The sequence below is a fragment of the Ochotona princeps genome, chromosome 9 (assembly GCF_030435755.1).
Source record: "Ochotona princeps isolate mOchPri1 chromosome 9, mOchPri1.hap1, whole genome shotgun sequence".
NCBI classification, from domain to species: domain Eukaryota; kingdom Metazoa; phylum Chordata; class Mammalia; order Lagomorpha; family Ochotonidae; genus Ochotona; species Ochotona princeps.
The window spans coordinates 34268360-34516007 of record NC_080840.1 but is presented as its reverse complement, the minus strand read 5'-3'; the positions used below and the strand labels follow the sequence as shown (position 1 = coordinate 34516007).

Below are 247648 nucleotides of genomic sequence, written 5' to 3'. Positions count from 1 at the left end.
GAATATTGTAAATAAAACAAACCATTTTTGTTTTGTTTAAAATGGTCGCTATAGTTCTCTTGTGGGAACGGAACCGTGTCAGTCATTTCACAACCTACACTAATTGAAAGTTGTATTGTTGTTTTGACTTTTTTCTTCTCCCTACAATAACAGGTACAAGCTTTACTGCTGGGAAGTCAGATCGGTGGCATCAAGCTGCTTAGAAAGTGTTCCTCTTTGTGTCCCATAGTGTTTATGGTGGGAGCATCCTGTGTTTCCGTCATTTTAGTACATGCGTGTATGCCTGCAGGATCCTGGGTCACTGTCTACCTACTGGGTTAGGGAAATCTTGGCTGTGCCCCACACAGTAGGGACTTAGGAAAGGCAGACCCGGGCTGGTTGATGTGACTGCCCAAGGACAGGCTTCCTGCTACATGGTCCCTCCTCGTCCCTACCCAGTGACCTGGAGACGGGTGCACCGGACATCGGAGCCTGCGGAAAAAGGGCGGTCCCCCTCCTCTTGGAACACATCTGCGAGTTAGTGGCAGCACTCAGACTTGTGGTCCGTACCTTAGTTGCTTGGTCCTGCCAGAGTAGCAGGGTATGGGAAGTAAGTCTGTCTGCTGTTACTCATGGACCCAGCTACCATTCCAGTACTCTGTTAAGGGATTGCTGGTCACCTCCAGCAGTATCTGTCACACAGTTGACACCCTGTGTACTTCCTTTATAACCAAACTTCCTTTCTAAGATCAGAGTTTAGCTTTTCTAGGTCGTTGCATGCTGCTCAGGATAGCAGTTAATATCGCAACTTCACTATCAAATAGTATAGAAGGCATTTCTGCCACTAATGACTGCTTTGAACTCTAGAGATAGCTGAGAGAAATCTAGAACCCTGCTAGCACGTTTACAAGTATAAGCTTTTAACAGCTTTAACAACTACTATGGTATATAAAGTAATTTGAAAAAGTTGAAAGGGCACTGCTACTGTTCTGTCATTCCCCGGTTCTGTCAGGAGTTACTTTTAACCCTAGAATCAAGACATGAGGGCTGTTGTAACAAGCCTGCTAACTCACAATGCAGTCCTGAGGTTTGTGAACAGATCTCAAGACGCAGTTACACAGAAAAGTATGTAACATATGCATGAATCTCACAGCGTAATTAAAAGGAACACCTCTGAAACCGTCATTGTTCCGCTTAAGAAATAGAACGTTGGTGTGGGTGTTGGAGTTCTGGGCATTAGACAACACTGATGGAATTCTGGCAGCCCTTTGCCGAGTGAACCGGTGAGTAAAAGCTCGCTCGCTTCCTCCCCTCCCTGTCACTCTGCCTTTCAAGTGGATGAAGAAAAATTTGATAACCTTGCTAAAAAAATCTTTGGTGACAGGATTGATTAGGTGGGGAAGGCCATGGATGATCAAACAGCTGTCAGATATCTCTGGGTACAGCTGCTTGGTGCGAGCGGGGGTTAAGGGTCCTAGAGGTGGTCTGGCTTGCTTTCAGGAGGATGTCACGGCAGCCTCTGGACACTGCCCCAGGGTTGTGCCCTGGAGTTGTACACAGCTGCACGTGGCAACCTTTCCACGAGGAGGGGTGGGTAACAAGGCTCTCCTCTTGACTGAAGCTGTCCGCCAGAAGCCCAAGTCCTCCCACTTAGTCTACACTCTCAGGACGTTGGTCATGGGGCTGGAGAATGAAAGCCACCAAAACCAAGAACTGGGGAGCAAGCTGGGAACCAATGGTTGGTTCCTTTTCCAACCAGTCAGTAAGAATGTGGAATAGGAGATCACTTGGAGAAGGGGCAGCAGTTCCCATGTCCGGTTAGAATTGAAACGACCGCGGCAATGAGACACAGAAGGAAGCGTTCCATAGCACTGGCACTAGGAACTTGGCGGTGTTTCCGTTCCTGGCAAATCGGATCCGCTGATTTATCAAAAAATAAATCTTGATCATGGAAGCCAGTGCAGGCAGGCATCTGGTGCAGAGATGAAGATGCTGCATGAGATGCCCTGAGTTCATGTCCAGCTCTGCTCCTGACTCCCATTTCCTGTCCGTGAAAACCGGCTAAGAATTGGTTTCCTGCTACTAGCAGGTGGGAGATCCCCGTCTCACAAGATAAAAACCCATTGAGAGAAGTTCTAATGTTAAATGTTCTTAACTCACAAAGGCCAGTATGGGAGCTGGTTTAATCACCTAGCAGGCTAACCTACTTATGCCAGCGTCTCATATGGATGTTGGTTCAAGTCCCAGCTGTTCCACTTCTGTCCTACTCACTGTTAATGGCCTCAGATAGCAGCAGCAAATTCCCCAACCTTGGGTTCCCACATGGGAGATGCAGATGAAATTCCAGGTTTCCCATGTGGGTGCAGGGTCCCAAGGCTTTGGGCCATCCACTGCTTTCACTAGGCCACAAGCAGGGAGCAGGAATGAAAGTGGAGCAGCTGGTACATGAATGGTGCCCAAATAGTATCCCAACAAATGCAAGCCAGGGATTTGGCCAATAGGGCCCAAAGTGATCTTTGATTCTTGATCATATGTGTGGAAACCTCAAAAACTAGGACCACTGAGAAGAGAACAATTATACAAAAATCTATAGAGATTTCTGGACTTGGGAGAGGAAATGGGGAAAAAATCTGGGTAATAACCACAGCTAAACTACTGCCCCGCTGGTGTGGTACAACATCTTAGGGCTACCACTTGGGAGGCTTGTGTTCCCTAGTGATGACCTGGATCCCAGCGGCTGCACCTCTCATCCAGCTCCCTGCTAATGTGCCTGGAAAGGCAATGGGATATGACCCAAATCCTTGGGCCCTAACACCTGTGAAGGAGATCCAGGATCCTGACTTCAACCTGACCCGGACCTCATGTGTGGCCATTTGCAGAGTAAACCAATGGATGGAGCACCTCTTCCTTCCTTTATGTCATTGTACCTCTCAAATAATTGTATATCAACATATATAACCACTAGACTACCATGTTGGGCCCATAAATCTTACAATTTGTTTTTTTTAGTGTTGAAATCTGGGCCTAGCAGGGTAGCCTAGAGGTTTAGTTCCTAGCCTTACATGTGCCAGGATTACAAATGGATGCCAGTTCATGTCCAGGCTGCACCATTTCCCTTCCAGCTTCCTAAGACCTGGAAAGTCGGGGATGGCCCAAAGCCTTAGAACTCAGCACCCACATAGGAGACACGGAAGAGGCTCCTGACCTCGGATTGACTCAGTGCCAGCTGTTACAGCCATTGGGGAGTGAACCAATGGATGGAAGATCTTCCTCTGTGTCTCCTCCTCTTTGTATATCTGCCTTTCCTATAAAAATAAATCTTTACCAAAAAGTTGAAATCCATGCATCCAATAGGCTCTTCAGAAAGTTCAAGGAAAATGCATATGTTGAATAAGTTATATACGAACTTCAACCGGGGGTGGGGGGGGCTCAAGAGAGACACTTTGCATTGCATTTCACAGTTACAGAGAAAGAGGCAGAGACAGATACAGGAGCTGGACCAGACCAAATACAGGCTCCAGGACCACCCTCTGTGTCTCCCAGGTGAACGCCAGGCCTCAAGCACTTGGGGCCGTCTTCCATTGCTTACCCAGGTGCATCATCAGAGAGCTGGAGCTGAAGTAGAGCAACTAGGACTCTAACAAGCCAAAAGCTGTGGGTGCTTTGCAGGTGGCACTTTAATTCTATCTGCCACAACACCATTCCCACTGACTTCCTTAAGCATCCTTCTCTGACTGATTCAAAAGGGAGAAAGAGGTGGAAGGCACACCTGGGCAGACGCCACTCAAATGTGAAGTGTCCCTCCTCCCTTCATGACAAACCCAGTGATGTTGGAAACATACCTGAGACCCTAAGTTACAAAGTCAGAGCTGGAGAAAAGGAAACAGCCATTGCCTCAGGCGCCCTGTGGGGAGCAAGGTGAACCTGCTGAGGGAACCTGCTGCCTAAGACTCAGTTTGGCATACCTGCCTGGCAAGTCCAAGTTCCTGGGTTCAAGTCCTGGCTCCGCCCCCCATTCCATCTCTTTACTAATTGGCACCCCAGGAAACAACAGACCCAGAAGAAGCTCCTGGCTCCTGGCTTCAGATTGGAGCTCAGCTCTGGCCATTGTGGCCACTTGGGGAGTAAACCAGCACCAATGGACAGAAGATCTTTCTTTGCATCTCCTTGTTTCTGTGTCTATCTGACTTTCCAATAAAAACATAAAATAAATCTGTAAAAAAAAAAAAACAAAAACACGATTCAAAATAGAGGCTCTTTCAGAACAGCAAAATACACATTTGGCTGTTCTCACAACAGAAGAGCCACTGTGAGACATAGGCAAGAATGGAGAGTGTTTCATTCCACTTCTATGAACTTCAGATGCTTTGAATTGATAGATCATTCACGGATGATTCCTAGCAGGTACTTTGTGTGTGCATGTTTTCTTGGATGATCATAAAATTTCAGGAAGTTACCTTAATCCAACATTCCCAAAGAGTCTGTGCAGTTGGGAATCAGCAGGGACTAGAAGCTGAGTCAGAACATGTGACACACTGCAGGGAGTTTGGCGTGAGTCTGAAAACAGTGTTCTGGAGTCCAAGTCTAGGAACTGCAGGGGACCAGCCTTGTGGCATTTCCTCTTGGAGCAGTAGTGGGTCCAGTCCCAGCTGCTCACTTCCCATCCAGAACAAATCAATCAACTAGCCGAGCCATGTGTTGGCCATGAAAATCTGGGCAAACGGAGACTCTAAGGTAGACTATGTCAGCCAGTGGAGTCTGGAGCGTTTTCATTGCAATGGCAAGATTGGCAGCAATTCAGAACTGTTAAACTATCAAAACCACTTGGGCAGTGCCCTAGGAGAATACCCCACATCAGGGACCTGGGATGGGTGGGAGGTTAGGTGGGGCTTCTCCCTTTATCCCCCCCCTTACCACAAACACAGGAAAAAAAAGTAATAATAATGTGGAAACAATGGTCTTACCCACTTTCCTGTAGCCCTTGACCCTTAGTACCCTAATCAACTATATAAAGATTATCAAAATAAAATACAATAAAACGTCTCATTTTTATTTTCATTTATATGAACAGAGTGTTGGGGTTCAATGAATCTGAACAAGACTGCAAGGTGAGTGAAATGCTTTTAATTTCTAGTCCAGGGGCAACCTCTTGCCACAAGCAGGAAGTGCCCCAGACGAAGTAAGTGTGTGTTTTTATAGTAAGTGTCAATCAGAGAATCAAATACATGATTAGGGGCTGTTAGTGACACGAAACAGAAAGCACATGGTAAGAATTGACAACACATAGGTTGGGGGTCCTGATCATATCACTTCAGTGTAGACAGTGGTAAAAACTGCATGCCTCGAAGCTAGCTGTCTTTCCTGTAAATCTAAAAACTGCAGGATTTCTCCTTTTCTCCTGTCTGCCTCCTGGTGTTTCAGGAAGCAGGAGCTTTTTCTCCTAACAGGAGACAGGTATCTCTTTGGAGATTCCAGATTTCCAGGAGTATAGTCACCTTTACGATTAACCCTTTCATAGAGTGGCAGCAAGAAAAATCATCTTCCAAGTACTAGTTTGCTTCTTCAGTGCCTACAATGGCTAGGTCTAGACCAGGAGCAAAGCAGTAGCCAGGAGCTCCGTCTGGGTCTCCCCTGTGAGTCACAGTGATCCACAGACTTGTGCCGCCTATCTGCTGCCTCCCCAGGTGCTCATCAGCAGGAAACTGGAGTTGGAAGCAGAGTCAGTGTCCTGAGCAACAGGTGTCCTGTTGTACCACAAGGCCAGCCCTGAACATCATCTTTCAGGAAGTGGCTTACAACATGCTGGCAGCTTATTGTAAGTGGTGGTGATTGTCCAGGGTTCCCATTGCCTTGGAACTGACTACTGGGGGCCTGTGGCTGAGGATAAAGGGACACCCAGTGTCCTATAGTCCAAAAACAGCCAGCATCCCTGGTGCTCATCTTCTTAACCCAGATTCCCACCCAAAAGGACTGAGAAGGGGAGCGGGGAGGAGAGGGGGCAAGGGTGGGATGTTGCTGACTCAGAGTAGCCACGCTGGCTTCCCCCTGCCCTGTCGGGAGATGTGCTGAGGAAGTGTGCTTCACCTAACCAGGGAAGAGGACCTCAGAGAAACCCTTCCCAGATCTGGGGGCCCTAGGAGCACATCCACAGCTGGAGGCCCCTGACACAGGCCAGGTGGGGAGGGCTGAGAATCAGACAAAACCCCTGCAGACAAATAGCTCCTACCAGAGGCACAGGGAGGCTGCATCAGCCAGCAAGTCTGAAACTTGAATTTCCAGCCAATCAAGGCAGGCTCAAGTCCACAGGGACGCTGAAGGTAGAAAATAAATACATATTTAAAAGTATAAAATCACTGGAGTAGACTTTAAATTACTGACCAGGACTAGAACATGATGGGGTCCTCTGGGATGTCACAAAAGGACAGGAAAGGGGAATACAACAAAAATTTAATGAAATCATTAATGGTAAGTAATGATTGTGCTTAGACCCCAATACACTGCCACTAATTAATAAACAGGTTTGTGTCTGGGGACCGACATGGTAGCACAAAAAGCTGAGCCTCAGCCTATGGCTCCAGCATCCCCTGTGGGCACCTGCTCCAGTCCTGGCTGCTCTATTCTGACCCATCTCCCTAACACGACCTGGGGAACCAGCAGAACATGGAGCAAGTGCTTGGGTCCCTTTGTCCTCGTGGGAGACCTGCAAGAAGCTCCAGGCTCCTGGCTTTGGTCTGACTCAGCCCTGGCTGTTGTGGTCTTTTGGTGAGTGAACCAGTGCATAGAAAATCAATTTCTCTCTTTCTGTCTCTCCCCCTCTGTGTAACTCTACCTTTCAAGAAAACAAAACTATGCTTCATTGGGAGATCTTCTCTCATTTTGCACCTCGTTCTGAAAAACCTGGAACCCTGTTGATTGAGCCCCAGTTTGGCATATGCTGCCTCCACTCATTTCCCTTTTTTCTTTTAAGATTCATTTATTAGAGGGCATGGTATGATGGCTCAGTAGCTAAATCCTTACCTTGCAGGCGTCAGGATCCCACAAGGGCGCCACTTTGTGTCCTGACTATTCCACTTCCCATCCAGCTCCCTGCTTGTGGCCTGGGAAAGCAGCAAAGGATGGCCCAAAGCCTTGGGACCCTGCACCCATGTGGGAAACCTAGAAGAAGCTCTTAATTCCTGGCTTTGGAGCAGCTCAACTCCAGTCATTGTGGCCACTTGGGGAGTGAACCAACAGACAGAAGATCTTTCTTTTTTAAAAATGAATCTGTTTTTAAAACTTTCATTTATTGGGCCCAGCGGCGTGGCCTAGCGGCCTAAGTCCTCGCCTTGAACGCGCTGGGATCCCATGTGGGCGCCGGTTCTAATCCCGGCAGCTCCACTTCCCATCCAGCTCCCTGCTTGTGGCCTGGGAAAGCAGTTGAGGACGGCCCAAAGCTTTGGGACCCTGCACCTGCGTGGGAGACCCAGAACAGGTTCCAGGTTCCCGGCTTCGGATCGGCACAGCACCAGCCCGTTGCGGCTCACTTGGGGAGTGAATCATCGGACGGAGGATCTTCCTCTCTGTCTCTCCTCCTCTGTATATCTGACTTTGTAATAAAATAAATAAATCTTTAAAAAAAAACCTTTCATTTATTTTTATTGGAAAGACAGATAAGATTTCTGGAGAGGAGAAATGAGGATATTCCAGCTTCCAAATGGTCACAATGGTCAGAGCCGAGCTGAACCGAAGCCAGGAGCCAGGAGCCAGAAGCCAGGAGATTCTTCCAGGTTTCCCACATGGGTGCAGGGTCCTAAAGCCATGAGCCTTTGGGAGCCATTGTGCCAGGTGTCTACCTGCACTAATTGCTATCAGTGTTACCTGAAGACTGGCTGATGAGCCAAGAACTGTATTTTTGAGCAAATGTGTATGTATGATTAAAAAGTAGAAAAATATTATTTCCTTTCCAACAACTGAATAAAAGTGAAGTTATAGCTCAGGCTTAAGGAAATAAGTCTTTGAAGAATCTATGCAAAAATTGTGATGGCAGCTGGGGAATTCCATGCCACAATAGGCTTTTAACACGAAGAACTTGGGAGCAGGGAAGCTAACATTTTGTGATGTTATGTGCTCAGCCGCCAGGGAAACCTCTTCTGCATAAATTTCTACCCATCTAAAGTTCAAAGGGAAATAGTACGGAGTGTGACAAAGACAGATTCCCAGAAAGGGAATTGGAATTCTTATCCAACACTTATTATTCAACTGTTCATTTCTTTAAGACCATAAAACTTCAAAGGGAAGAATGACCATGCGACATCTTTTAAAGAGGAAACTGAGATGATAATGAGGACATTTAAAATCTCCTACTCTGCCCTTGTTTCAACCAGCAGTTCAATTAAGATTTATGGACTACTTACTGTAAAAAGCACAGAGCTGAAACCTTGCTGAAGGAAAAAGGAAGGTGAGCCTAGCCAAGTTCAGGTCTTCTGCCAAGAATTTATTTTGATTACAACCTGAGATGAAAGGCTGTATCGCTGAATTTACCACTATAGCCCTGGCACCTCGAACTCATAACTCGTCGGAATGAGACGCTGAAAAATATATATGAATGACTACATTAGTAGATGAATTCAGGTCATACCGTGTTGCTCATTTCATTAAAAAGTTGCACTTGACATACCAAAGCAGACAGGAGCCAACAGGCTCCCCTCTCTTTTGGCAATATGGAGTACCTGCATTGCTCAAGGCATTGTGCCAGCCACTATACTCCCTGTGGCACTGTTCACAATGGCCAAGATATGGATTCCACCTAAATGCCCATCTCAGACCAATGGATAAAGAAAACGGGGTACATGCTAAAATCAAAGGTTTGACATGACGGACTCTATCTCCAGCTGGGCTCCATCTTTAGGAGGCCCACCTGTCAAGAAAACTACATCCTGCTTGGCAAGAATGAAGAAACCCCTGGCGAGGCTGTTCAAGCATGAGTAGGGAAAAGAGTTTCACTCGGGGGCCTGGCGGCGTGGCCTAGCGGCTAAAGTCCTCACCTTGAAAGCCCCGGGATCCCACATGGGCGCCGGTTCTAATCCCGGCAGCTCCACTTCCCATCCAGCTCCCTGCTTGTGGCCTGGGAAAGCAGTTGAGGACGGCCCAATGCTTTGGGACACTGCACCCGCGTGGGAGACCCGGAAGAGGTTCCAGGTTCCCGGCTTCGGATCGGCGCACACCGGCCCGTTGCGGCTCACTTGGGGAGTGAATCATCGGTCGGAAGATCTTCCTCTCTGTCTCTCCTCCTCTGTGTATATCTGGCTTTGTAATAAAATGAATAAATCTTTAAAAAAAAAAAAAAGTTTCACTCGGTTCAGTAATAAAGGGTATAGCAACAAAGGCTTGTCAAGTTAGTAATTAGTAATTTTTCATCCCTAAGAGAGTTCTGCATTAGCTCAGTATGCTAGCTCAGTCCCTCTAAACCGTTTCCGGTTTGTGGTTTTTGCCTTTATAACTTCTGCTGTTCTGTAGTTTAAGATCTGGACATCTTTGGAGCATGAGCCCATTCTTCACTGCCGGCAACAGAAGACTTTCAAAACGTAATCCATGTCCAGCTCTCCTCTGAACTGGCTCACATGGGTACAACAATGGAATGCTAACACGCAGGAATACTATGAAGACGCAATAAGAAGAGGGCTCCACGGTACACTGCAGAGGGTTGCTTTTCCTCCTTTCTCCCTCTTCTGGGCAGTTTTGGGTAGAGGATTTCTGAATGTAGACTTCCCCAAAACCCTGCTAGGATGCTGTCAGCACAGTGCAATCAGACCGTTCTTGGTGCAGGGTAGGCAGATTCCCCTGAATTGCCCCAGTGAGAGGGCTGGAGCCCATCTATCAGGCTCAGAGTACAAGAGCGGTGGCTACAGTTGTAACTGCTGCTCAATGTTCAGGGCCTGTGTCTTAGTTCCCTCCTGGTTCCATTGTACAAAAATACATTTTCTTTAAAAAAAAAAAAAAAACTCATCTCCAGGGCCAGTGTTGGCAGATTAAGTCACCACCTGGATGCCAGCATCCCTTATGGGCACCAATTGCAGTCCCGGCTACTCCACCTCTGATCCAACTTCCTGTTAATGTGCCTGGGAAAGCAGCAGAAGATGACTCGAGGTCTTGGGCTCCTGCATCAACATGGCAGACCCAGACAAAGCTCCTGGCTGCTGGCTGTGGTCCAGCCCAGCTCTGGCCATTGCAGCCATTTGGGGAGTGAACCAGCAGATGGAAGACCTCACTCTCTGTGATTCTTCCCCTCTCGCTTTGTAACTCTAACTTTCAAATATATATTTTAAGCAAGCAAGAAAGAAAGAGTGAAATAGCCCATGTGTGTGGGGTGGACCTGAAGAAAGCAAAGCACCTAGAGAAACGAATGTGCAGCCTCAGAAGCTGCCCAATACTTTATACTAAGAAGTCCTGCTTGCATCCCAATCTTGCAGGGGGTCCAGAGGCTTCCCTCCCAAGAGAATCCTCTCTGCTCTGTGGACCCAGTGGGTTACTCCATCAGATAACACCAGAAAACCTTGTGAGAAATTTTTCTGAGTTTCACATTCAACAAACCCATTTTTCCAGGAGCGGGTGGGAGGCTGAAAAAAACGATCTCCATTCTCTTAAAGCCCTGGTGTGATGTAGACTACGCTCTCTGCTCACATTTCTTTGCTGAGATGCTCGCCTGGCAACTCAGGTGTATTCTCTTGGATGTGTGACCTACTTACCCCAGCCTGAATGGCTGGGCACTCACAGATCCATCCACAGACGTGCTCATTTGTCCTGACAGGTGCTCTTCCCATTAAACCTTGCTGCTCTGCTTACTACTATCTCACATTGAAATTTTCTATTTTTTGAGATTTTATGAATTTTGGGTCCAGCGCAGTGGCATAGTGGCTGCAGTTCTCGCCTTGAACGCACCAGGATCCCATATGGGTGCTGGTTCTAATCCCTGCGGCTCCACTTCCCATCCAGTTCCCTACTTGCGGACTGGTAAGGCAGTCGAGGACGGCCCAAAGCCTCGGGACCCTGCACCCGCATGGGAAACCCGGATGAGGCTCCTCGCTCCTGGCTTCTGATCGGCTCAGCTGCAGCCATTGTGCTCACTTCACATCAGACAGAAGATCTTCCTCTCTGTCTCTCCTCTTCTCTGTATATCTGACTTTGCAATAAAAATAAGTAAATCTTTTCTAAAAAGAGTTTATGTGTTTTACTTAAAGTCAGAATTACAGAGAGGAGAGACAGAGAGACCTCTTTCATCTGCTGGTTCAAATGGTTACAGTGTCCAGAACTGAGCCTATCAGAAATTGGGAGCCATGAGCATCTTTGGGGTCTCCCAGATGGACACAGGGCCCCACTGCTTTCCCAGTACATCATTACAGAGCTTGGTCAGAAATGAAACAACCAGGAACAAACAGGACCTGTGCTCATATAGGATACTATCACTACAGGCAAAAAATTAGCATGCTGCTATATGGTGCTGGCCCCCAGAAATTCTCTTCTTACAGGGAGACAGGAGCCTCAGTGTAACTATATCCTATAACACAGTCATCCTATTAAAGCTTCCATGGGGAACCTGCACTATCCCATCAAACAAAGCTAACCATCTAACGAAGATAACTGTGAGCAGAAGGCAAAAACTGTGCAAGCTTTTATTTTTGAAGATGTATTTGTTTTCGATGGAAAGGTAGATTCACAGAGAGAAGGAGAGACAGAAAGAAAGATCTTCCATCCTCTGGTTCACTCCCCAAGTGGCTGCAATGACTGAAGCTGAGCCAATCCAAAACCAGGTGCCAAGAGCTTCTTCTAGGTCTCCCACACGGGTGCAGGGTCCCAAGGCTTTGAGCCATCCTCAGTTGCTTTCCCAGGCCACAAGCAGGGAGCTGGACAGGAAGTGGAGCAGGTGAGACACAAACCAGCACCTATACAGATTGCTGGTACTTTACAAGGGGAAGATTAGCCAACTGACCCATTGCACCAAGCCCTCTTTATTATTTCCATTGGAAATTGTATACATTCCCTAGAATCCATTAAAAGGGGGGAGGGATAAATATGATAACATAAGAATCAAAGCACAAGGAAAAAGTGTAAAACACCACAGAATAAATCTGAAAAGCTCTGCTCTACAACAAAATAATGCTTAATGAGAGTAGCAGTGGTTGACTGTAAATGAGCAGAAGAAATGCTAAAGGGGCCTAAATGGTGGCTCAATAAGCTAAGCCTCCATCTGTGGTGCTAGCATCCCGTATGGATGCTGATTCATGTCCCAGCTACTCCATTTCCCATCCAACTCCTTATTTATGGCCTAGGAAAGCAGTAGAGAATGGCTCAAATTTTTGGGACCCTGAACCCATGTTGGAGACTGGAAAAAAAGTTCTTAACCGTTCACTTTGGATCAGCTCAGCTCTGGCCCCATGCTCAAAGAATCAAAGAAGAAGAAGGCACAAGATGAGGAGGATGGTCCAAGTGCTTGAGACCTTACCATCCTGACTATTGCAGCCATCTGGGGAGGGAACCAGCAGATGGAAGCATCCATGTGCTCTCCGCCTTGCAAAGAAATATATTTAAAGAGAAGAGTATGGGTGCCAGCACTGTGGTGTAGTGGGTAAAGCCACTGTCTGAGGCACCAGTGTCCCATTTGTGCACCAGTTCAAATCCTGGCTGCTTCACTTCAGATTCAGCTCCTTGCTAATGCACCTGGGAATGTAGTAGGCGATGGCCCAAGGCCTTGGATCCCTGTACCTTGATGGGAGTCCAGGAAGAAGCTCCAGGCAGTAGCCACTCTCCGTCTGAAATTCTTCCCCTCCCTGAAGACAAGAACCTCACATCCAGCCATCTCTGTAACACAGTATCACACACATGTGACATGCATGTGTCCTCAGGCCATCATTTGCTAAGAACATGAAGTTGTGGGGCAGACACCGTGGCATAGTGCATAAAGCTGCCGTCTGTGACACCAGCATCCCCTATGGGCACCAGTTGGAGTCCCAGATGCTCTACCTCCAATTCAGCTCCTTGCCAGTGGCCCGGGAGAACGGAGGATGCTGCTAGACCTCAGGTCTCTGCATCCAGGTGGGAGACCTGCTAGAAGCTCCTGACTTTGGGCTGGGAGTGGCTGCTTTTGATTTTAAAGCTTCTGATGTTGAATGTGCCTAAATATTTAATGGTTTCTTTAATTTCTTGATGTGTTGTGGCAACACAGCCAATTCAGGAATTAGTATCAATTGTAAGTGTGGAGCTTTTTCCTTTTTCAGAATACTGCAATCTGTTTTTTTTGCTTGTTTGTTTTTTTTTTTGGGGGGGGGGTGCTTAGGAGGTCCTTTATTCCAATAGGATAGGAATGGGAGCCGGGGTGGAGGGGGAGAAAACTAGAAGGCAAGCATCATCCCAAGTCCTTGGGACCCCGCATCCACGAGGCAGTGCAGGAGCCGAGCTCATCGATGGACAAGGTTCTATTCCCAAGCCAGAAATACCAGGGCTTGTGTCTAACCTTGGAACACCAAGCGCAGACTGCATTCCCCGGTGCTACTCTCAGTTGTGCCTCCCTCTGGTTAAAAATAACAAAGAGAGTGTCCCTGGCCTCAATACTATGTTTCCCTTTTTCTGTCTGTGAGTTACAAGTAACAAATCAAAGCATACCAACATTCTGTGTTAATGTCTTATCCCTATTGTAAGAATTGCTAGCTTCACATAAGATAAGGATTAATGAAAGCTTTGTATGACACCGGATTCATTCGGGGTATGAAAAGCTATGTATTCTTAGACAAAGGACATCATCCTGAAAGTGTAGATGATGGCCGCAGTGTAGATCAATAAAATCATTTCTCTAGGGGTTGTACTGTGGCATAGCTACTAAACCTGCTGCCTGTAGTGCCAGCATCTTTTACGGACTCCTGTTTGAGTCCTAGCTCAAGTCTTCCCTTGCTAAAGGCTTGGGGAAAACAGCGGAGGACGGCCCAAGTCCTTGGGCTTCTGCCACCCACGTGGGAGAGCTGGGTGCAGTTTCAGGCTCCTGACTTCCACCAGATCCAGTCTTGGCATTAGAGCCATTTAGAGACATGAACCAGCAGATGCAAGCTCGCTTTGCCTCTTTCTCTCTCTCTCTTTCTCACTTACTCTCTCCTCCTTTGTGCCACTCTGCCTTTCAAATAAGCAGATATTTTAAACACATTTAAAAATGAGATACTCTGGTGGAAATGTCCCTGGGATTCTTATCATCTGATCGGAAACTTCATTTCAAGGAGGGAACAAAGTTGAAATGTATTCTTTGTTTCTGGTTATCACTACAGCAAAATATAATGAGGGCCTGGCGGCGTGGCCTAGCAGCTAAAGTCCTCGCCTTGAATGCCCCGGGATCCCATATGGGCGCCAGTTCTAATCCCGGAAGCTCCACTTCCCATCCAGCTCCCTGCTTGTGGCCTGGGAAAGCAGTTGAGGACGGCCCAAAGCTTTGGAACCCTGCACCCGCGTGGGAGACCTGGAAGAGGTTCCTGGTTCCTGGCATTGGATTGGCACGCACCGGCCTGTTGCGGTTCACTTGGGGAGTGAAACATTGGATGGAAGATCTTCCTCTCTGTCTCTCCTCCTCCTCTCTGTATATCTGGCTTTCCAATAATAATAAATCTTTAAAAAAAAAAAAAGTAATGAGACAATGCAAAAAGCAGCCAGCTACATTCCTTAAACAATACAGACAAGCTCAAGTCCCTCTCACCATGATGCCTATGGAGATCTGCTCCAGGAGACAGGCAGTGATAACCTGGACAACTTCACAGCATTTCTGGGTACCGAGATCTCTGCAACCTGTTTAGCAGCAGGGCCTGTTCAAGTCTGGTTCAGCCTCCTAAGGAAGCTCCTTGTTGTCAGGGTGATTCTGGTACGGGAACAAGGAGCTCCATGTTTGTTTTACATTCTGCCCACACATGAGAGCAGTAATCGTGGCAGAAGCAGAAGCAAGGGGCATGCCGCTGGCTGTTGCAGCATGAACTGCATTGCAAAGACAGGCTATGTGCCCTTGAGAAATAAGAAATAAGACACAGAATAAAGACTCTAAAAGCTGGGCAACCAGAAGGAAGCCCATCTTCTCTAAGGAAGGGAGGTCAACCCATAAGTCTTGCTGTCTCAACCTTCTATTGAACTGTTTGGGGGAGGGGGCTCAAATTACAAGAGTTGGGGCCCAGGATGGTGGTCTAGCAGCTTAAATCCTCACCTTAGATGTGCTGCGATCCCATATGGGCACCAGTTCTAATCCAGAGGCCCACTTCCCTTCCAGTTCCCTGCTTGTGGCCTGGGAAAGCTGTGGAGAACGGCCCAAAGCCTTGAGACCCTGCGCCCACGTGGGAGACACAGAGGAGGCTCCTGGCTTTGGATCGGCTCAGCTCCAGCCGTTTGGTCACTTGGGGAGTGAATCAGCAGACCTAAGATCTTTCTGTCTCTTCCTCTCTGTGTATCTGCCTTTCCAATAAAAATAAGTGAATCTTAAAAAAAAATTACAAAAATGATGCTGCACAAACTTTGACGGCCACACCCATATTCATGTTAAACAGTCCAGATTTGATGACTGGGAAGCAACAGTATACCCAAGTACAGAAGTCAGTACGTGACTGTCTCAAGGATATCAAAGCAGACACTTCTGTGGCCTTGGACTGTCGCCCAGAGCGGACCCTCGCCTGTCCGCCTCAGCTGTCATCCACCTGCAGACCTTTGCCCCTAGAGTTCGACCTCAGTCTCTAGCGCCAGCAGTCTGTGAACACAATTCCAACACTATCTGCTTTGCTCTTTCTTACAAAGTCACGCTGGTGTGTTTTACAAGCTGCCAGCGGCAGGGCACAAGTAAGAATAGGATTTTTTTTTTAATTTTTATTTTTTTTTAAGATTTATTTATTTTTATTACAAAGTCAGATATGCAGAGAGGAGAGACAGAGAGGAAGATCCTCCGTCAGATGATTCACTCCCCAAGTGAGCCGCAACAGCTGGTGCTGCGCCGATCCAAAGCTGGAAACCAGAAACCTTTTCCGGGTCTCCCACGTAGGTGCAGGGCTCCAAAGCTTTGGGCCGTCCTCAACTGCCTTCCCAGGCCACAAGCAGGGAGCTGGATGGGAAGTGGAGCTTCCGGGATTAGAACTGGCGCCCATATGGGATCCCGGGGCACTCTAGGCGAGGACTCTAGCTGCCAGGCCATGCTGCCGGTCCCTAAATTTTTTATTTTTGATGTTTACGTAGTTGACAAGTATGTATGCCCATGAGGACCACTGATTAGGGTGGGGAAAGTCAAGGTAAAGGGGAAGATGGGTGGGACAAATGCTTCCGCTTTTTCTTTTCTTCCTTTTTCTCCTGCATCTAGTGGGAAAAGAATTGGTGGGGACTGCTGGGGTCCGTGTGATGGGTGTGGAAGACAGGAAGGTGTGAAGAGTATAGTTCCATTGCAGGCAGTGCAGCAAGGAACTTCCCACTGCTTGGCAGGCCAGGGTGGGAGGAGATATCTCTATGACCACCTGAATGCAGCTCCACCTCCCTTTGCATGGACACCAGACAAACCCACTGCGATTTCTGTAATCTATTTAGGCATTGTCTGCCTCTGTGGAGTTAATGTGTAGTATCAATGTGAGCTTGGAAGCTGATGTTGCCGATACCGTTTTTAGCCAAAAAGCCTTTCATTATTGCTGTCACAGCTGCCTCCATTGACAATATGCTGATCAGGGGTGTTAACTCCCCCTTTGATCCTATGCTAATCAAGGGTATAGCAGAAATCTATGCTTAGGATCCTCCTCCCCCATTGACCATATGCTAATCAAGGGTGTTCTGCCTCCAGGTGTAGTGGAATCTATTCTTTCCCTCTTTCCTTGATCTTTAGGTCCTGCCTTCTGTGATACATTTCCTCCCTTAGCTGATTCAAGACTAGCTATAGAATGAGGATTGTAGTAGGAATGTGTTACTGATTGATGGGCACCAGGATGGATAACATCCTGCCTTAGGTGAAACAAATGGCAGAATTATCCTTAGAAACACCCACTTGACTATGACGTAAAAAGTCTGAGCCAGAGTTTGACTGGTTCTGTATAAATAAAGCGGACAGCTTTCTCGCATTGTCCACGATGATCATGGAATCCTTGTGGTCCGTCTATTTTCTTTACGCCTCATCCACACACCCTTCTCGAGTTCTGAACTCCGGCAGGGGACGACTCCCAGAGGAGATTTATTTAAAAGAGAGAGTAAACATTCTTCTACGCGTGACTGTGAGTGACCCTCCAAGGCCAGAGTTGCTTATGAGGAGAGAGAGAAAGGAAGGAGACCAGGGATGGACCAACAAAAGCTAGAAGTAAAAGGGCCGCTCCCTAATTAAACATACTCATAGCGTGGAGTTTGGGTGGGGTCAGTGTCTGCGGGGGCTTTCTGGAAGTTTTATGGTACTTCCAAGTGGACTTTAGCTTCCATGTGCCCATCATGGCATCTTCTCCTTGCTGGTCTAGTAGCAGAAGCAGGTGCATCATGGGAAAGTAGGCATACCAGATTGACAGGTAAGGGGCAGAGCTCCCATGCATGGCTAGAGGCAGAAACTGTGGAAAATCTTTCGACTCAAATCTTACCTAATCTTTCTGCCTGTTTCCCTCATGTCAGTTCCAGCCAGCAGCACCTGAATTTCAGGCAATGTCTATATTCCTTCTCACCATCCCAGCCTTGGTGTGCAGTCAGTAGGCATTGCTGGAGTTTCTGAGCTCTCCAGGCTCCATTCTTTTCACACAATCCAACCCCTCGGCCTTGTCCTCACACCTCCAGTGTGGGGAGATGGCTGGTTGCTCCTCCTCTCCGACATCTCCCTTGCTTGCCAGGAAGGCAACGCGCTCTGGGAGCAAAGCTCTGGCTCTGCCGTGCATTTCCCGTGTGACTTTGAAGAACTTGTTTCACTTCTCTGGGACTCCATTTCCCAAATGAAAACATAGATACTGGTTCAAGTTCTGAAACTTTGTGACCCTATTAAACCTGTAAGGGGTGGGGTGATACTATTTCTCAGGATGGGCAAACATAGTGTGTGAGGCGTTAGCCTGGGTGGTAGGCAGTTAGGGTATTCTGGGTCCCCAAGTCATTTTTCTTCCCAAATATAAAAGGGAACTTCCCCACCATATTTAAATTCACCAGAGCAGTCTCTTCCAAGGGACAAAGGTGCTATTAGCATATCAATTCCCCACCTGAAGCACCAGCCATTACCTCTGGCCAAGGTGTGGGAGCGTCTCAGGCCTATCTCCTTATTGAAAGGAGGGCAGGAAGTAATATGCAGATGCCTAGGGCTTGGAATGTCCTGTCTAGCACCTCTCTGGTCTTTTCGTCCCAAAGGCAGATACCTGGAGACCAGGAAATTCCTTTGTCCTTGGAAAACCCCCTCTTTGAACTAAAGCTTTAAAAGATCCCAACACCCCCCTGAACGGGTCTTTTCTATCTCAGAACCCCCTGTCGTCACTAGGACAGGAGTCTCCTTTCTTAGCTTTTCTAATAAATCTTACTTTAAAATTAAACTGTGTCCGCATGAAAATTCTTTCCTGCGAGACAAGAACTTGAGGTTGCTGCCGTACTCAGGGTCAAAAACCCTACAACAATAGTACAAATGAAACTGCAAGGTAGGGGCTGGTGCCTTGGCTCAACAGGCTAATCCTCCACCTTCTAGCACCAGCATTGCATATGGGCACCAGTTGGTGTCCCAGCTGCTCCACTTCCAATCCAGTTCCCTGCTTATGCCCTGGAAAATCAGTGGAGGATGGCCCAAGTCCTTGGTACCCTAACACCCAAGTGGGAGACCTGGGGGAGTCTCTTGGCTTTGGATTGGCTCATCTCGCTGGTGCAGCCACTCGGGGAGTGAACCAGAAGATGAAACATCTTTTCCTCTCTCTCCTTCTTTTTGCAAATATGCCTTTGAAATAAAAATAAATATTTTTATAAAAAAAACTGCAAGATAATCATGAAATATTATCCTGTCCCTCAACTCCTTCCTCTAATTGGCATTTTAAAATGTTTTATTTGAGAAGCAGAGATAAGGAGAATGGGTAAGATGTGCTCTGGCAGAGTGTAAAACATACACACAGACCTCCCATCTGACGTTCACTACTCAAACGGCTTCAGTGTTGGGCTCAGCCAGACCAAAGCCAGGAGCTGGGAACTCAATCCACGTCTCCCATGCATGGATGGCAGAGATCACCGTATTGAGCCATTGACTGCTACCTCTCAGAGTGCACTTTAACAGATGATGAAATGAGGAGCAGGGCAGGATCTGCGACCCAAGCACTCTAATGTGGGATGTAGGTGACCAAAGCAGTGGCTAAGGCTCTATACCAAATGCCTGCCCTCATTGGTACTTATAAATTAAATAAAATTTATTTATTTATTTATTTGGAAGGAGAGAGAGAGAAAGAATGGTCTTTAATTCACTAGATCACTCCCCAAATGGTTGCAACAGCCGTGTCTAGGCCTGGCTGGAAGTGAGGAGCCCAGAGCTCCATCCTGGTCTCCCACATGGGTAGCAGGGGCTCAAGGTCTTGGGCCATCATCAACTGCCTGCCCAGGCACATTAGCAGGGATCAGGATGGGAAACATGGAGTAATTGTGCTGTGGGAATCTAGAATAGAAAGTTGAGGACTGAGGACAGGTTCCAAGGTGACTTGAACAAAGCTCACACAGATAAGTGGAACAGCAGAGGTTATTGCAGGAAAAGCAAGTGCACTTAAGAGAGCAGAGGCCCAGAGTCAAAGCTCAGATGGAGGCTGAGACACGAGGTAGATTATTGGGGTTGTGGGTTTTATAGGCGGTGGCACGGGGCGAGGGGGCCCTGGTGCGGTTTTGGAGTGGTCTGGTGGGTAGCCCATCTGGCGACTATCTCTATACAGCTCCTAAGTGAAGGGTTTTAACCTTGCAATTTCTTTTTTCTTAGCTTCCCTAATTAGCCCTTTGTTTGGTCTCTGGCCTCAAGGTCCAGAACAGGGGACACAGAACTGAGAAAAACAGACTACAAAGGAGTTGTGGAATTTGCTTTTATCAGCTCCTCCAGTTAACTCTTAGCTGTCTTCTGCTTCAGTGGAGACTTGCACTAAGGAATGTGGGTGTCCCAAGCAGTGGCTCAACACTCAGAACCACAACACCACAGCACCTGCCCACCCAGCAACTGAAAGACAGAGTTACAGAGAGAGCACCAGAGACAGAGAGTTGCCTGCTGGTTCACTCCTCAAATGGTTTTATTTATTTATTTATTTATTTATTTATTTTTGAGAATCATTTTTTTTTATTTATTCATTAGTTACATTGTATTATGTGACACAGTTTCATAGATACTGGGATTTTCCCCTCCCCTCCCCAAATCCTCCCCCCATGGTGGATTCCTCCACCTTGTTGCATAACCACAGTTCAAGTTCAGTTGAGATTCCCTCATTGCAAGCATATACCAAACCTTAACAGGGACAGCTGGTCTAGGCTGAAGCCAGGAGCCAGGAACTTCCTCCGGGCCTCTCAATAGAATACAGAGGTCCAAAGACTTGCGCTATCCTCCGCTGCCTTCCCAGGCCAATAGCAGAGAGCTGGATTGGAAGTGGAACAGCTGGGCACGAACCAGCACCCATATAGGATGCTGGCAACTGCAGGTGAAGGCTTAGCCTGCCACATCATGGTGCTGCGCCCCCCTCCCAGCTGGCGCTTTTAATGATTCTCTGGCATTTATAGCTTGATATGATAAATTGTGTTTTCTTTTTAAGGGTGCTTCTCAATTTTACCGTCAAAAGGCACCCTTTTTCAAAGTGGAATTGTTATTTTGGTTATGGGCGAAGCTTAGTGGCAAAGCTTTTCTTGGTTTACTATAGATGTAAAAAGCCAGGAAGCAAATGCAAACATAACAGAAACTATATTTTTAGTGAAATAGAGTGGCAGGAAAGTACTTCCCAGGAGGATGCAGGGAAGTGGGGTGTCCACTGGCCACTGACTTCAGGAGAAACGGCTTAGGCTTTTTAAGAGCTTCTTCTATTTTTTCCTTTTTTTTTTTTTTGTCTCACAGAAATGAAAATAGGGAAGGAGAATGGGGTATCCAGGTGGCTGGGCTGAAAAGGAGGCACCTGGGGTGAGATTTCTGCACTTTGTTAATTGGTCAGCAGCATTCCTGGGGGGCAACACTATCCCAGCCACTGTCTAGTCTGGGAAATGACCCATGATCTCCTCTCTCCGGGGCCTGGAGAGAGAAGCAGAAGAGCAACTCCCTTCTACCCGAGTTACCTGGGCAACCCCAAGGTCCTGCTTGGCATGGTTTTGCACAGCTGGCATGTTCAGTAGGTGTAGACAGAACTGAGATGCAATCCGGGTAGTGGGAAACCTCCATTTCCTCTTCCAAGGTCATGGGCTCGACCTCAGCTTCCAGGGACTGATTTACTGAGGTTGTACAATGTAGGCTGTTAAAGGGAGAGGAACAGAATGGAGAAAGTGTGCAGGAAGCTTGATTTAAAAAAAAAAAAGTATGTATTTATTGGAAGGCATTACAAAAAGAGACAAAGAGAGATCTTTGCATGTGGGTGTCAGGTACTTGGGCCATCCTCCACTGTTTTTCTCAAACCTTTAGCAGCGAGCTGGATTTGAATGGAGCAGCTAGGACTCCAGCTGGAGCTGGTAGGGGATGCTGACTTTACCTGCTACAACATGATACCTGCCCCAGGATGTTTGAACCTATTTTATCTGTAATGTTTTATTTCTTTTTAAAAATGGTTTTTATTGTTTTTTTTGTTTGTTTTGTTTCATTTCTTTTTAAAAAAAAATACAATATAAGATATATAAATAGTGGGCCCAGCGCCATAGCCTAGTGACTAAAATCCTCTTCTTGCATGCCCCGGGATCCCATATGGGCGCCGGTTCTAATCCCGGCAGCTCCACTTTCCATCCAGCTCCCTGCTTGTGGCCTGGGAAAGCAGTTGAGGACGGCCCAAAGTTTTGGGACCCTGCACCCACATGGGAGACCTGGAAGAGGTTCCAGGTTCCCAGCATTGGATTGGCGCACCGGCCCGTTGCGGCTCACTTGGGGAGTGAATCATCGGATGGAAGATCTTCCTCTCTGTCTTTCTTCCTCCTCTGACTTTGCAATAAAAATAAAGTAAATCTTTAAAAAGAAAAAAGGATATACAAATGGCAAAAATTGTTTCTTAAACATCAGTAAGTGTAGTACTTATGTATCTTCTTCTTCTTCTTCTTCTTCTTCTTCTTATTATTATTATTATTATTATTGGAAAGCCAGACTTACAGAGGGAAGAAAAGACAGAGAGACAAATCTTCTGTCCGCTAGTTCGCTCCCCAAGTGGTCTATCCGAAGCCAGGAGCCAGAAGCTTCTTCCAGTTCTCTGCAAATGGCTGCAGAGTCCCAAGAGTTTGGACTATCCTCCACTGCCTTCAAGCCACAAGTAGGGGGCTGGATGGGAAGTGGAATAGCCAGGAAATGAACCAATGCCCATTTGGGATCCCAGCACAGTTGCAAGGTAAGGACTTTAGCCACTAGGCTTCCATGCCAGGTCCATAAATGGCAAAATCTCAAGATACAATGAGATCTGAGAAATGAAATTAAAAAAATATTCATTGTCTTATTTTGAGTTGTTTTCAGGGGTGCCATGGAACAGATTGTGTGGTGAATAGATTGTTAGTGTGAACTCGCTCAGGCTTGCAAGAATCAGCACTGCTGGATTTGATCTGTTACCTCTCAGTTGCCAGCCAGGCCTTGATCTCCCCTGCAGATTCTGCCAGTTTCAGTGCTGTTGCCCTCCTAAGGAACGATTTCTACAAGCTTTTAAATGTTTGATTGCGTTTTAGCCTTTGTTAATTTATAACCATGGACAGAGAATAAAAATTAAAGTGCTGACACGAATCATAGGAATCATAGGTCTCATAAGCCTAAAACACTCTAGAAGAATCGTTGGGTATGCCAAGAGCTGTGTCGATGCCAATCAAAGATTCTCCCAACACTCAGAGCTAATTACCTTGACTCAGTTCTGAAGGAAACAAATTAACTTGCAGTTATGAGCGCCAGTTCATATCCCAGCTGCTCTGTTTCCAATCCAGCTACACGCTAATACGCCTGGGAAAGCAGGGGAAGAAGCCAGAATGCTCAGGTCCCTGCTGGCCAGGTGGGAAATCCGACTGGAGCTCCTGGCATCCGGTTCTGGTTTGGCCAAGGCCTGGGTCATTGTGGCTATTGTGGGAGCGAATTAACAGGTGAAAGTTCTCTTCGTCTTTCTTATTATCTGTTTCACTTTGTTTCCAATAAATAAATTTCTAAAAATGTATATTATTGATGATGTTTACACAGTTGATTAGGGTGGGTAGGGTCCAGGATTAGAGGAAAGTGGGTGAGACCATTGTTTCCATATTTTCTATTTCTTCTTCCATATCTGGGAAAAGGAGGTAATAAGAGAAGCCAGACCCAGCCTCCCAACTGTCGCAGTACCTGGGCATGGGGAATAGCCATCTACTGTCATCCCGGGGTCCCTGATGTGGAGCATGTTTCGAAGATTCTGTCTAAATGGTTTCAATAATTCTGAAATGCTGTTGATTTTGTTGCTTCAAGGATGAGGAAATCCTTCCAAAGTCCATTGGTTGACATAGTCCATCTCAGACTTTCCATTCACCCAGATATTTGCTGTCAATGATGGCTGGGGCAGTTGATCAATTTGTTCTGCCTTGCTTCCTCTGCTATGGCATCAGACATCCTCTGTAGGCCCCAATGGACTGCCTTATCCTCCATGTGCATCTGGGTATGCCGTCTACTGCTCCATCTAAGCCACTGAGGAAGCACAGCTCTGACACATGGACTCTACACTCTGATCACATATCCTGTGATGCTCCCCATGACTGGAGTTCAGCATTTCATTCAGGGGGATCCCCCCCAAAAAAATTCATATGAGGTGATCCCAGACCTTACTCTTGCATACGCTTGCCAGTACAGCATCTGGCTCAGCCCATCACTCACAAAAACCTACACACACACACTGGTAGTTGCAATTACTGGGTCAGTTCTGTGTCTAGCCCTGTCTTTAATGTAACTCATAGATGTTGTGGCCCAGTCCAACCCTGCTCACCATACACTCGGCCACCACGTATACCAGTGGGAACTGCTGCCTAGTTGGAGTGACCCATAATAACCCCCAGTAGGCCTGCCCCAGCCCTGTTTCCTGTGCTTGCCAGGATCTGAGGCAGACTGGTCCAGTCTGTCCCACATCCCCTTTAGCTCTCATGCCATAGCTCAATCAACCAACCTAACTTCCCAGCCCACATTCATGCTGACAGGTGCCACTGCCTGTCTAGCCAGGCCCGCCCCCAGCCCTGGTTCTCATGCTCACCAGTGAGAGTTGCAGGCCATCAGAGAGGTGCCCACAGTTTCCCTACTGGGCCCAATCCCAGTCCTGGATCTTGCACTCTTCAGATGGTTCTGCAGTCTAGCTTGACAGGATTTGCCCCCAGTCCCAGCACTTGCCAGCTGATGCTGCAGCAAAGCTCAATCAGCCTGCACTGAACTATGGCTCATGCAGTGGATATAGTCAGCAGCCCAGCCTGGTTCTCCCCATAACCCAGTTCACATGCAGGCCAACAGATGTTGTAGCCCTGCGCAACCTGGTCTGTTCCATATCCTAGCTCTCATGCTCACCGGTAGGAGGAGTGGCCCAGCAGGGCAGCCCAAAGCCTCCCTAGCAGGCTCCTACTGTCCACCCCCGCCGCCCCCCGTGTGGTAGCTGTGCAACTCAATCTGGCATGGCCCACTTCACCTCGGCATTGGTCAGCAAGTGCTGTATCCTGGGCCAGGCCCGGTTTGTCCCCAGTTCCAGCTGGTGGGGCTGCAGCCTAGCCAAGCTCAGCCAGTCCCAGTCCCTGACCTAATGTGAACTGGCTGCTGTTGCAGTCTGACCTGACCTGTCCTGCACTCTCCATCCTCATTCTTGGATTTGCCAGTGAGTGTTATGAACTGGCTTAGCTAGTCTACCCCCAGACCTGACCCCATGTGTGCCAGTGGATATTGTAACCTGGTCAAGTCTGTGCTGCTCCCAGCCTTAGTTCTTGTGCTCACCTGCAGGGACTGCATCCTAACAAAATTATTTCTCAAGCTCCTCTATCAGGTCTCCTCCCAGTGGCAGATCTTGCACACACCAGTGTATCCTTGACTCAGACTGGCTTAGTCCACCTCCTGTCCTAGTAGGAACAATGGCTTTGCCCAACCGGCCCATACCCATTCTGGTTCTCTCTCTCTCCTTTTTTTTTTTTTTTTTTTTAAGATTTATTTATTCTTTATTACAAAGTCAGATATACAAAGAGGAGGAGAGATAGAGAGGAAGATCTTTCGTCCACTGATTCACTCCCCAAGTGACCGCTACAGCCAGTGATGCGCCAATCCAAAGCCAGGAACCAGGAACCTCCTCCAGGTCTCCCAAGCAGGTGCAGGGTCCCAAAGCTTTGGGCGGTCCTCAACTGCTTTCCCAGGCCACAAGCAGGGAGCTGAATGGGAAGTAGAACTGCTGGGATTAGAACCGTCGCCCATATGGGATCCCAGCGCATTCAAGGCGAGGACTTTAGTCGCTAGGTCACGCTGCCGGGTCCATACCCATTCTGGTTCTTACTGCTGAGTGCTAGAGCCCAGCCACAACTGGTCCATGCCTAATCACAGTTCTCACATGGTTCAGCAGGTACCAGGACCTAGACCAGCCCATCCTGTACTCACCCTGGCTCTCACAAGTGTCAGTGGGTGCTAGAGTCTAGCCCAGTCTGGTTCACCCCAGACCCAGTCCACACCCATGCCAAGTGACACTGCAGTTATATCCAGCCCAGATGGCTGCCCACATTCTGGCTCTTGTGCTCACCAGTGGGAACTACAACCCAGCCTGGGTGTCTCCTTCGTTCCTCAACCAGACCTGTTCTCAGCCGCAGATCTTGAGCATGTCGGTGGTTACTCTGACTCAGCTCTTCATAGCCCATTCCCTGTCTTGGCCTTTGTCATCAGATGCCAGCCGGACCTGCCCCAGCCCACCCCTATTCCCAACTCTCACTGGCAGATGCTGCAGCATAACCCTGCCCAGTGTACTCCCATCCTGGGCTCATACAAACTGGTAGGTGTGATAGCCTAGCCCAGCATGACTGGTACTCCAGCCTGGCTCCTAGTGGGCTAAGATTGGCCCGGCCCTACCTGGTCCACCTCCCTCCAGAACCAACACACACACAATGCATACACTTGCCAACAGGTGGAGCTACTTCGCCTGACCTGACCAACACCCAGGCCTAAACCACATGCTCTCCAGTGGGAGCTACATCCCAACAGGGAAGTTTTCCAAGTTCTCCCACTCCTGGACCCAGATCTCACATGTGCCGGTGGGTGCTAACCCTTGCTAACCCTTATTGGGCATAGCCTGTCCCTCCATTTCAGCCTTATGAGTTGGTGGGTGTTGCAGCCCAGCCTACCCTACACCTATTCTTGGGTGTGCCTTGATCAGCCTGGCCTGATCCCAACCTCAGCACCCATGTGTGTCAGAGAGTTCCATGGTTATGCATAGCTCAGCCCATCACCACCCCCAGCTCTTAAGCAAACCAATGGAAATTGCAGTTCCACAGGGCTGGGCCCAAAATACCCCACAGAATCTGCCCCTCGACCTGGTTCTCTCACCTGTTGGTTACCCATCCTCTGATCCAGTTCTCACTAGTGAGAGATGAACCAGCTGATTTACTTCCCAAGCGGTCGCAATGGCTTGAGCTGAGCCAATCCGAAGTCAGGAGCTTCCTCTGGGTCTCCCTTGTGAGTGCGGTGTGCCAAGGCTTTGGGTCATTTTCAACTGCTTTCCCAGGCCACACGCAGGGAGCTCAATGGGAAGTGGGGTCTCCGGAATTAGAACTGGTGCCTATATGGAATCCTGGCACATGCAAGGTGAGGACTTTAGCCACTAGGCTACTTGCACTAGACCCTAAAACTGCCATTTTATAAAATTGAGATTCACATGTCTGGTGCAATGGCTCAGTGGCAACATCCCTGCTTTGATCATCAGGATCCCATATGAAGTTGGTTCATGTCTCGGCTGCACCATTTTCCATTCAGCTCTGCTTGTAGGAGAGCAGTTGAGGATGGCCCAAAGCCTTGGGACCTTACACCTGTGTGGGAGACCTGGAGGAGGCTCCTGGCTGCTGGCTGTGAATCAGCTCTGCCCTGATTATTGCGGCCACTTCAGGGAGTGACCCAGTGGACAGCAGATCTGTCTCGCCTTCTCTTTGTAAATCTGCCTTGCCAATAAGAATAAAGTAAATCTTGATGGCCTCATGCCTAAATCCTTGCCTTTCATCCACTGAGGTCCCATGAACACATCAGTTTGTGTCCCAGCTGCTTCACTTCCCATCAGGCTGCGTGCTTGTGTCCTGCAAAAACAATAGAGGATGGCCCAAGGTCTTGGTACCCTGCACCCATGTGGGAGATTGGGCGGAGGCTCCTGGCTTCAGATCGGCTCAACTCCGGCCATTATGACCACTTGAGGAGTGAGCCAGCCAGTGGATGAATTTTCTCTCTGTATCTCCTTCTCTCTGCATCTGCCTTTCCAATAAAATAAATGAATAAAATTGAGATTCAGTAGCCTTCATAAGTGCATAGCCATAGGCAGTGTGTCTTAAACCTGCGCTTTCTACAAAGGAAGGCTCAGGGAGTTAACTAGGGGACATTGCAAGATTCTGCCTTTCTAGATCATCAAAGAGATAAACTAGGCCTGGTACCAAGTCAGAGTGGAAGGTGCTTGTCAAAAATAAACAGGTAGATTAACGGGACAGAATAGAAACCTGTAAAATTAACCCACACATCTACAATCTACTGATCTTCGACAAATGCAAAATCACCCTACAGAAAGTCTCTCCAACCAATTGTGCTGGAAAAACTGAATTTCTCTAAACTGAGATTTGAAAGAAGACATGTCTTGCTCTCAAGCCTCCCCCCCTCCCTTCTTGTGCTTTGCTTTCCAAATTGTGATGAAATACACACACAGGAACATTAGACTTTCAGCTGTCCAGTGACGTGAGCATACTCACGTATTGTGCTCTTAGCAATATCCTCCCAAATAGAAGGCCTCTATCTTGTCGATGGTAACTCCCTGCTCCTCCTCTCCTCACGCTTTGATCCCCTTTGCTCTACTCTGTGGACCTCGTGGTAGTGGAACCATACACCATTTTCCCCTTTATATGTGGCTGACTTCACTCAGCTGTTTTCCAAGTTAATCCATGTCATAGGATGCATCTGAATAGCATTCCTTAAATACCATATCTTTTTCTACTGTAGTTAACATAGCCTGGAAGGGGCCTGACACAGTAGCCCAGCAACCAAAGCCCTTGCCTTGCATATGCCAGGATCCCATATGGGTGCCGGTTGTAATCCCGGCAGCCCCACTTCCCATCCAGCTCCCTGCTTGTGGCCTGGGAAAGCCGTCGAAAATGGCCCAAAGGCTTGGGACCCTGCACCCGCATGGGGGACCCGGAGGAATCTCCTGGCTTCTGGCTTCAGATCAGCTCAGCTGTGGCTGTGGCTGCCGCTTGGGGAGTGAATCATCTGATGGAAGATCTTCCGATCTCCGTCTCTCCTCCTCTCTGTATGTCTGCCTTTCCAATAAAAATAAATGAATCTTTAAACAAATCAAGCTATCACTACTTAAAAAAAAACATAGCCTAGAAGTTACCATTTTTCAGGGACAGTTTAGAGCCGTTCAGTCGTTTCCCATGGTTGAGCAATGGATCTGTACTTTTTCATCCCACAGACCTGAATGAAACTTTTTATCCTTTGGACACTCGCTCCCACCCCTGCCCAGCCTTGCCGTGCCAGTCAGTCTTGCACTCTGTGTGCGTGGATCTGAGGACTCCACATACCTCAGATAAGTGCACTGACATGGTGTTATCTGGGGACTCGTGCAGTGTGCGTCAGAGCATTTCTCCCTTTCAAGGCCAAATGATGTTCTGGTGCGTGTGTAGACCCCATTTTGCTCACCAATCCATGCGACAGTGGCTACCTACATTTGACTCCTGTGAATAAAGCCAGTGGCACAGGATGCTCCCCTGCTCTTTATGGGAGGCACATGGCTGTCTCCCAGGCCCTCCTGTCAGCCGGCTTCCGGGAGCTGAGGCGACGTGGACTGGAGGAAGCCGAAGGACTAGGAATTTCTGCTCACCTCTGCTGTCAGCAGCTTTTCTGCGTTCTCACCCCTAGGCCGGGGGTGGCTGCTTCCTCTCTGCTTTTACCAATCTCACTTTCATTTCTTGGCCCTCTCTTCTGTGTGACCACAATATAAGATTTGAAGAGTCTGCTTTTTTTTTTTTTTTTTTTTTGCTCCTTCCTCCCCAATGAGACAGAGATACAGTCACAGCTTGTATTCACTGTTCCACAATAGAAAAAGACATAACATTTAAGGGGTACAATTCAGATGCTTGCTACGACATGGGTGAACTTGGGAAACAGGCTAAGTGAAATCAGGGACAAATAGTGTATGGTACCACTTCTGTGAGCTCCACAGAGAGCAGCAGAGGAAACCAGAGGTTGAGAAGAGGAGGGGGCAGGGAGTTAGCATCGAACAGATACAGGCTTTCTGCCCTGAATGTCTGTGACTGAGCCAGGCTGACCTCAGTCCAGATCTCTTGCATGGGGTGGCAAGGACTCGATTACTTGAAGCTTTCCTGCGGCCTTCCAGGGTCTCCATTAGCAAAAAGCAGGGGGAGGAAGAAGAGGCAGGACACCAACCCAGGTCCCCTGAGACGGGATGCAGTAGCTTAAATGCTAGGATCAACGCTCAGGGCTGCAGATTCTTTGGCTAGTGGGAGCGATACAGGAGACAAAGGGCAGACCCTTGGTTACAGCACCAAGGGCAGAGGCTGCTGCTCAGGGCCCCAGGGTGTCGCCCAGGACAGGGATTCAACAAGCAGGAACTGAAGGAGGTGACTTCCAAGTGCCTAAGTGCATGGATAGCCAGCAGGATGGAGCGAGTCATTGCTGAACTACAGAAACTAAAGCTGCTGTGTCCTCTTTTTTTTAATGTATATATTTGTTTTTTATTTGAAAGGCAGATTTACAGAGAGAAGGGGAGATGGAGAGAAAGATCTTTCATCTATTAGTTCCCCCCAAGTGGCTACAAAAGACCAGAGTTGAACTGATCTGAAGCCAGGAGCAAGGAGCTTCTTCCGGGTCTCCCATCTACTGCTTTCCCAAGCCACAAGCAGGGAAGTGGAGCATCCAGGAGGTGAACCGGCACCCATATGGGATCCTGGTGCTTGCAAGGTGAAACTTAGTCTTTGAGCCAACCTGTCAGACCTTGTGTGTTCCCCTGTAATGGTTCATTTTCAGGAGACGAGCCTGTGTCCATATGGGATCCTGGTGCTTGCAAAAAGAGATTTAATGATTGAACCAACACACCAGGCTCTGCGTCTTCTTCTGTGAAGGTTTTTGTTTGTTTGTTTGTTTTTTTAGAAAGGCAGAGAGAGAGAGAGAGAGAGAGCTCTTCCATTCATTGGTTCACTGTCTAAATGGGTCCAGTGGTCAGAACTGGCCCCAGCTGAAGCCAGGATGAGCTAGAAGATCCCCACACACTGGGACCATTTTTCACTGCAATCCCAGGCACATTAGTAGGATGCTAGATTGGAAGTGGAACAGCTGGGATGGGAACCAGTGCTCATTTAGGCTGTTGACATTGCAGGCAGCAACTTTGCCCACTGCATTGACTGGCCTTCCATGAACTTTGTAGGGATTAGATATTTCGAGTAATTTTTTGAACTCATGATTTAGAGAGCAGCCTTGGGTGTAGGGCATGCAGGAGTCTGGCTTTGGGTATGTGTGGTATTTGGGTTTTTTTTTTTTAAGATTTGTTTTTATTACGAAGTCAGATATACATAGAGGAACAGAGACAGAGAGGAAGATCTTTTGTCCGATGATTCACTCCCCAAGTGACTGTAACGGCTGGTGCTGTGCCTATCCGAAGCCAGAAGCCAGGAACCTCCTCCAGGTCTCCCACACAGGTGCAGGGCCCCAAAGCCTTGGGCTGTCCTCGATTGCTTTTCCAGGCCACAGCAGGGAGCTGGATGGGAAAGTGGAGCTGCTGGTATCAGAACCGCTGCCCATATGGGATCCTGGCGCATTCAAGGCAAGGACTTCAACTGCTAGGCCACGCAGCCAGGCCCTATGTGTGGTATTTGTATTTTAGGTACGCTGTGGCAGTGGGAACAGGGGCTCAGCAGGCAGCTTGTGAATGGGAGCAGAGTGGTTGCAGCTTTGCCTACAGACCTGCGTCAAGGCGGCACTTGCACAGTATTTTATCGCAGTAACCAGCTGCCTATATCACATTTCTTCTGTTTGGATTACCTAGATCGACTTCTATTTTCCTGACTGCTTCAGATGTACTTGACTGCATTCTGAATTTTTAAACATCCATCCGCTGAGCGCCATGTGGAGACCGCCATTGCTCCGATTTCAGGTCACTCCATGCCCACCCATCTTCTCCATCCCTTTTGTCCCTTGACTTCTTAGATGTGGGGACTGCACACCCCGCCCCACAACTCCCAAGCACGAGCACACCCCCAGACGACGACGTGAGCTGTAATGGAGACACGATTCATTCTGCGGGTCTCTGGGCTCGCATCCATCACGGGGTCTGACTTCCCCTCTTGGCTGCCGTTCAGGGCGGCGGAGCCAGCCCGCACAGGCTGACCTTCCCCTGCCTGACTCGCGGATGAGTCACCCAGGCACAGGCTCCTCTAATCCGGGAAGCCGCTGCCACCACTGCTGTCCCACTCTGTATCTGACAGAGACGTTAGTAGCCTTGCTCCTGCACCCTCCACGGCCTTCATTGTGTTTTGTGTGGCATTTCTAACAGACACAGGAAGCTCATCTCCGCCACCGACTTCAGGGGTGCCCTGCCCTGGGTTTGCCGGTCTAGCGAGAGGCCCCACTGTTTTCTCCTGCCCTGATGCCCAGGATGGAATCAGCCCAGCCGCCTTTGTGGGCACCTTCATAGCACTGCTGTCTGGGGCCTTTTCTGCAGTTGCTTGATTTCCTCATGAAATGGAGACCAAGCCTCTTAGCCAGGCATGTGTGAAAAGCTTTTTGTCTTATTACCTTTCCCACCCATACTAACACTTTGGAAACTGCCTTCCCATTCTTTATATTAGGAACCATCGGTTCCCATTTGGCTTGCTGGTTCCTGGGACAGCTGCTTGTAGCTTCAGGCTTCTACCCTGCTCAAGGGTGAACTTGCGTTTCCACTTTTCCCTAGCCAACCCCAACTTACTGTCAGGGCACCTAATTTTCCCAAAGCTGAGAAAAGAGGTACAACTGAACCCTGTGCAGAACATAGGTGCACAACTCATCCTACCATGACACTGTTTTCTTTCTCTGTCTCTGCACTCAAGCCCTGCAGGGCTGCTAGGCTGAGCAGAAGCAACTCAAGGAGCTGAGCACATCAAAGGACGAGGACACTTATCACATGCCAGGAACACCTGTTGGCCTTGGAACACCAAGCAGCGGAGAGTCCCCGCGCGCCCGTGCTATCTCTCCTTCCTGCCTCCCTCAGGCCACAAACAACAGAAGAGAGCTCCGCCAGTCTCAATGCTATCTTTGCCAAGGTCAGACATCTTATCCAGAAATGTTCCCAATGCCAAGTCTGGGCAGAAGATCAGGCCCCCGCAGTGATGACGCATCACGGTCACAACCATGTGCACACTGAGCAGCCATCACCTCCCCCATCCCTCACATCCAGAACATGTGAAAAGCCCAGTGCTGTGCACCCTAGCGGCCATGACACTCACGGATCATTCTGCCCTGAGCTAGTCCCGGGCTGTCTCCCACCAAGGAGCTCTCTGTCAGACTCTCTCTTCTCCCACCAGCCTCTTCTATCTCCTCCCTTCAACCCCTGGGCACAACTTCTTGGATCAACTGTCTGTTTCAGACCAGTGAACCTTGCCTGGGAGCATTCCTAATAAAGCTTGTGGTGTTTGTTTGTTTGTTTGTTTTTGTTTTTAAGATTTATTTATTTTTATTGGAAAGTCAGATATACAGAGAGGAGGAGAGACAGAGAGGAAGATCTTTCATGCAATGATTTACTGCCCAAGCAACCGCAATGGCTGGAGCTGAGCCAATCTGAAGCAAGGATCCTGGAGCCTCTTCTGGATTTCCCATGCAGGTGCAGTGTCCCAAGCCTTTGGGCTATCTTCTACTGCTTTCCCAGTTCACAAGCATGGAGCTGGATGGGAAGTTGGGCTGCCAGGATTAGAACCCATGCCCATATGTGATCCTGGCGCGTGCAAGGCAAGGATTTTAGCTGGTAGGCGACTGTACTGGGCCCAAATCCTATTTTAAGCTGAACTATATTCTCTGTGGGCTTCTGGTTCTGAACTCAAACTCAGACCTTATAGGGAGTACAAAGTTCTTACTGAATTAATGATATAGTGAAGGAGAGTATGGGTCACTGGCTTACTGAGAAAATGCACCACTGGAATGTACCTGGAATTTTTTTTAAAGATTTATTTTGTTTTATTGGCAAGTCAGATATGCAGACAGGAAGAGAGACAGAGAAGAAGATCTTCCATCTTTTGATTCACTCCCAAGGCTTTGGGCCGTCCTCGACTTGCAGACCACAAGCCTGGAGCTGGATGGGAAGTGGGGCTGCTGGGATTAGACCCAGTGCCCACATGGGATCCTGGTGCGTTTAAGGCGAGGACTTTGGCCGCTAGGCCTAGTCCAGGCCCCATACCTGGACTTCTAACATCTTTAGGGGCGCCATTTCTTACAATTTCCCGTTCCTTGAAAGCTGAACTTCCCAGCCCTGGCAGAAACCCAGAGGTCTCTGTCTTTGGACATACTTTGTGATTTATTTATTTTAATGCTTGCATGAAGTTCAGCTGAATTCATACTTAAAATACTATGCTCAAAACTAAAAGGCAGGCATTTCTTTATCTTTTTAGCTCCTGTGTCTCCCTTATATGTCTGCATGCATTGTGATTCTTTTTTTTTTTTCTTTAATATTCATTTATTCATTAATTACATTGCATTACATGACTGGGATTCCCCCCCCTTCACCCCAAATGCATTGTGATTCGATGTTATAACTTTTACATGACAGTGATGGGGATGGCTATGAGGATGCACATGCAAGCAAAGTTACTGATAAAGTTTTCCTTCATAGATCTACTTCCACTTCCCCTTCCTCCACATGGAACTACACACTGACTAACCCTGGTCAACACTACAGTGCTGTGCTTAAAAGCAGTCGCTGAAACTGGCATGAGCCAATTGGCATTGCCAGGTTCCTTTTCCAAGATAGGTCTTCCTTTTATTTTTAATTTTATTTAATTTTTATTTTTAATTTTGGGGAGGCCTCCCCCATCACAAGGATTGTCTGATCTTATCCAGTCCTGGGGGCTGGAGTCTCTCCCTGCTCTGTCCCTGGTCTGGCCTCTTTCCCCAGGGCAGGCTCCCAGGACGTGTTAGCTCCTCAAGGTATTCATGGGATGAATCCCTCCATGCTTTCTCGTTGTGGGTTGCTTTCTTCCCACATGCTCTGCACACATCCAGACTCCCATGGCAGTGACCTGTTTGCTGCCAAACTGGATGCATTAACGTGGAGAGCAGAGACAGATTGCAGCCCGGGGCCTCCTTGCAGCTCACGTGGAGTAGGCAGCCAAAGTAGCACTGGGTCATCTGTGTTTCTTGCAAAGATATAGAAACACCATTTGTTATGGAAAAGAAGGATTTAAAGCAACTGTGTCTAACAGAAACAACTTCCTCCAACTCATGCAAGATACCCAAATTTGAGAGACAAAGTGATAAAGTGACAAATTCTAGGACATGGTGATTTTTCCCAAAGACTTTCTTTTTTTGATTTATTTATTTGAAAGAATTACAGAGAGAGAAAGAGAGAGAGAGAGAGAGAGAGAGAGAGATCTCCCAGTCCACCAGTTCACTTCCCAAATGGCTGCAACAGCCAGATGGAACCCAGGAGCCAGGAGCTTCGTTGGGGTCTCCCATGTGTGTGCAGCCCTTAGCCTGGAGCAGGACTGGAAAGTGGAGCAGCCGGTACATGAACTGGCAGCCCATGTAGGATGCTGTTTTTGCAGGTGTCAGCTTTATCTGCTTTGCCACAGCGCTGGTCTCCCCCCTCCCCCCCCGCCACCCCCCATGACTTTATGGCTGCAATCGCGGCTGGGGTTAAATCGCTTTCCCCAGCTGTGCTGGAGTTCTTAGGAAGCTTGTGTTCTCGCTTGCAGGTGTATGCCCACACCTTCCTCCCACCAAATCAAGAGGACTCCAGGGACAATGCCGGCAAGATTATTCAGTAAGCTTCATCAGCACACAGATTATTTCTCCCTTTGTACTTCTTGTTGCAACCAGATTGGCTCTGCTTTCTTTTTGCTTGTCATTTGGAGCAATTTGGCAGATCTTGAATAGTAAGCTCTCCAACATAGAATTCAGTGCCCTTGAACTCCTGGCATTTGGTTGATTTGAAATTCTAGTGGGGAATCGCAAGAGGGAAGGTCACCCTAGCAACTTGCTTGGAGTTTGGAATCTTTTTTTAAAGAGAGATCTTTCTTTCTTTTTAAAAAAGATTGATTTATTTTTATTGAAAGGCAGATATACAAAGAGGAGGAGAGACAGGAAGATCTTCCATCCGATGATTCACTCCCCAAGGCTATCCGAAGCCAGGAGCCTGGAGCCCCCACCGGGTCTTGAACGCGGGTGCAGCGTCCCAAGGCTTTGGGCCGTCTTTGACTGATTTTCCAGGCCACAAGCAGGGAGCTGGATGGAAAGCGGGACTGCCGGGATTAGAACCGGTGCACTAATAGCATCCCGGTGCGTGCAAGGCAAGGACTTTAGCCGCTAGGCTATCACGTCGGGTCCTAAAAATAGTACTTTTAAACTGAACTTTTCCTTGCTGGGTTTTGCGGATTAACTTCCGCAATAACGTGACTTACTATTTCTGATTAAGGGCACTTGGCTGGTCGGGGTAGGTTCTCAAATCCCTTAGGATCTCGGTTTCAATTGCAGGATAATAACTGTGGCAGCTTCGCAGCCTCGTAACACATTCCATCCAGTGTGTCATGTGGCCCTAACATCCACATTCTGGCCATGTCGTCCTTCCTTAAGAAATTTAATTCGCACCCCTATTTTCCCCCTTGTTCCAAATCTGAACCCTAAACGTCCATACGTGTTCGTAAGTCAGCATTCCTGAGCCACTCGGCTTGTCCATCAGTGGTCACGAGCCAGTGTCCGACAAGGGCGTTCCTGGCTGGGACGACTTACAACCCTAAACCTAGTTCTGCCTTTCAGGATGTCATCAGGCGCCCAGTCGTGCCTTGCAGGGCCCTTGGGTCAGTAAGCGGTGTGCTGATGGTTAATCCTGCAGCGGGCAGGGGTAGGTTCAGTGCAACCCCGAAGCATGTCCCTGACACTCATGCTATTTTCTGGGAACAGTAATTGAGCTGGGAAGCGGAGATAAATAGCTCCCAGCGGGGTCGGACGGCGCCTCAAAGCGCTGCCGGTGGCCGGCATCCCAGCGCGCACCTCGCTCTCTTTGCAAGGCACCTAGGGATCCGGCTGCCAGAGGCCCGGGGCTGAGGGGAAGGCCCGGAACCTCGGCGCTGCAGGCGGCCACCCACTGTTTGTTTACTCGCGGCTGGCCCGAGCCCGCGGTGACGTCACGGCCGGCGGGTCACGTGTCCTCCCCGCCCCCCCCCTCCCGTCGCGCCTGCGGTTCTCGAAGTCGGAGCCGCTACAGGCTCTCGGCGCTCGTGAGGAGATCGCGGAGCCAGGCGGGCCGGCCGACTAGGAGCCGGCAGGCACAGCACAAGCTCTCTCCACTAACTCGGGGCGCCACTGCACCCGCAGTCGGGAACCAAGATGAAGATGGTCGCGCCCTGGACGCGGTTCTACTCCAACAGCTGCTGCCTGTGCTGCCATGTCCGCACAGGCACCATCCTGCTCGGCGTGTGGTACCTGGTGAGCGTAGCCCCAGACTGCAGAGCACCTGCTGGGCCTGGCTGGGCTGGGCGTTGGGGGAGGTGGTCCCCGAGAGACCCCCCCAGGATACCATCCTCCTCCTCGGCCGGTGCCCTCGCTTTATTCTCCACGCCTCCCAGTTCGCGCCCGGGGCGGCCTCAGGGTTGGGTGACGCGGGCGCTCATCCGCCTAAAGTTGTATTCTTAGAAACTTAATACTCCCGGAGAGGCTGATCGCGCGGGGTGAGCGGCCCCAGGCTGGGGCTGGCGGTCCGGTTTGGAACTCAGATCCCGGGTGCTCGCGCGTCTTGCCCTTGCCTAACTCCTGAGGCTCGCTGGAGCCGAGGAGGAGGTGCGGGGAGCCGAGGAGGAGGTGCGGGTCACCGCCGGCTCGGGGTGCAGGCCGGCAGACTTGGGTCCCCGCTTCTCTGCGCACTTTGCGGGCGCGGGGTTGAAGCGCTGCGGGGTGTGTTGTTCACTAGCCTGGTGGTCTCGGCAAAGAATTTTTTCCGTGTGCAGTCCTGCGTGTGTGTGTGTGCTGGCCCAGGGAGGCCATTTTTCGCCCACTCCCTGGGTCCGATCCTTTTCCCAACTGACCCCGCGGGGCATGTGCGACGCCCCGCCCTCCCAGGTTGGAGCGGGTATGGTCTTCTTTGTGTTGGGAGCTGTGCCCCCTTCCCCTGGGCTCCCCGGGAGGAATGTGGGTGCACGTGAGCGGGACTGCGCCAACCCAGGGGGGAGGGGATGCCCCCTGCGTTTTGGGGTTTGTGGTATCCTGGTGAAGCTGTAGACCCTAGCCACAGCTCATTGAAGAGGGAATACCTGCACTGTGGGCGCCGAACTCTCCAGGGAGAAGGCGTTCTTAACTCCTAAGCAGGCTCTTGGGGCTGGCTTCTGTGGAGTGTTTGGTCGTTTTTATTATTAGAATGTGATCAAGTCTATGGACTCCCTTCTTGTGCCGTTTCGAGCAAAACTCCCCTTCTTCCCTGAAGTGTTTACTGTGTTATTTGTAATTTTAAGTTATAAGACTTTTTTTTTTTTGCCTTTCAAATGCTTCTTTTAAGTATGTGCGGGTGCTGACCCGTGCAGTGTTGGGCACTTGCGTATTAGCCCAACCTTGACTTGGCGCCCAAGGCATTCTTTGTCGAAATGTGGAATCCTAAAGCCGCGAGAGGAGGTGGCTTCGGAATAGCTCTGCTTCTGGTGGAGCCAGATTGTTCTCCGCAGATGCTGAAAACGCTCGGATCTGCAGACTTTCAAGTCGGTGAATGTGATTTGTAAAATCCAGTGCACTGCATTAGGCAAATGTACGACGTAATGTACAGGAAAGATGAATCTGCTTAAGCCTGTTGCTGGCCCGGGTCCAACCAGACAGTTCTGGGGGTAATAAAAGGAGGGTGCCCAGCAGGCCTTGTCCACTGGGTGAGCAGCTCTTTGTGCAAAGTAGTTGTTGTTGGACCTTGCATTTGGAAAAACAGACCTCTGCAAGAGAAAATGCGGGTTGGAAATGCTGCTTTAGGTAAAAAACCCAGTATGTGGAAAATCTGTTTTTAGTATTTCATAGACAACTGAAGCCTTTCTTCAGGTAGAGAGTTTATACCTTTAAATTTACTTTGGTTACCCCAAAACTTTGATTTCTATGAACATTTTTTTAAAGATTTATTATTATTATTTTTGGAAAGGCAGATATATAGAGGAGGAGAGACAGAGAGGAAGATCCTCCATCCGATGATTCACTCCCCAAGTGAGCCGCAACTGCCGGTGCTGCGCCGATCCTGGAACCTCTTCCAGGTCTCCCACGAGGGTGCAGGGTCCCAAGGCTTTGGGCTGTCCTCAACCGCTTTCCCAGGCCACAAGCAGGGAGCTGGATGGGAAGTGGAGCTGCCGGGACCAGAACCGGCGCCCATATGGGATCCCGGCGCATTCAGGGTGAGGACTTTAGCCGCTGGGCCACGCCGCCGGGCCCTATGAACATTTTTTAAAGATACTTTACTTTTTTTTTTTTTAAATTTAAAAGCCAGAGCAAGAGAGGCCACTGTTTCATCCATTGGTTCACTCCCAGAATAATAGCTGGAGTTAGGGCAGGCCAAGGGCAGGAAATGAAACTCCATCCAGGTCTCCCACCAGGGATTCAGGAACCCAGGGCCAAGCCCTCACCTGCTGTTTCCTGGGATGCCCAGCAGGGAGCTGGATTGCAAATGGAACAGCTGGGGTTCAAACCAGTGCCCCCCCATGCTGGCACCTACATGCCTTGGCTTAGCTCCTGCTACCACAATGCCAGCAGCACAAGCTTAATTTTCACATGTTCCTGATGAGTTTGATTTTCTTACTCCCATAGTATAGATGAGAAAACTAACGTTAAGAGAACTTAGGTAATATAATTACAGCTTCAAGGTTGGTCATGTTAGACTCGTTCCATCCTTTCTTTTAACCTTTATAACTTATGTTTTTGTTTCCTTTAAAACTGTAATAAACAGGATTTCAGGTACTTCGAGATTTTTTTTTTCCAGTTCGTTCATTTTCCTTTGTTTTATGGGGGTATCATTTACCTACAGTGAGAGAAATGAAAGGTGTTACATGTCCCATTCATTGAGCTGACAAGTGGGTGTGCTTATGTTACCCACACTCCTGGAGGACATTTCCCAGATTCCAGAAAATTTCTCTGTGTGTCTGCCCAGCTAATCTTCCTCTCACGTGCCCATGCCACTCATCAGGTACATTTTGCCTGTTCTTCTGAGTGGAATTTTGCTGTGTGGGGATTTTTACATCCAGCTCCTTTCAGTTAGCCCAGCTTCTTTTAGATTCATTCATGTTTTGGTAGCGTATCAATAGCTTGTTATTTTATTCTACAAGGATGCCACAGTTTGTTGATCCATTTGCCTGATGTTAGACATTGGATTGTTTCCAGCTTGGAGCTATTATGGATACAGCTGCTCGAAAATGTTTGCAGAAGTCTTTCTGTGGACATACGTTTTTATTTCTGTTGGGTAAATACCCAGGAGAGGAATTGTTGGTCTTTGAGTAATGTATGATTTTAAGAAATTGCTAGGTGGTGGTGTGAGTTAGCCACTGTCTACCATGTGGGTACCTGTTATTTTTATTTATTTTGAAAGATTTATTTATTTTTATATGAAAGAGTTAAAATAGAGGAGAGTAGGAAAGACAACAGACAGAGATCTTTCATCCTGTGATTCATTCACCAGATGGCTGCAACAGCCAGAGCTAGACTGGTCTAAAGCCACAGGAGCTTTTTCTGGGTCTCCCACGTGGGTTTAGGGTCCCAAGGCTTTGGGCCATCCCCTGCTGCTTTCTCAGTCCATAAGCAGGGAGCTGGATGGGAACTGGGATCCCGGTGTGTGCAAGGCGAGGACTTTAGCCACTAGGCTACCACACTGGGCCTTAAACTGTGATTAATTCAGTTTGTCAACACCTTCCCTTTATGGTTAGTTTATTTTTTTTTTAAAGATTTATTCATTTTATTACAAAGTCAGATATACAGAGGAGGAGAGACAGAGAGGAAGATCTTCCATCCGATGATTCACTCCCCAAGTGAGCCACAACGGGCCGATCCGATGCCGGAAACCTGGAACCTCCTCCGGGTCTCCCACGCGGGTGCAGTGTCCCAATGCATTGGGCCGTCCTCGATTGGTTTCCCAGGCCCCAAGCAGGGAGCTGGATGGGAAGTGGAGCTGCTGGGATTAGAACCGGCGCCCATATGGGATCCCGGGGCTTTCAAGGCGAGGACTTTAGCCGCTAGGCCATGCCACCGGGCCCAGTTTATTTTTGTATTCTAAGAAATTTTTACCCGCTGCAAGGTTGTAAATCACTTAACCTAAAAAATAATTGAATTGGACCAAGTGTGGTGGCCTAGCGGCTGAAGTCCTCACCTTGAACGTGCCGGGATCCCATAGTGGCACCCTTATGGGCTCTGGTCCTAATCCCAGTGGCCCCACTTCCCATCCAGCTTCCTGCCTGTGGCCTGGAGAAGCAGTTGAGGGCAATCTTGGCTCCCTGCACCAGTGTTGGAGACCCAGATCTTCCTGGCTCCTGGCTTCGGATCACGCAGCTCCAGCAGTCACAGATGCTTGGGGAATGAATCATTGGATGGAAGATCTTCCTCTCTGCCTCTCCTCCGCTCTGTATATCTGCCTTTCCAGTAAAAACAAATCTTTAAAAGTAATTGAATTATTACATAACTTTTAATAACTACGGACATTTGGGATGCCCTGGTTTCCGGAGGGATCTTGGTGGAAAGGAAAGTCTAGCCGAACATTTCTTTGACTTTGCCCAGCAGTACTTGGCTTGGTGATTCCTCTGCCCTTGTGTCTGGCACCCAAGCAACTTCTGACTGGAAACATCTGAAAAACAAAAAAGCTTGATGTGTACTGAATCTGTGCAGCTTTGCTTTGTTATGGCTGCTTAGACACAACATTGCAGCTATTGTCTATGTAACGTTTGCATTGTATTAGATATGACAGATGATCTGGAGTATATGGATGGATGCCGACATTGCCTCTGAGAGCCTTGGGCACCCAGTAGTCCTGGTCCAGTCCCTCACTACTGAGTCCATCATCTTCCTCCGCAGATTGGCCCAAGCTCTAGTCTCAACATCCTGCTCTACTTTCTGGTTATCGCCTTTTGCTTGCCTGTTGCTTTTCTTATTACCACTTCTCTCCTTTTGCTCTTACAGTGTGATCACCTACTTCAGCTGAGTACCTATGGAGTGGCTTTAGACCCTCCCCCTTCTGGCTGGCTGTCCTCCTTTTTGATAATGTGTGGCAAGTGGCCTTTGCAAGCCGGTGCTTAAGCCCTAAATCCTGAGATTCATTCTGATTTGATGAGCTCAAGTTATCTGCCTCTTTCTGACCCAAGCCTGGGGCTGCGGACAGGGTGACGGGATCCTCTCAGGGCCCAGTTGTTTGTCAGGTGCTGTGTCCTTTTTTTTTTTTTTTTTTTAAGATTTATTCATTTTATTACAGCCAGATATACAGAGAGGAGGAGAGACAGAGAGGAAGATCTTCCATCCGATGATTCACTCCCCAAGTGAGCCACAACGGGCCGATCCGATGCCGGGAACCTGGAACCTCCTCCGGGTATCCCACGCGGGTGCAGTGTCCCAATGCATTGGGCCGTCCTCAACTGCTTTCCCAGGCCCCAAGCAGGGAGCTGGATGGGAAGTGGAGCTGCTGGGATTAGAACTGGCGTCCATATGGGATCCCGGGGCGTTCAAGGCGAGGACTCTAGCCGCTAGGCCACGCCGCCGGGCCGGTGCTGTGTCCTGTTCTAGCAGAGGGTGGGATTAGTTTTATGCACTGCCTGAGGTTAAACGCGGAGGAATCATTTCCTGAGACATGCTGGGAGGGGGCTGTGGGTGAGAACAGAGAGTCAGAGAGGACAGTGAAAAATGCCTGGGGCTTCAAAACAGACTAAGTTCCCCTCCTCACCCCCGCCTCAGGTGCCGGAATTCCTTTGGATACCTGGTGAGTCCTGGCTGCTCAACTTCCCATCCAACTCCCTGCTAATGGCTTAAAGCTGTGGAAGGCTAAGGCCGCCTAAGTGCTTGGGCTCCTTCGCCTCCCCCTCACGGTGGGAGTCCAGGAAGAAACTCTTGACTCAGGCACAGGTTTGATCTGGGCCAGCCCTGACCTTTACAGTCATTTAGGGAGTGAACCAGAGAATGGATGATTCCCTGTCTTCAGATAAAGAAAAGCAATTCTTTAAAAAAAAAAAAAAGAAAGAAAAGAAAAGGAAAACTGCCTCCCACACTCAGCTCCCTAGGGTAAGGTCCACTTGAGGCGTTTTGTTTGCTTAATTACCTCCCGGATGTACGAACATGCTTTTTCCCTTATAGTGTCTTTCAGTTTTGGCTACTTTAGTGGTGCCGGAAGCTTCTGGTTTGCAGGTCACTTTGTACATAGCACTAAAAAAAAATGAGCATGTATTTCATGAACTTAGGGCCTCTTAAGATGAGGTGACACTTGTCTTGCTGTACAACTTCAAAAGGTTTAGGGTTGTGGCTTCCACGTAAATACATGCTTAAATGCCCTTTGCACCACACACAGGGTGGTTGGTCATGCAGCTGATCGTACAGAATACAAGAATTAAAACTTGACTTTGTCACCTGGTCTGTCACGCAGTCAACTCAATGGCTCACTTTGGAAGTCACTGTTTGCTTGTGAGTCCAATCATGGTTCTCTTTGTTTCCTGATAAGGCCTTTTTTGGTCTGGCAATGGCATTGTAATAAAGCATCAATGCCATTTTTTTTTTTTTTTTAAGATTTATTTTATTTTCATTACAAAGTCAGATATACTGAGAGGAGGAGAGACAGAGAGGAAGTGGAGCTGCCGGGACTAGAACCAGCGGCCATATGGGATCAAGGCGAGGACCTTAGCCACTAGGCCACGCTGCCGAGCCCGCATCAATGCCATTTTGTGTTTGTTGAACAAGTGAGAGTTTTTGGTGAGCTGTCACTTTGGTTCTTTCTTTAGATCTCGAAGCAACGCTGGGTCAGGCAGGGTAAGGTGGTGGTATGCTCCTCTGAGATGAATAGTGTCTTTCCAGCTGTCAGGTTTGATGACTTGGCCTGTGATCCGTGGGTAGGGCAGGGCTGATTCATGGTGTTGCATAACCCTCACAGCCTCGTGTCAGTGCGCCTGCGTCATGTTTCCAGAGGACTGACATACTGGGCTAAAGGGTTTGGATTTTGCTCTGGAGGCAGTGGGAAACCATTGAGGTGATGAGATCAGAGCCATTTTTAGGAAAGATTAAAATGGCAGGATGTTTTAACAGGCTGGAAAACAGATAGTGTCCTAATTCCCCCCAGATAGGAGGCTAGGCAGTGTCTAGTTTTTCCGACCCTGGTCCCTCATAATACCGTTGCCATCCATACGTTTGAATACTGAGGAACGATTGCCCTCAAAGCTTACTTATTAGTAATATCAGTCTTGGGGCCCCTGTTGTGGTGCGCAGGTTAAGTTGCCTCCTGGGATGCTGGCATCCCATATGGACAATGGCTCCGTTCTGGCTTCTCAACTTTCAATCCAGCTCTCATGCGGCATGCACCTTGCTGGCAACAAAAGGTGGTACAGGTGTTTGCACCCCTGCCCCCTGCATGGGGTGGTTCAGGCCCAGCACTGAGCCAATGGACAGGTCTTGATCTCTCCTCTTTCTAACTGCCTTTCCAGTAAATAAATAACTCCTTTGAAAAGGGAGGGGCTGGCACAGAGGCTCAACAGGCTAACCCTCCTCTGCCTGCAGTGCTAGCATCCCACATGGTCACCAGTTCGTGTCTCAGGTGATCCACTTTCTACCCAGTTCTGTGACTATGGCCTGGGAAAGCAGTGGAGGATGTCCCAAAGCTTTGGGACACTGCACCCACATGGGAGACCCAGGAGGCTCCTGGCTTCTGGCCAGGAGATGAAATCAGCTCAACTTCAGCTGTTGCAACCATTTGAAGAGTGAACCAGCAGATAGAAGATCTTTCTCTCAGTATATCCTTCTCTCTGTAAATCTGCCTTTCCAATAAAAATTAATAAATCATTAAAAAAAAGGGAAGCTTCCTTGGAACCCACTTTTAGTCTATTTAACTTAAAGCATCAAGTATTAAAGTGGTTAGTGGCAGTTCTATATTATAGTTTATATTATGTTAAACTGAAGGTGTGAAGTATTTGTTCTGTGAACTTAACTGGATTGTGGCCCTGAGAGAAGAGGCTGTTTATTGCTCATTAACGCGCTGCTGATGGGTACACGATGTGAGCCCTGAGCTCTCCTCTTCCAGCTAGGCATCTCAGCACAACTCTCAGAGCCTGCAGAACGTTTGCCAAATAGCTGTAAACCATCTTCCTGGAAGCAAAATGAAAGTTAAGAGGAGGTGACACTTATCTTGCTGTACAACTTCAAAAGGTTTAGGGTTGTGGCTTCCACGTTGAAGATTTCTCAGTCAGGGACCTGGGTGGGGCCAGAACAGAGGCTTGCTATATCCAAACCAAATTTACCACTGGCTCAAGGCCCGAGTTGACTCTAGAGTCAGGCAACAGTTCACATCCAATCGTAGAGACTAAGGATTCCCATGATTTGGCCCTGAACTGTAGCTGGGCTTGAAGAAAGGGCTGAACAGAGTAGAACCAGTCAGGAATCGGAGTGGTCTTGTCAATTGTTTTTCTAGCTTGGGACAAAACAATAGAACTGAACTGATGGGTTAGAGTTGGTCTCTGTGTAAGGACCAAGCAGAGAGGACAAGGTTATCTTGATGATTGGAGCTGGCTTGTTTGGGAAAAGTGGCTGCTATCACCCTAATCCTTAATCTCTTGGGAGAGAAGATAACCGTTTGAGCTTGGGGACTGGAACTTCAGTGTGGGTGTGATTTGATTTTGGTTTAGCCTGTTCTGTTTGTGGTCTAGGGCAGGGACTTAGTCTAAAACAAAAGATTTCTGGGCTCAAAACTTTTTTTTTTAAGTCTACACCTGGAGGCGTAGATGGAGATCAAATGAAATGCAGAGTTCATTCAAAAGCAAAGGGAAGGCAGGAGTTCATGGTCAGAACCAGAAAGCCACAGAGAATAAAGTTCAGCTTAAAATAAGTGTTGAGCCCGGCGACATGGCCTAGTGGCTAAAGTCCTCGCCTTGAACAACCCGGGATCCTATGTGGCCCCAGATTTAATCCCGGCAGCTCCACTTCCCATCCAGCTCCCTGCTTGTGGCCTGGGAAAGCAGTTGAGGACAGCCTGAAGCCTTGGGACCCTGTACCCGCGTGGGAGACCTGGAGGAGGTTCCTGGCTCCTGCTTTGGATCGGCACAGCACCGGCCGTTGCAGTCAGTTGGGGAGTGAATCATCAGATGGTAGATCATCCTCTCTGTATATCTGACTTTGCAATAAAAATAAATAAGTCTTAAAAAAAAAAGTGTTACTGGGAGCATTCCCAGGTGAGGTACACTGGGCTAGTGCGGATAGCGGACCTGGGAAGTCACACCTGGGGAACGTGAAGTGTTGGTTTTATTCGGGGTATGTAAAGGTGGGGTTTGGGGGAACAAAGGAGCGTGCCTTTTATGTTGCTATATATAGAGTGCTGTATGTGAATCCATAGGTCACTGCTCCTCTGAGGCGGAGGCTAAATTGTGCTGGTGGACCTTATCAGCCACCTTTCTCAGCCTTCTCTTGGGCTGCCCCTCACCTCTGCGGGCTTGGCCTTACAGACGGTACAAACTCAGATTATGACTGCAGTGGGCTCAAATATCTTAATCTTTATTTTGCATTCTTGTCCCCATGAAGCTAATTTCAAAATAGGCATGAATAGAGTGTGCACATGAGAGCAGGGTTTATTTAAAAGGGAGTGGATATACGTTCACATGCATGTGTAGAGAGTTGCTGAATAGGAGAGAATGAGCCTGAAGCCCCCGCAAAAGGAAGGGCCCCTGCCATGTTGTAAGTCTCTTTTAGGAGATGGGGGTGGTTCCCTGGTGAGGTGTCAGTTTGTGTTTCTAGTCTCTGGTGAAGTTGCCTTTTAAAAATATAAAATTGCATTTCTTCCCATTTCTTTACCTTCCAGGAGCACATTCTTCCTTGAGAGAGAATAAAAGGACAGAATCAATGTATTAATTCCCCCTGTCAGCATTGTTGTCCTAACAAAAGCAAGGAGACAGGCACAGGCTAATCTTATCACCGCTGAAGAGATGGTTGCTGAGTACTCAGCTTATCATCAGAATGGGAGGAGGAAGTGACCAGTCCCACCCTTCCCAAGTCTAGTTCTGGGCCAGGAGCTACCTTGTTGCCCATTGTGAATGAATTTTTTCCCTTTTTCTTTTTTGTCCTTTGGGTGATTCTCCTGAGATGGTGTGTAAAAGATATTATTTCCCACGTTAATGGGTCTTTCCTCCCTTGCAGCCCCCTCCTGCCACTAGGGCAGGATCCTTTTTTCTCCTCTTCTTAATAAATCCTGCTTTGCAAACTAGAATTGTCCTCATGAAAATTCTTCTTTCGTGTGAAACCAGAAATAAGGTTGCTGCTGTGTTTCACCTGGAATTCCCTGCAACACCCTGATTGAATATGCAAATGTGGTGGAGTTCAGCATGCATAAGGCTTTCAGGAGTTTCCTGATTTAACTGGACACTTAATAGTTTAAGCTCCACTTGGTCATCGTGGCTTCTCCTCCTTTCTGGTCCCAGATGAGATCAAGGGAGAGTTGACTTAACTAGATTGACGGGTGAGGTGATAGCTAGTTACAGCAGTGGGCAAGAAGAAATTCCACTTCACTGATTACTACTTAACTCCCTGGAGAATTGCCCACACCCACACTGGGGTAGGACTCAGGGCTGGGCCTGGTGTTGAAAGCAAGCAGGGTTTTGGGTTGGGGTGCAGCACACCTGGTATCTCCGGGAAGACGTCCTGGTATCCTGGTACATCACGTAAAGTGAGGCTTAGTGGTTATGTCAAGAGTCCTGGGACTTGGGCGCTGTATAGGGCTTCAGCATTTAGTCATTAGCCCTTGTCTACTTGTCTACCATATCAGTTTCACATCAGGTGAGCTGACATACAAAATCAGAATGCCAATTGGGATTGTAATTGCTGTTGGGATGATTACCCTGAAACTAGTTGGAGGAATTGTTACATAACTCCCAAAATGAGTTTGCTTGCCCAGCTTGCAGTTATGCCAAATCGCTAACTTAGCGCTGGTTGGAAAAAAAAGGGCAGCGTTATTTATTGCAGTGTGCAGGGCAAGGAGCCGGGCATCTATGGCTTAATTCCCGGGCTCCCTAGGGGAGTGAAAGCTGCATCTTAAGAATCCAGAGTTGGGAATGACCAGTGTCTGATCTGCTCGTCCTGTAGGTCTTCAGTTAGTTCGTGGGTTGCGCGTGTGGGCTTCTTTGTTGGGGCCAGTGTGTTTCCTTTGGAGTGGCTAAAGGCAGCCTTCATACAGCGTGTGCGTGCCTAGGCATAGACTGGCCATCCCTTTCTTTGTGGAGTTCTGAGCTATCTCTCAGGGCAAATCTCAAAGGCGGTGATCCGTGAATTTCCAGGCCGCATGGGGAGCTCTGAGCCCTTGAAATAGAGGCCATCACTGTGGGTGTTTGTTTGCTGTGAAGGAGAGGGACTGTTGTGCTTTCCGCTTAATGGAGTTGAGAATTGCAAGCTCAGGAAGACATATCGAGACCTGGCCAGCCAGGTCATGAATGAGGTTCCCTTGAATGGCTCTCTGCTGGTCATCAAAACAGCCTAGTGATAGTCTCACAGCCCAGGGAACTTGGTGCTTAAGAAGTGTTTGCTTCTGGTCTGGTCCTTTGTTAATGCTCAATTGGTGGAAGGACACAAGGAAAGTAAATAGAGACCATCCCTTCAGCTCCACCTGGACCTCACGCCCGCATTTCAATAGACCAGTCTAGCCTATTGTTCCCCACCCCACACTCTGCATTCCTGTCCTAGCACTTAGCCCCCAGGGAGTAAGGCATACCAAGTTTGGAATGCACAAGGAAAAGCTACCTCAGCCCTGCCCGTTCTTCCGTCTTCCAGAACTCCCCTACACCTTCAAGTACCCCAAGATCCTGAAGCCATAAAAGGCCCTGCTGGCAGAATGACTGGGATGCTGCTCTTCTGTCTGTATGCCACCCAGTGCAAATTTATTAACTTTCTTGACATTGGATTTGGCTATGAATTTGTACCGTTTCCTCTGTTTTGTCTGCCCCCCGAACAGCCTCAATTATGATTGCTCTAGCTTTTAGCTGCTGCTGATTTTAAAAGCCTGTTCAATTTTTTTTTTCCTTGATAGTGTTAGCTTCTGATATTTTGAAGATTTGTTTTGTTTTTATTTGAAAGGCAGGGCTACAGAGAGAAGATCTTCTGTGTGCTGGTTCACTCTACAGATGGCTGTAACAGCCCTAACTGAGTTGATCTGATCTGAAGGCAGAACTCTTTCTGTGTCTCCCACATGGGTGCTGGGGCCCAAGGGCTAGAGCAATCTTTTGCTGACATCCCTTCCCTAAGGGGAGCTGCATTGGAAATGGAACTAGCTTTGTCCATGTGGCATGACAGGGCCTGTAGTCAGAAGCTTAACTCACTATATCATGGCTGGCACCTTCTGTTTTGTTCTTTTCTTGATCTTTTAAAGTTCATTTTTAACCTCTGTGGTATAGTGCAGATGTTATAAAAGATGCAAAAATGCAGTACTTACACAAGATACAAGTTACTTTTCTTAGAATATTACATGTGGCTAACACTTTGATGTGTTCTATTCGTTCAGAAGGAATGTAATCAAGCAGCTAAGTTAATATTCTGGAGTGAGTATGTAAACTGGATTAAGTATGTGGTATAGCTGGTAAGTTTCTGCCTGCAATAAGTGCCATTTTACATGGTTGCTTCTTATCCTGGCTGCTCCACTTCTGCTCCATCTCCCTAGTAATCGCCTGCTAAGAGCAGTGGAAGACAGCTCAAGTGTTTGGGATTTTGTCATACTCCTGGAAACCTGGGTGAAGCTCCTGGCTTTGGCCTGGCCCAGTGCTGGCCATTGTGGTACCTGGGGATTGAACCTATAGATGAAAGATCTCTTTCTCTGTCCCTTTCTGTCAACTCTGGTTTTCAAAATAAATGAACCTTTAAAAATATTAAAAATTATTGTGTTTATCAGGTAATAACTAGAGAATCTTGGAGAATAGCTAAGAACGATGATCATTACTTTTGAAGTAATGTGATGTTATTTTCTCTTAACGATTTATTTATTTGGAAGGTTCACTGGTTCATTCTCAAGATGGCTACAATGGGTAGGGCTAGGCCAGGAAGCCAGGTCTGCATTTGGGTCTTATGTGGGGGCAGGGACTCAAGCTTTCCTAGGCACCTGTGAATCCAAAGTGGAGCAGCCAGGAATCAAATTAGCACTTAGATATGGAATGCTGGCATTGCTGGTGGCAGCTTAGTTCACTGTGCCAAACTGTCAGCCCCTGCTTTTAAATAAAAGTAACAATATCAACTTTTGACATCACCTTGAAGAATGCTCCATTATCTAGACATATAATGATGAATATTTATGGCATAGACTTAGTATATGGAAAGACAGAAGCATTATTCTGCATTATTTAGCATCATGATTTAAAGACATTTGTCTAAGAGTTTTGTATTTGTTTTGAATTTGAATTTTTTAAAGGTAGCTATCATACTTCAACAACTTTTGATTTTAGTTATACTTAAAAAAGACATACTTCTGTCTCTCGAAATTTATTTTTGTATGTATTGGATGTTTTGCCATTTTGTTCAAAAATTTTAGTTCTGGAGTGGCTATTTGAGACACACGGGTAAACGCCTGATTGAGGTCAGATTCTGGCCTCCAGTATTGGAGTGCTTGGGTTGGATCCTGGCTACTCTAGTGCCGATGCAGCATCTGGCTGAGGTTTGCCCTGGAAGGCAGTGTCACTGGAGATGGCTGGAATTGAGAGAGAGGTTCTTGCATTCCTGTAATTAAAGCATTTCAGGCATGAGACAGAGGACTGGTAAGGTAGCAACGTTGTAACAAGGTAAAGCATCCTTTGGACCAAAAGGATACCTCTCCAAAATGGCCTCAGAGTGCCCTGCAGCTCAGACTGAGGTAAAGAAAGCATGGTTACAAAGTTCAATGAAGAGAAAACACCTGACAGGCCAGGAAGGCGTCTCATCAGACAGCTGGGGCTTAGAAGGTAATGGGGTCCAGTTCTTCCTACCCTTTCTCTTCCTCCACCCCCACCCACCTCTGCTGGACAAAGGTTTGTTTTTTTTTAAAGATTTATTTATTATTTTTATTACAAAGTCTGATATACAGAGAGGAGGAGAGACAGAGAGGAAGATCTTCCATCCGATGATTCACTCCCCAAGTGAGCCGCAACGGCCGGTGCTGTGCCGATCCGAAGCCGGGAATCTGGAACCTCTTCCTGGTCTCCCACGCGGGTGCAGGGTCCCAAAGCTTTGGGTCGTCCTCAACTGCTTTCCCAGGCTACAAGCAGGGAGCTGGATGGGAAGTAGAACTGCTGGGATTAGAACCGGCGCCCATATGGGATCCTGGGCGTTCAAGGTGAGCATTTTAGCCCGTAGGCCATGCCGCTGGGCCCTGGACAAAGGGTTTTGCTGGGTGTAAAACAGGTAAAAATTCCTACCAAGGTTTTATTACCAGGAGTTATCAGACTGGGTAATTCACTTATTCCTTGGGGCAAAGAGGATGTGGGTGGGGGATAAAGGCTGTGGTGATGGTGGTGATGATGGAGAAGGAAGAGGAGGTAGTTTCCTTGTGAAGGGAAGACTGGAACCACCTGTAAAATTACCACCTGGGGAATTCCCATCCATCCCACCTGGGGTGTGGGAAGGACTTTTTTTGGATGATGTTTACATAGTTGATCAGGGTGGGAAGGATCCAGGATCAGGAGAAGGTGGGTGAGACCATTGTTCGTACATTTTCTTCTTGCTGTATCTGGGGAAGGTGGTAGAATACAAGAGAAGACATACCCAGCCTCCCAACTGCCTCAGTACTTGGGGATAGGGAACACTTGATATCATCCCAAAGTCTCCATTTGAAGCATGTTCTGAGGGTTGTACTCAAGTGATTTTTTTGATAGTTCTGAGATGCTGTTGATTTCATTGCTACAAGGATGAGAAAATCCTTCCAAGGTCGTTAGGCTGATATAGTTCACCTCAGAGTCTTCCATTCACCCAGAAATTTGCTATCAAGCTTCACTGGGGTAGTTGATCAATTTGTTCTGCCCTCCTTCCTCTGCAAACCAGTTGGTGCTGCATCCCAGCCCCGTCTTGCCCACCGCACGCTCGGCCCTCAGGTATACCAGGAGCAGCTGCAGCCCAGTTCGGGTGACCCCTAGTAACTCTTGCTGGATCGGCCCCCAGCTCTGGTTCCTGTGTCTGCCAGCATGTGCAATGGACTGGTCCGTTTTGTCCCACATCCCTTTCAGACTTTGTATACATCATTAGGCATTGAAGCCTAACTCGATCCAACTGACTCCACCCTCCAGCCCTGAATCACGCCAGCTGGTGCTACTACCTGTGCCGCCAGGCCCTCCCCCATGCTCGCCGGTGAGCAGGACTTAGTAGTGTAAGTACTGTACTGTTTCCGAGGCTGCTGTATTCCTTTCTGCTTGTGTTTTGTTTTCTTTAAGCCCCTTCCACACACATAGGGTAATGAAAAAAAAAAGGAGAGAGATTTATTTATTTGGATAAGCAGGTTTACAAAGATGTGGAGAGATAGAAAGATCTTCCATCTGCTGATTCACTCTCCCTAAATGGCCTCAACGGCTGGAGCTGAGCTGATTCGAGGCCAGAAATTGGGAGCTTGTTCCAGGTCTCTGATGTGGATGCAGGGTCCCAAGGCTTTTTGGCCATCAGTTGCTTTCACAGGCCACAAGTAGAGGGCTGGATGGGATGTGGAACACCCAGAATATGGGCCATTTATGGGATTTCCTCTTTTCCAGGGACCAACCTTTGCATTTTTGATGCAGAGTTTAGGCCTCTTGGCCACTAAGCTCTGGGTTAGCCTTGTCTTCTCCCACTCAGGAGATTCACAGTGTTTTTTAAGACAGAAGGGAGCACCCCTCCGGTCTACAGTCCACACCCCTAGTTCTCAAGTGTGGCTCTTAATTTTTATTATTTATTTATTTTAAAGATTTATTTATTTTTATTGCAAAGTCAGATATATTGAGAGAGGAGAGACAGAGAGGAAGATCTTCCATGCGATGATTCATTCCCCAAGTGGCCAGTGCAACACCAATCTAAAGCCAGAAGCCAGGAGCTCTTCTGGGTCTCCCACACGGGTGCAGGGTCCCAGAGCTTTGGGCTGGCCTCCACTGCCTTCCCAGGCCACAAGCAGGGAGCTGGACGGCAAGTGGAGCTGCTGGGATTAGAACTGGTGCCCATATGGAATCTGGCATGTTCAAGGCAAGGACTTTAGCCGCTGGGCCCCTGGCTCTTAATTTTTTTTTTTAAAGATTTATTCATTTTATTACAGCCAGATATACACAGAGGAGGAGAGACAGAGGAAGATTTTCCGACCGATAATTCACTCCCCAAGTGAGCCACAACGGGCCGATGCGCGCCGATCTGAAGCCCGGAACCTGGAACCTCTTTCGGGTCTCCCACGTGGGTGCAGTGTCCCAATGCATTGGGCCGTCCTCAACTGCTTTCCTAGGCCACAAGCAGGGAGCTGAATGGGAAGTGTAGCAGCAGGGATTAGAACCGGCGCCCATATGGGATCCCGGGGCTTTCAAGGCGAGGACTTTAGCCGCTAGGCCACGCCACCGGGCCCCTGGCTCTTAATTTTTAAACGCAGATATACAGAGAGAATGAGATACTGAGAGAAAGATCTTCTACCCACTGGTTCACTCTTCACATAAATGGCTGCAAGAGCTGAAGTTGAGCTGATCTCATCTCCTGGCCAGAAGCCAGGAGCCTCCTGGTCTCCCATGTAGGTGCAAGGTCCCAAAGCCTTGGGCTATCTTCTATTGCTTTCCCAGGGAAAACAGGGATCTGGATGGGAGTGGAGTGGCTGGGACACTAACTGGTATCTATGCGATTGCACTGCTTGAAGGGGGAGGTTTAGCCAATTAAGCCATTGTACTGGCCCAAGTGGCTCTTGGTTTTCCAAGCATATTTGAAAGGCAGAGTTATAGGGTTGTAGCAGGGGCAGATCTTTGATCCACTGTTTCACTGGCTAAAGGATTGCACAGTAGGAACACCATTTGGTTTTTCATGTTGATAGTAGGGGTCCAAGCACTTAGGCCATCCTCCAGTGTTTTCCCAGATGCATTGCAGGGAGCTGGGTCAGCAGTTGAGTAGCAGAGACTCAAACCAGTGCTCATGAGATGCCTGCATTGCAGCTGATTGCTTTCGCCCACTGTGCCACAGTGCTAATGTCCCCTCTGCCTCCATCCCTCCCTCCTCCCTGGGTGATTCTTTGGACAGAATTGATCTTATTGCTGAAGAACTCCCTGTCTACTTGTAGATGTTGTGGGATGGATCCTGAGTCTACTAGATCTACTGTCCTAACATGTGGAAAAGTGAGTCACTGATATCACAGTGGTAGAAGAAAGCAGGTGCATATTCCAGAACAAGGAGCCAGATAATTACTGCTTAATTTCCAGGCTCCCCAAAGAGTTAGGGGTGAAGGTTTCCATAATTTGAAATTGGGGCCAGGGTGCCTGATGGGCTCATGATGCTGTGCTGTGCTGTGACCAGGTGAGTAACTGTTGGTCTGGGGCTGTAACCATCTGCCCCAGAACTGGAATTTCCTGGACTGGACCTAGAATTCCCCTAAACAAACCTTCCTGGCAATACAAGATTTTATCTGTTGGAGAAGCAAATGCCTTTTCTCGTGATTGGAACCTTGCAGGACAAGTACCACTTCCTCACTTTAGCGGGCTCTTTCTGATACAGGTCAAAACAGTTTGGGCTATGGAGACAGACAAGGGGGTGAGGCGTGTCTATGTTACAGGAGATCAGAACCAGAGGGTTCAAGCCCAGCCAAATCCACTCAGAGAGATGGGTCTGAGCAGAGATGGAGCCTAGGCCCTCTGGTTTACGGTGTGTCACAAAGCAGTGGCTCGACCCCTGTATCAGAACACTCAACCTTTGGCTGCCACTTTAGTCTGTAGCAAGTGAACGACTTACTTTTATTTTAAGATGTACTTTATTTTTATTTCAACGTGGAGTTAACAGGGGGAGAGAGAGAGATCTTCCATTCACCAGTTCACTCCTCAAATGACAGCAATGATGAGCAAGCCAGGCTAGTTTGAAGGTGGAGGGAACCTGGTGCTTCTTCCAGGTCTCCCTCTAGGGCGCAGGATCCCAAGGACTTGACTATTGCTTTCCCAGGCCAGGAGGCAAGAAGCTGGATTGGAAAGTGGAGCAGCCAGGATGCTAACTGGCTGGCTTCCAAGATTAGCTTGTTGAGCCACTGCCCTATCTTTGGGGTTTTTCTTAACAGTTCTTATTTACTTGGTCTGATACCCTAAAATTATTTCTGCTGTCATGTTGTCTCTCAAGATTTCTGAAAGTCTTGTCACTTTCTGGTGTTCATAATGTCACCTCCATTGTGAAGGTTTTTTTTTTTAAATATTTATTTATTTTTATTTGGAAGACAGATTTACAGAGATGGGGAGAAATATCGTCCATCCACTGGTTCACTCCCCAAATGGCTGGAACAGCTGGATCTGAGCTGATCCGAAGCCAGGAGCCAGGAATTTCTTCCAGGTCTCCCATATGGGCACTAGGTCCCAAGCCTTTGGGGCCATCCTAAACTGTCTCCCAGGCCACAAGCAAGGAGTTGGATGGGAAGTGGAACAACTGGGACACAAACTGGTGCCAATATGGCATCCCGGCAGTTGCAAGGTGAGGATTTAGGAATTAAACCATCGTTCTAGGCCCTACTGTGAAGTCTTGGCTGCTACCTCCAGCCTCCTCCAAATTCCTAGTACTGTGTCACAATTTGCTCTCTTCATGAATGGACTACCCTAAATATCCTCCCCACTGGTCACAGGCTACCCTGAGAGGTTTCCCATTATTTATATGTGATGTGATGACTATGGCCATAGTAGTAATTATATATTTATTTCACATGGGAGTTAGCTATTGGCAGATCTTTCTTCGGCTATACTACCAATCCTCAGGGCAAAGACCATGTCTTAACCATCTTCTTGTAATCCAGTTTCAAGTACTGTCTTGCAAACATTGTAGGTGAGCTAATGTAGTCTGTTTCCTAGGCGGAAGTGATTCTGTTTTTTAGGCATTAATGAGTAGGTGAAATCTAATTTTCCCACCAGCATGTATTTTTATCACAACTGTTTGGACAGAAACAGCAACTACTGAATTTATTTAAAAACCAAAACAGAACCATGCTGAGGGTCTTATTTTAAATAGAAAGCACATTTGTATTAATCCTAAAATTTCGGGCTGGTGCCATGGCATGGCAGATAATCCTCTACCTGCAATGCTGGCATCCCTTACGGGTGCCAGTTCACGTCCTGGCTGCTCCAATTCTGATCCAGCCCCTGCTCATGGCCTTGGAAAGCAGTGAAAGATGGTTCAAATACTCAGGAAACAGACCTTCCAACCACTGGTTCACACTCAGTTGGCTCCAGTGGCCAGGAGTTGGCTAGGCAACCCCATGGGATGCCAGTGCTGAAGATGTCAGCTCCTGGGCATTTGAGTTGTAGGATCATGCCACTCTGATCCAGCTTCTGCTCCTGTGCATCCTGGGAGGCAACAGGTGATGACTCAGCTGCTTGGGTTTCTGCCACCAAAATGGGAACTGTGGCTGGAGTTCCAGATGTGGCCTGGCCTGGCCTGGCCTGGCCCTGATTTTTATGGGCATTTGGGGAGTAAATCAGTGACTGAAAGCTCTCTGGATTTCAAATAAAAGAACAAGAACAAGAACAACAACAACCACAAAACACCCCCAAATTTAAAAATAAATAGCTTTTAGAAAACTACCTCACTGGGCATTCCGTAGGGAAGCACAATTTTGAATCCTGGCTGCTCCATGTCTGATCCAGCTCCTTGCTCTGTGCCTGACAAAGCAGCACATGCTGGCCAACACGCTTGAGCTCCTGCCACCCATGTGGGAAACTCAGATGAAGTTTTCCCTCTGACTTTGACCTGTCCCAGCCCCAGATGGTTTGGCCATTTAGGGAAAATGAACCAATGGATGGAAACTGATTCTGTTTCTCATTCTGCCCTTGAAATATAAATAACATGCTTTTAATGCCAGCATTCTGTTAACATGGCTTTAATATTTAGCTTGAAGCTTTCAGCTTTTCATTATCATCAATAAGTGTGTATTGATCATTTTGTGTTTTATGTTAATTCTTGATGGTTCATTTATTGTCTTGGTCAATTCCAGTTTCCTTATGGTTATCAAGGCTTTTTTAAAAAATAGAGCTGGGCCCGGCGTGGTAGCCTAGATGCTGAGCCTTGCATGCACTGGAATCCCATGTAGCCACCAGTTCATGTCCTGGCTGTTCCACTTCCCTTCTAGCTCCCTGCTATGGCCTGGGAAAGCAGTAGAAGGTGGCCCAAAGGCTTGAGACATGGTACCCATGTGGGAGATCTGGAAGAAACTCCTGGCTCCTGGCTTTGGATAAACTAAGTACCAGCCATTGTGGCCACTTGGGGAGTGAATCAGTGGATAGATCTTTCTCTTTGTCTCTTCTTTCCTCTGTAAATCGGCCTTTCCAATGATAATAATAACAAAAAAGTAGAGCTGACAGTGACTCCCTCGTTAGATCCAAGCTGCCTGCATTGGGATCTGATAGGTGATTGGAGCGTGAAAAGCTCTTTGGAGAATTCTGCAAGGACACATGCCACTTAAGGGATTGGAGAGAAGTTGAATTTATTTACATTTAGGGAGTAGTCCTCCAGAACAAGGAAAGCCATGTGCTACCATTTGTAAGTAGAACAAACCAGAACAGTCTGTATATGACACACCCAGCCCAGAGAAACGAACTCAAATGGAAGCAGGCCGCAGCTGAGCATAAAGTGCACGTTAGGCGAGCTGTGGGCATTACGCAACCGGCCGCTGGCTGTTTTTGTTTCCCTCGTGGTTGCTGTTTGCAGTGATCATTCATTTTTGGTCAGAGCTGATGAGTGGGTGCTTTCCATATTCTCTTTAGGCCCCAGTGTTCTTGGGGCCTTGACCTTTGCCCTCTTCCGGCAGCCCATGGGTGGCAGCTGTCTGGCTTGTCCAGACCCTAGGTCTGTTGCACAGAACTAGGCCTTTGTGGATCCTCTGTGTGTGTTCACACTATCCATGGCATATGAGATTTGTATCCAACAGTTGAGTCTTTACATATTAGCACAGGTAGATGCATGGACACGCAGGGACATGTAGATCTGTTAGGAAATTTCTCTCTGTGGTTAAAAGAGCATGTGGTGAGTCGTTTGAGCAATGATCTGACCATTTCCTGTCTTCATCTGTGACACCTCCTTTATATGGGGTGACACTCCAAGAGGGACTTGGTGCCATGACTGCAGTCGGCGGATGTGAACCCAGAGAGGAGGGTGATGGGGTTTGAAGTGCGGGGGCCTGCCTGGTGTGATCACTCAGATACTAGGTGGGTGTCTAGCCAATTACTTCATCTCCAGCACTCACACATGTCTGCAGAGGGCTTGAGCTTCCCCACTCACAGGACTCAAAGAGGCGTCACCTCATCTTTCCCGCCCACATGGAAGACAGAACGGAAGTGACTAACTCTTACTGCTCCCAACGCCTCCACTCCCCAGCCAGAAAACTTGCAAGCATCTGCAGATTGGGTCCTGCCTCCCCACCTGTGCCAGTTTGTGCTGCCTATAGAATTCGACTTGGACCATATTGTATTCTAGCCCCCAGAAGTCTTGAGGACATCTCCATTTTAACAAGCAGAGTAAAACACCAGCCACCCCCATTCCTTGAGAGTGTCATCCCATGTCCCTGCCCTGCACCTCTGGATTCTTCCCCCAACGTGCTCTTTGATTGAACTGCTTGCTGCTGTCAGCACAGCCCTTTGTCCCAGTGAGCTTGTTCATTGTTGGACGTGGTTCCTGCCCACACGCCTTAGGCTCCACATCCTCCCTGGCTTAGTCCCCTGTCCGGGTGTGCTGTCTCAGTAGCAGCTCCCTGTCACGCACGTTGGCGCAGGCTTCAGGAAGGTCTTTGAACTATGACTACTGGACTGATGGCTTCATCGAGTGTGACGGTGCATGCCATGTGTAGCCGTGGGTAGCACTGCCTTGAGGGGAGTGCTTCTGGTGATGTATTCCAAGTCAGCCGGATGAGAGGGTAATCACAGCTGATGAAGAGATGACAGGGCCACCAGACAGGAGCCCTGCTGAGTAACAGTGCCTAGGCAAGCTGCAAATCTGGTAATTTTCTGACGCCAGCCAAGTGCTTTATTATTTTTTTTTAAAAGATTTATTTATTTTATTACAAAGATATACAGAGAGGAGGAGAGACAGAGAGGAAGATCTTCCATCTGATGATTCACTCCCCAAGTGAGCCACAACGGGCCGGTGCTGTGCCGATCCGAAGCCGGGAATCTGGAACCTCTCCCAGGTCTCCCACGCGGGTACAGGGTCCCAAAGCATTGGGCCGTCCTCGACTGCTTTCCCAGGCCACAAGCAGGGAGCTGGATAGGAAGTGGAGCTGCCGGGATTAGAACTGGCGTCCATATGGGATTCTGGGGCGTTCAAGGCGAGGACTTTAGCCGCTAGGCCACGCCACCGGGCCCAAGTGCTTTATTATTGTTGTTAAGATGTGAAGAGGTAGGAAACCGATTTGCGTGGCTGTTATGAGTCTGTCACCCACGTCCATGTCCCACGGGCATTCACTCACTTGGTTCTGGTTGGATGCCAGTCTTACCTTTTGTTGTGTTCTCTGCTGACTCCTTATGACACTTGGAATCCGTAGCTCTACAGGAGCCCCAGATCTGGCTCCAGCCCTTTCCTCAGACTCCCTTGCCACTGGTTTGCTTTTCTATTTCCTTTCTCTGCTTTACCCCTCTGCGAAGAACTGTGCCCACAAGTTCCAAATGCATGTTTTTTCTTTTCATCTTTGCACCCATTGTGTTAGGGTACCAATGGATATGCAGCCTTTGTCTGGTTCCTTATACTTTTTGAGGCACATTCCCGTGATATTTGATCAGCTCTGATTCGGTCCACACAGTGTCACAAGTCTCTTCCAAAGATCAGAATTCAGACAGGGTGCAATGCCAAGAAAACCTGACAGTTTGATACATTAGGTCTTTGCCAGGCATCATGGTACCAGCTTTGGGGCTGGCCTGTTCCTTCCTTCAGGCCTTACTTACTTACATGCTGAAATGTCGACTTTGGATAATTTTGCCCATAACACTACATAATGTTTCACAAAGTGGCTAGGGTCTCTTAAGAGGGGCAGGACTGTCAGTTCTGATTATAATCACCGTGGGATGGAGGGTGACTGTTATATTCGCCACTCGCCAAATGTTAGATTCGCCGCTTGCCAGGGAAAGAATAACTCAGCTGAATATACAAAAGGACTTTAGAAGGCCTTTATTTCAGGGAACCACAGTCATGGGCTTCCCTTCCCCTTGCAGCAACAGAAAAATGTGAAGGAGTGGGCTGCAGAGGAAGAAGAGCGCAGAAGAAACGGGGAAGGGGCCTTTTTAAACTCCTTGACACAGAAGGCGAAACGGGGATACCTTAGCCTTATTGGCGGGGGGATATGGGTCTGTGCCCCTCATTGGTGCTAGGGCGGTTTCACAGCGTGAGGGGCCTGCCAGAATTCCACCATCCGTTCAGGGTTTGGTTGGAGGCAAACTCTGCCTTCCTCCAGTTACCATGGTAGCCATCAGTGACTGACTTAGTTCCCATTGTACCATTTGTACTTAAAAAAAATTGGTAATGGATTTATTTATTTTTCTTTTGGAAAGGCAGCTACATCAAAAGAGTAAGAGACAGACTGAGAAGGATCTTCCATCTGCTGGCTCACTCCCCAGATGGTCACCATGGCCAGGGCTGGGTTAGTCTCAGGAGCCTGGAGCTTCTTCTGAGTCTGCCACGTGGGTGCAGGGAGCACTTGAGAGCCATCCTCTGCTGTTTCCCCAGGCCATAAGTGGGGAACTGGCTTGGAAGGAAGAAGCTGCAATTTGGAACAGACAGGTCCCATCTAGGATTCCCGTGTGGCAGGCAACGGCTCACAGCCCCCATGGTTCCATGTTTTAATATAGAGCACACAAAGGAGGAATAGAGGTAGGGCTGCTCAGGAAGATGACCTCTGCATGTAGACAAGAGTCTGAAGTAATGGAGGGCGATGGACTCAGCCGTGTGCCAAGCATGGCCTGGGCAGGACAGGGAGTCTCGGGCACTGGGTCAGGGCCAGGATCCTGACTGCCCTGCAGCTGCCTGTGATACTCTCAGGGCTGACCTGGGTTGAACCTGTGGAAGGCATCTGATTGTTGTGGGAGTGGAGAGGTAGCAAGCCGAAGACAAGGTCTGGGTTGTCCGGAGCCTCAGACTGCGGCTTGAGCAAAGTGCACACTGACAGTAGGTATACCAGCTGAGATTTACTGCAGGAGAATAGAGTGCCCTTCCTAAGAGAGGAGAGGCAAGCCCAGAGAGAACGTTCAGCCCAGGCCCTGAGGGTGAAGCATTGTGGGGTTTGGTAAGGCTGAGGGCCTCCTGGTGTGACTTTGTGGTCACTGGTATGCAGACCATCTCAGTTTACAAGCTGGGGCCCAGTGTGGTAGCCTAGTGGGTAAAGTCTTCACCTTGCATGTGCTGGGATCCCATAAGGGTACTGGTTTGTATCCTGGCTGCTCCACTTCCCATCCAGCTCCCTGCCTGTGGCCTGGGAAAGCAGTAGAGAATGGTCCAAAGCCTTGGGAAGCTGCATTTGCATGGGAGACCCAACAGAGGCTCCTGTCTCCTGATTTTAGATCGGCTCAGCTCTGGCCATTGTGGCCGCTTAGGGAGTGAACCAGTGGACAGAAGATCTTCCTCTCTTTATCTTCTTCTCTCTGAATATTTGCCTTTCCAATAAAAATAAGTAAATCTTTATTTTAAAGAAGAAGTTTCCAAGCTGGCAGTTTCTTAGCTTCCCCTTTAATGCCTTCCCCCACCCCCATTTTTTTGGCTTCTTCCTCAAAGTCTTGGTATAAGGGAGCCCAAGGCAGAGCTAAAGATACAAACTATGAAAGCCTTGTGGAATTTGCTTTTCTCAGCTTCTCTTACCTGGGCTGTCTCCTATCAGGATTGCTGGAAAAAGCTCATCAGATTACACTTGGCTGATGGGAGGGGTTATGAGCTCTCTGGTGTCCTCAAAGCTGTTATGGCTGGGTGGCCTGCCCTGCCCGGGGCCCAGGGAGGCTGGAGACTGGGGGCCTTGGCTGCACCCAAATGGACTGGCAGTGCCCTTCTGCCTTGGCACTTTTGTTGTCCCCATGACACTCCCTTCAGTGCTCACCTCTTTCTCTCCTGCAGGGCCCAGTAGCTTTAATGTTCCTGATTTTTTTTTTTCCATTGCAGATCAGCAACGCCGTGGTCCTGTTGATCCTGCTGAGTGCACTGGCTGACCCAGACCAGTATCACTTCTCAAGTTCTGAACTAGGAGGAGACATTGAGTTCATGGATGATGCCAGTAAGTGCGGCCAACAGCAATTTGCTAAGACGGCAGTATTTTCAAAAGCAGGGAAGCCAGCTGCCTATCCTTCCTATGAAATCACAAGTATTGACTGATATGCCTGTGTGAGCTTATGCTGTGCTTTTCTTTCCTTTCATCGTTCCAAATCATACCAGCAAATAAGTACTATCCACGCTGTACCCACTGTTCAAGTGTGAACATCTAAATAAGACCTGTTTTTTTTTTTAATGCCCTGTTGAGTGTTGACTTTTCTTTTCTTTTTTTTTTTTTTTTTTTGTTATTTTTCATTGGAAAGTCAGATACAGGGAGGAAGATCCTCCTTCTGCAGATTGGCTCCCCAAGTGGCTGCAAAAGCTAGAGCTCAGCCTATCTGAAGCCAGAAACCAGGGGCCTCCTCTAGGTCTCCCACACGGGTACAGGGTCCCAAGGCTTCAGGCTGTCCTCGACTGCTTTCCCAGGCCACAAGCAGGGAGCTGGATGGGAAGCGGGGCTGATGGGACACAAACCCGTGCCCATATGGGATCTCAGCATGTATAAGGTGAGGACTTTAGCCACTAGGTTACCATGCCAGGCCCATTAACTATTTTTAAAATCATGCCTTTTTTGTGGGTTTTTTTAAAAAAACTGATTAATTTGAAAGGAGGGTTATATAGAGTGGAGGGACAGAGAGCGCGAGAGAGTAAGCTTTCATCCACTGGTTCACTCCCCAGATGACTGCAGTAGCTGGAACTGGACTGTTCGGAAGCCGCAGGCTCCTCTTAGTCTCCCATGTGGATGTAAGCACCCAAGCCCTTGTACCTTCTTCAGCTGCTTTCCTAGCCACATAATGGGGAACTGGATCAGAAGTGGAGCAACTGGGACCTGAACCCAAGCCCTTAAGGAGTCCCGCTGCTATAGGCGACAGCTTTACCCAGTGAAGCACAGTGCCGGCCCCTGTTGTAGATTTCTTATCCTGGACCTTTGGGCCTTTTTAGGAGGGGAGGAGGAAGTGATGGGGCCGGGGACCGAAAGACGCACACCCACACATCTCTGTGCGGTGTGTAATGAATAGGTATTTGCCTTTTTCCAGGAGGTGACCATTTTCCATGCTTCAGACCACGCTGCTGGTTAGTGGATAATTTAATTTTCCCTGTCAGTGGAGATGTACCGGTGGATATGGGTGCTGGCTAAGCTGGGAGAAGGCGAGGGTCCCCACTCTCACAGCCCCTGGACCTGACCATTGTAATGTCACAGCCCAATCTGAGCTACCTGAGCACAGTACAGTGCAAAATCCTGGACAGGATGCCGTGTCTATTGACTTGTCTTGGGCTTTGGGAAACCTGACGTGTATGAGCGCAACAGAGTATGTAAGCGGGGAGAGAGACATGGTGGGGCAGACCTGAAATTTTCCAGGCAGACTAGGAGCACTTGAAACACTCAGGGATGGTTGGGGATTTTATTGTCAGAGTGAGCGAAAGCCACTGAATGGTCTTGGATGAAGCCAGGAGCTGAGGCTAAGGCGGCTGCCAGCTGAGCTGTGACTGCATATTTGGGTCCTGGGCCTGGGTGTGTTACTCGCACAGGGGCCCAGATACTGTTTTTGGGCCTCTCCCTGCTGCTCAGGTTGCACTGAGGATGGAATAGAGGCTAGCAGAGAAAAAGGGGGATTCAGAGGTAACCGTTGTGCTCCAGCCCGAGTGCTGCAAAGCTCAGGTTTATTTATTCATTTAAAGGCAGAGTGACAGCGAGAAAGAAACCTTATCGACTGGGTCACTCGGCAGGCAGCTGCAGCAGCCGGGGCTGGGCCAGGCAGACAGAGGAGGCTGGAGCTCCATCCTGGTCTTCTATGCAAGTGGCAGAAACTCAAGTACCTTGTGAGGTCATCTGCTGTTTTTGTGTGATTCGTAGTAGGGAGCTATATCAGGAAGCAGGGTAGTGGGCATTGAACCAGAGTTCTCGTGGGATGCTGGCCTTGTGAATGGAGGCTTAACTCACTGCACCCTAGAGCTCCCTTGCATCCTGGCTTTCGCCACGTGTTGCCAGTGCTGACCTGATGTAGTGATTTCCTCCTGTGAGTCTGTGTCTCGATTTGCAAGGAAGAGGCAATTGCAGCATCCATCTAGCAGTTTTTTTTTTTTTTAGGAATTAAATGACTTAAAATATCAGGAGTGCAGACAGTAGGGAGAGCCAGGGGGAGCGCTTATCATATTTCACCGTTTCATTAGCTGTCGTTCTTCAAATGTTAGGGGCGAGACCCATGAGCAATGTTACAGCAGGTTTAAATAGTTGTCGGGCACATGGATCTGAAGCCTGCCGGGAGGTACAGATGGTGATCAGCTTGCAAAATATCATTAGTATTAGAAAGCAGAAAGAGTAAGAGTCCCAGGCCTAAGCCCCGAAGGAGCCCCATCCAGTAATTAAGAAATCAGGAGGAGGCACCGGAGTGCATCTGGTCCCAAAGGAGAGGCAAGCCAGGCTGTGCTCTGGATCCGTCATCTTCCTCCATGGTGCTTTCGTAGCCTAGAATAAGAAGCCAGGGCCTAAGGTTGACACTGTGTTGTAGCAGATGAAGCCACTGCCCGTGACACTGGCGGCATCCATATGGTCACTGGTTTGTGCTGACTGTTCTACTTCATGTTTTTTTTTTTAAAAGATTTATTTTGTTATTATTATTTTTTATTGAAAGGCAGATCCACATAGAGGAGAGACGGAGAGAAAGAACTTCTGTCTGCTGGTTCACACCCAAGTGGCCGCAGTGGCCAGAGCTGAGCTGATAAGAAGTCAGGAGCCAGGAGCTTCTCCCAGGTCTCTCACATGGGTGCAGGGTCCCAAGGCTTTGGGCCATACTTGACTGCTTTCCCAGGCCACAAGCAGGGAGCTGGATGGGAAGTGGAGCACCCAGGACACGAACTGGTGTCTCTTATGGGATACCAGTGTATGCAAAGCGGGGATTTAGTCTCTGAGCCATCACGTTCCATTTCCAATCTAGCTCCATACTAACTGCTTGGAGAAAGTCACAGAAGATGGCCCAGGTGTTCAGTCCCCTGTCACCTGTGTGGGAGACATGGTGTAGCTCTCAATGATGCAGTCATCTGGGGAACCAGCAGTTGGAAGGTCATTGCGTGTGTCTGTCTCCCCGTCTCTCCCTCTTTCTTAGTAACATGGACTTTCAAACTCAAGTCTATCAATGCAAAAAAATAAAAGGGAGTCAGGCCCTCCTATTAAAGCCTGGGTTTGGCACCTTGCCACACAGGGACATGACTTCTGCTTCTAACATTTCTTATTCTCTTCATTTAGAATAACTCCATTATGTTTATGAATTCTTCCGGGAAGGATAATAATGGTTCCATGAATATTAAATTAATCTCTCTCTGCCTGCCTTCCCTTGGGTTTAAAGATTGTAGAAACTATACATATCATGTTTGATGGACATTTAAACATGATGTTCTTTTTCAGTAGCAGGATTCCTTTTCTCAGGTAGTTGAAGTTGGAGGAAAAAGCTTGAAAAAAATGTGACTTGGGTGCGATTGGATAGTAATGCTGTGTACCTTGCTGTGATTGCCAGGGTTAAAGCTAGGTGATAGCTGTCTGACAGGAACTTTTTTTTTTTGCAAAGATCTATTTATTTATTTTTGTTATTGGAAGGTCAGAATTACAGAAGGAAGTAGATACAGAGAGAAAGATATTCCATCCACTGGTTCACTCCCCTGGTTGCCACAATGGCGAGAGCTGAGTCTATCCAAAGCCAGGAGCTTCTTCTGGATCTTGTGCGCTGGTGCAGGGTGCCAAGGCTTTGGGCCACTGTCCCAGGCCACAAGTAGGGAGCTGGAAGGGAAGTGGAGCAGCTAGGATATGTACTCATGTGGGATCCCGGTAAATGCAAGGTGAGAACTTCAGCCATTAGGCTACCCTACTGGGCCTAGGAACTTCTTCTAGCTCTCCAACACAGGTTCCAAGGTTTTGGGCTGTCTTCTGCTGCTTTCCCAGGCTTTAAATAGGATGCTGGAATGAAAGTGGAGCAGTTGGGGACTCAGACCGGAGCCCATATGGGATTCCAGAGCCACAAGTGTAGGCTTATCATGCTATACTACATTGTTAGTTCCAAATATTTGTTTCCCCCCTGCAAAGGTGTAAGTGTAGAAAGACCATTAGGGTTGGTGAAGTCTCTTGGATAATCCAGTGCAGCCATTGTTGTCTGTAAAACTGATGGACGGGAAGGCCTTGGTTGTAGATGCTGAGAATAAGAGCATTACCTAAGCTAAGTTGTTCCTGAGACATGGGAACCTCTGCTCTGGGTTAGGGCTACATCCTACCCAAGGCAGCTTCAGAGCCGGCATTATACTTACCCGTTTCCTCATAGCCGATGCTAGGGCGCTGCTGGTTGCCCACAGAGGCCTGCCTTCTGGACAGAAAGCATGGTGTTGAAGGAACATTGGAAAGGCAGGTAGAAGACATCAGGTAAAATCATTTGGCTGCTCATCTTGCTCACCCATATAACCGAACAGTCTTACTTGGTATGCATTATAGTAACCTGTCTGCAAGGACTTGGAAAGCTCTGCTAAATGTCTTATTGAAATCCTAAAGAATGGGTGGCATTGTGGCATAGTGTGTTCTGCATCACACATGGGTGCCATTTTGGGTCTTAGCTGTTCCATTCCCCATGAGCTCCCTGCTAATGGCTTGGAAGATTAGGGAAAGATGACCCAAGTGCTTGGCCCCCTGCTACCCATGTGGGAAACTGGGATGAAGCTCCTGGCTTTGGACTTGCGCAGTGCTGGGCATTGTGGCCATCTGAGGAGTAAACCAGTGGAAAGATTACCCTCTCTGTAGTTCTGACTTTTAAATAAATAAATCTCTTCAAAAAAATAAATTTTCAAGGTCCATGGAGCCTTTAGAATCCCGTGATTGACTGATGTGCGGTCCTGGGTTCATCTCCTCAGCTCAGTGTCCAGTGCGCTTGTAGGCTCCTTTGTGCTCTTCCTATTCCTAGTGCAGCATAGATTTAGTGGGCCCCCCCCCCCCCCGGGATTTTGTGTTGAAAAATTCACACTTGGGCCTGGTGTGACAGTTGAATTGGCTAGTCCTCCCCTTTCAAGCTACAGGATCCCAAAGAGGTGCCGGTTTATGTCCCGCCTGCTCCACTTCCCATCCAGCTCTCTGTTGTGGCCAGGGAAAGCAGTCAAAGATGGCCTGGACTCTGCATCCATGTGGGAGATCCAGGAGAAGCTCCTGGCTCCTGGCTTCAGATTGGCTCAGCTCCAGCCATTGCAGCCACTTGGGTAGTGAACCAGTGGATAGCAGATCTTTCTTCTCTGTAAATCTACCTTTAATTAAATCTTTTTAAAAATTTACACCTAGGGCTTTTTCTAGGTCTCCCATGTGGGTTCAGAGTCTCAGGCACTTGAGCCATTTTATATTGTTTTCCCTAGGCGCAACAGCAGAGAGTTGGATCAGAAGTGATTCAGCTGGGACTTTAATTGGCACCAATATGGGATGCTGGTGTCACAGGCAGGAGCTTAACCTGATTAGCCATGACGCTGGTTCCCCAAAATTTTTCATGAAATGGTTTAAAAATATGCACAGTGGTGGTACCTTGTGTACCTGCCAGGTGGTTTAAGCAATTAAATTCCATTTTAGTCGCAAAAGAGCCCTGCAGTCCCCTTCTTGATTTCCTAACAATTCCTGTTTTCAAAGCCAGTCTCCTGAGTTACCATCGTTTGCTTTTCGTTATAGATTAGCCACACGCACACACACTCTTCCATCTCTAAGTGCTCTGTTGAATTCTCATGTGCTTGGACTTTACACAATGGCTTCATACAGCAGACATTATCTGGAGATTCAGGCTTTTCACTTTTACTGTGTGGTCAAAGGGAAAATTATTCCAACACTTAATAAAGATAAAAAGGAAGACTTGATCCAAGGACTACTGCGGTGGGGCTCCAGGGCCCTCCCAGCAGGGTGGGACTACTGAGAGGCATTGCCAAGGCAGGAGCATAGTTCCTAGATCCACTCCAGGGCTCTGGCCTGAAGGCTGGCCAAGGTGAGAAGATGGAGGAGAGTTGAATTCTACACTTGATCTTAGCCAAAAGGCCGAGAAGCGATTGAGAGTTGAATTCTGATCTGTAATTGAAGGTGAGGATTTTCAACCTCTCACAGCAGTCAGATTCTCATTAAGTCTATACTAAGTGAACTGTGGCCTGTACCCAAGGAGGTGGACTGGTTGGAAAAAGTTCTCAGATGAGCCTGGCTAGAGGGGAAGGTCTTTGCCATCTGACTAGGCAGCCCCTCTTGGACTGTCCTGGATCTGGAGGCTCGAGTTTAGCATTGGCCTGTGTAAGGTAGTAGGACCCTAACTGGCAGGGTAGGGAGCAGCCGGGACTGATTCACTGCCTGTCCAGTGAGTGAGTTTGAGTGTGTGGCCAGGCTAAGCCAGAGCATTCTGGCTGTATTTTGTCTACTTATGTCTTTTTTTTACGGCTTTAAAATACCATAAAACTTACAGATCATAAAACTTAATATCTTTAAATGTATAATCAAGGTCCAGCCGTAGCCTAGCGGCTAAATTCTTCACCCTGAACGTGCTGAGATCCCATATGGGTGCTGGTTCTGTAGCCCATATGGGATCCCAGCGCATTCAAGGCAAGGATTTTAGTCACTAGGCCACACTGCCGGGCCCATATGGGATCCTGGCGCATTCAAGGCAAGGACTTTAGTCGCTAGGCCATGGTGCCGGGCCCAGGGTGCTGGTTCTAATCCTGGCAGCTCCATCTCCCATCCAGCTCCCTGCTTGTGGCCTGGGAAAGCAGTAGAGAATGGTCCAAAGCCTTGGGACCCTGCACCCACATGGAAGACCTGGAAGAGGTTCCTGGCTCCTGGCTCCTGGCTTCTGATCTGCACAGCATTGGCTGTTGCAGTCACTTGGAGAGTGCACTATTAGATGGAAGTTCTTCCTCTTTGTCTCTCCTTCTCTCTGTGTATCTCTGACTTTTCAATAAAAAAATAAATCATTTTTTTTTAAAAGAATGAGACCAATAGGAGATAATTTCCCTATCTTAAAACACCATGATTTCTCAAATTCTTCCTGCCATTTGGTAGCTTGTTTTCTATCTGTAGGCCCTGGCATGTGGATAAACCCCAAAACAGCCTCATGATAGATGAAAGAAGCCAGGTAAATCCCCTGTGAGTCCACTGACTTGAGGGGTCCAGGACAGGCATATTCACAGAGGCCAAGAGTGCATTCATGGGCACCAGGGAGGAAGTGAGGATGCAGAATAGGTGTGAACCGGGTGTTGGATTCCTGTTGGACCGATCATGGATATGAGTGATGATTGCACAGCTTTACAAATAGACTTTAAAGACCTCTAAATTATGCACTACAATCTTGTATATGGTTGCAAGTAAAATATTTCTAAGTGCAGACTAGGAAGAGAAAAAGACCCTGTGCAAATCACATGACCTCAGATGAATTATCCTTTCTCTTGGCTGCAAATAACAACAGCCACCTGTACCACCCTTTGGCTGAGCCTCTTCCTGAAACTGCTAAGCTGCTTGGGGACACAGCGTCCTGGTTCTGTTTGCAGCTCCCAGTGCTTACCCAGGTTACATACCTGTTGAAAATTCATGTAGTAAATATAAGCATTAGGTTAGAAAAAGTGGAAATTAAGGCAAGCAGGCCCTCTTCTTTGAATCCTATTCTTCCCATAGAGAGGTATAAACAGTCTCCACATACATAAAAACTACGTGCTTGGTGTTCCTTCTGCTTTAGGAAGCCAGTGTGGTCTAGTTACTCTTACTTCTATGCTTCCAGAAGTTTCTGTCTAAGCAGGCACTTGACTTGTGAGGGTCAAGGGCTTTGCGTTTTGTTGTCAACAGCTCCCTACAGTTGTGAACACAGCCAAAAGTAGTTTTCTGTACTCATTTTTGGCCATGTGTACACCGGATAGTTTGTGTTTGTATACCAAAGTGTCTGAACTGTGTTCACATTAGAGGAAATCTAGACGTCAGGCTGATTTATGACTGTACAAGTAAAACATGGTAAAATGTGTTAGCTAATTAACAGACTGAGTTACAACTTTTTAATGGGAAGGAAATAATTCAAAAAATAAAGGGGTATGGAATTAGGAAGAGTTTATGTTTTGTTTTTCAAGATTTTTTTAAATTGCAATATCAGATATACAGAGAGGAGGAGAGACAGAGAGGAAGATCTTCCGTCTGCTGGTTCACTCCCCAAGTGACTACAACAGTTGGTGCTGTGCCGATCCGAAGCCACGAGCCAGGAACTTCCTCCAGGTCTTCCACAGCATCCTGGCCAGGCTGGCATGAGCCCAGTAGGTGTGTGGGGGTGGGTTCTTCCTCTTGGTGTAGGTCCCAGCCCTGAAAGGTCTCTTCATGGTGGTGACAGGGCAGGCTACCCGTAGACCCAACTGCCAGAAGCCAGCAATAGCTGCGGAAGGTGAGGCTGAGAAGGATGGACAGTGTCCCAGGTCAGGAACACAGCGATGTTTGACAGGGTGGCCTCATGACTGGCCTGGTGAAGCTGCTGCTGGAGGCACTGATGAGCAGAGAGCAGTGGTCAGTAGGGCTTGGTGGCATGCAGGGGACCTGCTGGGCTCTGTTACATGCTGTAGCAGGCTGCAGATGCCAGCAGCTGTGCAGACAGAAGTAGTCAGAGGTCCCTGTCACGAAGATGCCTGTCAGGAAACACATCGCTGGGCCCATGTGCAACCTGGGAATGAGGAATGCTTGTAAACTGGACGCCCAGCTGGTCATGCTCTGAAAGCAGAGGAGCGTGTTGGGCAGTATGTCCTAGGACCATCGCCCCCAGATCTGCTCTCTTGATTTCTCTGCCATGTGATCATACCTGCTTACTGTGCCAAACTGCGCTGTTGTCTCTGACTGATGTATTTTACTATCAGCTCCATTTTATAGGGAAGGATACACACAGTTAAAAGAAGTGCTTAGTAAAGTGAGGGGAATAAGCATCAGTGTCTACTAATAATTTTTATCTTTTTTTAAAACCTTTGATAGATATGTGCATTGCGATTGCAATTTCTCTTCTGATGATCCTGATCTGTGCGATGGCCACCTACGGGGCCTACAAGGTAAGGAGCTTGCTGTTATGTACTGGGCCTTTAACTCAGCTGCTTACATTTGTAATTCATCTAACTTTCTGTAATGCAAGGGTACTTTAAAAAGTTTATGGGATCATAATGTTAAAAGATAAGTTTGTTGGGTCACTGCTTCTGGCACAGGTTCAAGATCTGGTTACACCATTTCTGCTCCAGCTCTCTGCTAACATGCTTGGGAAAGCAGCAGAAGATGGCCCAAATTCCTGGTCTCTACACAAACCTGGGAGACCTGGAAGAAGCTTCTGGCTCCTGACTTCAGCCTACCCTCTCTCTAGCCATTGCAATCATTTGGGAAGTGAACCACTGGTTGGGGGATCTTGGTTTTTCCTCTCTGTCATTCTGCTTATTCAAATTTCAAAAAAAAAAAAAGTTTAAAAATTTTCATGCCAAAAAAGCACCCTATTTTTTGAAAGAGTGACTCAGAAACTTCCGTTCTGCTAGTGCACTCTAATTGCTTGCAACAATTGAGGCTGGATGAAGTTGAAGCCAGGAGCCCAGAACTCAGTCGTGGGCCGACCTCTGCTTCTAGGTGCTCATTAGCAGGAAGCTGGATCAGAAATGGAGTCAGAACAAGAATTCACGGGACACTTCCCTATGGGATGTTTGTATGCCAAGGATCATGTTGACTGTCCTGGGAAACGGCCTCCTTGGCATAGAATATTTGTGAAATCCACACATACTTTCTTCATAGCGTGTATTTTCTTGAAGATGTCGCATAAGTCAGAAGTAATTGTTTTTGGTTTCCTGTACAAGAGTGCTGAGAAGTTTAAATTACCCATATTACCACTGGGAAATCAAATGAATTCAGTATCTCTCTGTGTGTGGCCTACCAATTGCTATCACGACCTGGTTACCATTGTTCTTCAGATTCATAAGAGATTTCTTTGATGTCAGACAAAGTTTTGTGATATTGAGTGTGTTAATGATCTCTCTTTTTTCCTGTTTAGCAACACGCTGCCTGGCTCATCCCGTTCTTCTGTTACCAGATCTTTGATTTTGCTCTGAACACGTTGTTTGCAATCACTGTGCTGGTTTATCCTAACTCCATTCAAGAATACATACGCCAACTGGTACGTGGCCTGCCCAGTCACGCTCTGAGTGAGGTAGAGCAGGTGGGGCTAGACATACATACACTGTGGTTTGTAGATCTTTGACTTGCGTCTGAATTAGGATCAGAGTTTTCAAGTATCTTCTAGATAAGACTTTTGGCTTCTCAGAATACTTTTTAGGAAATCATAACCTCCCTGAGCCCAGGAGAGATGAATTGGTGGCAGAAGTGGTGGAGGGTATGCCACATTATATTAGTTATTGATCATCTTATTGTTTAAAATGGAAGTTTGCTCAGTTTTCAACAAAGGATGGAGTTCTGGATCTACTATTTTATGGGAGAATTAGAACTCTTGTTTATTAGGCCCTGGAGCCCCTCTCTCCCCTAAGCATCATTGGGACAAGTTTACCATTTAAATGGTTTTGTGATTGAATGAGCCAGTATTGGTAGCTGGGTATTTAAGAAGCTGAAGGGAGCTATGAGGTTGGAATGTTGCTGTGGTCTCCCTCTCAATCTTTGTTGGTTTGTCCTTTTTAATTTTGTATTGATTAGGGAGACCCAGTGCTCCTATCCACTCGTTCACTTTTCGGAAGCCTACAGTGGGCTTGGCCGGGTTGGGCAAGTACCCAGGATTATAATCCAGGTCTCATGTGTGGTTGACGGCAACGCAGTTGCTTGAGCCATCCCTGCCACTTCCTATGATCTGCAGGAGCAGGAAGCTGGAGTTGCATAGAACCATGCAATGAATCCAGATATTCTGGTGTGAGAGGTGGGCGTCTGGTTTTTAGAAAAGCCTTAATTATTTGAAAGGCAGACTGACAGAAAGCAAGAGAGAGAGAAAGAGAGAGAGAGAGAGAGAGAGAGAGTCTTACATGTATTATTTTACTCCCTAAATGGTAGGTTAGTGTAGGCAGTGCTGGTCCAGGTCAAAGCCAGGAGCCTGACACTCCCATCTGGGCCTCCCAGGTGGGTGTCGGGGACCTAAGTACTTGGTCCGTCTCCTGTTGCCTGCACAGCTTAACCCACTCCACCACAACATTGGCTGCCAGACAAGATGTCTTAACCACTAGGCTAAAGACTCGCCTTAGTCTTTTTTTTTAAAAATTGTGACTGTATGTTAAAATTTAATTTCTTCAAAATCTTAGAATGTTACTAAACGGAGAGGATATTTACTCTTTGGAGTTTTGTGGTAAGTGTCTGGGTGCAGTTCAAGCAGTTTTCTGGGCTGGTAGAGATGAGCCTGGGGACTCTGAGTGATTGGGGGTACCCTTAGGTTTAGTGGAAGTGACAGCAATAAAGGGGCGGAGCCATAGAAGTCTGCCATCACAGGACTCAGCAAAGACTTTGCATTGAGCCTGGCGGTGAAGATGTTGCCCTAGACACCTGTGTGCCACGCTGGAGTACCCGGGCTAGGTTCCCAGCCCTGCTTCTTGTTTTCAGACATGGGTTGCATTCCGGCTTCTGACTTGTGTAGCTGTTATAGGCTTTTGAGGTCTGGGTGCCGTGGGGGTGAACCAGTGGATAGGAGCTGGTGTCCACACACTCTCTTTATGTCTATGCCTTTGACTCTCAGTTACAGAAACAGTTGGGGAAAAAGAAAAGTATTGCTGTCATTGTCATTCTTGTTATTAGTAGCTTCTGTTTGCTTTAGAAAACAGGTTCATATTTTGTACTGAATATTGTGTCAAGAAAATATTGGTATATTGCCCGTGTGTAAATTTTTCATAGTTTCCCTTGTGCCTATGGATGTTTGTGTGTGAAGGACGTGCGTTTTTCCTCTGTAATAATGTTCTGGTGCTGAGCTCCTAAACCCCTGCCAAAAGTATGGTGGCAACCGATCCCAGCATAGCCTGTCCCATGCAGGCTGGGTGGAGGTGACGAAGGAGCCTGGAGGTGGCCCTGTTACCGAGTAACATTTCATATGTTGTGTTCTGAAAGCACAGAGATCTGTCTGTCTTGAGCGCGAAGCCCAGCAGGCAGGACAGACGTGTGGGGCCCTTGCCGAGCCAGCCTCCTTCCTTCAGGGCTCCACAGTGTCTGGTTCTCAGCCCTTGTTTGCTTTAGAGCCATCTGTGGTGTGATGGTGATGCTGGTGGTGTTGATAGTGATTGCAGTGTAGGAAGGAAGGACTTGGCATAATTACACACCACTAATACCAGCAGCTGTCTTCTACAGATTCTCCTTAAAGACCCATCTGTGTTCCAAGAGCAAGGTCTGCAGATGGCCACAATGCCCGGGAGACTGCAGTGATGGGCTGGTTGAAGTTTTCCCGGTACCAAGGTCCTTGCTGTCAGACTGAGAAATTAGGAGTCCAGAGACTGGACCCTGAGCGACCTAATCCTAGTCTTGTAAGACACACAAGTTCTACATGTCCTATATAGATCTTGGCTAGATGTAGGAACCATTGCTTGTTGCGGGGACAAGTATGTAAGGAGCTCCGTGGAAAGGTTCATAGCTTTCACTTGAATCCCTTCTTTTATTTATTTATTTATTTTTACTTATTTTGATTCAAAAGGCAGAGTGTAAGAGAGATCTTGCATCCCACCCATTCACTCCCCAAGTGGCAAGAACAGCTGGGCTTGGGTTGGTCTAAAGCGGGCAGCCAGGAGCTTTCTCTGGATCTCCCATGTGAGTGCAGGGGCCTGAACACTTGGGCTATTCCCTGCTGCTTTCTGAGGCCATTAGCAGGGAATAGGATTATAAACAGAGCAGCCAGGACTCAAACCAGCACCCATATGAGATGCCAGTGCTGCAGGTGGAGGCCTAGCGTGCTATGCCACCTCACAGGCCTTTGAACCCCTTCTTTTTCAATTCTCCACAGGAACAGTATAGTTCCTCTTGGTCTTGTGAAAAAAACCCCACATTATTTTTATCTTGTAAGATCAGTACCACCAAAAAGTACTAGACTGCCAGGGAGGGGACCTGTTGTGTGAGCTCTTCATCACAGGGCAAGGACTTTGATGGTATGCAGTGGCTGTTCTGCCTGAAGTGGAGGGAGATCATGACACCTACAGGATGTTGCTTCTTTCCCTGAGGAGCAGGACCCTAGCCCATCGACACTCCTGCATGTTTGCAGCTTCTTGGTTCGGTCCAAAGGTCTGGCCCGGCATCTGGGAGAAACAGCCAGAGGTCCTGTGCCCCTGGGCGCCTGTGTGTGTACTTGGGGAAGTCCTGACTTCCCCCCAACCTGAGTAGATTTGGATGCTGCTAGGAGGATCTGTCCATTAATTAAGCAAAATGGATAAATGATAAGACTTTTTTTTAATGCCACAGTATCTGTTATGAAGAAGCTGCTCTGGTGCTACAGAGCGAGAACACACCATCTGTATGATGTCTCTGCGCTTGCCTTGCACACACCCTTTAGAATAGCGCCGCCCTCGGCGGGCGGAGGGATTTAAATACCAGGGCTGTGCAGGAGTAGCCCTGGAAACGGCGGAGTCAGGGCCCCACAACCTTTGCTGTGGTTTGGTTCTTTTGGAAGTTCCTGTCCCACATATGAAGGGACTGTGCTCTTCGTCACACCTTCTGTAGCTTTTTCCTTGCTGCAGCGGCTAGAGATACTGTGCTAGCGCTGAGTGGTAACTGTCTGCTTTCATCGGTTGCTTTCTGGTAAGCGCGTCTCAATTGCTGCCCAGGGAATATGATCTTGAATGATTAATGAGACTTGCTAATGAGACTCTTTTCTTTTACAGCCTCCTAATTTCCCCTACAGAGAGGATATCATATCGGTGAATCCTACCTGTTTGGTTCTTATTATTCTTCTGTTTATCAGCATTATCTTGGCTTTGAAGGTAAGCATGGATGAAGATTTTACTTAGGATATAACTGTAATTACACTATTCTTGAATGCCAAAGATCTCAGGAAACTGTTGTCTGTGCATTGCCTCACCTTAAATAATTTAATCTGCTTTTTGATTTTGTAACATTGCAGTTCTTTCTCTCTGACATGGAAACATTAACCAGAATTCCACAAGTCAGTTAAGGGTTACTGCAGAATTTGATTGCGTGGGAATAAATTAATAATAAGGTTATACATTCCAAAAGCTCATGGAAGATAATGTAATTTTTTTTAAAGATTTATTTTTATTGGAAAGTCAGATACACAAAGAGGAAGATCTTTCATCCGCCGATTCACTCCCCAAGTGGCTGCAATGGCCATAGCTGAGCTGATCCAAAACCAGGAGCCAGGAGCTTCTTCGGGGTCTCCCACACGGGTGCAGGGTCCCAAGGCTTTGGGCAGTCCTTGACTGCTTTCCCAGGCCACAGGCAGAGAGCTGGATGGGAAACGGAGCCACTGGGATTGCAGCTGGCGCCCATATGGGATCCCGGTGCATTCAAGGCGAGGACTTGAGCCACTAGGCTACTGCACCAGGCCCAGATAACATAGTCTTTAAAATCTGCATGGCTTTCCAACTTTCTTGCATCAAAACAAATTTGTAATTTCATTTCGACAGATTTCAGGGAAGTACCCCTGTAACTGATATACTGTAGTATCCATTGTGACATCTCTATAATAGACTCTTTACAAATTTTGTTTTCAGAATGTAATGTCTTCTGAATGTGTTTATCATTCCGCTATATGGTATCACTTATTAATAATGCTACCCTGAGTATATTTAAATCTGTCCTTGTATACTTACGTTTATTTCCCCAAGCTTATTTCTTAAAACCAGAGGCTGTAAATAGTTTGAGAAGCTTTGATAGATTATCATTGATTCCCCACAAAAGCGGACTGGTCAGCTTCCACCATCAGTCTCGCCGCACCGTGATCAGCCTGTTCTGCATCAACCTCCCTGTGAAAGCATCCTTCCACCTTGTGCTTGGGTGCTGCCAACATGTGAAGAATTGCCACACAATCCCCAGTCTTTGAATTGTTACATCTCGGTACCTTTCAAAGCATTTGTTTTATCATGAAATTACCTGTTCTTTACTTACACACACACACACACACACACACACACACACACACACACACAAGCTTTTGTAAATTTAAAGAAACTGCATTTAGGGGGAAAATAATTTTAAGTAGGTGGTATGATGAGGTTGAGTAGAACAAAATGATTTATTTGTCTGAAAGCAGAGTTTCAGATGTGAGAAGATGAAGAGAGAGAATAAAGGAGGGAGGAGTATAAAGAAAGGCAAAGAGGGCCTAGCGCAGTAGCCTAGCGGCTGGAATCCTCTCCTTGCACATGCTGGGAACCCATATGGGCACCAGTATGTGTCCCAGCAGCCCCACTTCCCATGCAGCTCCCTGCCTGTGGCCTGAGAAGGCCGTGGAGGATGGCCCAAGCCTTTGGGACCCTACACCCGTGTGGGAGACCCTTAAGTGGCTCTTGACTTAAGATTGTTGTAATACCAGCTGTTGTGGCCGTTTGGGGAGTGAACCATCAGACAGAGGATCTTCCTCTCTGTCTTTCTCTCTGCTCTCTGTATATCTGACTTTCCAATTAAAAAAATCTTTAAAAAAGAAAGAGAAAGTGAGAGTTCGTTCATGTGCGGTTTTACTGCCCGCAGCCAGCTCTGGGCCAGGTGAAGCCAGGAGCTTCACCCAGTTTTCCCCTGGGAGCGGCAGGAGCCCAGGCGTTTGGTCATCTTCATTCTCTGCTGCGTTAGCTGGGTGGGAGGCAGCTAGCTTGAACCTGAACCAGTGTTCTGGTCAGTAGAGAATGCTGGCATTGCAAGTGGTTCCCTCACTTGTCACACTGCAAGTCTGGCCCCTGCTGTTGCTCCTCGGTGAAGGTTCATCCTCACACCATCTCCCTGATTGTCAAAACAAGACACCTTCAGTTTCACTCCTCAAAGACAGAAGAGAAGGCAGTGCTTAGTGCTTCGCTGAGCAAGCAAGTGATGGGAAGAATATGTCCTCACAAGACCATTGGGAAATACAGCAAGCAGTTAATGCCCTAACTCAAGATGACAGACCTGTGTAAGCAGGCAGAAGCTTTCTCCTGTTGGAAGTGATTCGGAAGTGACTGAGCGCGCCAGGCCCCTGAGAATGCTCATGTGGCTTTGTGACCTTGCTTTTTCCCCACAGCTTCAATAAAGAAGTGATAGCCCTACGAAAACTGTGTCATGGAAAATAGCAACAAATTTTTGAAAGTGTTAGCATAATTCACTAAGTGGAAAAGGTGAGTACATTGTGTACCTTGTCAAATAAAATAATGACTCGTCTCTTCTGCCCTGCAGGGCTACCTGATCAGCTGTGTGTGGAACTGCTACCGGTACATCAATAGCAGGAACGCCTCCGACGTGCTGGTGTACGTGACCGGCAACGACACTACGGTAGGTGTGGGTCGCTCCCCTGTCCCCAGCATCCCCCATGCCTCTGTTGTTGGCGCAGACTCTCTGAGCTGCTTTGTCGGCAAAGGACTTGCTGCCGATTGAAGTGCCTTGTGTTCCTTCTACCTTCACTGTAGTGAAATGTAGGTGGCTCAGCTTCTGGTTAACTTTCGATGCGCCTTAAACTTGACTCATTCAGCCATGGAATATCATGATGGATATGTCGTGCAGTTTTACTTGACCATCTCACTTCACATACAAATAAAGCCAAATTTTGTAATTTCGGATGTAGATAAATGAGAATGGCAGAAGTACTATGTCTTAAAAGCTTTCCCTCCTATAAGAGCTTTTTTTTCTTTTTAAAAGATTTTTAGAGATTTATTTCACAGATTTCTTTGCTTTTCCTGGGTACCTCAGCAGGGAACTGCATCAGAAATGGAACAGGTGGGACATGAAGCATTGCCCAGGTGGGATGCTGGTGTTGCAGGCGCCGTGTTACTGCTTGCACCATCATGCTAACCCCTTAACAATTTTAAAAAATCAGATATGATTTTGGAAAACATGTCTTCACTGAAAGTGTCCTTAAAATTATTTGTGTTTATGTAAACTATGGCTTGTGGCAAAAGTCTTAAGTTCTCTGATATTGGATGCCTGTACTATACCTGAACTAGTGCCTGATTCCAAGCTTGGTACAAATGAGTGCTCGGTGAAGATGGGGCTGGGTGATATTAGCATATGAGACAGAAAGGAACGAAGGGTTGCAGAGGCAAGGACTGTACCAACTAGGACTGGACAGGTGAAAGAAGAAATAAGTGTAAATGATATATTAAGTCTAAATTACAGTAGGGTCCTGTTTGATTTTGATTTGTACATTTTGGTGACTTGTTCATGCTGTGACCTCACTGATAAAATTTCGTCCTCTTCCTTCTAAAAATTTTTAGAAATAGAAAATTTGAAAGGCAGAGAGGGAGAAAACAGAGAAGTGCTGTGTTTGTTGATTTACTTCCTGAATGCGTGCAACAGACAGCCTGGGCTGGGCCCAGATGCAGCCGGGCGTCCAGCCCTCCTACATCTGCCTGGGTGGCAGGGGTACAAGAGCCCAGGCCATCACTGCTGCCCCTCGGGGTGCCTGTCCCTGGGACCCTGGAGTCGGGAGTTGCAAGGACTCAGACACTCCGTGGAGTGAGACATCCAAAGTGGTATTTTTTTTTAAATGCTAATTTATTTGAAAGAATTACAGAGAGAGAAGGAGAGGTAGATCTTTCGTCCACTGATTGATTCCTCAGATGGCCACAGCAGCCAGGTCAGGAGCAGGAGCCGGGAGCTTCTTCTGGGTCTCCCACATGGGTGCAGGGGTCCAAGGACTTGGGCCGTCTTCCATTTATTGAAGATTTTTGATTTCGAGGAAACAGTGAAATTGTTAAACAAATGAAGTGATCCAGAGCCGGTGTCGCCTGTATCACATATGCCTGTTTGATTTTGGTTGTGATTTGTGCATTGGGGATTTTATAGAAATTGGAGTGCACAGAAGTAGAAGTGCTAAAAATACAACATACTGTTGAAAATTCTTCTCCTTTAGAAGATATAAAAATATGTGGGGGAATCTTTATGTAGCCTTGTTGCTAAAACTTACCAGAATAGCTGTACTTTTAACTCTGCACTCCTGGGTCTTCCAACAGCAGGCCTCTGCTCAGAGCAGCTTCCAGCTGGGTTAGTTGATCACAACGACAGGTTGGGGCCGCAGACTAGGGCTAGCTCTATTTGTTTGTTGGTATGTTATGATTGTGGAAGTTCTTGTGATAATGCTTTCTTAAGATGTATTTTGAAGTGGGATCTAAAGGCTAAGTTTTAGCTTTTTTTTTTTTAGTTTAAGGTTCTCTGGTTTTTTGTTTTGTTTTGTTTTGTTGAAAGCATTATCTTCTTTCACAGTCTAGAATTTCTGATAGTGTACTGCATGGTCCCCTCTTTGTAGTAAATTGTTGAATCTAGAGGCTTCCTGTATTTAAGATGTGTGTTTTCCAGATGCCATCATAGGTGATAGTTTGTTTTTCAGGAGTCAGATATTCTTTTTGTCTTTCTTATTGGGGTTTCAACTAGGCTTGCTTCATGGTTAGATCAATTGATTCAGGAGGGTTGCAGTCACTTGCTAGCTAGAGCATTTTCAGCACCTTGCCAGGTACACTTGTTGACTGTGCTACGGAGAAACAGACTTGATTTTGTTCTCACTATCAGTTGTCAAAATGGGTTATCTGTCATCTTCAGTTACACCCATCATGAGTTGTTGATTTTTGTTTTGTTTGTTTTGCAAAAGGAAACACTTTTGACTACCAGTTCATTCCTTAAACACCCACAGTGATTGGACTGAGCTAGCTCAAACCTGGCAACTGGAAACTCCATCTGGATCTCCCACATGGGTGGCGGGATTCAAAGACTTGAGCCGTCATCTGTTACCTCCGTGGTGTGCGTTAGCAGAAAGCTGTGGTCGGGAGGGGAGTTAGAGCTTATTTCAGGATACTCTGCTGTGGGATGCGGGCAGCATGCTAAACACTGTGCCAGACGACTGCCCTGGCCCGGGAGCGTTTGGCTAGGACTTGGATGGCTTCCAGATACTGTCTGATGGCTAAGCTCGTCTTGCATATTTCTTGCCCCAGACCTGGAGTCAGCCATTTCTCCCAGGAACCTGTTTTCCCTTTGGTAGGAAGTGATATCTGAAGGACACAGTCTGGATTGTAAGGCAGGTTATTAATGTATTTTATTATGAATTATTAAGTAAATTTTAAACCAGAGTGCTGCATGGTTCAAGGTTGTTTTGATTAGAACTGAGGAAGATAATTTAGTGTTCTAACTTAAACACCTTCCTCCCCTACATCCCCACACAAGTCCTCCTTGGGAGAGCCTGAGTTGGACTTGGAATGATCTGGTTTGGCCCCTCAGCTCTGAGTGCCCTGAGGACCTTCCCTCCCACTGGCTGCTCCGCTTTCAATCTTCCCCCTTGTTGTTGCTCCTGGGAAGTAGCAGAATCCGGCTCAAAGCCCTGGGCCCCTGCCATCCCCAGGGGGCTCTTGGCTGTTGGCTTCAGCCTGGCCCAGCTCTGGCTCAGACTGGGGAGTCAGCTAGTGAATGGAAAATTGATCTGTTACTCTGCCTTTCAAATACATAATCTTTAAAGAAGGAGGTCCTCTGTGTTTCTCTTTGGTCTATACCTTTTTGGGCTCCACATGGATCATAGTGTGCGCCGGCAGAAAGCCTCACAGTACGTTGTCAGTAGACGAGGAGGGAATGCAGTGGCAAGTGGCAGTCATGAGTTTGAGGAACTGTGAGTAAAAGAAACTACATTTCTGACTTCCTCTTGCTGTTTTGGAAAATTGCGTAGTTCTGTGCTTGACAGTGTACGATTAGAAAGTTCTTTATTTTTTCCGTTTAAATATTTTTTTTTTTATTGGAAAATCAGACATACAGAGAGGAAGATCTTTTGTCTGCTAGTTTACTCCCCAAGTGGCCACAATGGTTGGAGCTGAGCTGATCCAAAGTCAGGAACCCGGAGCCTCTTCTGGGTCTCCAGATGCAAGGCGAGAACCTCGACTGGTAGGCTTTTACACTGGGCTCATCTTTGCAGATTCTTTAGAATGGAGTTTCTGGAGTGGGTAGAGGAAGGTTTTACTGAGAAAGGTGGTTACTGGGCTGCCCCTTACCCCTTTTATAAACATGTTTTAAAAAATTGATAAAAGGGCGCCCGGCGTGGTGGCCTAGTGGCTAAAGTCCTCGCCTTGAACCCGCTGGGATCCCATATGGGTCCAGATTCTAATCCCGGCAGCTCCACTTCCCATCCAGCTCCCTGCTTGTGGCCTGGGAAAGCAGTCCAGGACGGCCCAACGCCTTGGGACCCTGCACCCGCGTGGGAGACCTGGAGGAGGAGGTTCCTGGCTCCTGGCTTTGGATTGGCGCATCACTGGCCGTGGCAGTCGCTTGGGGAGTGAATCAGCAGATGGTAGATCTTCCTCTCTGTCTTTCCTCTCTCTCTGTATATCTGACTTTGCGATAAAAATAAATAAATCTTTTAAAAAAAATTGGTGAAAGGTAAGGTGAAGTGTGAGAGCTTCCATCTGCTGATTCATTCTACCAGTGGCCACGATGAATGGGGCTGGGCTAGGAGCCCAGCGCTTCAGGTCTTCAACAGGGTGATGGGGCCTAAGCACTGGAATCAGCTTTTACTGCTTTCCCAGGAACAGTAACAGGAAGCTGTAATGGAATTTGAAACGATTTTTTTTTTAATTGGAAAGAGGAAGATCTTCCATCTGCTGATTCATTCCCCAAGCGGCTGCAACAGTTAGAGCTGTGTTGATCCAAAGCTCTTTCAAGTTTTCCACGTGGGTACCTGGTCCCAAGGCTTTGGGCCATCCTCAGATGCTTTCCGAGGTCACAAGCAGGGAGCTGGATGGGAAGCAGAGCTGTCAGAATTAGAACTGGTGCCCATATGAGATCCTGGCACATGCAAGGCAAGGACTTTGGCCACTAGACTACTGTACCAGGCCCAATCATGTTTTCAATAATCTGTTTTAGATTGGTTTCTTTTTCCTTGAGGTTTAATATTTTCTGTTTTAGCACGGCACATGTGACAGGTTGATGCCTGTTAACTCAGTGAAATTCTGGTTGAGAGGGCATCTTGGAGACCTCAAAGGGTTTGTATCGGAGATTCCTCCTTAAATTCTAGGGTAGTGGCTGCCGCCTGCCAGGCTTTGTGCTAGGTGCTTTCCAGAAATGAATTCAGTCTTACAGCTGCCCGTCCTTGTGTTACAAATGAGGAAACTGAGGCACCAGGTCATTCGCTCCCAGAGACCCCATGGCTGTGAGTGAACAGCTCAATAGCTTGTTCCGGTCCTCTGTTACCCACCCTGTCCACTAGACTGCAGCCAGCACTGGGCGTTCTCATTGCCAGTGTCCGGCACTCTGGCAGCAGGCGACACTTATTCATTTAGAACCATCTTTTCAGGTACAGATACAGCTGTAGGACCTGTGTTGTGTTCTGTGCTATAATACTTGCAAGGGAGGGGAGGGCGAGTCAGGAAAGGTAAGATTGAACGTTTCCTTGTTCCCACCGATGTGCTCCTGTCTGCTGCCTGCTCTGAAGGTGTGCTGAGGTGTGCTTCTCCCAGAGCCTGCATCTTGCTGGGTTCATGTGTGTGCACAGCTTCCTCCCCTACGCCCTGAGGTGTCCTCCTCACGGCTTCTCCTCACCTCTAACATAGGTTCCGAAGCTCCCAGTGAGTGATGTTCGTGTGTGTGTTTCCGTAGGAGCACATTTGAAGGGTGGGGGCCTTTGGGTCCAGGACATCTGAGAGTCTCAACAGAGCAAAGGCACCTGGAGCAGTCAGGCCAGCACATAGACATGGAGACTCTCAACCTAGTTTTTTTTCTTTGAAAACACACACAGTGCTTGATTTCTTATGTAATCACACATACCCCAAAACAAAGACATGTTCCTTTTTACTCTAGGGACAAATGAATCATTGCTCTTTATTTTAACATTCTAGGAAAGATTTCTGGGAATGTAGTGTAAGGAAGTAATTTAGTGTATAAGATACCCATGCATTGTTGGATGCATGGGCATGCAGTCTGAGCATCTAACCCTTAGTGAATGGCTGGGCTCAGTAAGGGTATATCCACTTGACAAAATGTGTTTATTGCATGACTGTGGTTAAGAGCAGACAAAAGACGTGTGATGTTTTAAAAGGCAGAATAGAGAGGTTTGTAGTGTAGTTCGAGCTGGTAGTCAGCACATTACACTGTGGTGAGGAGCGGCTATTTCTTGCTTGCCATTGATGCCTGGTGGTTGGGGTGGGCTCCCGGGGGGTGGAGGGAGGGTCGCAGAGGCTGTGCTGTCCTGGCAGCTCTCCTTTCCCTACCCTGGCCTGTGGCAGGAACTGAGCCATGCGCCCCGTGGAGCGGCAGGAGATTGTACAGCAGGTGGCGCTATGCACGCACATTTCGGTCTCTGGGAGTGGTGGGTGGTGGATACTGTGGTGATTGCCGTTCCTCAGACATCCTCAGTAATTAAGTATCTAACGCTCACGCGATACGTATTACAAATATTTAAACACACAGAATTATTCTGACTTTCCGTGTGGGCTGCGAAATTACGGGCTGTGAGAATTTTTGTGACCTAATTTAAGGTACTTAAGGTGGGAATCCCCTATTATGATTCAAATCTGGGGAAGAATTTTGAATGCGTCTTTTGCTAGGAATTAAAAGTGAAATAATGGCATCTTATAATATCAGATGAGAACAACTACTTCTGCCATGAATTGCAGCTAAAACTGACTTCTCTTATTTGTCATTGTGGAAATGATTTCTTTATTTTTCTAATTGGGGCAGATTTTCTCCTTAGGATCCCCCAGAGTTCGTTCTCATCTCCCGGTATGGCAGGCTCGTTGAATGAACGAACCCATTAGCTGTCAATGGCAATGTTGTTTTAGGTACTGTCAAGTGCTGGTGACACAAGGCAGAGCCTGAATTCAGAGGGGAAAGTGGGTAACTTTCACAGTGAGAAATGCATGGTTCTGTTTACGTACATACTTAATTGTGTGATAGTTGGGTTTATCCCTGGATGTCCTTTGTTAAAAAGGTTTATTTATTTATTTGAAAGTGCAGAGTGATATCAAGGTGTTCCATGACTGGTTCACTCCCGAGCTGGCCACAATGGCTGTGGCTGGCCCAGGCTGATGGGAGCTGGGAGACCTCCATGAGAATGGCCCAAGCGTTTAAGCCATCTTCCTCTGCCGTCCTGGGTGCATTAGCTGGCAGCTGGGTTGGAAGTGGAACAGGCAGCAGGTTAGCTAGCTGTACCACAATGCCATGTGCTATTGACTTATGGGCTGTGGGGCCTTGGGACCGTGTAGTTGGTCATATGACATCCTCCTGTGTTCCAAGGCCATCAGAATTCAGGGTCGTGCTTCTCCTTAGGGTAGGAGAAATGACAACTTTTTTTTTTTTTTTTTTTTTTTAATAAAAGGCAAGACAGTGACTATTTAGGTCTTGTGTGCATTTAATCTCTGCCATGACCTTCAGCTCAGTGTTGCAGCATGAATGCAATGAAACCATCTGCAGACAGTTTGTAAACTAAGGTGTGTGGCTCCATAATGTTTCACTTCACAAAACTGAAAGAACAATTCAGCCCTTTGATTATAGAAGAAACACTCTTGGCTCCCAGGCCAGACAGAAATGGAGCAGGACGGGCACTGGGACATAGGTAAAGCCACCACCGGCTCTGCCAGCATTCCCTTATTTGAACCCATGTTCAAGACCTGACTGCTGCACTTCCCGTCTAGCTCCCTGCCAGCGCACCTGGGAGAGCAGCAGCAGCAGGCGGCCTGCTACGAAGGACACAGATGAAGTTCCTGTTGCACAGCGCTACCTGCTCTGCGGGTTCTTTATGCTGATATGTTTCTGAGAAAGTGTTAACTCTTCCGTGTTTATATTCCCATGCTTGCAGATCTAATTCAGGCTTCATATTGAACCAATCACAGTAGGAAATCAATAAAGAAATCCTTCACTTGCAAAATAAGTAAATAAATAAATAAACCCAAACCAATTGTTTTTTTTTTTTTTTTTGACAATCTTTACATAGTTAATTACGGTAAAAAGGTTCAAGGGCTATAGGAAAGTGGGTAAAACTATTATTTCCATATTTTTCCTTCATGTATCTGAGGTAAAGGGGAATATTGAGGGAGAAGCCCCACCCAGTTTCCCACCCACCCCAGGTCCCGGATGTGGGGCATGCTCTGAGATACTTGCTCAAGTGGTTTTGATAGTTCACCAGTTATGAATCGCTGAGGTCATTGAAGAATCCACTGATTGACATAGGCCATCATAGAGTCTCCGTTTGCCCAGTATTTTGCTGCCAACATATAGCTGAGATGGTTGATTGACTTGTTCTGTCTTCTGTCTTTCTTGGTTAGGGTTCTGAGTCCAGCAGATTGATTGGGGAGATCCCCAAAGAAACTTAGTCTGAGGTGTTCCCAGACCAGATTCTTGTATGTACTAGTGAGTACAGAGCCCGGCACAGTCTATCGCTCCGATCAGCTGTTGGTTGCAATTGCTTGGTTGGTTCTGTTTTCAGCCCCGACTTTCACTGAAATCAATGGGTGTTGCAGTCCAGCCTGGTTCTGCCCAGCTCATACTCAGACCTCACATAAACCAGTGGGAGCTGCAGCCTTGTTGGAGCGACCCACAATAACCCCCACCAGGCCCGCCCCCTACCCTGGTTTGCCAATATGTGTAGCAGACTAGTTCAGTCTGTCCCACATCCCATTCGGCTCTCGTACATGTCAGTGGGTATTAAAACCTTGTTCCATCTAACCAGCTTCACTATGCAGCCCATACAAATGCTGTTGGGTGTCTGTCTAGCCATCCCAGCACCTGTCCTAGTTTTCATGCCCTCCTGTGGGAGTGGTAACCCAAGAGGGAGGAGCCCACTATTTCCCCCCTAGGCCTCTCCCACTCCTGGATTATGTACTCTCCAGGTGGTTCTGTGGTTTGACTTGACAGAATTAGCCCCCAGTGCCAACTTCTGCCAGCTGATGCTGCGGCTAAGCCCAAACAACCCTCACCCACTCTAATTTTGTTTACATCAGTAGGAATAATCAGCCCAGCCTGGCTTTTCCCTGATCTAGTCCACATGAGGCCTACAGGTGCCAAACCAATTGTTCTTGAAAAACAGTAACTGTAATACCCACTAGGATGGTCACAGAGAAGTCTGTGAAACTCAGCTTCCACATGAACACACAGTCCACCATGACCCGGACACCAAAGGACACTGGACAACTAAGGTACCACAAGGTACTCCCTCACCCCATCCCAGGAAACCAACCCCACACGCTTCAACCCCAGGGACACCAGCCAGCAGCAACCCACAATGTGGCCCGGTGCTGCTTAGCATGTTTCCCTAGCTCCTAGCACAGTGTCTCATCGCTGATTGGATTCCTTGTTGTCAGCGGTCTCTGCTCCATGCAAAGCCCGACGGCCCTCAGTAGAGCAAAAGACACTCCCATCACCCCAGAGATGACGGGAGATTTCGAGTTGGAACTAGGGCTGGAGGTCAATGACAGACACGCTAAGTATGAGGGAACTTATGACTGCCTAGCAATGCCATGGCCACCTTAGTTTGTGTATGTCAGGCATGGCCAGTGCATAGTCTCTTATTGTTCTAGGACAAGGATGACGAAATCAGATTTATGGTTCAGATCAATGTGACAACAACGTGAGGGAAACACAGAAGAGAAGGAAGTGTGATCTAGTAACAGGACTCATTTCTGCCTTTCATGATGAATGGGTCTTGGCCCCAGCGGGAATCGCTTGTGCCGCAGGATGTGAGGTTTTGCAACCTTTGAGTTACTTTGCCCACCAGCTGTCGCGAGTTGTTGACATGGCTGTGGAGCGCAAAGCTTCTTCCTCCGCCAATACTCTGTGTCTTTGTTTAACTGGGCCAGAAGGGACCAGGAGCTTTGTTCGCACCCAGAGTGTCACCTAGCATAAGTACTTCACGAGAAGGGAGCTGTAGAGGGAGGTAGGTGCTCGTGTCCTAGTGGCCCTCAGGGTCTGCTTGCAAGAGGATGGCAGTGTCCCACAGTTAGCTGCTCTGCGGCCTGACCTGTCAACAGTGACTTGGGCGGCCATGTGTAGCTTGGAGCCCTGTTACACCAAGTGCAGCCGGACAGGCAGTGGTCTTGGGTAGAGGTTTGTCAGATGGGGTTGGGGGGACTGTGTTTACCTGCTCCCCGAGCTGGACTGTGGCTTGCTGGACTTGAGGTTGAGGTTTCTTAAGTTGATGAAGGTCATGACCCAGACTCTTTGTTTGGTTGGTTTACTTTATTGAAAAGGCAGATTTACAGAGAGGAGAAGACTCAAAGAAAAAGATCTTCTGTCTGCAGATTCACCCCCTGAATGTCCACAAACAGCTCGAGCTGAGCCGATCCAAAGCTTGGAGCCAGGAGCTTTTCCTGCGTCTCCCATGTAGATTCAGGGGCCCAAGGCTTTGGGCCGTCTTCCGCTGCTTTCCCAGGTATATTAGCAAGGATTTGGATCTGAAGTAGAGCAGCTGGGACTGGAACTGGTGCTCCTGATCAAAGGTGGTGGCTTCACTCACTGTGCCACAGCACTGGTCTCTGTTTAACTATATTTTTTAAAGGAAAATAAGAAATGGCTTAACTAAGCATCAACTTTGAAAAATGTCAGACTAATTGAATTTTTACATGTTTCATTGTTTGGCTGATTTTATATTAATTGTCCCTAGGGCCTCCTAGCATTTTGATTCCGTGGAAGAGAAAAAATACGATTTTAGGCAGTGTTAACAGATGAATAGAAATGGAGGGTAGCCTTCTCTAAATCAGCATCACTTAGATGAGAAGATGATGTGATCCCCTCAGGAATTTCAGATCCGTTCCATTTGGAGAACTTTGGGAAGTAGTCCAGCAGCAAGAGGTGTCACGTGGACCAGTGTTCTGCAGTCAGCAGTTACGATCTGAGGCTCAGAACACTAAAACCAAGTGAGGCTCTGAAACATCAGTGAAAGGAACCATTCTTCTGCTGCCATCTTGACCTTTGTCTCTTGGGTCCAAGGCATTCGACTGTTTGCAAGAACAAGCCGGCAGAATGCAAAAACACTCAATCCGAAATGAACTTGAAAGTGTATCTGCAGGTGAATCGCGAGACAGCGTGTCAGACTACCAGGCCAGACGTGACAATTTTTCCTAGAAAAAGGCAGATCACAGCACATTTTATTCTCCTTTCTTTTTAAGAAAGTGTTGTATTTCCTTCTGTGAGTTGTTTGGAGGGTTGTATTTTGCTTAAAGGATGAAGTTGGTGGGGACGCCTGGCCCTGATTTGCCAGCTCTCCGGGGTTTGAGGATGCTGGTGGGCATGAGTCTGCCGGCCATTTCAGAGTTTGTCGGGGCGCTACTAGTGGGCGGTGTCTTGGTGTCCATCTCGGCTGTTTTCTACCTGCTGTATAAGTTTGTGTCTCCAACACGGGCTCACAGGCAGGGCAGAGACACACTGCCTCGTTCTAGAGAATGCATCTTCTGTCTCTGCTCAAGTGGAAAGGCTGTGGATTCCATGCTCTGCATGCTGGGTTGAACTTCAGGAGCTGGTGCATGCTCCATGGGCCCCAACCCTTGCCTTCTGTTCTGCGTTCTTGCCTAAGTCATTGCCTTCATACGACCCTCAGCGTTAGCAGCAAATGTTCTGCTCACACGCCACCCCAAGTCTTCCCAGGGTTCTTCCCACTCAGCCAGGTTAATACCTATACCCTGGTCTTTGCCTCTGTGCCCTGTGGGTCTCACCCTGAGTGGTTCTGGCTGAACCGGAGTACCTGGGCTCTGAGTGTGTGTGTATGCTTCCACACCCACCCATGGGTCCTTTGGTTTTATGCTTAGAGATGTGGCCCCTCCCTGGCAGTCCAGGCACCCAAGACATCCAGCCCTACGTAGGCAGCGTTAGGAAAACTCAAGGCCTAGGTGCTCTCCCCACTCACTTCCTTGAGGACCCAGGAAGTCTGATTGAGGAGCAGGTTAGGATCCCCACATCTCACGTTGAAAGGCTGGCTCTGGCCTCTGACTCCAGTTGCTGCCACCCGGACCCTGGGAAGCAGCGATGCTGACTCACAGAACAGAACCACACTGAGTTCCTGCCCCGACCTGGCTACAGTACAGCTGTGGCTGCTGTGGGCATTTGGGTTTCGAGAGTGAGAGCTTAGTCTCTGGCTCTCAAACAGATCTCTTATCATGGATGTACCTACTTGCAGGAAAATTGAACTTGGCATATATATATATATATATATATATATATATATATGATGGAAAATGTTTATTTCTGTTAAGATTCAACTTTAGGCAACGTGTGTTTCTTTTTGTCTGTTTTACTCAGAATTACACAAACGAGGAGATATGAAAGGGAGATCTTCCATTTGTTGATTCACTCCCCAGTGGCCACAAAAGCCTGGAGCTGAACCAGGCCAAAGCCAGGAGCCTAGAGCTCCCTCCAGGTCTCCCACATGGGTGCTGGGGCCCAACCGCTTGGGCAATCTTCCACTGTCCTCTCACGCCATGAGCAGGGCCCTTCATCGGAAGTGGAGCAGCTGGGGCTGTGCCCCTATGGGATGTCAGCTTTATGTACTGCCCTCAGGGCCAGCCCCAATGCCATGTGTGCCCACTTCCTCATATTCACTCCTTCTTGCTTTTCTTCTCAGGTGCTGTTGCCTCCATATGATGACACCACAGTGAATGGGGCTACTAAGGAGCCACCGCCCCCATACGTGTCTGCTTAAGCCGGGGAACAGGGCAGCAGAGCAGACAGCAGCGGCTGGATGTCCCGGGCACGCACAGTTCTGCAGTTTCCCTGCTGAGACGAGCGCTCTCTGAGTTACCATTTAGATGTTAAGTTGAAATCCTCCTTAGTCTCACACATTTGCTTGAGCTAAAACACTGTGATAGATTAGCCTTGGGGTTCCTCCTGTTGGGGTGGGGGTGTGACAGGCTCCATTAGTCTCTCCTGGGCAGGCATCGAAGGTACTAGCCCCAAATATGGACGGACCTTGAGTCAGAAATCTAGTTTTTTCTACCCTGTGGGACAATGATGATCATCCTTTTTTCCCCCTCTCTGTTCTCTGTATCTGGTTTGGAAAGTATAAAATAAAGATGAAAATGACACAGTACTTTGCTTAAACCATCCAGTGTGTAGAACAAACAGGAATTATGGAAACAGGAATGCTGAGTGTGGAAAGCATTACCCGGAGTAGAACACACAGACACACACACACACAAACAGGAGTTTGCCTACAACCCTGTATACAAAGAGAACATCCAATTGCTCTGTGCAGTGGGATCACTGCTGTGTATTTCCTGGATGTCAGGGATAAGGGTTTTTCCTTCTTGCCCTGCAAGAGACCTCCCACTGGTGTGGCTTTCCCAGTATACTTCACCATCTTCCTGAACATCCAGGGGCTTTCAGGAAAGCCAAGGGCAGATGGCGGAAGGGATTGCATTCTCTGTGGAAGACCCATCTCTGCTACCTGAATGACAAAGGAATTTGACATTTCCCGTGGATGGTTTTCCCGTCCACGATTTTGCTGTCAATGAAAGCTTTTACAATTCGAGTCGAATTTGCCCAAATCCAAGGAAAATGACCTTTGGCTCCGTGTGATTGTGGTACACAGGCTGACAGTTCAGCCTAAGGGAGTAGGCCTTGTGGCTTGACTCATGTGTGTGTGCTCTTTTCCCCCGTTTCAGGAGCTTGCACCCTGTCCCCAGTGCCAGACGAGGGCAAGATTGTGGGGTGAAGGGAGGAGAACATTTAGTCCGCTGACAGATGAGGGCTTAGCCAGCTTCTGGGTCTCAAGCACTGCTGCTTATTAAAAAAAAACTGCTGGCCAGGTAGAATCATGCCAGAGCTTTAGGGCTGTGGTGTCAGCGTCACAGCTTGTCACCAGGTTAATGACAGTGCTTTTGTCCTGTCTCCTTGCTGTGGTCCTTGCAGGGGAGGATCATAGGTGGAACGATTAAATCCAGCCTACCTAAGCTATACTGCCCCACCCCAGGAACTTGAGATAGGTAAGAAAGCAGGTTGTCTGTGTTTTAGGACATGGGCAAGCCGAAAGCTTCCTGCCTTCGCATCTAGGGAGCAATAACTATTTGCTTGTGTTGTTTCATACCTGGGTACAAAAAGCCACCTTAAGAGGCACAGACTCCAGTTTTCAACATTCCTAATGTTAAACCACCACCCCCCAGCTCCAGGTACTCGGTTGTTTTACATATTATTGCTTTATGTGCACAATACACTATTCATAAGCAGGCAAGATATTGCTGTGTTCAAAGAGGTTAGAATGAAAGGTGAGGGGGGACTTTGATCCTTGAGCTGAGCTCAAAGTTAGTTCTTGTTGTACATCTCATTAATATTCTTTAAGAAGTCACTCTAAGAGACTGGTGCTCCTTAAGGCTTGATGTTGTTAAGATTTATACAAAGTTAGGGTGTTAGAGATGGCAGGGACGCAGCAGGTGTTTCATGGACCCTGTGGAAGGCACGCTGAGATGCACAGGTGTTCCGTGGGTCCTGCAGAAGGCACACTCAGATGCAGTTACTTGCATGTTGCTCCCTGAGGTTCCTCTGGCTCTTGGCATGACTGTCGTTACAGGGTGGAGAAGGACCCTGATTCGATGGAAAGGACTGTCCCTTTTTGGGGTCTCCTTGGGTTCCTGGGAGAGGCTCCAGGACTGCCGCTCTTTGGTTTTGCAATGCTAGGATGACAGAAGAGCCGCGAGGATATCGGCATCCTTGGAGATGCCACTGGGGACTGGTGATGCCAGCTTTGCTTGGCTCTTCACACTACTCTGGTGGAGCTCAGGGCCACTTCTGGGTTTGCCTCTGCAAACTGTCTCCTCTTTATCCCCCACAGTAGGGAACTTGTGCTGTGTGGGTTCAAAGGCCCTGCCGAGCGCTGTGGACCACCCAGCCATTCACTATCTGTGTGTTTGTCTAACTGCTCATCCAGATAGACATGGGTCAGATGTTTTTTAAAAAACCTCACTTTGATTTCTAGCTGCACTCACCTCTTTTGTTGTTCACAGAGGCATAAGAACCCTGATTCCCTCATTTTCTCATCCCTGGGTACTTTTGCATCAGTTTTCCCTCGAGAGCCCCTCAAGGGACCCAGCCCTGCTTTTAAAAAATTCTATTTGGGCCCGGCAGCGTGTCCTAACGGCTAAAGTCCTCACCTTGAACGCACCAGGATCCCATGTGGGTGCTGGTTCTGGTCCTGGCAGCTCCACTTCCCATCCAGCTCCCTGCTTGTGGCCTGGGAAAGCAGTCGAGGACGGCCCAATGCTTTGGGATCCTGCACCCGCTTGGGAAACAGAGGAAGTTCCTGGTTCCTGGCTTCAGATCGGCACAGCACCAACCATTGCAGTCACTTGGGGAGTGAAACATCGGATGGAGGATCTTCCTCTGTCTTTCCTCTCTATATATCTGACTTTGTAATAAAAATAAATAAATCTTTAAAAAAATAAAAAATTTGATTTGAGAATCAGTTCTCATCTGCTGGCTCACTCCATCCAAAATGTCTGTCCTGGCTAGGGCAAGAGTCCAAGCCGGCAGGGCAGAATGCATTTCAGGTCGCCCATGGCAGGGACAGGGACCCTCACCACTGCCTTTCGTGTTAGCAGCAAGCTGGAGTCACAGCTGTGCTGTGGCTCTCCCGTGCAGAGTGCACGTGTCTATCGTGAGACTAAGGGCCATTCCATCCCGACTCCTTAGGTTGTGGAGTGGACAAATAGCACAGCACCACAAGGTTTACAAGTTAACCAGCCTATTGAGGATTGAGAGATTTAAGTCAAGTCCCCTGGGATAGCGGGAAAGGAAACATTTACACCCAGCTTCCTCATGGTGGAGGCTTCAGGCCACAGGTGCACTCCTTCCTGTGCCATCTTCCTACAGGAGCCGTCCGTGCTGCGGCTGTGGCATCTGATGTGCCCATTCTGCACGCCCTTCTCTGCTCTGTTGTCCCTGAGAATGCAAAACATCTCTTGCCACTCTTCCTTTTGGAAACCCTGTTCTGGCCCTAAAAGTATGTTTTAGCTGCTTAACCAAACCACATCCCATTGCATTTGTCTTCATTAATCAGCAGTACTCCTTAATGATCCCTGTAAACGACAAAGACTGTAAAGATTCAAGTCATTTTTCTCCACAGGGGGAATGCGTAGCGCTTGCGGAAGTCACCCTTTGAGGAACCTCGCTGCACCTCCTGGTCTTCCGTAATGCAGGAAAACTAATGAGACTATGAAAATTGCTACTTACTTTTTTTTAGTAAAAGATTTGTTCTTTTTGGTGTGTGTACAGCCAGTCAGTCTGGCATTTGACTTCCATGTCATTATTCTGTGTGCCTGCTGGAGTGGGAGGAAGCAGGTGTCTTTGCCAAGGTGTTGGGAGAGCAACTGCCAGCAGAAAGCGCAGGGCTATACCACTTCAGGGTTCCCTAATTTCAGACCAAACAAAAGCCAAAAATAGTGCCTATGCCTATAAAAAAAAGCAAGTGTTGGCAGCTCATGTGCATATTCCTAAAGGGAAGGAAAAAAGCTAATGTAGGGAGAGGTCCACACCCATGGAACTTGCTGCAAGTGTCTGCACCCTGGCCAAGTGTTCTGCGCAAGGACTTATCGTGCGTGGAAGCCAGCCAGACCTGCAGTTTCTGGCCTCCGAGCCCACGCATGCCTTCTGCTTGTTAGAGAACTAAGGCATGAGAAAAGAGATGCAGTTGTTTGGCCAGCCCTGGGAAAGTGGGCATCTGAGCACAAGTCAGCCCTAGGAGGAGCCCCTGGGAATGCAGCAGAAGATGGTCCCTGCCACTCATGGGGGACACCCAGGCAGACAGGCTCCTGGCTTTGTTGCGGCCCTTTGGAGAGCGACCCAATGGAGGCAAGCTCTTCCTCCATTCCTCTTCCTGTAACTGTGCCTTTCAAGTAGACAAATCTTGCACATGCTTTGTTTTTCCTTAAGATTTATTAATTTATTTAAAAAATTTTTTTATTTATTGGAAAGGCAGATTTACAGAGAGGAGGAGAGACAGAGAAAGATCTTTTGTCCACTGTTTGATTCCCCATGTGGCCTCAATGGCTGGAGCTGAGCAGATCCGAAGCCAGAGGCCAGGAACTTCTTTTTTAATTCTTCTGGGCCCGGCACAGTGACCTAGTGGCTGAGGTCCTTGCCTTGCATGTACCAGGATCCCATATGAACGCTGTCACTCTAGTCCCTGAAAGGCAGCAGAAAGGGGCTCAGATTTTTTTTAATTGGAAAGGCAGATACACAGAGAAGAGGAAAGAGAGAGGAAGATCTTCCACCTGATGATTCAATTCCCAAGCAGCCTTAACGGCTAGAGCTGTGCCAAACCAAAGCCAGGAGCCCGGAACCTCTTCTGGGTCTCCCACATGGGTGCAGGGTCCCAAGGCTTTGGGCCGTCCTGGACGGCTCTTCCAGGCCACAAACAGGGAGCTGGATGGGAAGTTGGGATGCTGGCATTAGAACTGGTCCCCATATGGGATCCGAGGGCTCGTATAAGGCGAGGACTTTAGCCGTTAGGCTACCATGCTGGGCCCTGGGTGCTATTTCTAATCCTGGCTGCTCCACTTACCATCCAGGTCCCTGCCTATGGCCTATGATAGCAGTAGAGGATGGCCCAAGGCTGTGGGACCCTGCACGTCGGTGGGAAACACAGAAGAACCTCCTGACTCCTGGCTTTGGATTAGCTCAGCTCTGGACATTGCGGCCGCTTGGGGAGTCTCCTCTCTGTATATCTGCCTTTAAATAAAACTAAATAAATCTTTAAAACAACAATAATACAAAATACAATTCTACTTGTTAGGAATGGCATGGTAGTCTAGTGACTAAAGTCTTCGCCTTGCTTGTGCCAGGATCCCATGTGGGTACTGGTTTGTATCCCGGCTGCTCCACTTCCCATCCAGCTCCTTGCTTATAGCATGGGAAAACAGTTGAGGATAACTCAAAGCTTTAGGATCCTGCACACATGTGGGAGACCTGGAAGAAGTTCCTGGCTTCAGATCGGATCAGCTGTGGCCGTTGAGCTCACTTGGGGAGTGAACTAGCAGATGGAAGATTTTTTGTCTCTCCTCTCTGTAAAATCTGACTTTCCATTAAAAAATAAATAATTCTTTAAAAATTCTACTTCAGAGCCAGTGCCTATGGCACTAACATCTCATATGGACTTTGGTTTGCGTCTTGGTTGCTCTATTTCTCATCTTCCTGCTGATGTCCTGGAAAAGCAGCAGAGGACGGTCTATGTGCTTGAGCCCCTGCCAGGTATGTAGGAGTTCCTGGTGCCTGACTTCAGCCAAAGTGGCGATTTGGGAGTGAACTAGCAGATGGAAGCCTCCTCTCTGTCTCTTCTAACTCTACATTTCAAACAAAAATAAAGCTTATTTATCTCTTTTTACTTCTTCCATACATGATCCCTTTCAATTATATGACAGGCCTAACCCTGTTTTTTAACAGTTCTTCCCAGGCTTCTGCTGGCCTACTGACATTTTGTAGTCATTGTGCCCCCAAAGGAGATTTCCTTGCCCAGAAATCTACCGTTGGCTAGTGTGTCCCTGTTGCAATCCTCTCCATCTTTCCAGTCTTCCTGACTTGAGACCCTGGGTCTTCTGTGCCCTTTTCTCTTGCCCCCTCCATTTCCCAATGCTCTGGCTTCTGCTTTGCAAGAGGTAGGATGACACATCTGAGCTCCTTTCTGTGTATCAGGCACTCAGCTAGGCACTTGTAATTTAGCAATTTCACTGAGGCTGTGGAGGGCCCACAGCAAAAGGCAGAGCCAAGAGGTCAGTGCCACCAGCATACACATCTCCATGGCGAAGGCTTGTCTTCAGAATTCTAAACATAGAAGGATGCTTCAAAATCTGTGTGGAAAATGCAATTACAAGATGGGTTCAAGGGCAGGCTAGGTGCCCCAGTTCCAGTCTGGAGTACCTGAGCTCGAGTCCCAGCTCCCAATCCCTTCTGTCATTCTAGTCCCTGAAAGGCAGCAGGAAGGGCCTCAGGTGGCTAGTTCTCTTCCACCTGGATTGAATTCACAGCTACTGACTTTAGTCGGATTTAGGCCCAGCTGTAGCAGCCATTTGGAAAATGAACCAGCAATCAGAGCCCTCTCTATCCAGCTGTGTGTCTTTGTCTCAGCCTCCTCTCTCACCCTCAAAGGTGCATTTTCCATGCACTATTTGAAAACTCTTAGCACAGGGCAGGACTTTCAAGGGTAGCCAGCTTCTGCTAATTTGAATGAAAACATCCCAACAAAGAAAGCACTTCGTGGACACTCATGTAAACGTTTGTCAGCTTTGGTTAGACCTTAGCTTGAGGTTTGCGTTATACAAGTACAGCTTCTCTTCAGGTCATATAAATCTTTCACCTTTTATTTTATTTTTTAAAAAGATTTATTTATTTTTATTACAAAGTCAGATATACATAGAGGAGAGACAGATCGGAAGATCTTCCATCTGATGATTCACTCCCCAAATGACTGCAATAGTTGGTGCTGCGCCGATCCGAAGCCGGGAACCAGGAACCTCTTCCAGGTCTCCCACATGGATGCAGAGTTCCAAGGCTTTGGGCCATCCTGGACTGCTCTCCCAGGCCACAAGCAGGGAGCTGGATGGGAAGTGGAGCTGCTGGGATTAGAACCGGCGTTCATATGGGATCCTGGTGCGTTCAAGGTGAGGACTTTAACCGCTAGGCCATGGCGCCGGGCCCATCTTTCACCTTTTATAAGTACAGCTGTCAGTCTCCTATTTAATGCAACTGGACAATGCTCTGCACATACCAACTTTTCCTTATAAAGACTGTATTCAGACAGGGCGAATGATCAATTGAGGGGCCCTTTTAAGTGCTTAATTGTTTTAAGTGAATAATTTCCTTTGGAAGAAAGTAAGCATCCTCTTTGGTGACACCAGTTTATGTTTGTTAAGAGTATGAAGATTTCAAGCATGATAATTCAACCTATAAAGCAAGTAGAATAGTGATGTAACTTGTCTGCACTGTGTTGGAGAACTCAACTTCCTTTCCTACCCAGGAAAGCCTCCATCTCTGTGTCTCCCCTCAAAAATGACCCGGTAGAGTCAAGCCTTCTAGCCCCAGGCTCGTAGACTTTATTCTGTCGTATTGATGCTAATGCTGTATGTCATTCATGTCGCTGAGAGTTAACATCTTGATGGCAAATCAGGTATGATTTGGGCATCAGGAAACACTGGAAGTTTATGGGTTTTTATAAAATTGCGTAAGTTATGTATTCCAAGAAAAATGAGGGCAAAAAGACCCCCACCCTTGTCCTTATGGGTCTCAATTTGGGAGCAACTTTCTTCTCGAAGCTTCTGATGACCCAGTGATCCGGGGGGGAGGGGCGTTCTTTTCATGTTTTTCTATAGCAAAACCCTTGTCCCCACTCAAGGCACATTATTATAGTGTGCTTGGATAGAGTGTCACAGTAGATTAGAAACTATAGACAGAGCCTGTGTGTTACTTATCGTTGTGCCAGTGCCTGGCACACATCTGGCAGATAAAACACAAGACATATTTATTAAGATAGAAAAATAAGTACATGAGAAAAATTAAAGCCAGCTGCAATCTCACCCTTCATAACAGCAGTAAACTCTTCAGAACAATTGAGCACAGCTCAAGTTCCACAGGGACGGTGCTCAGAGAAGAACCCCTGGGAAAATACTTTCCTTCTTGTAGAATGCAGAAGAGAAAGAGGGAGAAGAGGGAGGCTCACAGGACGGGGTGCTGCTCACTGTGGGGAATGGGGAGGGTGGGGAGGAACGTCACATTGACTTAGAAGGTGAAAGGCAAGAAAAACAAGCAATGCAGGACCACTTGAATTGGAACTCAAACATTCTTAGCTTTTACTATTCTTGTGACATTCCTTTTATGTGAGTTTTAATTCAATACAGCTGTGAAGGAAGAGTAAATGTCCAGATAGGCCTCCCCTGAAAAGCTCTTTTCCTCCCCCCTCTCTCATAGTAAATCATTGGTCTTTAATAAGGAACTCTGGGCCCTGTGGAATCCTGGGATCTTGGGTATTTGCGGGAAAATGCAGAAGAGCTAACTAACTCAAGTAGCATAGTGGCTGCATCCACTTCCTAAGGATGTTGGATTAAAATAAAATCCATGTAAGACTATGCATGAATATCACACGATGTCCACAGTGAAGCAATGTGAGGACTTTGGTGACAAGGACAGTGGTACAAAAACTGAGCAGGTACCAGACACAGGTGCAGACATTCCTACCAGTTAGTATTTCTTGCAATGGAAAATGCTTATAAGAGGTGGACCTGTGGGGAGGGCAGTGGGTTAAGTGGACCCTTGGGACACCCGTATCCAGTCCCAATTGGGAGCACCAGATCAAGTTTCGGCTGCTGTTGCTGCCGACCCAGCTTCCTGCTAATTCGCCTGGGAAGCAGCTGCTGATGATCCAGGCACTTGAGTTCTGCCACACTGTGGGAGGCCTGGATGGGGTTGCATCCGCCTTCCTTCAACCTTGCCCAGTCCCAGCTGTTATGGGCATTTGGGGAATAAACCAGCACTTGGAAAATTCTCTCAAATTTTTCTCTTTCTCTCTTCATATTTGTTTTTATTTGAAGGAATATTTATGGAGAGGGAAGGCGAGACAGAGATCTTCCATATACTGGCTCACCTCCCAAATGCCACAATAGCTGAAGCTGGGCTAGTCTGAAGCCAGGATCCTGGGGTTTCTTATGGGTCTGCTACATGGGGACCACGTCTAAAGCACTTGGGTCATCCTCTGATGCTTTCCCAGGTATATTAGCAGGCAGCTGGATTGGATGTGGAGCAGCTGGGACTTGAACCAGGCCCATATGGGATGCTGGCACTCTAGGCGGGGGCTTAGCCATGCAGCTGGCTCCAAACCTCTTTATAGCTCAGCTAGGTCCTAGTATTGTGTTACTAGCAACAGACAGAAAACTAGCAGAACCCCACCAAAAGAAACTGCACCCACAATTAGCTCCTTTTAAAAAAGATTTATTTATTTATTGGAAAGTCAGATATACAGAGAGGAGGAGAGACAGAGAGGAAGATCTATCTGATGATTCAGTCACCAGGTGGCCACAATGTCCTGAGCTCATCCAAGCTGAAGCCAGGAGCCAGGAGCCTCTTCTGGGTCTCCCATGTGGGTGCAGGGTCGCAAGGCTTTGGGCCATTCTCTCCTGCTTTCTCAGGTCACAAGCATGGAGCTGGATGGGAAGTGGGGCTCACAGGATTAGAATCGGTGCCAACATGGGATCCCGGTGCATGCAAGATGATGACTTTAGCCACTAGGTTACTGTGCCAGGCCCTACAACTATCTCTTAACCTCTAGGTCGGTTTTGGGAGTATTGCCATCTTAACAGCAAATCCTCGAATCCACAAATCCATGAATGTCCTTCCAGTTCTTCAGATCTCCCCATTTAATTTCTTGGGCCAACAATTTTTTGCTTTTAGAATCTGGAATATTTTGCTCCATTCTCTTCTGGCCTGTAGAATTTCCTGTGAGAGGTCTCCTGTGAATTTAATTGGCATTCCTTTATATGTCAACTGATTTTTTTCACATGCACATTTAAGGATCTTTTCCTTGTGTTCTATTGAAGAGAGCTTGATGATCATGTGTCGTGGTGAAGATTGTTTTTGGTCAAGCCTGTTGGGAGATCTATGCCTCTCCTGTATATTTTTTTGCAATTCTTTCTCTAGATTAGGGAAATTTTTCTTTAATATTTCATTCAATACATTTGTAAAACCAGATTCTCTTTCTGCACCTTCTGGGACTCCCATAATTCTTACATTTGGCCTTTTAATAGTGTCTTTCAATTCTTGAATACTTTTTTTTAGCCTGGCCCAGCTCTGCTTCCAGCTTTTGGTTTGTTTCCCCCTGGTGACAGGAAGTATCTTCTAATTTTGAGATTCTTTCTTCTGCCTCCTTCATTCTATTTTAGAGACTCTCCACTGTACTTTTAATTTGCTCCACTGTATTCTTTATTTCTAATATATCAGCTTTCATTTGATTCATTTCCAGTGTGACATGTTCCTTAAATTCCTTTATCTCCTATATTACGTGTTTCTCATTGTTGATAAGAAGCTTTACAGCAAATGTTTTGATTTCTTTATCCCCCATTTTATCAATGTACTCCTCAGTCAACTCTGAGGTTGGCAAAGGGTTTTGCTCCTTTACAATGAGTCTTCAATAACATTCATTGTGCCTTTGTCTCTTCTTTTGTTCTTGGTTATTGTACTTCTGGTTATCAGATTCTTCTCCTTGGGGCAGGTTTCTAAGCTGTGTCACTTACAGGTCTACAATTCAGTTTTACTGATTGTGGTTGGTACATGGCTGTTTGCAGTCAGTTGTGCCACTCCCTCTAGCAAGTTCCAGGTCTGGGTTCTTATGTTAGCCTTCTACCGTGGTCTCTGTAGCCCCAGCTACTGGCTCACCACTCTCCACATCCTGTAATTCATGTACTAAGGCTATACAACCTTTCTCCCACTTCTGGTTCAAGCAGGTCCCAGGATTAGGGAGACACCAGGAGTCCGATATAGCTAGGTTGTTGGTGGTGCTGATCTTGCCAAAACCTGTTGGTTAATAGGTTTGAAAGCCACATGGACCTATTTTGGCCTGTACAATGCCAAAATTCGCTATTATTTTCCATGTGGGACTAGTGCAATGCACTGAACTCAGTGAGTTCACTCCCAGCTCAGTCATGCACAGCTCACTGTTTTCCCTGCAGTCTTAAAAGAGTTTGCCACATTGTGCAAAATGGTGCCTCATGTGCCACTACTAGAGTTCTTGATCTGCTGGTGGTCAGGTCTGAGGGCTACTCAGGCCTATGTTGGGTGGAACCTGTAGGATGCCATATTGTTGCAGTTCACTGAGTCAGAAATGAGTTCACTCCCAGCTCAGTGTATGCAGAGTCCTGTCCCATATTTTTGCCTCCCTATACAAAATGGTGCCCAATTCAGCTCTAGAGTGCAGACTGGGCTGTGAAATCTACCATATTCCTGCACTGCCTGTCTGGGACCTGCCACTCTGTCTCTGCTTCTGGTCAAATCAAACAGATCAGCAAGAGAGGCAGTTCTTTGTTTGGGTTCACCTCCTCACCTCTCAATGAACGTCCCTTCCCACCTGGTTGCTGGTGGAGTTCCAGCCACAGGTGGAGTTCAGATTGCCACTTGCTGAATGCCGCTGGGGTATCAGTCACTGCAGCACCACACCGTTGTGTCTGCTGCTTTTCTGTGTCCGTCAGTCTCCAGGTGCCCCTCTGCTGTTGTTCTGTCCTTTCCTGTTTCCTGGAATGTGCCCTCTCTGCTTCACACTGGCTAATGTTTCTCTGTCTGTTTAAACATATTCTTACCCTATTCTGCCATCTTGATTCTTTCTTGTATTGATTTTGCATCTCAAAATCTTGCTAATCTCACGTGTTAGTTCCAGCAGGTTTTTTTTTGTTTGTTTGTTTGTTTTGTTTTGTTTTAGCTGCATTTCTTAGGATGTCTACCTATCAGATCACGTTGTCTGCAATTAGGGATAGCCTTGCTTTCCCCGCCCCTCCCCCATAGATGTTTTTTTCTTTCCTTTCTTCTTTTTTCTTTTCAGAATTTTTTATTTTTGTTGGAAAGGCAGAATTACAGAGAGAAAGGAGAGACAGAAAGATCTTCCATTCTCTGGTTCACTCCCTAAAGTGGCCTCAACTGCTAGGCTGAGCTGATCTGAAGCCAGGAGCCAGGAGCTTCTTCCAGGTGTCCCATGTGGGTGCAGGGTCCCAAGGCTTTGGGCCCGCCTCAACTGCCTTCCCTGGCCACAAGTAGAGAGTTGGATAGGAAGTGGAGCAGCTGGGACATGAGCCAGTACCCATATGGGATCCTGGTGCATGAAAGGCAAAGATTTATGCACTGAACAGTTCTGGGCCCAGGATGCCTATCATTTCATTTTCATACCTTGGTTAGAACTCCTAGTAGAATGCTGAGTAAAAGTAGTTGGAAAAGGGCCCGGCGTAGCCTAGCAGCTAAAGTCCTCGCCTGAACGCGCCGGGATCCCATATGGGCGCAGGTTCTAATCCCAGCAGCTCCCCTTCCCATCCAGCTCCCTGCTTGTGGCCTGGGAAAGGAGTCGAGGACGGCCCAATGCATTGGGACCCTGCACCCACGTGGGAGACCTGGAAGGGGTTCCAGGTTCCTGGCTTTGGATCGGCGCAGCACCAACTGTTGCAATCACTTGGGGAGTGAATCATCGGACGGAAGATCTTCCTCTCTGTCTCTCCTCCTCTCTGTATATCTGACTTTGTAATAAAAATAAAATCTTTAAAAAAAAAAAAGTAGTTGGAGAAGACATACTTGTCTCACTCCTGATCGCAGGAGGAAGCTTCCAGCATTCCACCACTGAGGACAGTATGCATTATGGATTTCTCACTGGTACCCTTCACTAGTTTTCCAGTACTTTTTTACTGGATGTGTTAGTCACCGAATGCATGTGGAATTTTTGAGACTTTTTCTGAGCCTTTTTGAGACTGTGTGACTTTCGTCCTTTATGATGTTGCGATGGTGTAGGTCATGTACTGACTTTGAGGATGTGCTCTGCTGCATGGGTAGGCCATTGCACAGGAGGAAACAGTGCCATTCCACGTCCTGTTCTAGTGCCTGGGCAAGGATGCTGAGCTGTTTTAGAAGGTTTGCTCCAAAAAAAATATTTATTTGTAAGACAGAGTTGCAGTGAGAGACAGAGATCTTCCATCTGTTGTTGCACTCCTCAACTGGCTGCAACAGTTTGAAGCCAGTTTGAAGCCAAGAGCCAGTAGCTTCTTGTAGGTCTCCTGCGTGGGTGCAGAGATCCAAGCATATAAGCCATCCATTGTAGCTTTCCCAGGTCATGAGCAGGGAGACAGGTTAGAATTGAAACAGCTGGGCCTTGGACCAGTGCCCAAGGCTTTTGAGTTGGTAGTGAATTGAGTGTCACAGGAATGTGACTATGGCTTTCAGTCACAGAGTCCCAGGTCTAGGGGTGCAAGGAGCAGTCATCTACATTGCATTGTTGGATGATGCTTAAATTCCAAGCAACACTCCCTGCCCAACACACACCTGGACACCACATGGCAGGCCCATCCTCAGAAGCAGGACCTAGTATTCAGATAGGCAAGTAGTGATTCAGTCTTGCTAGTTCCTAGGAGATCAAATTATATCTCGATTCACTCATGGTTATGCATTAAGGCTCCCTCCTGTGCTCTGCACCCTTAAACGGTAGCTCAGGCAACCTGAGTCCAATGAAAGTCTAGTGAGGCTCCCAGCTAAAGCCCCAGCAGCCTAATCCCTTTCATGCCAAGATCTGTGACAAATAAAAAGCCCAGTTCCTGTTTTCAGGAGCTCATGGTTTAAGTTCAAGATTACCTGAAAGGTCTTTTTTGAAGTATGTACTGTTTTCTTAACACTCAAAAGTCTATTCCCACCCCACCCCTCATCACTTTTGATCTTGTCTTTCCAAGGTGGGATGATATATTTAGTTAGAAATCATTTTTTAAAGTTTTATTTATTTTTATTGGAAAGATTTATGAAGAGGAGAGACAAAGATCTTTCATTTGCTGACTCATTGCACCCAAATGGCTGCCATGGCTAGAGTTGAGGTGATCTGAAGCCAGAAACCAGGAGCTTCATCTGGGACTTCCATGTGGGTGCAGGTGCCCAAGAACTTGGGCCGTTCTCCGCTGCTTTCCCAGGCTGTAAGCAGAGAGCTGGATTGGAAGTGGAGCAGCTGGGACACATCCATATAGTATGCCGGTGCCGCAGACAAAGGCTTAGCCTGATATGTGACCAGGCATTCCTCCTTGTGCATTCCTACCCTTAACCCCTGCCCGCTCCCTGGCACTCCAGAGTGCCTTGACAAGCCTGTGGGTTGGTCTGTCTGCACCTCACTGCTCCTATCCTCTGATACCTCTTGTGTTCTTGTATTGGCCGGACTCCCTCCTTGCAGTCTGCCCTCCAGGAAGACTCTAGAGCAGCTCCTAATACAAACCCAGAGTCCTACTGTCTGCAAGCAGCAAAGGTGTGCTTCTGTCAAAACTCTTCATCTGAGACTAAATAACTCTCACTCAGTCCATAACCCACAGTAGAGACCATGTGGAGAGACAGAACTGCAGCTGGTCCACAGTAGAGCTACCGAGCTAGGATTCAACAGCTGCCAGTGCCAGCCAACCAGAGAACTCTTGGGTGCTACATTCCCTATGCCACTTGCACAGTGCAGAGAAGTGAAAAGTCTCACTTCATGTTTCTTCTGAATCAGGACATCTGTGGATCCAGCTCATAGCAGGGTCTTGGGCAGAAAAGGCAAATTGCCTTTTCTCCATAGCCTTTATTATTATTTTGCAGATTTTATTCATTTGGAAAGTGGAGTTAGAGGGAGATGCAAAGAGAGACCTTGCATCTGCTAATTCGCTCCCCACATGGCCGCAATGGCTAGAGCTGGGCTGGTCCAAAGCAAGGGGCTTTTTCCAGGTCTTCCATGTGGGTGCAGGTTCCCAAGGACTCAGGCCAATACTCCACTGTATTCCCAGGCTCATTAGCAGGGAGCTGGATGGGAAGTGGAGCAGATGGGACCCAACTAGTGCCCATATAGGATGCCAATGCTGCAGCTGGTAGGTTCACTCACTGTGCCCTCAGCGCCTATCCTGCTCCCCTCCAGTAGCCATTTTTAGTAACTTACAGACATCTCAGGTAACTGGAAATGAGGCATTGCTCTGACTCAAGTTTCAGGATAGTGAATTTACTTTCACTTTGCTTTTTTTTTTTTTCCTGGCCAATCTGAAATTCATCCCAGAAGGTTCATTCTCTGACCTGACTGAACTTCCTCCCCATTTCCTATCCTGCAGAATTCTGCCTCTGTGTGTAGGGTGGGGGAGAGGACATGGCCACCTGAGTTGGCATACGCCAGCCCCAAGAATCACTGCAATGACGTGGCCGTCACCATTTCCTTGTAGTTGGGAAGGCTTTCCGATTGCCATTGCTGTCCTGGGAGTGTACGGGATCCTACTGGTGTCTTGGAAGAAGACAACGCACTTGAAACACAAGTTTCCATAGACCATAAGCCAACTGCTTAGCTCCTAAGGGATTTTTTTTTTTTTTTTTTTTTTTTTTTTTACTGGCCTGGAATCAGGCAGAACTTTCTGCTGTGCGATCCAAGACTTTGGAGACCAAACATTTCCCCAAGACTGTCCCCTGCTTTTTGACCTCTGTCTCCCTCCTCCCAAAGAAAGAAACAGTTCCTAGTCAGTGTGGGCAGACAAGCATACCCAGGGGGCCTAAGGTGCAGGGTGAGGGAAAACGCTGGAGTGTATTAACCCCTTTCTGTCTGGCTGAAATTCTCATGATTCACTACCAGAGCTTTCCTATTCCAGAAACGACTCCATTCGCAAACAGGAATGCTGGGAAGCTAGAAAACACAGCTAGCCAGAGCCAGGCACTAATCAGACACTGGTATATTCATGTGGAGTTCTACTCCCTCTCCCTTTGGCTTGTTAAAACCTGAATGGGCTTCTTGGGGTAGTGGTTTGCTGGGGGAGAGAATTCTGGAACTCTGTTAGGAGATGCCCTGGCCTGTTGAGGAGCAGGGGAGCTGCAGAGTGAGGCGCCAACCCCATTGCCCACCTGCTGGCCAGTCCCTCAAGACTAGGCTAGGACTCCTAAGCTAAGGTGCTCTGGCCTTGCAAAGTTGTAAACGTCTTGGTCTCCAACTGCCAAAGTCGTGTCTGAACTAGACTATCTCCCCCGCTTCAGGCTAGGCACCTTGTCTCCTCTCGGTTCTGGCATCTTCATCCTCTGGTCTACACCCCGTGACCTGGTCCTTGGCCAGGGTCGTAGTATGAACTGGCACCCATGGGATGGTCTGGGCCCCGCCAGACAGCTCCTAGCACTTCCATAGTGGTCCAGGAGGAATGTCTCTCGCAGATCAGCAGCCCCCTCCCACGGCCCAGTGCAGGATGGGGGGGGACTCCCTTTCACACCCCGCCCCCTCCCAGAGCGCCCCTGCGCCCCGGCCCTGCCCACGCCTTCCCCAGCCCCCCAAAGAGGACACCCCGCCTTCCAGCCGGCGCGGCGCGCTCCCCACCCTCGCCGCGGCGCCGCCTCCCCCGCGCTTGCCCGGAGCCTCCCAGGCCGCCCGCGAGCGAGGAGGGGAGCGCTCTGGGATGGGAGTTGGCGGCGGCGGTGGAGGCAGCGGCCAGGGCTTCGTCTTCGGCTCCCACGAGCGACCCCCGAGGAGAGCCGCGGCCCCCGGCCAGGCGACGAGGCAGACCACCCAGACCCAGCTCGTGGCGCCGCTGTCTCGCTTCCCAGGCGCCGGCCGCCGAGGCTGCAGGTGAGCGCGGCGCGCTTCCCGGGGGCGCACAGTGGCTGACGACCGGCTGACTGACTGACTGGCCGACCAGCTGACACCTCAGACAGACCGGGAAACCCAGCGACACACGCGGGCGCTCTCCCGGGGCCGGCGCCCCCCAGGCCCGTGCAGCCCCCAGCACCTGGAGCCCCTTCACCCCTGTGGGGGCGACGGCGGGAGAGGGAGGCCGGTGGTACTGGGACCCTCAGCCGGGGAACTGGGAGAAGCCGGGGTGCCGCACGCACAGCTCCGGGGTGCCCCAGGGGGCGCTGTGCCCCGCAGCGGGGACACTCAGCTGGTCTACACCACCCCCGGGAATGCGGGACTTGTTTAGCGGGTGATTCCTAGGCGGCTGGCAGCCCCGTGATTGCGGATTTGCCCCCTGATAGGCTGGTACGCCCGGTGTCATCTGGATTTTGTTCTTGTTCCCTTCTCTTGCGGTTGGTAGACACCCCATCCTGTAGGACAGTTTGGAGACAAGATAGGAAAACGCGAGACTGCCTCGTGGTGGGGCTGGCACACTCCCACCCCGAGATCGGAGTTAGCATCAGCGGCGCTGAGGCTTCCCTGAAGGAGCGCACTTTTTCCTGCGCCTTTGAGCATGGCTATGAGCAGAAGAAAGCAGATCTGGAGGCAGGCCGCCTCGGTCAAGCCGCAGCCGGGAAGCCTGTGGGCTGGAGATGATGACCTGGAGTCGCCCAGTGACCCTGTGCTCCGTCTGCCCTCCTGTTTAATAGGACAGCGAGATTAGATGAGATAGCACAAATCCTTCGACAGGCGCAGAGCACGCTAAGGTTAGGAGATGGACTCAGGCTGCGGAAAGCAGCAGGGCGCCAGGTCGGGAGGAAAGCCTGTGATTGGGTACCCGTGGGATAACCCACGGACCAAGGCATACAGCAGGCATTTTCTGTGCCCGAGCCACCTCCTACATGCTGTCAAATGCCATAGGATCCACAAACCATGTCCAGGCACCATGATGAGCTTGTAGTCTGGAGTGCTCGGGTCAGCTACTGCAGCTGACCCCCCTCCCCAAGCCACCCTTGAGAAGCATAATGATGTATAGCTCCTCACCCCTCATTTCTCTGTCTGCACTTTGATCCTGGTTGATGGAACTCTGTCTGGGGTCCCCAGGTTGCAAGCCACTCTTTTTTGCAGGTGAGGGCTTTGGGGTTGATGGAGGGGGGAAGACAGACACCTCCCCGAGCTTACTTGCTGGACGTGCCATTACAGGGTCCAAGTCTGACATACCCCTGGACGTGTCAGGTCCCTGTGTCCCTGTTTAGCAGAAGAAGGTTGAAGTGAGGCCTGAGAGCAAAGGAAAACAGGGAAGATGGGGAAGGAATAAAGCAATCGTTGGAGGTTCTTGGGGGGGGAGGAGTGATGGAAAATGCCACAGGTTGCCTAGAAACAGCACCTAAGAGAAGGCAAGGGATAGTGCAGGGGAGTGGGAAGGGAGAGAGGGTGAGCCTGGCCCAGGGCTCAGGCAAGGCAAGCTGGCTGGCCAGGAACACGCGGGATACTGTGGGTGAGAGTTAAATGAAGCCAAGTTGGGGAAGGAGCTCCGGGGTATTTCCTGGCGACTCACTGCTCCCTGGCTGTGTTGCACATGCAGGGAGTCCTCTCCTGGGGCCCCCCATCTTCTAGAAACCAAGGTGAGCTCCTGTTTAGCTCACACACAGAAATGACTCATGAGGTGGGGGAGTGTCCAGGAGCAGCTGGAGCACATGGTCACTGTTGCTAGGACACAGTGGCAGGTGAGCTCTTCCAATGGACAGCACTTGGCACTTAAACCCCGCGTGAGGTCACCCTTGAACCCTGCCTCATGGCTCGGCAGACAGCCACCCATTCCTGAAGGGGATCACAGGGAATGGCGGGGCGAGGCTGAGTTCTGTCAGTCACAGTGATGCCAGTGCTGGGAGCAGGTGATGCTGTCACCCACAGCATAGTGTTCTTAGCACCCTAAGGACCTGGCGTCCAGTCCCAGCCTCACACCTGTGAGGATCCTTAGCTTGGCCCCTCAGTTTCTGTATCAGCACATGGGGACTCGGGTTGTTGGGAGAAGGAACTTAGTCATCACACACCCAGTGCTCGGTGCAGTGCCTGGCTCAGGGCTTATTAGCTGTGGTGAATGGTGTTGCCCAAGCCTCAGTTGTGTTACCCACCACATGGACAGGAAGATGATATTTTCACAGAATAACTGTGTGCAGGAATCCGTGGCTGGAGAGGTGAGCTGGAAAGTGCTTGGGGGAGCTCTGCGGAGTGTTGTCAGAGGACGCTGTAGCTGCACGTGGGAGGGGTGGCACGCTTGCCCGTTCGAGTCCCTGCTGCTGTTCTAGGTTATTGCCATTTGACTGCAGGCTGTGCGCAGTTGATGAACTGGCAGCTGTGCAGGCCCAGGTCTGAAAGGGGCTCCCGGGGCTCCCGTCATGGCGGCAGGAGGGCTGCATGTCGTTTCCTTGTGTTCCTGGACTGTGTTTCCTAGCCCCTGGTTCCCTCCTCCCGCCCTCAGGGCTGATGGGGTGGCATCTTCTAAACATTTTCTGTGTCTATCATTTATTTCTCTCTTGTAAAACCCTTATGATGACATTGACACACCTTGAGAACTCAGGCTAACTTCCCCACTTCAGTCCTTAACTTGGGTTCTTCATGTTAATGTGGTGTTAGCAGTGAGCAGATTCCTTTAGTTCACAGATACGATTCTAAGAATGTAATGATACTCTCTTCTTGTGTTCCTTGCTTCCTTGCTTTAAATTTTTTTTTTAATGAAGATTTGCTTATTTTTATTGGAAAGCCAGATTTACAGAGAGAAGGAGAGATAGAGAAATCTTCCATATGCTGATTCACTGTCCAAGTGGCCGCAATGGCCAGAGCTGAGCTGATCCACAGTCAGGAGCCGAGAGCTCCTTCTGGGTCTCCCACACAGGTGGAGAGTCCTAAGGCATTGGGCTGTCCTCCATGGCCACAGCAGGAAGCTGGATGGAAAGCAGAGAAGTCAGGACAGGAACTGGTACCTTTATGGGATGCTGGCCACAGAAGGGGAAGGATTAGCCATTTGAGCCATGAGATCGGCCCCAGAATTTCATTCTTGTATATGGCTAAATTGTCACATATATTTCATATATATAATTTTTAAAAATCCATTTCCATCTTCTGGCTGTTATGAACAGTGGCACTATAAACATGGTGGAGCAGGTGTCTTTTATATGATGTGTTCACGTCTTTTGGGTATGTACCAGCTTCTAGAGACAGCCACCTTGCTTGGCTTACTGCTTGCTCCCATATCCAAAGCCTGTTGTGTAGGGCTCGGTCCTGTTTACCCTGTCGCTTTTCTGGTTCTTTGTTAGGGTGTCCTCTTCTGCCTCCAAGGACGCTCACAGTTGTGCCAGGCTTACTTGGATCAGCCAGGCACCCACGATAATCTTCCTGTTTTTTAAAGATTTATTGTTTGAAAAGCAGAAACATGGAGAGAATGAGATAGAAAACAAGAGATTGTCCATATATTTCTTCACTCCCCGAAATGCCAGCAGTAGGGGATGATCCAGGCTGAACTGGGATCCAGGAGCTCCACCTGCGACTCCCGCATAGGTGGCATGGGCCCTAGTACTTTGGGCAATCATGTACTGCCTTCTCAGGCTCATTAGTAGGAAAGTGGGTCAAAAGCGGAGCAGCTGGGACCTGGCATGATAGCCTAGTGGCTGGAGTCCTCCTCGCCTTGCGTGCCTTGGGATCTCATATGGGCGCCCAGTTCGTGTTCTGGCTGCTCCACTTCCCATCCAGCTCCCTGCTTGTGCTCCGAGGAAGCAAGAGAGGACAGCCTTGGGACCCTGCACCTGTGTGTGAGACCCAGAAGGAGCTCTCGGCTCCTGACTGTGGATCAGCTCAGCTCTGGCCATTGCGGCCACTTGGATAGTGAATCAGCATATGGAAGATCTTTGTCTCTCCTTCTCTCTGTAAATCTGGCTTTCCAATAAAAATAAATAAATCTTAAAAAGAAAGTGAAGCAGCTGGGACTTGGACTGGCACTATAGGGTGGGATGCAGGTGTGACAGGTGGTAGCTTAACCCACTGTACCTTAACACTCGCCCCCATCTCTATTTTTAAGGCTGTCTGAGGAGCAACCTCCATTGTGTTCCCCTAGCACAGGGTGTCCTTCCTGGGACATGGACATGTTTGGAGAACGACTGTTCTGTCTGCCACATGTAAATCACAGTGTGACCAGCTGAGCAGCTTCATTCTTTTTTTTTTTTTTTAAGATTTTGCTTTATTTTCATTACAAAGTCAGATATACAGAGAGGAGAAGAGAGAGAGGAAGATCTTTCGTCCGATGATTCACTCCCCAAGTGAGCGCAACGGCTGGTGCTGTGCCGATCCAAAACCAGGAGCCAGGAGCTCTTCCAGGTCTCCCACGAGGATGCAGGGTCCCAAGGCTTTGGGCTGTCCTCGACTGCTTTGACAGACCACAAGCAGGGAGCTGGATGGGAAGTGGAGCTGCTGGGAATAGAACTGGCGTCCATATGGGATCCCGGGCTTTCAAGGTGAGGACTTTAGCCGATAGGCCACAATGCCAGGCCTGCAGCTTCATTCTTAATAGCGACCCCACCCTTCCAGAAGCTATACAGTGATCCACTCAAGAGGTGACACCTGCGAATGCCCCCCACAAACCAAGCTTCATTTCTTTTATTTTAAGTATTTTATTTTTATTACAAAGTCAGATATACAGAGAGGAGGAAAGACAGAGAGGAAGATCTTCCATCCGATGATTCACTCCCCAAGTGAGTGCAACGGCCGGTGCTGTGTTGATCCGGAGCCAGGAGTCAGGAACTTCCTCCAGGTCTCCCACGTGGGTGCAGGGTCCCAAGGCATTGGGCTGTCTCGACTGCTTTCTCAGGCCACAAGCAGGGAGCTGGATGGGAAGGGGAGCTGCCAGGATTAACACCGGCACCCATATGAGATCCCGATGCATTCAAGGTGAGGACTCTAGCTGCTAGGCCACCACACTGGGTCCCAAGCTTCATTTCTGACCTCCCTTTCTTGGTGCTCATGGGAGAAACTGAGCACATGGCCAAGAGTAGTGCTGCAGCTGTCCAATGTGAAGTACGGTTCTTACCAAAAGAATATGTGAAAAGCTGCACAGACCATAAGGGACAGGCAAGAGGCCTTGTGGGCATCCTGTAAAGGGACCACGCTCAGGCAGACAGCTCCCAGGCTGGTGTGCCACAAGTGTCATTTGGATCTCACATTTATCAGCTCCCTTCCATAGCTAACTGCAGTTCTAGGAGCATAGTGTAATTTTGTGCGATGTTAAAGCAAATGTTTATTGAGTGATTCATGCACAAATCAAGAATGCAGGGGCCAGCTTTGTAGTGCAGTGGGTTAAGCCAACGCCTGAGATACCAGCATTTTATATAAACATTGACTCAAGACCTGGCCGCTGCACTTCCAGTCCAGCTCCTTGCTGAAGTGTCTGGGAAAGAAGTAGCAGGTAGCCCCAAAACTGGGGACCTGTACCCACGTGGGAGACCCAATTGGAATTTCAGGTTTCTGGCTTTGGCTTTTGGGGAGTGAACTGGCACGTGGAAAAATCTCAGTAACTCTTCCTTTCAAATAAATAAATAAATCTTTAACAAATTTTTCTTAATTTTGAATTTAATGGTATAATTCGATAGGGTCTGGGACTTCCCCACCAAATAAATAAATCTTAAAAACAAGAATAGGGCAGGCTTGCTGCTATAACAGCCTACTCTCTGCCTGTGGCACTGACATACCATATGAGTACCAGTTCTAGTCCCAGCTGCCCCACTTCCGATGCTGCTCCATGCTCATGGTCTGGGGTGCAGTGGAGGATGGCCCAAGGCCTTGAGCCCCATGTGGGAGACCCGGAAGAAGCTCTTGACTCCTGGCTTCCAGGTTCAGACCAGTCCAGCTCTGGTGTTGCAGCAATTTGGGGGAAAAAAACCAGTGGAAGGGAGATTTTGTCTCTCTGTCTCTTTCTCTCACTTACCGTGATTCTTTGAACTAAACTACAATAAATCTTCTTAAAAATCCCACCCCCGTGACCCTTTTTTGTCTACTAACATCTGTTGTGTAATCATGATTTGAATTCCTATGATTGTAGTAGTTTTTTCCCATTTTAAAATTTTACTTTTTCAATATTAACTCTACCATGTGATTATCTGAAATGTAACTCATTCTTTTAGTTGGTATATAATATTCCATAGTATGACTAAACCATATTCTTTTCAGTTATTTTCCATGATTAAAAGTCATTTATGCTGTCTCACTTCATGCTTCATTTTGGAAAGAGGTGACTCCCTACCCATACTTGTCATAAACTGAATTCAGTCGGTGGAAACTAAGAGCTGTTGTGTGGAGCTCCTGGGCTCAGATAGAGGTGAGTGTTGATGAACGTGTGTGTCAAGGGGTAGGTGTCTTGGGGAGTTGTTAAGGTTACCATGGTAACGGGGCCAGATAATGGAGCTTTGAATGTCAACCTAAACAGTGTGTATTTGATCCTACTTGTATCTTATCGTTAAATAAGAATAGGCATTGCTGTTGTAAGTGTGTTAAGTTGCCTCTCGTAGTGCCAGCGTCTCATATGAGTGCTGGTTTGAGTCACAACTGCTCACTTCCCATCCAACCCTTGGTGATGTGCCTGGGAATGCAGTAGAAGATGATGGGAGTGCTTGGAGACAAATGTGGGAAACCAGAAAGGAGTTCTAGGTTCCTGGTTTAAGCCTGGCTCAGCTCTAGCTGTTGCACACATTAGGGCAGTAAACCAGAGGGCAGACGATATTTCTCTCTTTCTCTTTTGCTTTTGTCTTTCAAATAAATAAATCTTTTGAAAGATTTAAAAAAATTTTTTATTGGAAAGGCAAACAGAAAGAGAGGAGGAGAGACAGAGAGGAAGATCTTCCATCCGTTGATTCATTCCCGAAGTGGCCACAGTGGCTAGAGCTGAACCAATCTGAAGCCAGGAGCCAGGAGCTTCTTCCAGGTCTCCCATGTGGGTGCAGGGTCCCAAGGCCTTGGGCCATCCTTGACTGCTTTCCCAGGCCACAAGCAGGGAGCTGGATGGGGAGCAGAGCCTCTGCGACATGAACTGGCACCTAAATGGGATTCTGGTGGACACAAGGCTAAGATTTAGCCACTAGTCTATAGCACTGGGCCCTCAAATAAATAAATCTTTAAAATAATAATAAAAAAAGATCAGAGGAGATATTGGGGACAATGAGTAATTGCTGCCAGGACTTTTGGGGTATCTGATAAAAATTAGGGCTAGGTTTACAGTTATGAATGTGGAAGGGTTGAAAGCGAAGGGGACATAGGGATTGCAGACAGAAAACAAATGACCAAGTGAACAAAACAGACAAGAGTCACTGTTAGATTGGGAGGAAGGGTGAAAAAGAGAAGGAGGAGTGACTATATGAACTGAAGTCTGAGGTGAGGGGTTTTGTGAAAACTGTTTCTGGGCAAAGAGGAAAACGCCTGATACTGAAGTCCTTGCCAAGTGTCTCCAAATACAGACACCTCTGTCGGCTGCTCGAAATAAAGTCCTTTTGGGTGAACACACAGCATGACACGGTCTCAGTTGGTGCTAGTTTTGGATACTGATAGAAATCAATTGGTCAAAAGTTTCAGCCCAAATTTAGTAATTGTTTTTGAGGACACAACTTGACAGTTGCACGGATTGGGTGATGCTGTGTGCCGTTCTTCACAAGGTCATTTTAAAGAGCAGCACAATGAGAGATGATGAATTTTGGCCCTCAGGACATATGAAAGACTCCAGCTGTTCTCATGTTATTTAAATGGAGCCTGGTGGTTTGAGATAAAATTTCCAGTGACAGCATCATATTTGGATTCAAAAAATGCTGTACCTCAGAAAACTAAGAAATGAAATTACTAAAAGACTTAAAAGGCATCTAGTATTAATGAGATATCAGTATCAGAGTAGCAAATCAAATATTTAAAAATCTTGTTTCATGAAACAAGAGAAAACTTTGTTTTATGAAACATATTAAATGAAAAAGTAGCATTTCTAAGTGGATCTATTATTTTGTAGGTCTCAAATCTGTGTTGATGACTGTAGTGATGTTTTAAGTACACATGGATATTTCGTTAAAATATTTATTTATTTTATTTGAAATTGAGAATTGCTGAGAGAAAGGGAGGGAGAAACAGAGAGAAGAGAAAGGGCAAGAGCATGAGAGAGAGAGAGAGAGAGAGAGAGAGAAATCTTCCATCTGCTGGTTCACCACCTAAATGGCTGCCGTGACCAGAACTGGGCAGCTCTGAAGCTGGGAGACAGGAGTTTCTTCCAGGTCTCCCGCGTGGACGTGGAGGCCCAGGCACTTGAGCCGCCTTCTGCTGCCTTCGTAGGCCATTGCCAGGGAGTTGGATCAGAAATGTAGCAGCTGTGGCATAAATCCGCATCCATGTGGGAAGCCAGCAGCACAAGTTGAGCAGTAGTTTGCTATGTCACCATGCTGACCCCAATACTTTATATATATATAAATAAATAAATATTTTATATATATATAAAATAAAAGTGTATATATACTTTTAATTGTATTTTTATGTTGGTTGAGAAATGATGTTGGCGGAATCCTCTCATGAAGAAAGTGGGAGACTTCCTTCCATGGGATCATTTAAATTTGGACAAATGCCATATAAAGAGGAAGATGCCGGTGACTTTGGTAGTTATTGGGTGAAATACTAGGATCAGTTTGTCTTAACATTTATTGATTATGATTAATGATTATATTAATGTAAGTGATATATTATTACATGTAATATAATGGATATATTAATAAAAGATTAATAAATGATCTGCAGAAGCATGCCTACAAATACTATGATTTTGTATATACACTGAGTTACAAAATTCAGCACACGATAATTGGGGGATGCAGAGGTGACAAGGTGTGGTCCTTGGAGCAGCTCACAGGACAGGTGAACAGACAGATGGGGTAGGAATAAATGCATGAAGCTGTCATCAGGGGTGTGTGGAAAAGTCAAGCCTCAGTGGGAAAGTTGGGGACATGTGGGTGGATCCCTGAGGATGCAGTGCAGGTTTGCATTCAGGTGGAATGCAGACATGCTAGGCCGAGGGATCGACGTGGGCAAGCTTGTCCCACCAGTGATGACAGGACGCTCTGCGTGGATGCAGAGACCATCCTCGTTAGAGAAGAGGCAGGGATCCAACATGGAGGGCTTTGCATGGCGACATTAGGCACTGGAGGAAGGACAGGCTGGCCAGGTGGTGAAGGACCCGAGGCAGGGAGGGCAAGTCTGAGGCTCCTGGCCATCTGCATTGGGTGAGGAGGCAGCATTGACTGCAGGGCTGGAAGCAGCCAGGAGGCTTGTTTCACAGAGCCACACAGAGGCAGGACAGTGACTCATGAGTGTGCTGAGTTTGCAGACAAACTCCGAGCTTCTCGAATTACCTTGGCCATGGGAGCATCTGGGTGGGAAAGGTAAATTTGTCAGGCCTAGCTGGCAGCATTGAATGGAAGTTAGAGATGCAGATGTCAGGTCAACATAAAGGACCACCAAGGTCTAACATTTAGAGCCACCTGAAGTCCATGGACAGCTTTGAGTCCTGGCAGAGTTTGGCTTCCCATCTGCTGGCAGTGCAGGAGATGAGGATTCCAAAATTAGGTGGGAGACAGAAAGGGATGGTTAGTGGTCGTTCTGCAGCACCAGGGTCCTGCGAGTCTCTGTGGATGTGTGGAAAAGTTGGTGTGCACACTTGGCATGCTGAACACAAGATCTAGACAAATCTATAGAACTTGGCATCTAGGGACTGGCACCATGGATCAACAGGCTAATCCTTCATCTCCAAGTGCTAGCATTCTATTGTGTTCCAGCTGCTCTACTTCTCACCTGGCTCCGTGCTTGTGGCTTGGGAAACTTGTAAAGGATGGCCCAAAACCTTGGGACCCTGCATCTGCATGGGAGATCTGGAAGAGGCTCCTGGCTCCTGGCTTCGGATTGGCTCAGCTCTGGCCATTGGGGCTACTTGGAGAGTGAACCAGTAGATGGAAGATTTTTCTGTATTTTTTCCTTTCTTGGTAAATATGCAAAATAAATCATTGAAAAATAATTTGGTTTCTAAAAACTTAAACATTGGTTAAATCCCTTTTTTGGTAAGTGGGCAGCTTGCCTAAGGTTTTGCTGATTAACTACTTCTGAGGCCTCAGAGAATATCTTTACCTGTCAGTCTTGATGTTCCATTCGTAAAATAGGTTTTCATCCACATTGCAGAATGACTGTGGGGATCAAGTAAGTGGGCCCTGTGAGTCTTGCCCAGCTTGCTGCCTGGCCTGCTGTCGGCATGTCATAGGTCAGTAGCAGTCCCCTCCTCCTGCTGCTCTGCTTCTGAGGGGCAGCTGTCATCTGGGAGGGTGTCTTGTCACCTTCAGGACGCAGGGCCTGCGGTCTGGCTTAGGCTGAGAGCCACTGCTTCCAGGTATTGCCTTTGTTTAGAAAAAACAAAAAGTTTATTTATTTGAAATGGAACCAACAGAGAGAGAGGCAGAGATGAGAGAGCTTCCATCCACGGATTCCCCAAAGCCTGTGACAGCCTCGGTGTGGGCCAGGCTACAGACAGGAGCCTGGGTTCAATCAAGGTTTTCCATATGGGTGACAGGGACTTAAGCACTTAAGCCATCATCTTCGGCCCATCTACCAGGTACATTAGCAGGAAGCTGGATTGGAAGCAGAGTGGTTGGGATTCACACTAGCACTCTATGGGATGTGGGTGTTCCTCTGTGTCACCGTGCCTAGCCCTGGGCCATGCTTTTCCTGAGTGTCTGACAAGCTCAGAGAGTTGTCTCCTCGATGAGGTCACACAGGTGCGCAGGCGCCCACTGAGGCAGTGCTCATTCCGGGGGGGAAATTCTTCCCTGTCCACTTGTTTCCAACAATGATGCACAGAACATCCTGCAGCTGAGTTGTTCAGAACAATCTCCTGTCTCTCTTCCCTCACCCCCCTGGAAAAGCTAAATGAAAACATTCCTTGTTCCATGGAGAGGAGAGAATTTGCTAAAACAAAAGTCATAGTCATTGTATTATTTTAGAAATATTCTTCCCATGCTCCCAAATGCTCCATGGAATCTGTCCCATTTGAATTAATCTTTCTTCTCAGTACAATTCTTCTCAAATACCCACATATGGAAGGACCTGCTCTCAGCCTCATTCCTTTTCCCAGTTAGAAATGGCTCTTGATCTTCAAATGCCATTAACTGTCAACATGAGACCAAGAAACAACCATTCACGTAGATAACACACTGTCATGTTTTTCTTGTTTCTCTGTATTGCATTAAAAAAACTCTATCTTACCTGATAGTAATATTACTGTACTAATTTAAATTGATATCCATATAGTAAAATTTCCCCCATTCTTTTATCGTAATAAATTCTTGAAGTTCGATTTATATGTAATAAAATGAAGGAATTTTAGGTGTTGAACTGTTAGAATATTTATTTTCAGTTTATTTGATTTTAGTATATATGCTACCGAGGCGACCACACATTTTCATTTTATTTGAAAGACAGAGAGACACAGAGAGGGAGAGAGATCTTCCACATTTCCATCCACTTGTTCACTCTGGAAATGTCCCCAGATGCCTGCTCCAACCGGGAACCCAGAACTCCACCCAGGTCTCCCACATGGACGCAGGCGCTGGAGTACTTGAGCCATCCTCTGCTTGCTCTCAAATAGGCATTTTTATTCAAGAAGCTGAACAGGAAGTGGACAAGCTCAGACCCCAGTCAGGCTCTCAGGGATGCTGGCTTCCCAAGCTGCATCTTAACTTCTGTGCCCCAGATCTGCCCGGTTGTGTACTTTGATGCATTTGACAAAGGCGTAGCTCTACCGTCGTTGTGCTATAGGCATCTGCATCACCTCCTGTGTGTGCTTTCAGCTCCTTAATAGCTGGTAGCCTTTTACCCACTTCTGGCCCGTAGAACCAGTGATCTTCTCTCTTGTCATGATTTCGTCCTTGGTGGAATGTCAAAGAAATAAAATCATTCAGAGTGTAATATTTTTGTGTCTAGTTGTATCATTATTTTGAGATTCATCCCGTAGATCATTCCTTGAGCTGCTGAATGAGATTGCATTATACGCGTATGGCATGATGAGTGCCTCCAGTAAGTGGACATTTGGCTTGCTTCCAGTTTTTAGCTTTCACAGGTAAACTTTGTGTGAGCACCTGATGGCAAGTTTTTGTATAGGCAGCTTTCTCTTGCCTTGTTGGTAGGGAGAATTGACATCTCGTTTTCCTGAGACTAAAGGATGTTTCAGGGCTTGCGGCCCAGTAGTCCTGGGTAAGTAGGCACAATTGATCATGCTGTGCTGTGTCCCTTGGCAAGTGTATGTGGAACTTGATGAGAAACTGTTGAACTATTTTCCAAAGCAACCACACTAGTTTGTACTCTGCCGAGCAGTGAATCAGGGTTCCTGTTTCTTCACGTCTTTGTCAACACTTGATTATATCACTTTTAAGTCATAATTGTCCCAGTGGATTTGTGGTATCTCATAACTATGGTTTTAACTTGTATTTTTCTTTGCTTTTTAAAAAATATTTCTTTTTGTTATTATTATCATTTTATGATACAGTTCTTTAAGCCCTGGGATTTCCCTTATTCCCTCCCCAACTCCCTCCCCCCTCACTGAGTTCCCCTATATCATTACTATAGTATAGTTCTTCATACACAGTCATATGTCCATCATTGCGGGCATGGACAATGGCAGAGAGTCCAGCATCCTATCGTCAAGATGAAGTAAACAGTTTCATTGGGAGTCCATCTTTGTCTGCAAGTAGAGATGCATACTGCATTGTATCCTCACATCTGGATATGATAGTCTCCATTACACAGTTACTGTACATCCCCTTAAATGAAGAGCCACAAAATAAAAACAACAGAAAGAACAAAAGAAATTAACAGCGCCATGAAGTTAAATAACATGCTACTGAATGACTGACTAATGTGTCGCTGAAGAAATGAAAATCAAGAACCTTCTTGAAGAAAATGATGCTACTCTATGATCTATGAGTTACTGAATAATTTCATCAGAAGAAAGTGTTTTGAAGAGATGAAACTAACAAAAAGAAAAAATCCATGAGATATAGTTTCTGCTGACCATTGTTGGTGGAATGTGTCTCCTGAGGGCAACAAATAGATGGGTCTTATTTTTTAATCCAGTCTACTAATCCATGATGTTTACTTGATGAGCTTTTTTAAAAAAAGATTATTTATTTGAAAGTCAAAGAGAGAGAGTGAGTGAGAGAGAAGAAATAGAGAAATCTTCCATCTGTGGGTTCGCTTCTGAAACAGCTACAACAGCTGGAACTAGGCCTGTCAAAACTTTCTCTGAGTCCCCCATGTGGGTCCTGGGGCCCAGGCACTTGAGCCATTCTCTTTTGGTTTCCCAGGCACATTATCAGGGAACTAGATTGGAAGTAGAGCAGCCGGGACTCAAACCCAGGGTCCATAAGGGAAACCTCCTCCACAAGTGGGAGTTTTACTTCCCATGCTACAGTGCCAGCTCTAACTTGGGTATTTCTAATAACTGAAAGTATCAAATATATTTTTTAAAAAGACTAATTTATTTGACAGGCAGATATACAGAGAGAAGAGACAAAGAACAAGAGAGATCTTTTTTTCGCTGATTCAGTTCCCAGATGGCTATAATGGCTGGGACTGAGGTGATCCAAATCCAGGAGCCAGGAGCTTCTTCCAGGTCTCCCACACAGGTGCAGGGATCCAAGGACCTGCACAATTTTCTGCTGCTTTTCCAGGCTACAAGCAGGGAGTTGGATGGGAAATGGAGCAGCCAGGACAAGGACTGGTGCCCATATGGAATAAGGTGTCAATGCCTGCAGGTGGAGGATTAGCCATAGTGCCAGCCTGAGTATTGAACATCCTTCATTGTCATCCAAGTATCTTTGATGGTGTGACTTCTCAAATCTTTTGTATGTTTTTAAGTGGGTGTTGATCTTTTTAGTGAGTGTAGGCAGTCTACATAAAAATAGGTTATTACATCGTATGTTTTGCAAATATTTCTGATCAATCTGCGGCTTGCTATGCCATTTCACATTGAAAAAACATTTTCAATATTTTTAGATACTAATTTATACTTAAAATTATGAAATTTATGTCATTTTATTATGAAATTCACAAAAGAGCACAAAAATTAGATTGATGTAGGTGAAATGACTTGCTATGGCAAAACTAGCAATGTGTATTCTAAAAATATTTGAGAGGCAGAGTTATATATGTATATGCATATATATGTGTGTATATATATATATATATATATATATAGAGAGAGAGAGAGAGAGAGAGAGAAACAGACAGAAAAAGTGAGATGTTCCATCTCCTCGGTTCACTCACAAATAGCCACTACAAAGCCAGAAGCCTGGGTCTGCTGTGTGGGTGGCAGGGCCCAAGTACTTGGAGCCATCTTCTGCTGCCTTCTTTGGCGCATTGCAGGGAGATGAACTGGAAGTGGAGCAGCCAGACCGCCCTGCTCTGGCAGAGGCCTAAACACTCTACTACAACACCATTTCCCCAAGTATGTGTTTTATATTTGTTAGTTTTATTGCAGAGTGATGATAATAGCAAGCATCTGACAGTTATTCAGTACTGTCTGTGTGGCAGGCAGTGGCTTAAGTGGTATTGCCTATATGATGTATATAATACAAATATATAACAATATAGTGTGCGCATGGACTCATTTTATCCATACAAAAAGCAGATGTATTGTTTTTTTTTTTAAAGATTTATTTTATTTTTATTACAAAGTCAGATATACTGAGAGGAGGAGAGATAGAGAGGAAGTGGAGCTGCCGGGATTAGAACCAGCAGCCACATGGGATCAAGGCGAGGACCTTAGCCACTAGGCCACGCTGCCGAGCCCCAGATGTTTTGTTATCTTCTAGTTAAAGATGAGAAAATGGAGGCAGGGAGAAGTTAATTAACCTGCCCAGGAGAAGATAGTTAAAAGTATGTAAATGTTATGTTTAACTTCCTATCCTGCTTCTATCCTCAATGCGTGTTTTAGCCCTGGTGACTGGAAAGCACACATGCCTCTTGAAATCCACAGTAGACACCAACCACGTGCAATGGTGCTCGAGTCTTGGAAGTGATAATTATCCCCTATTACGTGCTCTACGTGTTTGCTTTAAGTGCATATATGTCAGGAAGGAAGTGAGTCCCAAGTGCCTCTGAAACGCATTCTGGAACAGATAAATGTGAACGTGGTGTTTGCTCACTCTTCAGAAGGGGAATGGCATGAAGAAAACCAATCATATAAATGAGGTCACACAGAGTATTATATAAAGCAAGGGAATTGGAAGTCAAGGAGGCTTATGGGTAAACAGCAGGCTGAAGATGAGAGAAAGGCAAGTTTCCAACTGGCCGTCCTTTTCTCAGAAGGCATCTTGGAGTTAAAGCCATGACAAGAGAACAGCCCGAATGGTTAAGACCTTAAATGGTTTTAAACATGGGGTAGTAGTTATCTGTAAGGAGGAAGTGGGCTCCAGAACTTGACCTTTAAAGGCCATGTCACCTTGAGCAAGGTACCCCAACCTCTCTGAGTTCCCCTAAGAATTAAATCACTTGCTAGTTTAAAACTCCTGGCCCAGTGCCTGGTACATAGTAAGTATAGAATAAACCGTCACTATTTTTAGTGTAATTTTAATGCCTAGTAAAAAGATAGCTGGCTCAAAGCTACAAGTACAAAAAACTGTGGACTTTGGAAATCAACAGGCCGAGGTTCATCTCCTGGTCAATTCCTGAAAACAGTTTGCTGAACCGATATGTCACTGAATTATGGAGTTTTTATTTTTTTTTTGTTTTGGTTTTTTTGTTTTAGTTATTTAGTTATAAATAACTTATTACTACATTATTTAGTTATTAAGTTATATACTCTAGCCCCTGTCTTACCCTCTGACAATGAAATAGCTATGGTTTTGCATGAGTTCAGTTCTGGGGATTTGACCCTGAACTAATTGAGTTTGCTTCTAATTAATGAAGTGGCAAATTGGCCTGCTTGCCCCAGTTTGAATTCTGGCTCTGACACTTGCTTAATTGGGTATGACTTTGAGCAAGCCACGTAACCTTAGACCTACTGGAGTGATCTTAGTTCCCTGAGTGCATTCATACGTGGAAAAGCACTTAGAATGGAGCCTGGGTTGTGATCTCAGCCTGGTGCAGAGTCCCAGCCCCTACCCACTGTACCAAGCTCCCTTTTAATAAATGGCTATGAGAGGCTGTCAGTTGCATGTGGATTTCTTCAGAAATTCGCATGTGTTAATTTGTGCCACCTGCTATAATTAGAGGGAACATTGTTACTTAGAATTCTCTGATGCAAGTTTGTAAGACACAGAATATGACTGGGAATAATTGATAAGAAACTTAATAAACTTCAGGATAGATTTTGCTATCTCAAGTTTTTCATTCAGCTTGATAGTGATCAAAGTGATGAAAAATTCCAACTATACATGCCCTTGCTTGGAGTACCAATCCACAGGGGTGCCATAAGTTCTTTTTCTGAGATTTTAATTTTTATTTACTTGAAAGGCAATGTTGAGAGAGAGATCTTCCATGCTCTAGTTCACTCCCCAAATGGCTGCATTGGCTGGGCTGTGCTAGGCCCAAGTCAGGAGCCAGGAGCTTCTTCTGGGTCTGCCACATGGGTACAGGGGCTGAAGGACTTGGGTTATCCTCCCACTGCTTTCCCAGGTACATTAGCAGCAAGTTGGATTGGAAGTGGAGCAGCCGGGTCTTGAACCTGTGTGTATATGGAATGCCAGTATTGCAAGCTTTGTTTGGCAAATCACAGGCCTGATGCCACTATAAGTTCTGTTTTTTTTTTTTTTAAAGATTTATTTTATTTTTATTACAAAGTCAGATATACTGAGAGGAGGAGAGACCTTAGCCACTAGGCCACGCCGCCAAGCCCCACTATAAGTTCTTAAGGACCAGACACAAAGGGCATTTGGGGTAGGAGTTTGATGTGTGTGGAACTTGACCAGCCGTGGGTGGGTTTGCCGCACTTGAACTCCCAGGAGCCCTAGAGACAGCTCCTGCTGCCCTGTCCTGTGTGATGCTTGTCAGAGCCTTATTCCTCTTCCCTCTTCCTTTTCTTCACAGTGGAGAAGATGCTGGTGGGCTGCTTGCTGCTGATCCTGGGACAGATCCTCCTGTTTCCCACTGAGGCCCGAGAGAGGCCCCACCGCAGAACCCTGTCTCGAGTCCGAGCCTCCCGGACCCACCCCCAGACGGCCCTCCTTGGTGAGTGACAGGGAGGTGGGGACAGGGTGAGTGAGGACTGCCGATCAGGGACAGCAGCCTGGGCCCTGCTGCCCAGGGCTTGGAAGCTTATTCTGTCTTGAAGCCGCCAGCTTAAAATCAGGCTCGTGACTCTTCAAAGAGCAAGGCAGGATTTTTCATTTAAAAGGTCCTTGTGAGCTTCTCTGCGTGAGGGTGCTCTGGAAATGTTTTGGGTTGGACTTATCTGTCTACATCTGTTAATAATGCTTCTTGCCTGGTACGTGCGATGTAGAGCAAGCCCTGAAGAGGGGTTGGGAACCTCAGAATTGAAAGAAGAGGATTGGAAAATGCCAGGGGACCGTTATTCTCACCCAGCGGACATGCTTTCTTTTGGTGAATTTTTTTCTTGTGGAAAAAAGAAATTCAAGAGAGAGGCAGTGTCATGAAAACACACAGAGAACAGATGGGTGGCCGTTTGCATCAAATGTAGGGGAAGTAGAAAGGTGGGCTTAGTGGAATGAGTTTTGGCCTAGGCCTGGATTCAAGTCCCTTCTGCTAATTAGCAGGCACATGTTCCTGTCTGCAGTCCAGTCTTGGACTAGAAAGTGAGAGTGCTTGTGCTGACCTTGGAATGCTGCTGGGAGGGGTAAATGAGATAACACACAATTGTAGGTGTGCTGAGTGCGTCATCACCTTATCTCAGCCCTCGGCCTGGAGTTCTCTGAAGTTGTATTGGATATTTATGCCTCCTTGGCCAGCCTTGCACTCTGATCTCTGATGAGTTCAGGCTGCCTAGAGAACTGCCCTGTGACCTGGTGACCTTGGCATTCAAAATTCTCATCAAGGACCAAAGAGACCCTCTTGGCCTACTCCACATGCCTGTTGCAGAATATCATAGACTGAGTCATTTATAAAGAACAGAAACTGATTTGACTTAGAGTTCTGGAGGCTGGGCAGTTCAAGGTTGAGGGTGTGTGAGGGTGGATCTTTCTTGCTGTGTCATCTCAAAGTGGAAGGGCAAAGCCTGGGCAGGGGAGTGGGTGATGGAGCTGCTTGCTCAGTGCCCTTTCATAACGGTGGAGCCCTCATGGCTGAGACACCTCCCATTAGGCCCCACCTCTGTGCTGTTCCTGACCTTGGGACTGATTCACTCTCCAGCACGGGCTCTCTAGAAGAGGTATTGAAACCATAGTGGGGACTACAGAGCCCCTGTTGAGAGAGGTCAGATCCTTACTGAGGTTGACTAAATGATCGGTCTCCTGAGAGTCTTAGTTTCCATAGTGATGTCAACTTGAAAAGGGAGTGCTTGGGCCTTTTTAAACACAGATCTCAACATGACAGATACTGTCATCAACCTGTGCTGTCTGCCCACATGAGCTTATCTCTCACCTCACTTGGTCCTCCAGATGCTCTGTGCTGACAGGGACCACCATCAGGAAGCGCGTGATGGTTGGAGGAGTCAGGTGCGTAGCACCACAACAGCTCTAAGCCTCTTCTCATGTGCCTCTGACGGGCTCTGCTCCAGGTTCTCAAGCTTTTGGTCTCAGGACTCCTTTGTTTTATACTCAAAAAAACTATTGTACATCCAAAGAGCTTTTGTTCATGTGGATTAAGGTTTAATTATATTTGTGGGCCCAATACAATAGCTCAGTGGCTTAATTCTGACCTCGCAAGTGCCAGGATCCCATATGGGTGCCAGTTCTAATCCCGGCAGCCCTGCTTCCCATCAAGCTCTCTGCTTGTGGCCTGAGAAAGCAGTCTCTGATGGCCCAAAGCCTTGGGACCCTGCACCCGCGTGGGAGACCAGGAAGAGGCTCTAGGCTCCTGGCTTTGGATTGGTTCAGCTCCAGCCTATGCAGCTACTTGGGGAGTGAATCGCCAGATGGAAGATCTTTCTCTCTGTCTCCTCCTCTCTATATGTCTGACTTTCCAATAAAAATAAATCTTAAAAGCAAATAACAAATTTTAAAATTAATTGTTTATTTGAAAGAAAGGCAATAGTGGAGAGAGAGAGAGAGAGAGGCGGCAGAGCTCTCCCATATTGCCTGAATGACCATAGCGGTGAGGGCTTGACCATGTTGACGTCTGGAGACTGGGCCTCCATCCAGGCTGGTCTCCTCTGTGGGTGGCAGACGTCCACACACTTGGGTTGTTCCTTTGCTTTCCCAGGTGCCTTAGCAGGCAGTTGGGTTTGGGATGCTAGTGTTTAACAATGCCATCATGCCAGCCCCACATAACTCTAACTAAGCCATTTAATTGGAAGCTGATCAGGTCAGCAGGAGAGGGAAGCAGCGCATTCCCCAGCCTGGAGTCGCTCTCAAGCAACAGGGCTGGCGGGAGAGTAGGAGAGGAAGGTGGTGCTGCCGCAGCCCCCTTAGGGGTCCGTCAGTGGCACTCATAGCTCCCCTTCCAAGCTCCTCCTGGGTCCCTTCAAGATGGTGCTAACTGCAAAGTGTGTTTCCCGGCCCACACTACTGTCTATTTTAAGGGTGCCCATTTGTTTCTTTTGTTATGTCACTGTCCTATGGTGTCATGAGGCGGTTTATGAGTGCTTCTGTTGCCAGGGCAATCAGAGGAGCTTGTCATTTTTTTTTTTAAATCTTAGCCTTCCTTGCCCAAATTCCCACTGTATTCTTGATGCCCTTGTTTCTGACATGAATGTACACAGCCGTGCTGTGTGTCTGCCAACCTGCTCTTGATGTTTGTCTTTCTTATAAGGTCCGGTTGACTTATGTGCATTCGTTTTCTCAATGTCCCACCCAGCTCCTTTTCTTTCTGCTAGGGAACCCTGGGACCTTTTCCTTTCTCTGTAGTGGGTTCTCCATTGGATTCAATACCATCCACTCAGAATTCATTGTTGGGTTTTAAAAGAGTGCTTTGTTGCCATGCTGGAAGCAGATGGGACAAGTGGGAGGCAGAGGTTTGAGAGGAGGCTGAGAAAAGCTGAACTACTCGCTGCTCTGCCCCTACACTTTCACTACCAAGAGACTTTCAGGGGTTTCCTGGGGTAGAGATCACAGAATTTAGTAAAACTTACCAGTAATTGTTAACATGCCTAGAAAAAAAAGGAAAATGGATGAATTCATCATATACTGCTCCCACATCTTCTTTTTTTTTTTCTTGTCTCAAGATTTGTTGTTGTTGTTTATTTGAAAGGCACAGTTACAGAGAAAGGGGTGGGGGAGACACACAAAGAGATGTTACATCTCTGGATCTCTGCCCAGGTGGCTGCAACTGTCAGGGCTGGACCAGGCTGAAGTCAGGAGCCAGGAACTCCACCCAGGTTTCCCACATTGGTGGCAGGGGGCTAAGCACTCCGGCCATCTTCTGCTGTTTTCCCAGGTGCATCAGCAGGGAGTTGGATTGGAAGTGGAACAGCCAGGACATGAACTGGCGCCGGGAAGTCTCATTAAGATGCACATATTTGCATTTTTGCGTGCACCTCTAATGAAACCTGACATCAACATTGTAGGGAAAAAGTCATGATGCAGTTCATTGGAGGATCTGGGACCTCCAAAGTGAGCAACATGCCAGAAGGAGTTGGCCTGACTGGAAAACTGAAAAGAAGAATAACTCGATCTGTGATTAATGGAGGTTTCCACTTGGATGGGTTAATTATGAATGTTTTTTAAGCCTTGCTCTGGGATCCTAAACCAAAACTCCTGGTTGGTATTTGTTGAATCCCTTCTAAGAGGGAAGAAAGACAGATGCCACAAATCATTAGACTGTGGCTCATGGAGACCACCAGTCTTATAGCCCCTAAGCTTCCTGGTCAAGCTTGAAACTTTTCATCTCCTTCCCTGAGTTTTCCTGGGCTTTCTTCATAGTTCACCTTCTACCTCACCCTGCTGTGGCATCAGTTACCTGACCCAATCCACTGAGGGGACAGTGGTACTGCAAAGTGATTATTTATTTATATTGGAAAGGCAGGTCAGACTAACAGAGAGGAGGAAAGACAGAAAGAAAGATCTTCCATCCGCTGGTTCACTCCCCACATGGCTGCAGAGTCTAGAACGGAGCTGATCCAAAGCCAAGGGCTTCTTCCAGGGAGCTTCTTGCAGAATCCCAAGGTTTTGGGACATCCTCCACTGCCTTTCCTGGCCACAAGCAGGGAGCTGGATGGGAAGTGGGGCAGCCAGGAGATAAAAAGGGGCCCATAAGGACTCCCAGAGAGTGCATGAAAGGATTGAACCATTGAACCATTGCACTGATTGAGCTCCTTTTGTAAGGTATGTTGCTTTCTTCTCTGGAACCCAGTTCTTGCTTATTTTTTTTTTTTAAGATTTAAAATTTTATTTGTAAGAGTGACACAAAAGGGAGGACAGAGATCTTCCATCCACTGATTTTCCCTTTCATAGGTGTCAATGGCTGGAGCCAGGGGCCTGGGACTCTATCTGGGTCTCCTATGTGGATGGCAGGAATCCAATAATAGGAACCATCTCTGCTACTTTCTCCCAGGAGCTAGATTTGAAATGGAGCAGCGGAGGCTCCAGCCAGTGCTTTGGGATGGTATGTCAGGGTCACAGGCTGTGCACCAACCACAGTGCAGATTTGTTTATTTTTTAAAATGCATCCCATTTAGATTTTTAAAAATTATTATTATTAAAATGATTTACTTATTTTACTTGAAAGGTAGAGGTAGAGAGAGAATGGGTAGGGGGAAATGACAGAGATATCTTCCTTGGGCTGGTTTACTCCCCGAATGACCACAACAGCCAGAGCTGGGATGATCTGCAGCTGGGAGCCAGGAGCTTCTTCTAGGTCTCCCACATGGGTGCAGGGATCCAAGGATTGGGCAATTTTGTGCTGTTTTTCCCAGGCCATTAGCAATGAACTGGGTTGAAAGTGGAGCAGTGGAGACATCCCAGTGCCCATATGGGATGCCAGCACTTCAGACAGAGGATTAACTTATTATGTCACTGTGCCAGAGCCTTCTTTACCTTGCTGACATCCTCTGTGTGGGATATCCCATGCATCCTGAGGTTTCTGCCACTCTTTCCAGGGAGAAGAACCGAGGCAGGTCACCTGTTCTGCAGGGCAGGGAGAAAGAAGATCAGAGGCAGCAAGATTGGGCAGGAGGAGGATCAGGCAGAAGAGTAGGGCTAGGCAGGTGCATCAGGCAGTGGACTGGGCTGGGCAGCTGGGGTGGGGCAGGAGGAGCAGGCAAGTGGTGGAGCTGTGCCTCTCCAACTTAGTTGTGTAGCAGATGCTCCTGGAAGGCTTAGGAGAACACAGGTGACTATAGCCAGTGTGTGCAGTCTTGGGGACCCACAGCGTCTCATTGCATGGGACTGGGCTGGTGGTGAGGGGGTGTCTGAGGAGTTGTGTTTCTGGAGGTCTCAGCCTGAAAATCATCGCAGAAGAAGAATCTATGAGTCAGAATGGGAATGGGTGGGAAGAAGAGCTCTTAGGAGGAGGTGCTGCGGGGCCTGAGGCAGACAGACAATTCAAGATGAATAATAACATCTGCAGGGAGACTTGAAATTAGAGTCTAAACGAACTGCAGGCTGGATCCACCTCTCCTGAAGCTTTGAAAAGAAGTTGCTAGCAATTTCCTACTCAGGGTTGAGGGGGAGTGGGTGGCAGGTGGGCCTCCCATCTGTGCAGGGAGCCAGTCTCTTATGGCACACCGTTTAACTAGGCACAAGGGCTGCCTGGCGGCAGTGGCTTCATCTGCAAAACTGATTATGGAAATGAAGCTTGATGCACAGAGCTTATTGCATTGATTCTGGCCAGCAAAGGGTATTTAGACATGAAGACCCTTTGAAGTGAAATGCCAACTTAATATGTGTTCTCCATGCACAATTATCCTCAGAACTTCAGAGTCGGTGCTGGGCCTGTCGTGACTGCAGCTCAGCCCAGATGTGCCACTCCCTGCAAATACACCCTTCACGCGCGGGCTCTCTTTCATAAACCAATGTCTGTTTTCATGCATGTTTTATAAACTGTAGAAAGTGAAATTCTTCTTTCCTATCTTGTAATGAATATTAGGAGAACCTGAAAGAAGCACAGCATCTGATTTCAACAAGCCATAAAGTTAGAAAACTTTCCTAGAAAATGAGGTTTTTCTCCTATAGATTCCCTCTTCTCTTCTTTCATTCTGTTCAAATTCTTTACCCTCTTCATTCACTGTAACCTCACTAGGCGTCTCTCTTACTCTTTCTTCTTCAGTTCCAGGATGTGCCATCCTCAGCTCGCCTTTGGGTTTTATACCAGAGCTATCTATGCCCAGTGGGTAGTAGAGGGGGTGACATGGCCACCATCCTGTCTTCTTTGGTGTCCGTTGCCCTAAGGTACAAGACGGACAGCAGTACTTCTTGGAAGCCAAGAACTAAGACTTGGAGAATTTGACTGTCTGTCTTAACCTGGTGTAGCTACCGAGCAACAAGAGATGAGATTTAAGAAATCAACATGCTGTTTGCTCCGTTCATACATATCCTCTTCTGCAACCCCACAGTCTGAGTTGGACTCATCTTTCAGTTCTCAGTGGAAGCATTCTTTATCCTCTAGGTTGGGATTCAATGCCCCAAACGTTCATTCCCACAGTGTGCCATATGTCCTCATCCCTGGAGGCAGTCGGTTGTGGTGGCCTGCTTCTTCATCCATGTACCTCATGGTGTATCAGCTGTGCTTAGCAGCGTGCCTCTGCACGCAGCAGGCATTTCATGAATCCCCGTAGAGGGAACAAATGGACCAATAAAGTAACAAAGAAGATAATCTCTCAGGAGTTCTTCCCCTTAGTCCCACCCGACCTAGGGTGAGGCTTTCCAAAGCCAGAGCGAGGAGAAAATAGATACAAAGAACTTGGGATGATTAACATGAAAGACAGACTGTGTGGGCGCTCTGGACAGACTGTGTTGCTGCAGGCTTTAGACTTTGGAGAGGCAGAAGCAGGCACCTATGTTTTCAAGGAGACAGAGTTAGCTTCCACGTGAAACTGCAGCAGCTGCAATCATCCCAGGCAGAATGGCCTCCTCCAGCTGCAGGATTTTGCTCACCTGGAGGTGGAAGGCTAAAACGAACCTGGTACCTGCAAATCCTCATGCTAGGGGATTCTGTGGACGTGCTTGCAGAACTAGGAAACGAATTGGAAGATGAGAGCTTTGTCCCTTATTCGAAAGAAAATCCAGGGAGGGGCTTTTGGCAGTAATCAAGTTGACATTTGGGACACCCGTGTCCTGCTTCAGCATGCCTGGGGACCTCAAGGCTGCAGGTCTGGGGTCACGGTGTTGACAGGGTTGGTTTCTTTTTTTTTTTTTTTTTAAAGATTTATTCATTTTTATTACAGCCAGATATACACAGAGGAGGAGAGACAGAGAGGAAGATCTTCCGTCCGATGATTCACTCCCCAAGTGAGCCGCAACGGGCCGATACGCGCCGATCCGAAGCTGGGAACCTGGAACCTCCTCCGGGTCTCCCATGCGGGTGCAGTGTCCCAATGCATTGGGCCATCCTTGACTGCTTTCCCAGGCCACAAGCAGGGAGCTGGATGGGAAGTGGAGCTGCCGGGATTAGAACCGGCGCCCATATGGGATCCCGGGGCGTTCAAGGCAAGGACTTTAGCCGCTAGGCCACGCCGCCGGGCCCGACAGGGTTGGTTTCTTAAGGTCCCTGCCTTTGGCTTGTAGATTGTGTCCTCCCCCGGCTTTCCTCTCTGTGTCCACGTTTCCTCTAGTTTTTTAGGACACTGTTCGCATTGCATGGTTGCATTTGGGCCCACCCTAATGACCTCATTCGGACTTCATTGCCTCCTGAAAGACCCCCTCTTGCAGTACAGTAAAGTCCTGGGATTAGGAGTTTTGGAAAGAGACGATGTAGCTCCCAGCAAGTTGCTTTTCTCCCCACTTTCCCATTTGGAGGACAGTATGTCATCTTATGACATCCCTCTCAGTGGCCTTTTATGCCTTTCTGATTTGCATTCTCATCGTGTTTCACGGTGACCAGCACTGAAGGTGGGTGCTCCAGGACTTGAGGGGTGTGTTCCTTGTTCACGGACCATCATAATTCTGAGTTATTACAGCGGATTCAACAAGAACGGTGCTTCGCCCAGCCGGTATCCGAGGGCTGCAGGTCCAGCCAGGGTGTGAAACCAAGTCTAAGTAATGTTTCTCCAAAAGCCAACAATTAGAACCACTAGCTCAGAACAGCCTTTTTTTACTGTATCCCAGGGAGGCTGATTTATAGTGGAAGATGAAAGGAGGGCCGTGTGTGTATTCTGGCCGTGTGTATTCTGGTGAGGCCAGGAAGGGGGCCTGAGGGAGAAGTTATGGTAAGTCTGTTGCCAGCCAATGAGGGAGCACATCCAGGACAAGTCTGGATGGCCAGATGTCCCAGAGCTGAGACCTGGCAAGGGTCTGGGGGAGCAACAAGGTGAATGCCTGCCTTGGATTTGAGCCCAGAGCTGGGAGGGGTCTTGACAAAGAGTTGATGGATTATGTGCAGCATGGGGCAGCTGGCCATGAGAAGTGGGAGAGGGCACCCACAGGTCCTCCCAGTCAAGCTGCCTAGGGAAGTAAACCATGGTGGGATGATGTCCTGGAGCCTTGGACCTGGCTTTTAATTCCCTAGCCTGGCCACTCCATTCATTGAACAAATATGTGCTGAGGCTCGCCACGTTCCAAGGGCTGTGTTAGGCTCAGTGTGGCATGAGAGAATCCTCAAGTCTCTGGACCTGGGTGGTGGAGCAGCAGGGAGCACGCTTCCTCTTGCGTGCACCCAGATACCACCATCTCTGCAGCTGTCCTGTGTCCCTGTGCTGCCCACTCTGAGCTTCCGGACAAACTTGAATTTGGTTCCAGAATGAAAAGGAATAGGACAGTTTTTTTTCTATACTTGTATGGTTTAGGCTCTAACCTACTGCTTGTTTTGCTTTGTCTCATCTGTTGCCTCGGTTTTAGCATTCTTTGCTTCAACCAACTACATAGGCAGCACGTCTGTGTGCCAAGGACACTGTAGTCTCATGCCAGGGTTGCATCTGCCATGCCGTAGGGTTTTGGAACAGATTCTATAGCTTCAAGGCCATGGGTGATTTGGCATAGCCCTTCTGGGAAAAATGTTCCTGGGATCAGCAAGAGAAGTCCATGTTGAGCAGATAGACCCACCTGGGCGTGGTGTCTTCTATAGCAAGGTATGTTTGACAACCAGTTTCATTCTTTTTTGAAGCCCATTCAGCCCTTCTGCTTTTCTGTTTTCTTTCTGTTTTGGCAATGAATGTTTTCCTTAAAAACTGTTCTATTTGTCTACCCTTTCAAATCTGTTGCAATAAGCTATTGTTCTCAATAGTGAGCTTTGGGAGCCAGCACTATGGTGTAACAGGTGAAGCCCACTTGCAGCACTGGAATCTTGTATAGGTACTGGTTTGAGTCTTGGTCGCCCCACTTCTTTTTTTTTAAAAAGATTTATTTATTTTATTACAAAGTCGGATATACAGAGAGAAGGAGAGTCAGAGAGGAAGATCTTCCATCCGATGATTCACTCCCCAAGTGAGCCGCAATGGCTGGCGCTGCACCGATCCAAAGCCGGGAACCTGGAACCTCTTCTGGGTCTCCCACGCGGGTGCAGGATCCTAAAGCATTGGACCGTCCTCGACTGCTTTCCCAGGCCACAAGCAGGGAGCTGGATGGGAAGTGGAGCAGCTAGGGCTAGAAACAGTCCCTGTATGGGATGCTGGCTCCACAGGTAGAGACTTGGCCTGCTGAGCCACCACGCTGGCCCCAGAATCAATTCTTTGTAGTACTGATTACATAAGCCGTTCTACTCTCTGCCTGTTAGAACTCAGCTTTTTCAGCTTTCACCGAGAGGGGCAGGATCTGCTTTTCTTTGCCAGGCTCATTTCAGTCAGTACACAGGCAGTTTGAAATCAAGGGAGGGGCCTGGCAGCGTGACCTGGTGGCTAAAGTCCTCGCCTTGAACGCCCCAGGATCCCATATGGGCGCTGGTTTTAATCCTGGCAGCTCCACTTCCCATCCAGCTCCCTGCTTGTGGCCTGGGAAAGCAGTCGAGGACAGCCCAAAGCCTTGGGACCCTGCACCCATGTGGGAGACCTGGAAGAAGTTCCTAGCTCCTGGTTTTGGATCAGTGCAGCACCGGCCGTTGTGCTCACTTGGGGAGTGAATCATCGGACGAAAGATCTTCCTCTCTGTCTCTCCTCCTCTGTGTATATCTGACTTTCCAATAAAAGTAAATAAATCTTTAAAAAAAAAAAAGAAAGAATCAAGGGAGGGAAAGGTCTCATGGAGAAGGTGAAGGGATAATCACTGGAAGAATGTTCCTGGCAGTGGGAATAGCAGGCAGGCGTGTGCTCTAGACTTTTGGCACAATAGGGAGAACAGCATGGCTCCCGTAGAGTGAGGGAGGGGGACCCAGAGGAGGTGAGAGAAGATGAATAATGAGGAAGCCTCGGGGGAGGAGGACAGGGGGGATGTGTCATAACAACTAGGTTTTCTCTGAGCATGGTGCGAGTGCTTGGGGGATTTTGTGCAGAGGAACCATGCGGTTTCACTTGGCTCTGACTCTTGGAGTGAGAGTGATGTAGAGAGGGGCAGAGGCTAATGCTGGTCAGGAGTGGATCAGAACTGGTCAGGTATGGGGTGAAGGCAGAGTAATATCTGGAGTGTAAAGAAGAACTAAGAACTATTTGGTTGGAAGCTTCCCAGAACTAGGAATGTATGTGGCCCCTACAGTTCCAACAAGGGAACATTAATGTGATGTCAAGTCCTGCAGAGTGTACTGTGGTGTGATTGTGTTTGTTGTATCCCATCACAAAATGGTGGAAAATATGAATCTTAGAGTCAAACCTTCTGGATTCAGATCCTGACCCCAGGGGCTGGTTTGGGAGCATAGCAGGCTAAGTCTCTGCCCATAGCTCTGGTATCCCATATTGGCACTAGTTTGAGTCCCGGATACTTTACTTCCAATCCAGCTCCCTGCTTAAGGCCTGGGAAAATAGCAGAGAATGCCCCAAAGCCTTGGGTGCTGAACTGATGTGGAAGACTGGGAGGAGGCTCCTGACTTCTGACCTCTGACCAGTTCAACTGCAGCTGTTACGTCTATCTGGGGAGTGAACCGTCAGATAGAAGATACTCTCTGTCTCTGTCTCTGTCTCTTTCTCTCTCTGTAACCCTGCCTTTCTAACAAAAATAAATTTTAAAAGCAAATTCTGGCTCTACCATTGCCTAGCTTTGTGCCCTTGGGCTATGACTCTAACCTCCCAGAGCCTCAGTTTGCTACCTTTAAAGTGGGACAATAGATTGTTGTGAGAAATAGCAAGTTAGTGTAGGTATAACATATAGCCTTCTATTGATATATGAATGACTATGCAGTAAGTCTCAGTTATTATTATAGATATTGTAATAATTGTGAGTATAGCCATTCATAAAAAGACATCTCTCTTGAACTAAACTTTATTTGAAATTGCAGCATGTTGGACTTTCTGAAAGAACGGAGGTCCGTTGTTTAATTCAACCCTTTCATTTTACAGGAGACGACTGTGTCCAGTGTCACCTAGCTGGTGGCAGAGAGGGGGTTCAAATCCCAGGTCTCCTGAACTCTCAGTCTGCTTCTGTCTCCTCTTCTTTTCTTTCTTTCTTTTTTTTTTTTAAGATTCATTTATTTATTTATTTTTATTGGAAAGTCAGCTACACAGAAAGGAAGATCCTCTGTCCAATGATTCATTTCCCAAGTGGCCACAGTGGCCATAGCTGAGCCAATTTGAAACCAGGAGCCAGGAGCCCAGTGCCTCTTCTGTGTCTCCCACATGGGTGCAGTGTCCCAAAGCTTTGGGCCATCCCAAAGCTTTGTGGCTTTCCCAGGCCACAAGCAGGGATCTAGATGGGAAGTGGAGCAGCTGGGACATGAATTGGCACCCATATGGGATCCCGGCGTTTGAAAGTTGAGGATTTAGTCATTGAACCTTCGTGCCAGGCCCTAGTGATTTTACTTTTTACTTATTGAATATTATGATCAGTGGCAAATTAAGTCTCTGAATATGGAATAGATTAAAATTACAATGGTGGAAGTACCACTGAAGAGAGAGAAGGGGGAATAATACTGGGAAGCTGGGTTGCCAGGATTAGAACCAGCACCCAGATGGGATACCAACACGTGCAAGGTGAGGACTTTAGCCGCTAGGCTGCGATGCCAGGCCCAATCTCTTCTTTTCTTAAAAGGTTTATTTATTTGAAAGCCAGAGTTAAACAGAGAGGAGGAGAGACAAAGAAAGGGATTTTTTCATCTGTTAAATCACTGGCCACAATGACCAGCACTGAACCAGGCAAAATCCAGGAGCTTCATCCAGTGGGTAACAGGGGCTGTAGCACTTTAGCCAAACTTTCTCTGCTTTTCGCAGGTGCATTAGTAGGGAGCTGGATTGGAAGTTGAGTAGCTGGATTCAAATATGTGTCTACATGGGATGCCAGTGCCACAGGCAGCAGCTTTACCTGCCAATCCACAGTGCAAGGTCCTTGTGCTATATTCTCTGTGCTGTGTTGTTTCCATATAGTCTTTAGTGAAACACTGGGTGGAAGTAAGATTTACAACTCTAACTATGCCAGACTCCATGCAAAGTGCTGATTATGTTACCGAATTTCTTAATTTCTGTGAGCTGGTATTACTGTCTTCATCTTATGGAAGTTCAGGAAGGAGAACGTAGTGTGGGGGACGCAGGCAGGCTGGGAGTCAGGAGTCAGCTCCAGTGTGACTCATCCTGACACCACATGACCTGTGTTCTCTGCTTCCAGACGAGCGAAGTTGAATCCAGTCGTTAAAGTCCCTTTGCAACATTAAAATCTGCTTTGCAAAATTGGGCCTTGAAGAAACACCACTTTGGTTCATTAATGTTGTCTTTTTAACTGGTTTTCATCTTATTGATTAGCTGTAGGACTATTTGTAGAACAACCCAGAAACAACTGACCAATGTCTTGTGGGAATCCTGAGATGTTATTTCTGGCTTCCCTAGCAACTATAATGTTGGGCGTCAGGCTTAATCGAGTCAACTGCAGCAGCTGGAACCTAGCACTCTCTCAAGCTCTGTGAGTGATGAGGAAATAAATGATTGGTTCCATAATTTTCCTTTTGTGTAATATACTGTCCCTGTGTGTTTAGGGAGTTGAAACCAAAGCCAAGCTAAGTAAGAATGGAGGAAATGAAGCATTGTGTCAAAACAGAGAGAGAGGACACGCTTCCAAATGAATCAGAGAATGCGTACTTGGGGAATCAGGGTAGAGAGAAGAATGGGGGTGGGCAGGCAGAGGCTGGGGGGGCAGACAAGGATTGGCCCTACTTTCAGAGAGTGTGGGAGGACTAGGACTTGCAATGAGCTCTGCAGAGAAAACTGAGCATGCCTAGTTGTATTTTTTCATTTTTGTGCATTTGGAGTCCTCAGCAGGAACTCACAGTGGGTGGTAAGGTAGCAAAAAGGCAGGGTTTGAGGGATTGGTCAGGGTCGGTGTAGGAAGCAAAGCTTTCTAGGTATCTCAGGCATATGGGAGTTTAATACAGAGAGTTAGGTGCATATTAGATAATAATTGAGAGGACTGGGGTAGTGGGAACCCAGGGACTACCACGCCAAAATACATCTTTAGAATGAGGGTGCTGCTGCCTCTATTGTCGACACCTGTGATGCTGGTGAATGGATCCTAGAGCACTAAGTCGGCTTCAAGGCTTTTTCTTGCCACATCACTGACTGCCAGTAGAGATAGAGTCTGCATCACTTTATCCTGTGTGGGTATACAGAGTGTGTAATGGGGTCCCGTCATTCTAATTCAGAAACACAGCTTCATGAGGGCCTGGGAAATGTGCTTGTCTTACCTTTTCTTACTACAATGAAATACCCAACACAGGATGCCTATGAAGAAAGCAGATGGAGGAAACGGATTCAAGACCAGTGGTCCCATTGGTTGAGTGGGTATTGGGTGAGGCTGTTATAGAGAAAGTAAAGGGGTGAGGTGAGAGAGAGAGAGAGAGAGAGAGAAATCTGGTGGTTCAATGACCACAATGGCCATGGCTGAGCCAGACCAAAGCCAGGAGCCAGGAGCTTCATCTGGATTTCCCACATGAGTCCGAGGAACACAAGAACATCCTCTGCTGCTTTCCTAGGCATGTTAGCAGGGAGCTTGATCAGAAGTGACTTGGTCAACCAAGCAGTGCTAATATGGGATATCCGTATTGCAGGCAGCAGTCTTTTTTTTTTTTTTTCCCTGAAATTGCTTTATTTTGACAATCTTTACATAGCTGATTAGAGCACAAAGGATAGAGGGCCACAGAAAAGTGGGTAAGACTATTGTTTCCACATTATTGGTTTTTTTTTTTTTCCTGTATCTGGGGTAAAGGGGGAGATAAAAGGAGAAGCCCCACCCAGCCTCCCATCCATCCCAGCTCCCTGATGTGGGGCATGCTCTGAGGGTCCTGCTCAAGTGGTTTTGATAGTTCAACAGTTCTGAATTGCTGCCAATCTCGCCATTCCAAGCGCAATGAAAACACTGCAGAATCCACTGGCTGACATAGTCCACCTTAGCATCTCCACTTGCCCAGAGTTTCACTGCCAACACTTGACTGGGGTAGTTGATTGATTTGTTCTGTCTTCTGTCCTCTGTATTGGTGCCAAGTGTCCTCTGCAGATTCCGATGGACTACCATATCCTCCATGTGCACCTGGGTATGCTGTCCACTGCTCCAACTGAGCCTCTGAAGAGGCTCAGCTTTGACACTTGCACTCCATTGTCAGACCCTGGAACCTGCACTTCTCTTCATGGTTGGGGTTCTGAGTCCGGCAGTTCAGTTGGAAGGATCCCTAGAGAAACTTCATCAGAGGAGATCCCAGACCAGATTCTTCTTGTGTGTGCTTGCCAGTCCAGGGTCTGGCACAGTCCATCGCCCCAATCAGCTGGTGTTTGCAATTGCTAAGTCAGTTCTGTTTCCAGCCCTGTCTTCCACACGAACCAATGGGTGTTGTAGTCCAGCCTGATTCTGCCCACCACACGCTCGGCCCTCACACAAAACAGTGAGAGCTGCAGCCTAATGGGAGCAACCTGCAATGATCCCCACCAGGCTTGCCCACTGCCCTGGTTCCTGTGCTTGCCCATATGTACTGTAGACTTGTCCAGTCTATCCCACATCCCATTCAGCTCTCATACATGTCAGTGGGCATGTATGAGAAGCCTAGTTCAACCCAACCAGCCCATATCTAACCCACGCATATGCTAGTGGGAACCATTCTGTTCAGCCAGGTTTGCCCCAGTCCTGGTTTTCATGCTCTCCAGTGGGGGTGATAACCCCAGAGGGAGGCGCCCACTATTTCCCTACTGGTCCCACTCCCACTCCCGGATCATGTACTCTCTAGGTGGTTTTGCAGTTTAACTTGACAGAATTATCCTCCAGTGCCAGCACCTACCAGCTGATGCTGCGGCAAACCAATCTCTGATTTATGCTTGCACCAGGAGGAACAATCAACCAAGCCTCGCTTGTCCCTGATCCAGCTCACATGAGACCTACAGGTGTTGTAGCCCTGCCTGGTCTGGTCTGCCCCCATCCCAACTCATGCTCTCCAGTGGGAGTGGTGTTCCAGCAGGGGGGCCCTCTACGTTCCCTCTACCAGCTTCACCCCCTCCCTCCCTGGTTCTCATGTGTGCTGGTTGGGTGCTGCAGGCCAGTCTGGCATGCCACCCCTCACCTTGGCAGTTGCCAGTGGGTGCTGTAGCCTGGCCCAGCCCACCCCCAAATCCAGCTGACAATGGTGAGGGTTACAGTCTAGCCCAGCCCAGCAGGCACCGCAGGCAGCAGTCTTAACATTCTGTACCACAACACCAACCTCTGCTTCCACCCTCTTGACTTCATTAGTTTATGACTCTGATGTTTCATGTCCTGCATGAGTTTGGAAGCCAATTTTTTTTTTTTTTGGTCTTTTTGGCTTGTGTGGTGTTGGAGGATCCACTGTGACAGTAATGAGGGGAGTGGGGTAGGTAGTAGGTGGTCATTCTGGGTGCCAGTTGACCTTCCCTTGCCAATTATTTGAGATTTAGGTGAACTAGGTGGAGGAAGGTTCAGTGGGTCCAGTTGCTGACCTAAACTATCTCTATCACTAGCCACAAGTCACGGAAGCAGACTCACTCTGGGATTTGGTAACAGAAGAGCATAAAACCAACTTGTGAAGCTCAAGGGTACCTCTACATTTGTTCAGGGGCCTTCTAATAGATGCATAGAAAGAAAAGATTTATACCTGCAACCACCCTGGGGTCTTGGATGGGAAAGAAGCATGTGTGGAAGGCCTGGAGAGAGAGTGTGATCTGGGCTGAGTCAGGAGCTTTAGGATGCATCTCACAGATGATGGGGTTATTTCAAGCCTTCCTATGGCTGTCTATGGGCTGTTTAATGAAGCCCCAACTTCTTGCACAGGAGGCATATACAACCATGTCACAACTCCTGCAATTAGGCTGGGCGTGTCCTTTACCCTGTTTTGGCCCCTAGGCTTCTATGCATGTGGCCCCTTCCCTAAAAGTCCACTTACTCTGAGCCTGGCTAACTCCTGCTCGTTCTAATATTAGCCTGACAGCAGCCTAATATTAGCCTGACATGCAATACTTGTCACCTTGTCCAGGTATCTCCTCACCCTGCACACCTCCCATCCTGGAACTGGCTTATTGTCCCTGTGTTTTGATAAATCTTGTGCATCTAGGCCAGTCCCTGGCTGACTTTACATCTCATCCCAACACCTGACACAAAGACACAAAGCAGAGGGGTCTGCCGTGTTGGCAAACCGACATGATGGGAGAAATGTTGCAAAGACACACTGTCTTGGTTCCAGAGTTTGGAGTGTGTGCGCCAGCCCTGTTACCAGCCTCCTACCCTGGGCACAGCTGTATGGCCTCCTTCCAGGGAAAGGATTCTGGGGGGACTGCGTCCAGTGAAGTGAGACGCTTCCACCTCTGCCTCCTGCTGCCAGCTCTCGCAACAGCCCAACTCTACGTGGCAGTCACAGATCTCCACTCAGCTCTTTGCTTCTGGTTTCCACTTGCTGTACCCTTCAGCAAGCTGACAAGGCAATTGCTCATTGTAAGAAGTTGAAAAATTCCTTAAGGTCAAATGTCAGTTATTTTTCTTTTGTTTGAAACCTGCCTATGTTTTTTCCTACTTGGCCAAGAGTCGAAATCACCTAACGGCTTCCCAAGGCTTTCTGTACCTGCTTGTATTCAGCATTGTGTGTGTGTGTTTGTGTATGCGTGTGCATGTACCACACTTTTCAGTATATCATTTCTCCATGTGGTTGAAAGAAAGAAAGATGGTAAGGGGGAAAATACCCTATTTATTCTGTATATAACCACTTTGCTCATAGTATTAAAAAAAAAAAGATTTGGAAATGGCAAGTCCTACCAGGTCTTCCTTTTGTTTGCCTCTCTGTGTTAGGAGAAGGTTCTATGTGTGCATTATACCCAAAGAGAGGATGCAAAGGGCATTTTTCAATGAGAATTGAGCAGACTGCTTTACCTAGCAAGGAAATGCAATTCCTTGGAAACTTTTCTTCAGGGCTGAACCGAGGCAGTGTTCTCTTTGGCTGCTTGTCCAGGCTTCTGGAAACCACAGTTGCTGAACCTCAGACGATGCTTTTTTTTCTCTCAGCCCATATAACAGTTCCCAGAGGAGACTGGTGTGATGGGGCCCAATTTTCCTTTCTATTTTTTTTTTTTCCTTTTCCATCTGGCTGGCTCTTGGGTGCACTCTTGAAGGCCTTAGAGGACTTTGTTCCCAAAAGAATTTATGAGAATCAGCAGGGACAACTGAAATTTGAGCTGGTGTCAACTCTGGATCCCCCCCAATCTCCATCCTCCAACCCTTGCCTCTGTCTTTATGGGGATTCGTTGCTACCCAGAGATGTAACCAGCGATGAGAACAGCTCATGCTGGGTTAGGCAGTTGGCACAGTGGTGTGCATTGCCACCTGGGATCCTCCCATTCTGTATCCAAATGCCTGGGTAGGTCCCAGGTGCTCTGCTTCGGATCCAGCTTCCCTGGGAGGCAGCAGGTGATGGGTCAAGTACTTGGTGTTTCTGGCTCCTTGCTGTGGTCTGATCCAGCCCTGGTTCTTGTGAGCGTTTACAGAGTAAACCGGTAGATGGAAGCTTTTGCTGTTTCTTTTTTGCTGTCTCTTTGCCTTTCAAACGTCCTCCCTCCAACTCCTCCTGACATTGCCATGAGTTTCCCTTGCTGACAATGTCTCCCCAGCATGCTCATCTTTCTTTTGGCTTCCAAGGCCCTTCTTGCTAATCACGAATTCAAGCATGAGTTCTGGAGTTTCAACTTCTGTCAGTACAAGTCACCTTCTGCCTATAGGTGTTAATAGAATAAAGGCTAACATTCAGATCCAGCTTCATGCGTTCTTGAAAGCAGCCCAGCATGCAGTTTGCCTTGAATGGAACCAGCTGTCTTTGCTGCAGTTCACTGGGCCAAGAGGTCTGTGACCGAAGGCATACAGAGCAGAGAGAAACAGATTAGGGTAGCTCTGGCAGAACATGGAGCCTGGCTAACCTCACCTTTCTTTTTCCCAACCTTTTGTTCTGCTCCAACGTGGCATTCATAGCAGGGGATGTCAGGGAAGCGATCTGTCTACGTGTGCGTTGTTACTGCCAGCCTCTGAGGCTGGGTAGGAGGTCGAACATGTGTCTGCCATGTTTTGTGGTCCCCTCTGGCAGAAGCACCCTCTGCAACTGTTCTTTGTGACCTACCTTTCCAGGTGAACCATATCAGATGATTTCTTCATTAGGACTTCTCCAGCCTTGCCTTGTTCTATAGTCATCCTTGTTTTTCATCAACAACTGTATAGACTGTAAGTCCACAAGGCCAGGAATAGTGTCTTCTAAATGCTAGCATCGAAGCAGGACCAAGCTTTGGATGCTTTTGGCCTCGATGCCTTCAGTTCACTGCCTGCTAGGTGCCAGCCTGAGCCATGTGTTGAAGAAAGAAGGGCCGAGGAGTGAATTAAGGTTTGGTGGAGCTACAGGCTGAGAAATGCCAGGCATATTTGTGGGGTGGCATTGGAGCGCCTTAGGTTATTGGTGTGCTTCTGATCCTCATGATCTGGGGACAAGAAGGCACTTTTGGGCAACTTTTCCGATCCTTGGTCCCAGGAGCACTGCCCCTTAGGGTATACTGTACCTGGGCTAGGCTGATGCAGGGACAAGTGTTTGGAGAAGAGTGTGTTTGGGTTGAGCTCTGTCTCCTGAATCAGTCTCCATCACCAGTCGGTATGTTATCTGACAACACATTGGGATGGTACTGCCCAGGACCTGGCATTAATCTGCTATGGACCCCTGCCATGGGGTCCCCATGGCACCCCCTTGAGCAGTTTTTCTGACTCATTCCTGGTCATAGAGGTGTGTCTACAATACCCATTTGTTGCACACCAAAGGTAATCAGCAACAAGACGGGGCATCAGGGTGCCTGTCATTAGGCTGGTTACTGGGAATCCATTGAAGATTCTATGTGTGGCCAGGTAAGCTGTCTGTAGGAGCTGCTAGGGGACACGCACAGAGGGAACTGGGGAGTACAGGAGACTCTGAGACAGGGCGTTAAATCAGTGGAGGGGTTTCTATCAAGAAATGGTTTCCAAAATAGGCTGCCACAGCACTGAGCCTTGTGCTGGGAAGGCAGCTGAGGCATCCCTCTAGGGCAGTTGGACGCTGCTGGGGTATACAGTAGAGGGAAGTGAGTGGGTGGTGTAGGAGGCTGTGTTCATGAGTTCATTCTGTCCTGGACATCCATGGCCTTGGGATGGTGGCGGCTTTGACAGTAGTTGTTTGGACGAAGCAACTTCCTGAGGCCGAGTTCTCGTGGAAGCTGACAGCTACCAGACCCAGCTGTTGTGACTCAGACCAAGGTCCATTTTATCAGGAGAGTCTGTTGCTCCCAGGCCAGGGGTGCTCTGGGTGTGATGACTGGGGACTCAGGGTTGGGAGGAGTTCACTGACAGTGGTTAGAAATTGTACTCTGGATGGCAAGCTGCTGTCTTTTCATAGCTTGGGTTCATAAGTGATGACGCCTGCTGCAGGTGCTATTTTGGTAGGAGTCCTGGGGCTGCATGCTGATTCCAAGCCCAGATTAATTAGGGTGTCTGTCACAGGTGCTGACACTGGGGTATGGGGAGTGGGCAGCAATCAAGGCATGGATTTGCCAGTCTGGCTCCTAATTTTATCTTGTGACCTCTGTCCATTCAGACTTGTCCATTCCTGTGGTTTGTATGGTTGGCTACTGTAACCCCACATGCAGGGCTTACCATTGATGCCAGCCAGGTTCCATCCTATTGGTTTTGACTCCTTATTCTAGCCCTTAGAAACCCTTTGTGGTCCTGACCCTGTTACTCAGTTCATTGACCATTCCTCCCGGCATTGTTCATTGCAATGGAGAGAGAAGCACATGTGCCCTCAGCGTTTGGAAGAATATTTGGAAAATGTTACCAAGTGGGACCCGGCTTTCTAACGAGTCCAGCCTAGACTTAGTAAATAGTTCAGGGTGTCTCCTTAATAAAATACCATCAAGCTGTCGGGATAGTCCCCAGTGGTTCTTTTGGAAGATGTGAACCAAGCCGGACGGACTCAAAGAAAGCCATAGCTCATCTGCTGCTTTGTACAGTGTCTGGGGCGAGGTAATGCAGCTGCTGGAGACTGAGTAATAGGAACTGAAAAGGCAAGAATTGATGATGGGGTTTCCATTCTCTGGCCAGGCTCCACGGTGCCCTAATCAAGTGCCCTACATACAGGAGAATTACAGATCAAGGTGCAGCAGGGGAAAACATCAAGACGACCAACATTACTTCTGACATCTCATTGAATCACCTGTATTCTCCCAGAGCTTGGCACAGCCTGGAAGCTCCTTGGAGATGGGCCACAAGGGGAGGGGGTGCCTGGCAGGCCTCTGTGGGACGTGTGACCAGGGGATTGTAGTGACCAGCCCCAGGGTGTGCAGGATTGTCTTCATGCTCAGGCTGCCTCTGTCTTTCCTTGACAAGTCCACCTCATTCAATTTACATCAGTAAAATGCCCCTGAGCTGTGATTGCCCTCCATGTGGATTGTTAATTTTGTAATCTTGCCCTTTGACGTCTGTTATCTCTTGCTGCCCTTGGTGGGATCCTCCAGCTCTCTTCTCCCATCCCAGTCACAGCCGTGTGGTCACCCTTTTTGGGCTTTCAGCCCATTGATCCTGCCTCTCTTCACTGCCATTCACGCCCTCCTACTCCCTACTTCCTTTCATTCCATGGGAAACTAGATAACCATTCTCTCAACTGCCTTTGCCCAGCTCCCAGCTCACCAGGATGACCTGGGTTGAATCCAGCTTTGGCCTGCTGTCCCTCCATCCCCACTTGCACAGTTAACTATGGCTGTAGCAGAAATGCACAACCAGGGCAACCGTCTCCAGTTAAATTTCATGAGAACTTCCTTCAAGTAGTCCTTGAAGGCTGCTTGGAAACCATTCCCCAGCTTGCTAACTAATTAATTCTCCCTACTGGCCTAGAAACCATTACGATTTTTCTCTTATCATTACATTGTTCATGGTTCCTTTGGCCAAGGGCATACACAGCCCATCTGCATGGGGAGCTTTGTGGAGCACCTTTTCCAGTTCTTGGGGATTTTGCCCATGGTGCCGCCTGTGGTCCTCCGTTTTCCCCACAACCCTCAAAGAGCAGCGGCCACTCTTTGTTCATCACACTGTCTGGTCCTTCACCTTCCCAAGGGATCCCGCTGCGGCTGAGCTCTCAACAAGCACTGGTCAAGGGAGTGAGAATATCAGTGAAGCACAGCCTGATTTACTGAGCTGTTGCCACTTAGAGAGGCAAGCATCTGTTTTCATCATTTGATCATTATTTATTTTTAAGTGCTACAAATAGGCATTTAGAGAGAAAGAAGCACTTGGCAGTTGGCAGGACAGTGTGGGCCATGGCTCTCAGGCCCTGATTCCAGGCAAGGAAAGAACTGACCCAAGAGAGCCAGTCTGATTCTGGTATATCTTGGGTATTCTGGGGCTGGCAGGTCTAAAAGAAAAAGGGTAAGATTCTTCCCCATCCAGGATGAGTATAGTTTGCTGACTGAATGTGGGCTGTTTTTTCATTTTTTTAAAGATTATTTTTATTTGGAAGGCAGACTTACAGAGAGAGAAGAGAGATAGAACTCTTTCATCCACTGGTTCACCCCCCAAATGGCTGCAATGGTCAAAGCGGAGCTGGCCTAAAGCTACAAGTCGGGAGCTTCTTCTATGTCTCCTACATGGGTAGAGGGACCCACAGACTCAGGGAATTCTCTGCTGCTTGCCCAGGCACATTAGCAGGGAGCCAGATCAGAAGTAGAGCAGCCAGGACTTGAACCAGTACCACATGGAATATTGAAACCATGGATGGAAGCTTACCCTACTACTGCATGGCACCAGCCCCTGAGTGTGGGCTCTTAACAATTAACAGCAGCAAGACCAGACAATATGGGCTCACACCCAAGCATCTCTGTTTGCTAGGTAGGAGATCTGCAGTGAGTTGTCTATCCATCTAGACTGTTTTCCTCTGTAAAAAGGGAATTAAGCTACTTCCCCAAGATAGATGTGACACCTAAAAAGACAACATACAAAGCTCTCAAAATGAGCACTGAACAAATGTGAGCTATAAGTTAAGTTCTTTTTGAGTCCCATGACAGTCCTACAAATATCATTCCTCCCCTTTCACAAAAGAAAAGACTGGGTCAGAAAGATTGAGGGCAGCGGCAGAGGCTAGACTAGCCCTAAGATCTTAGCACCCTATCGTAGGTCCCTAGGGATTTCTGAGCCCTTTCAATCTGCAGATGGAACCATTGTACCTTGTTGTAGAAATTCACATCTTCTGCTTCCCCAAACACGCACTAACCTTCCTAAGCAAATGACACTAGGTACCTGCAACAGTACTACAAGGACGTGTTGGAATTTAGCTGGAGTGACAGAGGTGGAAGCCCTGGTGGGAGACCTGTACGTGCACACTGTTGCCCTGGCAGGGTAGAATCGTGGCTGAAAATCCTCCACGATCAGATTGCCCTTCTCTGCCAAGGGGAGAGACATGCCTCGGTGCCATGCATGGGCTTTGGAGTTAGACTGGCAGTGTTGGAAGTGTCGCTGTTGGAATCCAGAAGAAGGGCATTCTATTCTGTGCCTGTAAGCTCTTTTCCAACTGCTATCACAAGTTCTGTCATGAAAGACTCAAGGGAAGTTGTTTTTTTTTTTTTTCTCCCAGGCCAAGGAGGCAGACTAATGGTCAGTTGCAATAGAAACACACCAAGGAGATTCTGGTTTCTGGGACTCTTTGAGCAGGCCCCATGTGGAGAGTCTGTGAGGTTTGTGCAGCACATGCCAGGGTGCATCCAAGCACTTGGAAAATGTGTGTCCTAGTTCCAGCTCACCTGAGAGTTTCTGAAAGGCACTAATCCTGGGATGATGGGGAAGGCACCAGTGTGACCCCAGATCTACCTATTAGGAGCCCCGAGGCCTTGTAGAAGTTGAATCACCTCTTTGAGCCTCACTTTCCTCTTCTGTGAAGTGAGTGAGTTAAACGAATTAGCCTCTTCCGGAGGGAGGATTTTTTTTTTTTTTTTTTTTGTTTGTTTGTTTTTTTTTTTTGTTTTTTTTTTAATCTATTTTATTGTGTTGTTGTTGACAATCTTTACATAGTTAATTACAGTTAAAGAAAGAAAAAGAAAGAAAAAAAAAAGGGTTCAGGGGGATAGGGAAGTGGGCAATACTATTATGTCCATATTGTTTCCATCTTGTATCTGAGGTAAAGGAGGATATTGAGGGAGAAGCCCCACCCGGTTTCCCGCCCACCCCGAGGGAGGATTTTTTTTAATCAAATCGTGATTTCATGACCCAGAATGTTTATGCTCCCTCATAAAATGGCCAAGATTGGGGTTCTAGAATCCATGACACTACTAGCAGGATCCACTCCTGCTTTGAAACGTCTTCACTTCCTGGTTGTCATCATTTCCTTGAATACTAACTCGGTCCCTTCCTCCAGAAGCCTTTGGAATCATCCAGAGTTCCGTTTAACTCCACAGATGTTGACTGAGGGCTGTGTCCCAACCTCGTGGCTACAAAGATAAATGACCCGAGTTTCGTGGAGTTAGGGAATTCACAATGAGGTGATAGGGGCAACACTTCCCAGACTTCTTTGATCCAGAGAGTTCTGTCTCCTAGACTTGTCATTCCCAAAGTGTGGCCCCTGGACAAGAGAACTGATGTCACCTGGGAACTTGTTAGAGATGCAGATTTCCAGGCACCATTCCAGACCTATTGGATCAGAAGTTCTGCAGGTGTGGCCAGTTGATCCTAATTTTTAGCAAGTCCTTCAGGGATCTGGGATGCATGTTAAACTTGAGAACATTGAACCAGCCCTTCTAGGGGTAAACTGTGGGACTGTGGCTCTGAAACTTCCAGGGACCCCAGGCAATATCTTGAAGAAACTTGGGCTGTTAGGACTTGTTGATTTCAATTCAGAACACAGCTCAGTTGGAACTGCCAAAGACAATTTGACCTCTCTGGTATTTTGGTGAGCATCCAGGCATTATGGAAGCTACCTATGTGTTTTGATGGGAACCAGTCCACTGAGGCTTCCCTTTCAATGGATTATGATGCTTTGTGGATGGTTGACACCACAACTATGACACAAAATGGAGGTCTCCATCCAAGGAGAACCACCTGCTTCCAAAAAACTTCTGAGGAACAGAATTCTTGGGGTGGGGGCAGTGTGCTGTGGATCTCCTTCGTTTCCTAAGGGCCTCCAGTTTAATGATTCCTCCATGGCAGGGTCTAAACTCGGGCTCTGTCCCCCTCAGTTAATGATCATTGCACCACATTCTCCCTCCAATAAGTTCAGACAAGAAGGGCAGGGCAGCTGCAGTGCCTGCAGTGGGGACAAGCCTGGGTCTCAGGAGCGTCTGACCCATATCTTTCCAGATAACTGAATCTGTCAAGCACTGTGGCAGTCCAATATGCTAGATTATGGACGCTTTCATGGACATTTGAGATGCAACCCTCCAGTTGCCTCTCAGGGTTGACTTAGCTCCTGGGGTTCAGGGATTGAGTGGATTTCAGTTCCACCTCGCGTGTTGCGTAGGTGTCTGTGTGCAGCCCTAATCTCACTGCAGTGCCTGCAGCCTTGCTCCTGCCCAGCTGAGGGCCAGCAACACGGAGGAGTGAGAGGAGAGCTGGAGTGAGGGTAGGTAAGGCATGTTGGCTCTTGATCCACATCATTTCCTTAAATGGTCACAACCCCAAAAGGGGTGAAAAATAGTCTCATCTCTAAAGATTATTTCCCCAATGTCGAAAGATTGTAATAAAAGTGCTCTGGGAAAGAAATTTCAAAACCTAATACAGATGTCAGTTTTTTTCTATTGATCCTAATACTAAGGTCAGGTTTCTTATGTCCGTCCTATCACTGCTGTTTCAGATGCAGTTTCTGGAGCCTCGGTGTTGAGAAGCTCATCCTTAAGTTTGCTCAGCCCCCACTGTTGCAATGGTGGTGGTGGTGGAAGGACAGGTTCCTGCCCAACTCCCGGTGTTCAGGACACCCTCTTGCCCTCTAGTCAGAACGGCAAGGCTTTTGTGATGAGGTGTGTGTGTGTGCACGCATGCGCGGGCTCTCAGGGATAAGTCCCAGTCTGGCCAGCCAGCCTGGACAGGATGACCTCATGCGCCTTTTCCACTTCTCTTCTTTATGACTGGCCTCACTGTTTCATTTTTGGCTTTCTCTCCCTTTTTTGCAGCTGTGGTGGCTGGGATTTAGGGCAAGCATTTGGGATCCCTTTTCTAATCTCTTTCAAATCCTGATTTAGCTGCACAGTCCGGGAAGGGGGATGTAGCAGGAGGAGGTGGAGGAACGCAACCCTGCTAATGGTATTTGTTCCCAGTACCTTGGAAATCCCAGCAGGAGAGCTCAATTTTCACCCACTGGGGCAGGGAGCCCCTCATCTCATTCAGCATCACCCGCATCCCCAAACCTCTGACAGCCTCTTGCTAGGTGTTTGACTCAGAGCATTGTAGTCATGGCAGTAAGAGAGAAACTTCCCATGTGTCCTTCTTCCCATTTAGCCATGTCCTTGGTAGAAATGTGTTTTGGTCAGTATCTCTTTTTCTCTATTGCTATTATTGCCTCTGTGGTTGAGAGCTCAGTCTACTTCCCAGCCAGATAAATACAGCAGCATGTGGATCATCCACCTTGCAAACCCCCACTGGACTCAATTGATTTGTTACTGAACCTCCCCATAGGAGAGGCAAGTCCCCTGATGAGGTGCTTAGGTGCCTTGTCATAGGTGGCATTCTAAACAGGCATCTCCATTTGAATTTAAAGGTCTTGCGTGAATGACTTCAGGTTGCCCCTCCGACAAATTCCTGTCTGCGACTCTGTGTGGTTCTTCTTTTCCAGGGTCTTGTCATGTGTTCTGTTTGTCGACACATTCCGTCATCCTGGGGTTTTGTGTATGGGTCCCTCTCCAAGGCTACCTTCTGTCCAGTCCAAACACTGCAGCCACAACGCAGTTCATGGCCCATGTCCGTGACCCCAGCACACCAGTGTCCTTTTTTCTCTCAACGTCTAATGTCAGAACCATGCAGTGCCATAGTGTTTTTTTTCTTTAAATATAAAATGACCTATGTATTTGAAAAGCAGAATGAGAAAGAGAGAAAAGCCAGAGATCTTCTATCCACTGGTTTACTCCCCAAGTGGCCACAAGAACCTGGACTTGGTCATATTTAATCCAGGGGTCCAGAACCCCATTAGGGTCTGTCAGATGGGCAGCTGGGGCCCAAGGACTTAAGTCATTTTCTGCTACTTTCCCAGACCATTATAGGGATGTAGATGGGAAGCTGAGAAGCCAGGACTCAAACTGGTGTTCCAGTTTGGGCCGGCAGCATCACAAACATAGGCTTAACCCACAATGCTGGCCCCAATAGTTGTTTTTATTTTGTTCCATTGAAATTCTGTGTAGGGCCCGGCGGCGTGGCCTAGCGGCTAAAGTCCTCACCTTGAAAGCCCCGGGATCCCATATGGGCGCCGGTTCTAATACCGGCAGCTCCACTTCCCATCCAGCTCCCTGCTTGTGACCTGGGAAAGCAGTTGAGGACGGCCCAAAGCCTTGGGACACTGCACCCGCGTGGGAGACCCGGAAGAGGTTCCAGGTTCCTGGCTTCATATCGGCGCACATCGGCCCATTGCGGCTCACTTGGGGAGTGAAACATCGGATGGAAGATCTTCCTCTCTGTCTCTCCTCCTCTGTGTATATCTGGCTGTAATAAAATGAATAAATCTTTAAAAAAAAAAAAAAAAGAAAAAAAAAAAAGAAATTCTGTGTAAACTTTTTGACAATGAGCTCTGTCTTAAGCTTCTGGTATATTCTTTACCAAGCTTATATGACATCTAGTAAATAACAGAATAAAATAATTTGACTCTGGGTGTTTTTCCACTTAAAAACTGCGCTAATGGCTTTGTTTTTATCTTGCAAAAAGAAATCCTATGCATTTGTAGCCCATAGCCATGTGTATATATCCTCATATAACTTTACAGAGAAGGGATGACTGTGGAAGAGGACAGGAGGTTTGAAAGGTGCTTGTCGGTCCCGGCACGGTGACCAGTGGCTAAACTCCTTGCCTTGAACGCGCTGGGATTCCATATGGGTGCTAGTTCTAATCCTGGTGGCCCCACTTCCTGTCCAGCTCCCTGCTTGTGACCTGGGAAAGCAGTCAAGGATGGCCCAAAGCTTTGGGACCCTGCACCCACGTGGGAGACCCAGAAGAGCTCCTGGCTCCCGGCTTTGGATTGACGCAGCACTGGCCGTTGTGGTCACTTGGAGAGTGAATCTTCAGATGGAAGATCTTCCTCTCTGTTTTTCCCCCTCTCTGTATATCTGACTTTGCAATAAAAATAAATAAACCTTAAAAAAAAAGAAAGGTGCTTGTCAACCCCAGACTTCCAACAACAGGCAGCCTGCACTGGGTCCCAAATCTCTTCTAATGTGTATGACCTCTCCTCTTTCCCCAGAGAGCTCCTGTGGGAATAAGCGAGCAGACCTGGTCTTCATCATTGACAGCTCCCGCAGCGTCAATACCCACGATTATGCCAAGGTCAAAGAATTCATTGTGGACATCTTGCAGTTCTTGGACATTGGTCCTGACGTCACGCGGGTCGGCCTGCTCCAGTATGGCAGCACGGTCAAGAACGAGTTCTCCCTCAAGACCTTCAAGAGAAAATCTGAGGTTGAGCGAGCTGTCAAGAGGATGAGGCATCTGTCCACTGGCACCATGACGGGGCTGGCCATCCAGTATGCCCTGAATATTGCCTTCTCAGAGGCAGAGGGGGCCCGGCCCCTGCGGGAGAATGTGCCCCGGGTCATAATGATTGTGACAGATGGTAGACCACAGGACTCGGTGGCCGAAGTGGCAGCCAAGGCAAGGGACACGGGCATCCTGATCTTTGCCATTGGTGTGGGCCAGGTGGACCTCAACACACTGAAGGCCATTGGGAGTGAGCCCCATGAGGACCACGTCTTCCTGGTGGCCAACTTCAGCCAGATCGAGTCACTGACATCGGTGTTCCAGAACAAGTTGTGTGGTAAGTCCTGCTCCTCTGGGGCTCTTCTGGGGGACACTGAAGGCTCGTTCATCTTCAGGTGTTTGCTCTGGGCTGTTCCATCCCAGGTGCTATGCTGGAAATAGTCATTCAGCAAAAGCCAAGGGAGAGAGCATTCTCTTGGGGCCTGCATTTTTGCCAAGAACACAGATATTAAGCGTATAAATAGGCAAATGACTGCGTGAGTGCAGTGGTAACAGTATGATGAAGGAAGAACTCAGAGCTTGGTGGAGCAGAGATAACCATTACCCGAATCTTGGCCTGGTTACTCAGGGAACCTTCCCTGGGCTTGGGGATGTTTAAACTCAAGCAGCAGAATGAGTAAGGAAAGCCAGAGTTTTTCTTCAGCACACTGAGTCACCCTAACGTTTCCTGAGGGTGAGTGGAAGGAGGGAGAGGAATGGGAAAGCCGAGAGTACAGCATTACTACTCCCTGGGTGGTACAGAATACTGTGCATCTTTGCTCCTTGGTCATGTTAGCAGCGGATACTTCTCAACTGACAAAGAGGCCCTTGGCACACTTTGGCAGCATAGTTACTAAAATCAGAGTCATGCAGAGATGAGCATGGCCCCTGGCAAGGGTGACAACAAATTCATAAAGTGCTATGTAGGAAAGAAGGAAGGAAGGAAAGAAGGAAAAAGAGAAAGAAAGGAAAGAGGCACGGTGTGTCCACGCTTTGGAAGACCAAGATGTGGTTGTTACCTTCCCACCTGTTCCAGTCTTTGACCTACATCTTCTATGCAAGAGCATTCGCACTTCTCTGGATTTTTTACCCTGTAAGATTTATTTATTTTTATTGGAAAGGCAGATATACGGAGAGGAGAGACAGAGAGGAAGATCTTCTGTTCACTGGTTTACTCCCCAAGTGGCCGCAATGGCAGGAGCTGAGCCAATGTGAAGCCAGGAGCCTAGAGCCTCTTCCAGGTCTCCCACACGGGTGCAGGGTCCCAAGGCTTTGGGCTGTCGTCGACTGCTTTCCCAGACCACACATAGGGAGCTGGATGGGAAGCGGGGTCTCTGGGATCAGAATTGGAACCCATATGGGATCCCAGTGCGTTCAAGGTGAGGACTTTAGCCACAAGGCTATAACACTGGGCCCCTTACTCTGTTTTCCATAAGGCTTCTCTTTCCCTTCCTTCCCATTCTCCTCACAAAGACCTCCAACTCCAGTTCTTGTCTCTACTTGCTCTCTTCCTGGCTTTCTGCTTCCAGAGCTACCTTCTAGTTACTTCCTTCTCCAAGAGGACAGGAACCCGGGGTGCCAGCCCACACCACATTGTCATGCTGGAACCCGGAAACAGGCATCCCACAGACCAGCTTTGTCCACTCGAGCTCATGTTCTCTTTATCTGCCATACTTCCTGGCTGGGGAAGTAGAGTAGGTGCCTATGGATAAATGACCAGTCCTTGTCTAGAGTCTGGGTGGAGAATGACCCAGAGAACCAGAGTTCACCCCAGCCCCTGGAAGGGGAGTCTGCCCTGCTGAAGGTTCAGAGAGCATCTGTAAAATGTGACAAACCCCACATGGCGTCCTAAGAGGATGTGTTTTGGTGGATCTTTAAAAAAACAAATCCTCTGGCCAAGAGTGAACCTCAGAAAGCAGAGATGCCAAAATTTGCACTTGGCACAGTGGTGAAGCTGCTACTTGTAACACTGCATCCCATATCAGAGTGCCTAGGTTCAAGTTCTGGCTCTGCTATCCCTCCAGCGTCCAGATCACGTGCGCCCTGGAGGCAGCAGGTGACACATGGCTCTAGTGCTTGGGTCCCTGCCACCCCCGAGGGAGGCCTGGACAGCGTTTCTAGTTCCTGCCTTTACCCTAGCCTTACTCTGGTTACTGTAGGCATTTGAGTAGATAGGAGAACTTTATTTCTTTCTCCCTTCACCTCTACTTTTCAAAAAAGAAAAAAAAAAAGAAAAAATTAAAAGCAGGCACCATTCTTTCTTGGTTCCAGAATCCAAAGTTTTACTTAAAAAAATCAATACCATGACAGCGAAATGACCTCTTTCTCTTTTCATTGTCACTTGGAAAGCATTCAGAAGCACCATTGCCCCAGCGCCACACAGAGGCTGTGTCGCTGTGCGTGTGGCCTAAGTCAACTGGAAAACTTCAATCAGGAGAACATGCTGCAAGCATTTTTAAGGTTTATGACTTGAAATGACTTCTGCAGAATTTATGTTTCCCCTTTCCTGGAAATATTTTTTAAAAAATTGGTTCTGTCACAGTTTTGGAAAATGTTAACGTAGTAGTGTTTTTATAAACACGCTGGGTTTATCAGCAAATGGAAAGATAATCTGATAAAACAGAGGAGCTACACAAGCCTGATGCTGCTGGGATGAATGTGAATGTGTGCATGGAGGAATCGACATGGCTTATAGCAAAGCAGCACAATTGAAGTTTTATTTATTTAGATTACTCATTTGAGAGGCAGAGAGATAGAATCCATCTGCTGGTTCCCTCCCCCAAAGCTTACAACAGTCAGGGCTAGAATTCAACTGGGGTCTCCCAGATGAGCAGCAGGGAGCCATGCACTTGAGCCATGGCTGCTGCCTCCCAGGGTCTGCATTAACAGGAAGCTGGGATCTGGGCTGGAGCCAGGACTCAAACCCAGGTACCATGATGTAGCAGGTGGCTATGCTATGCATCATTTCAGCGGCTGTACCGGGGAAGCCTTTTCTGGCAAGACAGCAAACTTAAAAGAAAGCTTGGATCTCCCTTCCTCCTCCCAACCCCACCATCTTTGTGGTAATCTGGAAGCTGTAAGAACACTTGGTCTTGTCCCAGTAGTTCGCGTGTGGCCTGAGGAACGAGTCCCCCGTGAGTCCTCCATCCTCTGCGTGGGAGACGCAGCTGCTCTCTCCCTGCTGCGCCAGGCTCCACGGAGCAGACACATCCACTCTCTTGAAAGGCTGAGGAGGCCCCAGGGCCTCTTTATCAGCCGCACAGTAAAGACTACAATAATGTGAACATCTATTAAGCACTTTCTCTTGGGATGTTGCATTTGATCATGGTGAAAACTGGGAGAAGCTGGCAGCACCAACCTGTCCCTCCCTTTTTACCGGTTAGTACACTTGCTCAGAAAATCACACCGAAACAAACAGGCAGGAGATGGAAAGGCTCTGTTTGTGCCACTTCTTTGCAGGTGGGGAGTTAGCAGTTCCTTCAATGTCAACCATTTTCTGATAGCAGTCTCCACAACCCAGCCTTGCCAGGTAACGCTGCTTGGCAGCTGGCCTTCATGGTGTGGGTACAGCTCCAAAGGGAAGCCTTTGCAGGGGCACAGAAGAACAGATTCCTCTTGTCTACTGAGCAAAGCCTTTGTGCTCCCTGGGCCTTGGTTATCCCATCTGTAAAATGGGGATTTTTATAAGTAGAGGGTAAGGGGGTGAACAGGGATTCTAAAGTGCAGAGTACTACTCCATGTGTACTGTGCTGTGTGTTATCACAACCAAATACACCAAGGACAAACAGGCACAGCAGATGTGGTCACAGATGCGCAGGGAACAGCAGTGGGCATCTTCTGCGTTGCAGGTGACAATTCTGAGACGTGTTGTTAATTGATTAATTTTGAAATGCAGAGAGGGACAGATACTCACACACACTCACAGATACACACACACACACACACACACACACACCCCATCTGCTCTTTACTCCCCAAATGACTGCAGCAACCAAGTACAGGCCAGGCCAGAGCCAGGAACCAGGAACTCCCAAATGGTAACTGGGGCCCAACTGCTTGGAGACTCTCTGTTGCCTTCCTGGGTGCATCAGCAGGGAGCTGCATTGGAAGCAGGGCAACCGGACTTGAACTCTTGCTCTGATATCAGATGCTGGTGTTGCAAGTGACGGCTTAGCCTGCTGCACCCCAACACTGGCTTCAGCTGCAAGGTTTTGGAGGTCTCATGGGCTGCTGAGGCCTCTAGTGAACCACTCTCTGAGATAACAGCAGCTCCTCTTGCCCTGTGTTAGGTATTGTCCATACAAGCATCTCGTGGGTGTCTACACAGCCCCATGAAACAGGCATTCTGATTGTTTTACAGCAATGGAAACTGAGGGTTGGAAAGGTGACAGAGGGTCGGAGCCCAAGCTCTTCCCCGCCGTGTGCCAGCCTGAGGACTCCAGTCTGCAGGGAGCCTTGCGATGTCTGCTCTGTGAAGTGTGCACATCACAGCTCTCCGAGAGTCACTGGAGCTGGGCAGGCTTGGGCCAGAGCATTGTTGGGGTCTGTCTGGAAGAGTTGGAAGAGGAGATAGTGTTAATTGACCTGAGTAAATGTATGTGCTGCTGTGGGCTGTTAGCATCTGTTGCCTCATTATACAAACTAATCTGTGGAGCAGGGACTCTTTTTGTTTTGTTTTTAAATATTTATTTAGTTTTTATTTGAGAGGCAAATTTACAGAGGGAAGGAGGGAAAGAAAAAAAGATCTCCATCCTCTGGTTCATTCCCCAAATGGCTGCAGTGGCTGGAGATGAACTGATTCAAGTCCAGGAGCCAGGAGCCTCTTCTGGGTCTCCCACACGGGTGCAGGATCCCAAGGCTTTGGGCCTTCTGCAACTGCCTTCCCAGGCCACAAGCAGGGAGCTAGATGGAAAGTGGAGCAGCGGAGACACACACCAGTGCCTGTATGGGATCCCAGCATCGCAAGATGTAGGGTTATTCTGTTAAGCCATTGCTCTGGCCCCAGGGATTCTTATTCTACAGAAGAAGGAAGCGAGACCTAAGCTCACTATCCCTAGCGAAGGTGACTGGCGAGTCTGGCATTCAATACAGAGAACTCAAAAGCGATGTTGGGACTGCTGCTGGGAGGAGGGAAGCAGGAGCTTTTAGCCTACCGTTTGGTTGAGATCAGAATCTGAAGCCAGACCACCCTAGGTGGGAGCCTGGCTGTGGCTTTCGCTGGCCGTGTGGCCGTGAGCCTGGGCCCAGCAGTTTTATACCCACAGTCGGTCACTTCCACAGCAGTTACAGCCAAGAGGAATCCTGAGGTTGAATTCCCAGGCCACCCCTGCGACCAACAGGAAGACTTGGAGGCCAAGATGTCCTATGAATTGAGGTCCTGTCTACCAGATGAGCCAAGCCCATACTGGAGTTCAGTATTCTGCCCACCCAGTGAGTGAGGCAGAACTCTGAATATAAAGGTGGAGAAAAGCCAGGTCATCCCCTCCCCAGTCCCCAGCAGCCTAGTGACTCGTTAGCACCATCACAGGGCTGACCTGGGTTCACCTCTGGGAGCCAGCTTTATCAGCTTCAGGTACTGTGCTGCCTACCCTAACAGCCCCACCCAACTCACCATACCCTAAGACATTCCCTTCCTCTATTGTCCTGGGCAAAGTCTACACCTCTCACACCCCTTTGCGAGAAGTCCTGTGGTGAACTGGAGAGCACAGGTGGACACCAGAGACTGGATGCCCCCAGTATTTGCTCCTTATAAGACAGCCAGACAGCCCATATCTTCCTCTGCTGACCTAGTAGCCCTTCCTCCTCTCTGACCTTTGACAAAGCCTTGCCCAGGTCTAAACCCAAATGAGGCTGATGGAAGGGCTTCCAGCTGGCCAGCTGAGGAGGCGGGCCTGGGTCTCCTTTATCCTATTAGTCACCCCGCAGAGCAGGGCGTGAGGCACTTACAGTGTTAGTCACTCAACACTGAGTGATGTGTGCCACTGAGAGATTTTTACTTTGCTATAGCAAAACTGTTTGCTTTTGTTGTTGTTGAAAGTACCAGAAATTCAAGTAGATTTAAGGAAATGGGTTATATTATATTATTCACAGTAAATAAGGACCGAAATTTCTACATGTTTGCAAGTCAAGAAATTTCTAGAAAAATGGGATGCTACACAGGGTCCTGAGGGATCGTGGAGATCATTTATATCCTTACTCCACAGGTAAAAATGGCTTACCTGGCCTTCCTCTCTTCTTCTTCTTCTTCTTCTCCTTCCTCTTCATTTCTTTTTTTAGATTTTTTTTTTTTGTTGGAAAGGCAGATTTACAGAGCAGGAGAGACAGAGAAAGATATGCCATCCGTTGGTTCACTCTTCAGGTGGCTGCAATGGCTGGAGATGAATCAGTCATTCCAATTTTAGTATATGTGTTGCCGAAGCGAGCACGAGATGAATCAGTCGAAACCCAGGAGCCAGGAGCTTCCTCCAGGTCTCCACATGGGTGCAGGATCCCAAGGCTTTGGGCCATCCCCCACCGCTTTCCCAGGCTACAAGCAGGGAGCTGGATGGGAAGCGGAGCAACTGGGACAGGAACAGCACACATATGGGATTTTGGGGCTTGCTAGGGGAGGATTTAGCCACTGAGACATCACACTGGGCTCTGCCATTCATTCCTTTTCTTATTAGAGTTAGAGGGGAGCTGGAAATCAGTTCTGGCTGTTAATCCAGTGCTCTCTCTATTGCTCCAAAGTTATCTTCTTGTCTCAGTTTCTTTTAGGTACTGTGGCCAAGGTCAACCTCAGTAATAAGCCCTATACCACAGTTCTTTTAATATCCCCACTTGACACATCCTGGAAGGATGTTTAGAACATGAAGTAATTTGTACAAAGTTCTGACAGGTGGCAAGGTTGCCCTCTCAGGTGGGCCATTTCCAGAAACTGTCTCCTTGCCCACCAGCCTGTCTGCTTTCCCATACACCTTCAGCCATCCTCAGCTTCTGTCTTCTTGCTTTGTCTGTTGAGATCCCAGATAAAGGCACTGGGCCCCAGGACCTTTGAGAGCCACCCAGCAGTGGTGACTGCCTTACCATGCAGGTGGTGACATGTGCCAGTGCTTCAGGCAAGCCTCTGTGCCCAAGGACAATTTGATGCCAGCAGTCCAGGAAAAGAAGAAATGTCCAGGGTATAAGATAATGGAAATTAAAACAGAGACAATGATTGTTTTCCACCTCAGAAGACTGTCAAAAACTTGAAGTTTGATCATTCTGTGTGCTGAGGTTTTGAGCAGGTAGGAATGGTTACTGTCCTTCAGTGCTGGGGTGAGCCAGCCCAGAAGGCAGTTAGGCCACTTGTGTGTGAAGGGGGACCTGTTCCTAGGGAGATGATCATACATGTTCTGAGAGATGTGTTGGCAGGGTTCATCACACCGTTGTGAAAGCAACAAATTAGAAGCCATCCAATTGTTAACTAGTGAAGAAATGATAAAAGAAAATAAGGAATAGTCTTATGGTCAATGGATAAAACAATCAAAAGAATTTGCTAGATCTAGGATATAGTTGGTTCTCATTCAAACTAATTGTGTTCTGTAAAGTCACTGCAAAGCCTAAATGAGTCAACATTAAACCAGTGGAACTACAGGACCAGATTCCGGGAAACCTGCAGTTGTTGGAGGTTTTTGTCAGCTGACTAACACATAACCTTGCTTTGAAGTGTGTTCCTGTTGAAAGATACCTTATTGAATATGTGTTTTTGGTAACTTCAAACTCATGGCTGACAACCCTGAGGATGAAGCTAACCTGGCACATATCTTCCCCAGGAGACAACGCACAGCCTTCCTGAGCTTAGGAACAGCAAACAGCACAACACCCAACACAAAATACACCCCGAAAGGGATATTTGTTTGCCGGGTGGAATAGGGGAACTGAAACTAGAAAGCAGGGTGTTGCTGTGTTTGACTGCTCTGTGGCAACATTTTCACCACCCTGAGTGTGTCCAGGAATGAGTGTGGAAGTGCTATAGGCAGAAAAATTCTCACATTTGGAATCTGCACATAATGAAGATCAGTTGTGCATGCCTTCACATTCTAATATCTCTGAAATTGAAGGTGCATCTTAGATTCCATGCAGCAGGATCTGTATCTCACTAGGGACAGACTCTGTGGCTAAAGTTCAGTGAAACTCAAGTGGAAGATCAGTGTATATAGGATAGACCTACATATATAGAATAAAACAAAATACGATGCCAGCTTCCCTTTGCTCTGAAATGATTAAGAGCTCCCAGGGATTACCCAGGTCCCAGGCACAGCTCTAAGTATGTTATCATCTTAACTAATTCATGTGGTCCTTAAGACGTAGTGCCAGTTTCTATCCCCATTTTATATACAAAGGTTAAGAACATTGCCCAGGGTCACACATACACAAATAAAGATACTTATTTCACCCAGCATTGAACATTACTGGTTGAATTTGTTCTGTGAACTTGCCTAATGTTACTTGTATCTTAACAGAAGCTTAAATATAGGCAAATTATTAACTCAGTGCATCCTAAATTGTTTTCTTATGAAGTAAAGCAGTTTCACTCCTCTGGTTCCTGTATTGTCCCCATATTTCTTACTTAGATGTGGAGATGTGTCCTTAAGATGGATTTCATTGGTAGCTGTATTTTCCCCCACACAGGATTAATGAGATTGTTCTTTGCCTTTGAGTGTTCTTTTTATCTTAGTTTCATAAAAATATTTCCTGTCTACAGACATTGTTTTTATTAATGAGAACACTTATATAACTTGTTTTGTTTATACTAATGCTTATTCATTTTAAATGTGCTCAAGTTGCATTTTATTTTATTTTATTTTATTTTTATTTCATAGCCTTCATTATTATTATTATCATTTTATGATACAGTTCCATAGGCCCTAGGATTTCCCACACCCCACCAATTCCCTCCCACCCTCACTGATTTCCCCTATATTATTACTATACTATAGTTCTTCCTAAAAATGATATCCATCATTGCGGGCATGGACAATGGCAGAGTCCAGCATCCTATTGTTAAGATATAGCAAACAGTTTTGGGCCCAGCGGCGTGGCCTAGCAGCTAAAGTCCTCGCCTTGAACGCCCCGGGATCCCATATGGGCGCCGGTTCTAATCCCGGCAGCTCCACTTCCCATCCAGCTCCCTGCTTGTGGCCTGGGAAAGCAGTCGAGGACGGCCCAATGCATTGGGACCCTGCACCCACGTGGGAGACCCGGAAGAGGTTCCAGGTTCCCAGCTTTGGATCGGCGCGCACTGACCTGTTGCGGCTCACTTGGGGAGTGAATTATCGGATGGAAGATCTTCCTCTCTGTCTCTCCTCCTCTCTGTATATCTGACTTTCTAATAAACTGAATAAATCTTTTTTTAAAAAAAAGATACAGCAAACAGTTTCATTGAGAGTCCATCTTTGTCTGGAAGTAGAGATGCATACTGCATTGTATCTTCACATCTAGATATGGCAGTTTCAATTACACAGTTACTATACATCCCCTTAAATGAAGAGCCACAAAACAAAATAAGCAGGAAGAAAAAAAAATTAACAATGCCATGAAGTTAAATTACACTCTGCTGAATGACTAATGTGTCGCCGAAGAAATGAAAAAGAAAATCAAGAACCTTTTTGAAGAAAATGGTGATCTATTGAAGAGATTAAACTTAAAAAATCAAAATCCACAAGATACAGTTTCCACTGATCTTTGTTGGTGAGATATATCTCTTGTAGGCAATAAATAGATTTTTTTTTAAATCCAGTTGACTAATCTATGACATTAGATTGAAGAGTTTAAGCCATTTACATTCAGGGTTAATCTGAATGGGTGGTAATTTGGTCCAGTCATTTTAGCAATGGATTGTTCATAGATTTAGTAGATTTAGTCTTCTGTTGTTATTTTACTGGGATGTTCTTCACATTTGCCTCTTCTCTGTGGAGAACATCTTTAAGTATCATTTGTAGGGCAGGTTTGGAAGAGGCATATTCTTTCAATTTTTCTTTACTGTGGAAGAATTTTATTTCATTGTCAAAGACAAAGGAAAGTTTTGCTGGGTACATTATCCTGGGCTGACAACTTTTTGTTTTTAGAATCTGGAATATGTTGCTCCATTCTCTTCTGGCCTGTAGAGTTTCCTGTGAGAGGTCTCCTGTGAGTTTAATTGACATTCCTTTATATGTCTATTGATTTTTTTTCATGAGCACATTTAAGGATCTATTCCTTATGTATGATTGATAAGAGCTTGATGATCATGTGTTGTGGTGAAGATTGCTTTTGGTCAAGCCTGTTGGGAGTTCTGTGCCCCTCCTGGATGTTGTTTCCCAATTCTTTCTCTGGATGAGGGAAATTTTCCCTTATGATATCATTGAATACACTTTTAATCCCAGCTTCTCTTTCTGCACCTTCTGGGACTCCCATAACTCTTATATTTGGCCTTTTAATAGTGTCTTTCAATTCTTGAATACTTGTTTTGGCCTGATCCAGCTCTGCTTTCAGTTTTTTGTTTGTTTCCCCCTGGTGACAAGAAATATCTTCCAATTCTGAAATCTTTTCTTCTGCTTGCTTCATTCAATTTTGAAGACTCCCCCCTGTACTTTTAGTTTGCTCCACTGTATTCTTCATTTCTGATATATCAGCTTTCATTTGACTCGTTGCTGTTATTTTGCTGTGTGACATATTCCTTGAATTCCTTGAATGCCTGCTTCACGTACTTCTCACTGTTGATAAGAAGCTTTATAACAAGTATTTTAAATTCTGTATCCTCCATTTTCTCGATGTCTTCCTCAGTGAACTCTGAGGTTCGCAAAGGGTTTTGCTCCTTTTTAGGGGAGTTTTCAGTAATATTCCTTTTGCTCTTGGTCATTGTACTTCTGGTTATGAGATTCTTCTCCTTGGGGCAGACTTCTAAGCTGTGTCATCCACAGGTCTACAGTTCGATTTTACTTATTGCAGTTGGTACACGGTGCTTTCTTTGCAGTCAGTTGTGCCACCCCCTCCAGCGAGTTCCAGGTCTGGATTCTTATGTTAGACTTCCACCATAATCTCAGCAGCCCCAACTCCTGGCTTTCCACTCTTCATCTCCTCCTGTGATACTGTGCTGAGGCTGCTCCGTTGTGTGTACAACCTTTCTCCTACTTCCAGTTGGAGCAGGTCCCAGGATTAGGGAGACACCAGGTGTCCTATACAGCTAAGTTGTTGATCCTGATCTTCCCAGAAACTGTTGGCCGTTAGGTCTGAGGGCCACACAAACCTATTTTGACCTGTACGATACCAAAGTCAGTATTATTTTCCTGTGATACTACTGCAATGCACTGAGCTCAGTGAGTTTGCTCCCAGGCCAGCACATGTGTAGCTCACTGTTGTCCTACAGTCTTAAAGTTTTTTACACCATACAAAATGCACCCAATTCGGCTGTAGGGGTGGACTGGGTTGTGAAATTCACCCTGCTTCCTGCACTGCCTGTCTGGGACCTGCTGCTCTGTCTCTGCTCTTGGTCAAATCAAACAGATCCGCAGGACAGGCAGTTCTTTGTCTGAGTTTAGCTCCTGAACTCCTGGTAAATGTCCCTTCCCACCTTGTTGCTGGTGGAGTTCCAGCTGCTCGTGGAGTTCAGATCGTGGCTCGCTGAATGCTGCTGGGGTATCAGTCACTGCAACACCACACCATTGTGTCTGCTGCTGTCCTGTGTGTATCAGTTAATGAATGTGTTCAAAGATACAGGATCATAAGGATGTGGTTATGGGCATCCTAGGACGCCTGCTCAAAGCTAGCCACGAACTTTCTGTCCTGGGAAAGCAGAGAGTCAGAGTGCCAGAGCGATGGAAGCACACCACCAAGAGCTCAAGTTGCATCTTATTAAGCCATAAATTGCAATGTAAAACACGAGAGTTTTTATAAGCTCCAGGCAGTATTTATGTAAGAATTGACATACAAAAAAAAAAGATGTATCTTAAATCTGACACTCTTCAAGAATTAAATACAGGCAGGTTTTATTTATTTATATGTAATTTTTCAATGATTTATTTGAGAGCCTGAGAGATACAAAGAGACAAAAGGGCATCTTCTGTCCACTTGTTTGCTCCCTGCATGCCCATAACAACCGATGCTGGCAAGGGCTGACGCTGAGAGCCAGGCGTGCAATCCAAGTCTGTGACATGAGTGGTAAGAACTCAGTGACTTGAGCCATCGTAGCTGCCTCCCGGAGTTTGCATTAGGGGGAAGTAGGGAATGTGAGCCAGACCAGATGCTGGAACCCAGGAACACCAAGATAGGAGGATTTTAGCAACTAAGCCAACGCCACTCCTATAGAAATATTTTAAAGTGAAGCATCAAGAACATTTGAATGCATATGTGATGACAGATTTTTTGGTATGCCTTGCATATTAAACAATTACATTGCTCTTGGGGCTTATCCTGAGAAACTGTTGGTTCTCTAATGCTTTCTCATTTAACAAATAGCTTTTCCCTCAGCTCTACTGCTGCCTGCTGAAAATCCACATTGGTACTCTTTTGGTGGTAGAAAACATTCTGACCCCCTGCCCTGCAAAAGGATATTATTACATTGAGTCAGGACTGTCTGCCTTTGTAGGCAAAAGCAACCAGCAGCAAGTTTGCATGGTTCAGCCTAAACCATTTCTATTTGCTCTGTGTGACTCTTTGTTTATGGAGACACTTTAGAAATTCATGGAAAAATAGAATTAAAAGCGAAGTTCTGGTGCATGAAAGTTTTTAAAACTGTGTATATGCAGGGTCTTCCAATGACCAAGAAAAATGTCACAATGAAAAACTTATGCACAGATTTCAGTGTTTTATACTTTAATAAGCTTCTCTTTTAAATCCATTTTCCACAGACTTTTAAAAAAATAATCTGATAAATTCTGAAGGCATCTATTTGCCCCTGACTTGTCCACCTTAGACTGTAGCCCCTTGAAGGTATGGGCTCTGCTTGCGTCTGTGGGTCCCACCCTCTGTTTCATAGCGTGTGTTTGGAGTAGATGTCTCCTGGGTGGAATGAAATCAGGGCGGCTGTGGCCATTTACTTACCTGCCTGTGTCCTCCCTTCCAGCCGTTCACATGTGCAGCATCGTGGAGCATAACTGCGCCCACTTCTGTATCAACACGCCCGGCTCCTACGTCTGCAGGTGCAAACAAGGATACATTCTCAACTCGGATCAGACAACTTGCAGAAGTAAGATTGCTTGGTTCATCTCTCTGGTTTTCTCTCCTCTCTTCTCTGACCTTATGCTATGCATCTCCATTCTCTCATCCTACCCACTCACCATCTCCCTAAAGACAGAACTGAGTTTTTTAGATTTTATAGTTTTTTATTGACCCCACTTCCTACTTTGCTTCCTAAGGCCCTACACCAGAGCCCAGCATGTGGTAGGCCATCAAAACGAGTTTATATGACTTGTGTAGGTGCCTACTCAGAAACAACCACTGTAAATGTGTGGACTAGCCTCCTTCTTCTTTTAATACTTATTTGTTTTTGTTGGAAAGACAGATCAGATTTCCGGAGGAAAGAGAGACAGAAAGAACGATCTTTCTTCCTCTTGTTCAGTCTCCAAATAGCCACAACAGCCGAAGCTCAGCTGACCCAAAGCCAGGAGTCAGGAGCTTCTTCCAGCTCTCCCATGTTGGGTGCAAGGTTCCAAGGCTTTGAGCAATCGAGCAGGGAGCTTGATCGGAAGTGGAGCAGCCATGACACAAACCATTGCCCAGATGGGATCCCAGTGCTTGCAAGGTGAGGATTTAGCCACTGAGCCATTGCACTGGGCCCAGGCCTCCTTTACTTCTAAGCTGCAGCTTCAGGGGAAAACTACTGTCGAGCCTTTTAATCTGCAGTCTTTATTCACTGCATCCTGAGGAATTACTTCTGTGCTTCATCCTCTGAATCATGGACTTAGGAGGAGTTATTAACCTTGGCTGGGAATGCTTGTTCAAGTTCTACTTTAGAGATGTGCAGGCATCTAGCTGTCTTGATGAGGGACACTCTAGAGGTCTCCTTAATTAAACACACACAGTGTTAGAAATCATATCTCCTATTTGGCCAAATCCCAATGGCCAGACAGTGTGCTGATATGTAAAGCAGCACAAGGTAATCTGCCCCTTAAAGAACAGAATTAACCACACTTCAATATTGAACCATTTTTTTTTAAGTGAATGAATTCACCGTGTTAACTCTCGGACAACCAGACCACCAAAGCAAGGCTTGAGGAAGGCCAAACTCAGAGAGTCTGATGAGTAGTGGAGGCCAGGCATAATTACTGTTACATTGCATGCTGAGCAAATATGCATTAATGAAAAGCAGTTTTCCCAAATGGCTGTAATTAGTATCACATTTACAGAACCAAACCACATTTTCCATTTTTCTTCTCACTTTCCAGTTTCAGGGTTGAATGGTTGGCTGGAAGCATTCCCACTCCCCAAGATTAGGTAACATCTGCTTGATCATTTCCAGTTCTGTGGCCTGGAGAAGCCCAAGGCCCTTTGGAATCCATGAAGCCCAGAGGTTCTGCATTCACAGGGTCCTCTCACTCCCCAGAATGCAGCCTGAATTATTTTCATCTTCCACTGGAAGATCTGATGTTTTTTTCAGGTGGCTCCATCTCCAAAGTCCTAAATACTCCTGGGTTTCGTAGACTTTCCTGAAGAACTGGAGAAGCTCCGGATAGGTCACATCACACACAGCTCAGCAAATATCTCCCTTAGACACTTCCTGCCTCTCTTCTCTTCCAGCACCTTCCTGCCCCGAGCTGCTTCTCTGGGCTACCTCAAAGAGTATTCACCGCCCTGTGTCTTGACCACTTCCTCCCAACCCTTGCAAGGAGCATAGGTGGTTCCTCTCCTTATCTCAGATGCCCTGGGAAGTAGCGAGGGTCAGGGCATTTGGTGTTGTCATTTGCCATGGATTGGCTTAGCCAAACCAGAAGGATTCTGACACAGGGGAATTAAAAATTAACAGCACATTTCTCTGGGCACTAAAATGGCTGGCTAAAGGTGCACTTCCCTTCACAACAGAGAAGAAAAACAAGGGAAAAACAGCAGCTGTGTCCCCAGAATACCAACGTAAAATACGCAAGTACAGTGGGAATATAGCAGAGGTGTTGGAGATCCCAGACTCATAATGACCTTCAAAAGAAGGTACTTGAGCATGTAGCGTCTGCTGGGGCATTTCCTGCTGCAGAACTGTGGGGCCCTCACATGCCCTGAGCCAAGTTTGGGGAGCTCCCAGGTTCCCACCCACTGCACTGTCCTAAGAAAGAACTCCACTCACATTGCACTGCCCCTTACACCCAAGTTCTTGTTGCATAAAGCCATCTTGAGATCCTGTCCACCTGGAGTTCTTTGAAGCACTCAGGCAACTGCCCACAGTAGCTGGACCAGGCAGTCTTGTGAACTTACTAGAAGATCTTACCCATCTTTCTATGGCTGTAGCAATTAACTGAGTAGCCAAATCCAAAGGGTTTGGCCCACAGAGGCCCTGGAACCTAGCCAGGTGGCAGCAGACAGACCCACTCATCCACCATCAGTGCCAGGAAACAGCTGTAAAGACCTCCCTGGGGAAGTCATACCCAAGAGGCTCCCCAAGTCACTTGTGTGACCTTCAAACTCTAACAAGTGCGCTATCTGCGTCCAATGCTGTGGAAAAGCTTGAGAACAGATTTTTTTTTTGTAAGATTTGTTTCTTTTATTTAAAAGGCAGATTTGACAGAGTGAAAGAGAGATGGAAAGAGAGATCTTCCTCTACTGGCTCACTTTCCAAATGGCTATAATAGCCAGAGCCGAGCAGCTCCAATACCAGGAGCCAGGAGCCAGGAGCCAGGAGTTTCTTACAGGTCTTCCGCACAGGTTTCGGGTCCCAACAACTTGAGCTATCCTCCATTACTTTTCCAGGCCACAAGCAGGGAGCTGGAGTCAAGATATGAGCTGGCACCGATGCTGGCACTTGAAGGTGAAATATTAGCCTGTTGAGTCATGGTACCAACTCCCCTAAAAATACAAATATATTTTTAAAAGATTTATTTGTTTTTATTTTAAAGTCAGATATACAGAGAGGGGGCGAGACAGAGAGGAAGATCTTCCTTCCACTGATTCACTCCTCAAGTGGCCGCAACAGCCAAAATTGCACCGAACCCAAAGCCAAGAGCCAGGAGCTTCTTCGGGGTCTCCCATGTGGGTGCGGAGTCCCAAGGCTTTAGGCTGTCCCCAACTGCTTTCCCAGGCCACAAGCAGGGAGCTGGATGGAAGGTAGGGCTGCCGGGATTAGAACCGTTGCCCATATGCATGCGCAAGGCAAGGACTTCAGCCACTAGGCTACTGCACCAGGCCCAAAAAATATAAATATTTTAAATCAATGATCTCCTGACATAACTAAAAAAACTAGATAAACAAGAGCAAACCAGATCCAAAGTTAATACAAAGAAGCAAATAACAAAGTGCAGAAATAAATGAAATAGACTAGATATGAGTACAAAAGGTTGATGAAACCAATGGTTGTGCTTTTGAAAAAATAAACAAAGTTGACAGTGTTTTAGCAAGATTAATCAAGATTGAAAAAGACACCAATGAAACTGGAGATGAAAAAGGCATTACAACTGATACCACTGATATAAAGAGACTATTATGAGCAACTAAATACCAACAAATCGTAAAACAAAGAAGAAATGTGTAAATTACTGAACACACATAACCCACCGATATTGAACTGTGAGGACACAGCAAACCAGAAGAGAACAATAACACATCGTGAGATTAAATCAGGAATAAAATGTCTTCTAACCAAGAAAATCCCAACCAAGAAAAAAGATGTCTTCCCTGCTGAGAGTTACCAAACTCTAAAAGTGTCAGTTCTTCCCAATCAGTTTTAAAGTATCAAAAAGTAGGGAGTATTTCAGGTCTCATTCTGCGAGGCCAGCATTACTATAATATCAAGACCAGACACACAGATACCAAGAAAAGGACCAATATTGATAAATACAGATGCAAATTGTCAACCGAACCGTAATAAACTGAATCCAACAGTCCACAAAAACCACACACTAAGTGATGTTTACCAGGCAGGCCAGCATGGTTTAACACACACAAATTGTTAAACATAATATGTCAATGGAATTAAAGGTAACCAAATGAGTACCTCAACAGATACAGAAAAAGCACTTGACAAAAATGAACACTTTTTTCATGATAGAAGCCCTTAAAACTTCGAGTGTAAAAGAAGCATACTTCACCACAATAAGGGTTTTGTATGACAGAGTTGTAACCAACATCATATCACATACACACAAAAACCTGTTGGAACTGATAGATGAACTCAGTAATGTCGTAGGATCCAGAATCAGCACACAAAACCAGCGGCTCTTTAAGAAATCATTAATGAACCTGCTGAGAGAAAACCCCAAGGGCTGGCATTGTGGAATAGCTAACGCCTACTGGTTGGTGTCTTGGTTGCTCCACTTCTGATCTACCTCCATGTCAATAGCCTGGGAAAAGCAGTAGAAGGTGGCCCAAGTGTTTGGGCCTCTGCATCCATGTGGGAGACCTGGATGAAGCTCCTGGCTTTTGGCTTAAGCCTAGCCCAGTACTGGCCATTGCAGCGATCTAGAGAGTGAACCAATAGATAAAAGAGTCTCTCTCTCCTTCTGTCTTTCAGAGTAGATCTTTTAAAAATTGATCTGAAAGAATTAGAGGATAGAATAGTTTTTGCTAGAGCCCGAGAGATGGGAGATGGGGAGGGGATGGCTAAATGGGCCCAGAGGCTCAATTGGATGGGAGAAGTAACATTGAGCTCTAATACAACAGGGTACCCGTGGTAGACAGCATATGTTGGACTGTGTCAAAATAGCCAGTACATGGGCCCAGCGGTGTGGCCTAGCGGCTAAAGTCCTCGCCTTGAAAGCCCCGGGATCCCATATGGGCGCCGGTTCTAATACCGGCAGCTCCACTTCCCATCCAGCTCCCTGCTTGTGGCCTGGGAAAGCAGTTGAGGACGGCCCAAAGCATTGGGACCCTGCATCCACGTGGGAGACCCGGAGGAGGTTCCAGGTTCCTGGCTTTGGATCGGCGTGCATTGGCCCGTTGTGGCTCACTTGGGGAGTGAAACATCGGACGGAATATCTTCCTCTCTGTCTCTCCTCCTCTCTGTATATCTGACTTTGTAATAAAATAAATAAATCTTTAAAAAAAAAAATAGCCAGTACAAAACATTCTGAATGTCCCTAACACAAAGAAATAATACATGTCTGAGGTGATAGATGTGTCAGGTACCCTGATGTGATCATTACTATTGCATGCATTGAAATGTCCACACTGTACCCTGTGGATATTTATGAATATTATATGCCAATGTAAAAATTTTTGGAAAGAAAATGAAAGCAGGAAAAAATGTTTAGGAAGTGAAAAGCTGTTGCGCAGGTTCTGTGAGCCAGGGTTGTGCAGACCCTGCCTGGATTGGCACAATTTTGGTGCCATGTGCTCTCCCTGGTGCCTGGAAAGTGTGATGTAGAAGAGCCTGAAGCAGAAACTGCTGTGGCTTCACAATGACCTGTCAGGGTAGGCGAGCCTGGGTGGAGCAACGACAGGAGTGGCAAGCAGGGCCTCCGCGCTGGAGTAACTTGGGAATTGCCAGGCGTGGACTGCAGGCTTTGCCTTGGAGAGTCAGTGTCAGCAGGTGTGGATTTTCAGAGAGCTTCTGACAGACTGCTGCCACACCCTGAGATTCACCTGCTTGCCACACTGAGGGGGAGAAGAGGAGCTGGGGCACGGCACGGTTTTCCCACTGTCCTCCAGTCACTGCAAACAGGGAGACTGTCTTTCCCTAAGCACCAGACTTTGCCTATTTAAAGGCTGTCTAGTTGCTTCTCTTCCAGAAAAAGCTACGACGAATGATTCTCGTGATTCTGGGATGCCAGTGGCATCAGGGAGCAAGCAGGGCTTTCAGAGTTCACAGATCTGGACTTGTGTCCTGACATGATCGCTTGACAACCACGGCTCTCTCTTCCCAAGCTGGTTATCGCAACTCTTTGACTCTCCGTGATTTTACTCCTAAAAAGGGAAAGATGGTAACACATCAGTATTGATCTCAGCACTGGGTCCTGGCTAGCCCCTGTATGCGGTCTAGTAGACAGTTAACTGTGGTGCCAAGGAAAGTCTGTGCCATTCACAATCTCCGCCTACAAGCTGCCTGTAGAAACCTGTTCCTGCTAACCTTAATCGGAACTTGCAGTGGGCCGTGAGGGGAGTGAGACACAACTGTTCTCGTTTTTTCTTTTTCCTTTCCTGGGACTGGCTGGATAGCTCTCAGATGAGATGGAATGTGGATTCTACCTCTTCCCTGAAGCACTTCTTATTCCCTAAGATGAATTGGCCATTCGTTAATTCTTTCACATACCCACTGATGGTTCATTTATTTTTGTTTCTTTTGCTATATTTTTGAGCATATAGGACGTTCTAGGCCACATTCAAGCCACTGGAAATAAAACAGCGAATGAAACAACAATACTCTCCCATTTGGGGCTCACTTTTTTGAATGGAGTCAATAAAATCAACAAGTGAGATTATTGCAAGTGGGAGTGACTGCAGTCCAGGCCCACCTGGAGTTGTAACACATTGGATTAGGGCCCACTGAATTCTCACAGTGAGCTCTTAATGTATGTTTTATCCCTGTCATTTGTGGATGTGGAACATAAGGAACATTGATTAATTTACTCAAGATAGCATGGTTAGCAGTGTGACCAAATCTTGTTATGCCTTGACTCTTAGCAGCCATTAGATACTGTCCTTTGGTTGTTAGGTTCGCACAGATGATAGCAGGACGATCTTGCAACCAGAGAACCTTCTCCAAGCTCAGGAGGACAGGCAGGTTCCCTAGCTTGCTGAGCGTGGGGACCATCATATCTGGTTCATCAAGGCTAGCCCTGTTTACTTCCCCAAGGCCACTGCCAACAGCTGCTACTACTGCTGTCATTGCTCAAAATGACTGTGGGAGGGTCTCCTCACAATTGCCACACACACACACACACACACACACACTATGAATCGGCCACCTTTTATTTGTGTTTTACCTGTATGGAGAAGCAAAGCAGGTAAGCCTGGTTCATAGATTCTTGCTGTAGTAATGGACCATGACTATAAGATTTCTAGTTCCCTCTCCCACTCAAACCCAGAATTCTATTCTGTTCCCACACCCCAGATGCTAATGGTTCCAGAACCAGATATTGACAAAGCACCTGGGTCCTCAGACAGCCTGGCTCACCAGTGGAGCTGACATCCTATTCTGTGATTTCCACATTGATGTTATTTTGGCCACCCCAGCCACAACCAAAAACATGCTTCCTGATTCAAGTGAAAGGGAAAGTCCTTCAGTTATTGCAGAGTGTCATTCCTGCTTAGTCTACTCACCCCCATTAGTTTTCTTTCTTTAAGAGGAAGTACAAACACATCTTTTTAAAACTTTTTAATTTTTTCATGGTGTTTACATAATTGGTCAGGGTGGAAAGGATCGAGGGCTAGGGGAAAGTGGGTGAGACCATTGTTCCCAAATTTTCTTTTTATTCTTCCTGTATCTGGGGGAAGGGGGAAGATAACAGGAGAAACCACATCCAACCTCCCTTCCTCTGTTATGGCACCAGATGTCCTCTGCAGAGCCCAGAGGGCTGCCATATCCTCTATTTGCATCTGGATATGCCATCCACTGCTCCATCTTTTCCTCCGAGGATGCCCAGTTCTGACCCATGCACTCTATGGTGAGTCCAACAATCCTACAGTTCTCCCCATGGTTAGAGTTCTGAACATAGCGGTTTAGTTGAGGGTACAAACACATCTTTAGAGAGTTGGATTTGGGTCTCTTCACTTGTCTAGATAGCTCTTTGCTGGATAGAAATAGTAGCTATGTCAACAGTAGGCTTCCATTCAAGGACTAGGTCAAGTGCATTAAAGGGTCTCACTTTTGAAGTTCTGCCTATGTGCGCAATTTGGAATGCACTAGAGTTTCACTTTGTGGTTTCTCTCTGACTTTCAAAAAGTCCTCCTTGTCTACTACCATTATGTGAGATACATGGAAGAGCAGTGTCACATCGCAAGAGCAGGAGATGCTTCTGTGTCCTCTTTCCTCATGTGTAGGTGTGGGATGGAGTTGGCCTTTGACTGGTAAAATGCTGCTTGGGACGCCTGCAGCCCATTTCACAGTGCCTGGTCCCAGTCCCAGCTTCCTGCCAGTGCAGGAAGGAAGGAAGCAGTGGGAGGAAGCCGGTGATGGCTGTGCTTCTGCCACCAGCTTAGTGAGCCAGAGTGAGTTTCTGGCTCCTAGCTTCAGCGTGGCATGGCTCCAGCTACTGCAAGTATTTGAGAAGTAAACCAGCCAAAGAAAGTTTTGTATTTGTCTAGCTCTCTGTTTCTCTGTTTTCCAAATAAATAAAAAGTAATTCGTATTTTAAAATGGGGAAAAAGAAAGCTTCGCAGATGTGGTCCTCTTCACCTGCGTTGCTGTGTATCGTTTCTCCTCCCCTTGAATCCCTTTCCCACTCACAAGAACTTTTTCTTGTTTCTTTTTCTTTATATGTTTTTAAATAAGGAATTTTTCACTCCTTTTTGGAACATGTAGTTTATCTGGCACAAAATGAAAATGTAGCATTTAGATAACTTCATTTGGCAAAAAGTGTAAAGTTTCTTGTACAGCTATCTCATTTTTTCCCTTTCTCAAGAACCATACAAAATGCACTTTCCTGCTTTTGTTATTTGAAAATGTTCCTGATATTATTTCCCCCAAGCTGCATTAGTGATTTAATTGTTTTTATGTTAGAGTTTAAAAAGTTTAAACAAGCAATCACATTATTAGAAAATGAAAAAAAAAATTATGCCCTACAGTCTATGTGAATTTAGAAGCAAAAATGCTAAACAAAATTTTAACAAAGAGGACCCACCTATATATACAAAGAATAGTACATCAAGATCAACTCAGCTGCAGCCATAGCAGCCGGCTGGGGAGTGATCCAGCAGATGAAGGATCCGCTCTCTCTCTGCTTCTCGCTGTAACTCTGCCTTTCAAATAAAAGTAAGTGTTTAAAATCAATCAATGCAATTTACCATGTTCATACACTAAAAAGAAAAAACAGGAGTCAACTCAATATGAAAAAAATGGATAACATTCAATGTTTGTTTATGATAAAGACCTTCAGCAAATGAGAAACAGATGGGAAATGCCTCAATCTGACAAATATCCATGAGAAAAATCTACAGCCAAACATCACACTGACAAGCGAAAGCTAAGTGATAGGTGTTTGGCTCAGTGCATAGGATGCCTTTTGGAACTCCCATATCCCGTACTGGAGTACCTGGGTTCAAGTCCTAGCTCCCTTCCCAGCTTCCTGCTAGTGTAGACCATGGAAGGGAGCAGTGATGGCTCAAGTGGTTGACTCCCTGTCATCCACGAGGGAAACCTGGATTGAGTTCCTGGACCCTAGAGGTGTTAGGAGAGTGAGCTAGTCAGTGTGCTCACTGTGTGTGTGTAAGAAAAGAAAAAGACTAAATGCTTTCTTCCTAAGAGAGAAGACTCATCACCTCTATAAACATATATGGAGGTTTTAACTGGTATAATAATGAAAAAAAAAAGTGAAGTCATACAGATTAGAAAAAGTGGTAAAACCTAATTCACAGACTGAATGCTCTCATAGAGAAACCAGTGGAATCTTCACTTGTTCATCTGTCAATAGAGAGCCTTGTTTCACGTGTTTCTAATCAAAGACTCATTAACATTGAACTTATGCTCAACAATATTCTTACTCAAGCCTGAATCAGGCTTATCTGACACACATATTTTCTCCATAAAGTGCGTCATGAACTTCTTTTCACCTACGAACACTGGACAGCACTTCAGCTCTACCATGGGGTCCGTTGTACACAGAGAGATCACTACAAAAATGCAAAGCCCGTGGCACAAGACAGATGCAAAAGGAGGCTAGTTTACAAGAGTGTTGGTACAGGAAGGCAGATCGTTGCCTTGTGTAACCTCACCAGGGAAGCTGTGTGTTGGGCAACTGAAGCTTTGCATGCTGTGCGTGACCTCCAACGACTGAGAAGCTGTCACTTGTATTGATTTGTTGTTACAAGGAAAGTATAACATGTGGTTAGGTTCACAAATGGGGAACCTATGTTTGATGTGACTTGACTAAAACTTAAGAAAAAGATAAAGTTGGAAGGTATAGATTACCTGGCTTCAAGTCTAATGAAAAAGCAGCAGTAACTAAGACAGTGTGGTACTGGTGTGAAGAAGGACCTGAAGGTCAATGAAACAGAATAGAGTCCAGAAATAAATCCATACATGTAGGGTGAAATCTTTTTTTTTTAAATTTTGATGATCTTTACATGGTTGATTAGAGCTCAGAGGGTTAAGGGCTACAGAAAAGTGGATAAAAACATTATTTCCACATTCTCTTTTTTCTTCTGGGGAAAGGGGAGAGACAAAGAGAGAAGCCCCACTCACTCTCCTGACCATCCCAGGGTCCCCGATGTGGGACATGCGCCCAGGGCACTGCTCAAGTGGTTTTGATAGTTCAACTGTTTTGAATTACTGCCAGTTTCGCCATTCCAAGCACAATGAAATCTCTTCAGAATCCACTGGCTGACACAGTCCACCTTAGCATCTCCACTTGCCCAGATTTTCACTGCTAACACTTGACTGGTGTAGTAGATCCATTTGTTCTGTCTTCTGTCCTCTGTTGTGGTACCAAGTGTTCTCTGCAGACTTCAGTTTACTGCCATATCCTCCATGTGCACCTGGATATGCCGTCCAGTGCTCCAACTGAGCCACTGAAGAGGCTCAGCTTTGACACATGCACTCCATGGTCAGACCCTGGAACCTGCACTTCTCTTCGTGGTTGGGGTTCTGAGTCCACCAGTTCAGTTGGAGGGATCCCTAGAGAAACTTCATCAGAGGAGATCCCAGACCAGATTCTTGTGTGTGCTTGCCAGTCCAGGGTCTGGCACACATCAAGGGTGAGATGATTTTTGACAGTAGTACAAAGGCTGTTCAGTGAGTAAAGGAAAATGTATTCCACAAAGTGTTTTGTTAATTGGGATATCATGTGCAAAATCCAAAGGAAAAAAAAAATGGACCTTGCACTTAACTCATATCATATATAAAAATTTATTCAATTGAGTTTTAAGCTTACATTAAGAGTAGTTGCTATTACCTATCAAGATGAAACTGTAGGATAAATTTCTTAATTTTTGGCAAAAATTTCTTAAATAGTCTACAAAAAGCTGCAGAACTTAAATCAAACTTCATCAAAATAAGAACATTTGCACTGTAAAATATGCTGCTACTAAAATGAAGAGGGAAGTTAGAAGCTGGAATAAAATATTTGCAAACTATATCAAAGACTTTAGAAAACAGAAGGAATCCCTAGAACTCATTAACAAGTCAAATAGCCCAACAGAAATTGGCAAGGCTACATAGACAACAAACTAAAGAAGGCATGTAGATGATAAAGAAGCAATGTGAAGAGATGCTCATTATCAGATCAGGGAGATGCAAGCCAAAGCTACAGTGGGATACCACTAGATGCCCACTAGAATTTACGTGTCCCAGAAGATTAACCATACGCAAACTCTCATACACTATTGATTACAACACAAAGTAGTTCATCCAATGTAGAAGCCAATCTAGCCAGTTCTTACAAAGTTAAGTATACACCTGTCATTTGATCCAGCCATTCCACTTTTGGATATTCAACCAAGAAAAATGAAAGTTTATGTCCAAACAAAACTTCACATCACTTGTACTTGTAAAAGCCCCAAAATGGAAACAACCCATTTGTCCACCAGCAGGTAAAGGAGTAACACATCGTTCCAGTGCAATTTTTTTAAAAGATTTATCAATTTTATTACAAAGTCAGATATACAGAGAGGAGGAGAGACAGAGAGGAAGATCTTCCATCCGATGATTCACTCCCCAAGTGAGCACAATGGCCAGTACTGCGCCAATCCAAAGCCGGGAACCAGGAACCTCTTCCAGGTCTCCCACGCGGGTGCAGGGTCCCAAGGCTTTGGGCCGTCCTCAACTGCTTTCCCAGGCCACAAGCAGGGAGCTGGATGGGAAGTGGAGCTGCCGGGATTAGAACTGGCGCCCATATGGGATCCCGGGGCGTGTTCAAGGCGAGGACTTTAGCTGCTAGGCCACGCCACCGGGCCCCGTTCCAGGGCAGTTGTTCAGTGTGAACAAGGAATTGCTGACATGTGGAGCACTTCCGGAATTACTGTGTGGAATGAAAGAAATAAGACCAATGAGGGAAAAAAAAGAGTATCTACTGCATGATTCCACTTATAGAACAGTTTGCATGTTAGTGGTTGGCGGGGGTTAGAAGGAGAGAAGAGGCGGGATGAAGGATTACAACAGGACAGTGGGGAGAACCTGGTGGTGGTAACTATAATCATCACCCTGACAGTGGTGGTGCTGTGTTGGTGTAGCCCAGTTTATCAAATTGTCTTTTCAGTATGTGCCAGTTATAACTTTCAAAACAACTGGCATTTATAAATCAGACAAGGCTGTGGAGGATAAGCGATGGTGCTGAGACAAAATGTGACAAGAGAAGAAATTGGGAGAGACTAGTGTGCTGTCTGGAATAGTTTGTGCCTCGGGAGAAGATAAAGGGAAGAAGGAATGTGAGCTGGGACAAATTCTCAAGCTGAGTGCCAGTGGCATACTTTGGTGAGAAGGGGGAGCTGAACACAAGTACCAAGGGAAAAACCACATTTTGGTAAGTTAGGGCTGGCCATAATGCAGGCACTGGGTTAGAAGTAGGTGGAAAATGAGGTAGGGACACCATTCATGCATTCATGCATTCGATACCTAAGGATTTCCCTCTGTAAACCAGCTACTCTTAGGGAGTTTCTCTTCAATATTTGAGATGCGAGAAATACTCAGCGCTTGGCTTCCCTCGTGCTGGATAAGAAAGATGCAATCCGTTTACAATTACAGTCAATTCAGTGCATGTGTTTCTCAGACCCCGGAATCCATTAGGAGACCACAGCAGCCATCTCCGTGCCAAGGAGGGGTTCTATGGCAGGATGGGAATGGGTGGGGGAAGGTAGTATTGAAACTCAGAGAGGAAAGCAAGTTTTGAGGGTAAACTGCTGAGTCCAGATAGGATCCCACACAAGCGGCTGGGTGCAGCTGGAGAGGCTGTGACCCTGAAAATGGATGAACTCTTGGAGGGAGAAGAAGGGTGTGGAAAGTGAAGGTATGAGCACAGGGGCAGGCCACGGTTAGCATAGAGCAAGAGAGGAAGGATGAGCAAGATACGCACACACACCTCACCATCTCCCCAGCTGCTCTGAGACCGCCAGAAGCCCAGCAGGGTCTTGTTGAGTGGCGTCTTCTCCTGACCACATCTGAGCTCAAGAGCTTCAAAATCATCACGTGCAGTTTGTTCACCTTCTGGCTGTGCCAAGGCACAGGGTTTTGGAAATAAGAAGGAATCGGGGCAGAGTAAAGCCGTATGGGAGAACTGAGCTGACTACATTTGAATACAGCCAAGTCAGTTAGGGAAGGACTAGACACACAGGATAATGAACTTGAACCTTGCACAGCTTCTGCTAGACCAAGTGGTTCTTAAGATGTGGTTCTCTGGAAGGCAGCAACATCTTTGCAGAGGAAAAGAAAAATGCTAATTTGGAGGTTAGAAATGCAAATTCCCAGGCCTTCCTTAGACCTCCTGAATTAGATTATTTAGGAACAGAGACCAAGAAATATGTTTTTTGCAAGTTCTGCAGGGAAATCTGATGTACAGGTGTCTTCCTAAAAGCTCTTGGGAAAACAAATGGAATGAAAAGCTTATTGTGATGCAGAAACTTTAAGTCCATTCATGCAAAGATTCTTCAAAAGCTTCATGGAAAGTATGTATCATGAATCAACTACGTAAGGATTTAAAAAATGCTTTTGTACCCAAGTAAGCTTATCTTTTAACTGCATTTTTTTTCCCCATGAACTTCTTAAGTCTCCTGTACAGTCTAGTTGGAGGACCACAGAAACCAAATCTTTCCCTGGGAGAATTCGTTCAAGAGGGGGTAACTATGAAAAATATGATGATGTGATAGCTGTTCAGAAATTGCCAAGAGTAGGACTTTGTTCACATTGGTAAATTACTTTGATCAAACCTATTCAGTCAGATTTACTTGGATTTTAAGACATTGTCTTGGGAGATTTCCACCTTCCTCCTTTTTCCTTCCCACAAAGAAAGCCAAAAATGTGGTTAGAGAAGAGAATTGACTGAGAAAGAATCAAGCTGCAGGGAGTGGGGAGGAGACAAGCGTGCCCAGCTGGGGCTTGCTTGAAAGGACAGGTTTGTTTTTCTCGGCAACACTGGATGCATTTCCTCTCACAGTAGAGGCACAATGATGAGTCACAGTTACTGTTGAAAGTCTTTAACTCCAAGCTACAGCTGTCAAAATAAGATCAGTGCTTTCAGACGATGTGATGAAAGAAAGGGGATGTCTCCCCTGTCCAAAACCCAGGCTTGGCTGCTGCCTGCACCCATCGAGCTCTGACTCTGAACCCGTGCCTTGAGTGGGAGTGGGCAGAGACCCCCATTGCTTTCCCGTTGAGTGGAAGAACAACCTTAACAGCACCACTCTCCTCTCTGGCTGTGGGCAGCCATTTCTGATGTCTGCAGTTTGGGCTGAGGAACAACAGGAGCTGTAAAAGGCACAGAGTGTCTTCTGTAGGTGCTCCTTTGCTTTCAAGAAGAGAAATAAACAATCAGGCCAGGTGGTTTGTGTGCAGTTCCACGAAGTGCACAAAGCCCTTTGGGTTAGCCCTGCATGGTGGCAGTTGCAGCAGCCACAGCCTTTGTCCTGGGCTTCTCTCCTCCGCTGTATCCAGCTGGAAGCACCAGGGCACTTTAGCCTAGGTCCATGTGCCAGGGCAACGGGATGGGAAAGAACGTTCTGGCGGATTTTAGCACGGCTCTGGGGCTGTGAGTGAAGCCTGGCTAATCAGTTCCACCTGGGTGGACCGAGCAGCTGCAGTTCCGCTCCACCATAAAAGTGTCCAGGAATGGGGAGCTGCAAGTAAATGGTACTGGCATCTGTGTGCCTGCAGATGCCCTCTGGCCTGGCAGGCTTGGCTTGAATGTGTCCAGCTCTTGTCATAGGATTCAAAATTGGCTACGTTGCCATATCAGATCAAGTTACAGCACAGAGCTCGCATGCCACACTTAGCTAAAGATACTTTTACGGACTGGAATATAATATTCATGTGTACAGTTTTTGTGAGTCCTCCGTAATGTGAAATTAACTTTATCCAAAGTGTGACAGAGATGGAGATTGGGTTGCAGCTTACCTCTCTTCTGTTCCCTGCGAGGCCTTCCCCGAGGAGAGGTTTCTGTCTTACTCTGGATTTAGGAAAGAAGGAACTAATGATTGTTAGACACCTCCTGTGAGGCACATGGTTTGCCATCTATATTATCATCTCATGCCACCCCGTGAAGTCATGGTCTCCACTTAATTAATTAGCTCACCTATGACATTTGAATCTCATGAAAGTCATTGAGTGGAAGTCACACAGATCACCCCACTGACTTTAGAGTCAACATTCTTTGCACCTGCATGCCCGCCCCTCCCCACTCCCCAGTGATGATTCAGTCCTTTGTTTTCTCTCTTTTTTTAAAATTTATTTTTATTGGAACGGCAGATTTACAGAGAAAAGGAGAGACAGAGAGAAGGATCTTCCATTTGCTGGTTCACTCCCCAGGTGGCTGCAACAGCCAGAGCTGAGCTGATCCAAAATCTGGAGCCAAGAGCTTCTTCTGGGTCTCTCACACAGGTGCAGGGTCCCAAGGCTTTGGGCCGTCCTTTATTACTTTCCTAGGCCATAATCAGGGAGCTGTGTGGGAAGTGGAGCAGCTGGGACACCAACCAATGCCCATATGGGATCCTGGCACTTGAAGGAGGAAGATTAGCCAACTGAGACATCACACCAGCGCCCCCATTCCTCTGTTTTTAAATCACCCCCTCATCTCTAGCCAACAAAACAATGAAACAAAACAAAACAAAGCAAAACACATTTTCAGCAAAGCCATTTTTGCTCAGATTATGTAAGAGTGGAGCTCTCTGCTCACAGCACGCCTGTCTCCCTGTTCCTGATGATAGAACATACTGTGTATTGTTACCCCTTGGGTTTATTGTCTCTCCCCATCAGTGATGTGTTACTCATTGTGCCACTGTGTGCTCTGCAGTGGGGAAACATTCAGATTGGTAGTGGCTGCCAGTTTCCAGGGTGTCAAAACTCTCGGTAAGGGCATGTCGGGCTCCTGTCACGGCCTTGTCCAAAGCAGAGCTGAGACAAGATGCACTTTATCTATTTTCACGAGTTAATATGAACTGGCTCCGGCATGCTGATGATTCCCCCACTAGCCAGTGAGCTCGCTGTAGGAAGGGATTTATGGTTTCAACCTTTTTCATTTACTGTTGTTTTCCTGGCACTTTGACCAGTTTCATGAATGAATAAATGAATTCAGTCATCCTCATGTTTTTTACATGATTATGTGCCAGTCACCATGCTGAATATTTGAGCTAGAATACTGAAGCAGAGAGAGACATGAGGACATAACTGCCCTCTTCTGACCTGGGGGTTGGACCTGAGATGGTCAGTTGCAAGCTGTACAATGAATTGTAATTGTACCCTCCTGTCACTAACATAGAAGATCTCATTTCTTAAATTTCCTTGATTCTTTCCTTCCTTGGAGCCCCCTCCTGTAGCTATGGCAGGAGACCTCTCACTTTCTTAAATAAATCTTGCTCTGCACACTGGAAAAAATATATAACTGTAGTGAGAACTACAAGGGGGAATTGTCAGGGAAGACTTCACCCCTAATGGCCAGCAAGGTCTCCTGAGAAAGTGGCCTTTTTTTTTTAAGATTTATTTATTTTTATTGCAAAGTCAGAGCAGAGAGGAGAAGAGACAGAGAGGAAGATCTTCCGTCCGATGATTCACTCTCCAAGTGACCTCAACAGCCAGAGCTGTACCGATCTAAAACCAGGATCCAGGAACTTCTTCTAGGTCTCCCACATGGGTGCAGGATCCCAAAGCATTGAGCCATCCTCAGCTGCTTTCCCAGGTCACAAACAGGGAGTTGGATGGGAAGTGGAGCTGCCAGAATTAGAACAGGCGCTCATATGGGATCCCGGCATGTTCAAGATAAGGTCTTTAGCCACTAGGCCACCACACCGGGCCTGAGAAGGTGGTCTTTAAGCTGAATCCTTAAGAATATATGGTGGAGGGCCCGGTGGCGTGGCCTAGCAGCTAAAGTCCTCGCCTTGAACACGCCCCGGGATCCCATATAGGCGCCGGTTCTAATCCCAGCAGCTCCACTTCCCATCCAGCTCCCTGCTTGTGGCCTGGGAAAGCAGTTGAGGACGGCCCAATGCATTGGGACCCTGTACCCGCGTGGGAGACCCGGAAGAGATTCCTGGTTCCCGGCTTTGGATTGGCGCGCATCGGCCCATTGTGGCTCACTTGGGGAGTGAATCATCGGACAGAAGATCTTCCTCTCTGTCTCTCCTCCTCTGTGTATATCTGGCTGTGATAAAATAAATAAATCTTAAAAAAAAAAAGAATATATGGTGGAAAGGAAGAGGTGTGAGTATTCCAGGTAGAAGGCATGCTATGTGCAAAGGTCCTGAAGCATGAGAAGGCTTGATTCAGAGAAAGGGGAGGAGAGCAAGACGAAGAGAGAAAACCTGAGACAGGACAGGTGAGAGATGTATCGTGTCGTGCTCCGAGCAGCACGTGAGAGGCTTTGAGCTTTGTTCTAGGGCAGTGGGAAGAATGGAGGGTTTTAAGCAGAGGAAAAGTGGGAGCAGATTGCTCTGACTACAGGGTGTCAGCAGGCTCAGAGACACAAGAGATCAGTTGGGGGTCCTCATGGTGAGGGGGCTCCATCTGAAGGGTACAACAGAGGGAAGAGCCCCATGGCTCCAAGTTTCTGTTGCCCTTCTTGACCCGGAGGTAAAAAACCAGCTAATCTAAAATTTTGTCTCTGCTAAAGGGATATTAAATATACTGCCCCCAGGAACATCTGTCCATTGAGACAGTGTGCTCTTGGTTGGGCGGACAGAGGTGCTCAAGTCAAAGCTGCACATCCAATGCAGAGCATTACACAGGCACCATGAAGAACAGCAAGGCTGTGAGGTAGAACATGCAGCCTTGGTAACAGAGATGAATTAGGGCCCATCGTAACTGGTTCCTTCCTTCAAATGGCTGCAATGGCTAGAACTGGGCTGGTCTGAAGCTGGGAGCCAGGAGCTTCTTCCATGTCTCTCTCATGTGTGTCCAGGGACCTAAGATCTTGGGCCATCCTTTGCTGCCATCCCCAGGCCATTAGCAGCGAACTGGACCAGAAGTAGAGGAGCTGGGACTTGAACCAGCAGCCAAATAGGATGCTGGCACTACAGGCAGAGAATTAGTGTGCTATGCCATGGTGTCAGTCCAAAGAGGAGAGGTTTTGGTTTTTTTGTTTGTTTGTTTTTTGTAGGTTTTTCTTTGGGCACTTTGAAACCATAACTGTTGGGAGGCAAGACATGCAGGTTTTTGTCATTGTTCATCACTCACTGCATGCAGTAGAACACTTGCTAGACTCTCAAACTAAGACCAACTTAAGGATCAAGTCCTTGCAGTGCTGTGGGTTTAATGCTACATGTTGGAGGAGTCCTATCTGGAGCACCACTGGAGACCAGAGGACTTGGAGAAACGTTCCTGACTGATGTCATAGACCGTGAGTAGAGTCACCAGACAGAGATGGTGGAAGACTGCATTGGGATCAGAGGATCTCTGAATCCACTGCCCTTCCTACGCCCGCCCCTCCGTGGTAGCTTTTATCACCCTTCAAGGAAGTCCTCCCAGGCTATGAGAATAAAAAAAGGGCTGTTTTTTTTCAAAAGTATAAGGAATCATCCAAAAACATCTGCATTTGTTTCAAATGGAACTTGCCACTGCCAGGAAAACAACAAAGTTGTTTGTCAGAACCTAGTCTGTATTTATCCCTTTGTCTTTGTTTAATTAGCTTAATCGTTCCACGGTTCCCTTGGGTCAGTAAAAATCACCCTTGGTCGTAAATTCCCGAACATTCTAAAAGCAGTTTGAAAGGACAGGCCACTAGAAGCCAACTGGCAAGCTTGTGTTCACGGGATGATTCTCCTGGAATTGCACTCACTTAGGAGTCTGGGCCTGTTCTAGCTGTGTAGGGAGAGGAAGGGAGATCAGCCATCTCTCTCAGGATTGCCAACAGGAAACCGGGCTGGGATCTCAGATCATAAATGGGAGGCCAGCTCTGGGCATTTTCTCTTTCCAGGGATATGGGGCCTTTTTATCCATCAAGATCGGTGGCTCTCAGCCTGGCTACATACTGGAGACTTCTGGGAACTTAATTGAACACCATTGCCTGAATCCATGCCCGGCTGATCTGACTTGATAGGCATGAATGTGTGTGTGTGTGTGTGTGTGTGTGTGTGTGTGTGTGTGTGTACATGAGTGCTTTGCATTCAATTTTCAGTAAGTCCCTGGAAGATTCTAATGGCAGCTGGGCTTGGGCACTGCTGCTTCTGTTATAATCTGGGAATTACTATTTGGCTCTGCTACAGGTGCCTCAGCCTGCTTCAAAGGAATATCAAGTTCATGGCCTTTTTCTGCCTACCCTATGGTATGGGGAAGTTTTTTGGGGGAAAAATGTTGTTTCAAGGTCCTGGTTCATTGCTTTTGAAATGCTATTTTCACAAGGGTTCTTTTGCAATATACTGCCCCCTCCTTCCTATAAAAGCTCTCATTGTAAGATCCTGTGAAGGAATTCAAAGCCAGGAGCTGGGAAGTCAGTTGGGTCTCTTGTATGAGTGGCAGGAACCCAGTTTGTTGAGCCATCAACACTGCCTCCAAGGCATTGCATTAACAGGAAGCTGGAGTTGGGAGCAGAGCCAGGAGTCCAACCCACGCACTACAGTTTGAGATGTGGGCATCACAACATCTTTATCACTAAGCCCAATGCCTGCTTTGGAGTTTTATTTTAAAAAATTGTGCACTGCATTTAATAGATGTGCTGAACCAATTCCTATTTTATTTTTGTATCAATGTGATGTATTTATCTTAAAGCATGATAAACTATAGAACTCAGAGATCTGAGATGATACTGAAGCATAGCTATTGGAGTCAGGTTCATCAAGCTTTCTTGGCAAGTGTTTTTTGATCCTACCTGTCAGAGTGATAGCTTTGAATGAGAGAAAATTCTCTTCTTTCATATGCCGAGTCCCTTTCTTGCTTTCTGATTGTCTTCAATTTGAATGGTGAAGCTGCTGGTAGAGCTAGCTAGCTGTTGCACAGTGTCCAAGCTGTTCTCCCTGCTGGGAAACAGTGTGCATGTGGCAGCTTGTCCATGCCAAGGAGAGCCTGGGTCAGTGGTGGCTCCAAGATGTGTTTAATTTTTTCTGTCTCTGCTGCATTCTCCATTCTGCTGTGGTAGAGGCCTTCCCGTAAGTGCACTCCTATGTGGCCTGTGACTACAGAGCCACAGCTCAGTTCTTGTGAACGCAGAATGTTTGGCCAGTGTAAGACTGCTCCAGCCTTTCCTTTGCACCCAGACCAGCATTCTCAGTGCAGACACATAGAAGGTGCGCAAAATGATCATGAAATTTATTCAGAAGTTGAGAATGGGAACACATAAACATGCATGGGCATGGAGTGCCCCACGCAGAAATACCCGCCACAAGTGAGCAGTGGGCCAGAAGGTTACAGGAAGAGAAAAAGGGGTGGGGGAGGGGAGAACGGGGGCTCAAGCAGCACCTCCAGCTATTTAATTTTTAAAAGCTTTGTTTATTTTTATTGGAAAGGCAGATTTATAGAGAGGAGAGACAGAGAGAAAGATCTTCCATCTGCTGGTTCACTCCCTAGGTGGCTGCAATGGCTGGAGCTGAGCTGATCCAAGGCCAGGAGCTAGAAGCTTCTTCTTCCAGGTCTTCCACACAGGGGGAGTGCTCCAAAGTTTGGGCCATCCTGAACAGGAAGTTGAGCAGCCAGGTGGAGGGTGTCAATGCTTTGGGCCATTCTGAACGGGAAGTCAAGCAACCAGGACACGAACCAGTGCCCATGTGAGATCCCAGCAGTGGCAAGGGGAAGATTAGCCTATTGAGCCATTGTACCGTGCCCTGGAGTGCCCCTTTTTGGTTTCATTTGTGAGATCAGGAGTAGTGCATCTCTAGGCATGAACCCACGTAGGAATCACATGGCACTTGCACAAGTTCCATGTGGTGCTTAATAACTGTGTCTTCCTGATGCCCCTCCCCCCACTTAGGTCCCTGATGCAGCAGACACACCCCAGGAAGGGGGGCATTTTGATGGATGAGTAGGGTGATAGACTTATCCTTAGCAAAACTAAACTACCTGCCTATTCCTCATCAAGACAACCAATAGCTGCCCATCCATCTCTCCCCTGGGGAATCTCTGGGGCCCAGTGTCTTCATTTTCCCCTCCGGTTCCTGGGGTGAATAAACAGAGTACCACATGTCCTTCCCCAAAGCCTCCATTAGACAAAGGCGTAAGGAAAGTATGTCCAGAAGGAGAGATTTGGACTTCGGCGCTCGAGGCTATTTTTAGTCTTGCCCTGTTTCCATGAGGGTGGCAGTTCCTTTGGCTAGGGTCCCTCTGCTGCCCTGTCTGCAGAATGTCAAAAAGACGGTGCTGGATGATCTTGGGGGTGAATCAGGGCAACTGTGGTGATGAGGCACTTTGTGTTCCAAGGAATGGGAATGGAGCCTGATGCCAGCAAGAGCAAGCACTTGGTTCCATTGTGTTCTCAGAGCACACCGTGTGCACACCGATTAAACATGATTTGATGCATCTCATAGAGGTGCCGAATAATTTCAACTTTGGAAAAATGTAGATATTTATAAGTACTCATTTAAAAATATTAAAATACCCTCATGTGACCCCTGGCTGCCTCTGAGTGGTAGGATTACAGGTGCATTTCCTTTGTAAAAATGTTTCTCTGTTTTCTGAATGTTCTGCCTCGAGCACAAATGAGCCGCCCTGGAGTCATCTCAGTTGACTTAGCGTGTGCCATGACGTCCCTCGGGTGCCGCCATCCACGGTCAGGTTCTAACCTTGCCATTTTGCCTCAGTCCAGGATCTGTGTGCTACGGAGGACCATGCCTGCGAGCAGCTGTGTGTGAATGTGCCCGGCTCCTTTGTCTGCCAGTGCTACGGTGGCTACACCTTGGCTGAGGATGGGAAAAAGTGTGTGGGTGAGTATCCTCCAGTCTTGCTGAGCGAGGACCTATAAGCCAAGCCTGGCAAAAAGGCAGGGCCTGCTCCCCAGGCACCTCCTGCATCTCCGGGTCCTCTCTCCTGGCTTCCCACCAAGTGCTTGGTTCTCTGCTCTAGCTGTTGCGCAGAGTTTGAACAGGAAAGATTTCATTTATGACAAAAGTGAACATTTTCTCATTCTGGGGCCTCAGCAAAAGGCAGCTGTAGGATAATCTAAGGTGGTGTAAGTGGCTGTCCCTGCTTCGCTTGAAAAGCGTTTGGAGGGTGTGTTTGAGAAGGTCTGGCTTATGTAGAGCTCTTGTGTTCTGCCTGCCATTCACTGGGTGATGGGTGCAGGTGCCGTGGGGGCTTGTGGCTCAGTGAGAGGCCCCAGGGACTGCCAGACGTGTGGATGCAGCTCTGTGTGCTAAGGCTGCATGATCAGAGAAGACAAGCATGGCTCCCATGTCAGGCCCGGCTCAGGAATCTCCCAGACATACTTAACCTCAATCACACACTTAGAGTTAGCTGCTTGCACTTCCATCCCGGGTGACCAGGTGACAGGTAGGAGAGGTGGGTAGTATGTGATTTCTTCAGTCGTGGTTCCCTCTACAGCCGCAGAGCAGGTCAGCAATTCCCTGATGTGTGTGCAGTAACTCCTGGTTGTCCACAAAGCCCTTGCAGCTTGGATGCTCTTAAAGCCAGTGTGTGGCACAACGGGTTAAGTTGCCACTTATGATGCCAGCATCCCCTATGAATACCAGTTCAAGTCCTAGCTGCTCTACTGATCAGTTCCCTGTTCATGGGTCTGGGAAAGCAGTGGGAGAAGGCCCAAGTGCTTGGACTCTGCCAACCACATGGGAGGCCTAGATGGAGTCTGAGTCTGCTACAGCAGCCTGGCCCAGCCTCAGCTGTTGTAGCCATTTGGAGAGTGAACCAAGTACGTGTATTCTCTCTAGCTCTCTTTCTGCCTCTGTGTCTTCCTCCCTCCCTCTCTCCCTGTAACTCTTTAAAACGATATGCATACATTCTTAAGATTTATTTGTATATATTCTTAAGATTTATTTAATTTGCACTAGTCCTTTTTAAAATTTTTTAAAGATTTATTTTTTTATTTGATATTAAGATTTTTAAAGTTTTATTTTTATTGGAAAGTCAGATATACAAAGAGGAGGAGAGACAGAAAGGAAGATCTTCCATCCAATGATTCACTCCCCAAGTAGCCGCAATGGCTGTAGCTAAGCCGATCTGAAGCCAAGAGCCAGGAGCCAGGCACTTCATTCGGGTCTATCATGTGGGCACAGGGTCTCAAGTCTTTGGGCCATCTTCAGTTATTTTCTCAGGCCACAGCAGGGAGCTGGATGGGAAACTGGCCTCCAGGACATGAACCAGCACCCATATGGGTTCCCGATGCATGCAAGGAGAGGACTTTAGCCACTAGGCTATGGCACCAGGCCCTCTATGACTAGTCTTTACACCAACAAACATGCCTCATGAGTAGCACGTGTTCAATCAGTTATGCTGGATGCTTAGGAGAGAGCAAGTCCGAAATCTCAGGATCTGACCACCATCAGAACTGGCCCCTAGGTTTTCTTATGCTTTTTCGGACCCACAGCCCATTGTTGTCAGGGGCCCTGTTGGGTCCTGCTGCTCATGGTGCTTGCTTGTTTTTTTGCCCATAGGCTTATGTTTTTCCAGCATACTTTGCTTCTTAACTAGGGACATGAAAGCTAAAAAGCAACAAAACAAGAAGATAGTAGGCTGGCATTCACAGGGGAATGATAGAGAATCATGGGTTGGGTTGACTTTACACACTCCTGGGGACCAGAACCACCCTTACCCATGGGCCATGCAAGGAACTGGTCTCCTATGACCATGGTTTTGTTCAGTTTTTCTTTAATTTGCTGCTGGGGACCATGACCAGGTGGTAAGGTGCCATGTTACTAACAAAAAGAAAGTCAACATATGGATACCAATTATCATTATTGCTTTGTTTTTTCACTATATGGGCAGTAATACCAAAGTACTTAAATAAGAGGAAAATCACTACTGACCATTGGCTGTATTTTCTGTCAGATTGTTCCCCAGATAGATATCTATTTCCAAACATTTTGTTAATGAATAGAAAATTCAGACTGGGACTTTTAACAGGATGCGGTCCAGTTCCTTCTTTCCATCCGCCTATTCTGTTCAAAGGGTTTGCTGAGTGTAAACTAGGTAAAATTCCTCCCAAGGTTTTACAATGTATTGCTGTCAGACTGGGTTGTCCAACTGGCACTGGACAGATCAGCCAGTGTAGCCATTCAGTTCTGGGCAGAGAGAATTCTACCAGGGAGCTTCCTGGGGAAGGGGTAGTAGGGTGGGAAGGCTGAGACCACCTGTCAAGATGGGCAGGGCTTCGCAGTGTCAAATACTGGGCTGCTTCCAAGACAGAACCTTTGCTTTTTCTGAAATATGACAGGCAAGAGAACTTCCAGGCTGGGTTAAGGTTAATATCATGCACCAACAAGACCAAAGGGAACAGACTTCAGAGAGAAGGCCACCACGTTGAATCGTTGGTACGTTTTAGCAAACATTTCAGAACTCTCTGCCAGAACTCATGCTAGGCTTCTAAGAAGAAAACTAGGAAGCCATTGCTAGTCATCAAGGAGGAAAGATCAGAGTTCAGAGGTTGAAGATCAGGTTCTGAGTGATGACAGCCCTTCTAAAGTGTTCATTTGAAAACCCGTGTTAGACAACAGCCGTGTCTGGCTGCTGGTGAATTGATGTGAAGGGTTTTGCCTTTCAACGCTTCAGAGCCATGGTTCTAGGATGTGACTCATCTCAGAGTGATGGCTGTGAGCCCCGGGCAGATGCAGTTCTTAGCCACTGACTGAGGACTTCATACAACATTTCCACATGTTTAACTTAGTGGAATGCTGCATTCAACTGCCAGAGTCCCACCCGCCTGAGTGGTCCATTCACTTGGGAGACAGTGCTGGCTTTATCTCCACCTCCAGGCGCTCCACGCAAGATCGCCCACTCCCTGAAACCCCCTCTTGTGCTTTGGGGAGTCCCTGCATTAGTGATTCATCCACTGCCACCAAAGCTACGTGCGTGACCATCCAAAACTGTGTATCTTTTATTTTTTTCAAAGAACATTTTTTATCTCTGAGGGTGAATTTTCCGCTGGCCTTGCACATCTGGTGTTACTGACTGCTTTATTATGGCGCAGAAAAGCTGGTGAGCTGAGTCTGGGGTCGTGTCCTGGTGGTGAGGGTGATTTACAGGGCCAGACACAGTGGTGAGAGTCGAACTGAAGTTTTTTTGAAGTAAGAAAAAGAAATTGTGGGCAAACAAAGGGGCTGGTAAAAATGAAGACCAAGCCACTGAGTTGTCACAGTCTAGGGTTTTTTTGGCTTGTCTTTACGATGGTGTCTCCAAGGAACAAAGGTAGTGATTATCTATTAGTGACTTTGAAGGCTGGGGCCATCTTCCTGGAGCCCTTTCTGGCTTATTTTTATGGAAACCTAGATCTGGTCACCGTTGATAAGTATTTGCTCCAAGAAGCTACCTTCTTTTGTTTAGTGTGTACATGCTGGCCAAGGAGCTGTGGGCTGGTGTTAGTCTGGCCTGTTCTTAGTGCCAGGCTCCTTCAGGGTTTTGCATCAGGCTGTGTCTCCCCTGCGCAAGCTGCTTGTGGACTCTCAGGGTTGTACTTTGTTCCTCATCTCATGCAGAGAGGGGCTGGCCACACACATGTTTTCCTTATTCATTGACTGCTGTGAAGTGACTGCTCCCAAACTCAAGCATTCATGTCTGTAGAATAAAATCTCTTCCCCTTAATTACAAAATCCTCTTTTGCTTATTTTTTTGAAAACGCTGATGTATAAATGTGTACCAATCAAAGCTTGAAGTTGCTTCTTCCAGTCCCACTTCCTGGAGCTCACCACTGCCAACAGCTTACCTTATGCTTCCCTCCTTTGTTTTTCTTTCTCCTTTTTCTGGTATTTAAAAAACATGTGTTTATTTATTTATTTGAAAGGCAGAGTTACAGAGAAAGGGGAAGAGACAAAGATCTTACATCTGTTGGTTCACTTCCCTAGTGGCAGCCATGGGCAGGGGTAGACTGTGGCCAGGAGCAGGGAGCTCCATCGGGGTCTCCTACATGGTGGCAGCGGACCCGGTTCTTGGGTCACTTTCTGCTGCCTTCCCAGTGCATTAAGAGGAAATTGGATTGGAAGCAGAAGAGACAAAATTCAAAGCTGCACTTGTGAGTGTTAACCATAACACTAGGTCCCCATCCATCCTTTCTTCTTAGGATAGAATTTGCTTGTCATTGCCTTCTAGGGTTTAGTGTGAAGTCTTGCACAGTAACTGATGAATAAATGGTTGTGAAGCAAATGGATGACATTTGGATATCTTTTGACCCTCAAAATCCACCTGACCTGGTTAGGAGACTGTGTGATAAACTACATATATTGATGTTACTAAGTCCCATGACGCATTTGAAATTCTCTATTATGACAACCTCAAGAGGTGGGTACTACCGATGTATGCATTTTACAAGTCTCCTAACCTCTTTCTGTTTCAGTTATATCATCTGAAGTTGAGGTTAATATCTACCCCAAAGGATGAAGTGAGTTACTTTGTGTAAAGCACTTAGAATAGTGCTATACAAGTGCTTGTTGTTAATATTTCCACCATTGCCATGTCTCATAGACAAAAACTAATCAGCATTTACTGAGTCTAAACTAATATATCATTTTTTATTTGTTATTTTCTTATGAACGCTTGCATTTGCTAATACGCCAAACTAGTACGCACACTTATTAATTAGCATGGGGATTTAAGATGCTTCACCACTACCCTCAAAACTTTCTCCCGGGGCAGGTGTTTGTACCAGGTATTAATTAGCTCACTGGTTAGAATGCCCACATGCCACAGTGCAGTCCCTGGATTCACAACCTACCCCCAGCACCTGACTCCACCTTCCTGCTGCTGTGGACTCTGGAAGGACAGTGGTGTTGGCTCAAGCAGCAGGGTCTCTGCCACCTGTACAGAAGACCTGCACTGAGTTTTTGGCTTTGGTCCTGGCTTGGCCTGGGCCACTCTGAGTGTTTGGTTGGAGTGGTTGGAGGGAGGGAGGGGATGGAGTAGAGGGATGGTGTGGACCAACACGTACAAACCCCTAGTTTTCTGTCTCCTTGCCTCTCAAATAATTACTTAAAGGAATTTAAAAAGAATATCAATTTATTTTTATTGGAAAGGCAGATACACAGAGAAGAAGACAGAGACAGAGAGGAAGATCTTCTGCTCTTCCCCATGGGTGCAGGGTCCTAAGGCTTTGGGCTGTTCTTGACCGCTTTCCCAGGCCACAAGCAGGGAGCTGAATGGGAAGCAGGGCCACAGGGACACAAACCGGTGTCCATATAGGATACGGGTGTGCAAGGTGGGGACTTCAGCTACCAGCCTACTGTGCCAGGCCCAGCAGGCTGGATTCTTATGGGATCTCTGCTCTTATAAGCTTGCCCGCTGGCACAGGCACCTGTGTTCACATGGCCCACTTGTGTGTGTGTGACCACTGGTGTCCTTCTTTTGTACCTGGATTTCTGCTTCTAGAGACACTGCCAGGCTGGATTAGAGCCACTCTCACAGCCTCATTTTAACCTAATTATTGTTTAACCCCCTAAGCCCCATGTTAACAATTCTGTAAATATTTCAATGACCATCATTGTTATTTCAAAGTTAACACAAGTGGCATGATGGTTGCTCAATTTAAATTTTTGTAGGTGCCCTATTTATATAGGACAATGGGACATGAAGAGTTAAGTCCCTATCTCCGAATAGAGTCACATTCCGTGGTATTAGAGCTTCATTTGTGGAGGGGACGCAGTACAGTCTGAAAGACTCCTCTGTTATTATTAAAAGCACTCAGAAACTGTATCTGAGATTTTAAATCCTGCATATTAGAAAGCCAGTCTTGCTTTTTGGAGAAGAGAGGTTTTTCTGTGCCTGACTTTGCCTGTTTAGTATATTCCAAGCAAAAATACATGTTGTGCCATGTTCCTAACTACTAGGTTGGCCCTTTCTTGCTTTGTTCCCAACCAACTTTAGAATCCAAACATTCCTCTTTAAAATTCCCTGTGTCTGCAGGCTGATCCCTGCTGAGAAAATCCTTGGAATGTAACCAGATTATAAATCAGAAACTGTCTATCTCGGGTTTTATTACCTGGCAGCAAAGTATGGGTAATCCTTGCAGACAGCTGAGTGATATACCGCCCATTGGCCAGAGCCTGAGTGTGGCACCATGAGCCTCCGGCGCAGGGATCTGAGGATTCTGTATTCTGGAGAGCCCAAGAACTCCAGCCAGAGCACCACTGCACTCTTTCTGCGTGTAATACACCAGAAAGAGCTGCTAACAGATTCTGTGGAAGTAGATGAGGACTTGGCACAGAAAACTGTCTCCAATTACACGTTGAGGTCACCTCCATATATTTGTTTCCCCTAACCTGGGCCTCTTTTTTTCACAAGTACAAATTTTGCAACCAAGAAGTTGTGCCAAGAACCTAAAACATTTGGCCAAGCATGTCAGAGTTGAATGGACTGGGGCTCTAGTGACCTTTGAACAACTTGCATGTTCGTGAACCTGGATGTGGGCTCTTCCTTATCCAGCCGCCACGCCAGTGGCTTTCTCTGCTGTCCTCAGTGCTCTGGTGGCACGTCGGTGGACAGCTCTCATGTCTAGGTGGGGGATTTCTGCAGACTGGGGTCTCAGACCCAGAAATGCTGGAATCTTGCCTTGTCTTCCACTCCCCAGAGAGCTGTGCAGACAAAGAACAGAAGCACCAATGAGAACCTAAGACCTCAGAGAAGCCATCCTCACCCAAGAAATTGGGCCTGGAAAACACCATTCACAAAGAGAAATTTCTTTTTCTTTTTAAAATTACATATCTAAACCTACCATAAAAAGAAAAAAAAAGCTTTAATCTGAAGCAGATGTATACCTTTAATAAAAATTAATTGTAATTCTTTTTAAAATGCTAATTTTAAGTTGATCGGAAGAAAAAAATGTAAGTGTAAGATTTTAATATCTTTCTTTCATAAGCCATACCCATAACATGTTTAGTATTTTCAGTTTGGGTTTCTTTAAGTTGAAATAAGGATTTGAAGACCGTGCAAAGCAATACAGGGCAAACTCCTGATAAGTTTTAATGAAAATTTTCCATATATATATTTTTGTTGTTGCTGAGAGGGGGAGAGAGCAAGAGAGCACCTACACTGCTACCCACTGATTCATTCCTGCAACATCCAGGAGCCAGGAACTCAATCCAGATGTCCCATGTGGGAAGCAGCTCCCCCTCCCTTTCCCCACTGCTGCCCTCGCCAGCAGCTCTCCTAATTGCCTCCCAGGATTTGCGCTGGTGATAAGTTAGACTCATAACTCAGAGCCAGGACTCGAATCCAGACACTCCGATATGGGATGTTCTTAACGCCCTTCCCATTTTCCTGATGTTTTATACTCATTTCATACATGCCAGATTTTACAGCAGTTTGGGTTAGTGTATTGCCTGAAATCCTTGCAAAGTTCTCAACTTAGATTTTAGTTTTTAGAAACTTATGTTCTGTTAGTGCTTATACATTATTGATTTTGTTAAAGTAATTACAGTAATCTTACAAATGGCATAAAGACAAAATAACTTTTTGCAACAGAAGCTGTCACATTTTAGCATTCATTGAAATCACTTGCACAGCTTATTAAAAGGTGTATTCCTGGGCCCTTTGCCCAGACATCTGGAAGGGAGCCTGAGAGTTGGTACTACTGATTACACCCTAAGCAATGGTTGATGCAGCATGTTCATGGCCCACATTCGGAGAAATAATACTTTACTACTTCTTGAAAGTTTATTTTTATTTGAAAGGCAGATTTTACAGAGAAAGAGAGGAGAAACAAAGAGAGATCTTCCAACTGCTGGTTCATTCCTCAAATGGCCACAATGGCTGGAGCTGAGCCAATCCATAGCCAGGAGTCAGGAGCTTCTGCCAGGTCTCTCATGTGGGTGCAGGGTCCCAAAGACTTGAACCATCCTCTGCTGCTTTCCCAGGCTGTTAGCAGGGAGCTGGATTGGAAGTGGAGCAGTGGGACTCAAACTGGTGCTGAGTACTAAATATAGAATGCGGAGTACAGAATATAGAATGCTGGCACCATAGAGGGAGGATTAGTTTGCTATTCCTCTATGCCACTATGTCACTCTGAGAACTAACACTTTATGACTATGTTGTTCAGTCAATGGAAACACACAGGTAGTTGTTCCAAGTACTGGAATGTTTACTGCGCTGCGGGTAGCAGGTTCCAGATTGCCAGAAGGAATGGAAACATTTATTGACCGGAAGTTGGTGGAGTGTAGATTAAAGGGCTTCTCCACAACCTTGCTTATTTTTGCAATTGGATGAATACTGGGAACCCTACTGTATAGCATTCTGGGAAAAGGAAAGTTTATGGTACATGCTTACCTAAAAATCTTTCTTTTTCAATGATTAATTTACTTTTATTAGAAAATCTGATATACAGAGAGGAGATATAAAAGGAAAGAATTTCTGTCCACTGGTTCACTCCGCAAGTGGCCACAATAACTGGAACTGAGCCCATCTGAAGCCAGGAGTCAGGAGCTTGTTCCGGGTCTCCCATGTGGGTGCAGTCCCAAGACAGTGGGCCATCCTATACTGCTCTCCCAGGACGCAAGCGGGGAAATGGAAGGGAAGTGGAGCAGCCGGGATATAAACTGTTATCCATATGGGATCCCAGTGGTTGCAAGGCAGGGAGTTAGCCACTAGGCTGCCACACTGGACCCACTACCAATAAATCTTAAGCAAAGCTTCTGACTTTCCCACCAGTCTAAATATTGGGGCCAGAAGAGTTATGAGTTGTCTGAGAAACGGAAGTGACTGGGCTTACACACTATACTCCAGGCTGTGAAAGGGGGGGAGTCTAAGAGAGTTCCATGCTAGTGTCTTTTGGTTAAGCTGCCTGACCACTTGTAATTACAGCACCTGAATGTGCTAGAACTTGGAAATCAGATGAGCAGTTCCTCTCCTGTTGGGGATGCAGAGAGAGCTGTAGCCAGAGCTGAAGCTGGTAGATGAGAAGTGTGTAGATGGAGAGCCAAGAGTAATATTGGGAGCTGAAAGTTTTTGAACATAGTGAGTGGGTCAGGCCCAACACGAGGAAGCAGAGTTGGGATGACAGACTTCTGATACAGACCGGCAGCATGGCTGGCCAGCTCCTGTGACACAGAGACTGGGGTGTGTGCCAGGGTTGGTGCTCGTTAATCACAATGTCCCCAGTGTCATCATTAATTTGTCTAACAACCCATTCGTTCTTGAAAGAAGAGAAATGAACTTGGAAGGATTTGGTGCTCAGTATTTCTGCGATGACTCAGCTCCTGCAGCTCGCTAGCATATCATGATGTGCAGACCTTGAGAATGTGAACGTCCTGTTCTCACCACAAGGACTTCTGGGTAAAGCCCACACAGGTGTTCTCAGAGTGCTCTAGGCAGGTAAAGTTATGAAAACATATTCTGTAGTAAAATCACTGACCTGGATACTTTTTTTTGCCCTGATCTAGCGCTGCTTCCAGCTTTTTGTTTGTTTCCCCCTGGTAACAGGAAATATCTTCCAGTTCTGAGATTCTTTCTTCTGCCTCCTTCATTCTATTTTGGAGACTCTCCACTGTACTTTTAGTTTGCTCCACTGTATTCTTCATTTCTGATATTTGATTCATTTGATTCATTTCCAGTGTGACATACTCCTTGAATTCCTTGAATGCCAGCTTTATGTGCTTCTCGTTGATAAGAAGTTTTGTAACAAGTGTTTTTAATTCTGTATCCCCTGTTTTCTCAACATCTTCCTCAGTTAACTCTGAGGTTCGCAAAGGGTTTTGCTCCTTTTTAGGGGAGTTTTCAGTAATATTCATTGTGCCTCTGTCTCTTCTTTTGCTTTTGGTCATTGTACTTCTGGTTATGAGATTCTTCTCTTTGGGGCAGGTTTCTAAGCTGTGTCACCCACAGGTCTGCGGTTCAGTTTTACTTATTGCAGTTGGTACACGGCTCTCTGTTTGCAGTCAGTTGTGCCACTCCCTCCAGCAAGTTCCAGGTCTGTATTCAAGAATTGAAAGACACTATTAAAAGGCCAAATATAAGAGTTATGGGAGTCCCAAAAGGTACAGAAAGAGAAGCTGGGTTTACAAATGTATTCAATGAAAGAATAAGGGAAATTTTCTCTAATCTAGAGAAAACATTGGGAAGCAACACCCAGAAGGGGCACAGAACTCCCAACAGGCTTGACCAAAAGCAATCTTCACCACAACACATGATCATCAAGCTCTCTTCAATAGAACACAAGAAAAAGATCCTTAAATGTGCACATGAAAAAAAATTAATAGACATATAAAGGAATGCCAATTAAACTCACAGGAGACCTCTCACAGGAAACTCTATAGGCAAGAAAAGAATGGAGTGAGATATTCCACATTCTAAAAGCAAAAAAATTGTTGACCCAGGGTAATGTACCCAGCAAAACTTTCCTTTGTTGTTCAAAATGAAATGAAATTCTTCCACAGTAAAGAAAAGTTGAAAGAATATGCCTCTTCCAAACCTGCCCTACAAAGGATGCTTCAAGATGTTCTCTTGACAGAGAAGAGGAATAGCACCTACCAAAACCAAAGGCAAATGTGAAGAACATCCCAGTAAAATAACAGAAGATTAAATCAATGAACAACCCATTGCTAAAATCACAGGACCAAATTACCATCCATTCATATTAACCCTGAATGTAAATGGCTTAAACTCATCAAAATTAGTGATCTGGGACTGAAACAATAAACAGAGTACAGTTCTTTACCCTTTAGAAATACTTACTTTTCCATGTTCATCCTTATATTATCACTGTATTAAACAAGTCGCTGTCTTCTCCATGTATGCTTCTTAAAAACTTAGCTGTGTATTAATTTTACAGCTTGTTTCCTTGTTATTATTTATCTATTTAGAGCAGCGTGCCCTAAAACACTATACAGGGAGGCAGTTTTAAATTTTATATGCTTGCTTATTTATTTAAGAGGCAAGAGAGGGGCTGAGGTGCAGGGGAGAAACAGGTAGACAGAGAGCAGTGGCTCCCATTCTGAGGCTGGTGCTATAACCAAGTCCATATGGGCGCCGGTTCTAATCCCGGCAGCTCCACTTCCCATCCAGCTCCCTGCTTGTGGTCTGGGAAAGCAGTCGAGGATGGCCCAAAGCCTTGGGACCCTACACCCGCGTGGGAGAATTGGAAGAAGCTCCTGGCCTCTGGCTCCTGGCTTCAGATCAGCTCAGCTCCAGCCATTGTGGCCAGTTGAGGAGTGAAGCCCAACTTCCCATCGGATGGAAGATTTCTCTGTCTCTCCTTCTCTCTGTAATTCTGCCATTTCAAATTAAAGAAAGAGAGAGAGCTCCTGCCCAGTGTTTCACTCTGTGAAACACTGAAATCCGCAGTGGTTGATGCTGGGTCAGACCAAAGTCAAGCCAAACCCAGTCCCACAGTGATTCCCAGCTCACCCAGAGTAGAGGCCAAAGTCCTGGTATGGACCCTCCTGATCTGTTCCCTTCTTGTCGCCCACCTGTCTGCCTGCTCCACCCTGGCTCGTTGGTGAATCCTGCAGCAAAACAGGCGCTACCCCATCCCCTGACTGTGGCACTTGCTGCTCTCTCAGTTTGGCATGATCCCTCACAGGTGTCCTCATGGCTCAAACCTCATTCAAGACTTTGCCCAGGGTCACCTTCTTCGAGAGGCCTTTCTCACCAACTCCGTTTCATCACCCCCTCTGCCTTTCCTCCACTTCCTCTTTGCTATTTTTCTCCTGAACACTTCACATCTTTTTTTTTAAACTATTATTTATTCTTTAATAATAAACTTTAGGGCCCGGCGGCGTGGCCTAGCAGCTAAAGTCCTCGCCTTGAAAGCCCCGGGACCCCATATGGGCACCGGTTCTAATCCCGGCAGCTCCACTTCCCATCCAGCTCCCTGCTTGTGGCCTGGGAAAGCAGTAGAAGACGGCCCAAAGCATTGGGACCCTGCACCCGCGTGGGAGACCCGGAAGAGGTTCCAGGTTCCCGGCTTTGGATTGGCGCGCATCGGCCCATTGCTGCTCACTTAGGGAGTGAATCATCGGACGAAAGATCTTCCTCTCTGTCTCTCCTCCTCTGTGTACATCTGGCTGTAATAAAGTGAATAAATCTTTAAAAAAATAAACTTTAGTAATAATAATAAACTTTAGTAATAATAATAATAAAGCTGAATACAGAAGTATATAGAGAGATCTACCTGTTGGCTCACTGCATAAATGCCTCAACAGTGCAGGCTGTCCAGGCTGAAGCCAGGAGCCCAGAACTGCTTCCCAGTCTCATACTTGGGTGGCAGGGACTCAAGCACTTGCTATCGTCCTCTGCCTTCCCGGGTGCATTAGCAAAGAGCCATACTAGAAGTGGAGCATCCAGGACTTCAACCTGTGCCCTCAAACAGGATGCTGATCTTGCAGGCAGTGCTTCAACCCACTGTGTCACAATATCAGCCTCTCCATCTTCTTTTAGATTTATTTATTTTTATTTTTATTTGAAAGCCAGATTTTTATAGAGAGAAAGCGAGATAGAGATTTTCTGCTTCATGGTTAACTCCCCAAATGGCCATAACAGCTGGGGCTGAACTCATCCAAAGCCAGGAACCAGGAGCTTCTTCTGGGTCTCCCAAATGGGTGCAGGGGCCCAAGGACTTGAGCCATCCTCCACAGGTTTCCCGGGCCATAAGCAGGGAGCTAGATCAGAAGTGGAGCAGCTGCGACACAAAACAGTACCCACATGGGGTCGAGATCAGCATGCTACGTCACTGTGCTGGCTCCACGCCCTTCTCTCTTCTAATCATCTATTTGTTTCCTTACTTCATTCTTATCTGTTCCTCACCACTATCGTCATGCGCATACAAGCTTGGGGAGTGCTGAAATGTTTGCTTTACTGTTTGCTTGATACCAGCACCTAAAATTGGGCCTGGTACTCAGTCAGTGTTTGTGAAATGAGTAATAACCCAGTGTATTTTCTCGTAAGTATTAAATCATTTACTCTTATTAAATGTTCACCTTGTTTTCCAGACGTGTGTATGTGCTGGTGAACAATGCTGCTATTAATGACTTACCACGTTTAATCCCTTTCTTTTTTCCAATGATTTCTTGAGTCACCTTTCCAGAATGATCATACTGCCTGCCAAGAGGAGTTTCTTCCACCATTCATAACTGTGTCCATGCTGCTGTGCCAGTGGTAGCTTGCATCTCTTCTTTATTTTTGCCAGTTTCATAGGTATGCCTTGTAGTCATTTTCAATGTGCAGGTCTAACTTTTAAATGGGTTTACTTGTATGTCCTTCAGTTTAGCGTCTGGTGTGAATTACCTTATTAGAGTCCTGGTTTAACTTTTTAGAGGACAGAAGCTGTGGTTGCACATTTATTTACCCCTATTCTTTTTTTAGAGGGGTCAGCAATATTCATCTGTGTTCTCATTTGTTGGAAGTTTGCTACCGTGCTCCCCTTCTCCTTCACTCTGCTGGCAGGTAGAACTAAATTCTGCCGTGTCTGCTTTTCCACAGCTGTGGACTATTGTGCGTCGGAGGATCACGGCTGTGAACATGAGTGTGTCAATGCTGATGGCTCCTATGTTTGCCGGTGCCGTGAAGGATTTGCTCTTAACCCAGACCAAAAAACGTGCACAAGTAAGTTACTCATCCACATCCAATAGGGGCAACTGTGGCCAGGAAGGTCAAAGCCAAAGTGGAACACTTGACCATGACCTGTGGGTCTGGGGACTTCTCAAACTCTTCTTCTGCCAGGCTTACTTGACTTGCCCGAAGGTTACAGCCCACTTTGCTTCAATGCCACCATCACCCAAGGTGTCAGCTGTGGGTCTCGGTGGGAGACCAAGGGTAGATGTGTGCTTCCAACACCCAGTGAGCGTGCTACCCTACTTCATTCTGACTTGGCCTGACTGTACCTTCTGTCCTAACAGGGCTTGGAGAATATTTTTCTTGAAGCTCTGTGGTTTGTGGGCTACAGCTCTGACTTCTCACAAGTACCAGAAAACCACTGCACTGAAAAGAATTGGGCATGCTTTCTTTTGGGTGGGGCAGGGATAGGTAGATAGTTTGTAGAGATCTGTTCGTTTTCGAGCTATTAACACCTTCCCTTCTCACTGCCTGTCAGGACACGCAGAAGCCAGATCTAGAAGAGGACTTATAAAGGAAAGAGGATGCTAGGGGCACTTAGAAAGCTGGAGTCGGGAGCTGGCACAGCAGTGTATCACATTAATACTCTGCCTACAAACATGGGCACCAGTTTGTATCCTGGCTGATCCATGCTTGTGGCCTAGGAAAGCAGCAAAGGGATGGCTCAAGTCCTTGGGTCCCTCCACCCATGTGGGAGACCTAGAAGAAGCTCCCGGCTCCTAGCTTCAGATAGGTTCAGTTCCAGCTGTTGTGGCCATTTGGGGAGTGAATCAGCAGATGGAAGATATCTCTCTGTGTCTCTCCTCTTTCTATAAAAATCTGGCTTTCAAATAAAATAAATCTTTAAAAAAAATGAAGAAATCTGAAGGTGATACTGCCCTTGTGAGAACACAGACTCTCTGGGGTTTTCCTGATCTGTGGCAAACCCTGAGAAACAAGAACCAGTTAAAAGAACACATGCACAGGGTGACCCTGGCCACTCCCAGTTAAGGCAGCCATCCTGTTAGCAATGACCAAGGCTTCCCATCAGCCTCTGGCCAAGTCAACTGGCTGCTGCTATGATGTTGAAAGATTTACTAAAGGGAGGGGGGAAGGAAAGGAAGAAAAATTCCACTACTTATAAACTTGGAAAGAATTTTAAAAATTAGAAGAAACATAATTACTTAATTTCCTGTTTCCATTTTTAGCCAAAAAAGTAATGTAATTTGTAAATGTGAAGTTATTGCCCAAAAGTGTAGTCTAGTGAGTGTAAATACAATGAAATGAGACTAATGCATTATTAAACCAAAATATACATCATTTGAGTTTTATGTTCGAGTAGGTGATGTAATTTAAAACAAGTGAGGACTATTCAAAACACATCTTTTCTAACCATTTCTTATCCCAAAATCACCCATCCAAATCTACATATTTTCTGCATAGGAGAAGGGTGGAAATTTGCAAAAACAGTCCATTTGTAAAGCATTTCAGAATTTTTTTTTGAAGATTTATTTGTTTTTACTGGAAAGGTAGATTTACAGAGGGAAGGAGAGATAGACCAAGACCTTCCATCCACTGACTCACTCCCCAGGGGGCCGCAATGGCCGGAGCTGAGTTGATCCAAAGCCAGGAGCCAGGCTTCCTCCAGGTCTCCCACTCTCCTGCTTTCCCAGGCCACAAGCAGGGAGCTGGATGGGAAGTGGAGCATCTGGGACATGAAGTGGCAGCCATATAAGATGTGGTGCTTGCAGGCAGTAGATTAGGCAGATGAGCTATCACAGTGACACCCAAGGCAGTTTTTTCATTGTGGTAAGATATGCGTATCTGGAATTTTCCAATGGGAGCAATTTTCTAGGTATACAATTGTGTGGCATTAAGCCCATTCATACAGTGGTGCAACCATCACTACTATCCTCTCCAGACCTTTTTAACATCCCACATGAACCCGTAGAGCCACTAAGCACTAACTCCCTCTGCCTCTCCCCCACACTCGCCCCTTAGCTCCTAGTAACTGCTGCTTTGCTTCCTGTCTTTATTAATTTCAGTCTCCCAGTTACCTCCTAGAAGTGGGAATCAGACTGTACTTTTTCCTTTTGTGACACCTAGCATGAGGTCTTCCAAACTGATCCATGCTATAGCAGGTGTAAGGATTTGCTTCCTTTTGAGAGGCTGAGCAACAGTCCATCCGCTGTGTTTGCCATGTCATGTTCTTCATGGACACATTGGCTACTCCTGCCTTCCAGAAGTTGTGACAGCACCACTGTGAACTGGGGTCTGTGAGTATTGTCAAGTGCCTGCTTTCAGTTCTTTGTAGTATTTATCCTAAAGTGAATGGCTAGATTGTAGAGTAGTGAGACTTTGTGAGGTCTGATTTGAAACCCTTACACTTAAGGCACTCTGAGCTGTGTATGGGCTTTTCACCAGACAGGTCAATAGAGAATTTCAGATCTTTGTAGGGGAATGTGTCTCTGGTACCAAAGAGACTGCATTTCGTGTCTCAAGCTCAGTCAGCTAATGCATGTACTGATGAGTAAAGGCAACTGGAGACACATTGTTGCCAATAGGCTGCTATTCATTGCTTACTGCCTTAGGATCGTAACATACATTATTTTTCAGATTCCATTGCTAACTGAGTTGGCATTTCCACCTTATTTTTTAAATGAGAAGGTTACACATAGAGTAAGGCACTGAGTGAATAATTATTTGGTGCTCACATTAAAGGGGAACCACAGGTAAAGAATTGTATTCTGAATCAGCGGCAGGAGAGTGAGAAGATATGGATTCTTAGACTTCCTGGGCAGGACGTAGTTTGACAGCTGAGTCACACTACGGTGCTACAGCCTGTGGTATGAGGAGACTTTTAAAAATGTTCACAGAGTGACCAACATTGTGGCTTTATGGATTAAGCTGCTGCTTGCGTTACCAGTATCCCATGTGGGCACTAGTTAGAACTTACTGCTTCATCTGCTATCCAGCTCCCTGATGATGTGCCTAAGAAGACAGTGTTGGGCCCACAAACCCAGATGGTAGACCTGGATGAAGCTCCTGGCCCCTGGCGTCCATCTGGTCCTTTCCTAACTGTTGCGGTCAGTTGGGAGAGAACCAGAAGATGGAAGATCTCTCTCTCTGTAACTCTGCCTTACAAGTCAAATAAGTAAACTTTAGAAGTATTAAATTTAATTTACAAATAACATTATTTTGGTGGGAAAAATTGGAATCCATGCATAATTTTTATAATATACACTTTCCATGACCTTTTATGTGTGTTAATTTAAAAACTTTTGTATCAAAACTTTTGTATCAAAATCAGAACCAGTGCCCATATGGGATCCCGGGGCGTTGGAGGCGAGGACTTTAGCCGCTAGGCCACGCTGCCGGGCCCATTTTTTTTTTCTTTTAAGATTTATTTATTTTGGGCCCGGCGGCGTGGCCTAGCAGCTAAAGTCCTCGCCTCGAACGCCCCGGGATCCCATATGGGCGCCGGTTCTGATCCCGGCAGCTCCACTTCCCATCCAGCTCCCTGCCTGTGCCTGGGAAAGCAGTCAAGGATGGCCCAATGCATTGGGACCCTGCACCCACGTGGGAGACCCGGAGGAGGTTCCAGGTTCCTGGCTTTGGATCGGTGCAGCATCGGACCGTTGCGGCTCACTTGGGGAGTGAATCATCGGATGGAAGATCTTCCTCTCTGTCTCTCCTCCTCTGTGTATATCTGGCTGTAATAAAATGAATAAATCTTTAAAAAATAATAAATAAAAAAAATAAAATAGCTCCAAGCCAAAAACATCTCAAATGCCTAGCAGCAGATGCATAAACATGTTGTAGTATAACCATATAATTAAATATTACTCTGAAAGAAAAAGCAACAGATGTTTTGGGTTGGTTGGTATGGCACAGTTAAGTTGCTGCTTCTGCTTGGAACACAACCTTTTCATATCAGAGTACTACTGCAAGTCCTAACTCCTCGACTTCCAATCCAGCTTCCTGTTAATGCCACTCCAGGAGACAGCAGATGGTGACCCAAGTGCTTGAATCCCTGCCATCCAAATAGGAAACCTGCATGGAGTTTCTGGCATGTGGCTTCTGCCTGGCTCAACTTTGGCTGTTCATTCATTTGGAAAGTGAACCAGCAGATGGAAGATTTCTCTCCCTGCTACTGCTACACTTTTCAAGTAAAATACTTAAGCCTTTAAGAAAAGAAGATAGTAGTTGATAGGCACATATGGCTCTTTATTGGATGTTTGAGATGCTGCCAGTGCAGTTGAGGAACTGAATTATTAATTTTATCCAACTGTAATCAACCTTAATTGAAATATCCAATTGAGGCAGCACTGTTTTAATTAAAGAATGATGGATAGGACCTGGCACAAAAGCTCAACTGGCTAATCCTCCACCTCCTAGCACCGGCATCCCGTATGGCAGTACCGGTTCATGTCCTGCCTGATCCACTTCTCATCCAGCTCCCTGCTTGTGGCCTGGGAAAGCAGTGGATGATGGCCCAAAGCCTTGGGACCCTGCACCCATGTGGGAGACCCAGAGGAAGTTCCTGAATCCTGGCTCCTAGCATAGTATGGCTCAGCTCTGGCCATGGGAGTGAAACAGCAGATGGAAAATCTTTTTCTCTTTGTCTCTTTTTCTCTGTAAATCTGATTTTCCAATAAAAATAAATAAATAATTAAAAACAAACAAAGAAAGATTGAAGGGTAAATGTGAAAACAAAGCCTGACCCTAGACAAGATCCTGTCCTGTTGGGTGAAGATTGATGTAAAGAACATTGTTAAATCAATTGAGAAGATTAGAATAAGAGTAATGGATTTTTAAAAAGTGTATCAGTGTGCGTTTATGAAGTGTGTAAGTTATTGTGGTTATGTAAGAGAATAGCACTCTCTTTTTTGAAGGGAATATCCCTTGCCTTGGGAAGCTCATGGAGTACTTAAAGGATAAGAATCAGGGTGTAGACAATTCAGATAATTATTATAATCTCAGATAATTCAGAGAGATGACCAAATAATCAAGAAAAATGGGATGAAATGTTAACAGTTAGGTAACTGGGTAAAAAGCATGTAGGTGTGTCTTGTACTGTTATTATGTGTGTAACTTTTTGTAAGTTTGAAATAGTTTCCAAATGACAGTTCTTCTGAGTGCCTTTGTATGTGATTATGGCTAATACAGTATTTTTTAAAGAGTCCTGGTCTTTTAAAGATACATTAGGAAATATGGGTAAAATGACATCATGTCTGGGGTTTGTTTCAAAGTAATATGGGATGTTAATCTGGAGGTTGAGGGTATAGAAGAAAGAACAGCTGTGGATTGACTCTTGAATCTACACATGAATTCCTTACTCTGTCCACTTCTGTAGTTTGAAATTTCCATGACTTTAGAGTGGGATGGATCGACGTCTTATTGTTTTTCCTTTCAAGGATATGGCATGCTTTTCTCTTTCTTGGTTTCTTTCTTCGTGGACCCCTAAACCTCTCATTTCTTCATTATGAAAATTATATACGCAATACAAGTATGTTCCTTAAAACAATAAAAACCCTCAGCAACACAAAGACTTCTTTTAAGGCCCCATCAGCAGCCACTTACATGTCAAGTGATTTAGCTAATGCCTCCAACCTCCACTACAACAAAATAGTTCACTCAGACCCTCTAGTCAGAAAGTCCCTTTCCATACTGAAAGACACTTGTGGAAGCAAAATTCCAGTAAAAGTTCCTTGAAGCACCTTTTCCCCTAATACCTTGAGTTCGCATATCCTGAGAGGTCATATTCTCTGATTATTGAAACCCTGAGAGACAAGGTTCGATCCTGTGCACCTGAGTCCAGTCTGGTGGCCAAGGGGGCGTCTGGATCTGAGGAAACTGATACCTCTTACTCCTGGGTCTGATTCTGCATCCTATTGTTTGTGTTTGAGGAGTTGAGGTGGTTTGGGGTTTGATTTTGGGAGAGCTCATTTATTCGCATCCATTCAATGAAATACTCCATGCTCTCTCTCCCATCTGGCAAGCAGCAGCCAGCGGGTCTGAACCAAGACAGGGAAGACATGTTCACAGATTAATTTCTGGCAGCGAATTTGGTAACATGTCAAGAAGGTTCTAGTTCCTGGGGCTCTGGCCATTTCCCTAAACCTCGAAACAGCTCCAGTGACAGATGTCTTCATGTCGGACAAGTCTTGGAACAGCTTTGGCCTTCTCTCGTGTTCAGGAAACAGTTGAGACTGCCAGTCCCTTGGTTCTCGTGGGCTAGCTTTCTCGTTCTGTTCCGCATTCCCAGGCTTTTCTTTCTTCACAGAGATAGACTACTGTGCCTCCTCTACTCACGGGTGTCAGCATGAGTGTGTCAACACAGAGCACTCCTACTCCTGCCGCTGCCTGAAGGGCTTCACCCTGAACCCCGACAAGAAGACCTGTCGCCGTGAGTGTTGCTGGGCACTGGGAAGGCCTGGTCTCACTAAGCGCTCCCCCAACAGCCCTTCTCTTCCTTGCACATCACAGCCCAGAGGGATTTGGGTTTCCCAACATTCATCTGTTGTTGGTTCTATCTTTTAGCTCCCTGGAGCCTGCGAATGGGCATGATTTGGGTTATCTTAGGGTATATTATGGTGATGAGTTTTCCAGGTTGAGTAGACTGGATCTGACCAGACAGTCACCGTACAAAGTCAAAGCCCACCCACATTGAGGCGTTCCCACCTGTCTTAAATGAGGATGCCTTCTCCTTTGCCCCAGGATGTGGGCTTGGGATTTTGAATCAGAAAAGGTGGGGTCCTGTAGACAGGAGGCAAAAGAGATTGATCATGTCCATCCTGCAAGATCAGACACTTGGGGATGTTCAGAGCAGGGAAATGGTAGCTTTGTCATCTTTGATAGAACATTCAAGAGTACAGGGGTCAGCTGAAGGATACTGAGGATGTGCTGGGTAGACCAGATGCTTGCATCTAGCCCATCAAAAGGCCTAGCCAGAACTGCAGAGCAGGCACCCTTAGAAGGATGCCTCTAATCTAGATTGTTCCTGAGATTACTACCAGAATGGGAGGCCCACCACAGAACAGAGATGTTGGCCTTCGTCTCGTTGCTGAATGAGTGCCGGGTCTACATCAGTGCGCTGTGTGCTCTGTGGACAAATGAGGCCATACATGAGTCCCTGTGAGATGCAGCATCTGGGAGAAGCTGCAGCTGCGACGTGAGCTCTTCCGTCTTTTTAGAAACATGGCCTTTCAGCATGAAAGGTGTGATTTTTTTTAAAAAGGTGATGTTCCCCTCATGCATCTGCAGTCAGGCTGCCAATGTCCATCATAGAACTTTCTGGAATGTCCATCTAGGGATGCATCATCCTACACGGTCCTTCTTCCTGGTAATGTGTTGGACAGCAAGGATCAGCATGGCAGGCCCAAGTTCTGGAAGGTTTCGCTGTGTATGTATTTAGACAAGTACAATGGGCAGCATCACTGGATCCAGAGGGGTGACCCTGTACCTGTTGAGAGCACAGATGAGCTGGCGAGCTCTTTCTAATAAGTGCAGTGGTGGAGGGTTGCAGAGCTGCTGTTTTGAAACCAACTTTCTCCTGGAAAAGATCATTCCCTCTACCTCGCCTGCATATATACCCTGGAAACACTCAAGCATTCAGTGGGAATTTGAATGGAGAGCATTCAGAATGTGCAAAGAATTAGATGGGATAGTTTCTTAGGGACCACACATGCCTAGAGGGTGTGGGAGGGCTGGCTTTCCTGGCATGGTCACTCCCCTCTCCGCTATTTGCACCTCTTCCTAGGGGTGAGTATGTCAGGGCTGACCACACCCTCGGAGAATCTCTCACAGGTGGGCTTGTATTGTGGATCAACTCAGGCATATGGCCATGGGCAGAGGAGAATTGGCTGGAAGCTCTGCATCTCTTAGCAACTGTCTGAGATCGCCTGGCCCTGTGACCACTCCCTCCCTCCACACCCTGCCTGCTGAGATGCTTGGGAGAAGCAGCTGGGCAAGACTGGGATTGTCAGCAAGGGAGGAGGAGGGGGGCCGAGCGAAAGTGACTGAGTGATTTGGGCCTGCACGAATTGGCTCACCCCTGAGGCCGTTGTAGGCTGTGATGTGCGTGATGTCAGTGGCCCTTATTCTATTTCCTCATTAGCCAGGTGCCCCATATTTTCATCCGAGACAAAGCCAGGCCCCAGCCTCACTGCCGCAGGGCCATGGCCTTTACTGCGAGCCCCACCCTTGGCTCCTGCAGGCAGCTTCCCAGAGCTGCCACTGCCTCGAAGAAGTGTGCGCCTGCTTGGCGGCTATGGCCGACAGCTGGGAGTGGAAGGGAGTGCTCTCCGGCTCTCTGCAGCATTGAGCTTCAGATGAAAGAGAGAGAAGCTGGGCTTCAAGGCTGGAATTTGTGATGGGATGTCTGAGGTCTCTAGTGACTTCAGCATTGCCATCCCTAAGCTCAGGGTAGCACCATTTGCATTTAATGGGAGGTAAATAGATGCTGAGTGTGGATTTATTTCCAAATCTAAGAAGCGGTTATTTTTAAAAAATGTATTTATTAATTACATTGTATTATGTGACACAGTTTTATAGGTATGGGGATTTCCCCCCACCCCTCCCCAAACCCTCCCCCCGGTGGATTCCTCCACCTTGTTGCATAACCACAGTTCAGGTTCAGTTGAGATTCAGAAGTGGCTGTTTTTTCTAAGAGATTTGATGTATCCAGTTAAAGTAGACATTGAAAAGCTCAGTCCAGAATTCTTTTTTTTTTTTTTTAAGATTTATTTATTTTATTACAAAGTCAGATATACAGAGAGGAGGAGAGACAGAGAGGAAGATCTTCCATCCGATGATTCACTCCCCAAGTGAGCCGCAACAGCCGGTGCTGCACCGATCCAAAGCCGGGAACCTGGAACCTCCTCCGGGTCTCCCACACGGGTGCAGTGTCCCAATGCATTGGGCCATCCTCGACTGCTTTCCCAGGCCACAAGCAGGGAGCTGGATGGGAAGTGGAGCTGCCAGGATTAGAACCGGCGCCCATATGGGATCCCGGGGCATTCAAGGCGAGGACTTTAGCCGCTAGGCCACGCCGCCCGGCCCATCAGTCCAGAATTCTACAGAAGACTCTGAGCTGGCGTGGGGTCTTTCTCTTCACCTGGGCTCGGATTTTCCTCCTGGACTGTGCCGTCATGGGGTTGAAGATGGGAATAGTTGTGGCCACAAGGCCAAATGCAGACTCCCGGACTGGCCTGTCTGTCTAGGTGGGGAACGAATCAGTCATGGGAGTGACCCCGCCAGCTTTAGCAAGATGCTGCAGAAATGTGTTGGCCATCTTGGTGTTGCTTTTTGGACTGCTCTGGATGGCAGGAAGAAGAAAAATGATGTGGTCCGCACCCACAGAAGTCAGTCCAGGGAGGGAGGCAGACGTGAGAGCCTCATACAAACCAGAAGTGCTAGGGAGCCTCTGATTGTGATTGACGAATGCTGTCTGGCTCTGGAAAAGCATGCTTTGTTTTCACATGTGTCACCTCATGGCTGCAAAGTGGCTGCTGCAGCACCAGGCATCACATTTTCACACTACTAGACTCAAAAGGCAGAAAGGAGAGAGGGTAGAAATAGGCATTATCTCTGTAGGCACCTTTTGTCTTTTCCTTGGAGTGGCCAGTGCACTTTAGCAAGATCTAGGGCCTGTTCCCATTCCTAAAGACCAAGCTCTTACAAAGAGGAGTGTGCTTGCCAGGCTGACTTAGCTCAGCCGTGATTCATGCCTTGGAGGTTGTGGGATAATGCTTGTTGGCAAGACAACCAACAGGGCCTGCCACGTCCTCGGGAAACGAACAATGGTGTGCAGTGAAACAGCTCCAGCCCAGCCAGTGAGGTCACGACGGCCTTTCCCTCCCTTGAAACCAGCCCGGGAAGGCCTCCACCAGCTCACTGGGCTCACTGTCACAGTTCCCGTATCCCCTGTAGCCTGTTTGCGTGTGGGGTTTAACATTTCCTACCAGGAAACCAATCACTCACCAGCTACTGGTTGTGCTGCAGCTCCCGTCTGCTGGCAGATGACGGGGGCGAGGGAACTGGCCGTAGGGAGCTGTGTCACCTCCCATTGCACGATTCCGATGCTGCCACGATCTCCCCCCAAGAACAAGCCGACCCTCTTCCCTGGAACTGCCGTTTTCTGACTTCCTAAGTAGCTGGGTCTTTTGCAAGAGGAGATTTTGTTTATTCTGCCTCCTGCTGTCCGAGGTCACTGTCAGATGTTGCTCTAGACAGAAGCTCCCCCATGACCAGCTGGAGGAAGAGACAAAGCCGAGCTTTGCGAATTTTCTAGAAGGACAGCCTTGCCTTGAACTCTGTCGGTTATCAGCAGATTCTCCACTTAATCTTTGGCCATATCAGAGAGAAAGGACCAATGTTGGGGGAATCCATAGGGATACATCTGGGGTGTCTTCCAGACCAGCTCCCTGAGGACAACGGCTGATTTCTCTGGGTTCTGCAGAGCATCTTGGGTTGCTGAAATTCACCTGCCTTTCCCCCTCCCCTGTAAAGGCAGTTTCCCACAGTCTGATCTTGTCATCTCTTCCAGTTCTCCCGGACCCAGCCACCTATCCAGAGCCTCCACTGCTCTGTACTGTAGTGTGCAAGGGCCAGCCCCATCCTCCCCTGGCAGTCCCCTCAGCTCCTGGCACTGCCCGCATGTGACCCCTGGCTCTCATGTCCTGCCTTTGTGTGGTCTTCCAAACCCTCCCTCTCAATCCCTCTGGCCCCCTTCACTTGCGCACCTCTGCTTCCCATCAAGGCCATCGTCACATCTTCAGCAAAGACACCGACCTCACGTCCCTAAGACTGAGGGGCTGGCCTCTGTCCCCGCTCTGTCCTGTCTTACTGTGGCCAGGGGCCTGAACCCCTCCAGGACAGGCACCTTGACCTTACCTGTGTCGAGCTCCAGGCCCAGCAGCAGCTTGGTGGTGGCACCATCAGTGGATGGATGGTAGCTCCTGCCTTGCCCAGTGCAGGCAGCTCCGTGTAGCTCTCTCAGCATGGCTCCTGGAAAAAGCCTCATGTCTAAGGAGGGGGTGCCCTCTCTGCCCTTAGGGATCAACTACTGCGCCCTGAACAAGCCCAGCTGTGAACATGAATGTGTCAACACAGAGGAGAGCTACTACTGCCGCTGCCGCCGGGGCTACAGCCTGGACCCCAACGGCAAGACCTGCAGCCGTGAGTGTGCAACCTGGGCAGGGACCTTGGGCCAAAGGGAGGCGAGTCACACACAGCACCTGCTCCACTAACAAGCAGGCACCCCTGGAGTCTTTGGCTTTCCCATAGGAGTGATGGGCCCTTCCTTGCCTCGATTTTTCATCCATAAAGTGGGATCATTAGTACTCTTGTAGTCTCAAACATTAGGTTATAGCATTGAAAAGAATCCATAGATACAACTTGTTTGGAACAGTGCTGCCAGGATTGAAACTAATAATTGGTAATCAAAAAAAATTTTTTTAAGATTTTATTTACTTAAAAGAGAGAGAGAGAGAGATCTTCCATCCACCGGCTCACTCCCCAAATGATCATAGTGGCCAGAGCTGCCCCACATAGAAGTCAGGAGCCAGAAGCTTCTTCTAGGTCTCCCTCATGGATGCAGCGGCCCAAGGCTTTGGACCATCCTCCACTGCTTTCCCAGGCCATAGGCAGGGGACCTGGATGGGAAGTGGAGCAGCCAAAATTTGAATCAGTGCTCATGTGAGATGCCCGCACCACAAGTAGTGGCTTAACTTACTATACCACAGTGCTGGCCCCACCAATGTTATTTGCTGTTGAGGGCCATTACTAAATTTTGGCTCATTCTACTAAGTCAGGCCTGAATTCAAATCTAAGCCCTCTGAGACAAGAAGCTGGAAGGGCCAGGTTTTGGAGGGCTGCAGGCATGTTGCACAGGCAGAGTTGGAGAAGCATGGAACTTGGTGCAGGCTTTCCTTGGCTGTCCTGCGGGGAGCCACAGCAACGCTCCACTCAGTGATGTAAACACAGGGGAACTCACAGGCTCTGCCAGCTACAGGATCCTGTGGTGTTCTGTAAGGGCCAACTGGAGAGGAGGCACAAGGGGGCTGCCAGAGGGTCCCTGTGACCTTGGCTTGGCAGTGCTGGGAGCAGGGGCTCTGTTGGGGACGCAGCTGCACGCAAGAGGCCTTTTGTGGCACCTCAGGCCAGCCAGGGAGCCACACGTTCGCTCTAGCTCTGGGGCCAGCAGGAGACGGTGAGGACAGCACCTAGCTGTTGAGCAGGAGGATCACAGCTGGAGTAGGAGGTGCAAGCGTGTCCTCAGGAAATCTCACACCTCGGAGCCCCAGGCAACACAGGGCACGGGGTCTCACCAGCTAAGTTCATGTCCAAGGCCCAAGGATTTCTGAACTGGGAAGTGGCAGCCCATATCAGCACCCCCAATGCCACCCCCGTGCTTGACTTCTGACTGAGTCTATGCAAGAGCCTGCCCTTGGCCCAGAGATGCCCCTGTTGGTGGTGCGTCCCAGTGAAATCCCCCTTGCTCTGGGGCTGGGGATCTGCTGGCTGCCCCAGAAAGGCCATGCCCCCCTGCCCCTGCCTTCCTCTCCCAACATGCACTGGGGAGCCTGGAGAAGCTCCAAGGCTGAGCCAGAGACTGGGATGTGGTCAGCTCTAAGTCTGAATCGAAGCCGTTTCTACTGAGGAGTCCGCTTGCAAGCACTGCTTGCTCCGAGCTCTTCTTGTGCCCTTGTTCTTAACCATGAAGGAAACGGTGGCACGAAAAGACTGCATCCCTCGCCGGGGGTTCTGTGACCAGGAAGTGGCAGGACCAGGACATGGTGCCTGAGATGCTGCAGATGCTGCATTAAGGAGCATCCACTGGCAGAATGTTCCAGAAGGCACTAGTCCCGCGGCCTATGGGAGAGAAGAGGTGACCTCACCCAAGTGCCTGTTTAGTCTCCGGGGATGCCTTTTCTCCAACCTGGAAATCTGGAAGGCAGCTTGCAGGGCCGATGAAGAGGGGGGACCTGTCCATCGCCGCTGTGGGCTTGCGGCCCAGGGACCAGCTGTGCAGTGGGCAGGGTGCCAGACGGGCCACCCATGCAGGCCCAGGCTTCAGTTTGTTTTCTGAATCTGTGTGTCGTGATAAGGGTAAACCAAACCAAACAGAATGCCTTTTCCTATTGTACTTCTAAGAGAAAGGACACCAGGAGTTTTTACTCAGCACCCCTTGATAAAAATACTAAGCATTCACTAAGGGACTGCTGTATGCCAGTTCTCATCCTGAGGGCTTTGTGTGGATCGACTGCTCTCACTGCCACATTCCCAGGCCCAGGAGAAGCTCCACAACTGTGCCCGTCTCTGAGTTCAGGGCATCGTGGCATGATGCCTAGGCATCCTAACCTGGACGTAGAGGAGATGGAGTTGGGGCCACAACCCTCCCTCCTAAGCACTGCTGCGTGAGCTGGCAATGTGCCTTGAGCTCCCCAAGCTTTCCTCCTTGTGCCGCGGAAAAGGCCCCTGTGATGACGATGCACTCGCAGGCTCTGTCTGCCAAGATCCTGGGGCAGAATGCCTCTGTGAAGTCCCTGGTGCTGGCTGCACCTGCCTCTTCAGATGAGGAGATGGCAAGAAACGCAAGCAGGGCTGGAGGTATGGGTGGAGCAGAGCCCTCCCTAGGTAGGGCTCCCTGGGTGTCCAGGAAGGTTTGCTTTGCTGCCCTCTCCATGGCCAGTTCCTTGATCTCTCTCTCTTTCTCTCTCTCTCTCTGTGTGTGTGTGTGTGTGTGTGTGTGTGTGCACCATGCAGGGATAGACCACTGTGCACAGGAGGACCACGGCTGTGAGCAGCTCTGTCTGAACACGGAGGAGTCCTTCGTCTGCCAGTGCTCGGAAGGCTTCCTCATCAACGACGACCTTAAGACCTGCTCCCGTGAGTCCCCTTCCGGCTTCGCTGCTTATGCATGGGTTTGCCAGAGGAGTGAAATGTACACGTGACTGCACAGCCATGGGAATGGATGTGGCATCCTTCCCGTGGCTCCGGGGCATGTGTTTGGGGGTGGAAGGAGCAGGCGTGGCGTCTGCTGGGATTGCATGCCTGCAGGGGCACTCGGTCCCATCGTCATTGCCAGCGACCTCCCCCTGGTTTGCAGGGGTGGACTACTGCCTCCTGAGTGACCATGGCTGCGAGTACTCCTGTGTCAACACAGACAGATCTTTTGCCTGTCAGTGTCCAGATGGACATATGCTCCGCAGTGATGGCAAGACATGTGCAAGTAAGTGAGTGGGGGACCTGTGACTGGCGGGATTCCAGGCAGGGGATCAGGGCGTGCGGGGGACAGTGCTGAGCTGGCTGTGGTCCTATAGGCCTTCGGGACTTTCAGCCTTCGCAGGGCTCCCAGGAACACATGTGACTACAGTCTGTAAGCATTTGAGCCTTGGTGGCGGCTTCTCCCCACCTCCACTTTGTTTCCTTTTCCACGTCTTTGTAGTGATTTTTTTTTTTTGCTACTTCCACAGTCTGCCTCACTACCATCCAGAGGCTGGATAGAGCCCTCGTTGTTTTTTTGTTTGTTTGTTTCTTATTGTCAGTGTTTATTTGCTTAAGAGTCAAAATGGGGCTGGTACAGTAGCCTAGCAAAGGCTGAGGCGATGCCTCGGGTACCGATATCCCATATGAGCACCAGTTCGAGTCCTGAAAGCTCCACTTCCATTCCAGCTCCCTACTAATGACCTGAGAATGAAGAAGAAGATGAGCCAAGTTCGTGGGCCCCTGCACCCCTAGGGGAGACGTGGGAGAAGCTGCTGGCTCCTGCCTTTGGACAGACCCAGCTCCTGCAGCTGCAGCCATTTGGTGGAGTGGACAACTGATGAAAGAGCTCTGTGTTTCTCTTTCTCTCTAACTCTGCCGTTCAAATAAAAATAAATCTTTCTTAAAAAGAAAGAGAGACACAGAGAAACTTCCTCATCTGTTGCTTCACTATCTAAATTCTGTGACAACTGAGATTGGACTGGGTCAGAGCTAGGAGCCTAAAATGCAATCCAGGTCTCCCACATGGGTGGTCAAGACCCAGCCGTGTGAGCCACCACCAGTGCCTCCCGGGGGGCACGTTGGCAGGGAGCTGGAGTGAGGAGCCAGAGCAGGGCATGGAACCCAAGTACTCCCATGTGGGAAGTGAGCATCTCAAGTACTAAGCCCAGCACCCCAGCTAGAGCCGTGGAGAGTTCTCAACTCTCCACTCTGCCCCCAGCCAAACAGCAGTGCCCACAAGTAATAACAACCTGCTGGCTGAGTGACAGGCCCTGTACCACACAGAAGCATCGTCACAGCTGGTGACAGATGGAAAACTGCAGCTAGGTCAGTTGCTTAAGGTGGCCAACTGTCCAGGATTGGACTCCAGCTGTGCTCTGTCGGGTGCCAAGTCAGCCCTGGGGAGAGGCTGAGGCTCTGGAGCAACGCTGTCCTTGCGCCAATTCCCAGGCCCCCTCCTCTGCTGTGTTTGCTGCACTACAGTGTGTTCCCAAGCAGACTGTGGTCAGAAATGAAACAGTCATTCAGAACGATAGCACTGGAAATGGAGGACTGTCATTATATCTTGCTGTTTCCCGGGTTAGAGCCCATGACGGCTGTTACCATCATGGCCACAGCCCAGCTCACCCAGCTTTGGAAATCATCTGTTCATGCGGGCTGACAGCATGGCTGGGCGGACCTGTCTCTTCGCCACCTGTGGGAAAACAATCTTTCCCCAGTCTGGAATTGTCTCGTGGATCTCGGCGCTTGGTCCATCCAAGTCGCGGCTGGCTGCTGGTGGCTCCCTGCCCTGCTACCTCACAGGCTGCTGCTGCTGCTGCCAGCTACAAGGAGGATGTGGGGATCCTGGGGTGCAGGAGGGGTGTGTCAAATAGCATCTGCATTTCAGGGGGTTCGCAGGTGGGTTTGAACTCCATCATCTTTCATGATGGTGTGTCTCTTCTTTGTCCCTCTCTGCTATGACAATCAAGAGCTGACTAAGGATGCCAAATTTCTAAGAAATTCTTCTGGACCCTTCCAAAAACATATGGCTGTTTCTCCTACTAAGATTTTGTCTCTCCCCCTGTCCCCCCCCCCAACACATGCGCATCCAGACCCACATCTGGATTGTGCCTTTGTCATTTTTCCATGCCATTCTTTTTTCTCAAAGTGTGTTTGTAACTAATGACACGCTGACCTCACCCCTGTGAAGGAGTGTCTGACCATGCCATTAACGGTGGATTTGGAGCTTTAGGAATGGCTATACAAGAATGTGCGAGAGAACCAGATTGCTTAGAGGTAGCCTTGGGAACTGTGGGTGAGAGAAGCATTTTTCCCACTGGCTGACAGATGCGTGTGGGACCACACGTGCACAGCCACCTGTCTGCCAAGTCTTGTAATCATGGGCCAGGTTTTCAGTGCACACGTGTGTCCCCCAACTCCGCCAGATGATGTGATAGCTGTGATGGGGGAGCTGTGATGGAGTCCCAGCTCAGCAGCTAAGAGATCCTTGGCCTTTATGAAGGCAGCCCTCCCTCCACTTGGAGCCGCAGGGGTAGGTGGTCTGAAGAACCATCCACTCCATTTCTAGAAAGTTCTCTGAAGCATGGAGAAAAGGGTGGGTGCCACTGTTGTCCTACTCTATAATCTTGGCTCCCTGACCCCAAGGTCTCTGATTGCCCAGCTCTCCCTGGGGGCTATCCTGGCCTTTAGCCATTAGGGGCACACACTGGAGCAGTTGCTGGAAGACCTCCCCTCTCCGGAAGATTACCTGAGATAGACCCTGAGCAAGGGCACTCAACACCAAGAAAGAGTCTACAGGCCAGTTGGGCATGGAACACACAGCCCTCCTCTGCCCCACCAGGCTCGTGAGCTCCTGGAGGTCAGAGGTCACAGGCCAGGTCAGAGTCTGTGGGAGATACTGCATCAAGTGAAGTGAGTACAAGCATGAATGGACAGAGACCATGGCTCCTGGCACAGGGTCCACTCCCTACTCTATAACTCTCCGTGGCTCCCACTGTCCCCCAGAAGAAATTCCAATTGCACTCCTACAGTGGACCTGTGGGAAAGCCACCCCTGCGCTAGGTCTTCCCCAAAGCCTCCACTGCTTCTGCCCAAGTGGGAGGCCCCTACTCTGGGAAGCGGGGGCTGTGGCTTCCCATCTGTCCTGCATCCCTGGAGGGGGGCTGCCCAGCCCACTCCTCGTGTGTCATCCCATGGGGGAGCTTCCTCCCCCACTGCAGGGCACCTGGCCCTACCTGCCAGGTCTGACTCCGTGGCCGTTGGTGCCTGCTGCTAAAGACACTGCAGCAGAACACAGGAATGCTAGACCAGGAGTTCAAGGACTGGATTTCAAGCTTGTCATTGCTGCCCCATATGGGAAAATTGACTCTCCCTAGGTCGGCCTGCTTATCTGTAATCTGGCACTGATTATGGCTGCCTCTTTCTCGCAGGGTGGTATGTGTCCCAGGAGGAGACTCAGGCAGAAATGCCTGTGAGTTCCTAGAGTGCCCTATTCGCTTAGTGGGCACTCCTTCTGTGGCCTCCCACTTGCCACATGTGGGTCTTTGAATTTCCAGTAGCCCAGGATATCCCTAACATGGAGAAGGTGGACTTTCTGCAGACCAGATGTGAGCTGTGTGTTCTGCAAGGCAGGTGTGTGTGTGTGTGTGTGTGTGTGTGTGTGTACACGCACGCACAAGTGCATGAGGGAGGAGGAGCCCAACTGCTCCCCAGGGCCACACCTGTGGGGTTCTCTTGAAAGCATCTGCACTAAACTCTGGGTAGCAGGTCTTATGACTGGATTTTCAGAGCAGAAAACCAAAGGACTGTCTCCTTTGGTTCAACACGTCTTTCCTGTTGCCTGTAAGGTGCGTTAAGGGATGATGCTGGAAACAGGAGAGAAGGGCAGACACAGCCCATTGATCTCATGGAGGTCGGAGCCCAGTGAGGAGCTGGACACAAATCCAGAGGTCATAAACGATGGAATACTTGGTGCTTGGAGATGCCAGGGAGGGGCTGGCTGAGGGCTTTTGTTTGTTTTTTTTTTTTCCCACTTTATTTATTGGAAAGGTGGGAATGGCAGGGAGAGAGAGAGAGATCTTTCATCCACTGGTTCATTCCCCAATTGGCTGCTACAGCTATGGTTGGACAAGGCTGAAGCCAGGAGCTTGGAACTCCATCCACATCTGATATGTGAGTGGCAGAGGACCAAGCACTAAAGGCGTCTTCTGCTGCTGTCTCAGGTACATTAGCAGGGAGCTGTATCAGAAGTGGAGCAGCCAGGACTTGAGTTGGTGCTCATATAGGGTGCAGGTGTGGCCTGCACCCTAATGCTAGCCCGTAGAGGAGGGTTAGTTCATTAAGGATGAAATAGGAAGTGTCAGGGGGTGGGAAAGAGGTTTTCAGGGAGATAATTGACTTCCTAGGTTGGACGAGTGCAGAGGGAAAGCGAGGGTGGAGTGCAGGTGCTGCAAGCCTTACCCAGGGCTTTCTGTCTTAGCCAGAAACTCCCAGGAAGCCTTCCGGCTCCCTGCAAAGGGAGAGAGTGTTGTAAGTGGAGCTGCTTGTTGGAAAGAAGACAGATTGGACAAGGTCAAGAGTGTGTGTGAAGCTGGGAATTTGCTTCCAAGCATACCATGTGTTTCTTTGAGGTCTCAGCTGCTCATGAGCTATGGGCTGGAAGCTGCAGTTATTTGTAACACAAGCCTTTCCACAGGACCGCTCGCCTCATGGCTAGCCCCAGAGCGAGCAGTCAAGACATGAGAGTGAGAACACACAGGGAGAGAGCCAAGACAGAAACCCCTGTGTCTCTGATAACTCCAGAAGTGACCATGCTCTTGGCCACTTGGACCCAGTGTGAAGAAGGGGACAACACAGATGAGTGAATGCCAAGGGATGGGGTTATGTGAATACTGTTATTCAGTTTCATGTAGTTGACTTGGCCAGGTTCTGCCCAGCACCATCCTCCGCCTCTTACACACATGACTTTTCACCTGTACTGTACCTTGAAGAACCATCCTGCAGGTGGCTCTGACATGGGGCTGGCAGCAAGGACTCACTTGCTGGTTCTTGAGCAGACACTCTGAGGAGGAGGCAAGGTTTTAAAAGCATGCACGGAGCAAAAGTCCCAAACAGCTATGATTGGCAAATCCCAAGAACAGGGCTAAGAATCCTAGGAAAGCCCAGGGTTGAGGACATGCCCAGTGGGCACCTAGTTTCCCATTCAGCAGTGCTGTTTACCCCTGCCAGCTGGGACCATCACGGCTCAGGCCAGCCTGGATGGGGAAGACTTGCCATGGTTCTTCAAGCTGAAGGCCTGGGCTGGAACAGACAGAACAGGCATGGGGCAGGCTCTGGCTGCAAGGGCATGCTTAGAAGTCTTCTGGATCCTGGCTTGCTAAAGCTGACCTAAAAGAGCCCTCGCTATTTTATTGACTTGCAAAATGCAGTGTCTGTTATACATTCCTGACAGAGGTGATGGAACTCCCCTCCGCTGCCAGCCATCAGCATCATGGATACCTCACTTGTACTCTCTGCTTACTGTCTCTCTTGGAGGCACTGCCCCCCAAGTGATCAGGAACTGCTGTGCATGACGAATGAGCCCAGAATGTGCTCAGAGAGGCAGCCTAGTCACGTTCCAAGCGACCAGGCGACTCCAGCTCTGCTTGGAATCTCTTCTGCAGCCATAATTCTACTTAACGACATTTTCCCTTTGGGGATTTTGGCAGCACTCTTCTGCCCCAAGAAAGACAGGCAAAATTCCCTCTGTGTTTGAAAGCCTACTTGGGAATATAGCAATGTGGTGGAGTCAGAACACACATGGGACTTATTGTTATAAGATAACATTTTTTAGTCTGATTATTCCACTTGCTGATTGTTGGTGTTGGCAAGCTGTTCACATTCCCAAACCAGAATTTCCCTCACTCTTCAATGAGAGGAATAGCAGCTGCCTTTAACAAATCCAGGATGGCTCAGGGGACTCTCCTACAGAGAGAGTAGTGCAAAAAGGCTTGACCAAGACAGTGTCAGGTTTGTGCCTGCTTATAATTGCACCCTGTGCGTTGGGGTCTTGATTTTATAACAGATATGTTTCCATTGTGAGAATTCTGTTCTGTCTGAAAGCATCATATGTGTATGGTTCTTCCAAAAAGTCACTGTCCACCTGTTCTCAACAGCTTTAAAATATCAGCCTGTGGGATGGGCATTGGCACAACAGGATTGCCTGTGTACATTATTGTTGTGCCTGGGTCCAAGTCCCACCTCTGCTGTCAATTCCAGCATCTTGCATGCTAGGAGGCAGCTACAGTGGCTCAAGGAGCTCAGTCCCTTGTCACTGTGTGGGAAGCCTGGATAGTTTCCTTCTCAGCCCAGCTTTCGCCATGGTGGGCATTTGCGGAGTGAACTGGTGGATGGAAGCTCTGTCTGTCTGTCTGTCTCTTGCTTTTTTCTTCTTTAAAATAAGCTAAAACCTGAACAAAATAGAAAACCAGCCTGGTGTGACAGGTGCACAGATCTGTTCTCCCAGAAGTCACCCAGGCTCCTGGATGGCAGGGCTGCACTTGGATGGCTCAGTTCAGTGACCTCGTGGTCATCCTACTCTCCTGTCCCACTCCTGCTGTCAGTCACTCCATGAATGTCACAGCCTCCGTCTGGGCACTTCTCACCAGCTCGCCCGGGCCACCGGACCTGGTGGAGCAGGCGTCTATCTCCCGGCTCTCCAGTCTTCCCCAGCCTCCTTTCTGTGCAGAACAGTCTTTTTCAGAGGAAGTCAGACCAGAGCTCTGCAGTGCTGCTACCCTGTGGCAACCGCTCTCCTCACACTGCTCCAACCACAGCCTGTGAGTGCCACGTGGTCTGGCCCACCCCACTCACTGGCCCCAGCCCCAGCCTGGCTCCAGGGTGCTCCTTCCCAACCAGCTGTGAAATTCTTGTCTTTTTTTGTTTTCCTACCTCTGCAGCTTGCACATGCTGCCCCTCCTGGCTAGAAATACCCTTTCTCAGATACCCCCAAGTGCTTCCTGTCTTCTTCAGAGCTGTGTCCATTTGCTTATCTGACTGCGCCACGTGAAACAGCAAATCCTCCTGCTCCCCTAATGCGAGGGCCTCTGTGTTTCCCCATTTGGCTTGTTCTCCACTGGACTTCTCCCCACCTGCTTCTTCATGTGTTTGTTTATTGTTTGTCTTCCATATCCCATGCTGCCTGCTGCCAAATGTAAGCTTCAGAAAAGCAGAACATGTGTTTTCTTCACTGTGAAATCACCGGAGTGTAGAACAGAGTCGGACTCAGAGTAGGGACTCAAGATGTCTTTATTGTTTGAAAAAATGAATGAATGGATTTCCTAACTGTGATACACACACACACGTACCTAAGTGGATATGTAGACAACTTGCCAGTATGTAGTGAAGTTAAACTTATTTGTCATATTTAGAGCCCATTTATCTATTTCCTTTCGTAAATTATCATCTCAGGTGCACTCTTCCTATGGAGGTGATTATATTGTTTTCTTTATGTGTACTCTGTACTAAGAGTTTTTCTCATAAGCATGTTCTGTAGTCCGAAACACACAAGAGAGGATTGTCATTCTTTTCCTGGCAGGTGTCTGAAATGTCTTGCAGGGTGGGATACGCCACTAACAGATGTTTCTGTGATTGCTCAGAGTTGGATGCCTGTGCGCTGGGGGACCATGGCTGCGAGCATTCCTGTGTGAGCCGCGACCACTCCTTCGTGTGCCAGTGCTTTGAGGGCTATCTGCTCCGGGAAGACGGGAAGACCTGCAGAAGTAAGCCTCTGCCTCATGGGACCATTTCAGATCACTGTGTGACATCTCTGTCCCAATCTTTGCTGTAAATTACTCTCCCAGCTCAGTGCTGTACAACAAAAATGTGATGTAGGATCCTAGGTTGGATCCTGGGACAGAAGGACAGCAGGCAAAAACTAAGTCAATGGAGTTTGGTTACTATTGGTGTATTTGTGTGAATTCATTCATTATTTAAAAATATAATAAATAAATATAGGGCATCGTACATGGCTTAATGGCTAAATCCTCACTTTGCAAGTGCTGGGATCATGTTTGGGCACTAGTTGTACCCTAAATGCTCCACTTCCCAATCAGCTCCTTGCTTGTGGCCTGGGAAAACAGTAGAGGATGGCCCAAAGCCTTGGGAACCTGCACCAACCTGGGAGACCTGGAAGAAGCTCCTGGCTCCTGGCTTCAAATTGGCTCAGCTCCAGCTGTTGCATCCACTTGGGGAGTGAACCAAGTGGATGATCTCTTTCTCTCCTCTCTGTAAATCTACCTTTCCAATAAAAATAAATAAATCATTTTTAAAAAAAGGTAGCCTATTATTATAGGTTAATAAATGGTAGAGGAAATTTGGCCTAGGGAATATGAGCTTTCTCTGTACTGTTTTTTAGGCGAGCATGGTTTAGCTGTAGCAGAAGGACATGCAAGGATATTTCTAAAGGTTCATGGGAAAATGGAATTAAAGGCTAAGTTGATTTGAGTGCAAAAAAATTAAAATCCATGCATAGTTTCTGCCTTATGCATTTTCTAGAAACTTTAATGCCCTTTGCACAGTGAGAAATCTGAGTCCAATTCTAGCCATGGCCTATATCAGCTGGAAGAGTTGGTGAATTTCTCTGTGTCTCCATGTGTTTGTCTTTAATGGGGTTACTGCTGCTGTCATGGAGATGACCAGACGATGAGGACAGATTCTCAGAGATGCAAGTGTCCGCATGAGCCTGCCGCTGTTAGTAGCCTCAAAGTGATTCCCCGCTGTAAATTCCAGAACTATCTCTGGTCTGCTCATCAAATTTCGAGCCCATGATTTCCAACCCATCAGTCACCACCTTCTCAGGCTTCGGAAGCCAACAGTATTTGAAGAAGAGATAGCTCGATTTTTCCAATAGGAAAACAAAATGAGTCTTGTAAGTCATATTTTACGTAAGGGACAAAGTCAAAATTCAATTTTGGTGTTGTTTGTCTGCACTGAGGTTTAATCTCTTAAGTCATCATCTCACCAAGGTTTCCCTTTGGGCAAAAAAAACTATGGCTGTGGGAAGTCGACAATGCAGTGTGGGTTTTTTTTTTTCTTTTATCTTTTTTTAAAAAAAGATTTATTTATTTTTATTGGAAAAGCAGATATACAGAGAGGAGGAGAGACAGAGAGAAAGATTCTCCATCCAATGATTCACCCCCCCAAGTAACTGCAACGACTTGTACTGCGCCAACCCGAAGCCAGGAGTCAGGAACTTCTTCCGGGTCTCCCACGCAGGATGCAGGGTCCCAAGGCTTTGGGCCATCCTTGACTGCTTTCCCAGGCCACAAGCAGGAAGCTGGATGGGAAGCAGAGCTGCCAGGACCAGAAACGGTGCCCATATGGGATCCTGGCACGTTCAAGGCGAGGACCTCAGCTGCTAGGCCACCGTGCCGGGCCCTAAGATTTTTTTATTTTTATTAGAAAGGCAGATCTCCATAGGGAAGGAGAGACAGACAAATCTTCCATCTGCTGGTTCACTCCCCAAGTGGATGCAACAGCTGGGAGTGAGCTAATCCAAAGCCAGGAGCCAGGAGCTTCTTGCACATCTCCCATGTAGGCACAGGATCCCAAGGCTTTGGGCCATCTACTGCTTCCCCAGGCCACAAGCAGAGAGCAAGATGAGAAGTGCAGTAGCCAGGATGAGAACCAGAGCCCATATGGGATGCTGGCATCAGAGGTGGAGGATTAGCTAAATGAGCCATCGCACTGGTCTCCAACCCGTTGCACTTTTATGAGACCTAGAAAGCAGGTGCGGACGGCTGGCGGTGGGGATGATCTGACTTGGAGGTGCCGACCTGCATCCTCAGCCTGACTGCCCACTCAAGTGGTGCTGGAGTCCATGGCTGAGGCAGGCAGCCCCTCCAAGGGAAGCTCCGTGCCACGTCTGCTCTGGTGAGGTGGTTCTCACGTTGATTTGCAATGCCCAGGGAAGGATGTCTGCCAGGATGTGGAACATGGCTGCGAACACACGTGCGTGAGCCGTGGCGAGTCCTACATCTGCAAGTGCTTCGATGGCTTCCGGCTGGCACAGGACGGCAGACGCTGCCATAGTAAGTAGCCTCTGGGCAGAGCGGAGGCCTTTCCCTCAGTGGCTGTGTGGATGTCCCAGGCAGTGCCTGTCACTACTGGACAGAATTAGAATGTCTGTCAGCAGTCGCTATGGCATCACAGATTAATCAAGGGTCTTTGTCTTCTGGCTTACAGTCAGCATAAAGGGTTACAGACAGGAAGCTGCATTGGAAGTGAAGCAGTTGGGAATTGAACTAGTGTCCATTGGGATGCCAGCATTGTAGGCAGTGGCTTAGCACTCTACTCCAATGATTTTTTTTTTAAATTCTATATTCTCTATCATTTGCTTCTGCAGTTCACTCAGAATAGACTCCGAGAGTTTAGTTAATGTATTTGGGTTCTCCAGCAAAACAGACATAGTGTGTGTGTGTGTGTGTGTGTGTGTGTGTGTATCTGTATCTATCTGTTTATATACATATATGTGTGAGTGTAGAAAGAGAGAAGATTGACTTGTCTAGGGGATTTGCTCATACGACAGTGTGGCTGGAAGGTGTGACGTGTGCAGGGCAGGCTAGAGAATCAAGGAAAAGTTGCTGGAATGCTGGTGTCCAAAGGCCACGTGGAGGCCCTATTCCCTCTTCCTGGGAGACCTTGGTTTCTTTCTCCTAAGGCCTTCTCTGGGTTGGTCGAGGCCCACCCACATGGTGGAGGGTTGTCTGTTTGCTGATTGAATTGTTCATCACATCTGTAAGTTCTCTTCCTAGAATGTGTAGGCCGATCTTTGATCAAACAACTGAGGACCATCACCCAGCCAAAGGGTTCCAAAATGAACCATCCCAGTACCCACCGGAAGACAGGGATGTTCCTACCTGTGCTCAGGGAGGCAGGTGTTGGAAGAAGCATTGATGGAGATTCTAGCTACTCATCCCCATTTTGGTGGTTTAGACTATGCCTGCTTACCTTTGCAACACTCTGGCCCAGTGGTGGAATGATCCTTCTTTATTTTATTAGAATTTATTGTATTTATTTGAAAAGCAAATATAAGAAGAGAGACAGAGACAAAGATCTTTCATCCACTGCGTCACTCCCCCCAAGTGGCTGTAACAATTGTGGCATTGCCAGGCTAAAGCCAGGAACCAGGCTGAGTTCCCCCGTAAGTGCAGGAACGCAAGAACTTGGGCCATCTTCTCCTGTTTTCCCAGGCATGTTAGAGAGCTATCTATGGAAGTGGAGCAGCCAGCACTCAAACCTGTGTCCATGAGGGATGCTGGCATCTCAAAGAGAAGCTTAAGTTGCTATGCCACAACACTGGCCCTGGAATGGTCCTTTTTGAATTAGGCAAGATCAATCTGTTTGCTTCTGAGCTGAGCTTGATGTGTAGGGATTTCTTCCCAGATTCCACTGAGATCATTGGGAGCCCCTACGGACTAACAAAGTAGGGTGAAGGTGGGGTGTTCGCATCATCCTCATTCCTCTCTTGCTGGAGATTGTGTTTGAACAACTGACTCCACAGACGCCCCCAACAGCCTGATCCGATCCTGCAGGGACCCCTGCACCAGGCTGTGTTTCAGCTATACCCTACAACATCCCTTCTGCGGAGCCCAAGTCTATTCTGCTGTGTGTTGTCTTCCCGAACCATTTGTGTATGCCGACAGACAACATTTACCACTCAATACTGTGAGCTTTTGTACATGCAGCACTAACTTCAGCCACTGCAGTTTCATTCTTAAGTCAGATTCCACTATCCCCACCCTACAGGGCTGGGAACCTTTAGTCTGCCAAAAAGAGCCTCATGGAGATATACGGCATCATTCACAGGCCAAGCAAAATGATCAGCAGAGAAATTAGCCTGTTTTAGAGAGAGGTACTGAATCTTGAGTGCCAGCTGTGTCCGCCCTTAGCAAAGCCAAAGCAAATGGCCCCCACAGCCTTACACAGCCCACAGCACAAATGCTTCTCCTCACCCTGTGAGGGTTCTGGCATCCCTGATGCTAGTGTCAGTGTGAATTCTCTCCTTTCAGAGGGCCAGGGCCAGAGCAGAGCCTAGGCCTTCACACACTGCCCAGCAGGTGCCTCAGCTGTGGTCGGAGACCTCAGGGCTTCTCGGGGAGTTGCCAAGGTCTGTGTCTTCATCTGTACATTGCAAGCACTTGTCCCTGCTTCCTCCTTTTCACAGGATGACAGGAAGGTTGAAGAACTATAACCACTTTGCAGAGTTCACATACCTCACACATGAGACAATCAAAATGCAGTGTTTGGGATCTCCATGGAAAACAAATATCTGAAGGGCAGTGCATGGAACAATGCTCACATTCATAGTGAGCTCAGACACCCGTCCTCCTGGTGACCACCCAGACCTGGGGAAGCCTGAGCTTGCTTTTATCTCTTTCTTTCTTCAAAATGTATTTTTTTTTTGAAAGGTAAAGTTACAGAGAGAGAAGAAAAGAGAGCGAGGGAACTTTCCATCCACTGATTCACTCCCCATATGGCCACAATAGCCAGAGCTGAGCCAATCTGAAGCCAGGAACCAGGAGCTTCTTCCAGGTCTCCCACATGGATGCAAAGTTCCAAAGCTTTGGGCCATCCTCTATTGCTTTCTCAGGCCACGAACAGAGCTGGATCGGAAGTAGAGCAACCTGGACCTGAACCAGAGCCCATATGGGATGCTAACATCACAAGGCAGAGGTTTTCTTCACTAAGCCAGGGTTCTGGCCCCAACCAGAGCTCTCTTTATTCTTCTTCTTTCTTTTGTTATAGATTTATTTACTTTATTTGAAAGAGTTGGAGAGAGAGAGAGAGAGAAAGAGAGAGAGAGAGAGAGAGATTTCATCCACTACTTCACTTCCAAATGGCTGCAAAGGCTAGAATTGATTCAGTCCAAAACTGGGCTCCCAGAGCCTGTTTCTGGTCTCCCATGGGGGTACAGAGTCCCATGGCCTTGGTCCATCTCTGCTTTTCCAGGCCATCAGCAGGGAACTAGATCAGAAATGGATCAGCTGAGATGCAAACTAGGACCCACATGTGATGCTGGCACTGCAGGTAGAGGGTTAGCACAATACACCACTCCAGTCCCCAGGGTGAGCTTTGTAAGAGATACTTTGTCTGCACTTTCACCTATGCAAGTCCAAGGCTACAAAGGATGCTGGGAAGCTGGTTTGAGTGGAGATGGAGGTTGAAAAGAAGGGCTTTCTTCCCAGCTCCAATAGGGTCACTCACCTTCCCCCCAACCCCTCGCTTCTTCCCCAGGGAAGGACATCTGCAAGTCTACCCCCCACGGCTGTGAGCACATGTGTGTGAACCAGGGCGAGTCCTACATCTGCAAGTGCTCCGAGGGATTCCTTCTTGCGGAAGATGGGAGACGATGCAAGCGTAAGTGATCTGAACTTGGCTCTGTTTTTTCAGCACGCCCACCTTCCCTCATCCCTGCATCTCTCATACAGAAGGGCGTGTGTGCACAGATGCAGAATGGGGAAGAGGCAGATGAGCTGCTGCGTCTGTGGAAACACTTGTGGTTTTGTTTAACAGTTAGTTCTTAAGCAGCCAGAAAGCCAGCGTGATCTTCGGATGGTGGAGAGTGAGGGACACTGGGCTGTGCTCCGAGCAGGGGAATCCCATTCAGCCCCGGGAATGGTGTTTTAGAAAGTGATAGGGATCCAAATCCAAAAATAAAACTGCAACATAGCAAAGGAAACCCCAGTTATTTTATACCTTCAGAGTATTGAATCCCTTTATAAACATGGCATAAACTTAAAAACAATGGCAGAAAAAAAGGAGTAATAAATAATATAAGAGTTCTGGTATCTTAAAAAAAATTGACTCATTTATTTGGAAAGCAGAATGACAAGAAGGACCAAGAAAGAAATCTTGTACCCACTGGCTCACAAATCAAATGCGTGCCTGACTGGGCCAGGCTGAAGCCAGGAGCCAGGAACGCCTTCCAGGTCTCCCACATGGGTGGCAGGGACCCATGTACTTGAATCATCCCCTGCTGCCTACAGGCACATTGGCAGAGAGCTGGATCGGAAGTACATAGTAGCCAGGGCTGCAACCGGTACTCTGACATAGAATGTAGGAAGCTGGAGGCACAAGCTCTGGTTGAACCTGCTGTGCCACAATACCCATTCCTAGCATGACTATTTTTTTAACCTGTTGTTTAGGGAGCAGTCATTTAACCCAGTAGTTAAGATGTGGCTTAAAATGCCACACCCCCTGTTTTGAATACCTGGGTTCAACTTCTCACACTGGTGAGAGCTTCCTGGTAATGCGGACCCCGACAGGCAGCTGTGATGGCTCAGTTCATTGAGCTCTGCCACTCGTGGGAGAGCCCTGGATGGAGTTCTCAGCTCTTTGGTCCCACCTGGCTCAGCCACAGCTGTTGTGGTTATTTTAGGGAATGGCCCAGCAGATGGGAGCTCCCTGTCCCTGTCTGCTTCTCTCAATCTGTGTCTTTCAAATCTTGGAAAAAAGAAAAACAACCCTTGAAAAAAACTGATCATTTCTCTGTTGGCCGAGGTGTGTTGTCATGAGCAGTTCTACGTGGATCAGTAAGTGTCTGAATTGGTATGGTCTTTTGGAGGGCGGTTTGGTGTTACATTTTGGAGTCACATTTTAGAGTTGAGTCCACAGACATGTATAGTGCTCACAAAGTCATATGTACAAGAGGCTGTGGTTAAAACATGGTTTTCCCCCTTCCAAAAATTCTTGCTAAGCTTTGGTCCTGGTGTTGCAGCAGTAAGAAGCGCCGGACCTTTCAAACTAAGTGCTACTTTCTGTAAATGAATGAATTCTCACTTTCAGGGGACTGGGTGTGTGAGTTGCAAGAGGAGGTTGTGGTGAAGTGAACCTGGCATGTCCCTGTGGTCCCACTCACCCGCGTGTTGTTCTCAGTGTTCCTGCCATGTGACACGGTAATCCACGGCACCCTCACCAGAGATGGAGCAGCAGCTGGTGCCAAACCTGGGAGTTATACAAACCTACTTTTCGCATAAATGCTTAGTCTCAGGTTCTTCATTATAGTAACATGAAAAGGACTAAGGCATCAGGATATTTTATGCAGCTATTTATAGCAACCGAGAAACTGAAAACAAGGCTTTATGCTCTTGACTCAATGTTCATCAATTATGATACCACTGGATAGTAGACTATGATGCAACTGTTAGGAACAAGGCAGCTTTCAATGTGTTCCCAAAATATTTTAAGTGTTAAAAAGCATGCCACTGGGCCCGGCGGCGTGGCCTAGCAGCTAAAGTCCTTGCCTTGAAAGCCCCGGGATCCCATATGGGCGCCGGTTCCAATCCCGGCAGCTCCACTTCCCATCCAGCTCCCTGCTTGTGGCCTGGGAAAGCAGTTGAGGACGGCCCAATGCATTGGGACCCTGCACCCGTGTGGGAGACCTGGAAGAGATTCCAGGTTCCCGGCTTTGGATCGGTGCAGCATTGGCCCGTTGTGGCTCACTTGGGGAGTGAATCATCGGATGGAAGATCTTCCTCTCTGTCTCTCCTCCTCTCTGTATATCCGGCTTTCCAATAATAATAAAATCTTAAAAAAAAATAAAAAAATAAAAAGCATGCTACTGAATGATTTTTATACTGTCATTATGTGGTATCATTCATGCTTCTATAAAAATTGCTCTCTTACGTACTCTCCTCTGCCCCCCTCCCCAATACACACGTACGTACTTGTGAAAGTTCCTGGATGGCATCTCATTATCAGAGTGTCTGAGTTTCAGCCCTAGTTTCACTCTCCATTCCACAGTGAATACATAATGTATACAATGATAAGCAGCAGGTCCCTGTCACTCCTTGGGCCATCTTCCACTGTTTTCCCAGGCCATAAGCAGAGGGCTGGTTTGAAAGCAGAGTAGCTAGGATATGAACTGGTGCTAACATGGGATGCCAGGGCCATAGAGTGCAGAAGGATCAGCGTACTGCACCACTGTGCCAGCATGCTTTTTAATCTTGTTTACTGTCAATCATTAGTTGCCCCAAGAGCTTTGGAGTAGCTAAAGAATTCATGACAGTCACTCATGTTTAAGCTTTCATAGATGAGAAGCATACTTACAGGTATGATGCCAACACATGCCACTTCATTCATCCAGCCCGTCAGTAGTGTTTATGGAGCACCCATTGTGGGCCAGGCATCAAGATCACAGAAGTGAAAGAGGCCCAGGCTGTGCTGACAAGGAACTTACAGACTGGCAGAGAAGATGGACACAGAATTAAATGCTCAGTGTACAATGTGACTGCTGCCTTAGCGGACATTAGATCGCAAGTGTTGGGCGTCTTGTCTTGATCGCTGCTGCAGTCCTCTGGTACTTACCACCTTGCTTAAGGCAAGAGCTCAATGAAGATGTTTTAGGATTTACAGAGAACTTTACCCTCAAGTTGGGGTACCATGAGAGCTCCTTGGAAGAGCTCGCGGCCAGAGTGAATTATTACGAACCTTCTTTCCCAGTGCAGTCAGAATGCCAGCATGTGTGCGCTGTTAGCCTCCTGGAGTGACACTGTAGGGACCTTGGAAGTATTGTTCAGAAAGTTTAAGGTACAGCCTCCTGCCCCCCTGCTGCCCCCAATCCAGCTGGTGGTGATCCAGGGTACACTATGTACCAGTTGGTAGCTAATTTATACTGATGTGATTTGTACAATATGTACATTTTGCTTGTGAAAAACATGCAGTTTTGATCCCTTTGTTAAGCCAAACACAACAGCATATCTAAAAACTGTTGAGGGGAGTGACCTTAGCATAGCAGTTAGGACACTACCTAGATTGTCTCCCTCCATAGCAGGGTACCTGGGTTTGAGCCTCGACTCTGCTTCCCAGTTCAGCTTCCTGCTAATGCACAGCCTGGGAGGCAGCAGATGATGGCTCAGGGACTCAGGCCCCTGCCATCCACATGGGAGACCTGCGTTGAGTTCCAGGCTTCTGGCTTCAGCCTACCCCTGGCCTCACCCAGGCTATTATGGGTATCTGTGGGGAGTAAGCCAGCAGATAGAAGATAGAAGATCTGTGTCTCATTCTGTCTTGAAAATAAGATGAAAATAGGGCCCAGCGTGGTAGCCTAGTGATCCCATATGGGCACATGCCTAGGATCCCATATGGGCACATGCCTAGGATCCCATATGGGCACCAGTTCTAATCCCGGCAGCCCCGCTTCCCATCCAGCTCTCCACTTGTGGCCTGGGAAAGCAGTCGAGGACGGCCCAAAGCCTTGGGACCCTGTTCCCACATGGGAGACCAGGAAGAAACTCCAGGCTCCTGGCTTCGGATCGGCACAGCTCCAGCTGTTGCCGTCACTTGGGGAGTGAATCAAAGGATGGAAGATCTTCCTCTCTGCCTCTCTTCTTTGTATATCAGATTTTGCAATAAAAATAAATAAATATTTTAAAAAGATGAAAACAAATAAAAATTTTAAAAATAAAGTATCATATACTTAGTTTCATTAAAAAAAAAATTGTGACCCTCCCAATTCCACTTGTCTTGCGTTTTTTCTAAAGAAGCACAGATGTGGTTCCTCCAAGCTGTGATGTCTCGAAGGGAAGCCTAAGTTCTCTCCACTCTAGCGCATGAATGAGTTGTAACCGCATCAGCTGTCTGTGTGTTTCCCCGTAGGATGCACCGAAGGTCCCCTCGACCTGGTCTTTGTGATTGATGGATCCAAGAGCCTCGGAGAGGACAGCTTTGAGATTGTGAAGCAGTTTCTCACGGGGATCATCGATTCCTTGGCCGTCTCCCCCAAAGCTGCTCGAGTGGGCCTGCTCCAGTATTCCACGCAAGTCCGCACCGAGTTCACCCTGGGCAGCTTCAGCTCGGCCAAGGACATGAAGAAAGCCGTAGCCCACATCAAGTACATGGGCAAGGGCTCCATGACAGGGCTGGCCCTGAAGCACATGTTTGAAAGGAGTTTCACCCAGCTGGAGGGGGCCAGGCCTCTCTCTGCACGGGTACCCCGAGTGGCCATTGTGTTCACCGACGGACGGGCTCAGGATGACGTCTCTGAGTGGGCCACGAAGGCCAAGGCCAATGGTAAGATTGCAGGATGGAGTTTGGCTCAGTTGGTGGGCATGGCAGGCCAGAGGGAGGTTCTGGCAGAGCAGAGATGTCAACCTCTATGGCTTGCTTTAACAAGCCGCCACCTAGCTCAGGACCTGACAGGACTTAGGTCAAGTGCTGGAGAGGGACAGGGAGGGGTCGCAGCCTGGGAAGTCAGGGTACCCAGCCTACCCCTGGTGCAGAATCTCCTACTGTGATTTCCTGCCCAGAGAATCACCCCTTCCATGAGCTCTTGCACGCTGATGGATATGCAAATTCCCAAACACTGGGCTACTTGCTTTAGAACCCCCTCAAGATCTTGTTAAAAATAGCTTCCAGGAGTGGGGCATGCATTTTGCCTTTCACTCAATGCTTCCTGTAAATACTCTGTAAAAGCAGCAGCCCCGGGTAGAGAATCCTCGGGTGTTGGCAAGAGGCAAAAGTTAGCTGCAGAGAAACCATCCAAGTCTTGGAGAAGGGAGTGGCTCTATACTCTCTGAGCTCTTCCTGACCCTGTGGATGAGGCAAGGAGGAGCCTGGGATGTGCAGATGTGAAGTGTGTGTACAGAAGTGAAGAGGAAAGTGCACGGCTTTGGCCAAAGGGAGTGTTGTGGCTAGGATGGTTGGTGGCATCTAGTTCAAGTACAGGGGTCCCCCTGCCACCCATATAGGAGATCCAGATGGAATGCTAGGCTCCTGGCTTCAACCTGGCACAGTGCTAGCTACTGCGGGTGGTTGGAGAGCAAAACAGAGGATGAGAAAGGATCAGGGAAGGTATTTCTGTTAATGCTTCTATTTGTTTTACTGAGATGAATCTGAGTTCTACTGTCTCTTCAAATTTCTACAAATCACCCAAAGACAGGTGGCATATTTATTTGGTTCTTCAACCAACTAGATTTATCTGATGCAGCAGCTTCTAATGTATTCAATTACCTTTATGTAGCTAATACAGTCTTTAAATGGTGTCACCCTTTTTAGGAAGCTGTGTGTAAAGTCCCTGGGCTCCCAGACACATATGCTCAACTTGACTGTGGAGCTTCCACAGACTCAGAGTAAGACATATCTCTTGCCCTTGGCTTAAAGAGCCATTTTTGCATTGGGCAGGGTGGGGGAAGTGTAGTCTAATGAACGAACCAGAAGAAGATATTAGTGCCAAAATCATTGAAATCAAGCAGAACTTCTTTCTGACCATGTTCTGCTTTCAGATGAAGGGCATGGGCCAGTTTAGGGGGAGGCGAGTCCAGCAATTTGTTTTAGAAAATCCTTTGTCGGGCCCGGCGCCGTGGCATAGCACCTAGAGTCCTAGCCTTGAACGTGCCAGGATCCAATATGGATGCCAGTTCTGATCCCAGCAGCTCCACTTCCCATCCAGCTCCCTGCTTGTGGCCTGGGAAAGCAGTCAAGGACAGTCCAAGGCCTTGGGACCCTGCACCCACGTGGGAGACCTGGAAGAGGTTCCTGGATCCTGGCTTCGGATCAGCACAGCACCAGCCGTTGCAGCTCACTTGGGGAGTGACTCATCGGACAGAGGATCTTCCTCTCTGTCTCTCCTCCTCTCTGTATATCTGGCTTTCCAATAAAAGTAAAAGAAATCTTTGAAAAAAAAAGAAAAAAGAAAAAAAGAAAATCCCTCGAAGCAACCTCATATCCCTTTGGGAATCTAAGGTTGATACCTGGGTTTGTTCCTTTTCTGGATTTTTGGGTTCTCCTTGCAACTTAGCGTCTTCCCAAGTTTGTGTCATCCCAGGAAAGGTAGATGAAAGCAGCTTCCCTTGGCCCCGGGTCACCTAGGATTCTTACCCTGTGCCTTCAACAAATAGAGACCAAGTGGTGTAGTAAGGGCATCAAGTGACCTGCTCCATAGACTTCCTGAAGAGATGCCCCTGAGTAAACCCTAAGATAGTAGTCTTTCCGACTTACCCAGAAAGCTAATTCTGGGAACAGTTAAAGAGCTGTTAACTAACCCTGCCCAAATGCATACTTGTCAACTCTGAAATAATATTAAAACTTTTAAATAAATAAAAATCTTTTAAAAATATAAATAACCCTGCCCAGAACTAAGCAAGATGGTGGGAGTTCAGCTCCCCTACTTCCAAGTGCTTCCCCTCTCTCTGGACCCCTCTCTCTTTTGTTCAAAATAAAAACAAAATCGGAGGAGTGTTGGTATGTACTCCTCCACTCAGACCACCACTTAACATCTGGCTGGCTTTGGGAGCAGGGTCCCGACCGTGGAACACCGCTCCAGCCACCTTGTTCTTAATCTTCCCCGCACTGTAGGTATCACCATGTATGCTGTTGGGGTTGGGAAAGCCATTGAGGAGGAGCTCCAAGAGATCGCCTCCGAGCCCACGGACAAGCATCTCTTCTATGCCGAAGACTTCAGCACAATGGGAGAAATAAGTGAGAAGCTGAAGATGGGCATCTGTGAAGGTAGCGTAGCACCTACTCCCAGCAGACACCTTAGCCCACAGGACAGCATGAACCCCTGACTGAGGAGTTCTCCACCTACTTCTTCCACATGCTCCCCCACAAAAAAGTGATGGGCAGGGCCGGTGATACCTAGACAACCTAGACATGGAAGCAGGGATGAAGACTACTGTGGCTAGAGCACCTGCTGCGCACCCAGCACGGTGACAGATGTTTTCACATGCCGGAATACTGAGGCTTCCCCGGCATGCTGCAGGAACTCAGGAAGGCCAAGGTGCAGTTTTGTTAAAGGTTGTCCTTGGAGCAGAAGGAGATGGGCAGTCCTTACAGGCTGTAGCTGGAGCTATGCATGTTTCCAAATGAGAGACCTCACTTTCGAATTCAGGTGCACCTTTCCCTAAGTCGCCCCCTACTGCTTCCGTACAGCAGCTCTGTCCATCTTTCCTTTCACTCGTGTCCAGGTTCAGTCACCTGTCAAATGCAGTAATGTGTCTTGGTCCTCTCAAGGGAAGGGCTCTGAGAGGAAGGGACGGGAAGATCAGTTAAGAGTTCATTGAGTAGATCATGCTTGGCCTCTTGGGGAGCAGCTGCCATTGCAACTTGATCCCTCAAGAACTTTTTTTTCCGTCCTAATCTCTGGACATGACCTTTAGGCGAGGCAAGTCTTAAATAAGGTCCAGATTTTTCTTACTGGAGAGAACTGACCTCGTGTGGTCATAGATAAGCATTGCAACTGCTTGCTGCCGTGAATTTTGGGTGTTGGCAAATAAAGCTCTGGAGTTGGCTTGGGACCTGCCTGCCTCCCAAGCTCTTAGGTGTACACATGGGCAACTGTCACTCCTCTTGGTCATCTTTTCCTGTTCAGCTCTAGAAGACGCTGACCGAAGACAAGATTCCCCAGCTGGGAACCCACCAAAGAGGGACCACCAGCCAACAGGTAAATTGCAGTGTTTCCAGAATCTTCCATGGGTGCCTGCACCACAGCTTCTCTCCAGGTGAGAGTGGGAAAGAAGTGGAATGAAATAATATTTAAATTATGTGCCTTGGAACCATTTTGCTCCATCACAGCAGGATTCACTGACCCTGTACTTGGAGCCACAGCTGAGGAATCTGTGTGTCCTCTCTGCTGATGCTCTCTTTGTTCTAGCATGTCCCAAAGTACACCTGTGCTCCAAGGTCTAGGAACAAGAACAGTATGCCATTGATAGCTGCTTGATAACCACCTAAGTGTTAAGCTTGGGGTGAGCATTTGATACTCACATCCCATATCAGAGTGTCTGTTGAAGGTTTGGTCCACTCCACTTCTGATCCAGCTTCCTGCGAATGTGCACCTGAGGCAGCAGGGCTGATGCTGCAGGTGCACGGGTCCCTGCCACTCATGTGGGAGACCCCACACTGGGTTCTGGGTTCTGAGCTGCTTCTTGCCTATTGTAGGCATTTGAGAAGCAAACTAATGATGAAAGCTCTCTGTTTCTCTCTCAAGTAAAATGCAAATAAATAAATAAGTGTTGTTCTAAAAAACAGTGTTCAGCATGTTGGACTTCAGTTTTCTTTCTCTTTACAGAATCTGAGCCTGTCACCATAAACATCCGAGACCTCCTCTCCTGTTCTAATTTTGCAGTGCAGCACAGGTACCTGTTTGAAGAAGACAGTCGGTCACAGGCGACACAAAAACGTTTCCAGTCCACAAAATCCGCAGGTAACTCCAAGCGAAATAGTGCTAGAAGATCACTTAGCACCAGCTTTCCGACTTACCAACAAAATTAGCTTAAAAAAGGAAGCAGGAAATAGGATCAAGGAAAAGAGAAGGAAATTAAGTTGAATGAAAGCAAATAAGTACAAATCTAAGAGAAGCTGGAGTGGCCTGCCCAACTAAGGCACGAGCAGGCCCCTGGCAGTGCTGGAAGCACACACAGCCCCGTCCTGGTGTGCCTTGCCTGGGTCTGGCTGCACGGCCAACGTGGAGCCTTTCTTTGATTATGGTTTCCACTCTGTGCTGATTGAGTCCTGTGACTGTGTAAGGGCAGTATGGTGAATGAGAGACGTGAACGCTTTCCATCTGCTTTCTCAGGAAGCCCTTTGGAGGAAAAGCAGGAGCAATGCAAGTGTGAGAACCTGATCATGTTCCAGAACCTTGCAAATGAAGAAGTGAGAAAGCTAACCCAGCGCCATATCCTTTGCCAATGCCATGCTTCCGTGAGGAATACAGAGAATAAAATCTCAACATTTCACACTTCTTTCATGTGGGTTGGATTGGATGAAGCCATTCCCACGGAGTCACAGAGAGTGATCTGTGGGAGAGGATTTTATTTCTTCATTGAGTGATCTGGTGGGTGTTTGGGAGTCAAAGGTGAGTTGAACTTAGCGGCAACACTTGGTTTGCCATCTGCTGTGCCAGGGGATTAACAGAATGTCCAGTTGGCTGCCAGTATGCAAAGTGCAAAGACTAACTGGGCTCCCTGCATGTTGGGAGGATGAGGGGGACTGGCACAGTGTGTGGAGAAAAAGAACATCCCAAAGGTTTCAGACTTGTTCGGAATACCATCCCTTTCCTTTAGCCCTGAGTCAGACTGCAACCACACTGGGATCCGGTTGTGTAGTTCCCGGAGGATCGGGGGGAAGGGGTAGGAGAGGAAAGAGGAAGGAGGGGAGAGGTTCTTTTTTCCCTTCTTTTTTGGCACTAGAGATATTTGATATCAGCACTCTGAATGATGAAATGTTCTACCAAGGGAACAGCGGGATCCAATGATTCATTAAAATAATATCACAAAGAGAAAGAATACTTTGGGACAACAGAGAAATGAGAATTCAGTGCTTTGAAACCCCAGACATCCTGCCAGCTATGGAGAACTCAGAATTACAGTAAGCTTGCTGAAGCCGACCAGAGCTGGCAGAGGGTTGTCTCAGCATGCATCAACTGGTCCGCAGGGATGTGACTTAATTCAAAACCACCACTGTGCCAGTGGCTTTATATAATAAGGAACTGCACAAAGCTGATTCCTTTCTGAAAGCTGCAAATATGCTCCCCAAGGAAAACACACTAATCTCTCTCGACAGTGGTTAAGAGAGATGATGAATCTAGTCTCTCCTTCTGTGTAAAGGAGCAGATGGGTGGGCTCTTTACAGGGAAGATAATGCTTACTTGTTTCTTTTTTTAAATTATTTTATTTTCAGAATCTTTACATAGTTGATTAGAGCACAAAGGGTCAAGGGCTACAGGAAAGTGGGTAAGACCCTTGTTTCTACATTATAATTACGTTTTTTTCTGTATTTGAGGTAAGGGGGGGGAGATAAAGGGAGAAGCTCCACCCAGCCTCCCACCCATCCCAGTCCCCAATGTGGGACATGCGCCCAGGGCACTGCTCAAGTGGTTTTGATAGTTTAACAATTCTGAATTGCTGCCAATCTCACCACTCCAAGCACGATGAAATCTCTCCAGAATCCACTGGCTGACATAGTCCACCTTAGCATCTCCACTTGCCCAGATTTTCCCTGCTAACACTTGACTGGTGTAGTAGATCCATTTGTTCTGTCTTCTGTCCTCTGTTGTGGTACCAAGTGTCCTCTGCAGACTTCAGTTTACTGCCATATCCTCCATGTGCACCTGGATAAGCTGTGCACTGCTCTGTCTGAGCCTCTGAGGAGGCTCAGCTTTGACACTTGCACTCCATGGTCAGACCCCGGAACCTGCACTTCTCTTCATGGATGGGGTTCTGAGTCCGGCAGGTCAGTAGGAGGGATCCCCAAAGAAACTTCGTCTGAGGCGATCCCAGACCAGATTCTTGTGTGTGCTTGCCAATACGGAGCCCGGCACAGTCCATTGCCCCAATCAGCTTATGCATATGCTGGAGACTGCATTTGCTGGGTCAGTTCTGTTTCCAGCCCTGTCTTCCACACGAACCAATGGGTGTTGTAGTCCAGCCTGATTCTGCCCACCACATGCTTGGCCCTCACACAAAACAGTGGGAGCTGCAACCTAATGGGAGCGATCCACAATAATCCCCACCAGGCCTGCCCACTGCCCTGGTTCCTGTGCTTGCCAGTATGTATGGCTGACTGGTCCAGTTTGTCCCACATCCCGCTCAGCTCCCGAACATGTCAATGGGCGTTGAAGCCTAGTTCAACCCAAACAGCCCCACTATCCAGCCCACACACATGCTAGTGGGTGCCGTTCTGTCTAGCCACCGCTGCCCCAGTCCTGGTTTTCATGCTCTCCAGTGGGAGTGATAACCCCAGAGGGAGGTACCCACTCCCACTGCTGGATCATACACTCTCCAGGTGGTTCTGCAGTTTAACTTGCTAGAATTATCCCCCAGTACCAGTTTCTGCCAGCTGATGCTGCGGCAAAGCCCAACTAACCCTTACCCACTCTGATTTATGCTTGCACCAGGAGGAACAGTCAGCCCAGCCTGACTTTTCCCTGATCTAGCTCACATGAGGCCCACAGGTATTGTAGCCCTGCCTGGTCTGGTCTGCTCCATCCCAACTCATGCTCTCCAATGTGACTGGTAGTTTAGCAGGGGAGCCCCCCACATCCTCCCTACCAGCTTTGCCCCCTCAACTCCTAGTTCTAACATGTGCTGGTTGGGTGCTGCAGGCCAGTCTGGCATGGCCCCCCTTGCCTCGGCATTTGCCAGTGGGTGCTGTAGCCTGGCATGGCCCAGCTCACCTCTCTTCCAGCTGATGCTAGTGGGGGTTACAGCCTAGCATAGCCCAGCCCAGCAGGAACCAATGAAATCCCAGTCATACTATGTAGTGGTATGTGTTGCGACCAAACCTGGCCCGACCCATACTCTGTTCTTTTGCTCATATTTGCCAGCGGGTGATGTGAACTGGTTCAGCCTGGTCTGCTCCAACCTATGCCAAATGTATGCCGGTGGGTACCTTTCCTGGTCTGGGCTGCTCCCTATCATGGTTCTTGCAATCACTTGCAGGGTCTGTGTCCCAACAGAGGAGTTTCCCAGTTTCTCTCCTAATGCCAGATCTCACGCATACCAGTGGGTCCATGGGCCAGCCCAACTTAGTCCACCTCCTGTCCTGGCAAGAACAATGGCCTTTATTGACTGGCCTTCAACCCATTCTGGTCCCTACTGTTGGATGTTTCAGCCCAGCCAAGGCTCGTCCATAGCCAGACATAGCTCATACATAGCTCAGTAGGGGCAGAGCCCTAGCCTAGTCCGTCCTGCATATACCCTGGTCCTCAAAAGCACCAGATGGTGCTGGAGTCTAGCCTGTCTTGGTGCCACAGCCCCAGTCCACGCTTGTGCCATGGGAGACTGCAGCCATATCCAGACCAGAATGCAGCCCCCACTCTGACCTCCGCACTCACCCCAACTCAGCCAGGGTGTCCTCCTATCTCCCCAACGAGGCCTATTCCCAGCCACAGATTATGCATGTGCCAGTAGTTGCTCTGACTCAGCTTGGCACAGCCCCTTACTTGTCTTGGCCTTTGCCTTAGATAATGTAGCCTTGCATCCCTGGCGCCTGCAAACCAGGAGGTGTAAGAGCCTAGCTTGGCATGACCTGTGCTCCAGCCTGATTTTGCCAGAGTCCAGCTCCAGCTGAGTTCGGAACTCGAGAAGGGTGCGTGAAATAGGCATAGAAAGAAGAGAGATGGACCACTACAATTCCAAGATCATTTAGACCATGCGAGAAATCTGTCCGCTTTATTTATACAGAAGCAGTCACAAACTCTGGCACAGACCTTTTACGTCATGGTGTTGCATCCACTCCACTGCAGAGTGCGGCCCCAAGCAGTACAATTACAAAGTTTTCTTTAGGGGCAGTTTGACACAGCTTCAAGAGGAGCACAATTTACAACAGCTTGAGAGGTGCGTGAGGAAGGATTCCACATTCCTTGCTTATCTCGGCTTGCCAGCCCCCACCTGCTCTCCTCAGGTCTGGGCTCTAATCTTGGCACTGCCTGTGACAACCAGACCCCTACCTTGAATTATGTATGGGTTAAAAAGTCTGGGGCCTTGGTTTCTGGGGATTGGGGTCATTGACATTAGTTGGCCATTTAGGCCTGCAAGCTCAGCCTTTAGGGTCCCAGTAGCTACATTTTTTTTGTCATAGCAGTTTCAGCCCATACTCTCATCACTTCCATTTGTTTGTAAAATTCTTATCAAGCCATTTCCCAGAAGGCATGCTATATGTCTGGGCCAGATTTCAGGGCAATGGGTAGGCATACAATAAGGTGTCCAGAAACGGCATGGGTTTAGTTGTACTCCTGTGTTCAGTTAAAGGCCCATTCACCAAGACATTATCAATAACATTAACTCTCAAGCTCATGTTGGTCGCAAAAGCCATCTCACAGGGGCAAACAATGCCTCAATAGATTACAAAATTCTTAGTGGGGTGGTTGAGTGTCCATGCAAAAAGGGGGTGAAACTGTGTCAAGGTGGTCAGAGAGAAATCTGCCAGGCCCTGCCAAACAGCTGGAAACTCCCCCAAGCCCTGCCAAGCAGGGGAGCTGTTCTCTTCACACCTTCGTGTTATTCACACCTACTGCATGGACCCCAGCATGATTTCTGTTGTTGCTTGTGAGCTAAGGTTTGCTCAGCCCTGCCCGGTCCACTCCCTTCCATAACCAACCCACACGTTAGCCAACAGTTGGAACTACATTGCCCAGCTTGCTCGACCCCCAGGCCTGGACTATGTGATAGTCATTGAGAGTTATGACCCACTAGGGAAGTTCCCAAGTTCCCCCACTTAACCAACTCCCAGACCCAGATCTCATACATGCCAGTGGGTGTTAGACCAGTGCCTGGCATAATCCACCATTCCATCTAGGCCTTGTATGAGCTGGTGAACGTTGCAGCCTTGCCCACTCCCCACCCTGTTTTAAGATGCACATTTGGGTGATGCTCCCTTGACCTGCCCAGACTGTTGTCGGTTCCTTTATCCATAAGTGATGGTAGGTTCCATGAATCACCACCCCAATTCTTAAGCTAACCAGCAGGACTTGTATTTCCACAGGGCTGGGCCCATTTATCCCCTGCAGAATCTACCCCCAGACCTGGTTCTCTCGCATGCTGGTTGGTGTCCTGACCCTTCCTAATGTGACCCATCCCCTGTTCCAACAATCACTCAGGTACTGGTATCTAGCCCTGCCAGAGAGGTCCTCAACCATAGCTTTCATGTGGACTGGTGTGTGACAGTCAGTGATGTTGTCTGCCAACAGCCCACCTCAGGACTCCCATGTGGGCTGGGGAATCAGTCTGACCAAAACAGATCTTATGGACTCTCCCCTCCAAACCACCAGGTCTCAGTCCCCATGCTTGCCAACAAGTTCAGTGACCCCATCACTGGGAGTCACACTGGATTCATCCCTCACCTACACTCACATTGACCTTGTCCATGGATGTCTCTAGGCAGCAGTTACATACCCCATAAACCCTAGAGCTCACCGCCAGGTGGCAAGCAGGCAGAGCCTAGAGCCACTTGGCGCTGGCCTCCCAAAAGCCCAGGACTTGCTCATTGCGTCCGTGGCCAGAATCCCAAGCATTGGTCTGACCTGGTTCAGGTACCCTCTGCAGCCGCCATGCTGCTGAGGGCTCCTTTTACCTAAGCCCTGTGGTTGAACACCCACCCCCTAGGTTCCTCCTGCCACAAGTTGGTGGCAGCAGGGCAGGGCCAGAGACCTACTCCTGTTCCTGAGATTCCCTCATGCGTACTCACCACGGGGAGAAGAAATCTCTCCAGCCTCCCAAAAGCCCAGGACTGCTCACTGCGTGGTGACAGTGTCCATGACATGAGTCCCAAGCATTGGGTCCGACCTGGCTCGGGTACCCTCTGCAGCCGCCACACTACTTGAGGGTTCCTTTTGCCCGAGCCCCGCGGTTGAACACCCACCCCCTAGGTTCCTCCTGCCACAAAGTCTGTTTCTTTCTCTTCCTCCCATCCCACCTGTGAAGATCTGCTTGAAGAGAGACTAATGATATTACATAGGAAAGAATATGGGTCAGAATTCTTCTTGAAATGGGGACTAGTGTTGTGACGCAGCACATTAAGCTACTGCCTGCAACACCAGCTTTTCATATGGGTACCAGTTCTAGTTCTAGCTGTTCTAATCCAGCTCCCTGGTAAAGCATCTGGGAAAGCAACACAGGATGGCTCAAGTGCATGGGTCCCTGCTGCCTATGTAGGGTAACCACACACAGTTCCTAGATGCTGCCTAGCCTGGCCCTGCCGTAGCCCTTACAGTCATTTGGGGAATGAGACAGTGGATGGAAGATTTCTCTGCTCTGCAACTCTGCCTAATTAATTTTTTTTTTCTTTTAAAAGGACACATTCAAATTCAGCTATCAGGCTTTGATAATGTAAAAAAAAATTTAACCCTAGAAATGTTTGCCTTGACAGCAGGTATCAAATGAGTTACTCCAAACTACAAATCAGGGTTTTAATATCCATGGCAGGAATGGAGGGGTAGGTACCTTTTACTTTGGGAAGCAGTCAAGTTTTGATGCAGATAAATCAAGTTGTATATGACTACAAATAAAATTAGCAATTCAGATTCTTCTTCCTTAACTTGAGATTTACTGGAAGAAATGACACAGAGGATGGAAGCCTTGGAGAATCGCCTGAGATACCGATGAGGAGGAGCAGGACCTGCGGCCCTGAGGATGGCTGACGCAGTTCAGAGCCCCAGGGCTCAGGCTGTGTTTGGGTCTGTAACATGGCAAAGCCAGACAGAACCAGTGCTGAGATGGCTGGCTTGCTACAGAGCAAAGAACAGACACACTAACTTGTGTGAGTTTATTTAGAAAACGATCTTTTTGAATTCTGAGTTTTCCAAGTGAGACTAAATAAGCTATGCAAGGCATTTCGTAATATACCGTGGACATGATGTGCGTCAGTGTGGGCCTGCCTTAGAGTGTTGCAATCTTATTTGACTAAAGTTTGTGGTCCGACTTCCGTAGAACACTGGCCATAGGAAATGCTATTTTTTGTATTGGACTTTACCTTGATATATGCATATGGATTTATGCATAAAACCACAGGACATATGTACTTGTGTAACAAGCTGGGTTTTTTAAATACAACATTAAATTTAACTTCAACAAATGGTATTCTGTGTACAATTCTTAGTTTAGCTTTAAATCTAAAAGCTAAGTAGATATGAGAAATGGTCAATATGTATCAGAGAAAAATGTTGACTCTCATAAGCAAGAAAATGCAGGTTAAAACAGTGACACCATTTTCTCAGCCAGTGGCCTGCCCAGAGTGTGTCTGACTAGTGTTAGTAAGGATGTGGAAATTCGAGACACTGTACACTGCATGCTGTCAGGCTTAGAAGAAACCTGCTGGTGACTGCTAAAACTGAAGATCCCCCCAACTTCCTAATCAGCAAGTGCATGTACAGGTGCACTAGACAGCTTTAGTAGGTACACACAAGATCTATGCAAGAATGTTAACAATGCTCATAAAAGCAGTCCATCAGAAACCACCTACGCATCATTGAGAACACATATGTTGTACAGTCTGTCACGGAGACACTATACAGCATTTACAGGAACTCACTAAATCTACACCAATACATGTTACAACTCAACAGAACACATTGAAAACAACGTCCCTGTATTGGAATACCTAGCTTAAAATACTGACTCTACTTCTGATTCTGGCTTCCTGCTGATTCCTCCCCGCTGCCCCACACGTCTCCCCTCCCCTCCCCAGGCCGCGGCGGCAGCAGTGAGGGCTCATGGAGATGGGTCCTGCCCACCCACATGGGAGACCTGTATCGTGTCCCCAGCTTCAATCCTGCTCAGTTCTAGATGTTGTGGGCATTTACTGAGTGAATAAGCAGACAGGAGCTCTGTCCCTCTGCCATGTTAATTTTTTAAACATGTTAATGACAAAATTTTTTCAGCATTATACCATTTCTGCACATTAAAAAGATACGTGTTTTTTTTTTAAGCACACTCCAAAGAGTGTTCTGAAGGAATATACTCCAAATGGGAAAATTTTTAAATTGGGAATAGGGACAGAGGTAGAGGGGACTTCAACTCCGAGCTCAGGAAGGCTCTTGCAGACTTGGAGTGATAGCGTAGCAGTTAAAGTCTCACCTTGCACATGCAGGGATCCCATAAGGTTGCCGGTTCTAATCCTGGCAGCCCCACTTCCCATCCAGCTCCCTGCTTGTGGCCTGAGAAAACAATTGAGGACGGCCCAAAGCCTTGGGACCCTGTACCTGCGTAGGAGACCCAGAAGCAGCTCCAGGCTCCTGCCTTCTGATAGGTGCAGTACTGGCCATTGCAGCCATTTGGGAAATGAGCCAGTGAATGGAAAATCTTTCTGTCTCTCCCCCTCTCTGTGTATCTGACTTTCCAATAAAAATAAATAAATCTTTAAAAAAAAAAAAAAAAGGCTCTTGCAAGGACAATAAGGTGGTGGCCTTAGTAAGAAACAAAGATAGCTAAAATGACATCCTTCCCCTATTTTAGAGCCCAAATGAGGTTTCCCATACAGAGCACTTTCCTTGAACAAGCTCATGTTTAACCATCTGAAGAGTTTCCAGCATGAGCAGTTTCCTTCCTCATGAGCAGTTCTCGGAGTCGTCCTTCCAGGCAGCAGTTGTCACTGCGTACTAACATCTGAGCTTTATTTTTGTGTAACACCTTTAACCCTGAAAGCCTGGGTTTCATCAGTAGTACTGAGTTGGGTTACACTTGTGAGGAATGATCAGTTCAGCATCGCTTTCAGTTGGAGCAACTGGACTTCACTTCTGTTGTGTTCAGGCTCCCCCTAGCGGCAAGACTGCCCTTCTGCCCCCTTCTATTGGATACACGTTACCATTTTTCAGCTATTAAATACAGCTTTAAACTCCCTTTGAATATTAAACTCGTTTTTCTCCAAAAACTACAAAAAAAAAAAAAAACATAAGATAAAAGCCAAACAATCTTAGCTACCAGTTTCCAAAAACTCAGTCCCTATAGTGCTGCAAGTCACATAATGGAAACAGTGAAGACAGGACATGCTGGGGTCTGCAAACTGTGTTCCTTGACCACAGGAAACGTCAGCATGGTCTGACCAGATCACAGCAAACAGTTCCTGTCTGACTCCAGATGTTTTAAACCACCTGAGTGTGCAAGTCTCTGGAGACAAACACGAGCACCTTAGAACATGTTGCGGATTCACTCTTTAAACCCAGAGA

At 47.5% G+C, this 247648-nt stretch overlaps 2 protein-coding genes across 2 annotated transcripts; both read left to right on the top strand.

Annotated features, from left to right (window-relative positions):
• Positions 1 to 36659: 36659 nt before the first annotated feature.
• On the top strand, positions 36660 to 91182 carry LAPTM4B (lysosomal protein transmembrane 4 beta). The gene is made up of 7 exons (XM_004580621.4): positions 36660 to 36946; positions 61928 to 62039; positions 71049 to 71122; positions 72097 to 72219; positions 75890 to 75988; positions 78384 to 78479; positions 90718 to 91182. Exons 1-7 carry the CDS (start codon positions 36848 to 36850, stop codon positions 90793 to 90795), a joined length of 681 nt encoding a protein of 226 aa, XP_004580678.2. The 5' UTR covers positions 36660 to 36847; the 3' UTR covers positions 90796 to 91182.
• A 15734-nt stretch (positions 91183 to 106916) lies between these two features.
• On the top strand, positions 106917 to 245559 carry MATN2 (matrilin 2). The gene is made up of 19 exons (XM_058668895.1): positions 106917 to 107397; positions 124576 to 124716; positions 152716 to 153285; positions 166051 to 166173; positions 188142 to 188264; positions 201907 to 202029; positions 208304 to 208426; positions 213076 to 213198; positions 215788 to 215910; positions 216131 to 216253; positions 223647 to 223769; positions 225957 to 226079; positions 229285 to 229407; positions 233647 to 234060; positions 236344 to 236496; positions 237359 to 237430; positions 238058 to 238192; positions 238565 to 238663; positions 245035 to 245559. Exons 1-19 carry the CDS (start codon positions 106917 to 106919, stop codon positions 245088 to 245090), a joined length of 3351 nt encoding a protein of 1116 aa, XP_058524878.1. The 3' UTR covers positions 245091 to 245559.
• Positions 245560 to 247648: the final 2089 nt, after the last annotated feature.

Coding starts and splice junctions, on each gene's coding strand:
- MATN2 (XM_058668895.1), top strand. CDS start 106,917: ATGGGATGGTCTGGGCCCCGCCAGACAGCTCCTAGCACTTCCATAGTG. Junction 223,770..225,956: donor AGACGGGAAGACCTGCAGAA/GTAAGCCTCTGC, acceptor TGCAATGCCCAG/GGAAGGATGTCTGCCAGGAT. Junction 229,408..233,646: donor AGATGGGAGACGATGCAAGC/GTAAGTGATCTG, acceptor GTTTCCCCGTAG/GATGCACCGAAGGTCCCCTC.
- LAPTM4B (XM_004580621.4), top strand. CDS start 36,848: ATGAAGATGGTCGCGCCCTGGACGCGGTTCTACTCCAACAGCTGCTGC. Junction 62,040..71,048: donor TGAGTTCATGGATGATGCCA/GTAAGTGCGGCC, acceptor AACCTTTGATAG/ATATGTGCATTGCGATTGCA. Junction 71,123..72,096: donor CCACCTACGGGGCCTACAAG/GTAAGGAGCTTG, acceptor TTTCCTGTTTAG/CAACACGCTGCCTGGCTCAT.